The 288,358-nt window shown below is 39.2% G+C and overlaps 1 protein-coding gene across 1 annotated transcript; it reads left to right on the forward strand.

Moving 5' to 3' along the window:
• The first annotated feature begins 40,632 nt into the window (after positions 1-40,632).
• Positions 40,633-223,164, forward strand: Efhc2 (EF-hand domain containing 2). The gene is made up of 15 exons (XM_059250660.1): positions 40,633-40,766; positions 74,398-74,586; positions 119,764-119,914; positions 132,120-132,343; positions 135,716-135,967; positions 138,339-138,452; positions 139,208-139,346; positions 146,405-146,570; positions 153,856-153,998; positions 155,806-156,002; positions 159,887-160,017; positions 193,323-193,520; positions 194,908-195,000; positions 207,441-207,546; positions 222,844-223,164. The coding sequence occupies exons 1-15, from the start codon at positions 40,725-40,727 to the stop codon at positions 222,949-222,951; spliced, it is 2,253 nt and encodes a 750-aa protein (XP_059106643.1). The 5' UTR covers positions 40,633-40,724; the 3' UTR covers positions 222,952-223,164.
• The last annotated feature ends 65,194 nt before the right edge of the window (positions 223,165-288,358 follow it).

The following is a 288,358-nucleotide window of genomic DNA, read 5'->3' on the forward strand; positions in this document are numbered from 1 at the left end:
TAGCCACAACTCATCCATCTAATTACTTATCTGGGTAAGAGCTTCAAAATGCACCAGTCATAAAGGAAAGGTTCTATACAAGCACCTGCAACTCTCCAGTGTTCAGGCTGTTTGAGTAATGAGGGCCATTTTTGGTGCACATGCACACATACATGAGCTCTCTCTTCCCTCTCTTCTCTTCCTGTCCTCAGTTTGAGGCTTGGGATTAGGACTAACTTTCTACCAGTTCCCATATCATACTTCAGTGTGGGACAGTGATCATCCTTCCAGAAATGACTGTGGAGGTGTAAAAGTCATTTCCCAACACTCTTGGAGGATCCTGTATACATCTGGAAATTAACTTGATTGACAAAACAGATTAATAGGAGAATAATTATATAAATTCCTTGTTTTAAAATTTATTCTTTCACAGTGTCATAAATAAATAAAAGACTTCATATTGTATTTTCCTTCCATTATCCTCTCTTCTTCCCCTTGCACTCTTGCTAAAATCCTCCCTTCTCACAACTCTTTCTCCTATTTTCCTGTCTTTTTTGTGTAACTAGAGTTGCTTAATGTAAGTTTGACATGACATGTTAACCTTCCTATGGAAATGAAGACTTGAAGAGATGGTTAGATCTGAGTGGTTTCGTTCTAGGATTGATGAACAGTGCAATAATGGACTAATGAGATAAGACCAAGGAATAGTATGAGTTAGTTGTTTTTATCTATGTGTTGCTTGGCAATAGCAGTTTTATTTGGGCTCCTCTTAGTGTCCCTCCACCTTGGAAGATGAGGGTATTCCTGTCATGAATATAGATGAGACACCTGTCATGGAAGGGTCTTATAATCTGTTGCAGGGGGAGCCTAGTTGAATCAGTCCTTCCTGGTCCTGCAGTTCCTCAAGTTCCTTTGGCTTAAACTATTCACTATATCCATATGCTTGATTTTTATATAGTATGTTCTGAACTCTGTCTTCCAAAACTTTTAAATGAATCATGGGTGTTGTATAACTTTTCCTTATGTACATAAAGAAGCATCTATTTACTCTAGATAGAGAGGGCACCAATAGACCAAAGAAAGGATTTCCATACAAATCTAGATTGGTGAACCAATGAGTTTATTACTTACAAAACTACATCTGAATCATAGGTAGTTGTGCTACCAGAAGTGAACTGAGTGACTTACAGTTAGCCACACCACCAAGAAGTCCCACCTCAGTCAATTGTTTACCTCTTATAATGGTGATTGAAATCTTGGGGAAGGATTAAACATTTCTTTGGAGGACCTTTCATTAATTGTGGTATTATAATATATAATTGGGTAGTTTTTAAATGGAAAGGCATTACACATTATTTTTATTGTTAATCACCATCATTACTGAAAGTTAAGAGTTTTATTAGTATGTAAAAATATAAGTCCTGGCCTTTGGAAAAGCTACAAGTTAAGAATCCCTGTTTAGCTCTCACCATGGAGCCAGACAATATCTCATGACATAATATGTCTTTGTATCATATGTGATCACAAAATGTGGCAAAGAGCTAACAGTACTACCACTTCAGAACAAACAAAATAAGAAAGCATCTACTTATCAAATAAGATGTCCTTTCCTTCTTTAACCCCTGTGAGGTCTGTGGCTATTGCTTACCTTGGTTTTGGTGGTGTTAGGTAGGAATTGTCGTGAAGGACTTATGCATTGCAAGCATGAATACTCTTGCTGAGCTATTCCTAAAGCCTGTTTCTTGAGACCATTCCCTTGCACTCTAAGACTCTGTACTCTGCTAGCCCCCTTCCAGTTCTCCTGCTTCTTCTTTATTTTATGTCTTGTCTTCCACCTCCCACCCCTCAAATGTGTCTGCTCACTGTTGTACTAGTCACAGCCTTCTCCTTGATAACTAACAACAACTAAGCACTTATATTCATTTCAATCCTCTAACAATCGGGGATCATTAATCTTGATTGTTGACTTGACTGGATTGGGAAAGCACTCCTATGTGTCTGTGGAAGTGTTTTCCAGAGATGATTAGATCATGAAAGCGCTGCTCCAATGAAAAGGCTTAATCTATTGATGGAATCAATTTTTGAGCAGACTATAGGGAGGTGGTTGAAATTCTTAAGGTAGGGAAACAGGCCATTGGGAGTTCCTCATTGAAAGTTATGTTTTGGTCTGGCCAAAACCTATTACTATTCCACTCTGCTTCCTGGCCACCATGAGGTGAAGACCTTACTCTATCACATCCATCAACCACCATGATGTTCCATCCAAGTGCATGGGGCCAAACAGCCATGGACTGAACCACGTCTAACTGTGAGCAAAAATAAATCTTTCTTTTGTTAAGTGTTATCACTCAGGTATTTGGTCACAGCAACATTGGACCGGTAAAACTATTATACAAGTTTTACTGTATGAGACACAAAGAGCTTAAGAAATCACTCCAAAATTACATAGCTTCTAGGGGAGAAGCTAGAGTCAAAAGTCAGCCAGCCTGGTTGGAGTCCTGGCTCTTAACTGCTCCATAACCTTTTCTAGAAAATACATATAAAGCAAGAGTACTGAGTCTGGAAGAATTAAGGGGTAGCCAGTTTCTCATGAATTCCTCAAATAGAACTTGCACTTTACTGCAAACAGAAGCCACTTACTCTGAAGCTGTGATATGTAGTGGAAACAATCTTGGTCACTCTAATCCCAAATGACATTCATTTGTGACTTTCCTGTCTCTGTCATTGGTGCTATCATTGACATTGTCATCAGAAACTAAATGAGAGGTCTTTGGGTTGTTCTTCATTTTCCAAATCCAATCTGTTTACTAAGTCTGAAGATTCTTTTCATAATTTTTGTCCTTCATATTCACTTCAAATATACTTTGCTACAAATATCTGCTGTAATAATTGCTTAACTCGTCTGATAGTTTCATCTGACCACTTTCTAATTCTACAAATCAGAGCTGTGCTGGCTCATAAACAATACTCTCCCTGTCCTTACTTATAAGCCCCTTTTTAGTCTGGTGCCAACTCACATTCTTAGAATTCCTTCATTCTAATCTCCCAAACCAGCCCAACCCCTCTGTAAATTTCTGAATGAACCATGACTGAATGAATCTTTGTGGTGTCCATTTGTGAGAAATTTCTACTATTTCTACCTATTGGAATTCTGTTCATTCCCTAAAGTCATTCCCTACTGCCAAATCCATCTACCATCCACTCTTTCTTTCATTCTTTAAATATAGACTCCCAGTGTTTGAGAGGTGAAGACATTATGATGAAGAGTTCAAGGCCAGCCTCTCAACTATAGAAAACCTTGTCTCAACAAATAAAACAAACATTTAGCATCACAAACCATTCTAGGTTGTCAATGCAAAGAAGACCAAAGCTTGACCTTGCCTTCCAGATATCTATAGGTCCATAGTTAGGAAACATGGATAATATACAATCCATACATGTACATGGTACTAAGGGAAGAGAGAAGAGTGACAACACCCTTCTTCTGTAAGAATCAGAGTGAGAAAAAACAATGACAGAGTCTATTTGAGATCCAGAACTCTATCAGTCCCAAGTGGCCTTATAGCACTCTATTCATCCTTGGTGTGACATCCACATAATGATCATACGTTGAATAATACTGGGGAATACAGTTCTCATTTTTGAAAAATGTTTGAAAAACTTCTACCGGATTTTTTAAGTCCCCGAAAAACAGGGGCAGTGGCTTTCTGACAGCCTATTTCATAAGGTACCCCACTCTGTAATCCTTCAATTAGGCACATCTGTTAAATTCCATTGACTGGAATCAACAGTTTTGGATAGGCACATCTGAATGTAGTGGAAGGCTTAGTTCAGGATTTGTGAATTTTTTTTTTGCATCACTTTTAAAGAGTTTATTAAATTCTAAAAAGATTCCATTTAAAAGCCTTTTTATTGAACCAAGAGTGAAAGTAATGAAAACCAATTTTACAAAGTTAAAGAAACAGTGTAACTCTTAATAATAATTGTTTTTGAAGTCCCTATTGCTTAACTCAATACATTTTGTTTCTGAGTGAAAACTTTTCTGTCCTCCTGGGAGCTCCCTTACCAATCCTAAAGTTACACAGTAATTGAAGTTGCTAACTACTCTGCCAACTGCAAATCATTTGCCTCAGTGTTTGAATCACTTTTAAATGCACAGTAATATTGCTTGTGGGGGAAGGCATTCATGAATGGTTCAGAGAATTCCTCCAGATTTACCTTGCTTTATTTCTCAAGTTACAACAGTATTAAATTTCATGTTTCAGCCAGGTATGGTAGCTCACACCTATAACGTCAGCACTCAGGAGGCTAAGACAGGAGGACTGCTATGAGTTCAAGGTTTGCCTGGGTGATGTAGTAAACTTCAGGACACTAGCTTATCACATTCTTTGCCTTCAATTCTTTTCATTTCGCTTCTGTTTATCTTTTCTTTTTCTTTCTTTCTTTTGAGATAGAGTCTCAGACTATAGCTTAAGCTGGACTTGAATGCAGGATATGGTCCAGGCTTGACCTCCAAAGTGTCTGGTTGGTTGGTTGGTTAGTTGGTTGGTTTTGCCATGCCTATTTGTCTTAAAATTCTTTTATCATAAAATATTCACTATGCCAAGGTACTTGTGGTGGTTTGAAAGAAAATGGCCCCCAAAGGGAGTGGCACTATTAGGAGATGTGGACTTATTGTAGTAGGTATGGTTTTATTGGAGGAAGTATGTCACTGTGGAGGCATTCTTTGAGGTCTCATATATGCTCAAGATACTGCCCAGTGTCTCAGACCACTTCCTGTTGCCTGCAAGATGTAGGACTCTCAGTTACTTCTCTAGCACCATGTCTGTGTGCATGCTGCCGTGTTGCACTATGATGATAATGGACTAAACCTCTGAGCTGTAAGAGAGCCACCCAATTAAATGTTTTTCTTCATAAGAGTTGCTGTGGACATGATGTCTCCTCACAGCAACAGAAGCCCTAATGAACACAGAAGTTGGTACTTGGAGGAGGTATTGTACTTGATCTGATCTTGTTTTTGTTTGAAGGAAAATGGACTTTGGGACAGTGGATTAGAAAAGCAGTTGAAATAAGTGCTGCTTAATGGGCCATACTAGTAGGAGCGTGGAAGACAGTGGTGTTGAATGTGATTCAATGAACTGTGAGGGGCTGGCTCAAGAGGTTTCAGAGGAAAAGAATATTAATATGTGGTCTAGAGATCATTATTGTGATATTTTGGTGAAGAAAATTTGGTTGCCTTTTACCCTTTTCCAAAGAGTCTGCTTGAGGCTAAAGTGAAGAGTTTTGGATTAATTCCATTGACAGAGGAAATTTCAAAACAACCTAGTATAGACTCTATCATGTGGTTATTAGTGGTAACTCTAATGAAGATATATAATGAACATGAGCAATCTGAGCAAGGAAAACTAAAAATGTAAAATTTGAGGAGAAAAAGAGTACCAGGAAGTGGAAAGGAGTTAAGGCCTGTGATCAAGGAGATAAACAGATTAAGAAATGAAATAAATGAATAATGACCTCAGGGCAAGATCACGTCCAGCTAAGTTTCTAACTTGTGAAAAGGAATTAAAGAAAAGCTCAGAGCTGGTTATGGTGGTGCACATCTTTAATCCCAGCACTCAGAAGGCAGAGATTGGCAGAAGTCTAAGTTTGAGGCCAACCTGGTCTATCTATAGAGCAAGTTCAAGGACAGCCAAGCTTAGGCAGTGAAAGTAACAATCAAAAACAGAAAGCTGGTGAAGATGTAATTGAATGAGGGGGCCATATTCCAGTCCTAGCATGCAGCAGAACTTGGCAGCTTTGGCCACATTTTTCTGGCTTTAAGAATAGAAGAAAAAGGCTATGGGATTTGCACCTAAGACTAAGGAAAGCCACTGAGGCCAGGCATGTGTCAGGGGTATCCCTGAATGGAGGTCTAGAGAGGCCATTGTGTGAAGCTGTGAAGTTGAAGCCTGGATTGCCTTGGAGACCCCAAAATGTTAGAGACATGAGAGTCATGGGATACTTGCCTAGGAGAGCTGCTAACAGGGAGTGGAACCCGCCCAAGAGAAAGAAATGTGTTTCAGTCAACAAAGCTGAAAGGAGTTGGAGCTCTGATGAATGCTTTGACATCAGACATGGAGATGCAGAGTTTAGAGTTTGCCCAACTGGTTTTTGGTCTTGCTTTGGTCCAGTATTTCCTCACTATGCTCCCTTCTCTCCATTTTGGAATAGTAATGTATATCCTATGCCATTGTATATGGAAAGCATGTGATCTGTTTTTTTTTTATTTTGATTTTATAGGGGATTACATTTAAGAGGTTATATGAATCTTGGAAGAGACTTTGAACTTTGGACTTTAAAACATTGTTAAGACTGATAGATTATGGGGACTTTTGATGTTGGACTGAATGCAATTTTGCATTATAATACTGCTACAAGCCTTTGGGAATCAGGGAGTGGAATGTGGTTGTTTGAAAGAAAATGGCCCCCAAAATGAGCGGTACTATTAGGAGGTATAGCCTTGTTGCAGTAGGTATGGTCTTATTGGAGGAAGTTTGTCACTGCAGGGGCGGGCTTTGAGGTCTCATATATGCTCAAGATACCACTCAGTGTCTCATGCCATTTCCTGTTGTCTGCAAGATGTAGGATTTTCAGATACTTCTCCAGCACCATGTCTGCCTGCACACCACCATGTTGCACCATGATGATAATGGATAATGAGAGCCATCCCAATTAAATGTTTTCCTTTATAAGAGTTGCCATGATCATAGTGTCTCTTCACAGCAATAGAAACCCTAACAAAGACAGTACTGTACTTAGAGACAGCATGCCTGAGTCCTGTTAATTCCAAAACTAAGAGAAAGTTCTGGGCTAGGGCCTTGACAAGGAAGTGCTTATAGTTAAATTCCAGAGTCAGATCAAATCAATCAGAGGAGCCACACTGAAGAATTATAAACTAGAATCAGGTACATTGAGAGAAGGACATGAAAAAGACAGAGCAGGCTGGCAAGATTTCTCAGTGATTAAGTGTACTTGCTGCCAAGTCTAAGGATCTGAATTTGATGCTCAGGATCTACATGGTAGAAAAAGAGAAGGAAGTATTGAAAGTTGTCCTTTGACTTTCAAATGCCTGCCTTTGTTTGTGCATTCACTTGCCCCCTCCCCACTTAATTAAACAAAGTTAAGAAAAATGGAAATCGGCCTCCTGCAAACAATGGAGAGAGAAGTTTGGATATTGTTTCTGTCTTTTTATGTCTTGCTCCTGAATGGTGATACACACTTATAATCTCAGCATTCAGCAGTCTGAAACAGGAGGACTGCCGTAAGTTTGAGGTCTCTGTTCTGCCCTGAAGCCTGTAGAATTCAGTAGTAACCTAGTTAGTAAATGTGACAAATAATCCAGCTAAGGGCAGAACATTCCATTCTAGTAGCTGCCTGCTCACAGCATCCTGTTTTTAGGACCTAGGAATTGACTTTTTGCTTCTGCTTATTCTTTTCAAAGTTATTAGCTTACAAAAAATAGGATTAATTTTGGCATTTTTAATTAATAGACAAATCTTAATTTAAATGAACAAAATTTCTTCTTGCTGTTTCCTTCCTCCACTACCCTCTCCTTCCCTTTTGCCCTCCCACTTCCAGTGGCCTTCTTCCTACTTTTATGTCATGGGTGATAAATTGCCTTCTCCCACCACACAAGTCTCAATACCTTTTGTTCCTCTCTCGTGGTCAAGACTCTAGTTTTGTGGTCTAGATCTACTGTCACAAGCACCCCCTTTGCACTTACCTGTATGTTTCAAAGGAAGGCTGCTGCTTGCTTAAGATGCTGAGATCTTGGGTTCCATCTCCACTATTATAAAAACAACAAATACATGAAAATTTCTATAGTTTTTAAATTAGTGAGGTGGAGGAGTTTAAAAGATGTCCTCTATGTAATATTGCCAGAAATGGAAAAAAAATCTGGTTCTAGGCCACATAAGTATATCGCACACTCAGTACTTTCCTTAACCCATACCTACCTGATTTTGTTGCTTTGCCATCTTGCCTTGAGTTTGTGTTTTATTAAGTTCTTCTACACTGTAAGACTATGCTTTGGGGACTGTTCTTACTCCTTGGCATAATGTACTACTAATTTGTTGTGTTGTTGAGTTTGATTTTCTAAGATTTTGTGGAGATTTTAACATCTAATGCTTATGTCACTCATATTTTCCTTCTTTTCTCGTCCTCAGTTCCTCCTTCCTGAAAAGTTTCCATACCCCTATATTAAGCCTCTCCGCTAACAGTAAATAAGATCAGGCCAAATTAATAAGTCCAGGTTTAATCTGAGCAGAGCATTCCTAGGTGGTTCCAGGGGAAGAGGAGAAGCCATGAGGGAAACCACCAGGGGAAGTCTGTGGGCCAAACCTTAAGTACCCTCTGGGGGGTGGAGCCACTGTGTGGCAGGCTTTCTCAGGGCCGGGGGTCTAGAGAGGGCAACTGAAGGCAGGGATTGGAGAGGGCAGCTCCAGGGAATATCCCCAACGTCCCAACATTTTTGGGTATGTATAGACGAAGGTTCAAGTCTGACTACTTCCTGCTGGCAAGGAATGATATGGGGAGGTGGAAGTCAGGAGTTGGTGGGGTCATGCTCTGTGGGAGGTGTAGGTGAAGAAGCTTTCTATATCCTGGAGACCTCAGGAACCTGTTTCTTGAGGAGGTGGAGAAGGTGGGTTGCTGGGAGAAAAAATAGATTATTGCCACAGGCCCTATTGAATGGAACTGAGATGTGCCCTGGGTGTACAGAACAGGCAAGGGTGAATGAGCCAGATGAAAAGAGCAGATATGCCCTCGAGTCTGGAGAGCTGGTATCAGCACTGATGTTCCAGGAGCTTGGGGGAATGGCACACCAAATTGGGGGAAGATGTGTTCAGGACTACCTGAACCATCACATCTGCTGTTTCCCTGGAGGTGGGGAGTGAATCTATCCTGTAAAGATGGCAATAAAAGTTAAGAGATAATAGAGCTTTTTATGAGTGAGCATGTGGGTGAAATCAGCCTGTCAGTACTCACCAGTACTGGTATCCTCAGAACTCGTGCAGCGGCTGACATATCTAGAGGGCCCCTGTTGGTTGGCTTTGGCACAAGTCTGTCAGGAGGGGTGGACTTGTCTAGGGACTGATCTACCATGTCAGATTCCTTGATACAGTAGCAGAACTAATACCAGGAACATGCAGATATCTGTAAAACAACTAGAACAGATTTACATCTTGATATCATAGCAAAAGGCCATGGCTTTGGATTAAAAGGTATTAACATTTTCCTAGGGCCTGGTTTCAGTTTGATGAAACACACCTTTAAGTCTATAACCAGAAGAAATTTACTAAATGGAAATGATTGAGTGAGTGAAGGAGGAGGAGGGAGGGAGGCAGAAGGGCAAGGGATGAACAGAGTTGAATACGCCAGCAAGCTTCCATACCCTCTCTAATGCTAACCTGTCTTTAAAAGTTGGGACCACATAAATTTAATAACTTTTGAAAACTGTTTGGAGTCAGTGCTCTATCAGTTTATAAGTACCCTAGTCATCAAACACCATCAGAACTGAGAAGGGTAAGTAAGAAGTGAGACAGCTTTTTACTTTCCAGCTACCTGGGCAGTCCCAGGTTTCTCCATGGTTGTTGAGGGATAGAAGTCCCAGAGGCAGCACCTATCTTCAGCTGGCAAACCCAGAACATATGACAGACTTTCCTGTCGGGTAGGAATTTGGGGAAAGTGTCCCACCTTAACTTGGCAAAGTGGAGTAATCGATCTCCCAGTGTCCTGTTGTCCAGTCTTGGCACTAGTTTAAAGTGCAAAGCAGTTTCTTGCTGTGTGGCTGGCTTTGCCACATTTAAAGCAAGCTTTCAGGTGGAAGTTCTTCTGTGTTCATCCTTGGAGGAGATACAGGATGCTGCTAGGAACTGGCATGTCTCTATATGGTTTTTTTTTTTATTAAAATGTCATATTCTCAGATCCCTGAAGAATTTGAGGATCAGGGTATAATTATCTGTTAGGTATATTTGATTAGACAAATGTTTAAGCTTAACTTAGTTTACCCAATTAGCTATAGCTTACCAATGTTAGTAAAAGCAAGAAGATTAGAGGGAATATCTTAGTCTCTAGTTTTCAGCTGTGGTCCTAAGATATAATCATAAGGCACAACCAAGTTTTAACAATGTAAACAGTTTAGCTTTTTCAAAATCAATAATAAGGGAATACTCTTACCCTGTGAATTCTGGCTGTTCAGCAAGGTATGTCCCTGTACGTGAATGCATGGAAGTGCTGTGGGATGTTCTGTATGCTGTGAATGTGTTGTTCTGATTGGTTGATAAATAAAACACTGATTGGCCAGTAGCCAGGCAGTAAGTATAGGCGGGTAAACAGACAAGGAGAATTCTGGGAAGAGGAAGGCTGAGTCAGGAGATCACAGCCCACTGTCCAGGGAGCAGCATGTAATGGCACAAGGTAAAGCCACGAAACACGTGGTGACATATAGATTAACAGAAATGGGCTGAGTTTAAGTGTAAGGGCTAGTTAGGACATAAGCCTGAGCTAATGTCCCAGCAGTTTTAATTAATATAAGCCTCTGTGTGTTTACTTGGGTCTTAGTGGCTGTGGACTGGGGTGGGACAGAGGAAACATCAGCTACATGGAAGTGCAGCTTTAATACCTCAGTAAACCAGCATTGTTTTAAATTCTATCTTTTATAAACCTTTTTTTTAGGACAGAATAAGAATTATACAGAAAAAAATATTGGAGACCTAGCTCAGTGGGGCCAGTCCATGTGATCACCCTCACTAAAGATGGCCATGAAGTCATATGACCTCTCTAACTTTAATCCAAAATAGCACCTGCCCACATGGCTGACTGTACTTAATTAGGGTAGTGGCAGACCACGTGTTGTTTTTCAGAGCAATTTTAATCTGGAGTTACCAGTTTGAAGTTAACTTTTGTTATAGATTTTTAATCATACCTAATTTCTTAGCTGTTTTTCTTTATAGTAAGGTATAACAACATAGAATAACTTTGTCATCAATCAGATACAGGACCAGAAAAGCCCAGAGGCAAATCCTGAGCCCAAGCAGCTAGTTGTGAGCATACCTGAGCCAAGCATACTATGGCCACATTCCCATCCATACTCGGAGAATAGGTGGGACATTTTAACAGAAGGAGGAAGAAAACTTTTCCCGGGAAGCCATGTCAGATAACCAACTTAAAATCCTGAAATAGGAGTTTACAGCATAAGCAGCATGTAAGAAAGTATAGTAAAGACAGTTCCTAGCCATGGTGGGGCAGCTGGGTGTTGTCAGCTACCCTGCTGGAAGCATCAGATCCCAGGAGAAGGTGCTGCAGGGGGTGGGTGGGATGGAAGTGAAAAACAGTAGTAGCAGGCTGTCTGAGCTATGGGGAGAGCATGGGAACCAATGGGAGCAGTTGGCGGAGGGTGAAGAGCTTAAGCTGTGGGTCTCCCAGGCTGTTGGGGGAGGGGGAGCGAGGGAGCTGGGTGTGGAGCCTTGATGTATGCAGCCAAAGTGGGAGAGGAGTCAGGAACAGGGAGCAGGAGGAGGGGCGGGGATGCAGACAAAAATGGAGAGGGGAAAGGGACAGGAATGTAATGCTCTCAAACCTGGAAGAGGGAGCTAATTTAGATAAATTTAGGGGATCGGATTTGACTAGGAAGCAACCATTCACAAGCCTTTTCCTTTACCCAAAGTCTAAAGCGAGATGTGTCCATTGCGTTAGGCTTTGGGGTGGTGTAAAAGAAGATCCAAGGTCTGGGTTCCCAGCGTCCCAGGCATCCAGGGAAGATGAGATTGAAAGGGGACTGGTCTGGGTGCCCCAGGCACAGCCACATCTTGACAAAATTACCCCCAAATCAGGGGTGGGGTGGGGCCTGGACCCCTAAAGGTAGTGACATGGAAGAGACAACTCACTGGGCCAAGAGCTGATCTAGTCTGATGGATAGTGTGTGTAGGTAGGTAGTGGAGTGGTTTTCCCATTTGGCTAGGGGCCACGGGGAAAATTTCAGCTCTACCCAGTCAATGCAGGAGATGAAAAGTTTCCTTACCCTGATATTAAGCCTCTCCACTAAGGCAGTAAATCAGATTAGGCTGAATATTAAGTCCAGATTTAATCTGAGCAGAGTATTCCTGGGTGGTCCCAGGAAAAAGAAGTCATAAGGGGAACCACGAGGGGAAGTCTGTGGGCCAGACCTTAAGTACCCTCGGGGGTGGGGGTGGGAGTGGGGGGGTGGGGGAGTGGAGCCGCTGCTTGGCAGGCTTTTTCAGGGCCAGGCTCTGGAGAGGGCAGTTCCAGGGAATATTCCTAACACTTCCCTTTATCCTTTCTTTGGTTTCTCCTTTCTCCTTTATATTGTGGGGCTGGAGATGGAACCCAGGTCCTCATGCATATGAGACATGTGCTCTTTTACTACATTTCCCAGCTCACTTCTTTCATTTTTTTTTTTTTTGTAAACTTTTTGTTACGTGTTAGGATTGTGCTAGTCAACATCATGGAAAGAGGGTTGGAAATGTATTTTTGTATGTGTAACATATATATGCAAGTTCTTTAATAATATTATGAGAGAATTTCTGTTCTTCAAGGTGCTAAGTCATATCTCCCATCAAACCTAGTGGCTTTTTAATGGTGGATTGTGGGCTACCTTTATATTTCCTGAAAGGTTATTGCTTTATTTAGGCTTCCTCGTTTTTTAAATTATTTTTTAAATGCCATATTGCCAAAGTATTCAAATTTCAGTTAGATGGGAGGAAGAATCTCAACAGATCTCTTGTACATTATAGTGACCATAGTTAATAATAATGTGCTATATATTTGAAAATTGCTAGAGTAGATTTTAAATGCTATTACCGCAAATAAATACGTGAGGTAACCCACATGTTCTTCAGTTTAGTTTAATGTATACACTCTCTAAAATATATCATATAACAGAAATATACAATTTTGTCAATTAAAAAGAAAAAATAAAGCCACTGTATATTTCATTTATTTATTATTAGAAACAAGGTTGTACTATATATCCCTAGCTGGCTGGCCTCAAACACAGGAATCTGCCTTCTTCTGTCTCCCTAATGCTGGAATTAAAGCATGTGCCACCATGCCTATCTGTATATATTTTATTTTATGCTTATATTTTCTTACTTTGAGGCAGGATCTTACTGTGAAGCCTTGGCTGGCTTAGTACTTCTTAATATAGCCCAGGTTGGCCCTGAACTGGAACAATCCTCTTGCCTCAGTTTCCCAATTGCTGACATTATAGGTATGAAACACCATGCCTGACAATACTGTATTCTTTAAATGACTGAGTCATGCAATGAACAATATTTGAGTTACACATTGCAATAAAGAAAATTATACAGTAAATCAACTTTTCTTTTGATGTATGATTAGTTGTGGTTTCTTTGTTTGTTTTTTAGAGAAATTCTTACTTGTTGTCTACATGGGCCTTGAATTCCTGAGTTCGGGTGATCTTCTTGCCTCAACCCCATGTGAAGCTAAGACTCCAGGCACAAGCCACAGTGCCAGGGCAGGTCTATGAATTTACATGTAAAATTTGAGTCACTCCTGCTGTAATCAACATACAGAACTGTACCATGGCCCACAAACTTTCTTATGCTTCCCTTTTTAGTCACACATGGCCCCACATCTGTGTTCTGGCATCCTTAGCTCCTTTCTCCATTATGGCTTTGTCCTTTCACAGAGGTCATAGAAGTGAAATACAATATGGAATCTTATTTGTATTTGGTTCAATTAGCAAAAAGCATTTGAGATTTTTATCCATGGGGTAGTACATGTTGGCAACACATTTTTATAGCTGAGAAGCATTCGATTTTATGAATGTAACCCTATTTATGCATTCGCTCATTGAAGAACATTTGTGTAGCTTCTACTTTGAGGCAATTATGGGTGATGCTACATTTGTAGTCAGGTTTTTGAATACATATGAGCTTCATTTTTGAAGGGTACATATCCAGCAGTGAGATATCTAGATCATATGATAAGTATATATTTGTGGACTAGAGATAGCTCATCAGTTAAGAGAACTTCCAACTCTTGCAGAGGACCCTAATTTGTTTCCCAGCACCCATGTTTCTCAGCTCACAATCGCCTGTAACTCCGGTTCTGTGAATCTGATGCCCCCTTCTGGTCTTCTTAGCCACCTGTATGTACATGCACACACACACACACACACACACACACACACACACACACACACACACAGATACACACACAAAACTAAAAACAAAGAATATGTTTGTTTAGGTTTACAAGAAGCTTTCAGATGATTTTCAGAGTAGCTATACCATCCTGCTTTTCCATCAGTAATATAGGAGATAGAATTGCAGTTTCACTCAAGTTTGTTATTTTGATTTGTCAATAACTATATTTCTCTGTAATGCTGATGATGACATGTTGTTTCATATTTTTAATCTTTCATTATTAACTCCATGGCTGAGATTTGTTTACAGTTTTGGGCTGATGCTCTGTAGTTTGTGTTCTATAACTGAGGACTCTGGGAACCTGGGACTCAGAACCCTGGGAAATTCATATTTACAACTTAGAAGGTCACTTTGTCAATGTTCTCTTTAATTTTTATTTCTAGAGCATTACCAAGCACACCTCTTCATGCTTTTTTAACACGTCTCTTTACATCTTATTAGCATTTTCACATCTTTGTCTCTTTCTGCAGCATCCTGGCCAATTCCCCAAGACGTGTATTCCAAGTCATCAAGTCTCTCCTTAAACGTATCTGATTCCTTAAATCTTCATTTGCTATTTATGGAAGGCATTCAGTTATTCATTCATCAATCACTCCCCATCTTCCTTAGTGCTATAATGTCTTTTCCTCAAATTCTCATTTATTTACTTAAACAATATTGTTAACATTCATTTGCAGTCTTTATTTCTGGTGTTATCCTGGATTTGCTCCATTTACTTGCTTTCTTATTTCTGGGTTTTCTGTTTGTTTGTTTGTTTTTTTTTCCTAGAAAAGAAAAGACATCTTTACTTAAAAAGAGGAATGCATCAAAATAATGAGTAAAGTGAAAGGTAATTTGGTAACAGGGAGGCATTGAAAAGATGAATTTGCCAGGCTCTTCCTACCATCTTCTCTAATGGAGCCTGCCAGGAGGTGAAATCATGTTGTAATTATATATCCTAAGCCATGTTATTTCTGTTTTGTTTTTGTCTTTGAGATTATGCCAGAGCTAGCAGAGCACAGGAAATGGAAAACTTACATATGTTAATATTCTATATAAATATTCTTTAAATACTTTCTGCAGGGGAGGTGAATGTTGCTAGGGACTGATTTCAGGGTTTTGACCATGTTGTGCTATACCATTGGACTATGTATCCAGCTCTATGTCTTTAGTTTTATTTTAAGATATTTATTTTTTTATTTTAAAATCTTTATAAAAGTCTCTGTGTGTGTACATGTGTGTTTGTGTGTGTGTGTATGTGTATGCCTGGGTTATATGCGTGTAAGTGTGGGTCCTTGCAGAGGCCAGAAGAGGGTATTGGATCCATTGGAGTTACATATGGTTATGAGTGATCCCCCATGGGTCCTATGCAGGTGCAACAAGTGCTCTTAACCAGTGAACCATTTCTCCAGCTCCTCATTTTTTTAGTTTTAACATGTTCATAAAATTTAAAAGTAAACTGGCATTTGTTGAGTGTCTATTATATGCCTGCTGCAGTGCTAGGCCATTTATATGTAATTTTAGTGTAGTCTTCATGACTAATTTTTTAGATTAAAACACTACAATTTGGGGCTACAAAATGGCTCTGCAAGTAAAGGCACCTGCTGCTAAACCTCATGCCCTGAGTTCAATCCCCAGGAACCACATGGTGGAAGGAAAGAACAAACTTCCGTAAGCTGTCCTCCGGCATCTACACATGTCCCCACAGAAAATAAACAAGTAGACACAGACCATCGTTTGAACCTTAGAACACACAGCACTAAGTTTTCCATCCATCACTTTGCTAGGAAGCAACGGAGCTGACGTTTGAAAACAGGCCCTTCTTTCTCTAAACTCTGTTTTGTCATTTGACTTTGGTAAGAAGTAGCAGCCATAAATAGAATTTCTTTCCCAGGTTTGTTCTCTAGTTGGAATCTTTTATAACCTCCTGTGAGAGAATTAATTTTCAGGTTTAACAGTCCTTTGTGTGTGGCTTACTCCTAAATACTCTGTTTCCAGTCCAAATGCCTTCTTAGGGAAAAAAAAAAGAAACACTAAACTCAGTTTCTCTTATGTTCTCACTCAACAATCAACACAGATTTCTGACACCACGTGTGTGGCAAATTTTCCCGTGTGTCAAGTATCAAAAAACTCTCTCGCAGCCATAAGCTCGCTATGCTTTAATTTACTCATTTCTGTCAGATCATACAGTTAAACGTCCAGTCCCCAAGACTGCCCCCGCCCACTTCAAATGCTAGTCATAGGCCCTGATCATACTTAAGTTTCTGACTTATCGACTGTAATCAGGGCTCCTACAACTCCTTCCAGGGCTGCAACCATTGTACTAGAATGGCTCACAGAACTCAGAGAAACACTTAGCTTACTAGTTTACCACAAGGGGTACAGAGAAACCCAGATGAAGAAAACCCTAGAGAAAGGGACAAGAGGGACTCCTTCTTTGGCACTCTATTCCCCAGAAACTTTCATGTATTCAGCTGTCTGGAAGCTTCTGGAACCCCGTCCTTTGGGGTTTATGGAAGCTTCACTACTTAGGCATGAGTGGTGCTGGGGACCGACCTTTGGGACCCTGATGGTGCTAAATGAAGCTACATCTCCAGCTTCATTTCTTTAGACAAATTCAGATGATTGGTTTTATTATTGGTCTTTGGTGATCTGTTCCAGCCTTAGCTCTTCTCCCCAGATTAGAGGCTACAGGGTGAGGCTAAAAGTCCCAACCCTCTAATCCTGCCGTGGTCTTTCTGGTCACCAGTTCCTGTTCTAAAGCTACTTAGGAACTGCCAGTTAACAGAAAACATCAGCCTGCAAAAGACACTATCGCCTCAGAGATTACCAGGAGTTTAGGAGTTTTATGCCTGGAAATATATTACAACAGCACACTTTTAAGTCCCTTTGAATATTAATATGAACAATGTGGAACTGGATGTTGCTAAAAAACAAAGAAAATAAAAGAGCCCAAATTTTTCTAGTATATGGCTACTAAATAAATTTATGTACATTTTATTTAATATGACAAACATAGCCACTATTAAAATGTACCACTTGACAATCACAATCATTGTTAACATTATTGCAACAGTAATAATTCTATGTAGTATTTTATATAGCATGGTGCACAGACATACATGCAGGATAAACACTCATACACATAAAATAAAAGTAAGTAAACCTTAGGAAAAAAGTTCAAGATCATCCTTGACTACAAAGCAACTTTAAGATCACCCTGGACTACATGATAAACTCTTGAAAAGCAGAAGAATATTCATAACAGCAAACAGTAAATACATTTGTAGCAACCTATTTAAGACATAGGCCATTTATTATTATTACCTTTGAATTTCTGTTACTTTCCTTCCAACTATGTCCTTTATAGTTTATTTCTGGTTGTCATGTCTTGCTTTTCTTAGTAATTTATATACCTAAACAATATATTCTTCTTTTGCATGATGTTGAAACTTACATAAATATGTCTTCTGCAACTTGCTTTTTGCCTCTCTGCTTTATATTCCTTTTAGAATTGTCACCAGAATGACACTGAGAATTGATATCTTAATGATTTTGCATTTCCCATTATTTAGGTGGTACTTAATACCTTTGATAAAGTTTACCATTTTCTTGCTAAATATCCTGCCCATCTTTTTGTTAGATTTAGTCCAAGATATAAATTATTTTTTATGTTATTCTAAATGGTTTTTTGAAAAATTAGTTTTCTAGCAGTTTATCATTGCTAGACAGAAATGCAATAGATTTTTTTCTGATTGAACAAAGCCATTTCTCTAAAAGGTCGAGAAAAAAAGAAAATAACACATTGGTTTTCAGATGTGTACAAACTGTAGTGATCTTCTTGGTTGGGAGAGAGGGATTCCAATTTCAGGATAGTAGTGTTTGGAGAGGCAGAGGGAGTGAGACCAAAAGATAAAAAGAGGGCGTTAATAACATACAGAGCATTTTTTAGTTTAGTTTTGTTTTTTAAAGCAAATCTGAAAACATATTAACATAGCAAGTGCATGAGTGATTGTGTTATTATTACTTGGGTTTTTTGGAAACAGGCCATAATTTGGAAAGTAAAATACATGGTATTTACTGTGTGCGCAAGATAAATCACATTTACGATAAATGTCCTTAGAATCCATTAATGCTAAATTGTATGCTGTAGAGTGGCGGCTGCATGCCAAATCCAAACTTCAGATAGAATTATTCCTTGTGCTCTATGATTTTAAAAATGGATCAGCAAATGCTAATGATTTTGCATTCAAATCTTGATTTCTAAATTCTTTTAAAAAATTAAGCAATCCGGTTTGGGATGTTGCTCAGAGGTGGAATGCTTGTTTAACTTAAGTGAGGTCCTACGTTTGGTTGTCAACACTGTAACAAAAACAAAAGGCAAATCTGACAATGGCAGATTTCTGTGGGTGGATTTTTAGGTGATGATAGTTCATTAGATAGACACATGCAGTAGCTGCCTGCTTGCTTTTTCACTGTTTGTTATGACAGCTTTCAAAGATTTTCAAAGATAGATGAAAATAAACCCACAGATACCAATTGAGGACTTTCAACAATTATAGATTCATGATCAGGGTCTTGCTTATATTTGTAAGATTTTTATTAAAATATTTTTATCTATTCTTTTATTTAGTAAGTGCTAGAGATGGAAGCCAAAGCTCTTCTGATGCTAAGCATGTGTTACAGCCTCAAGCTATAGCCATCAAAAGACATTTATGTTTGTGAAGCTGGTGATAGAACCCAAAGCTTCATGTATGATATGAAGTGCTTTAAAGTAAATTGAATCCAAGCCCCAAGGTTTATTTTGTACTCAACGAACAATTGTTGTATATATTTATTGCAGACCACATGTTCCTTTGAAATACATCTACACTATGGAATGGCTAGGTAGAGGGAATAAACATATTCATTACCTCACATGCTATTTTTTGTGGTGAGAATACTTAATATTTATTCTGTCGCCAGTTGTCAAGAATACATTGTTAGTAATTATAGTTATCATATTGTACAACAGAGCTCCCGACCTTGTTCCTCCTAATTGAAATTTTATATGTTGATCAACATTTTTTTCTCTGCCCTTCTCAGCCCTAGGGACCACAATTCTGTTCTTTGATACTAAGCATTAGATTATTTTAGATTTCACATGTAAGTGAGAACATGTGTTATGTGCTGCTCTGTTCTGTTCTATTCTACTTAGTATATTTTAAGCTCATCCATGTTGTCATAAATGACAGGATTTCACTGTTTTCAACGACTAAACAGTATTCTGTTATGTGTATATGTCTTTCTTCTCCTGTCCTCTTACCCCAACACATGACCCAGCAATATGACTTCTGAGTTTACAGAAAAATACAAAAACAACAACAACAAAACTGAAGTCAGTGTGTTGAAGAGACAACTGTATTCCTATGTTCACTTTGAAAAATTGTTTACAATGGACAGGATACAGGATAAAGGTAAATATCTGTTGATGGATGAATGAGTTTAAAATTGTGATATATTGACTGTGGTAGTTTGAATGTAATTGGCCCCATTAATCTCATAGAGAGTAGCATTATTAGTAGGCAGAGCTTTGTTGGAGTGGGTATGGCCTTGTTGAAGGAAATGTGTCATTGTGGGGGCAGGCTTTGAGGTTTCCTATGCTCAGGATACCACCCAGTGTCTCAGTCCATTTCCTGTTGCCTGAAAGATGTAGGCAGAACCATGTCTGCCTGCATGCTGCCATGCTCCTGGCCATGATCAAAATGGACTGAACCTCTGAACTGTAAACCACAACCTCAATTAAATGCTTTCCTTTGTAAGAGTTGCTGTGGTCATTGTGTCTCTTCACAGCAATAGAAACCCTAAGACAATTGACTATAGTGGCGAACACCTTTAGTGTCAGCATTCAGGAGGCAGAGGAAGGTAGACATCTATGAGTTCAAGGCTAACCTATTCTACAAATTTAATTCATTCTATAATGAATACATATGCAGAGGCTACATAGTAAGACCCTGTCTCAAAATACTAAAAAAAAAAAAAAATGTGATATACTGGCTGAGCCCTGGGCATGATACCCAAGGTCTTGCAAATATGGTAGGTTCATTTAGTTTTCCATAGTGGCTGTAACAATTTGTACCCTCATAATAGTATGCCTGGATTCCTTTTTCCTCAATATACTCAATAACACTTGTTATCATTTTTCTCAATTATGTTCTTGTTAGTAGTCATTATGACACATCCAAGTGCTATCTCATTGAGATGATTAGTAATGATGAGAATGTTTTCATATGTGTCTTGGAAATTAATATGTCTCATTTTGAGAAATATCTAGTCAAGTCTTTTGCCAAAATTTCAGGTTAGATTTACTGGGAGTTATAAATGGCTGTGAGCTGACATGTGGGTGCTGGGAATCCAAACTTTCTCACTCACAGCTCTGCAGCAGACTACTGCTGCATCCTCTCCCCCACACCCATCTCCAGTGGATCACACAGCTCTTCCTATCTTAACCTCCTTCCACCTACTCTTTGCTCCCAACTCCAGCAGGAACTCACAGCCCCTCAGGCCAGAGAAGCAGGTAGGATAACTGCAGATCTTCCCCTCTTACTCCACTTTCCCAAATCCAGTCACCCAGTCTCACCCTCAGCTCTGCAGCTTCACCTTCTGCATCCTCCTCCTCTCCCCCATGCCCGTCTCCAGTGGATCACACAGATCTTCCCCTCCAAACTTCTTTTGCCCTACTCATGGCTTTATCTCAGTCCCCAACTCCAGCAGGCATTCCCTGGGAACTCACAGCCCACTCTGGCCAGGGAAGCAGATAGACTAACTGCAGCTCTTCGCTTTTTCCTCCATTACTCCAAGTCCAATCACCCATTCTATTGCACAGCTCTGTAGCAGACCTTCTGCTGTGGCCTTTCCACAATCTCTGGCCCCTTGGCCAGGGGACTAAGCAGATCCTGGTGGAACACCTTGCTTTCCTCCCTCCTGTGAATCCTCTCAGACCGTCTCCTAGTCTATTCTCATTTCTTAGTGTCAGCTCCCAATACCCAGAAACATATTTTACCTGGAACCCCCAGTGGTCACACCTATCAGGAGCCCACAAGAATTTCCTACCAGGTAACACACAGCCATTACACTCTCCTAAGAACAAGAGAGGGCAACAGAAACCAAGGAGCAAAACACCTACTTAACAAAGACAAGACCAGATATCAGCACCTAGAATTACAATCCTTGAAATCCCAGATGCCTAGATGCAAGCACAAAACACAGCAAATAACAGACAAGACAATGTCTCAACTTGAGTCCCATAGCAGGCACTGAGTATTACAACATAGCAGAAGCACAAGAAAAAGACCTTCAAATAACCTTTATGCATATTATAGAGGTCCATAAAGAAGAAACTAATAAATTCCTTTAAAAATCTATGAAGCACAAACAATGGAAAGAAGTGGAAATAGAATCAGTAAAGTAAAGCCAAACTGAGGGAAACCTGCAAATGAAAAACTTAAGAACTCGAACAGGAACCACAGAAGCAAGTTTCACCAGCAGAATACAAAAGATGGAAGAGAAACCTGGAGGCATTGAAAATATGGATACTTCAGTCAAAGAAAATTATATCTAAAAAATTTATATCTAAAAAAATTTCCTGGCGCAAAACATCCAGAAAATGTGGAACACTATGAAAAGACAAAAATCTAAGAATAATAGGAATAGAGCAGTGGCTGTCAACCTGTGGTTTGTGACACTTTTGAGGGTCAGACAACTTTTTCACAGAGGTTGTATATCAGATATCCTGCATATCTAATATTTACATTTTGATTCAGAACAGTAGAAAAATCACAGTTATGGAGTAGCAATGAAAATAATTTTATGGTTGGAGGTCACCACAACATGAGGAACTGTATTAAAGGGTTGGAGCATTAGGAAGGTTGAGAACCACTGCTATAGATGGAGAAAAGATATTCCATGATAAAACCAAATTTAAGCAATATCTATCTACAAATCCATCTGTCCAGAAGGTGTTAGAAGGTAAACTCCAACCTAAAGAAGTTAACTGATCAGTGTTTGCACCCCGATAAGCCTCTCCGCCAATGCAGCAATCCAAATCAGACTGAATTAGCCAAGTCCTGGTTTAATGGGTGAAACATTCCCAGGCAGTTCTCTGCCTGCCCCATGCCCCCAGAGAGGAGACGGAGAAGAGAGACCAGAAAACCATGTGTATGTTTTCTGGGATGCAGGTTATATACCCTGTGGGAGTGACCTTGAGCCTCTCTGTGGGAGGAGCTGTGTTTGGCGGGCTTTGAAGGGGTGGGTTTGGGGAAAGAGATGGGAGAGGGGAGTTGAGGTGTATCTTCCAGCAGAACATTCCAGACTCTTTGGATATAGGATGCCAGGGTACTAGGGGCTGAGGTGGAGCTCCCACTCAAACATTAACCACACCCAAGAAAACAAAGGGAATAAATAGTCCCAGATCAGCAAATCAAAAGAAAGGAAACACACACACACACACATAGCACAAAACAAAATAACAGGAATCAACAAACACTGCTCAATGATATCTTTCAACATCAATGGTCTCAACTCACATAAAAAGACATTAACAGAATAAATACAAAAAACAGGATCCATCCTTCTGCTGCACCTCAACATCAGGGATAGACATTACCTCAGGGTAAAAGTTTGGAAAAAGGTATTCCAAGAAAATGGACCTCAGAAGAAAATCGGTGTGGCCATCTGACTATCTGACAAAATAGACTTCAATCCAAAACTAATCAGAAGAGAAAAGGGAAAGACACTACATACTCATCAAAGGAAAAATCCACCAAGACGACATTGCAGTTCTTAACATCTATGCCCCAAACACAAGGGAACCTAAGTTTGTAAAAGAAACACTACTACAGCTTAAATCACACATTGACCCTCACACACTGATAGTGGGAGAATACAATACCCTACTCACATGAATAGACAGGTCATCCAGACAAAACCTAAACAGAGAAATGCTGGAATTAACTGAAGTTATAAACCAAATAGACCTTTATAATAGATATTATAGACATTTCACTCAAACACAAAAGAATATACCTTCTTCTCAGCACCTCATGGAATTTTCTCCAAAACTGACCACATACTCAGACACTAAGCAAGCTTTAACAGATACAAGAAAATTGAAATAACTCCCTGAATCCTATCCAACCACCACAGATTAAAGCTGGATATTGAGAACAACAGAAACAACAGAGAGCCTACAAACTCACAGAAACTGAGCAACTCTCTAAAGAATGAAAAATATGTCAAGACAGAAATTAGGAAAGAAGTTAAAAACTTCCTAGAATTGAATCAAAATACACAATCTACTCAAACTTATGGCACACAGTGAAGGCCGTTCTAAGAGGTAAGTTCATAGCATTGATTGCCTACATAAAAAAATTAAAGAGCTCTCATACTAGCAAAAAAACAGCATACTTGAAATATCTAGAATAAAAAAAAATCCCACCCAAATGGAACAGACTGCAAGAAATAATCAAATTCAGGGCTGAAATCAATAAAATAGAAACAAAAAATAATGATACAAAGAATAAATAAAACAAAGTGTTGGTTCTTTGAGAAAATCAATTAGATTGACAAAACCTTATCCAAATTAACTAAAAGGCAGAGAGAGAGAGAGAGAGAGAGAGAGAGAGAGAGAGAGAGAGAGAGAGAGAGAGAGAACATCTAAAGTAACAAAATCAGAAAGGAGAGGAGGACATAACAACAGAAACCTGTAAACCTCCAATTGGAAAATCTAAAACAAATACATAATTTTCTCTGTAGGTACTACTTACCAAAGTTAAATCAAGATCAGATAAGGAATTTAAATAGTTCTATAACCCCTAGTGAAAAAGAAGCAGTCATTAAGTCTCCCAACAAAACCCAGCCCAGGGCCAGATAATTTTAGTCCAGAATTCTATCAGTCTTTCAAAGAAGAGTTACTGCCAATAGTCCTCAAATTATTCCAGAAAATAGAAATAGAACATTGCCCAGTTCATTTTATGAACTAGCTGTTACCCTGACACCCAAACTACATAAACAACAAAGAAAGAGAATTAAAGACCAATTTCCTTTATGAGCATAGATGCAAAAATACTCAAAAAACAAAGCAAACAAAAAACAAACAAAAAGACAAAAAGAACTTGCAAGCCAAATCCAAGCGAAAGACTTGTATGATAAAAAAGTCACTGAGAAAGAAATTGATGAAGATATCAGAAAATGTAAAGATCTTCCGTGCGTGTGGATCAATAGGAGCTACATAGTAAAAATGGCCCTTCTACCAAAAGCAATCTGTAGTTCAATGCAATACCCATCAAAATTCCAACATAATTCTTCACAGTTCTTGAAAGGACAATTTTCAGCTTCACGTGGAAAAACAAAAATCCCAGAATAGTGCTGTGGGATAGTCTGTATGTCAAGTGTGTTGCTGATTGGTCAATAAATAAATCACTGATTGGCCAGTGGCCAGGCAGGAAGTATAGGCAGGACAAGGAGGAAAATAAAGCTGGGAAGTGGAAGGCTGGGTCAGAGACACTGCCAGCTGCCACGATGACAAACAGCATGTGAAGATGCTGGTAAGCCACGAGCCGCGTGGCAGGGTATAGATTTGTGGAAATGGATTAATTTAAGATATAAGAACCATTAGCAAGAAGCCTGCCACGGCCATACAGTTTGTAACCAATATAAGTCTCTGTGTTTACTTGGTTGGGTCTGAGCGGCTGTGGGACTGGCAGGTGAGAGAGATTTGCCCTGACCGTGGGCCAGGCAGGAAAACTCTAGCTACAGGATAGCTAAAACAATTCTGAACAATAATAGAAAAGCTGGGGGTATCACCATCCCTGATTTTTAGCTGTGCTACAGAGCTCTAGTAATAAAATCTGCATGGTATTGGCACAAAAACAGACATGTTGACCAATGGAATCAAATTGAAGTCTCAGATATAAATTCACATACCTATGGGCATGTGACTTTTGATAAAGATGTCAGAAATACACACTGGACAAATGACAGCATCTTCATAAAATGGTGCAGGTCAAACCGGATGTCTGCATTGTGGTGATATTTTATTTGTGCTCTAATAAATAAAGCTTGCACACAGATCAGAGGAAAAAGCTAGCCACTATATTAAACAGAGGTCAGACAATGGTAGCACACGCCTTTAATCCTAGCATTTGGGAGGCGAGATTCATCTGGATCTCTGTGAGTTCAAGGCCACACTGGGAACAAAGCCAGGTGTGGTAGCACAGGCCTTTGTTCCCAGAACTAGTTAACCATAGAGGTCTGAAGGTCTGTACAGACAGACAGGAAGTCGTAGAGCCGGGCAGAAAGAGGAAGTGGATGTAGCTGAGTGGAGAGAGGAAGTGAGATGGCAGGGACAGAAGGTATATAGGTGTGGGTATACAGGAAGTAGGTCTCTCTGGAGGCTGAGGGTTGGTAAGGTGAGGTTGGCTGTGGCCTGTCCTATTCCTCTGATCTCTCTTCTTTCATCCCAGTATCTGGCTCTGGGTTTTTTATTAATAAGATCGTTTAGCAGCTCATCTTATAATGCATGTTGTAGAATGCAAATAGACCATCCCTATCACCTTGCACAAAACTCAAGTTCAAGTGGATCAAAGACCTCAACATAAAACCAGACACACTGAACTTGATAGAAGACAAAGTGAGATATAGCCTCGAACTCACAGGGACAGGAAAAGACTTCCTGAACAGAACACCAATTATGTAATATTTTGTTTGTTTTCTGACAAATAAAGCTTGCCTGGAGATCAGAGGGCAGAGCTAGCCTCTAGTTAATCATAGAGGTCTGGAAGTCTGTACAGGGAGGAGACAGGAAGTGACAAGGAGGGGCAGAGACAGGAACTGATAGAGGTAGGAAGTCACTGGTCTGCTCCTCTGCTTCTCTGATCTTTCAGGTTTTACCCGATATCTGACTCCTGGTTTTTATTGATAAGATTAATTAGATTTAAGCTTCAACCTATAGCACAGGCACTAAGATCAACAATTAGTAAATAGGACCTCATGAAATTGAGAAGCATCGGCATGGCAAAGGACACTGTCATTTTAACAAAGAGGCAGCCTACAGAATGGGGAAATATTTTTACCAACTCCACATCCAATAGAGGACTAATACTCAAAACCTATAAAGAACTCAAGAAAATAGATATCAAGAAAACAACCCAATTAAAAGATGAAATACAGATCTAAACAGGAAATTCTCAAAAAAAATTAAAATGTCTGAGAAACACTTAGGGAAATGTCCAACATCCTTAGCCATAAGGAAAATGCAAATCAAAACTACTTTGAGATTTCATCTTACACTTATAGAATGGCTAAGATCAACAACACAAATGACTGCTCCTGCAGGGGACAATGTGGAGTAAGGGGAACACTCTTCTACTGCTGGTAGGAGTGTAAACTTGTACAGCCACTTTGGAAAGCAGTATGGCAGTTTCTCAAAAAATTGGGAATCAATCTACCTCAAGACCCAGTGATACCACTCTTGGGCATATACCCAAAGGATGCTTCATCCTACCACAAGGATACTTGTTCAACTATGTTCATAGCAGCTTTATTTGGAATAGCCAGTACCTGGAAACAACATAGATGCCCCTCAACCAAAGAATGGATAAAGAAAATGAAGCACATTTACACAATGGATTATTATTCAACTGTTAAAAAAATGAAATTTGCAGGCAAATGGATGAAACTAGAAAGAATCATCCTCAGTGAGGTAACCTAGACCCAGAATGATAGATATGATTAGTGCCTTGTTTGTCCATCATCAAAGAAGCTTTCTTCTGTAGCAGATGGCAACAAATACAGAGACCCATAGCCAGACATTGTGCAGAGAATGAAAGACCTTGGAACTCTCAGTCCTAAATGGGATGTCTCCATCAAATCCCTCCCCTCAAGGCTCAAGGAACCTCATGGAAGAGGAGGAAGAGTATTAGAGGCAAAGGGGATAAAGGACACCAGGATAACAAGGCTCTCTAAATCAACATGATCAAAGTTCATATAAACATATCAAAGTTCACAGAGACTGAAGCAGAATGCACAAGGCCTGCATGAATCTATAACAGGTCCTCTGCATATATATTATGGCTTCCCTTTCAGTGTTTTTAATGGGATTCCTGAGTGTATGAACAAGTGGGTCTCTGAATCTTGTGTTTTCGTTTGGGCTCTTTTTCTTCTGTTGATTTTGTCCAATTCTGATGTGTTACTTTTTGTTTTATCTTATTTTATTATCATCCCTTAGAAGCCTGTTTGTTTTTTAATGAGACAGAAAGGGAGTGGATCCATATGGGAGTGGAGGTGTGAGGGAAACTGGGAGTTGGTGAGGGAGTGGAACCATAACCAGGACATATCATGTGAGAAAAAAAAAATCTGTTTTCAATAAAAGAAAAAAAGGACTTACGCCATGAAAAAATAATTCAGTGCTATTAATATGTTATACAATTATACTTTGATCACTGTCTAGTTCAGAATTATTGATATCAAATCTAAAAGAAATGTTTTAGCAGCTACTTCTTTTTAAAAAACTGCTTTAAATTACATTCATTTATTTATTGTGTACATGTATGCTCATGCTACGGCACACATGTGGTCGTCAAAGAACAGCTTGTGGGATTTGGTTCTCTCCTTCTGCCTTGTAGGTTCTGGACATCAAACTCAGGCCCTAAGACTTGGCATAAAGGCCTGGTACCCACTGAGCCATTTTGCCACCCTATCATTCTTTTTCTGAATATATATATATATATATATATATATATATATATATATATATATATATATATATATATAGAGAGAGAGAGAGAGAGAGAGAGAGAGATTATAATATAATTACATCATTTTCCACCTCTCTTCCTTCCCTCAAAATCCTCCCATGTAGCCCCCTTGCTGTCCTTCAAATTTATGGCCTCTTTTTCTTTATTGATACACACACACACACACACACACACACACACGCACGCACGCACGCACGCACGCACACACATACTGTCCATATAATGTTACTTATATGTATGTTTTCAGAGTTGAATATTTGATGTTGGATAACCGATTGGTGTGTTTTTCTCTGGGGAAGACTATTTCTCTTGTTCTCAGCATTCCTTAGTTGCCTGTAGTTCTTTGTACAGTGTTGAGGCCTGCCTGGTGGGCTTTTCTCTATCTGTAGTGGTCTTCATCTGTTGCAAAGAAAAGTTTCCTTGATGAGGGGTGACAACTACACTTATCTGTGGGTATAAGGACAAATATTTAGAATATTATTATGGATTATGCCACTTCTTGTTCTCCCCCAATCCTGGTATTCATCATTAATCTTTCTGTTTCTGTGGACTTGCCTAGTCTAGATATTTCATCTAATATTTGGCCATTTGCGTCTGGCTGTTTCCACTTGGCCTAATGTTTTCAAGATTCATGTACATTGCAGTATATGGCAGTTCATTCATTTCATTCTACAGCAGCATAACATTCTGCTGTGCACATATTCCACAGTTTGTTTATTCATTCATCAATGACAGACATTTCAGTTATTTCAACTTCTTAGCGGTTATGAATAATTCTGCTGAAAACATTCCTGTACAATTTTTTTTTGTGCAGCCATGTGTTTTTAGCTTTTATGACTGTGTACTTAGAGTTGGAATATGTTAAATTAGTGTTTAAGTTTTAGGTGGACAACCAAATGATTTTTTACTCCTACCAGTGATACATGTGGTCTCCAATTTCTCTGTATCCTCATCAACATTGTAATTTTCTTCTTTTCATTTTATAACTATCTACATGGATCTAAAGTGACATAGTAGTTTTGATTTGCATTTCTCTAATTACTACTAATAGTGAATCTTATGTCATTTTTCTTAAGAAAAATGTCTGGCCGGGTGGTGGTGGTGGTGGCGGTGGCGGCGGCGGCGGCTGCGGCGGCGCACGCCTTTAATCCCAGCACTCGGGAGGCAGAGCCAGGAGGATCTCTGTGAGTTCGAGGCCAGCCTGGGCTACCAAGTGAGTTCCAGGAAAGGCGCAAAGCTACACAGAGAAACCCTGTCTTGAAAAAAAAAAAAAAAAAAAAAAAAAGAAAAAAAAAAAAAGAAAAATGTCTGTTCAAATTCTTTGTATCATTTAAATTATTTTTTTACATTTATTCATTTATTTATTTGTGTGTGGGCACTTCAGAGATGGAAGTCAGAGGACAACTTGAAGGAGTGAGTTCTCTCCTTTCACCATGTGGATCCAGGAGACAACTCAGGTGATCAAGGTGTTTATTGAAGTGATCATGTGGGTTTTATCCCAGGGTTCTTCAATTTTTTCCATTTGTGAACCCTGTTTGACCAAGACATTTTTGTGTGTCCCTATGTATATTAATATGTAAAATAGGTATACAAACCAAACATTTGCTTTTCATAAATTATAAGGAAAATAAAAAAATTTCTTTGGTTTAGATATAATTTTACCCCTCATTAAAAATTAAATCAACTTTACATGCTAATGAGATAGATGTGACCATTTTTATATAAAGAATTAACTCTTGGCTGAGTATTTGACACTACAGGACATAGCACCTTTAACATTTTTCAGAGTTGATTGATACTTTGATTTTATAATCATTAGTGCTAAAAATGCTGCTTTGCAGAAATACCTAGCAGAGAATGGCAGAAGCATGTTTAGGCCCGATTCATAAATGGTTAGGAAATCTGTCCTAATCTTAAGCCAACATTCATTTAGGTTTTTTTTTCCTTTCAATGAAACTCAAATCAGAAACTCATTGAGCAATTTTAAAAATCAACTTTTAACCCAATACAATCTACCAATTTCACACTTACACGATTAGGAATTACAGTAAGAAATAATGTCTTTGTTTTCTGTGAACCATTATGTTTCTGTAAGAACAAAAAGCATTGAGTGCTTGACCCTAAGTAGGACATCTCTATCACCTATTCCAAACTTCAGGGACCATCTCAGAAGAGAGAGCAGAAAGAATGTAACGGTCCGAGGCTGGGGAGGAGCGCTGTGAAACTGTCTTGTATATGACAAGGCTGTTGTACCTATGAGTATATGGCAGCTGTGGCTATGTGCAGGAGACCTGCACAAGATTGGGTCCATCAGCACTCCATCATGAATGGGGAAGGTGCTCACGAGGCCACTCCCCATCATGAGAAGCTATTGGTGATTAATGGTTGCTGGGGGTGAGGAGTTGCTTTCTTCAGTGGTTTAAGAAGTTTTGTATCCTCCAGTAAATAACTCCCACCCTCAGGTTCATGTAAGTAATCTTAATTATTAAACTCAGTGTGTTATTTAAAAAGACATAAAAGTAGTAGTAGGAGTTATTGGGAAGAAAGGGTCTAAATGGGAGGGATATAGGAGAGGATAGTCAGAGTGAATATGACAAAAATACGTAATGTACATGTATACAATTAGCAACAAACAATTATAGACATGTATACAATTAACAACACATACTTTTTTAAATGGCAGGGGCTGGAGAGACAGCTCAGAAGGGCTTATAGAACAAACACAAAGACCTGCATTTGGATCTCCAGCATCCACATAAAAAGTCAAGCAGAGTGCAGTGCATGCCTATAAAGGTGGAGACAGGAGGATTCCTGCCCGTTTCTAGCCAGTTAGTCTTACCAACTCAGTGAACTCCAGATTTACTGAGAGACTTGGTCTCAAAACATAGGATGGAGAGCAACAGAGGAAATCTTCTGATGTTAACCTTTGGCCTCCATTACACACACACACACACACACACACACACCTGCACATAATATACACAAACATGTACACATATGTACACAACACACATACAAATATAAAAAATTAACAAAATTGTCAAACACTTTACTGTAATTGAAAATTAACCAAACACAGGAATATTGTATTAATCCCCATTGAGAATGCACATGTTAATAAGTCTCAGTACATAAATGTTTAGTATCAATAATAATGCATTAAAATTGCCCAATAGTTTATTTTGGCCCACCTAAACATGATTTTTTGTGATGCTGGAGATCAACCTTGGGGTCCTACACATTCTAGGACCTACATATACTCAATGGTACACTACCACTGAACTACAGCCCTAGCCTTAAAATGTGATATATAATAGAAATTAGACAAATAGGACAGAAACATTTTCTGTGAGTAAAGTTCATTTCAATTTACACTATCTGTAACTTTCTTTTGGGGGAATAAATATGAAAAGCATATTTTTTAAAAAAGCAGAAAACTAAAAGAAAAATACACAACTCATATAGTAACCTCATATCTGAGCTCAGTGCTGATTAGTGTTGTGTGGTGTAACAGTGTACACAGTGCTGTACGTTCATAACTAAGGCGACAGTGAAGTCATGATGTCATAGACAGAAACTCTGCCAGAAACAACTTGGATTCATGATCCATTTGATTTTGAGTTAATTTTTGGTCACTGTATGTTCAGAAACCTTTGACAGCTGCCGATATTCTTGCAGCCCCCCGTGTTCAGTTAATGTGGTGCATTATATCATTTTCTTTTAAGATGCTAAGCCAATTTTGAAATCTTGGAACAAATCCCACTTGTTCTTTGCTCTATAATCCTTTTTCTATGTTGCTGGATTTGCTTTGCGAGTGTTTTATTGAGGATTTCTGTTTCTTTTTCATTGTAGCTGAGGGTGTAATCTGGGACTTTGTACATGCCAGGCCTGTGCTCTACCACTAAAATGCACTCCAGCCTCTCATTTCTTTCTGAGTCTTTATTGGTAAGAGATACCGCAGTTTCCTTTTCTGATGAGAGCTTTGTCTGGTTTTGGTGCCAAGGAAATACTGGGCTAACAGAAAGAGTTACTTAGTGTCCTCATTTTATTTCTGGTTGGTTTTGTGTGTGTGTGTGTGTGTGTGTGTGTGTGTGTGTGTGTGTGTGTGTGTGTATGTGTGTGTGTGTGTAGAAGTGGTATTACTTCTTTAGATGTTCAGGATGAGAAACTGAAATGTGGATATAACCCTTTCAAGCACACAATAGTAAGGAAGAACGGTTGGGTTTTAGGAGCTGAGGAGAACAGAACAGAGTATTGATGAGAACATTTAGCTCGAGAGGAACTGACAGACAGGTTTGCCCTAGAGGAGAAAAGGAAGTTTTCATAGACTATCCATCAAAGGTACTCCCTCCTGCTGCGTCTTGTAGAGAGGACCCAGCTTGTAGGATGACCTCATTCCTCAAAAGAAATTCTCCACCTGGGCAAATTTTTCTTTGCTTCTAGGCCAGTTGAAGCTTGCTCAGAAGTGTTAGAGCTGTTGGCCTCCCCTGCACTTTTTTTTCCTATGTGGGTGTGTAACAGGCTCTTTGAACATCAATAACAGTGTTGCCTAGCACTGGTCTTGGCATGCCCCAAGATTTCTTTGGTTATTTCAGGGGGTGTCTTATAATTCTCCAAACTAGTTCACTTTAATTTTCTTTCAGGGAAGAATTATATGTCATTTTAGAAGATGCTTAGTTGTGGATGCATCAGGGAGACAGAAAAGGAAGATATGTGCTCAGAATGAAAAGAATAAGAAGCAACAATTTCTAACCTATAAATACCTGAGAATCTTGGGTCATAGGTATCTAGAAGTGTCACTGTACCTAATGGAGTGCTTGCCTAGCAATGGTCCCTTAACTGGGATGAGGCTAAACAAGAATCCTACTCACTTATTACAGTGTTTGGGAAAGGTCCTATTACATTAGAATAGTTGTTCAATAAATACTGATTTAAATACAACCATTGAATCAATAAATCTTTATGCATATGAGAGAACAGACAGTATGTAGGGGATACCCACAAAGGTGGATATAATAATAGGCCCTAAAGAGATGGGGGGTATGAACATACAAGGTGATAGATAATGGTGTGTGGCAGTTTTATGGCCTAGATTTTAGGCAATCTCTACTCTCTTAACTGATTTTTTTTTAAGTATCTACATAGAAAATAGGCCTGTGTGTATAGAATATGGTTGTGACAAAATAGTGGGCAGTTTACATGGACTATGGCATAGTAGAGAAAACACTCCATATAAGCAGGAGTTAGTTACAGCTTTGCTGAGTTACCGTAAGTGGGGTCACCATAAACATTAGTAGACACATGAGAAAAAAAATCCGCTATGAAGGAAAGTCAACCAGCACAAGAAAGAAAAGTGGTGCCCCATGAACACAAGAGATTAATTAAAATTGTTGATTAGATGACCAACAATCTGCCCTCTGTACCCAACATTCAACCAAAAAGATTTTTAAAAATTGGCATCTTCACTAAACATGGATAGACTCTATACTTTTCCATTATCACCTAAGTGCTTCAGTATAACTGTTTTAAATGTATTTTTAACTAGAAAATAATAATTGGATATGTTCAGAACATACCACATGGCATTTCAATATACATATCTTATGTATAATAATCATTTTAGGTAATTGGCATATCCACCATCTAAGACATTTATCATGTCTTCATGTTGTGACCATTCAGAGTCCTTTGGCAACTTGTGTGAAACATACAATTTTTGTTAGCCATAGTTATCCTACTTTATCATTGAACATTAGAAGGGTATAACAGTTACTTATATAGTGTTTACATTGTATTAAGTATCATGGATGTTTTACTTTGCTTTAAATTGCTATGATGAAACACTAACCAAAAACAACTTGGGGAAGAAGGGATTTATTTGACTTCTATGTCCCAATTGCAGTCCATCAGAAAGGGAAGTCAGGATAAAAACTCAAGGCAGAAACCTAGAGGTTCAACCCCTCTCAATGGCTTGCTCACCTTACTTCCTTATACAACCCAGAGCCACCTGCCTAGGGTTAGCACCACCCATAATGGGCTGTGCCATTCCTACACAATAATGAATCAAGCAAATGTTCCACAGGCTTGCTACAGGCCATTCTGACAGATGTATTTTCTCAGTTGAGATTCCCTCTTCCTTGTCACCTCCAGCTGTGTCAAATTGATAGCTAACTAGCACAATAGCTAAACTAGAAGTAGATCAGTCTACAAAAATGTTGTGCTACTTTATAGAAGTGTTTTGAGTACCCATAGAGGTTTTGGTACTATTTTTAAGGGAAACATTCTAATACTTTCTCTTTAGAAAGAACCATGTTGACCAGTGTAAGAAAATAAGCTTCAGTAATAAAAGTATGTATGAAATTATACTATAGTTTGACTTTAGGATATTCTCCAAAGACTCATATGTTTAATCTTTGTTCCTTGTCCCCAGCTTGGTGCTTTTGGAAGACATTAGTTGCCCTTAGAAGTTGGGGTATAGTGGGAAGTCAGATGTCACTGGAGGCATCTATTTGAAAGGAATAAAGAACCCCAGTCTCTATCAGTGTCAAATAGCTCCTTAGTAAGGAGTGGAGCCTGGACAGCACCTTCTTCATCTATGCAGGATGGCTATCTTGAACTTGTGTAGGTAACCACAGCTGCTGAGTTCATGAATGCAATAGCTATGCCATGTCCAGAAGACAGTATTTTATAGTGTTCCTTCCTGTCCCCAGGCTTTTACATTCTTTCCATCTCCTCTTCCATAGTGTTCTCTGAGCCTTGGGGGTGGAGAGGTTGATATAGATGACCAATTTAGAGCTGAGTTCTCAGTCTCTTATTCTCAGCATTTTAACTAATTATTTCTTTCTGCATTAACTGCTGCCCACTGCAAAAAAAGCTTCTCTGACCTATGGTAAAAACATAACTTCTAAAAGAAGAAAATTTGACAACATGACCATGTGGTGATTTGAATGAGAATGCTCCTCATAGGCTTATGTATTTGAATGTTTGGTCCCAGTTGGTAGAACTGTTTGGGAAAGACTAGGAGGTATAGCCTAGTTGGAGAGGGTGTGTCATTAGGGGTGGGATTTGAAGTTTCAAAAGCCAATGCCTTTCCCAGTTAGCTTGTTCTGCCTCCTACTTGTGGATCAGGATGTAAGTTTTCAGCTATTGCTCCAGCACTTATCTGACTGCCTGCTACTGTGTTCCCTGTCACAATGGTCATGGACTTTAAACCTTGAAACTATAAGCAAGCCCCCAATAAACTCTTTCTTCTATAAGCTGCATTGATCATTGTATCCTATCACAGCAGTAGAGTAGTAAGACAACCACTGAACAAAATAACAGCGAGTTCTACTCTAGGCCTTATGACCTCCCAAGTCATGGGATTTTCACCAGAATTATAGTCTCAGACATGAAATCTCTCCCTCCCCATGCAGCTCGCCTCAAATCCAAGCAGAAATTACAATGAGGTAACTATCCTTATGATGCCATACTATTGTACCAGTGGCTATAACATTATCTTAATTTTTAATAAGAACATATACATCCAAAAAGAATTAAAGTCTTTTATAAATACAATTATGCACAGTGACATACAATTTTCTGTGTTTCATATGTAGTCACTTTAAAAGGAATTTTAAGGACTGAAACTTCATCTCAGTGGTATGTTTGCCCAGCATTTTCAAGGTCTTGGGTTCCATCCCTTGTACTGTAAGAGAAAAGAAATTTCATATTATTACATTATTTGGAAAGTGGGGCATAATCATATATCTTGGCTCTTAAAAGAGTAAATAGTTCTCATGGACCTTGAGTTACAGACAGTTATTAGTCACTGGCACTGGCTATGGGTGCAGGGAACTAAGCTCAAGTTCTCTGTAAGAGTAGTATGTGTTCTTAACTGCTGAGCCATGAAAACCATTTTACAATGTAAATGTAATTGTTATAAAAATCTATGCCACTTAGTAACCATCATTAACTTATTTTGCAGGTATGGAACTTGGGCCTCATGCATTCTAAGCAAGAGTTGTAGTATTTATGCACATCCCTCTCCCTAACCATCTTTTAGAAGCAATAGCTACAGTTCCAAGAAGATACAGGTGGAAACACAGGCTAGTAGAAGCCTTTCAGCACAAAGCAGATCAAGGGTCAGACACAGTAAGGTTACAGAAATAGTGAGTAACATGATAACTAAACACATTGAACTTTAGAACCCATTAGAGACCTTCCTTCTCAACTGCACAAATATTAGATCCCAAAGAAAACATCAGTAAGTCCTATACCATTTGAAAGATTCCGAGCCCCTCTCTTAGCACAATGCCATCAAGCTATAATAAAACCAAATATAAACTTCATACATTCATTCCAATTAGAAATTGAAAATGTATTAAACAACACTAAGGTTAAAAACAAAACAAAACAAACACCAAAAAAAGCAAAAAAAAAAAAAGGAATGAAAATACTAGATACCAGAGACTATTGGATATATTTAGAGATTGCAAGAAAATATGTAGTTTTAAATAAATATAAATAAAATGCATAAATTGTGTTAACTTTGAAAGTCACAAAAGCAAATGTGCTCAAAGAAATCATAAGGAACAAAATAATAATAAGTGTGGATGCAGAAAAGCAATAATGATGTAGAAAAGAAAATAAGCTGAACTGATGAAAGTAAGAATAAATAAATAATTTGCCAAACTACCCAGATCAAAATAGGATAGATACAAATTATATATAATAAGACAGAGAATAAATAATGTGGACTATCAATAGATGAATGAACCAAATTGACTTACAAATGAATAACATAAGTACCGCAAACACAGAGAGGGAAACAAACCCAAGAAAGTTTGGAGCTTGGTATTTTGACTATAAGCATTAAGTCTAAAGGAAAGTGCTATGAACAAATAGTGGAGCCCATGGTAGGTTTGATTTTTACACAGACCTGTTAGGTGCTTTTTACTCTCTCATGGGGCTAGGAAGAAGCTTAGGCCCCCCTGTACACTAAGCAGGTATTCTGCCACAAAGCTACTCATCGCCCAGTTGGATGGCCTAAAACTGCTTTTGTGGTCTTGTCTTGGACAAATAAGTAAATGTTTTGATGCTCATTTGAATCTGGTTTCTAAGGTTTAAGATGCAGAAAGGGGAACACCAGAGCTGGGAACATGGCTCAGTAGATAAAGTCCTTGCTACAGAAGGTTAAGGACTAGAGTTTGGATTCCAATATCCATGTAAAAAGCTGGATAGAACCTGTGAAACCTGTAATCATAACCTGTAGTAAGACTTTTTTTTTTGTCAGACCGTCAGCTACCCAATAAGGACATGGAGACTTATTATTAATTATGAAAGCTTGGTAGATAGCTTAGGCTTGTTTCTAACTAGTTCTTATAACTTAACCTATATCTTTTAATCTATGTTCTTTTACGTGACTCGCTTACCTTTACTCTGTGTCCTCTCTGTCTCCTGGCGTCTCCACCCTTCTTCTTCCCAGTGTCCTCTCTGCCTGGAAATCCTGCCTAGCTATTGGCCATTCAGATTTTTATTAAACCAATCAGAGTGACACATCTTCACAGTGTACAAAAAGATTATTCCACAACAATAACCCTCAGGAGGTAGAGATGGGATCCCCAGGGCAAGTTAGCTAGCTAGACTAGGCCCAACGGTGAGTTCTTACTTTTGTGAGAGACTCTGGCTCGGAATATAAAGTGGAGAATGATCCAGGAAGAAAACAGACACCAACTTCTCACCTCTACATACTTGTGCACATGCACCCACACATATGTGAACATGTATGAATATACCACACACACATACATGTGCAAAGGGGGAAACAAGAGCAGGCATTCTACTGTGCTGATTGAAAGTGGAATTATTGGTGGAGACTCCTAGCTTGTGACATATTTCTTTCTGTGCATATCTATATCTGTTTTCTTGTCTATTGAACGAAAAGTTGGTACACTGCATCTTATCCCAAGTGACCATCACCAGTCATGATAAGATTACAGTGTCATGTGTTTGCTCCTTTGCTGAACTAAGAGAACATAGCTTTCCTCTTTGTGGCATTTCTGTCCCAAGCTATAACCCAAAGGAAACATTAGTTATCATAAACTTGAGGACTTATTTCCCCTGACATTGAGCTTTATCCTCTCAATATTGGGTCAGGTCAGGAAAAAAAAGATGGAAGAGCTATTCCAGATTAAAGGAGAATAGCAAGCCATGAAAACTAAGAGCCACGCATGATATTGTGGATCAGATTCTGGACAAAAGGACATTATTGGGAGAGTTGACAAGATTTAAATTTTAGATAAGATAATGGTATTCATACTAATTTTCTGATTTTCAACTGTACTTCAGTTAAGGAAGAGACTATCATTGTTTTTAGGAGGTAATGCTGAAGTATTCAGGGACAAAGACATGTCATATCTGCTGTTGTATGATAACAAAGTCCTAGTATAGAGAGAATGGTAAAACCAATGTACTAAGACAAAACAGTTGAATTTGGATGAAGTGTAAATGGGAGTTAGTTGTACTCTTTTCTAATGGGTGGTCGTGTGCTTTCTAGGCAAGCACTCTCCATTGAACCACATCCCTAGCCTGTTTTGTTGTTGTTGTTTGTTTGATTGTTGTTGTTGTTGTTTTTACATTTTTACTTTTATTTTGAGTTAAGGGCTCTATAAATAGCCTAGACTGGCCTTGAGCTCACTTGAACTTGTGATTCTCTTGCCTTAGCCTCCCAAGTAGCTGGCATCACAGGCCTGTGCCACCAGCCTGAGCTTCTATTGTTGCAACTTTTCTAGTACTTTGAGATTAGTTCACTTTAGAAAGTAACAAAAAGGAAGTATTTTTAAAATCATCAGAAAGGGGCAGGAGAACTACCAGTTTGCCAGTTTGAGCCCAGCCTGAGTTACATGGTGAGACTGTCTCAAAAGAAAACACCCCCCCCCCCAAAAAAAAGAAGAGGTTTAGGTCGCTCACTGCTTTATTGTTGGTGATTAGTAAAACATTGAAAACAGTAATTGTCATCAGTAGATGACAGCAGATGGGTAACTAATTCATGTTCAAATCACAGAATGCACATTAGATGGATGAACTCCATCTAACAGACCTGTCAAAATGTAGAGATCTCAAATATAAAATCCATAGGTGAAAAGAGCAGTGCCTTACTCAGGGCGTCGAGGGCATGCCCATGGCAAATAGCTTGTGTGGGAGGCAAGTCAAAATGTAAACTCTGTAAACACAGAAAATAAAGACGGAGATTGCGGAAGAACAATCTCTGTCTTTGAAGAATTTTCAGGCATTTGAAGAAAATTCAAGCAAACCCATGATTACAATGCAGCAGGCAGAAGGCAGCAATTAGTGTGTATTATGCTTAATGCAGATGGAGGAGGGCTGGGAAGGGACCCGAGAGAACATTCATTTCCCTGCAGTGGCAAAACCTGTCTCTTTCTCTCACTAAACCAAGTCCCAGAAGACAAGAAAGGGTTACCTCACTAAGGCATAGGAAGAAAGGCATGTTTCAAGAAGACAGTGTGATTTCCACCAGGAGAGCCTGGTGCAAACACCTAGAGAGGTTTCTTGGAGCTGGGGCAGAGGAGGGGAGAGGTAAAGCAGCAGACGAAACAGATGAGAAGTCCATTTGACAAGTGCTCTAGACCTAGCTAAGGAGTTTGATGGCCTGAAGGGGAAAGCAGATCAGCTTCCTGAAGAAGAGAGTAACAACTGCGTTTTGAATTTCACAAATGAAGGCTCTGTAAGATGACCAGTTGTTCCCACTGCCACTTCTAAGGAAGAGAATAAGGCAAGCCGTAAATGGGGGGAGAGGTATCAACAGAAGTAGCAGAGGGAGCAATAAATATAGTAGGGTGTTCAGCCAGCAGAGCTGTGGGCAATTAACTGTAGATTTTCGTTCTAGGCGTCTGGGAGCATGGTGAACAGTCTTGAATTTTTGTTTGTTTGTTTGCTTGTTTTTGGCTTTGGACATAATCTCACAATGTTGCCCAGGTTGGCTTGGAACTCGGGTAATCCTTTTATCTTAGCCTCCTGAGTACTAGGATTATAGGTGCAGACACCATGCTGGGTTAGAGTCTCATTTTATGCCACCTGACCCTGCTCCTGGCCACTGCTGATTGAACCTTATATCTTCCATGTTTAGTTCATATATGAAAGGATCAAGAGGGAGGATTGAAGGTCATGGTTACTGCTGGAATGGGTTTCCCTGTAGGTTGTGAATGATTTTAGATTCATCTTGAAAGTTTTAATTACAATGTGTAATTGCAACACAGCTATGTGAACTCATAGGCGTCCGTCTTATTTCTGTACTTTTCTGGGCATTTTAATTAAATTTAATAACAAAATGGCAAACAATGTTGTGGCAAGAATTTGTGAGCTGAAGGTCACGGGAGGATATGAGCTCTAGGAAAAACGAGTGAAAGCCGAAAGCGACGTGGGTGGAAACCCAGCAGTTCACTGTGTGGGCGGGAACCAGTGAGTGAGGCCAGGACTAGACTGCTTGTTGCGGGTGGGTTGGGCAGGGAGACCAGGGACAGGAGGGGCCGCCTCGGGCCTCTGCTTCGCCCCACCCCTTCCCAGGACTGGGCTCTGCCCTAAGCCCCGCCCCAAGCCCCCTACCCCGCCAATCATAGCCCCTCCTCCCTCCGTGACGCTACCTCCGGTCTCCTGGTAACGCAGGGGTCAAACAAGCGGCCGTTGAGGCCATTGCCTGGTCAGATTTCTCTGTCAGATCCTCGATCCTCATCGGACGCTGACAGGCATGGCTCTGCCACTTCTGCCTGGCAACAGCTTTAACCGCAATGTGAGTAGGCAGGACGCCCGAGGTCCTGGCCAGATCCTGGGGTTCAGACAGGATCCGGGAGTGTTCAGCTCCCTAGATCTTATGGGAGAGCTAGCTCCTTCCCTTTCCTCCTGTGCGCTGAGTACACCTAAAACCAAACTTCGTGCTCCCTCCCCACTTCCTCTCAAAGTGCATCTGAATGTTTTTCTTAGATGACATCTAAGTACAGGTAGCAGGGCCGTCCAAAGTAGCTGGTGACAGTGATGATAAAAACCACGGAGTGTTTAATGAGTGTTCGGTGATGTGCTTTAATCGCCTTGGCTATTCCCAACAGCTGTTTGAATTAGATAACTTTTTGTTCCCATTTACAGTTGAAGAAACTGAGGCCCAGAGCTGGTCTTCGTGGTGATGCTGATTTTCTTTCAGGCAGCTGGTCTTTACAGCCCATGAATTTAATTATTATCTTTAGTACAGTGGGTGAAAAAAACGTAGATTTTGTTATTAAATAGAGGAAATCCGGCAGGAGGCATGGCAGATAGGGAAGCCTTCTATTTGCCTATAAAGTTTAGTACCACACTATGAAGACAGGTACCTAAACCTGGAGTACAAGATGAAAGTACAAACACATGAAACAAAACAAACAACCCCCCCCAAATCACAACCCCCCTAGAACATTAAAGAACTCAGCAATGTAGCAATATACCTAACAGGAGGAAAACTAGTCAGGCTTTTGTTCTCTAGGAGTTACTGCCCTTTACTTGGGTTTGCCATTGCCATTTAGGAGAAGGTATTAAAAAATGATAAAAAGGAAGTCACATGGAGCCACTCAAGGTGTTTGTAAACCTCTGATCAAAGTTTACAAAGCATTCAGTGCACAGAATTGACCACAAATTCTGAGCAGTTTTTGTATCTGAGATGCTGGCCCTAGAGTACCAGTATTATTTGTAGATTTTCCGTCTGAGTTTGATTTTTAAGCCCTCACGTCAGTTAGTTGGTTCAACTTTGAACACTGCTTTGTGCCTTTCATTTCTTGGCTGATGTAAGTTAGAGACTGGCCTCTGAAGCATAGCATTGCTCTTTGGTAAGATTAAGTCAGCCAAATAAGAAAGTCTCCAAGAAGGAGGGCATGAAAAAAGATTCCAGAAATAAAGAAGCATGCTGTGCAAAAGTAATTTTAATAAAAAAAATGTAAGCAGAGCCTACAGCTTTTGGCTCTGCTATGCTGATTACTGTTGCCCACTGCCTGCAGAAGAATCTCAGCTCTCACATGCAATGATTAAGGGTGGGAAGGGAAAAAGAGTGTTTGGATGAGATATTTTAAAATCAGCAACATAGTACTGAGTGTACTTTGCTTTTTTTAAAACTTTTTTATTGGGAAATATAACCCATGTGCAGACAAATGCACAATGGATGGTCGTGAAATGAACATCAAGAAATGGAATACTACCCCTACTCTCAAAACAGCCCCCTTGACTATGGTTGCCATTTTTAGCAGGTAAAAATAAATGTTCTGAATATTGCCTGGGACCTATTTAAACTAAAATATTACTCGTTGTTTCAAATTCAAATTTAACTGAGCATCTTGTATGTTACATGGAACTCTATGCCTCTTTTTTTCCTTTTTAACCTTTACGCCATTCTCCAAATGCAACCACTATTTTGACTTTTGTCACTATAAAAAAATAAGATTTATTTTTGACTTTTGGCCTGGTTTTGAACCTTTTTATATGTGGAAATGTCCTGTGCTTTTTGTTTTGTGACTTTTTAAGTTCTGCATTATGTTTTTGAGATTTGTCCATGTGGATAATGTTCCATTGTATGAATATGTCATGTATCTAGATCCCTCTGTATATTTTACTCTTGATAGATAGCTTCTTTGGGGCTTTTAAAAATGCTCTTGCTATGATTCTCTTGTTCATTTCTTTCAATATGATTGCTGGATTGTATGGCACTGATATGGGAGCTTTAGTGGACCCTGCAAAGTGATAATTTTCATTTCCATCAGCATTTTTTATTTATATATTTTTACTTCTAATTGTTTGTATTGTTTAGTCTTTTTAAATTTTACAGATTTGGTCAGTGGATGTACTGCAATTCTTTGCAGTCGTAAAGATTTATTTTTAGTTTTTGACGTATTTACGTGTGTACAAGTGTATTTGCCATGTATGTTCAGGTGTCTTTAGAAGGCAGAAGCGGGCATCAGAAGAGGGAGCTGGAGTTAAAGGAGAATTGTGAGTTGTGGCTTCTGGGAACCAAACTTGGGCCCTCTGGAAGAGCAGCAAGCACTCTTAACCACAGACCCATCTCTCCAGTCTACCCCACCCCTACTTTTGTTGTTTTAATCTGCACTTCCTAGTGAAGTTGAACATTCATTTTTACATGCCTTTAATCCCTGTACTTAGAGGTAGAAGCAGGCAGATCTCTGTGAGTTTAAGGCCAGCCTGGTCTACATACTGAGTTTCAGGGCAGCCTTAGTGAGTTCAAAAACAGCCAGGGCTACAGAGAGACCCTGTCTCAAAAAAATGCAGCAAAATGGTCATTTCTTTTTTTTTTTTTTTTTTTTTTTTGGTTTTTCGAGACAGGGTTTCTCTGTGTAGCTTTGTGCCTTTCCTGGAACTCACTTGGTAGCCCAGGCTGGCCTCGAACTCACAAAGATCCGCCTGGCTCTGCCTCCCGAGTGCTGGGATTAAAGGCGTGCGCCACCACCGCCCGGCAAAATGGTCATTTCTTATGAGTGGTGGTACACTTGAATTTCATATAAATTCCCAACTGGTCATATGGTGTATGTATATTTAACTTGATAAGAAATTGACTCCCTACCCTGAGACAGGGTCTTATGTATCCCAGTCTGGCCTCAGTTGGAATTTACTATTTAGCCAAGGATGACCTTGAACTCCTGATCCTTCTGCCTCCATTTCCCAAGCACATTGAGAGAGTTTGTTGATAAGTATTGTTTAAATCTGGTTTTGTCATGAAATATCTTGTTTTCTCCATCTATGGTGATTAAAAGTTTTGCTGGATATAGTAGTCTGGCTGGCATCCATGGTCTCTTAGTGGCTATCTGGGACCTTCTGGCTTTCATAGTCTCCCCTGAGAAGTCGGGTGTAATTCTCATAGGTTTGCCTTTATATGTTACTTGACCTTTTTCCTTTGCAGCTCTTAGTGTTTTGATTATTATATGGCAAGGGGACTTTTTTTGGGTCCAGTCTATTTGGTGTTCTGTAAGCTTCTTGTACCTTCATGTACATGTCCTTCTTTACGTTGAGAAGTTTTCTTCTACGATTTTGTTGAATATATTTTCTGTGCCTTTGAGCTGGAATTCTTCTCCTTCTTCTGTCCCTATTATTCTTAGGTTTGGTCTTTTCATGTTGTCCCAGATTTCCTGGAAGTTTTGTGTTAAGAATTTGTTGGATTTAACATTTTCTTTGACCGATGAATCTATTTCCTCTATCATATCTTCAACGGCTGAGAGTCTCTCTTCCATCTCTTGTATTCTGTTGGTTATGCTTGCATGTGTAGTTTCTGTTCGTTTACTCAGGTTTTCCATTTCCAGAATTCCCTCAATTTGTGTTTTCTTTATTGCCTCTATTTCAGTTTTCAAGTGTTGAACTGTTTCCTTCACCTGTTTGATTGTTTTTTTCTTGGCTTTCTTTAAGGGATTTATTGATTTCTTCTGTTTTTTTGTTTATCTTTTTCTCCATTTCTTTAAGGGAATTTTTCATTTCCTCTTTAAGGGCTTCTATCATCTTCATAAAGTATTTTTAAGGTCGTTTTCTTCTGCTTCATCTGTGTTGTGATGTACAGGTCTTGATGTTGTAGAACCACTAGGCTCTGGTGTTGCCATATTACTCTTTATGTTGTTGAATGTATTCTTACACTGCTGTCTTCCCATCTGGGTTTGGGGTAATTATAGGTACAGGTTTTGATTCTTCCTCCAATTGGTACAGGTAGTGCTTGTGCCTCTGGGGCTGCTCTTCCTCTAATCAGTGCAGGTGATGTCTGTGCCTCCAGGGGGCCTCTGATGCCACTGGGGCTGGGGGTGGAGTGCCTGCTGACTGGCTGTTGGGGCTCTTCCTCCAATCAGTGCAGGTCGGGGCTGTGCCTCCTGGGGCCTCTTGAGCCACTAGCATGGAGGTAGAACAGCCTGGTCAGAGGAGATTAGCCTGCTGACCCCCTGCTGTGTCTTTGATGGGTGGGGGCGGGGCACAGGAAGTGCCTTGGGACCTAGGGTCTAGAAAGCAGGGCTGTCCAGCTGGGAGAGCAGCCACTCATCTCTTCCTCCAATAGGTGTAGGTGTAGGTGTAAGTTGTGCCTCCAGGTCCCTCTGATGCCACTGGGGATGGTGGTGGAGTGGCCTGGCCACAGGACACTTGTCTGATGACCAGCAGGTGGGGCTGTGATGGGTGGGGGGATTTTAGCCATTTTAATAGACATATAGTATATCTCATTTTAATTTTAATTTCCCTAATGTCTGGGATGTTGATAGACTGTTAACCATTTGTAATCTCCTTTGAAAAATGTCCATCAGTCTTTTACTTGTTTTAATCGGATCGATACCTTACTTTTGTTGTTGTTGAATAAACGTCTATTGTTGTTATGTGGGCTTCTAATATTTTCTTCCAATTTGCAGGTTGAATTTTATTGCTCTTAAAACAAGGTTAGGAAATATGCATATATTTTAAAGAAAAAAATACAAGATACATTTAAACTGATATTTCCAATGCAAATTAAGAGTTTTAGGATTTTTCTGTAGTTTACTTACATTGTCAATAATTAGTTACTTGCTAGTCTCACCACAAATATATATCCTTAGAATTTCTAACACAAATAACAATGACTATTGATTATTGACTATTTATGTTTTTAAAGAGTTCTTAGTAGCATAGCTTTCTGTGTTTTAAGGATATCTTTCACTAGGAATGTATTTCCAAATTACTAGGTGAGTAATTTGTAGTAAATGAGTAAGTTGAGTAAATATGTAGCAATACATCTTTGGGGTATGTAGTATTTGGCGATATTATGGCTTGAACCCAGTATATTACCTCTACTAAATAAATGCTCTAAATTATTAGTTTTCAATTTCACTTATATAATTTCTGTGAGTAGAATTTTGTCATCAGCTCCATATCCATAGCTTCAATATTTTCATTGTGCTTTGGATTCTTGTCTTGTTGTTTCATTATAATGTAAAAACACTGTATGGTTTCAAAGTCGAATTTACAAAATGAGACTGGGCTCATGACCTCAGAACTTTTCTTCCTCCTTTTTTCTATAAAAAACTTAAAAAATGATTTCTCTCTCTGCACCTCTTCTCCCCCTTCCTTGCTTCTCTCTTTTTTCCTTTTTGGCTCTGTCTCTCTTCAGTCTGTTTTTAAAACAACAATTTCTTAAAAGTATTTACTTCTTTCACTTTATTAAATAGATAGTAGCCTCTGCGTATTCTCTCGAATTTTTTTTTATTTCATTTTAAGGGCATATCTTGAAAGTCACTTAATAGGATATACAGTTAGGCCTCATTGCTTTTCATAGCTATAGAGCTACCCCATTGTGTGTACTAACAATAGTTTATTCAGCCCATCAACTTGGTATTTTCTGCCTTTTGCTGTTACAAACAATACTATAATACATCACCAAAGTTATGCTTTAAAAGAGGCCATCAGAAAACTGAAAAGAAAGCCAGTACATAATGTGGAGAGAATGTTTGCAAGCCATATATCTGATAAGGGACCTAGAATGAGAATATAAAAGGAATCCTCAGAACTCAACAACAACTAAGGCAATAATCCAATTAAAATTAGAAAATGGTTAGAATAAACATTTCTCTAATGAAAATATAGAAATAGTAAATATGCATGTGAAAAGAAGTTTAATAGCTTTACTTAGTAGAGGCATGCAAATTATTAAAAACAAGAAGATACCGTTTCAGACCATAGAGTGACTGTAGCAAAAAAAAAAAAGGTAAGTGTTGGCAAGGACATAGAATCACTGTGTGACACAACACTCCTAAGTATCTACCTAAGGAAACACATGCACATGAGTTTATGAGAGAATTGTTCATCATTGTATAAATTTTATTGTTATGATTATTATTTTGGTGCTTCAGATTGGCCTTCAGTCCTTGTACATGCTAAGCAAAGTTCAAATAAGCAGTAGCTCCAGTCTGGCATCCTTTGTAATGGCTAAAAATAGAAATAACCTGAATGGCTGTCAACTTATTGGTTGACAGTGGTTGGCAGAAAATGAAAATGTGGTTTCTACACAAAATCAAATTATTTTACATTTTTTTTTCACTTGGATTTTAGAGATAGGGTCTCAACGTAGCTCAGGTTATCCTCACACTTAATTTGTAAGCCAGGTTGACCCCAAACTTGCAATCCTTTTGTTAGGATTACAGGCATGTGCTATCACACTTTGTGCTAGAATACTATTCAGCTATAGAAAGAAATGATGTACTCATACATGTTACAGCATAGCTAAACCATTAAAGAACAATATGCAAAAGATGTTGTATTATATGATCCTGTTTGTGTAAGATGTGAGTGGGCTGATATATAGGAGGAACAAGTAGATGAGTGTTTATGTGAGGTAAGAAGGGTAATGAAATTTCCTTTGAGGATGATAAAGTGTTCTAAAAATTAGATTCTCATGATGATGCACAACTATCATTTTATCAAAGCACATTGAATTGTTCATTTTGAGTGGGTTAATTTAATGATGCTTTATAATACAAAATAAAGCTGTTACAATGGTTTGGATAAATGTTCTCCAAAGGTACATGTGTTATAAAGGTTTGGTATCCAGACTATGGTGCTACACAGAGGTGGTGGTATCTTAAAGGGATGAGGCCCAATGGACAGAAGTTAAGTCACTGGGAGGATATATCCCCAGGGGATATTAGGACTCCTGCCTCTTTTTCTTCATCTCCTTGCTTCCTGGCTGCCACAGATGAGCAATTTTTCTCCACGTGCTCCTGCCATGATGTTTGTCATTATCACAGGCCCTAACACAACGGGACCAACCACCCATAGACTGAAACCTCTAAAACTGCAAGCATATGTTCTTACAAGTAGATTATCTCAATACTTGATATTCTAACAGAAGGCTGATAAACATGGTTATAAATAGTTATTAGATGGAGTTGGTGGTAGGACATTGCTGGGAAGATGAAGCAATAGGGGTCTATGATACCATGGTACAGGGTGTGCTTTTTAATTATTCAATTATTTAATTCTGTGCATGTATATGTGTATATGTTTATGTGTTGTGTTTGTGTGTACTTGTGAGTGTGCGTGCACATGATGTATGGAGGCCACAGGTCAGCATTGGATTTCTTCCTCAAAACTTCTCCATCTTATTTTTTTGAGATAGGTTCTCTCATTGGCCTGGAGTTCACTGCTTGAGCAAGAGTGACTGGCCCCAAAGGCCCACAGATCCTCTTGTGGAATTACAGGCACATACTGCTGCATCCAGCTTTGTACATGGGTGCTGCAGATTTGAACTCAGGGCCTGATGCTTGTACAGGAACCTCTTTACCCATTGAGCTATCTCCCTACCCCCTTACAGGATGGTTCTGATTTAAAGAATTGTGTCACTTTGTTCCCAGTAGCTATTGACATTTTATCATTTTGGTCTAAGTCACCTCTCTTTTTCTTGTTGTTATTGTTTGTTTTGAGATAGGATCTCTCTATGCGTGGGAGTCCAGCTCTTACCTTTTGAAGGGGTCTTAGGTGGAGGAGAGAGGAATTAAAAAATGATAGATAGAAAGAGAGACTTAGCCGATGACGAAAAAGACAAAAACACAGGATAGCTTCAGGAGAGACTGGGTCAATACCCAACAGCCCTACTTTTATTGAAAAGGGCTTTTTGTAATATGCCAAGGGAGAGGCAAAAGACTTCCCCCTTGCAAGATCAATGCACACCACACAGCCAAGTGTAGACCTTTCCAAACACCTGGTAACCACTCCGGTGGCCAAATCATCTCTTTATGCAGCCATGCTGGGTAAAGCAAGCTCAGATTCTCCGACCCTGAGTAAGATCTCGCTAGGAAGCCTCTGTGGGTTCCCACAGGTCCCCCTTCTTAATAATATAAAGGGCCCCTCAGACCCCTCAGATGGACTGTGCCTGTCTTAGATCATCTTCTTCACAGGACAGCATTACCCACTTTTGAGATACACTTTCTGCCAAGTGTACTCTGTATTAGGTTGACAGCTAGCAAGGAGGACTTACTCGTCTCTGACTACCAGCTTCTGGCAGGGGAAGGTACAGCGACTGACTCCATGCAACTCAGAATCAGGTTCCCACTAAGAGCTTGCAAATAGCTGGAACAATCACAGCAATACTCATGCTCCCTACGGCTGCCACACCTCCCAGTAAAAGAGTAGAGGATGATAAAAATAGAATGGCCTTTTTGAATGAGTCTAAGATGTCTATAGCAGTCTTAGCTGCACCAAGCCCTTTATAAAAATCAATAAACTTCTGATGCAACTGCACCAAATATAAAGACTCCTTAGTATTACCATTAACATTAACATGTTAGCATCATAATTCTAGCATGAAGATTACTATACATAATTACAATTCTCATAAACTTACATCCAAAAGCAAACTCTTTATACTTCATAAACTTTAGCGACCATCCAAAAGCAACTTCTTAATCGAACTTTTTGCATTTCTTGCTAACAAAACATAGGGTACATTAACACAAGTTAACATTAATCCACTCAAGGGACAAAAATACATTTTAAAGAATTAGAGACTGAAGAATATTAACTCCCCTTTTTCTTTATAATTTTTTAAGCTTCATCTTGAGTCTGGTTAGAAAAAACAAATTTCTCTATACCTACACCAAACAGTTTCATTTTTACACAAAAGTTTCATTTCTGCTACAAAACCACTCATAAGTCACCACAGTTAATAAAGCATATATGCATACACAAAACAGTTCATAAGTCATCATAGTTGATAGAGTCTATATTCATAAGTAAATCAAAATTGTCCCATTGTGATTGAACCACTTCTGACCATCCCATTTAAGTGTAAAAAGTTAAAAAGACAGTTCTGGTACCAGCTCATCAGCTGCCCTGAAATCCTTGTATATCAAACAGCTCCAAATATGAGGAATTCCATTACCAAAACTTATTGAAGTTTCCCTTGCCTGCAACTCAGTTCAAACAAGCATCTTTGAAGCCTCACTCTCAGCTACAGAGGCACTTTCAGTTAGCTTTCCCCTAGGTGAAAACTGTTCTATGGCAAAAGCTGCTAGCTGGGCTGGTGCAGAGTCCTCTCCAAGAAAGTACTCCTTACAGCCAGCATGAACCACAAAGCTGTCTCTCAAAGGAGCCACACACTGGCCCAGTGCCAGCAAACAGAAACTGTATGGCTTTTGATTCCTGGCTCCATTCAGCTTTCACAGTCCCAGTCTGTCTGTGCCTCCCAGATTGTCCTCCCAGGAACCCTGTATCCTGAGGCCCTCCTGGGTAAAACAAGCTCGGATTCTCTGGCTCTGAGTAAGTTCTCACTAGGAATCCTCTGTGGGCTTCCACACTGATTCTCCTGTCTCAGCCTGCCTAGTACTGGAATGAGTGCCACCAAGCCAGGTCTTGGCCACCTTTTGAAGTGCCTCCTCAAACTTTGAAAATTACATAATATTTTGCTGATATTCTTAAATGTTAATTTGAATCCAGAAATGAGAGTCCCTTTTCCTATACTTTTATTTACATATCAAGCATGTAACTGATCACATTTCATTTTGTACTGTACTTCATAGCCTTGTCATCTAGGATACATTGGCATAGGTACATGCATTTCTATGCTCTTGGCCATGGATTTGATGTGACCAGCTGGCTCCAATTCTTACCTTTGTGACTTTCATGCAGTGATGAACTGTAACATACAATTATAAACCAATAAACTCCTTTCCTCCCCTGAGTGACTTCCCTACCTACCCCCAAGTTATTTTATGACAGCAACAGAAAGGAAACAAGAACACTCCCCCAAATAGCTATTTTGATTTAAATCCTTTCTGGCCTTCCCATCATTACTTTTGTTTGCTCCTTGGGAGCAAGAAGTTGGAGCCGACTTGATGGCACCCTTGGATTTAGGCTTCTGCCTAGGACTTTGCTTAAATTGGGTTTGTTCACCTGTGATGATATGGTAGTTCTCAACTGATGAAAAAATTGTGGTCAATTGCTCTTTGGGTTACCTCTCAGTACTTTCCTTATACAGGGCAGGTCCTGAATAGCTGATTGTCTATTATCTTTCTATCTTCAGTGACCCTAACTAAAAACTAGACAGGGACAAACAGAGCTTGAAAAGATCATGTTGGGAGTGAGCATCTCACTGTTGTCTTCCACTGATGCTAGGGAACAAAATAATTCTTATTTGGACATCAGTGAATAGAGAGGGGCAAGGAAAGTCATTTGCCTGTGTTACTGAAATAGGCTATATGGCTGCCTCAGTTGCTTTTCTGCTGCTGTGGTAAACAACATGATCACAAGCAACTTGGAGAGGAAAAGGTTTTACCTTTTTTACTTCATGAAGGGAAGTCAGGACAGGAACCTGACATCATGGCTTGCTCAGCCTGCTTTCTTCTACCATGCAGGACCACATGCCTCAGGAGTGGCACACCCTCAGTGGGCTGGGCCCTTTCCCATCAAACATTAATCAATAAAATGGCCTATATAGACTTGTCCACAGGCAATCTGATGGAGTCATTTTCTTAATTGAGGTTCCTCTTCCCAGATGACTCTAGCTAGTTTCAAGGTGACAAAAAACAAAACAAAACAAAAACAAACAAACAACAATAACAACAACAAAAAAACCCAACCAGGACAGTGGCTCTTGGGAAGCTTGGCTTAGACAAAGCAGCCAGGAAAGCATCAGGATGTCCCTATGCAAGTTGTGACTCAAAGTGTTTGTGGCATGGTGAAGGGCATTTATTTCTTTCTTCTTGGTGTCCTGTTTCACATTTTTGGGAGCAGCAGGTATGTTTTATGTACATTTCTCAGTGGGGACTCCTAAGGAGAAGTGTTCCCACAGTGGAATTCCAGAGTTCCCTAGCACAAATTCAAAGGGTTTCATTTGCCATCTCTTGGGTGTGTACTACAGCTGCAGAAAGGCCAGATGCAAATTCTTGAGGATGGGAAGTTTGTCAAAAGCAGGGCCAAGTGAGAAGTAGGCAATTTTACTCTCACCTTACCTAGGCTCCAGCATGCTTGATTTTGACCTGGCAGCTCCAATATCACAAAGTGGCTGGCTTGATCAGTTGAAGGCCGGACTCTTTGCTCTTTGGTATCCCAAAGGAAAGGATGTCTGGAACTGAACCTCTGCAACAGCACCAGGTGCTCTTAACCTCTGAGTCATCCCTCCAGCCCCCTTTCCTTTTTGTATATGATTGAAATTTTTACTGAAATAATTGTAGGTTTCTAGGGAGAGCCATATAAGAAATAAAATATAGAAGTTGTAAGTGCCCTTTGCCCTGTTTCCTCCAATGATAACAACCTGAAAAATGATGGTATTCTATCCCAGCCAGTATGCTGACATTGATAGCATCTGTTAATCTGACTCTAGTTTTTTTTTCAACTTGGCATAATTCCCTGGAGGTTTATCCAAGTTGATTTTTGTATCGATTGTTTATTCATGTTTACTGCTGAGTAGTATTCTGTATATATACCATAATTTCTCTAATCATTTGCCTGTTGAAGGGTACATGGAGTAGTTTTAGCTTTTGGCTATTAGGAATAAAGCTTCTATAAATGTTCTTGTACAGGTATTTGTGTAAACATGTTTTTTTAAATATATTTTTTATTGTGTATGTATACAAGTGTGGGTGCATGCATGCCACAGCACATAAGTTGGTAGAGGACAACTTTCATTCAGTAGTTGGTTCTCTCCTTTCACCCTGTGTGTCCTGGGAATCCAACTCATGTTCTCAACTTGGTGGCAAATACTGTTACCCACTGAGCCATCTCACCAGCTCCTGTGAATATGTTTTCATTTCTCTGGAATAATAAACCAAAAGTACAATTGTTGGGTCATATAATAATGATTAATTTTATAGCAATACTGTCAAGCCATTTTTGAGATCAGATACCATGTTACATGCCCAGTGGAAATGTAAATGTTATCTACTTCCCCCATAACCAGGTTAACATTTAGTTTAACCATTTGCATTAGCTGACCTATAGGCATAGTGTTACTGATGATGTAATTTCTTTTGCTTTCTTGTTTTTTGTTTTTGTCAACTTGACACTCTCCTGGGTCATCTAGGAAAAGGTAACTTCAATTGAGACATATGGCACCAGCAGATGTGCATGTAGGCAAGTTTGTGGGATACTTTCTTGACTGATGATTGATGTGGGGAGGACCCAGCCCACTGTGGGCAGTGCCATCCCTGGGTTATTGACAAACAAACAAACAAGAACCCAACGAGCTGAGCAAACCACGGGGAGCAAGCCAGTAAGCAGCATTTTTATATGCTCTCTGCTTTAGTTCCTGCCTCCAGGTTCCTGCCTTGAGCACCTACCTGTCTCCCCTTCATGATAGACTATGATTAAGACATGCAAGCCAAATAAGCCCTTTCCCACCCAAGTTGCTTTTGGTCAGAATATTTTATTACAGCAACAGAAAGCAAACTGGGACATATGGGGTGACATCTCAGTCTGGGTTTAATTGGCATTGCTCTGGTGGTTAATGAGTTCAGCATGTTTTAATGTACTAATTGCCATTTGTAGCATTACCATTTTAAAATGTCATCTTGTGTTTTGCTTATTCCTAATTAGATTTTTTTTAACTGTTCAGTTTTGAGAATTCTTTATACACTTTAGATACTAATTCTTTGAATGAAATGTGGTTTGCACATATCTTCTCTCAGTCTACAACTTGTTTTTTCAAACCTGGTTAACATTGTGTCTGGAAGGGCAGATGTCCCAAATTCTACCTTGAATTAATTAATTAATTAATTTTTGGGTACTATGTATGGAATTCAGGTCCTTATGTATGCTAGGCAAGTGTTTTATTAATGAACTGTACCCCAACCCACAAATTTCTCATTTTAATGAGGCCAAAAACATCACTTTTGCTTTTTATGGACTGTGCTTTTTAAGACTTTTAACATATTTATTTATTTATTCATTGTGTGTGCATATATGGGTGTGGGCATGCATGGAGGTCAAAAGACAATTTGTAGGAATCATTTCTCTTCTTTCCCCATGTGGATCCTGGAGATCAAATGCAAGTCATCATGCTTGGTAGCAAGCCCCTGACCAAACTCACTGGCCTGGCTATACTAAGAACTTTCTGCTCAGCCCTACCTGCCTAAAGATCTCTTTTCTTTTCTAGTAGTGTTACATTTTTAATAAATGTTTATGATTCACTTAGTTAATTTTTGCATAATGTTTAGGTCCTGGTTAATTACTTTGGCCTAAGGATGCTCAGTTGCCCAGAACTATTGGCAAAAAGGCCTGAATTGCTTTTGCATCTTTGTAAAAATTCAGTTGAGCATAAGTATGTAGGTCTTCTGGGCACTTATTTCTGTTCTGTTGACCTGTGTCCTCCCATCTCCCATTCCCATACTGCTTTTATTGCTGTTGCTACTTAGCAAAGTTTAATGTCATGGTCAGTGATTGCTCCTACTTTATCTTTGTTAAGATTTTTTTCTGCCTTCCTTATTTTTTCCAAAGTATAAAGAAAATCATCATTCAGATCATATAATAATCTTATTCTGTTAAAATAATGGCTGGGCATGTTGTTCAGTGGTAGAGCACTTGCCTAGCATATATAAGGCCCTTGGCTCCAGAGAGCAAAAACCTATTCTAGAATCCCAAAACAAACTTCTGAGAGCAAGGATAGGTGAACAAGTGCATTGTTCCCATTTGGGAGAATTTTTAAATAGGGATTGTCACAGGAAAAGGAATTTAGAGGTGGAGGCACTAATCAACTACAATGAACCTTCAATTTTAACTGACTTTAGGAGAAAGATTTGGAATTATTCTCTTTATTGGCTAGTGCCTTGAGTTATTTAGAGAAAAAAAATTAGTACATTGGGGAAGATGCTATGCATCTCTCCCGATCTTGACTTAAATTTTGTTTTCTACTTTCCTGATCGAAATACATCATTAACTATATAAAACAGTTTTATTGCTATATTGAGTTGATAGCTAAGGATCACATGCACATTTTTCTAAGTTAGGTTTGCAAAGAGAGGAAAATTAGCTTAAGAATGTTGGAGGATTTTTTTTTTTTACATGCTTTTTTATTTTCGTGTTTGGGCTTACTTCTCCAGTGATTTGGGTTTATTAATAAGTAGTGATAACTTCCATGCTTATGGTCCTGAGTTCTAACATTCCACTCCACCCAAGACAATTTTCTTGTTATTTTCTCTAGATGATTCAAAATATTTATTTGTGGAATTACTTCTCCATAAAAGAATGAGAAAAAAAGAAAGTGAATTTCATGAAGGCAGGGAAAAAACCCAGTCTTCTTGGAATAGAAGCAAACTAGTCCAGAATATGATGAGGCAGGTATACTTAAGATTAATAGTTTTTAGATAATGCTACATCAGAAATTAATTAGATGTTGTCATGTAGTGTCTCAGGCCTATAATCCCAGTACTTATGGGCCAAAGTAGTTTTTAAAAAAGCATTGTTATGACAGCAGTATGGCTTAGTGGGTAAGGTGCTTGCCACCAAGCCTGTTCCTGGTCCCCAAAGTTGTTATTGGACATGTGTACTGTCTGTGGCATGAATAGTGGTATGTCTCCTAACTGTGTTTTTGTATACACACACACACAAGTTCTAGAAGGGTATCATTAATATTTATTACAAAATGATTATTTTATTTTATTTTATTTTATTTTATTTTATTTTTTTATTTTTTGCCATGGTGGGTTCTGGCAATTGAATCAGGGCCTAGTGATTGTCAGGCAAAAGCTATTTCCCTGAGGTACATCTAGCTCCTGAAATACTAAATATTTTCTGGTTCTCTTCAGTACCCACATTTCTATAACTGGTTGCTGTAGAAGGGATTCTCTAGAACTATCGTCTCATACCTGCCAAACTTTTAAGCATTCGACTCCAGATTCTGTTACTTGACTGACCTATCCCCTGCTTTTAAGATCGTATGAGTCATTTTGTCAAAATGTCAAAAGCACTTGTCAAAATCAAAAGTGACAATTCAACTCCAATGAGGTAAACAAAGGAAGAGTTATTCCTTTTCTGTGACAAGGCACCAAAGAGTATGAGAACTGGTGATGGCTTAGTTGGTAAAATGCTTGCCGTATGAACATGAAGATGTGAGTTCAAATCCCCAGAACGCTGCATGCCTGTAATCCTAGTGCTGAGGAGGTAGAGAAAGGAGGATCTCTGGTTTTTTGGAAAAGCCATAGAGGAAGACATCTCACTCACACCTCTAATTTACATATAAACATACACTCCCCATGCACAGCAAAAGAAGAATAAGAAGGAGGGGGAGAAAGCAAGCAATCAAGAAAGAAAGAAGCTGCACTGGGCCTAGAGATGGGTGGGGATAGGGAGAGCAAGAAAGGAAGAGAAGAGAAATGGGGACCAAGAGCCAAGAGCAGAGGACCAAGAGAGGAGAGGGCAAAGAGAACCAAGAGAGCTCATAATTAAAATGACAGGGTTATATAGGAAAGAGAACCTGGGGATGGGAAGCTAAGTCCCTGGGCTGGAGAGGTGTAGGGTAGGGGGCAGGGGTGAGAAGAGTAGAGAAGAGCCACAGGTACTGAGTGAGCTTGGTGGCCAGCATGCTCTCTGGTATGCTAATAGGGACTCTAGTTAGCCTTTTGTACACATGTGTGACAGTTGTGTAGCTTGGTCTATTTGTGAGACTCGTAGCAGTGAGATCAGGGCCTGTTCCTAACACTTTGACTGGCTTTTGGGAACCCATTCCTCATACTGGGTTGCCTTGCCCAGTCTTAATACAAAGGGAGAAACTTAGTCCTACCTTAACTTGATATGCCATGCTTTGTTGATACCCATGGGAGGCCTGCACCTTTCTGAACAGAAACAGGAGGAGCGGATGGGGGTGGTAAGGGGAGGTGGTGGGAGGGAATGGGAGGAGAGGAGGGAGGGGAAACTACAATTGGGATATAAAATAAATGAAAAAATTAATAAAAATTGAAACAAAACAAAATAAATGCTAATAGACAGCCACAATCCCAGATATTCTCTCAGCCCTAAACATAGTCCTGTGAAGAATCTTTGGCTGTTCTCAATTTAGAGATGGCAAAAGCAAAGGCCTCTAGAGAAGAGGGACTGCTTTTGGATGACATGGTGCATCCATGGCCATGCTTGAATGGGAATGGCAAGCATCCAATACTTGTTTTCTGTTCTATTCTTTATACTGCCAAGTTTATGCCTTCAGACCCTGCTTCTGCTTTCAGTTTCCAAGAATTCCCAATGTTTATGTTCAATCCAAAGTGGTCTCAGCCACTTTAATGTGTGTACACACTTTAGATAACAGTTGATAACATTTAATCATCTGAAAATAAGCCACAACTTACGTTCTATTCACTTAACAGATTTTTGTTGAATCTGTGGCAGGCCCTATTGTCCTTATTTTTAGGAATTAAGTTTAGTGTCAAACATAAGTACACCAATAGTCGACTATAATACAATATGCTAAGTACATGGATGGCTGTCTAGAAATTATGGACATGAAGCTGTGGTTCATTTGTTGAGTGGATGGATCTGTTAGAAATCTTGTGTGATTCTTTCTCTTTGTATTGTTTATGGTAACCCACCAGAGATGACCAGTCTGATACAGTTTATAGCCAACTGAAAGTCTTTATTCCAGCTGGCTAGGACCAGACCCAAGTGTTCCAGAAACTAGATGTAGCCTTGAGTATCCAGAACACGGGATTTGTTTGTTTTTCATGTATACTTAATTTTATTTACATTTTATATTTTCTTTTTTTTAATTCTTATCTCACATATTACATCTCGACTGCAGTTTCTTCTCCCTTCTCTCCCCCTAGTCTACCCCCCACACTTCCCCTCTCCCTCAGATCCACCCTCCCTCCCTTCATAAAAGAGCAGGATTTCAAGGGACATAAACCAAACACTGCACAACAAGCTATAATAAGACTGTCGGGGGTGGGGATTTAGCTCAGTGGTAGAGCGCTTGCCTAGCAAGCACAAGGCCCTGGGTTCGGTCCTCAGCTCCAAAAAAAAAAAAAAAGACTGTCACACATACTATCACATCAAGACTGGATGAGACAATCCAGTAGGAGGAAAAGGGTCCTAAGAGCAGATGAAAGAGTCAGAGACAGCCCCTGCTCCCACTGTTAGGAGTCCCACAAGAACACCAAGCCACTCAGCCATTATCTTTATGTAGAAAATCTAGGTCAGACCCCTAGAGGCTCCCTGAGCTCTGTGAGCTCCTATGAGTCTCCATCAGCTGTTCTGTGGGTGGTGTCCCTGACCCCTCTAGTTCCTCTGATCCCTTCCCCCCTCCTCCCATGCAGGACTCCCCTAGCTTTGCCTAATGTTTGGCTGTGGGAACTCTGTATCTACTCCCATCAATTGCTGGATGAAGTCTCCCTGGTCTCTTTGATGATGATTCTGCTAGGTGCTGGTCCCAGAACACTCTGTAGTCAGGACAAACTGTAGGTCAAAGGTTATGTGGCTGGATTGGTTTCCAATTCCTCTACCTGAGGCCTTGCCTGGTTACAGAAGACAGCCAGTTCAGGCTCCATGTCCCCCATTACTAGGAGTCCTTGCTAGGGTTACTCTTGTAGATTCCATGGGGTTTCCTTTGCACTAGGTTTCCACCTTGCCCCCCAAATGTCCCCAATTCCAGTCATTTCTCTCAGTATTTACTCCCTTCCCCCTGCACTTGATGCCTCCTGTTCCCAACTGCACCCACCCCCAGACCACACGTGAAATCTATTTCCCCTCTTCAGGGAGGTCCTTGCATCCTTCCTTTACACCTTCCTTGTTACTTAGCCTCTCTGGGTTTGTGGACCGTAGTATGATTATGTTTTACTTTACAGCTTATATCGACTTATAAGTGAGTGCATGCCATGTTTGTCTTTCTGTGTCTGGGTTACCTCACTCAGGATGATTTTTTCAAGTTCCATTCATTTGCCTGCAGATTTCCTGATGTCATTGTTTTTAACAGCTGAGTAATACTCCATTCTGTAAATGTGCCACATTTTCTTTATCCATTCTTTGGTTGAGGGACATCTAGGTTGTTTCCAGTTTCTGGCCATTATGAATAAAGCTTCTATGAACATAGTTGAGCAAGTGTCCTTGTGGTATGGTTGAGCATTCTTTGGTTATATGCCCAGGAGTGGTATAGCTGGATATTAAGGTAGATTGATTGCCAGTTTTCTGAGAAAACACCGTGTTGATTTCCAAAGTGGCTGTAATGTTTGTACTCCCACCAGCAGTGGAGGCAGAATTTCAAAGGCAGCTCTAGGGGGGTGTGCAGAAGTAAGCAGTTTGAATCAAGCAGTTTTAACAAAAGCTAAGATAAGCAGTTAGCTGGAAGGGATTCCGTCCAAATGGGGTTTAACAGAAACTAAGATAAGTTAGATTAGACATCCTGACCTTTGGTTCTTAAAAGAAGGTTGGGTAGTTTTCCAGAGAATTCTCCATCAAGGAGATCAGATTCTAGTTAAATCTGGAATGGCTTTGGCAAGAATACAAGATGGAGGAAACTGCACTGTCTTGTCCTGTCATAGTACAAGTACTGCTTTCAAGGGCCTCATCTGTTATTGAAAAAAAATGAAAACAAAGAGCCTCATGATATGTTTTCTGACCCTTACCATACTAGTGGGATGCAATGGGTAAGTATGTAAAATGATTAAAGACAGGGTGACCTTCATGATATCAGTAGAAAATCTATGCAGGGACAGAATGTTCTGCTTCTAGCAGCCAGGAAAGACTTCAAGAAGAGATGACATTTTGACAATCTTTTATTTGTTTCTTACATTCTTCTGAGCTCTGGTTATTTTAAGGAAATTATAAATACTAGAAACTCAAGAATTTTGATTTGCAATATCTTACCTAGAACAATTAAAAACAAAACAAAACAAAAACATATGGCTCACAGGTTATTTCTGTCTTTGAGACTCTGCCAAAAGCATTCTCATCAGGGTTATGACTGTCCCTTTGTTGACAAATTCAGGATGAAGTCTCAAGGCTCATCTTCACTTGGTTTATCATTGGCATTTAACCCAGTTAATCATGCCCTCCTTCAAATGCTTGATTTACAGTTTCCATGACACTGAACCCTCCAGGTTTCTTCCTTTCTTGCCAGATAGTTCTTTTTCGTCTTTGTTAATTCTATACTATCTTCCTGAATTGTAACATGGGGATATTTTAAACTTTAAAGTTCTGTCTTGGATTTCTTTATTGCAGGATCACTCAATCCACTATTAGATTGCATTAAATATTAACCACCAGCTATCATGTGTCATATTTCTATATCTAGCTTTAAACTCTTCTCTAGACTTCAGACTCACACCATCACCTACTAATCAACATTTCTACATGCCTGTCTCAAACTTAATATGGGCAAAATAGGATTCTGGATTACTGTGCGACAGTTGGGCTCTGTTTTATATCCCAGTAAGTAAAGCTCTATCTGTCCATTTTCCCAGGCCAAAATATTTGCAGTTATTAGCCATGTGCCCTGTTTTTCTGTACCCCATATTTAATCTATCCATAAACCTTTTATGTTCTATATTTTCACTGTCTCTACTTTCAGGCATCAGCTTTGGGCCATCATCACCTCTTGCCTGGACTATCACAATATACCCAGTGTAGTACTTTTGTATTGCTCTGCCTATACCTAATGTAAGGGGGGGACATATTTATTTTGGCTCATAGCTTCTGAAGTCCATTTAGTGGAACTCAGTGTAGGCAGAGGTTTTTGTCAGGAATTCAGGTCAGCTCTGTCCCATCAGCGGGTTCCCAAATAACCACACAGAGACTTAATATTAATTATAAATGCTTGGTTGATAGCTTAGGCTTATTACTAACTAGCTCTTACAACTTTAATTAACCCATATTTCTATCTATGTTCTACCATGTGGCTCGGTACCTTATCTCAGTATGGCATGTTTATCTCCTCCTTCCTCTGCATCTTGCTCAAGACTCTTGAGACTCACCCTTCTTCTTCTTAGTCTGACTCTCCTGCCTAATCTCTTCCTGTCCAGCTATAGGCCAGTCAGCTCTTTATTAACCAATGAAAGTAATACATTTTTACAGTCTACAAAGATTGTTCCACAGCAGATCACAGCTTTATTTATTATTTATTTATTTACTTACAGGAGGTATATATATATATATATATATATATATATATATATATATATATATATATATATATATGCCATGGCACATATCTGAAAGTCAGAGAACAACTTGCAGGAGTCAGTTCTCTACTTTAACCATGCATGGCCTGAGGACTGAACTCAAGTCTTCAGGCTTGGTGGCAAGTACCCTAGCCTCTAAGCCATATAACTAGCCCCTATTTATTATCTTCACTTCATGTGTTCAGTTAGTGTTCCCTAGGCTTGTATAAAGCTAGATTTGCATGGTATCTGTCAAGGTAAGGCCAAACAGGGAGGTAAGGAGCATGGAGATCTAGAGTACAGGAGGGAATGGTGGGAGAAAGCACTGTTGGTGAGGGCAGATTGCTATTTGAGATACTTGAAGGTGGAAGGTAGGAGGGTGTGAAGACTGTGACAGAAGGAAGATTTTTGGTCAGAAGAGGCTTTTTCTGTCTGTGATGTCTATCACTTGAGTATCTTTATGTGCCTTAGGGATGCTATGTCCACAGGAATCCACAGGAGGGAGGGGATAAAGCTGTTGACAGACACAAATGAACCCATAATTCGAGGAGAGGCAGTTAGGTCCTGAGTGTGGAAACTTCTAATTGGCTGTAGACACTCTTGCTTCCTCAGCTGTGTGGTTTTTCACCACTTAATCCATCTTCTAGAAAGTGTCTTCTTAGCATCCTCATTATATCTTTCCTAGTACCTTAATTATGCTGACACATGCATGGCATGACACAGCTTCTGAGGGTTACATTGCTGCCAAGATAACGGTTCTCTCTCCAAACTATGTTCCTTCTTTTGGGCTCTTTTCTTTATTATGACAAGGTCTCACTCTGCAGCCTAGGTTGATCTGGAAGTTGCTATTGTAGCTCATATAGTCCTAAACTCTAGCTTTTCAAATGCTAGCATTACAGATGTGACATACCATGCCCAGCTTCTCTTAGCTTCTTCAACTTACCTATCTCTGTAGCATTTGTCTCATGGAGTCAGGGATTGCCAAACTTTGACATCATGTAATTCACTTTCAGAATTAAAAATAAAGCCATATGCAGTCCAACAAATCCATTATGTACTTAACAACTCTCTGCCAATTGAATCCCAATAAAGCTAAATATTTTAGATCCACTTGATAAAAGTGGAAGATCATAGTAAGAAAAAAGATTAAACAAAACAGTGTCTTTAAGTTTCATGCTGAGTCTAAGGCCTTCTTTTTATTGTTGTAATTAGAGTAGTGTTTCAGAAACCCACAATGAAGTCAATGTTATGCTATCAAACTGAGACTCTCCCTTTACTGAAAAGGAGAAGATAGAATGGAAATCTCTGTCATCATACTTGGAAATAGGACCTCAATGTTTGTGTGCAGGGATTTCTTTTTAATGGTGCCCTTTTAAAATTAAATTTATTTATTTTACATTCTAACTGAAGTTTGCCTCCCCTCCTCTCCTCCCATTCCTTCCCTGCTCCCCCTGCCCAATCCACTCCTCTGTTTCTGTTCATAAAAGGGCAGGCCTCCCATGGATATCAAAAAAACATGGCACATCAAATTTTGGTAAGACTAAGCACCTCCCCTTGTGTTAAGGCTGGGAAGGCGACCCACTATGAGGACCAGGTTCCCAGAAGCTAGCAAAAGAGTCAGAGACAGCCCCTGCTCCCACTGTTAGGAGTCCCACAAGAAGACCAAGCTACACAACTGTCACTCATGTAGAGGGCCTATATGTCAGTCCCATGCAGGCTCTCTGGTTATCATTTCATACTCTGTGAGCTACTATAAGCCCAGGTTAGTTGATTCTGTGGGTTTTCTTGTGGTGCCCTCAGCCCCCCTGGATCCTTCCTCCCCTTCTCTGTAGGATTCCAGGAGCTCCATCTAGTGTTTGGCTGTGGGTCTCTGCATCTGTTTCCATTAGTTGCTGGATGGAACCAATCTATGGATAGGTACCAATCTATGGATAGGTATCAATATATGAGTATATCAGAATATTAGGCATCATTACATATAATTTTTTTTTGCCAATCATGTTTGGTTCTATCCTAGGTTTCTGGGCCACCCAGCCTCCGGGTTCTGGCACTCCAGGCAGTGTTAGGGGTGGCATGGGTCTGAGGCTGGATCAATCTTTGTTTGGCCACTCTCATAATCTCTGTGTCACCCTTATCCCAGCACATCCCATAGGCAGGACAGACTGTAGGTCAAAGGTTATGTGGCTGGATTGTTGTCCCAGTCCCTCCACCAGAAGTATTGCCTGGTCAAAGGAGATGGTCAATTCAGGCTACATATCCACTATTGCTAGGAGTCTTAACTGGACTCATCCTTGTAGATTCCTGGGAGTTTTCCTTGCACCACATTTCTGCTTGACCCTGAAATGCCACCCCCTTTCCAGTCATCTCTTTCAGTACTCTCCCTCTTCATCCACCCCCAACCTGATCTCTCATGTTTCCATCCCCAGTCTATCCAGGAGATCTCTTCTATTTCCCCTTCCCAGGGAGATCTGAGCATTCACCCTTGAGCCCTCTTTGTTACCTAGCCTCTCTAGGTCTGTGGATTGTTGCATGAATCCTGAATAGTCCTATAATAAAAACTTGAAGCCAGATATTGAGGTAAATGCTGAAAGATCAGAGAGACAAAGGAACAAACCACAGCCACTTTTCACCTTGCCAACTCCACAAATCCTCTTACTGAGTGCCCCTGAGTTCTCAGCTGAAAGGGCCTAATTCCTATCTCCTCCCACCTTATTAACAAAATTTTCCTAGGGGCCTGCCCTGAGAAGATTTCTCCCAGAATCCTGGGGAAGATGCTAAGGCTGGAGATGGGGGTAATCTGAAGGAACAGAATCTAAGTACACCAGGCTCTTTTGTCCATCCGCTTTGTTTCTCTATGACAAAATTCTATTTATATAGTTTCAGTTCTGTTCTGACACTCAGTTCCTCTCTGTCCCTTTTCTTTTGTCCTCTCATAGCCCTAGTAATAACTAAGCTCTTATGCTCTCTACCTCATCCTCATTTTCCGTTCCTCTGTCCTCCATCTTTCCTTCCTCTTCTCCTGATCTGCCCCAATCCCTACAAATCCAAAACCTCTGCCTTGTTATCTCTTCTCTGGCCACAGGACTATGCTCTGACCAGGAAATCTGCCCCAGCCTTCCCTGCACCTGCTTATGCAAACAACCCTTTGATCTGAGTCAATTGTTCTGGAATGCCATTTGGCCTGTCTGGGGAAGGTCTGAGCTTCATTTGCACAAGAAACAAAGCTATGCACCTAGGAGCCAGGCGCTTGGTCTAGGAGTCAGGCTGTCTCCAAAAGGATGTTTTACCTTAATTCAGGGCCTTCAGGCATCTAGTGGGTGATCTGGCCAGCTATTCTGTTCCTCACTTGTCCTTGGATGCTTTGTTTGGATCTGGCCCTATCTTTGGATGTAACTAAACGAGATATTTGCAAAAGGTAGATACCCAATTCAAATGCTGAAAAGAGAACAGGGAGTCTGGAGCAGAAAGCCTTGTCTACATGACCTTATCAAAATACTTTGGGTGTTTATTTCTATACACACTGTTCTTGGGGAAATTATGAGCACAAAAAATTCATAGTAAGAAATAACTGAATATTAAAAGCTGAATAACACTAAATATTCCCTGATATATGGCTTCCCTCTAGAAATATTCCTTGACCTTTCTAGGTATAGCTTTATTATATACAACTAAATCTCTATAATATATTCTTGTGTCTTGTGGCACCTTATATTTCTTTCTCTGCCAAGTTATATCACTTCCTGTCTCAGCCTTCCTAGTGCTGGGATTAAAGGCATGTGACTCCCAAGTACTGGGATTAAAGGTGTGTGCCACTACTGCCTGGCTGTTTCTCTTTTAAACTAGATTAATCTTGTGTAGTCTGGGGTGGCTTTGAACTCACAGAGATCCAGACAGATCTCTGCCTCCTGAGTGCTAGGATTAAAGGTGTGTGCCACTACTGCCTGACCTCTGTGGCTAACTCTGTGGCTGGCTCTGTCCTCTGATCTTTAGGCACGTTTTTATTAGAGTACAACAAAATATCACCACAGTGGATTGTAGCATGGTTATCCTTTACTTTACAGCTAATATCCACTTATAATTGAGTACATACTATTTTTGTCTTTCTGGGTCTGGGTTACCTCCTTCATGATGATTTCTAGTTCCATCCATTTGCCTTAAGATTTCCTGATGTCAGCCGAGTGGTGGTGGTGCATGCCTTTATTAATCCCAGCACTCGGGAGGCAGAGCCAGGTGGATTTCTGTGAGTTCGAGGCCAGCCTGGGCTACCAAGTGAGTTCCAGGAAAGGTGCAAAGCTACACAGAGAAACCCTGTCTCAAAAAACCAAAACAAACAAACAAACAAACAAACAAAATTTCCTGATGTCATTGTTTTTAATAGCTAAGTAATACTCCATTTTGTAAATGTACCATATTTTCTTTATCCATTCTTTGGTTGAGGGATATATAGGTTGTTTCCAGGTTCTGGTTATTACAAATAAACCTGCTATGAACGTAGCTGAGCAAGTATCCTTGTGGTATGATTGAGTATCCTTTAGGTATATGCACAAGAGTGGTATAGCTGGATCTTGAGGTAGATCTATTCTCAGTTTTCTGAGGTGCATAGATTTTTTTATTTTAAAATAACTTTAATAATATATTTTTATTCTTTGAGAATTTCATACAAAGTATTTTGATTACATTAACCCCTAACTCCTCCCCCTAAATCCTCTGAGATCTACTCCTTACCCCTCCCTCCCTCCCTCCCTCCCTTCATGTCCTTTTTGTTTTTAATGAAGATTCTGTCTTGAAGCAGATGTCCTGGTCCTCTGGCTCTTACAATCCTTCTGCCTCCTCTTCCTTGATGTTGCCTGAGCTTTAAGTGTAAATGTATTAACTTGGGACAGGCACTCATGATCAATCTATCTGTGCATTTTGACCAGTTATGGCTTTCTGTGACAATCTCTGTCTGCTGCAGAAAGAAGCTTCTTTGATGAGGGTTGGAGCTTCATTTATATGTGGGTATAAGAATAAGTATTTAGAATGTAGTTAGAAATTAAACTGGTTTAGTGAGATGGCAATAGTAGGTTCTCCTTTAGGGTCAGTGGTCTCAGGTATTATGACTTTCTCCTATTGAGTGGACCTTAAGTCCAGTTAGGTGACTGTTGGTTAACCATGGGATATAAGTGCTTGAGAGGAAGACTTCTTAGTTCAGGTAGACAAGCTAGGATTTAATCTGCCTCAAGAGCTTCATATAACCAAAATGGTGACTACATCTTTTACAAATCTTTTATCTTCAGATGATTATCTGCTTTTGAGTCCATCCTGCCAATCTGTCTTCAGATGTGTTACCTTATCTGGCCCCTGTGTGTGGTGGCTTTAACTGTCAATTTGACACACACTAGAGTCACCTAAAAAAGGACTCTTAATTGAGGGACTTTCTAAAACAGCTTGGCATGTAGGCACATCTGTGGGGGATTATCTTGTTTGCCTTAGTTGATATGGGAGAGCCCAGCCTACTGTGGGCAGCACCTAGGTTGGTAGTCTTGGGCTTTAATAGGAAAGCTAGCTAAACATGAGCCGGTAACTGAGTCTTGTATAATATTAGAGGGACCAGCCTTAATATTATACATCCCAGGGGCTCAGGAGAGAACTACTAACGGTGAGGATGATTTTCGGGAAATAGAATCTCAGTACACTTAGCTCTATAGTCCACTTGCTTTAATTCCTCTGGCATAACATCCTATATACACAGCTTCAGTTCTGTTCTCATGCCTAGCTCCTTTCTTGCCTGATTTCTCTCTGTTTATCTACTGCTCACTCTTAAGTTCTATCTTAAGTCTCTCGTCTTAATTCTGCCTCATCTAGGTCCTTTTCATCTTGTTCTTACCCAGCTAGTACTTCCCCATCTGACTCTTCCTCATCTTCCATCTTGTCCCTCTAGTACTCTCTTCTAGCCCTTCAATCTAGTTCTTCCCCATCTCACTTTGTTCCTCTCAAGTTCTTACCCATCCGGTTCTTCCATTCTCTTTTCTCTTCTCTGTCCCCCGTGTCCTGGGAGTCCTAGTATATATACACTTAAAAGCAGTAATCCCTTGGCAGTGCAAAGCCAGGCTTCCAGGGTCAAATGGAGGGGTGATAAGAATTATATAGAGGGGCAATAACCATTAATTATCATTTGTAACCCCAAAGGGAAGTGACCAATGGGGAATGAATTAACTAAAGGCTAAATTCAGGTAATATCTAAGATGGGGGATCTTATGTGCTAAACTATAACCTCAATCGTGATTGGTAGAAAATGTTAAGAATCTGTAAGTTGCTAGGTCAATTGGAGAAAATAAAACTTCCTTCTTTTTTTCTGTGGCTCCTATCTATCCAAGCTATCTGCCTGCCATTTTTCTGCAGGGTGGGGGAAAGTGTGCTCGGTTGCTAGGCAACCAGTGTACAGCTAGATGCCTCTGGTGATAGTTAAAGGGGGATCTGGAACTAGAGGTAAGATTTGGGAAAGGAGGAAGTTAAGCTTAATTGGCACATCTGCCAGGCCTTCTCAAAAAGGTAGCCTGGATGCTTAAGTCTGTTCTTAGAAAGTACAGAGGTATCTCTGATAAGGTACTTTCCTCCATCTGGGGATGGGCCTGGCCGCATGCTGCCAATGATGATAATTACAGGGAGGCTTGAACTGGGGTTCTGGCTGAGCATAGCTGTCAGTACAGAAAGTTATCTAAATATTCCTAGAAGTGGTTAGGTAAGGAGTTAAAGGTCTATAAAGTTAGTAAGGCTGAAAGAAAGGAGGGTCCAAGTTAAATTGTGTAAAGCTATTACTTAACATCCACCTGACCTAGGCGGTGTCTCCTTGTGGAATTTATCTTAAATCAGGAGACCTGCATGTGTATAGTTATTACTGCTAGTCCTTGAAAGTGGCTAAGGGAGATATCTGATTTTGGAGAAAGCCTTTCCTGAGGCTGTTCTCCAAATACCTGGAATGTGTATGTCCAGAGAGTGATCAGTCCATACTGTTAGCCTTTCTTAGGGAAAAGTCAATTGGGAAAACTATGAAGGCACACATGATTTTCATAACAGAAGACAGCTGATATATAACAAACGAAGTAACGCCAAAAGCTCCTTGGAATTTGGCTTCCTCTGTAGGAATTCCTTGATCTTTCCAGGTAGTGACTTTGTCATAACCAGCTGAGTTCTTATGATATGTTCCTGTAGCCCACAGCAACTGAACAAGTCAGCAAGCCATGTTTATGGCTTATGCCTTCAAGTTCCTGCTTGAGTTTCTGTCCTAACTTTCCTCATATGGACTGTGACCTAAAAATGTAAGCCAAATAAACCCTTTCCTCCCATAGGTTGTGTTTGGTCAGAGCATTTTATTTTATTGGAACAGAAAGAAAACTAGGACAGCCTGAAGCCTTTGGGAAATCTTTAATGGCTCCTTTCTGATTGTTTTACCCAGATCAAAGTTTTAGTTTGCACAGCCATTTAATGTATCACTCAAGGTTTTTGGACTTACTAAATCTGCAGCAATAGTGTATTAAGTAGATATGCCATAGTACCAGAGTTAAAAAAATTTATCATCTAAGCTGGGTTTGGTGGAATGCACCTCTATCCTTGCTACTTGAGCAGCTGAGGCAAGAGGAGCTCTTGAACCCAGGAATTTCAGGTTCGTCTGGACAACATCCTTCCATGTATGTGTTGACCATCAGAAATATTTTCTTAGGAGAAATATTTAAGTCTTTTATTCATTTTTAAATTGGGTTCTTTCACTTTTTGCTGATTTGTAAGGATTCTTCATATATTTTGGGTTCTAGACACTTAAGATGACTTCCAAATATTTTCTTCTATTCTGCTGGCTTTATCATCTCTTGATAGTATAATTTATTTAAATATTTTTTCCGGGTTTTTTTTTTTTTGTAATTTAAATGTTTTGTAAAACTCCAACATTTCCTCTTAAAAGTTTAAACTCTTTCAAAAATACAGTACACTTTTTTAAGTGTTTTTAAGTGTTTCAAGAGGAAAGCACAGGGCTTAACCATAATCCACACTAGGCAAATGGAAGCTCCAACAGTGGAAACAGTCTTTCCCAAGGGGCTCAGGTCATCTCTTTGGCCCCAGCATTGGCAGCATTAATCAGGCTGCCTTCTAGGTCCCAGCCTGCTCCATTTAATTGTGCCTGGGATTTCCAATGACAATCATATGGCATCAGCATCTTCAAAATTGCTAGGATGCACCACTGTAACTCGTCTCTCTTTAGGAATTCTAACCCTGGCACACATTAGTAAACCTCAGGTGTTTCCTATGACTCCTTCATATCTTAGAAGCAATTTCACCTGGATGACTCTTAATATTACAAAGTTTGACTGCCAAGGAAAGATACATTCTTGCATATGAATGCATGGAGGTGCAGTTTTAATACCTTATTAAACAAATATTGTTTGTAAATCCTATCTTTCATAAACTTTGTTTGTAGGACAGGAATTATTAAAAAAAATCTATCCTAATTGAAAGTATCTTGGAGACCTGTTGCTGCCTCCATGGTAGACCAACTCCACATGGTCATTTTTAATTAAGATGGCAGTGAAATCACATAACATCCATCTTCTCCAACAATAGCAAATGTAGTGAGCAGCCACTAGCAGCCTAAAGATGGCTTTTAGGATCTTTTAAGATTATCTATGCATAGTAAAGATCAACCCTCAATGTTACTGTTTTAGTCTTTTTTAAAATAGATTTTACAGATTTTAACCATATAGGATTTTAATTTTAAGCCTTTTGTTATATGTTTGAAGCCAAATTTTGTTACAAATTATATAGATTTTAAACCATGCCCAATGAATGACCTACAATTTTTAAAAAACAACCTTTAATCACTTTTTTTTTAATCGCCTTCTTAAGCTTTAAACTATGGAGACTATAGGATCCTGGGAGATATGAAAGATATTTTGCTTTAACCCATGATATTTTAACAAAAGTATCCCATTATGTGGTGGAGGAGCAGAAGGCAGGGGATTGCCAGGTGAAATTTCCAATTTAGTGTCAAGGGCTTGGCATAGCATATTCTAGAGAGAAAAAAGTTTCCACTGGTGTGTTCTCAGACTCTCTAGAGGTGTACTTTGTTGAATACCTCTACCCATCTTATCTCATTCTCCAAGTCTGGGGTTCCCTATTCTGGTAACCAAGGGTTACATTGTACAAATTATAAGAAGGTATTTACCTGAGAAGAAACCTTAACTCCATTTTTTCTTAAGAGTATGCTGCACAGTAGGAATAAAGAGTCTTCTTTCTTTAGACTCCTTATGGCCCATGACTTCTCAAGTATATGTTCTTACTTTTCACCTTACTATTTTTTTCCCTTTTTTTCTGGTTTTTTGAGACAGGGTTTCTCTGTGTAGCTTTGTGCCTTTCCTGGAACTCACTCTGTAGTCCAGGCTGGCCTTGAACTCACAGAGATCCACCTGGCTCTGCCTCCCGAGTGCTGGGATTAAAGGCGTGCGCCACCACCGCCCAGCTTCACCTTACTCTTTTAGCCTTTCTCTGCTAAGGGGCTTTGGAATACCCAAGGTGAAGTCCTAGCCACACCGAAAATGGGAGCTTACCTCTTTAGGTCTGCTGTTCAGCTGCCAGATGCTGGAGACCTGCTTCTGTAGGGCGGTTCAGGTCCCAAAAAGGATGTGTGGAGTTGGAAGGAGGAGAGAGGGAGGAGACAGACACAATCTGAGGGTGAATCAAGTTGGCTGTCAGTAGCTGATAGTATAGTTTAATGTATCTGCACTTTTGATTTTGATGAAGTTCAATTTATTTTTTCCCTTGTTGCTTTCAATGTCATAGCTAAGAAGCTATTGCTAAATCTAAGGCTATGGCTGGCTTCTAGGGTATGACTGATAGCTGAGATTTGCTGAAAGCCATGTCTCTAGAGTCTACATAACTCAACACCAAGTGGATGTTCACCTGATGTTTATGGGAAAGATGATAATGTCGTAGAGCATTAGTTAACTCTTGCGGAAAGTAGGCTTTATGTAGAACCTGACCAGGGGCATGACTCTGAATGGGCCTCAAGGTGCCTTATAAACTGATAATGATCAGACCAAAGTGGGGGATACATAGGTCACACTGTAAAGTTCTGTGGGTCAAGCCAATGAATGAAGCCTTCCAACAATGTCAAGGGCTTTTTGGATTATGGAGACCTGGATCCATAAAGGAGACTTATGATTCACTAAGAAAGCCCTTCAGGGGATAGGAGGCTGACTGTGACTTAACCTTTATGATATATTACTAAGAATAGAGTCTAGTTCATTGACTATTCCAGGAGTATGGTGAAAGAGACTATTAAGGTATTTCAGTGTGTATGACTCTCCATATTATGGACCATCTTGGATATTCTACTCTAGTGTACCTTCCTTTCAAATTTGACTTTTTTTACTAGACTTTCCCATCTATTGGTTCTCACACTCAGAACTCCCAGTCCATCTCCTGTGCTTCTCATTGCCCTGCTGGGAATATCCTCCTGTCTCTTCTTTGCCTGATTCATCCCATTCTCTGACCCCAGAGCAGCAGTCAGTTACTCATGGAACCCCAGCCCTACTATGTCAGCCCAACAATATTCAGCTGTGGCTAGACAAGCTTCCCAGAGTGGAATGCTACATGAATGTAAGCTCAGATGCTGGCATCATGTTACTGTGCAACCTGGAGTCTGTTGCTTTCTGCCTGCTTTCCTCCAGGGAACATGATAGTAATGAGACTGATCTGATAATGGTTTTGATACAGGGAAATGAAACAGTAATATATAGTAAAACCTTAAGAAATGGTCCAGCTCATAGGCTCAAAAATGGAAACTGTACTGTTTTCTAGCTTTCTGTTTATTTTCTATGTCTAAATCTTATCAGGAAGACTGAGTTTCCTCAAGAAAGAGACTGAGTCCTAGGCTTATTTTAACTTCCTGTGTCTGGCACAAAACTAGTACTATAGGAATTCTTAAATATTTGTTGGAGTGTTGCTTTTCTGTAATCCCAGTACCCAGGAGGTTGAGACAGAAGGATTGTTAATTTGATGCCATCTTGGGTCAGATTTTACCTCAGAACAAAACCAAAACATAACCAAACAACTCCCCACAAAAACAGAAGAAATAAACAAAGAACAACAAACAATGTGTTGTCAATAGTGTTCACAATGACTTCAAATTAATTGCTTTAGAACAGGGAACATTGTTATGAAAGTCTACTATTCTACCCATCATTTTGGCAGACACAGTTTCTACCTGGCTGTTTGGTGATTTGAGAATGACTTGACATAACCCGATTGTGTGAGTGTAAATGTATTGTGATGGAGGAGGTAAAATAGAGGTGTTGGCAACTGATTCTCTAAAGAACAGAGCAAGGCTGCATACATGTAGTTAACAATCTGAGTCATTATTGCTCATAAGTTTCCTGCTCATAATGTTACCTTCTCAGGGCAGCTGTCATGGTCCTTGGTTCCCCTTCTAGGGCTGCCCAGGCCTTTCTGAATTCTTCCAAGTGATGACTCAGGGAATCCTTGCATCACTGGAGTGGAGTCCTTTCTACAGTCAACCTTAATTTCCTAAACATCCAATACTCTAGCATTTTCCAAGACCACATGCAACTGAGGCAGGGTTATATGCACCTGTGGGGAGCCGGAAGGCTGGCATGATCTGCACCATAAGAGGAATAGGATTCTTTTGACTCCTGTCCACTGCCATGACAAAGGCCAGGAACTCACATGAAGTTTCAACTAATTGTACTTGAAATGTTTGTTGTTTATATAAAGTCATGTTGCATGTGGACATTTATTTTTATATCACATATGATTGTATTGCATATTGTTGTGGATATTATATAATTTTGAATTTGCTGCATATTATTTCTGTATATATTTTATCCATAGTTAATGCTATGAGTTTTACTATTTTCAGGTGTTCATATATGTGAAGTATCACTTTTTATATGCCCTTGTTTCAGAACTCTGCCCTCTGGTCAAGATATGGCCACTTTTGTCTCAGAATCAGAGAGGCAGTGATTACCAGCAGAGACCCTAAGAAGATCAGGCCTATTAACAGTTCTTCTTTAAAGGGTGCAGGATGGGATGAGAGACCTGTACCTGAGATTCCAACCACTCTAGCCTTCCGACTCCCTACAGCTGCATATAACCCTGCCTCAGCTGCGTGTGATCTTGGGAAATGCTAGAGTATTGGTTCTTTAGGAAATTAAGGTTGACTGTGGAAAGGACTCCACTCCGGTGATGCAGCTTCCATGCGTCATCACTCATATCAGGATGGGGCTTTTTGGAGATACAGCTGCTCTGGAGTTACCATGCTCTTATATGTAACCCCAACAAACTCATTGGTTCATCAAGTTGTACTTAGATGGACAAATTTCTTTGGTCTGTCAGTGCCCTATCCAAGAAAATAGATGTCTCTATGTATCTCCCCAGGAAAAGTCACACAACAGCCCTTTTACTACTTGCCGATTGTGTGTGTGTGTGTGTGTGTGTGTGTGTGTGACATATTTTAACACTTGACTATATCAATACATGTTATTGTAGACTTTTAATATAAAGCAAACACAATTGAGGCACCTTTTTTTTTTCCAATTAGCAGGTACCGAGATTGTTGCCATTTATTATTCTTATAACATGAAGGGCATCTGCTATCCAGCCCCTTGTGCTTATAGGCAAGAGACTCTCAGGAGAGGCTTTGCCAGGCCATGGAACATACATACTTTTCACCTTGTTAGGAGTTGCTACCTCTGTGTTTCCATTGGTGGTCCTTGACTTGTGGGTTGAATCTGGCCTTCATCCTTTTCAACCTCTGGCACTACTTGTGGCTTCTCTCTGTCTATATCACCAAAAATGGTGGGAGATAAGGTCTCATAATTAGGAGAATTGTAAGGAATTTCCCTTTATATTAATGTTGATGAGGACAAGATTTTGTTTTCTGTTTTGGTGAATGTAATGCTTAGGGTTCTGTGAAAAACAGTGGCTTTCTTCTCTGAAGTAAATAAGTTTTAGCTGCTTGGCATTATTTGCAAATAAGTAAAATAGACCAATTAGCAAACCAGTGTTCAAATGTTTACTTGCAGTAATATTTATTTTGAAATATTGTAAATAGCATGGACTATCAGCTTTATTTTTAATGCTTTTCAAAATTAAAAGAAATTAATTAAAAGAAATTGAATTTAAAATGTAACACAAATGGATAAATATTTCTCACAGTTACTTGACACTTCATATGCATTTTGTGATGGGGAAAATGTATTTATGTTGGAAAAGCCTTTACTGTAAGAAAAGTTAGAAATATTAACTTTGGCCACTTTTTTTTATTATTGTCTTTTGTACTCACAGGCAGGAAAGGAGAAATTCCATAAATCCCAACACTGGGGCTTTTGTAACAATGTCAGGATGCTGGTGAGTGATGAGAAGCCTGGAATAGGTGGAGACCTGCTACCTGGGCAAAAGATAAGGCCTAAAAACACTGTATATCCCAAAGGAGATGGAGCCAGTGCACCATCCTGGGTAGCTTTTGATAAACAGGTAAGTCACATGACATTGGAGAGACATTCAAGTTTTACATGTAGATATGAGAAAATAAGCATCATATATATATATATATATATATATATATATATATATATATTAAGATCGTTTTCATTTTTGGCTTTTACACATACTGTGTTTGTGCATGGTATTTCTCCCAATTTATTTTTTATAAGTTGACAAATAGAAATGTGTGCAGTTGGACTTCTGTGTCAGCAGGATCCATAGATATGAATTCAACCAACTTGCAATCCAAGCTATTTGGCATGGGGTACATCTGTGCTGAATATGTGTGAACTTCATGTTTGGTGTTATTCTCTAACCAATCTCCTTTGGCAACTACTTACATAGCATTACATTGTACTAGGTATCATAGGTCATCCAGAGGTAAGTTCAAATACTAGAGGCTGTGTGAAGGTTTTATGCCAATATTACACCATTTATGTAATGGACTCAAACATTCTTGTGAATGTCTGGAACAAATTCCCTGCAGATACAAAGGGATGATTATATATTTAGGATGTAAAGCGTGTTTTTGAAATATGTACACATTGTGAATGGCTAAGTAAAGCAAATTAACATGTGTATTACTTCAGGATTTTCTGTGATGAGAACTTGTTTATGTTTTGTTTGTTTGTTTTGTTTCTAAAGACAGGGTATTACTACATTGTCCTGACTGGCCTAGACTAGGTTGGCCTTGAACACCATGTAGGCCAGATTGGCCTGCCTTTACCTCCAAACTGCTAGATCAGAGGTGTGAGCTGCCATGCCCAGCTAAGAATGCTTAAAATCTACTCTTGCTGTGCCATGTGATACATCTCCGCAACTTACTCTTTTCCATTCAACTTTAATTTTGTATCCTTTAACCAAGGCTACTTCCTCCCTAGCCTTACAGACAGGCAGATAGACAGACACATGCACACAGAGCTAAACAAAACAAAACAAAAATTATCCTTGCTCCGTTGTTTCAGACAGGGTGTTTTTGTTACATGGTATCAAATGCTTATCTTTCCCAACTAATACTTCTCAAGCTTTACTTCATCTCTTTCTCTGGACAGGATAATCTGTCTTTCTGTAGATACTAAGAGCCAGGTCACTCTGTCACTTTTGCCTGGTGAATTGCCATTGGTCTAAATGTGGCATTAAATAGCAATAAAAAATGCTTTCTTTTGCTGCACACTGATTGTGGTTACCCATCGCTAAGTACCATAGTGTGAAATGATGAGAATTGTTGATGTGAAGGGAAGAGGTATTAGGCAAGAGTCTGAAATTTCCTTTAAGATGGGGGTCTCATGTAGTCTAAGATGGCCTCAAACTCATTTATACAGCCAAGGCTGGCTTGTACTTCTGATCCTCCTGCCTCTGTCTTCAGAGTGATGAGATTACATGTGTGTGCCATTACAAATGGCTTGTGAATTTTCAGGGTATATGTTTGCAAAGAATATACACAGAGATACAACCAGTAGTTGGAAGGGGGAGTGCAGTTTTGTGTTTTCTGGTTTTTTTTTCTCTCTCTCACTTGAATACTGGGGATTGAACCCAGGCTCTCAAACTTGTTAGGCAAGCACTCTGCCACTGACTACACCCCCAACCTTTTAGTATCTATAGCAGGGACAAAGATCAAAGAAAAGAAACCCAAGGCAAGCAGTTATTTTCTATAGGGCAGCATATGGATGTGCCATGTTTACAACAATCCTGAATTACAGCTTCATGTTTTGTTCTCTAAGAAGAATCTGGTATATTTTTTATAGGTCTTATAAATTAAAGAGAAAAGAATTCAGGACTAGATAAAGAATTCAAATCACAATATGCTCAATTTATCAAGTGATTTTTTTTAGTAGGTTTTAGCATGGGTTGGTTGACAATGTCCTGAAATATGGTAGAAGTGACACATCCCCATTACATCTGTGATATGGTGCATTAATTAGAGCAAACGTTATTTGAAGCCCAGTTCTGATACTTACAAGAGATCAAACAGACCACAGGGAGGCTTCTTCCCTGGGAAAGCAGCTCCATTTTCAACATGGGCCAATATTTCTTTAAAAATCGTTTTTTCATGTCTGGCTCTGTGTTGGACTTAGAGCTCAAAAACAAGTCTGGGCTGACTGACTTGGAGCAATTATGCATGGATTCCTGTAATTCTGCATTTTATAGAATATATAAGTTGCAAGGGCCAAATAAAAGATTCTATTTTTACTTCTTAAATACAAAGAGGTTGTTGATATTTTTAATTCACTATGGAAAAGTAATATAGTCTCTACCATTCTCTTGCATGTAACTTTGAAAATTAATTTCATATTTTCTCAGTGTTTAATATATGCCTTTCAAGATGATTTTGAAGCCCTGTAAGTACTTATAAAATTATGTAGAATATTTCATGAAGGTGAACTATATTAGCCTCAGACTGCTTGAGAAAATGAAGAGCTTGCTCATTTCAAATCTGACTAAATGCAACATAATTCTTTTGCTTATTTTGTTGGTCAACATCAATTAAATATTCATTGAGATTTAAATGAGACCCTAAGACTATGAGATATTAATGTGCCCTGACAAGATCGTGAGCGACACAGCAGATTCTAGTTAATACCCAGAGCAAATCATAAAGTGCTTCCTCCAGTAGTGGTTCAGCAAAACAAGTCAACACCTGTTAATCATTTGTTTTCTTCAAATGAAACACTTTCAACTTGTTGCCAGCTTTTCCAATACCTCTAATCCCAGGGATGTATGTAAGGTTATACTCTGAAGTAATATAAAATAAAAATGAAGGCAATTCTTGGGAGACCATATTCAAATGAGTATCGGTAGTAAATGTTATTATGCCTACCCAGTTCCACATTAGGGGGTGTGCTCCATTTCCTAGCTGCAATGACTGCTTTCCTAAGCAGCTCATACTTGTAATCCTCTCTGGAGATTTGCCCCCGCTGATGGAAGTTGAAGCACCAGACATACCCCAGCCCTTCTCTAGGAGCTGATAAGATTAACCAAAGCCAAGGGGCTCTGCTTTGTTCCCTCATGGTGAGACAACTAACTCTATGCAGTGATCCAGGCTCCCTTGTGCATCAGGCCAGTGTTTAACCTGATCCGTGAATGCTTGCTTGCTTGGCTTATTTCCCTATCCTTTGCTGTTTTTGTCCTTTCCTTACAAATTTCTCTCAAGATAAATCATGTGTGCCTACCCTGTTTCAGACTCTACTTTTGTCGGTCCCAGCCTAGGATAATATTACAGCTTATATGTGTGATTCTAAAAGTGACCATCAAAACACTCCGGTTAGATAACTGTCACCTGACTAATAGAGAGTTATATTTGCAATCACCAAAAATAGCCAGTGTGTGCTATCCTGCATGGTCTCTGCAGTGAACACACCTTGCCAGTCATTCTTCATTCATTTGCACTTATTATTTTTTTACAGATGGACTATCAGTTCTATTCAAGCTGGAAATGTGCCTATTTAAAACTGTTCACCTCCCAGGTTTCTTGTAGCTAGCGTTGTCCATGCAACTCACTTCTTGTTAATGATATATATTATACTTCCTGCTAATGATATGTGTTAAGCTTTATTGGGTGGGCTCCTGGGACAGTTACGTTTTTCTAATGAAAAGAGTCAGGCTCAGCTGCTGTGATTTTCCTGTTCCTCACCCTCTATTTTCTTGTCTGTAATTAGTATATAATTCTTCAGCTCTGGTAGCCATCCTCTGAATACAGTAGAGACAAATGGGCCTGGCATCCCTTTTGGTGTCATAGAGCTACCACTTCAGGCCCAGACTGATTTTATCTAGATTTCTTACATGAGAAAAATCAGCTTCAATTTCAGAAGTTCTCAGCCCATACAGACATTTGGAAATGTAGTGAAGGTGTTCCAGTTTGCCACAAAGCTTAAGAAGTAAGGTTGGACCGTGGCAAGGTGAGAGAGGTACTTCTCTTGGGTTCTCCATTTAAGGGAAACCTGAAATTTAGCAATCATGCTTGATAATATTTGTTTTAATTTATTTAAAAGTTAATGCAAAAATGTCATGATTAACAAAGTAACATTTTAAATAATGACAGGATCAGTAACTGTGCCATTTGATTTACACTAAGCCTGAGGTGAAAGATTCAGCAGTATTGATTTTCCCCCCATCTTTAGTGTTTTGACATTTTGTTTACCATGATTTTTTGACATTAATTTCGATTTTTTTTTTTTTGTTTTTTTCCGAGACAGGGTTTCTCTGTGTAGCTTTGCGCCTTTCCTGGATCTCGCTCTGTAGACCAGGCTGTCCTCGAACTCACAGAGATCCGCCTGCCTCTGCCTCCCGAGTGCTGGGATTAAAGGCGTGCGCCACCACCGCCCGGCTAATTTTGATGTTTTTAACTGCCTCATTCATAGACTAATACTTACTTGGAGGTCTGATACCAGTGATTATCTGGGTGCCAAAGGAGCATTGCACATCTTTGCCATGTGAAGCAGGCACCCTGTACTGCATAGAATCACTCCACCTAAAATACCAGTCATACTCTTGTTGAGAAAGTCATGTTTGCTTAAAACCCTTAGGATTGTGGTGATTGATACAAACAACTAAAACAATTTTGCTTGATACTTCCCACCTCTGAAAAGGCTGTTGATGTCGTTGACCTCAGCTAAGGAAAAGAAGGCCATCATAGGCCAAGCTAAAAGACTACTCCAGAGTCATGATGGAACACAGAACATGAACACAGCTAAGCTTAGTGGCTAGGGCTTGCAGTCTCAGCCACTCAAGTGGATAAGGCAGGAAGGCAATAAATTCATGGCCTCTTGGAAATGGAGAGAGTTCAAGGCCAGCTTGAGCAACTTCCTGAGACCCTATCTCAAAATGAAAAAAGAAAACAGAAAAGAAAAGAAAACAAAAACCAGGGCTAGGGATGTAGCTTAGTAGTAGAATACTTTTCTAGCATGAGTGAGACTCTAGGTTCAATACTCAGTACTAGAAGCAAATACAAACAAGAAGAGAATGTTGTCCAAACCGCAAAATGCATCATTCACTCTTAATGGTTCCTAGCTATCACTCTTGTACCTTCATTAAGAGTAAAAAGAGATAATTGTAGTCCATATGAAAATAAGGAATCATATATTCACAATAAGTGCAGTAGGAGCTAGGATCTGAGTATGTATTAGAGATGCTAGTTCTAGTGATATGGACCATTAACTCTCTGTGTTGCTGTAGCTTAGTCACTTTACCTCTCTGAGCATCAATTGCCTTGACTTCATGTAACTTAGGGCTTGACTAGATAATTTCTAAGAGCTTTTTCCCTCTAGTCACCTAGGATGCTTGTTTGTCCTAGAACTAGGCCTATGTTTTTAATTACATCAGGCTGATATTTGGCATTTAGCAGTTTGTGATATGCGATGATGATTGGTTACTATTATATATAATCTTATGGTTAGCTGTAGCTAGAGTTTTTCTGGTCCTGCCTGGCCCACAGTCAGGACAAATCTCTCTCACTCGCCAGTCCCACAGCTACACAGACCCAACCAAGTAAACACACAGAGACTTATATTATTTATAAACTGTATGGCCATGGCAGGCTAGCTGTTCTTATATCTTAAATTAACCCATTTCTATTAATCTATAAGTTGCCACGTGGCTCGTGGCTTACTGGTATCTTGACATCTTCTCATGGCGGCGGCTGGCAGTGTCTCTCTGGCCTCAGCCTTCCACTTCCCAAAATTCTCTTCTCTGCTTGTCCTGCCTATACTTCCTGCCTGGCTACTGGCCAATCAGTATTTTATTTATTAACCAATCAGAGCAACACATTTGACATACAGAACATCCCACAGCAGTTAGCTACTTTTATAGAAAGTCAAAATATTTAGAAATGTGTAGATGACTAAATGTTTTTATGACTTTTATTTGGATGTTAAGCACCATTTACATAGACTCTACAATTATGCTCTCATTTCTTTTCATTTTTCAATGGCAGCTAGTTAGCATAATTTGTTTGCTATTTCATAAACGACTCTATTATAGAAAGTGCTAGGATAAAGGTTGATCTTATGGGGGTATACATGCATTTCAAAGTACTATTTCATTTTTTCCATTTATTAAAACAAAATTATAATTAAAACTACTGACCACTGAGTTAAAATTTTAATAACTTTGCATGAATTGAGTCTATAGTGAGTGAATTATATAGTATTTTATGAATCTTTCTATTTTGGACAATATAAAACTAATTCAGTCTCAGGTCATCTTGATTTTCTTTGTGTACATGTGTATGTACAGGAGCATGCATGTGTGTGTGTGTGTGTGTGTGTGTGTGTGTGTGTGCACAGGAGTGCACATGTGTGTGAAGGTTAGGGGTCAACCTTGGGTATGGTTCCTTAGGAGCCATCCACCTTGTGTTTTGAAATAGTCTCTCACTGGGATCTGGAGTTCACCAAGTAGGTTTGGCCAGCTGACCTTTGAGCCTCAGTGCCCCCTACCTCTGTCTCCAGTGTGTGCCACCATGCCTGGCTTTTTATGCTGGAAATAGATCTCAGGTTCTCATGCATGACAATCATTTTGTTCTTTGAGCCCCTTGACCTAAAAATAAAGAGCAAGCTGGTTTCTTATGCACTGCTTTCTTAGCAGGTGACAGAAAAGACAGGGTAAGATTGGAGCTTGTGTTGGGGACATTGTGGGGGGGGGGCTTATGTAAGTGATTTGTTCTGGATTAGATATTATCAGGAAGAGGAATACTTTTCTGATTGGGCATCTTAATGAGTCTCTTTGACAGAGAGAGCAGACTAGACAGAAGCAATTGCTGTAACAGGGAGAAAAGCAGCTATCACCCCTATGAACTAGGAAAGGAAGGAGTTTGACATTTTTTTTTTTTGGTCTTGGATATCATTCATTTTCTGTCTGTATTCACACATGGTTATGGGAGTTGTTGTTTTTTTTTCTTTATCCATCATAGTCACAGAGTGGCCATGTCTGGTGGTGTCAATTGAAAGTATTCTTGTTCCCCAGGGGAACAGCAGGCCCGCTGACAGTATTAGGTGAGTAGGCCTCAGGGGCTGATTTCCTTTTCTGGTCCAGTACCAGTCAAAATTTCAAATTTTTCTTCAGGGGGATTTAGGACTGACTGGTTAACTACATTAAAATTTCACATGACTAACAAAGAACAATGCATAAATACAGATTGTATAAATCTTGCCTAAAGTCAATTAGGTAGGTATATTATAAAATATAACTATTATACCAAATTAAAAGACAGTTATACTTTGAAAATTGTCAGATACTATACCTTTAAGCTGTACCTCAAATTGCAAATGGAAACTTTTCCATAGGTTTATGTAATTTTTAAATTATTCAATTCCTGCCAGAAACATTTTATAAGAGACCAACATGTATAATTATAACAGTGTAATTGCAGTACATTGCCATCTAATTCTCATGTTTTACTCACAATTATATAAATCTTTAGCTATTTAGCTTTAGAGAAGAAATCAAAAGGCTTGTCTGAAATCAAACATGTCATACCCCAAATTCTCAACTATGTATTCTACATTTATCATTAAGAGTAAAGCACACAATTACAGGCTTTAAATTTATGTTAAAATGAGAATTTCCAATCCTATTAAATAATGTGGGTTTCTTTAATCTTCTTTTGAAATTCAGAAGCCATTTAATTAAAAAATACCCTGAACCCTGGAATAAATGTTTTTGGAATTAAAAGAATGAGATTCATAAGTGAGTATTTTACTAAAGGAGACTTTGTTTTTCCCTCTTTTTTTATAAACTAGAATTTAACTTCTTGACAAAATTTCAAGACCTTCACTATAGGCCTACACTTAAAACAAGGTTTATTTTCTTTTTAATTGTTTGTGGGGTGCTGCATGTGACTTCAGGTCCCCATAAAGGAGGCAGAAGAAGGTGTCTTCACCTGGAGCTTGAAGTCAAGGTGGCTTAATGCCTGAAATAGATGCTCTACAAAGCAAACTCAGGTCAAGAGCAAGTTCTTAATCACTGAGCCATCTCTCCAGTTCCAGTTTCTGTTTGTTTGTTTGTTTCTGTTTTTAAGCCCGTGGCTTATTCTCATTATCCCAAAGTTTTTTCAAGCCTTTTAAGCTGAAAGTTTAGTAGCTATTAGCATAACTCTATCAGAATGACTATAATTTAAGAAAAATGACAATGCATTCCTGATATGGTTCCACCATTTTAACAGACAGTTTGCTAGCTCCTTAAATAGGCATATACTTACCACATAACCCAATAATTTCACTCCTACATACCTAAAACATGCATATACATTTTATTTTTTATTTTTTAAAACATTCATTTTATGTATGTGAGTGTTTGCCTGCCTATATGTGTGTGTACCATGTATATTCCTAGCACGGTCAGAGGCTAGAAGAGGGAGTCAGAGCCTCTGGAATTTATTACACATAGTCATGATCCTCATGCTGGTGCTGAAAACTAAACCCAGATCCTTTCTACAAGGACGGCAAGTACTCTTAACTGCAGAGCCATTTCTTTCTACAAGGACGGCAAGTACTCTTAACTGCAGAGCCACTTCTCCAGCCCCCCTTTATACTTTTTGCATGTGAATTTTAACACATTTTGTGTACATGCATGTGTATGTATGTGGGAGTACATAAGTTTGTGCAAGTGAATGTGCACGTTGTGCATGTGGAGGTCTCTGGCATCATTTCTCAGGAGCCATCCACATTTTTTGAGATAGGGTCTCTCATTGGAACCTGGAGCTCACTTATCTAGACTGGCTGGCCAGTGAGCCCAGGGATTTTCTTGACACCACTTGCCCAGCTTTGGAATGACAAATACTTTACATGCCTGACTTTTTTATGTGGGTGCTGGGGGTTGAACTCAGCTCTTCATGCTTGCACAGCAAGTACTTCAAAGACTGAGTCATTTCTGTAGCCTCTACTTATGAATTTTTATAGCTGCATTATTCACAATAGCCCCACCCAGGCAATAACCCAAACGTATATTCACTTATATTGGACAAACAAAATTATTAAGCGCTATAAACTCCTAAAGAATGCTAAGACATAGGTGAACCATAAAAGCATACTAAATGAAAGGAACCAGACATAGAAGTCTTTGTACTATATGAGTCCACCTACATGAAATTCTAGAAAAGAAAATATATAATAAAAATCAAATCAGTCATTGCTTGGGGCATGCAGAGGGATCATTTCAAGGGTGATAGAAATATTCTAAACTAGATTGTGCTAATCATTATACAGCACTATAAAATTATAAAACACCACTGACCTCTGTAATTGTAAGGGGTAAATTTTATGGTATAAAAATGACAGTTTAAAATATAGGTTTGTATTATTGTCCCACAAGAAAATACCATGTACTAGGTGGCTTAAAAGAAAAATGTATTTTCTCCACAATTCTGGAAGTTGGAAGCGAGATCAAAGTGAAGGCAGAGTTGGAGTCTCTTGAGATTTGTCTCTGTGGCTGACAGATCACCACCCTCCTGCTGCTTCTTAAATGGTCATCTACTATGCCCATGGACTTTTCTTTTCTTTCTTTCTTTTTTTTAACATAAAACCATGCCATTTGTTAACTTAAATTTTAGGCTAATTAATATTTTGTTCTGTGTTTGTAATGTATAGAAATCATGGCTGCTTACATATTTTCCACTTCTGATTGTAAAGCAGCTGCAGCTTTATCTGAAACATTTAAAAATTACTGACTACTTTTGCTTTTCTATTTGAATATTGATAGTGGGAAATATTACAAATACTAACTGAATTCTAACCATATTGTTGTTTTTAAATATATATTTGAAATAACTTGGGACTCACAAGAAATAACAAAAATGGTACAGTGAGTTCTTATGTGCCCTTTCTTCCAATTTTCCCAACAGTGACATTTTATTTAAACATAACAAGAGATAAAAAACACTCCAATTCTCTTAGATAGTTCATTGGTGTCCTCTTCATTTAGTTCTTCTATTTTTAAAAGTTTTATTCATTTATTTTACAACTTTTCAAGATTTATATGTGTGTTTTCCCTGCATGCACATATATACAGCATGTGCATACCTGGTATCTACAGAGGTAGGAGGGCATTCATTCACCTGGAACTGGAGTTACCAATTGTTTTGAGTCAAACACAGGTCCTCTGCAAGAGGAACAAGTGCTCTTAGCTGCCAAGTCATCTCTTTAGTCCCCGATTTTGTTTTTTATGTGTATGGATGTTCTGCTTGTATGTGTGTCTTTGTAGCACTTCTATGCTTAGTACCTACAGAGACCAGAAGTGAGAGATGATTGTGAGCTACTACATGGGTTCTGGAGATTGAACTTGGGTCCTCTGGAACAGCAGCCAGTACTCTTAACTGCTGATCTATTTCTTCAGCCCCAAAGATTTATTTTTATTATTTTTAATTATGTATTTGTGTGTGAGTATGTGCACATGAGTGCAAGTGCTTGTGGAGGCCAGAAGAGGACTTTGGACTCCCTGTAAGTTGGACTTACAAGTTGTTGTGAGCCATCTAATATCAGTGCTATGATCCAACATCTGCACAAGCAGTGCTCTTAACTGCTGAGCCATATCTCTATTCCCCTCCTCCAATTTTTTTCTGAGTTCCTTCACCATTGTTTAGTTTTGCCTTTTCTTAGATTTCATATAAATAGAACCTTATAGTGTGTCCACTCTGGAGTCTGACTTATAAGATGTGAGCTATAACTTTGACAATATGTATAGAAGGCAAATAGATCAAATTCACATGATAGTCTACCATGAAAGATTTCTTGGCATTTGTACAGTGGTATTTAGTCTTCTGAATTGATAACCTCATTTTAAAACATGTAATTATGTTTTCCCCAAAATACATTGCTCCTATCTCCTTCAGAGGTTTTTTGGGAACATTTGAAGTTATCAAAACTGTCCATATCTTTCAATTTACTTTGTGTTCTTCTATTTAACTTGTTTTTGCATTGTCTTATTTTTGTTGTTGTTTTTGAAATTTGTTCTTTTGAGATTTTTTTTTCTGAGAGAGGGAGAAAATGGGAACAAGAGGACATAAGGTTGAGTGGAGTGGGAGGTGGGGAGGATCTGAGAAGATTCAAGAGAGGGAAAACGTGATCAAAATATGTTGTATGAAAACATTTTTTAATAAAAATGAAAAGTTCCTTTGACTAGGATATTCACTGTGCTTTTTTTTTGTGTGACAATAGGTCTTTTGATAAAGAGTATTCTCTAGGGACACATCATTTTCTCTCCCTGCCTCCTTACATAGAAAGATTTTTTTAAAAAAATTGCATTATCATGGGTTTTTAATTTTGGTTGCTATCCTTCCTCTCTTCTGCAATTCTGTTTTTCTTTTCTGTTGTACATTCTCTCACCCTACTGTTCCCCCTTCTACTTGCATATCATATGTATTACCTTCCTCATTCCTTGCCTTAATGCCTCCTCTTCCCTCCTTCATGGGCCCCTTTCTAGTTTCCTTTGAGGGTGGATAAAGGCCTTGTAACACTTTTGTAAACTTTTTAGCAAAGGTATAAAAAAATGAAGGAGTAACACTTTTCATTCGAGAACATCTGAAATGGGAAAATGGTAGGCAAGGAGATGACCGCCATATTACTCAAAGCTACCTTGTTTTTGTCCCAATGTTCTTATTTTTTTGTCCCTCCCATCTCTGGTCTTTTTTTTTTCTAGTTTCTTTTCTCATTTATTGGGATTTTTTTTCTGTCTCTTTGTATTCATTCTATTAATATTTATTTTCATCCCCTTCTTTTCATCTCCTAACCATGAATGCTCTATTTAGCTTTCTTCCCTTTTCCTACTTTGTTTTCCTTTTGGAAGCCTTGCAGTAGCTGACTGGTTCTTTGGAGTACATCATCATCATTACCATCAATATTATCAAAGTTATCTCCCTTTTCTTTATCCCCAGCTTTGGAGCTTGGGTACATGTCTCCTGCACTGGAGAATTACCAGAAATGAACTCCATATTCAGTGTTTTGGGAGGGAGGTTCTTTGAAAACTTGACCCTTCTTGACTCTCAGTCAGCCAGACTGAATTTTGGAGCCTAAATTTACTATTTATTACCCATTTCATCTTGGCCATATTTTAAACATCTGTTGTCCTGTTTCCTCATCTGTTTGTTGGAAATGACAGAACATACCTTTGAGTTTCCCTGGACATCCAATAGATAATGCATACCAGGCATCCAACCCATGGTGCTTGTCATGCAGAATTAATGCCAATCATTTGCTTCAGGCTTGTGTTTTGTTTCCTTATAGTGTCAGGAGAGCAGTGTTTCTAGGGAGAGTAAAACATAAACTGGGACTATCCCAGGTTATCACCCATGTTGCAGGATTTCTTGTGTTTTTCTTTGAAATCAATTACAGTGTATTGCAAAACAAGCCTGCAGATTTTGCCAATGTTATCATTGTGTTCTACCAAGAAACTATTAAGCCATCTATGTGTTGCCCTTTCCAATTATTCCTCTATGTGCATTTTGACTTGGGATACTACAGATAGTTTTAAAGGTCTTCTAGTATTTAAACAGGAGGGTTTGTGATGTCTCATTTTAGTAAATTAATGGTCTTTTGGGAGGAATGGCAATATCTGCCTGTTTTCATTATTCTGAAGTAAGAGCAACCAGTAATAGACTGACAACTACGTTAACCTTCTGAGCGTGCAGAACTTGTACAGGTTTCATAGCATGGTCATTTGTCTAGGTTAAGGCAAATTAATGTAGATATTTTGTGTTTGGAATTCTGTTTCTTTTGCCACTCATCCTGGTTTCTCTTTTCTGCTCTTGCCATGACATCTTTTCCAAGGGGATTTATTCTGTCTACCTTTGCTTCTACTTGGTGATTTTTTCCACCTGACTTTTCAGGGCAGTTACTTTGGCATTTTTGTTTCAAAAGTAAATAAAAACTGTATGTTCCACTCTAGTCTAGTTGGTCTTTATTAAAGTTTTGCTTCTCCCTGACATGCAACAGGGATATTAGTGTAGTCCCAGCTTTCTTTTTCCTGTATATCACCTGTGCAGCAAAAATTTGCCTTTGATTACTTCACTTTGTCCCCTTCTCTATCCCCTAAGGGTTCCTCTGAGTTTTTCAGTTGGAATTTGTAGATGTAACAGTCTTATTAAATAAGAAACACAGAGCCAAATGCAGAGTTAAAAGCCCAAGAGGTCAGAGTAGTAAGTAAAAGCTGATACTAAAATCCCTTTCTTACCCTTTGCTGCTTGTCATCCTTCCCCTCAGAAAGAGACCTACTTCCTGTGTATCTGTCTTTTTATTGACTTTCTGTTCTGCCTTCTCATTGGTTGTAAACCCAACCACATGACCTCCTCGTCACTGACTGTCTATACAGACCTCCAGGTCTTCTATGGTTGGTATTGAGATTATAAGCGTGTGTCTCCATGCTGACTGTATCCTTGAACACACAGAGATCTGTCTGTCATGTGATTGGGATTAAAGGTGTGCGCCACCACCACCTGGCTTCTGCTATGGCTTGCTATTAGCTCTGACCCTCAGGCAACCTTATTAACACACAAATAAAATCACATTTCAGTACAAATAAAATATCACCATAGGAATTTTAGGAATGGCAGATATAGGAAAAGAAAAATGGTGATGAGACTTGTGAGAATCAAAAAAAGGGTAAAGGGCTGGAGAAATGGCCTGATAGTAGTAGTTAAGAGCACTTGCTGTTCCTGAAGAAGACCAGGATTCAGTTCCTGGCACTGGCATCAAGTAGCTCACAAATGCTTCAAACTACAGTTCCAGGGGACCCACAGCCTCCTTCTGACCTCTATGGGCACCAGACACCCACATAGTGCAGATACATACATGTAGGCAAAACAAAAACTCATACACATAAAATAAAAAGTATTTTTAAAAGAGAGGAAAGGCTTTTTAGTGGGATGAAGATGTGGAACAGCAATTGGATCACCTTTTAGATTTTGGTTTTCAGCAGTCTAAGTAAGACATCTTTTTCCACTGCTGTTGTCAGGCCATTTTACTGAGACACTATAAAGCCACAATGAGACTAAACCACATTGGCTTGACTTATATCAGAGTGCTAACTCAGTGAGTAAGACTTATGTTTAAGAAGATAATAAGGCTTATGTTTTAACAGATCAACTATTACCATTGTTAGCCATCAGTTGACCTGTGTCCTCTCTTGTCTTCCGCTCAAAGTTCCCTTTCATTATCTTTCTATGACCACTGCCACCACTCTACTTCACCATGTGTCTTTCAACTGAGACTAGCCTGCTCAGTGACATCTACTGTCAACCTGATTCTCTCTTCCCATTCCATAATCTGCTGCAGGTAACTTTGGAATCCTTCAACTTCCTTTGCATGGCCTAGAAACCACTCATCTTTTAGCTCTTTTAGCCCTCCCAGTCTAATAGTCTCTGCTATCATGCCCCTATTCAGCCATTAGGTGTACAGAATTACTTGCAACTTGCATCCAAATTACAGAAAAGTTCACACTCCTGGAACCTTGCACATTGTTTCCTTTGCAGACTGTCCTTCATTACCTGGGTATTTCTTGATCTTCTGTCCCTTTTGCAGATCCACTTTAATTATGGTTCTTTGTTCTTGATACTTTTTAGGTACAGCACTTCCCCATACTATCTTTTAAAATTATATTTATTTGTTTAAATCAAATTATTTTAAAATTTGTGTGTGCACACTGTACATGTGTGGAGGTCAGAGGACAACTTATGAGAGTGGGTTATCTCCTTCCACTGTGTGGGCCTCAAATTTCAACTTAGGTCATCAGGCTTGGTGACAAGCATCTTTTCCCACTTAGCCATTTCACTGGCCTTCTTAATACTATCAGAGCATTTTCACAAGCCCCAATAATTTGTATCCTTCACTGATCCTGTGTAAGCAGAACTTTTGTGATAGTTCAAGGGATATGGCTAAGTTTGTGGTCTCTAAAACTGGAAAGCTTGAGTTTTCATCTCAACTGTCTCATTCTTTTACTTTGAAACCTTGGGTAATTACTTCACTTCCCAAACCTTGACTTCCATATGAAAAGGATCACAGTCTGATCTACTTTTTAAGAGTAAATGAGATAAACTGTATAAAAGAATAACACACTACGTAATCCATTATAACTACCTAATCAGCCAGGTATGCTAACACATGCCTATGATCTCAGCACTTGGAAATGTGAGGCAGGAGGATTATGAGTTCAAGCAGGCTAGATTCTATAGTGAGACTGGATCTCAAGCCCCTATTCCCAAATAAAAAAATACTTAATCAATGTTGGTTATTTTTATTTAGCTTTGAATTCTTTGTGCCTAGCATAATTCCTGACAAATGACAGATATTCAGTAATATATGCTTAGTGGAGTTTGAAACACATTGCTTTACAAAAACAAAATCATTATTGTATACTTGTGTATGGATGTACATGTAGCATGATGGGCTTATGGCCAGTGGACTTTACTTTTGAAACTTGTTAATTAGCAAAGTGATTTCCTTTGAATACATGGAATAATTGTTACCGAGTATTCTATCTACTTCAAACCTTTGAATTTAGCAGTTTTTCTGTAACTTGGCTGGTTTATATTGTTTTAGCAAAGGAGACTTTCAGCCACAAATACCTATTTTGTGACTTCGTTGTTGATGCACTTCTGGGCATTAAATACTTTGGCACCACTAGGCTAATCCAATGTACTGGGGGCCGAAGGGGTCTGCTTTATTGGGTAACGTAGAATAAATAACCATATTGACTATGCTAATTTTTAAGCTTGTTGGTTAGTAACAAAATTTCTCTTGGATAGATTGGCTCCCTTGTTTTAATTTTAATAAATGTAGAATATCAGAGAATGATATTTTTTTATTTATGTGTCTGAATTTATGCACCCATGTGCAAGAATGCCTGTCAAAGTCAGAAGACATCAGATTCCCTGAAGTTGGAGTTAAGTTTGTGAGAAGCCTGGCATGGGCTAAGATCTGAATATCAGTCCTCATGATAGAACATCAAATAATCTAAACCCCAGAGCCATCTTACTGGTGCTAGAAAATCTCCTTTCCACAGTAGTTCTGAACCTCTCTTTTTTTTTTTTAACTAATAGCAACTGCTTTTTAATTGCTTTGTTCCATATATTCCACAAGGGTGTGAAGACCATTTTTATATGGCTTTGACTGTATTTTAAGCTACCACCTTTGCATCCTACACTGATATATATTATTCAGTATTTAGTATTTTTATAAGTTTTGTATTCTCCTCACAGCTACATTATATGTACATACTTTTCTTAATCCTTGAAATACTGCTGCAATATGCTATGCTTAGCTAGTAGTGATTTTCTAAATGTTGTTGAACGGTGAACAAAAAGTTTCAGTGGTTTGTACCAGTTATATAGTTAATTGATGATTGCGATACAAGAATATTCCAACATCTGAGCTACTTCCCTTTCTCCTTTTATGCATTGTAAAATCCCATATTGAAGCATGGTAAAAAATAAGTTCATGGATTCTTATGATTTCTGTGCAGGTGCATTTCTTCTTAAACCGAAATTTAGTAATGGAAAATGGCAGGTGAATTATAGATTTATAGTGTTTTTATAGTGTAAAGAAATCCTGTGGTAATCATATAACTTATCCTTCTGGTTGTTTATTTATTTAACTTATTGATCATCTCTTAGTTCAACAATCTAAATGAGATTCAGCATCTGTATAAGCTGAGTTTCCCTAAGATATGCATATTTAAACAGTATCCATAGAAACACAAATTTATCAAAAATGGGGCGAAAAGAATTAGAATTTGGAAATTGTGACTTAAGCATTAATATTAATATGTACTCTTACTTCCACAATTCCAACTGAAATGGCTGCAAAGTTCTAAAAAAAGAAACTACTTTAGTGTTGGAGTCTGGAGCTAGGGTGAGGTGTAGGGGTTCATCTTCATGGGACAAACTTTTGAGGAACCTCTCCTTGACAACTGAGTGTAGATGGGATTGCATTCACAGAATAGACCAAAACTAACATAGAACTTCACTTCCTGTCTAAAAAGAACTGAATTGAAGGTCGGAATGATATACATGGGACTTTGAACCTGGTTTATGTTTGCAAATGATGATGGCCTAAGAGAGCCACCAGAAGTACAGAAACACTCAAGTGTAGATCAAAGCAGAGCCTGCAATTAGGGCCTTTTGGTAATACAATGCAGTGGCACACAAAGAACTGGCCACTCTTCCTGGAAAAGTGGGCAGGTCAATCTATGAAAGGTTTATATGGAAAAGTTAAAAGGAATTGTTTTTCTCCTCGGGACAATCCATGGTTCCCTCCCCAATTCTTTTACCATGTTACACCTTAATTTGTATTAGTCACACTCCAAGAGGAGGAATTTAGGAACATGAGGATGGATGGGAAAAACTACACTATTTGGGAGAAAATCAAACCTGATAGACTGTTCAAGAATGAACAAAGAAACCCAATATGAGGCTTCTAAAAAGATATTACAACATAAATGGAGAACAATGTTCAAAAGGCAAAAGAAGGAATCTCTTTATTTCAGAAGTATGTTTTGGGGGCTGGAGAGATGGCTCCGCAGTTAAAAGCACATACTGCTTTTGCAGAAGGGTCACATTTGGTACTGTATCAAAGCAGCTCACAACTGCCTGTACTCCAGTACTCCAGCTCCAAGGGATCTGACACTCTCTTCTGGATTTCTAGGGCACTTGCACTCATGTTCATAAACTCACAACCTTCATACTTATGTAATTAAAAACATAATAGGGCCAGGTGCACGCCTTTAATCCCATCACTTGGTGGGGGGCTGGGGGAGGCAGAGGGAGGTGGACTCTTGAGTTTGAGGCCAGTAAGGACTACATAATGAGACACTGCCTCAAACAAACAAATAGTATGTTTTCTCTAGGAAACGACTATTTTTGGTCCCCATGTATGTTGTGTTTTCTATTGAACAAATGGGAGTGATACAAAATAAGCAGTGAAAAACCTGTGAAGTGAAGAGCTGAAAGAGAAAACAACAGAAAGAACAAGTTAAAAATATTGCTGGATGAGAACTGTAGGTTGCTGCAGAATGAAATACAAATGTAAGCAAAATACAGATTGTATCATGTGAAGAAAAATTGGGGGAATAGACTATTAGGAAGAAAAATGATGAAAATCTCTTAAAAGTCAGGTCTAAGTGACAAGATGACAGTATAGACAGATGGGGACTCAAAACCAAGCTGATTAAGCATGCCATCAGAAAACAATAAAAATTCCACTGTTTTGAATTACAGAACCACCTAGACCTGCAAAGTGAGTATTTACTCTGTACCAAGTTTCTGAGGGAGAAAAAAAACAATAAATTACACATATCCTGCCTGACAGTTTTTATACTACATCAATATAAAGAAATGATGAAAAACACTGCTAAAAAGATATTTTACACCCCAAAACATTATTTTTCAACATTCCTATTGCTGCAACACTTTAATGTAGGTCCTCATGCTGTGGTGACGCCCCAACCATAAAATTGTTTTGTTGCTACTTCAGAACTGTAATTTTGCTACTGTTATGAATTGTAATGTAAATATATGATATGCAGAAAATCTGATATGTGACCTCCCCAAGGGCGTTGCAACCTACAGGTTGAGAACCACTACAGAGTAATGTGTGCAACTTTTAGGAGAACAAGTTTGTGACCCAGATATTCTATAATCGTCCACTATACCACTGGAGGTATACAGTAGCCAATTAAAAAAGTTAAATAAATCAAGCTGGGCATGGTGGTGCACACCTTTAATCCCATCACTAAAGAGGCAAGAGCAGGTGAATCTGTGAGTTCAAGGCCAGCCTGGTCTATTAAAACAAGTTCCAGGACAGCAAGGGCTACACAGAGAAACCCTGTCTCAAAAAAAAAAAAAAAAAAAAAAAAAAAAAGAAGAAAGAAATTTAATAAATTAAACCATAGTTCAGCCATAGGGGAACATATAATAGGTAATTAGGACACAGAAATAAAAATGAAAGCACAATTAAACATTTTAAGTATTTATTGAAAAACAGAAGGATAACAATTCAATGGACTCCATATGCAAGACAGGAACAGAAAATAGCATGCTGGTTTTCTTCAGTTTCAGCAGTTACTAATTTTTGGAATGCTTAAACTTATTTTTTTAAAAATTACAGTAATAGTTAAAATCTGTCAACCGGGAGGAGAAAAAAAAATCAACCTTGTCTGTATATCATCTTTCTCTATCACCCTTTATGGTCTCTAAATGTTTTTTAACTCTGCTTTAAAAATATACATGCTTTGTAGTTAAAAAAAAAATAAAAAGATCGCAAGTAAGTGTTGGGGGCACATGCTTGTAGCATACTCTTGGGAAGCTGAGACAAAAGGATCTAGAGTTTAAGGCCAGCCTGGGCTATATAGCAAGCCTTGTTTAAAGTAAGAAAAGGGGGGGGGGACTTTAAATAAAAATTCACCAGAATATTAAAATCCCCTATTGATTATGGATGACATTTTTGTGGGATGTAAGTCTTAAGTATGAGAATGATTTCCTTTTATAATCAGAAAAAAATGAGTTACTGAAAAATATCCAAGTTAACATAGCTATATGAGAACATGTGCATAAAAGACTATCAATAGTGGGTTTTAGGTAGTAGAAATGGGATATTTCTCTATTCCTTTCTGTCATATTGTTTGGAATGCCTTATGTATCTTTAAAGAAGGGACTTTCTGAAAATAAAACATACAAATGTAGCAGAGTTATAATTCCAGGTAAAAATTAATGGACCATTCAGCTTAAGACATCAGAGGAAGCAAAATAAAACATTGAGTGCAAAGCAAAAAATGTAAGTTTAAAAGCTCAATTGTACAAATCAGCAAACAGAAGAAATTTGAATAAGCACAGACAGCCCAAGAATTGATTGTATAAAACAAACACAATACATTTCACACTTGTTTGTTAAGGAAAACAAAAATACAGAAAATAATGGATTTAAATCACAAATTCAGGGGAAGATGTATAGTTTATGTTTCTTAGTGAATTGGCCAATAATTATGGAAATGCTAGAGACCTGGAAAGCAAAATCACTCCAATACTAACCTGACTGTCTCTAAGTGGTAGGATTACAGCCTCACAGTTTACTGTTTCTCCCTCTTGTTTTTTTTTTTCATTAAGAATCCTGAAAATTTAACAGTAATCAGGTATGAATCTCAAAGTTAGATATGAATAAAAACCACCGCAAGAACAAAATCCTTTTGTCTCTTAAGACAAAGGGGCCTATTTTATCCCTTTGAGTTTTAATTGTAAACATAGCGGACATTAATTTTTTGTTTTACATTTTTGTTAAGTGCTGCTGATTGAACCAGTGGTCATCTGCATGCTAAATATACACTGTTTCAGAGGGCTATACCCACACTACACTGTTGCCTTTTAAAAATTTAAGTGAGGCAAAATATTGGCATGCTCTAAAAGGAATACCAAGGTTCAGGGTACCTGTTAATAGGCTTGAGGGGGCCCTGTGATTCTGGGCTAACTTAACTAATGGCCTAGGACTCACTAACAGCAAATTAAATTTCTATACCACCAGCAGCCCTGATGGGTCTGATACCTCAAACAGGATAATGGATACAGTAAGTGCCATACAAAGAAATAAAGGGTGAATAATAATTCTTTGAAGTTTAAAGAATGCCTATTGGTTAAGTAGAAAACTATTTACAGGGAGCCAGAGAGATATTTTAGCAGTTAAAACCATAAACTAATCTTACAAAGGGCAGAGTTCAGGTCTCAGCACCCAAACTGGGTGGCTCATAGCTGCTTGTAACTCCAGCTCCAGTAGATCTGACACCTTGTCCTGGTATCTGCAGGCACCTGCACTCACATGCACATACCTTCTTCACATTAAAAAAAAGGCTGGGTGTGATAGTGCTCACCTTTAATCCCTGAGCTTTTGAGGAAGCAAGGAGCACATGGATCTCTTGAGTTCCAGACCAACAAAGGCTACATAGTGAAACCCTGTATCAAAGGGGGAAAAAACCCACAGAGAACAACAACAACAAAAATATGTACAAAGTGCCTCAAATCTCACACATTTACAGAATATGTATTCTTAAGGATTCCCTACCCCTGTTCATGGACTCTGTAAATGAATATTGGCATTTTTGATTTAGGTCATTCAGATGGGACTCCCATTCTTAAAAAAAAAATAATTAAACCATGGTGAAGTGTTCTCCTGCATGTTAAGAAAGTATAGAATATGCTATAGTCATTCACCATAGAAAATATAGAGAATAAAAAAGTTAGAAAAATAATTTTCCTGTAAAATAGCATTCTTTTGGAAAGGAAAAATATTTTCCTTATTTGTGACCCCATTTATCTGGCTGAATGTGTACTTACAAATGCAGGTGGTATGCACTTTCCTTGTGGGTGCTGAGGACAGAACCCAGGGTCTTTCAGTACTAGGCAAGTGCTCCGTACTACTGAACTACACCCTTAGCTCAAGATACAATTTTTCATTAACACTTATCTTTGAAATGCTCACTCGACAGTGTCACTTAGCAAGGCACCATAAATTTTCCTCTTTCGTGAAGCTTAGGTAAGAAGAAAGGTAAGAGGATACTGAAGTACAGTGAGTATATAGTTTTGCAAAATGTAATTAAGGGCATATCCACCCACAGAGTATGACTAAGGCAACATTTCCCAAGCTGGTATTTCTGGAGAATTAGTGGTTGAGTTGCACATCATATTAATCTCTAAGAAAATAAGAACTGTCTCTTGGGTATTTATGGTGTATGCTAATATATCAAAGGACACGAAACCTTAAAATTTAAAACAGATGAAAAAACTACATAGTACTTTATACAACTTAGTATTTTCCTAAAATGTGTGTACTTATATAAAACCCTGTTTTGTTCTGTCTTCTAAAAGAAACTCAGGCCTCAGTAGGTTGAAGAATACTTAAAGCAATGTCTACCTTATATATTAAATGAGGGGGGGGAGAGATACAGTTCAAAAGATTTTCAAGTTTGTGTCTTGAAAACTATAATAAAACCAAGCTGTTTGCATTCTAATAACTTCTTTGGTTCTATTAAAATATAGCTTATTTACACTTGAAACTTTTTCTTCAAAAGACTGGATTCTCAAACAAAGGGGAAATCTATGATACATTCTGTTATTTATACAAAGTATGGTATGCCAATTTTCTGGTAAGGTTTGCCATACCTTCTATTTGGTACCTAAAAGCAGAGTATATAATGCCCTTAATTTTTGCCTTAGCCTGTAAGTCAAAGAGGGGCATGCATAATGGCTTATTCTCTATTACTTTCCTAATATCACCTTCCATCACACATATTGTAATTAACTTCCCAGAGTGCTAATGAAGTTAGTTATTGGTTCATATATCAAGAAGTCTTTCCTGACTCCCTAACCATTATTCTAACATTGAGGATTAAGTATAACAAGACTGAAAAGCTTGAAAACTTACAGCATAGTAGAAGAGAACCGATAAATACACAAATATACTAAAAACAGGCCAAATAAGTGCTATGATTCAAATAAACAGGATTATTTGTCCCTCTAGACTAGTAGTCAGGGTAACTTCTCTGTGAAAGTGACTTCTGAGCTCAAAGCCAAATGGAGGTGAGCCAGCTGACTTTTCTGAATGCAGTTTTACAGGGTAAAAGGGATCTTCCATTTCTCGTCAAATAATGGGATTCCTGGATTTGAGGGTATACTTTGCTTTAGTACATGAAGTTTCATTAACAGAAATATTTTTTTCTAAAATCTGAATTACTTTTCAATGTCTGGGAGGACTGCCTTTATTAAGTGAGCAGCTGAAGTTCTTCCATTTCTAGCATGTTGATGTTGAAATCTTCTGAAGAAATCTGCAATTTGAATGAACAGCTGCTATGCGATGACGCACTGGTGTCTGAAGAGCTTCACAATTACATGCTAAATTCAGATTCAAGACTCTCGCACTGGCTCATACTCAACCCTATCTGGTTCTTAGCACTTGCACCTCCAGAGTCCCTGTTCCCATCTTACTATAGTCCACCATACTAGTCCGAAGCAGATGTCTTAAGAGATTTTGAAGAATACATCTTTTCTAGTTTTCTTCTGCCTTTATGAACTTTGAATACATTCTTGATTTGAGATAAAGGGTAGAGTTCAAAATCCTTTTGTTTTTGTCAGGCTGTTGTTCTCCTGTCAACATTTTTTCAAGACTCTTGATTGTGTCCTTTCTGCTTTAAATGTTGTAGAGGCGACAGGTATTCTCCCGCAAGGTGGATAAGGTGTGAGACAGTGGCTCATTTTTGATTCTGGCAATTTCTTGCACAGTTTGCAGGCCCATGCCTGGGTGGGCATACTGGCAAAGGCTTTTGGGAACCCCACGAGGTAGAAAGTAAGGAGCATCAGTTTCAACAAGAATTCTCTCTAGAGGAATTTTCTTTAGAGCGTCACGTGCCTGCCAGGCAGAAGTGTAAGTAAGAACTGCTGTGAAGCCTACAGACATGTTAGGAAAGTGCTCTAGCAGGGGCTCAATGAGTGGGTAACTTCCAGTGAAGCAATGCCTGTGGATCTTGTAATCATAGGGCACACATTTTTTCATGATGCCCATTAGATCTTCATCAGCCTCTCGGCAGTGAATCACCAAGGGCTTCCTCAGAGATACAGCTAACCGTAACTGTCGTTCAAATACCTTAACCTGCTCTTGGACAGGTGTGTTGCATTTGTAAGAGTAATCCAAGCCCATTTCACCAAAGGCCACAGCCCTGGGGTGGCGTAAGGCATGCAAGATGTTTCTTTCTTGATACTCATTATAGTAACGTGCAAAATGCGGGTGACATCCAAAGGCCCCCCAAACCAGATCTTCACTTAATAGCTCTTTCCATAGGCCATCTCTTAGGGTACGAGGATCACAGAAATCAGAGATGCAGCCCTGAAATTCCTTAGAAAAAGTGTACCTATAAATTTTCCTGAACTCAGCAAAGCTTCCTTGAAAGGACAACTTGGAAAACAGCATGTCCAAGTGACAATGAGTATCGATGAAACCTTCCATTTGGCTTGGACATAAGCGGCTCCTTTGTAGCAAATCAGATGCACATGCTCCATGAATATATGGCAGCTCATCCTCTTGATATTTGTTCTTTGCCTGTGCTTCTGTACCTCTGGAGGATGAAATTATGCGGGAATTCCAGTATTTCTTATCATCTTCTCCCTGCATACGACTGATCATCTCTTCAGAGGTATAGTAAGAAAAACCAACTGGGATGTCCTTTATGACTGTCTTATCTGTGGATGCAGATGTGGTGGTGGTGGTGGTGCTGCTGCTATTGCTGGGATACTGAGAAATCTTGGTACTGCTTGCCCAAGAGCTTGCATAGTCATTCCAGGAGCTATAGCATGAATTAGACTGTGGGAGCTCATTCTTATTCTTGTAGGATGATGGCTGTGAAATGGCTGGGTGGCTCGGTGAGAATGGTTCATCCTGAATGAATCTGGCTGTATACTCATTAACATTAGACCTGTCATTTCCTGAAGAGTTAGAGGCCTCAATCACCCCCCTTTCTTTAGGCTTTAGGAATAATGAACAGGAGTTATCCTCACTCTGATATTCTGGGAGTAAAAGGCTTTTTTCATTACTAAATATATTTTTACCACCAAATAATTCCTCGCTAGGCATCTTATAACGATTCAGAAGCCACTTCCTCTCACCAAAGCTGCCTATCTTTGGAGGCTGAGATGCAAAAGGAACATTTCTGTATGGTCTTCTGCCCACCTTAGGATGCTCCATTCTGGCCCCCTGTGCCACAGTAAACTCTACTGGGACTTTAGGGGTCTCCATTTGGGGATCGGTAGGCTCTGCTACAGGGTTTTGAAGGACTGCTCCAGGCATTACAGGCTGCCCTCCAAGCTTTGGAGGCTCCACCCCGGGCTTTGGAGGCTGCCCTCCAGGCTGCCCTCCAAGTTTTGGAGGTTCCACCCCAGGCTTTACAGGCTGCTCTCCAAGCTTTGGAGGCTCCACCCCAGGCTTTGGAGGCTGCCCTCTAGGCTGCCCTCTAAGCTTTGGAGGCTCTACCCCGGGCTTTACAGGCTGCTCTCCAAGCTTTGGAGGCTCCACCCTGGGCTTTACAGGCTGATCTCCAAGCTTTGGAGGCTCCACCCCGGGCTTTACAGGCTGATCTCCAAGCTTTGGAGGCTCCACCCCAGGCTTTGGAGGCTGCCCTCCAAGCATTGGAGGCTCCACCCTGGGCTTTAGAGGCTGTCCTCCAAGCTTTGGAGGCTCCACTCCAGGTTTTAGAGGCTCCCTTCTAGGCATTGAAGGCTGTGCTACCAACCTAGGAGAGGCTCCAGGCTTAAACTCCACTCCCGCCTTCAGATGAGCCCCTCCAGCCTTGGGGTACTCCACTCCAGACTTTGCTCCAGCTTTAAAATGCTCCGCTCCAGCCTTAGGAAGCTCCACCCCAGGGTTAGGAGGGGCTCCTGGCCTGGATTTTACACTAGGACCAGGCTCCCCCTTTCCTCTTGGGGTACCAGCTTCCCCCTTTCCTTTTGGGGCACCAGCCTCTTCCTTTCCTTTAGGGATACCAGCTTCCCCCTTTCCTTTCGGGATACCATCCTCCCCCTTTCTTTTTGGGGCACCAGCTTCCCCCTTTTCTTTCAGGGTACCAGCCTCCTCCTTTTCTTTCAGAATACCAGCCTCTTCCTTTCCTTTGGGGATGCCAGCTTCCCCCTTTCCTTTCGGGGTATCAGCCTCCCCCTTTCTCTTTGAGGCACTAGTCTCCCCCTTTCCTCCTGAGGTACCAGCCTTCCCCTTTCCCTTTGGGGCACCAGCCTCCCCCTTTCCCTTTGGGGCACCAGCCAGCTCTTTTGCCCTTGGAACCATTTCTTTTCCTTTTAGAGCACTCCCCCTTTCTTTTTGTGTTGATTTTCCCAGGATGCTCTGGATAGCTTTCTGGTAAATCACAGAAGAACCTTGTTCTTGAACTCTGCCCCTCTTTTTCTGGGACTTTTTTTGTTCCTCAGTCTTATTTTGACCTTCGGCTTCTGCTGTAAATTCAGAGTTACGGGAGCCATGTTTGTTACGACTGTAGGCATCCTCTAGAGAAGCCATCTTTAAGAAACTGGATGGTGGTAGGCAGTTTCGGAGGCAGCTGTACTACCTGGAGTTAAGGGGGAGAAAATTTGCTGTGAGATAAGCCACAGGAAAAGTTTCACAATAGAATTCACAAAGTCTTCCTTCTGGGCTTTTTAGCCCTTGGGCCTTTAAGGCCTCTAGGCCTCACCAAATCACTTCACCAAGCCCCTGGGGCAACCAAATTTGCTATGGGAGGGGTTCTTACCTCAGCACCACTCAAGCGGTACTAAAACTCACACGGCTTCTTCCGTGATGCCTCAGGAACCTTTCTTCATATTTCAAGTTTGTTCAGGAATTGCCAAAGACCTTCTACCTCACTTTCAAAGTGCTTTGGAAAACTTTGCAACCAGGATTCTTGAGAGGTGTGACAGAGCGACTGAACACCGCAACAAGCTTCCTAGAATGACGAGCGCTTTCGTTTTTTAGACCCTGTTTCCTGTTTGCTGAAGTACTTCCGGTTCATCAAAAATGTACGATTTGGCTTGGGGTTCAGGGCCCCTCCTCCTGACTAAGGAGGCCTTACCTCTAAGGGCTAGCCAGACAATAGCACAGCCTCCAGCATTCCTCTTATTCACAGTGGATAGACCAGAAGCCCAGAGCAACCTCCTCAGCCCCACCCCTTCTCACTGCATTTCTGTTACGTCCTTTAACCTTCTTTCTTGCGGCTAGATACATAGTCCTAGCTAGACCTCCAGTGGTAAGCTGTAGCCATCACTGACACCATTTTGTATGTATTTGGGTCAGTTGCCTTACCAGTTTCCACTATGCTCTCTCCCTTCTTGTAGCTTTTGTTGCTCTGCCTCCATTAGGAATAGTACAGTTGTGGCTTTGAAAGCATAGTTTAAAGCTATGTACTACCCCCTTTCTCCTCCTCTACCCCTTAGACCTATGTACTCCTTCCCCCCCATGCTCTTTCTCTCCTCACCTACTCTCTAACACCACCCTCCTCACCCACTCTACCCTCCTCCCTACATGTTTTTTTCCTTTTATGAAATCCTGGAATGCCGTTGATGTTCTGTCTTCCTGTCCCATTGTGGCCTCCTGCAGTATCCGTATCTTTCCCTATACCATGCACGGCCACCCTCTCCCCATTTTTGTGGGAGAAAATTGAAAGAGGTTGATTTATTAACATAAAGCAGATAAGACAACAAGTATTTAGTCCCTCTTCCCACATTTCCCCTCTTTTCAAATAACATAGTTGTAGTTTTTACATAGTTGTAGTTTTTAAAAAGCATAACTTAAACCTACACATTTCTTAAAACAATTATGAGCTATAGCCATTTTTACTAATTTTTAACATAACATTCCTACATGTCTGACATAGTTTTCTTATTGCTATGTGGTTCTCAAAAACATACTAGTGAGTTTGTAATATTCCAGGGACTGTACACCAAGAGTTAATTTAGCAAACTCTCCCTCTTCAAATTCTTTAGGTCCCTTCATTCTCTTTTACCTTTATAATTAAAAAAAAAATGCAGTAAGAACATCTTTGCAACTTTTAAGTTTTTCTTTTTCTTTTCTTTTCTTTCTTTTTTTGTTTTTGTTTTTTTGTTTTTTTGTTTTTTCAAGACAGGGTTTCTCTGTGGAACAGCCCTGGCTGTCCTGGAACTCACTCTGTAGACCAGGGTGGCCTCGATCCACCTGCCTCTGCCTCCGAGTCCTGGTTTGATTAAAGGCTTACATTTAAGTTTTTCCAGTTTGATTTTTTTCCTTTGGATTATGGGCCCAGACTTCTTGAGAGGTACTATAGGATTTTCCAAATTGCTCCATATTGTCTTAGAACAACTGCAGTAATTAAAAATTCCATATGACCAGCACTTGGGAGGCAAAGCCAGGCGGATCTCTGTGAGTTCGAGGCCAGCCTGGGCTACCAAGTGAGTTCCAGGAAAAGGCGCAAAGCTACACAGAGAAACCCTGTCTCGAAAAACCAAAAAAAAAAAAAAAAAAAATCCATATGAAGTGGGGCTTGGTGGTACTTCTGTAGCACTGTAGTACCAGGTACCCAGGAGTTCATGGCTAGCCAGGAACAGAGCAATAATCTGTTTCAGGATAACTTCAAACCCTCCATGATTTACAGCTCATTTAACAGAAGAAATGCACAGGAACAAACCTATGTCCTCACTGCAATTTTAATTGGACTTACATGACAATTTTTTTTTTTGAGATAGGGTTTCTCTGTGTTGCCCTAGCTGTCCTGGAACTAGCTCTGTAGACCAGGCTGGCCTCAAACTCACAGAGACCCACCTGCCTCTGCCTCTTGAGTGCTGGGATTAAAGGCATCAGCCACAGCTGCCCAACTTATCTGATAAATTCTTAAAATGAACATTTTATTTGTCAACCTTCTCAAATTGTTTTTCTAATTTCTTTTGTACAGCCTTTTTTTAAAAAAAAATGTAGAAAAGATATTATAAAATAAATCCCCATTTTGCTTCCTTTCATATTTTTCTTTTTTTTTAAACTCCTTATGGTATCCTACCTTTCTGTCCTGTGGTGGCCTCCCAACCCTTCTGCCCTTCATCCCATGTGCTTTCACCCCACCTCCCTATTTTTATGTGTGTGTGGTACTAAAAGGGGTTGGTTGGTTAGGCTAACGCCTGATACTTCATCTGGTTTGCATTTGGGGCTTATAATTTATTTGGATGGGGATATACAACAAGCTTTCTTAAGTTTGTCATTTTGTTGATTTGTGATTCTTTTATTATGTCTTAAATTCCTGTATGCAATAGAATCTATTCTTTCCTACCCTCTAGTATGTGTCTCATCAATCTGGTGTTGTACTCTTTTAGCAATTAAGGTATTCAGGTATAAAATCTGGATGAGCTAGATCTTTTTTACTCTTTAATTTTTATTGTTATCTTTAATAGGTCACCTAGCTTATATTATTAGGTTTACTTAGAATTATTATGATTTAATTCATAATACCAATGAAATATCCAACTGAAATATTTTAGTCTGTATATCCATAATTCATTTGTAGTCAAATTCTTCTGTATCATCTGGCAAATGTTTTAAGTTCTGTATGGATTCAAGTTTTAATTAAAACTACTTTGGTTATACAATTTTAAAATTTTATTATATTTATTAATTTATTTAATGTATGTGTAATTGTGTATGCAAGCAGGTGTGCTACTGTGTGCATGTGGATGTCAGAGGACAATTTGCAGAAATGGGTATTCTCTTTCCACAATGTGTGTTCTATTAGCATTTAGGCATCTGTACTGGCCTACCTTTAGGGTCCTGACAGGATATGTCCTTATCGGCAGCCACTAACAGCACCCCCTGTGTGTATTGACTACATTACCTTATAAAAGGTGGGGCTTGCCCACCTCCCATCTCTTTTTCTTTCTTTCTCTTCCTTCACTCTCATCCCCAGGGACCAGTCTTTGCCCCCTTCTCTGCCCCTCCTACTCCCCTCCCCTCAATAAACCTTCCATGTTGGCTCCTTGCCACTTTTAAAATACAACATTTGGTGCTGTGACTTGGATAGGCTCTCCCAGCAGTCTGAGACATGACGGGACCCTGGAACCTGGTCTGTCCACGACAGCCCTACTTTCCCACCTAACGGATCACTGGGACTCTCCATCCACCACTGACAATTGGTAGGCTTCCCCCTTCTTCACTTCTGGCCATTTCCCTTGAGTGAGGCTTTGTTTCTTGAGCCAGTCCTTGCCTTCTGGCTTTTCTTGAAGTCCTGGTACAAGATGTCTGTGTCTCACTTGGCTCTTAGCCCATTAGCTCCTGATTTTTTGGATGATGATCCACTGAGCAGCCTGTGCCTCATTATCAGTCCTTGCTGAATATCTGGGATGCTGGAGATTCCAGTCATTGGATCTTCTCTACCTCACTCATAGAAAATGCGCCTACCACCATACCTACCACCTGACTTAAGGGCTAAACTTATCCATCTTTGTCCCAATACCCCTTAGATATCAATTCAAATGGCTGCTTACTGGTATACCATGGGATCTTTGAAACTTCTGCCAGAGATTCAGTAGATGGAAGGGGTGCCCTGTTTTCAAGCTTTTTCCAAGCCCTTCTCTCTGTCCTTTCTTCCTGCTCTACTCAGCCCCTGCTAGCTATGAAGCCTGCTGCTGTGCCTCCCTGTTAGGCTGCATTTTCCCTGGCCAGCCTCTGTCAAAGCAGTTACATCATCACCTGTCTCCAGGTCCTTTTCCATGGCATGTGCACCCTTTAAAAGTGCCCGCCAGGCAGAGCTCGTTCTCTTTGCCTCATCTCCTGCCTCTTCCTCCTTTCCTTGCCTCTAATTCCCTCTCTTGCCTTTTCTTTTCTCTTTGCTTCTCTCAAGTCCCCACTCTGATGCAGCCTTTCACTCTTTCACTCTTCCACTCCCCATCCCAATAAAACTCTTGCCCTAACTCTGTTGCATGTGGCATGTTTGCTTAGTGGCATACCTTGTCAGGGTCCACCAAAGGTACCCACTTCATGCTAGGACCCTAATCAATTGCTCCACCTGTAGCAGATCTATTCTTTTCCACCTGCAACAAATCTGCTTTCTCATTCACCAACAGCTTTGCCTCCTATTCAATACCAACAATTGGGTCTCTGGTGGGGCCACTCACCTCTGACCATTCCCCTAGATGTGAGGCTTCATTTCTCAAGCACAGTCCTCTCCTTGCCTTCTGGCTTTTCTCGAAGTCTTGGTGCCAGGCAACTGTGTCTCTTTTGGGCTCTCAGCCCTCCGCCCCTGTTCTTGTGTGACAACGTACTGAACAGCTTGTACCCACTTAATCTGATCCTCCCTGGATCCCTGGGATGCCGGAACATTCAAGCTTTTGGACCTTCTCTACCTCATTCTTGGGAACTGTGTCACACACCTCCTTCCCCCCATTCTTTGGGCCAGGCAGTTGAGGAACCAAAAAAGAATTCTCTACTTTCTTTTTCTTTGCTTCAAGACCTGCTTGTGTCTGTCTGCTCTCCCCCTTTAAATGTTCTATCTCTTTGCTGCAATGTGTGAATCAGAGATGGAGAAGCCAGCTTCATCTTGCTCAGTACACACTGGTTCTCCCTTTCTATTTACTCAACTCCTGTTTAATTCTGTGTGTATTTGCGTGTAACTATTAACAGCAACCACGTGGCTCTCCTCCATCTTGGCTGTGACCTCATCATGATTTCTTGTGAGCTCCAGGGAGTCGACTTGGATCCACCTCAAACAGTATCTTGCCAGGTCCAAGAGGCACTGGACGGTTTCACAGAGCCTAGACAGTGAAGTGAAACAGCCAGCTCCCCTAGGACATGGTCAGCATCCCAACTCTCTCAGGTCCGCAGAGATGATCGACGTCCCCCAGGCCAGCAGGAAGCAGTCTCGAGAACACGGCACCCTTATTCCTGCCTCACCTGCTACCCCTTTCTAACTCCTCACTTTTTATAATAAACAAAAGGGAGGAATGTTAGCATTCAGGCATCTCTACTGGGCTGCCCTTAGGGTCCTGACAGGATAGACCTCAGCTACAGCCACTAAGAGCACCCCCTGTGTGCATTTGTTATGTTTCCTTATAAAAGGCAGGCCTTGCCCACCTCCCCTGTCTTTCTCTTCTTTCACTCTCATCCCCAGGGACCAGTCTCTGCCCCCTTCTCTGCCCCTTCTCTCCCCTCCCCTCAATAAACCTCCCACATGGGCCCTGTGACTCCTTCTTGCTGTTTTTAAAATACAACAGGTTCCAGGAATTGAATTTAGGCCATCAGGATTGACAGTGAGTCTCTATCTGATGAGCCATCTCACTGGTCCTGTGTATAATTTTTTCATTCTATTGTGAACATACTTCTTCCTGTTGTATTTTCTAACTTGAATATTTTTAATTTGGTTGTAGTTATAATGAAATTTTAATTTTTACCTATTTAGCTTTTGCTTCTCTGCCCATAGTGATGTGCTTTATTTCTTCCTAATATTTTTATTTCATTTCTTTTTATATTATCCAGAACTTCTAAAGACAGTACTAAATAATGATGCTTTTGGATATATTGTCCTGTTCTTGACAGTGGTAGATAAATGTAAAGTTGGCTGTTAAGATGGTTTTAAAGCAGATGCTTTATAATCTTGTTAAAGAATTACCTTGACATTTTAAACCGTATATTTGCACGTTTCCTAATTTGAAACCATTTTTATGCCTTTGAGGAAAATGCTGCTTTTTGTATAGGTGCCTCATAACTGTTAATGGAGTGCTATAAATTGCTTGCATTTTAGTTAGGCTCTTCTGTAATTCATAAGTAATGAAATCTCTCTGTAGCAGTATTTCTTGATGGTGGCTTGCACTGGGGACCCTTATAATCCAATGATTTCTGAGATAACTTTTTTGTTAAGGGGATGGTGTGAGTGGGCATATAGGGGTGGAAGTATAGAGGTGATGGGGGTGTGAGGTGGCCCAGGCATTAGGAGTGTAAAGGCTCTGAAATGATTCAAATATGTAGCCAGCTCAAGAATTATTGCTTTGTAGTTTACTGTTTTTTTTTTTTTTAAATGGTGTGTTTATCAGACATTGGAATTCACTTTTTAAGCTGTTCATCTTTTTGGTATCCTGAGGGAATTAATTACATTATATAGTCCTTGTCCTTTCTTTCACAGTTTGAAAGAATTCATTAGTAAATCCCCTTAGTTGGAACATTTTGGGGGGAAACTTGGAGGATTTTTTTTCACATTTGTATAAGACGAATTGCTAAACAATTTTATTAATAAAAAAAAAAACCTGGAGCCAGATATTGGGGTGAAAACTGAGAGATCAGAGAAGCAGAAAGAAGCCAGCCATGTTCTTACTGCTAGGAAATCCTCTGCCCCAAAGAGAGCTACTTCCTGTATACTCATGCCTATATGCCCTTTCTCTCCCTCCCATCTCACTTCCTCTCTCCGCTCAGCTACATCACTTCCTCTTTCTGCCCAGCTCTATCACTTTCTGTCTGTCTGTACAGACGTCCAGACCCCTATGGCTAACTAGTGCTGGGAATTAAAGGCCTGTGCCACCACGCCTGGCTCTGTTTCCAATGTGGCCTTCAACTTACTGAGTTCCAGATGAATCTTTGCCTCCTGAATGCTAGGATTAAGGGCATGTGCTACCACTGCCTGACCTCTATGTTTAATATAGTGGCTGGCTTTTTCCTCTGATCCTCAGATAAGCTTTATTGGGATGCACAAATAAAATATCACCACTCCTCTGAGCTATATTAGCTTATTTGTTGTTTTTGGTAACTCATAATTACACAAATTAGTTTTAATTTAAACCAACTTTAAACTTTTTTGTGTATAATTATAAGATGATTTATCTTACAAGTTTTAGATCTTGTGATCAGCCTCATTTCTGAGTTTATTTATATTCTCTCTTGATGAGCATTTCTAAACTCTTAACTACTTTAATTGTTTAAGACGTTTTTGGATTATTTGTTGTGTTTTTATTTTTCTTTCAATTTCATCCATCTGTGGTATTGGGTTTTTTTCAGTCTAATTTTCTTTATGATACATTATTATTTCATACCTTCTTTAGTATTTCATAATTTAGGTCAGAGTCTTTTTTATAAAATAGAGCCTAATTATTTTAATTAATAAATACATTTTGGCAGGGATAGGATCAAACTCAGGCCTTTGTGTATGTCAGTTGTGTTATAGCTTCAGTACCCCCTAGTCTTTGTTCCTATTGCTATGAAGAGACACCATGACAACTCTTATAAAGGAAAACATTTCATTGAGTCTGGCTTACAGTTTCAGAGGTTCAATCCATTATCATCATGGTGGGACATGGTACATGCAGGCAGACATGATGCTGAAGAAGGAGCTGAGAAGTCTACATCTATGATCCACAGGCTATAGGAAGTGAACTGAGTGTCACACTGAGCAAAGCTTGAGCAAAGGAGACCTCAAAGCCCACCCCAGAGTGACATATTTCCTCTAATAAGTCCACACCTACTTCAACAAAGCCACACCTCCTAATATTGCCACTCCCTTTGGGGACCATTTTCTTTCAAACCACGATACCCCTCTTGCTATTTTCTGTCCTATCTCATCCCCCCTCCCCCATTTTCTTCCTTACCTTATCTCCCTGTCTTTCTTTGGAAATAGGATCTTACTGCGTTATCTAGGTTGGCTTGGAACTCCTGTGCTCAAGGGATATTCCTACCACAGGTTCTTGAGTGCCTGGGTCTACAAGTGCATGCCAGTATGCCCAGCTTCCTAAACATTTTAAATTTCAACTGACCTGTGACGATGATCTCTTTTTTTAAAATGTCGAACCTTATTGGACATTATTGGTATTTCATCTTTCCTAACAGCTTCTCTAGAAATTGATGTGTAAGATTTTGACATGATTTTTTTTCTTTGAGACAGGGTCTCACTGTGTTGTTCAGATTCCCAATTTTCCTGCATCCTAGGTCCTCTCCTCCTCAGCACTGGAAACACAGGTGGCAGACACTATAACTGTGTTACATTTAGATGTTTGATTCCTGAGTAATAGTCCCTATGTGTAGCAGGGTCCTTGCTGTTGTTCCCTTTGGGGGCGGGGGCCAAGTAGGCGCAGAGTCAAACCACACAGACTCCCAGAAGAATGGCGAAACAACAAGCTCAGTTTATTCAGGAAGAGGCAAGCCTTATATACCCTCTACCCAACCCTGGGGGAAGGTCTAATGAATATGCATCAGCTGGTGTGACATGGCTGTCTCCCATTGGTTCAGGTCATCTCCAGATCATGTTTCAGCTGCTGTTGCTAAGGCCCTTAGGCAGACCCAGGCTGGCTCTCAGAAAGTATCTTTTTTACTTGTTTGAGCCGTCAGGCCCTCAAGCCCGTTAGGGATGAGTCATCCCACACCTATGATTTATGATTTATTTTAAATGTCTCCTCATGTTTAAAAATTACATGATTTGTTCTGAGAGATTAGGCTATTGCTTTAGCCATATGATTATATCTTCTACTCCTTTTATGGATGATGGACAGACTTCTATTGTGTGTCAGTGCTGTACTAGACAATAATCTGATAATAATTTAAGTGTAAAACAGGAATCTAAACGAATGTTAAAATCCAGCTTGGAATATGCAGTTAAAAGCAAATAACTAATTTGGCATGAAAATAAGTTTAACTTTTCCACTCAAAGCTAAATTTGTGTTATGTTATAGCAAGTTACCCATCAAAATGTACTTTTGACTGCTTTGAATTTTTCAACTTTAATTATAACATGGTCTTGAATTCAGAAATATAAACATTAAATTTTTTCCCTTTAAAAACAATTTTTTCCTCATATACCTATGTTTTAGAGCTGATTTCATATTGTGTAATCTCTATGATCAAAACTCTCCGTGGTGATCAGGCAGGTAACCTCATATAATAAATATTGTAGGGCCTTTGGAGGCATGTGGTGAACTGAAGTTCACAAACTCTGCCAAATGACATTTCACGTTCTGTTTTCAAGAAAATTGCATTTTAAAAAGGGAGAAATGGCAAATTGCTCAGTGGGTTAGAGGTGTTTGCTGTCAAGCCTACAGACCTGAGTTTGATCCCCAGGCCCCACATGGTGTAAGAAGAGAACTGGTTCTTGCAAGTTGTATTTTGAACCATAGTATACGCATGTACACACACACACACACACACACACACACACACACACACACACACTAAAAAGAAAATTGCAGGCAATTATATCCTCTGAGTTTAATCTAGTCTCTGTTAAACTTGCAAATTATGATAAAACTTTGTATCATCATCTCCATTATTTTTTTTTCTGAGACTCCCACTTTGTAGCTTAGGTTGATATGGAATTCACTATTGCTATGAAATGGTGGCAATCCTCTTGCCTTAGCCTCCCAAGTGCCAGGATTATAGGCATTACTCACCAGACTAGATTCATAGTTATGTTTCTACAAATTTTCATTTTTAACAGATTTTAAATTCCTTTTTCTGGATTCTCTGGTAGATGGAGTTCATTTGTCTTTGAAATCATTTATTTTTATATTTACTTCTTTAGTGTAGATGGAGTATGAGTATGGGTACACATGTGCCATGGCACATATTTAGAGCTAAGAGGACAACTTTTGAGGGTGTGTTCTCTGTTTCCACTTTAATTTTGAGGAAAGGACTCTTGTTTCTGTCACTACTGTCTTTGCTTCCTATTTGGCCATGGGTACAACTGTTGCAAACCTAAACTACTGCATCTGGCTTTTAAAAATTTTTTTCCATGGGTTCCAGGAACTGAACTCAGATCATCAGACTTGTACACAGGTAATTTTATCTGCTGAACCTCATTGGCTTTGATATCACTTTTAATCTTTTGGGTGTCTCTTCGCTCACATCATGCCTGCACAACAATTTACCATTAAAACGAGCCCCTTGTTTGGTTTTCATAAGTGAAATTGAAATGTTAATTTTGTGCATGATATAATGCCATCGTTATTCAACATCGACAAAATGCACATCAATTTATCCATTAGGAGTTTCAGTTACCCTCATTAAAATATACATCTGTAGGCTGGAGAGATGGCTCTGTGGTTAAAAGCACTTACTGTTCTTGCAAAAGATCTTTGTTTAGTTCGCAGTACTGACATGGTGGTTCACAACCACCTGTAACTCCAATTTCAGGAGATCCAATGCCTTTTTCTGACCTTGGTGGGCTCATGCATACAGGTGGTACACATACATATCCTCAGGTACATACTATTAATATATATGTATATTTATACTCTTACCATAACAGTAAAAGAAAACATAATGTTAAATCATTCCAGGAATAATGAGCTCATTTATATGAGAAGCACACACTTCAAAAGTATCACTGAGGTTACAGACACAAGTGTGGCCACACTCAGTTTTTGAAACTCCAGCACCCACATCAAAAGCTGAGTGTGGCCACACTTGTGCCTATTACCTCAGTCCTTCTTGGGGGTAGAGACAGGAGAATTACTGAGGCTTCTTGGCTGCCAGCCTAGTTCCAGGTTCAGTGTCAGACCCTATCTTAAAGTAATATGGCAGAGAATGATAAAGCAGGACATCTGATGTAGTTCTCTGTCCTCGAGAATACACAGTCATGTGCAGTTGTACACACATGTGCACATATACCACATAAACAACAAAAACCAATTAAATACAAGAGACAAAGGGAATATTTAAATGGAGCTTTCAATGAATCTGACCCACCTTACGCTTGAAATATACGCTTCTGTATGAGCAAGTCATCCTGTCTAGAGTGATTTCAAAGGTTAAAGACACATGTAATTCATGCCACATGGCACAAAACAGTAATGATTAAAGTGGTTTTCCAGAAGAGGTGTGTACTTCAATGTGTGGTGAAAAAGGATTTTTTTTTTCTTGTTGGGAGATGGTTTTCAAAAGTGGTTAAGGAATTTTTCTGGAATATTTTTGTCAGGTCCCAAAGAAACTCAGGGCAAATGGCTAATTGTGGTGCCCAATAGCATACAAAGTGCATGCAGGCCTCAGGCTTTCTCTACTGTGCACATACTTGTTAAAGTCCTGGCTCCTTTCAACACTTCTCACCTCCTTCTTCTTCCCCTTAACCTATCCATGGCCTGAGCTTCCCTTCCCTTCCCCCATTTTCTGATTCCTATATAACTCTACCATTCCAGCCACAAGATCTCTTTGTCCTCTTGTTTCCCTTGGCCTTCTCTCCTCCTCTCTCTCTTCTCGTTCTCTCACTCTCCCCCATCTCTCTCCTCTCATGACCCAGTTTGGTCTGCTGGCCATGTCTAGTGGACAACTTTCTCTCCCTGCTCTGGATTCTTCCAGATGCCTCTGGCTGTACTCTCTCTCATATCTACAATAAAAACTGTCTCCTCAACTAGACCTTGGAGTGGTCATGTCCTCATTTTCATTCAATTTATTTTTATTTTATTTTATAATTTAATTTAATTTTACATATCAAGTATGAATTCCCTTGTTCTCCCCCCTCCCGTCCCCCCCTCCCCCCCTATACCTTCCCCCTAGCCCACCCGCCATTCCCATCTCCTTCAGGGCAAAGACTCCCCTGAGGATTGAGTTCAATCTGGTAGATTCAGTCCATGCAGGTCCAGTCCCCTCCTCCCAGGCTGAGCCAAGTGTCCCTGTATAAGCCCCAGGTTCCAAACATCCAGCACATGCACTGAGGACAGGTCCTGGTCCCACTGCCTGGATGCCTCCCAAACAGATCAAGCTAATCAACTGTCTCACTTATCCAGAGGGCCGGATCCAGTTGGGGGCTCCTCAGCTATTGGTTCATAGTTCATGTGTTTCCATTCGTTTGGCTTTTTGTCCCTGTGCTTTATCCAACCTTGGTCTCAACAATTCTCGCTCATACAAACCCTCCTCATTCTCGCCAATTGGACTCCTGGAGCTCCACCCAGGGCCCGGCCGTGGATCTCTGCATACGGTTCCCTCAGTCATTGGATGAGGTTTCTAGCACAACAATTAGGGTGTTTGGCCATCCTATCACCAGAGTAGGTCAGTTCGGGTGTCTCTCGACCATTGCCAGTAGTCTCTTGTGGGGGTATCGTTGTGGATTTCTGTGGGCCTCTCTAGCACTTTGCTTCTTCCTATTCCCATGGGGTCTTCATTTATCATGGTATTTTATTCCTTGTTCTCCCTCTCTGTTCTTGATCCAGCTGGGATCTCCCACGCCCCTAAGCTCTCTTTCCCTTCACCATTGCCCTTCATTACCCCCACTCACGTCCATGTTGTTCATGTAGATCTCATCCATTTCTCTGTCATTGGGTGATCCATGTGTCTTTCTTGGGGTCCTGTTTTCTAGGTAGCCTCCCTGGAGTTGTGAGTAGCAGCCTAGTCATCTTTGTTTTACATCTAGTATCCTCCTATAAGTGAGTACATACCATGTTTGTCTTTCTGAGTCTGGGTTACCTCACTCAGGATGATTTTTTCTAGATCCATCCATTTGCCTGCAAACCTCATGATGCCATTGTTTTTCTCTGCTGAGTAGTATTCCATTGTGTATATGTACCACATTTTATTTATCCATTCTTCAGTTGAAGGGCATCTAGGTTGTTTCCATGTTCTGGCTATTACAAACAATGCTGATATGAACATAGCTGAGCAAGTGCCCTTGTGGTATCATTGAGCATTCCTTGGGTATATGCCCAAGAGTGGTATAGCTGGATCTTGAGGGAGATTGATTCCCAATTTTCTAAGAAAGCACCATATTAATTTCCAAAGTGGTTGTACAAGCTTGCATTCCCACCAGCAGTGGAGGAGAGTTCCCCTAACTCCACATCCTCTCCATCATAAGGTGTCTTCAGTGTTTTTGATCTTAGCCATTTGTTTTGATTTGCATTTCCCTGATGATTAGGGATGTTGAGCAATTCCTTAAATGTCTTTCAGCCATTTGAGTTTCCTCTGTTGAGTATTCTCTGTTTAGTTCTATAGCCCATTTCTTAATTGGACTGTTGGGCATTTTGATGTCTAATTTCTTGGGTTCTTTATATATTCTGGATATCAGTCCTCTGTCAGATGTGGGGTTGGTGACGACCTTTTCCCATTCTGTAGGCTGTCGCTTTGCCTTGTTGACCGTAACCTTTGCTCTACAAAAGCTTCTCAGTTTCAAGAAGTCCCATTGATTGATTGTTTCTCTCAGTGTCTGTGCTACTGGTGTTATATTTAGGAAGTGATCTCCTATGCCAATGTGTTCAAGACTGCTTCCTACTTTCTCTTCTAGCAGGTTCAGAGTAGCTGGATTTATGTTGAGATCTTTGATCCACTTGGACTTAAGTTTTGTGCACGGTGACAGATAAGGATCTATTTGCAGCCTTCTACATGTTGATATCCAGTTATGCCAGCACCATTTGTTGAAGATGCTTTTTTTTTTCCATTGTACAGTTTTGGCTTCTTTGTCAAAAATTATATGTTCATAGGTGTGCAGATTAATGTCAGGGTCTTCAACTCGATTCCATTGGTCCACATGTCGGTTTTTATGCCAGTACCAAGCTGCTTTTATTACTGTACCTCTATAGTAGAGCTTGAGGTCAGGGATCGTGATGCCTCCAGAGGTTGTTTTATTGTACAGGATTCTTTGGGCTATCCTGGGTTTTTTGTTTTTCCATATGAAGTTGAGTATTATTCTTTCCAGGTCTGTGAAGATTTATGTTGGTATTTTGATGGAGATTGCATTGAATCTGTAGATTGCTTTTGGTAAGATTGCCATTTTTACTATGTTAATCCTGCCTATCCATGAGCATGGGAGATCTTTCCATTTTCTGACATCTTCTTCAATTTCTTTTTTCACGGACTTAAAGTTCTTGTCATATAGGTCCTTCACTTGCTTGTTACCCCAAGGTATTTTATATCATCTGTGGCTATTGTAAAGGGTGATGTATCTCTGGTTTCCTTCTCAGCCTCTTTGTCAATTGTATATAGGAGGGCTACTGATTTTTTTTTTGAGTTGATCTTGTATCCTGCTATGTTGCTGAAGGTGTTTATAAGCTGTATCAGTACCTTGGTGGAATCTTTGGGGTCACCCAAGTATACTATCATGTCATCTGCAAATAGGGAAAGCTTGACTTCTTCCTTTCCAATTTGTATCCCCTTAATCTCCTTATGTTGTCTTATTGCTCTGGCTAGAACTTTGAGTACTATATTGAATAAGTATGGGGAGAGCGGACAGCCTTGCCTCATTCCTGATTTTAGTGGAATTGCTTTGAGTTTCTCTCCATTTAATTTGATGTTGGCTGTTGGCTTGCTGTAAATTGCCTTTATTATGTTTAGGTATGTTCCCTGTATTCCTGATCGCTCCAAGACCTTTATCATGAAGGGGTGTTGGATTTTGTCAAATGCCTTTTCTGCATCTAGTGAGATGATCATGTGGTTTTTTTCTTTGAGTTTGTTTATATGGTGTATTACCTTGACGGACTTTCATATGTTGAACCACCTTTGCATCCCTGGGATAAAGCCTACTTGATCATGGTGGATAATTGTCTTGATGTGTTATTGGAGTCTGTTTGCCAGTATTTTATTAAGTATTTTTACATCAATGTTCATGAGGGAAGTCAGTCTGTAGTTCTCTTGCTTTGTTGTATCCTTGTTTGGTTTAGGAATCAAGGTAATTGTAGCCTCATAGAAGGAGTTTGGTAATGTTCCTTCTGTTTCTATTGTGTGGAACAATTTAAACAGTATTGGTAGTAACTATTCTTTGAAGATCTGGTAGAATTCTGCGCTGAAACCATCTGGTCCTGGGCTCTTTCTGGTTGAGAGACTTTTAATAACTGTTTCTATTTCCTTAGGGGTTATTGGACTATTTAAATAGTTTATCTGGTCTTGATTTAACTTAGGTATGTGATACCTATCCAGAAAATTATCCATTTCTTTTAGATTTTCCAGTTTTGTAGAGTAGAGGTTTTTGATGTATGACCTGATGATTCTCTGGATTTCCTCAATGTCTGTTGTTATGCCCCCTTTCATTTCTGATTTTGTTAATTTGGATGCTCTCTCTCTCTGTCTTTTGGTTAATTTGGATAAGGGCTTGTCTATCTTGTTGATTTTCTCAAAGAACCAACTCTTTGTTTCATTAATTTTATGTATTGTTCTCTTTGTTTCTATCTTATTGATTTCAGCTCTCACTTTGATAATTTCCTGGCATCTATTCTTCCTGGCAGACTTTGCTTCTTCTTGTTCTAGAGCTTTCAGGTGTGTTGTTAAGTCACTAGTGTGAGATTTCTCCAACTTCTTTTTGTGAGCATTTAGTGCTATGAATTTTCCTCTTAGCACTGCTTTCATAGTGTCCCATAAGTTTGGGTATGTGGTGTCTTCATTTTCGTTGATCTCTAGGAAGTCTTTAATTTCTTTCTTTATTTCTTCCTTAACCCATTGGTGATTCAGTTGAGCATTATTCAGTTTCCATGAGATTGTAGGTTTTCTGTAGTTTTTGTTGTTGTTGAAATCTAACTTTAAACCATGGTGGTCTGATAGAACGCAGGAGGTTATTCCAATTGTTTTGTATTTGTTGAGATTTGCTTTGTGGCTAAGTATGTGGCCGATTTTAGAGAAGGTTTCATGGGGTGCTGAGAAGAAGGTATATTCTTTTTTGTTAGGATGGAATGTTCTGTAGATATCGATTAAGTCCATTTGTGTCATAACATCAGTTAAGTCCTTTATTTCTCTGTTAAGTTTCAATTTTGGAGATCTGTCCAGTGGTGAAAGTGGGCTGTTGAAGTCTCCCACTATTAATGTGTGGGGTTGTATATGTGGTTTAAGCTTTAGTAGTGTTTCTTTTACATGTGTGGGTGCCCTTGTGTTTGGGGCATAAATGTTCAGAATTGAAACTTCATCCTGGTGGATCTTTCCTGTGATGAGTATGTAATGCCCTTCTTGATCTCTTTTGACTGATTTTAGTTTGAAGTCTATTTTGCTGGATATCAGGATGGCTACACCCTCTTGTTTTTTAAGACCATTTGATTGGAAAGTCGTTTCCCAGCCTTTTATTCTTAGGTAGTGTCTATCTTTGAATTTGAGGTGTGTTTCTTGTATGCAGCAGAAAGATGGGTCCTGCTTTCGTATGCATTCTGTAAGCCTGTGTCTTTTTATAGGTGAATTAAGTCCATTGATATTAAGGGATATTAATGACCAGTGATTGTTCATTCCTGTTATTTTTTGGTGGTAGTGTGTGTGTACTTCTCTTCTTTGGGGTTTACTGCTGTGGCATTATCTATTGCCTGTGTTTTCGAGGGTGTATCTGACTTCCTTAGGTTGGAATTTTCCTTCTAGTGCTTTCTGTAGGGCTGGGTTTGTGGATAAGTATTGTTTAAATCTGGCTTTGTCTTGGAATGTCTTGTTCACTCCGTCTATGATAATTGAAAGTTTTGCTGGGTATATTAGTCTAGGCTGGCATCCATGGTCTCTTAGTGTCTGCATTACATCTGTCCAGGTCCTTCTGGCTTTCAAAGTCTCCATTGAGAAATCGCGTGTTATTCTTATGGGTTTGCCTTTATAAGTCACTTGGCCTTTTTCCTTTGCTGCTCTTAATATTCTTTCTTTATTCTGTACGTTTATTTGTTTAATTATTAGGTGGCGAGGGGACTTTTTCTTGGGGTCTGGTCTCTTTGGTGTTCTATGGGCTTCTTGTATCTTCATAGGCATTTCCTTCTTTAAGTTGGGAAAGTTTTCTTCTATGATCTTGTTGAATATATTTTCTGTGCCTTTGAGTTGGTATTCTTCTCCTTCCTCTATCTCTATTATTTGTAGGTTTGGTCTTTTCATGGTGTCTCAAATTTCTTGGACATTTTGGTTCATGACTTTGTTGGCTTTAGTGTTTTCTTTGACTGATGAATCTATTTCTTCTACCGTATCTTCAATGCCAGAGATCCTCTCTTCCATCTCTTGCATTCTGTTGGTTATACTTGCATCTGAAGTTCCTGTTCGTTTACTCAGATTTTCTATTTCCAGCATTCCCTCTGTTTGAGTCTTCTTCATTTTTTCTATTTCCCTTTTCAGGTCTTGGACTGTTTCCTTCATCTGTTTCATTGCTGTTTCATGATTTTCTTTCAGGGCTTTATTGTTTTCTTCCAGGGCTTTATTGTTTTCTTCTGCTTTATTTGTCCTTTCCTCTAGTTTTTATGGTGTTCTTCCCATTTTTTGTTTGTCTTTTCCTCAATTTCATTTGTGATTCCTTCTATTTAAGCCTCTACTTTCTTCATGATGTTATTCATAAGGCTGGTTTCTTCTGCTTCTTCCATTTTTTGATGTTCAGGTCTAAATGTTGGAGGAGGGCTAGGTTCTGGTGATGCTGTATTGCTCTTCATTTTGTTGTATATACTTCTGCCTTGACCTCTGCCCATCTCCTTGTGGATTCGTTCTTGGTCTTATCAGCGCACTTGGTCCAGACAGAGCTGACAGATTCAGGAAGCTTCTCTCTCTTGTCTAGATGGGAGCTCTGGGGCAGGATGGGAGCTCTTATCCATTTGGGATGTCCAGGGCAGAATGGGAGCTAGGGACCAGTCTCTAATTCTCAGGAAGTGGCTGGGGTCTCGGGCGGATGGGCGTGGGGGCAGGGCGTGGAGATTGCAGGGTCTGCCAGGGGTTTTGGAGAAGGGGAGCCTTCCCGTTGGGGATTAAGGGGATCCTGCCTGATGGCCAGAACCTGGAGCCAAGTTGGTCAGGTCTTCCCCAAAATGGCTGGTGCCCAGGGATGGGATCTAGGCTGAGCCCAGGCACTCACCTCTTATCCAGTTGGGATGTCCAGGGCAGGATCATGTTTCTCTAATCAGACCCCTTTCACCTTCACTTGAAAATTCAGATGGATAAGAACACTGGACTCTCTGAAGTCTTTTTTCTTTAATATGTTACTTTAAGTATCATTCCCAGGAACAACGGCAGGCTGTGTGCCATTACATACTGTTCCTTGGATAGCGTACTGGTGTCTCCTGACTCAGCCTTCCTCTTCCCCTCAATTTTTTTTAACTATCTTTACCCTAACTACTTTAGAATTCACTCCATTCTCCATGCACATTGCCATGTTGTAGCTAGATTATTTTGCTTCCTGGAGAAATAGTAGGTGGAGTATACATGCTTTTAGAAAGCTTCCAGATATGCCTTTTTTCTTTCTGTTTTTTTCTTTTTGGTTTTTCAAGACAAGGTTTCTCTGTGTAGTTTTGGTGCCTGACCTGGATCTCACTCTGTAGACCACACTGGCCTCAAACTCACAGAGATCTGCCTGGCTCTGCCTCCTGGGTGCTGGGATTAAATGCGTGCGCCACCACCACCTGCCCCAGGTCTACCTTTTTTGAGCTATATCAAGGCAAGCCATCAGTAAGACTAAGAGGATAATTTTATCCCAGAACCAAGGTAGCTTTGTGCTATTTTTAATGGGAAAAATACATAGATTTTGTTGTCATGAAAGAAAAAGTATTTCATGCCTCTGACACACATTTTGAATTCTATTTTGAGATTCTAAAGATAGGCAAATGTTTACTTATTGTAGAGCAGAAAGATGGGCTTATTACTTTAATATAGTTTCTCTGTTGTAACCAGAGGATGGTGAAAGTCAAATTATCTTTACATACTATTACCTAGATTGTGTATCTGTTCTCTTAGCTGATGCATAGAGTGTCTTAGGAAAAACCACCTTTTTTCTTTAACAAAGATTATACAGGGCATAGATTTATTGATTTTAAGTTTGCTGATTCTTTTTTACAGTTTCTAATTATGATTTCAACAGGTATTATCTTTTGATGCCTATGTGGAAGATGAAGTGCCTGATAAAAGGCAAGAAAAGTATAGAATAAGATACTATAAAATCTATTTCTACCCTGAAGATGACACCATTCAAGTAAATGAACCAGAAATAATAAATAGCGGACTGCCTCAAGGTATCTATTTAAAACAGCATGATTCTTTTGCTTCTAATTCATGCCTTATATATTGTTTGTCTTTAGCTTTTTGAAAGGCCCCAATGCTAATACTTGGGCATCTCAGTTATACACAGTAATGAATATAAACATGATGTTAGCCTGTAGTTCCTGATAATAATGTATCATATTTCTCTTACCTATAACTTACTTATAACTCAACATAGGCCATTTTTCTCCTCTGCCTGTAGTATGCTAATATAGCAAACTCCTGTGTGTCTGTGAACATGTCATCAAACCTTTTGGTTTCTTTGGCATTACTTCATCACTTCATTACATCATCCAGGATGCTATTATTTCTCCTTTCTTGGGAAGAAAGAAAGTGTTTCTTCCCTGTAAATTTCAGGGTGCTATTGTTTCTTCTTTCTTGAATTTGCTGCCTACCATTTGTGTCATCCTGACTCTCCTTATCTATAGCTTACTAACACGATTTATGGTAATTATCATGACCTTGATATTTGTTTAACTGTGGTAGTTAGTTTTAACATTGCTGTGAACAATTTCTGATAGAAACAACTTAAGGGAGGATGTACCAGAATTGCTCATTGTTTTAGCTCAGCATTGAGGGGCAGGGAACAGGGAGCATAGTGGAGCAGCTGACATTATGATGATCAGCCAGCAGAGTATAAAACTAGCAGAGGCCAGGACAAGCTAAGACTGCCAATGATGTGCCCAATGACCTACTTCCTTCAATTAGACCCCACTTGCTACAGTTCTACATCCTCCAAAATGATCTACTCAAATTTTGAATCCATTAATGGGTTAATTCGTTCATTATGGTCTCAGTTATCCTATTTATTATGTCAGAACTGTCCTAATCTAATAATTCTGGAAATGCCCTCACAGATGTAACCATGATATGTTTTTCTAGTTTCCTGGTATTTCTGAGTCCAATCAAATGGACAAGATTAACTACTATAGTATCTCAGCAGAGCCCTGTTCCTTCACTCTATTCATGCCTGTAGTCTTTATCTGTATCCCACTTCTGTTGTAGATGAGAGTTAACCCTGTGGCCACAGAGAAGCTGATATTAGAGATCAAAGGAGGTGACATTTCTTTTAGTGCTATGGTTCTTTCTCTGGAGTGAAGATGCTGTCAAGGGGTAGCAACTAAGACAGGGACAGGACTGACAATTTTTCAAGTGTAAGACAGAGCAGTATAAAGGGATGTTTGTAATAGGAAGACTCAAGTGTTCTTGATAAATGTCTCTGATATCTAAGTGAATGCATTATTTAGATGTTGCTTTTCACTAAGAGCACAGTAGGAATATAGAAGGGGAGTTGAGTGTTTGGTCTTGGTGACTTCCTAGTGTCTCTTATTCTCCGAAGAGCCATGATTTTTGACTATAGGGAGGGAGGGAAAGAGGGAGGGAGGGAGGGAGGGAGGGAGGGAACGAGGGAGGGATAGGGAGAGAGAGAGAGAGAGAGAGAGAGAGAGAGAGAGAGAGAGAGAGAGAGAGAGAGGTTTTTGGAGTATTGCCACCTGCAATATTTCAGACTTTGAAACTTCCCTCTCTGACTACAATCTCTATCATTTTTCCTTTCCCCATTTCCTCATACTTAACCTACTATCCTGTTCTTGATTTTCAGCAAAACACACATCCATGTCTTTTCTCTTTGCTGTTACTCAAACTTAATGCTGTTCTCATTGTTTGATTATGGGAATGGGACAATGGCTTACCATGGACTCCCTGTCTACAATTTCCATTTCACTCATTAGCTGTTCTTTATGTGGCAGCTTAGATAGTACCTTGAAGTAGTGCTGGCCTCCAAGAAGTATGTAGACAGACTCTCCCATAGACCAACAAAGAAAAGGATCATGGGCCAAATTAAAGTGAGTGAATCACATAATACATTAAAATAATTTAAAATGCATTTTGAGGGCTGGGAATGTAGCTTAGTTATAAAGCCCTTGCCCAGCACATGCAAGGCCCTGGGTTCCATCTACCACACTGCAAAATCAAACCAACTAACCAAACAGACTGACATTGGGGAAAAATGCAGTGAGTAGCAGGGGGAAAGACACTTTGAACCAAGTGTAAATTGAAGAAAAGTGTACTCTGTCTGAGCCCTGGGGCACACAGTGCCCTCCACACCTCCACTCTATGAGCCTTGCTAGCAAGTAGTGTGGTTTACAGACCAATATTGAGGGTTAAACAAGGAGAATTACAGACAGGAGGAGCTTTGGGCCAAAGGTTCACACTTACTCAGATCGATATGAGGCTGTGTATTCTTGGCCACAGCATGAGCTCGCCAGTAGTCCTACTGAATAGTAATAGGTTTTGTGTTTCTTGGGCAGAGTGCACTTGGGGCCAAAATGGGTGTCACCAATGAATGAGTGGCCAAATTAAGGTCTCATGAATATTGAGTTCTCATGAATATTTAGTGACTTGTATATTTAGTATACATGAATATTTAGAGCCCAGGTGCCTCATATATATTTAATATTTACTGAAAATTCATTGTTTAGTCTTTCCATCCTTCTTTTCTATATTTAACACATACATTTCCTACTTACTACTTTCTTATTGTTATGTCTTATGACTTCTTCCCATGTTGAATAAGATTTTTGCTTACTAACTACTTATTTAGGCCTAATTAATTCCTCCATAGTGATTTAAAGAGGAAATTGGGGTGTATGCAGGCTTCTGAAAAAAATCAAGGATTTTTTCTTGCCTGATAGTGTAGCTTTATTGTGTCTGGTATATGGAATGATGACTTTGGAGCCAGTCAGCACTGACTGCCAAGAAGTATTTGGTGAATACCTATCTTTGTAAAGCCCAAGAATGGAGGCTAGAACATGAAGTTTGTTGCTGTGGTGTGTTGGGAGGTATTACACCTTCAAAGGACTGTTGTGACATCTACATGATAATACTCACCAGGCAGTTAGAACCTTGTAGGGAAAAATAAAACCAAGACTAGAAACCTGGATTGGGAATCAGGCACCCAGATTATAACCAGAATCAGCCCGTTTCCTTTTTTGCTGAGAGTGAGCAGCCCCATTACTCTGCATCTCAGCTCCTACACTATCTATTCTCTGACCAATATTAATGATTGTACAGTAAGTATTTTAAGAAATACAAAGATACATTAAAAATAAAAAAGGGTCAGGCAGTGGTGGCACATGCCTTTAATCCCAGCACTTGGGAGGCAGAGGCAGGCAGATCTCTGTGAGTTTGAGGCCAGCCTGGTCTACAGAGTGAGATCCAGGACAGCCAGAGCTGTTATACAGAGAAACCCTGTCTCGAAAATACAAAAATAAATAAATAAAAATTAAAGAAGGTTTTCACAGGCTTCAAGGGTAAAAATTGGACATTTTATTTTGTGAAGGGACAAGCAGTTTTAGACTACTGGGGGTCATTTTTTCAAATGTAAAAAAGTATTTAAAAATTGGCAAGGCCAGGTGTAGTGGTGCACACCTTTAATTCTAGCACTCACAAGACAGAAGCAGGCCAGACAGAGTTCAAGGCTAGCCTGGTCTATGTAGTTAGCTTCAGGACAACCAAGACTCTGTAGAGAGACCTTGTCTCAAACAAACAAACAAAAACCCAATAATAACAACAAAATAATCAGCAAACATATATTAGAAATGTTTGAAATATTGAACATAAAGAGAAAATTACAACATTTTATGTTTGTGACCATGTGTTAGTATTAGGTACATGGACAGTTATTGTTTTAGCAAAAAATACTTTCTAAAGATTTATTTTTATTTGCATTAGTGTTTGCCTGCATGTATATATGTGTACTACATGTAAGTCTAGAGGCTGTGTAGCCCAAAGAAAGCATTGAATCCCCTGGAATTGGAATGTTGGAGTTACAGATAGTTGTGAGTTGCCATGTGGGAGCTGGGAAATGAATTTGTGTCCCCTGCAATATCATGAAGTGCTTTTAACTGCTGAGCTGTCTTTGGCTCCTAAAATATTCTTTCTTCCAGGCCTTTCCTTACATATTTTGCTCTGGTGTTCCCTAACCAAGCTTTGTTTACTTTTGGATTACCTTTCCTACTGTGACACACTTGCACAAATGGGGGACTCGATGTTACAATATAACCCAAACTTGCATTATTTGCTTGGATTGTTTGATTTTATTATTACTTGTGCATGTGTGCAGGCATATTTGTTTGTGGAGGAGGCCACAGATGAACTTCAGGTGCTTCTTTCAATGTTTTCCTCATTTTTTATTATCTGTTTTGAAACATAGTCTAACTATGTATCTGTGGGTATGGCCCAGAGGTTGATATGTAGACCAGGGTAGTCTTGAACTCATGGAGATCCCCTATGCCTCTGCCTCCTGAGTTTTGGGATTAAAGATGTATGACACCATGCCTGGCCACCTTACTTTTTGACACAGGTTCTCTAATTGAACCTGAAGCTCACTGATTCATCTAGGCTAGCTGGCCAGCAAGCCTCAGGGATCTTTCTGTCATCACCGCTATAGCTCTGGGATCTAGACATGTGCTACCATGCCCAGTTTTCTTTTGTTTTGTTTTGAATGTGGTTGTTAAGGATTGGAACTTTGGTCCTCAAGCTTGCATGACAAGATTTTTACCTACTGATCCTCCTCCCCACCCTGTTCTTTATTAAGATTTTAGATGAAAACTTACATTCTTGAAGTTTAGTGGCCTTTGTCTAGTATGTTTTTATTTCATGAAACTATCCAACAACTGTCAAATGCAACCTCTACAAGGACTTTAGAAAACTATAGTTTTCTTAATTTCAAAGCTCACAAAAGCAGATTCTCATGACAAGTCATAATGATTTACTTGAAAATTATTTTTATGTGAGGAGGAAGGAATCTTATTCATAAAGACTTGGGGGAAAGAACCCTGAGCAAAAGACTATTTTAAATGTCTCTGAAAAAAATCAGTACTTCTGGTTGGCTTATTATGACATTTTGTTGGTGAAGATGCAGCTCAGAGGTTGTGGACAGCATACACAGTAATCACACTGTATAATGATATTGAGTTTGTCAACAGAGTGGAGAAACCTGGTGGGCTGTAACAAATCCTGTCAAAAGCAAGCACAAATAGCCACTCTGCCATCAGGTTCTATTTACAGAGAGACCCATTTCTCTTGAAATATTTAATGTGATTGTCACTGAGGAAGGTCTACTTAGGCAGTGAATAATTTGAAAACTCATTTAAATGCCTTCTTCAGGCTTTCTTAAGTAATCTAGGAAAAGAAAGTAGACTTGATGAGCTAATGGCTTAGAGCTAATGGCTTAGAGCAGGTAGTCATTGTGTCTTGAGTTGCCTGCTCCTGCCTCTCATGCACCTGCAGGTCCTAAGGAAGAGGAGGCTTGGGGTCAAGGTTACATGTTATGTACTGATTGTGTTCCTGTTTGCTCTACATGGTTTTGACATTTTTCCAATTTACTGAGAGGCCAGATGCACTTATTCCATGTGGACCTTACAGTTAAGTAATCAGTGTAGCCGGATAAATTGTAGTTCCCAAATACATACCATTTTAGTTGTCCCTACTATGTTTTATTTTTCTTTTGTAGAGTGCAGGGAGGTTGGGATAACCTAGAAACAAAAAGAGGTATCTATTAGGGTGGTTCAAAAATATGCATTCAGTTTACCTGCAGCTTCTATTCAGAATAGTGTATTGTAATATATTAGTTCTTGTTGACAAAGAAATTTGTGTATGTTATGAGTCAAATAAGTGATTATCACAGTTTAAGACTTGCTTGAATTTCTTGTCAAGACATAGCCCTCTTTGAGGTTATATTTATAGAAATTTTTACCTTTGTGCTGGAATGTAGCTAACCATTTTACATCAGGCCAGGAATGTCAGGTAAACTCAAAAGCTTAACCCTACTTATCCAATAGAATAATTGTCAGTCCAGTACCATCATGTCCAAACTAATCTGTGTTAAAGAAAAAGATAATGATTAGAAACATAGCATGATTTCTGGCATGTTCCAGACCAGTCAGTCTCAGTTAGGGACTCATAAGTTTTGATGCTGCAGACCTGCAGTTGAGAACTGGATTTTATGTGGTTGTTAGTACAGCCTTGGTTAAGAACAGTGATCTATATTAATAGCTTCTTTTGGTTCTTCAACTGAGTAGTATTTCTTATACCTTTGAAAAATAGTAATTTACTTGAATGAAACAAATGTGTTTACAAACTAAATTCCTCGTTTGTATGCTATGCATTTGTATCAGGCACATTCTATATCTAAGTATTTTATCCCATAAAGTTGAGGTGGGCAGCAGTGGGGTTGCCAGATAAAATGTGAGCTGAGCAGTTGTTTGAATTTCAGGTAAGGAATGAAATTTTTAGTATAACCACATCCCAAATACTGCATGGAATATACTATAATTGTTTTTCTGTAATTCAGATTTAATTGGGCATTCTGTATTTCATTTTGCTAAATCTGGTATCCTAGGAGGGTAAACATTGGGACAGGAATTATAAATGAATGGAACAACATAGAATTTAAAAGTGAAGGGGGCTGAGGAGATGGCACAGTCAGTAAAGTGCTTGCTACAGCAGCACAAAGATGTGAGTAAGGATTCCCCATCAATCCATGTAAGAAGCCAGCCATGGTGGTACACATCTGTAATCCTAGCACTGGGAAAGCAGAGACAAAGAGATCGCTGGACCTTGCTGGACCAGCTTTTCTTACTAGTTCAGTGAGTTCCAGGTTCAGTGAGAGACATGTTCTTAAAAAAAAAATAGAAAGCAATAGACAAAGATATTTGATACTATGTCTTATTCAGCCTTGATACAGGGGGGAGGGGCTTGATTCTGCTTCAACTGAGTGTACCAGGCTTTGCTAAGACCCTATGGGAGGCCTTACCCTTTCAGAGGAGGGTATGCTAAGGGTGGGGGGGAAGGCTGGGGGGAGCGGGAGGAGGGATGAGTGGGAGGTTTAGTGTTGGGGTTCAGCCCTGACCTATTGAAAGGTCCTTTGAAGGGGGGAGTGAGGAATTGAGAAATAATAGAAAGAAATATAGATGTAGATGAAGAAAAAAGATAGAGACATAGGATAGCTTTGGGAGGGCCCTGGGTCAATATCCAGCAGCCTTGATTTTATTAATTATGGGCTTTTTATACATCAGCAAGGGGAAGGACAAAAGACCTCCCCCTTTCAAGGTTGAGGTATAAAGTACCAACAAGTATAGACTCTTCAAAACATCTGGTAACCATGCCTTTGGTCAAATCATCCTATTATGCAGCCCTGCTGAGCAAAGCAAACTCAGACTTTCTGACCTTTAGTAAGGCCTTACTAGGGAGCCTCTGTGAGTCCCCACAGTATGTAAAATGAATTTTTACATAGTATAAAAGGTTTTACACAGTATAAAAATTCCTAAAATAAAAATAAAATAAAAATAAGGTATCTGATATTGACCTCTGGCCTACACATACACACACACACACACACACACACACACACACACACACATACACACTAGCATGTATGCACAGGTGTATGTGCATGCATACAGCACACACACAAATAAAAAATTTTAGAAAGAATTTATGAGCAGAGGCAAATAAAGATGTGTTTATTGCATAGTGACTATTCAATAAATATTGTGGAAGCAATGAGAGATGAAGGAAGGAAGAGTGGAAGGTAGTATATAATACTTGTTACATAATGCAGGTATCATCAGTGGTACCAAATGCTTGAGGGATCAGCAGTGGGAAAGCCAGGAGCCACTTAGGAACTTAGAACCTGAGTGGTGCTTCAAAAGTTTCCTCAGTTAAAGGTGGAAGAGAAAGAGAGCACAGCTTACAGGGATAACATGAAATTAAAATGTGGGAAAGTGGTAGGACAATAAACTGGGAGGTATTTGGGAATAGATCATAGAATGGGTGATGAAAACTAGGCACAAAGGTAGCAATGCAAGAGAATGTTACAGAATTTACTAGGCTGTATTTTTGTATTGATGAAGTGGTTAATGGAGACTTGTATATGGTTATTAGGTTATTTCACATTCTATTCAAAGATGTAGGGTATTTAACATTTTGTTCATTCATTGCTAGGTATGTGTCAGATTATCAGTATATGAAAAAGTTATTCTTGTAAAATTCATACTCCAAAGGTGATATTTTAGAAAAATAACAGTAAAACTAGAATAGTCACTTTAGTGGATGAAAAAAGTAAACACAAGAGAAGGGAATGATGATCTGCCATATCTGATCACTAGATATAAATTAAGTAGACACAATGACAAGAGCAATTCCATTTTTATATTCATTCACTTAAATATTATCTTGTTCATTCTAGGTATGCAATGTTGCTGAAATAAAGTAGATATACTTACAAGAGTTATTGGAATAAATATCAGACATTTAATTCTGAAAGGTGAATTCTACAAAGCTGAATTTAGTGTTATGAGAAAAATTTAAGGCAGGTCCTATCTGAATGACATGGAAACATGTTAAACATAAATGGATATATGGCCACTTTGGTCTCTACCACAGGGAACAGTTAGAAAGCTAAAGCTTGCATAGTATAGTCAGATAGCAGGGCAATACCTTTTAAAATATTAAAAGGGAGAGAGATGAGGACAAACTGGAAGACAAGCACTTGATGTATGTTCCAGCTAGCTTTATGGGACAGCTGAGAAGACAAACACCTGAAAAGTTAAAGGGCAGACATGATGCTTTCATCTCTTCTTTTTTTTGTGGGTGACATTTTTATTTATTTACCTTAATGACTTCAAAAGCTCTTCAGTGTGTGCCAAAGACATGGCATCCTGCCCATTTCTTTGGTATTCTAGAGCAAACTCCTACTTTTAGAGTTCTTGCCATTTATCATGGAAAACTATAAACATGCAAATCCTAGTAAATAGTTGCCATAATCCCTAGAGGACACAGTTGAGAGATCACAGGAATATATGACTGAAAGCTCTCATTTCAAATGGTCCACATTGGGTTTCTGATTCATGCAGTATTGTGACATTAGGCTTTTTTTGTCAGTAAATTTTTCTTGTTTTTTAATAGACCTGCTTTCTGTTTCCATCCCATAGATTATCAAGACTATTTTCTGTTACTATTTTCCTGGTATTTTCAAAAGCATCTAATGGAGGCTGAGATAAGGAAGCTGTGAAGTCTGAGATGCAGGCTCTGGAGGGATGGAAATGCTGTGATGAAGGGATTGTTGCAGTTAGGCAGGTGACTGGTTCTGGAAATTAGTCCTTAGAAGGGGGACAGGCTGATTTGAAAGAGCAGCTCCACCATCAATTTCTCTTCTTTTCCTTGTGGCTGGCATCTCTCTAGCCCATTTTGATTCAATTTTGCCTATGGATCTTCCTCTTTTCCTTCACTTAAGTATTTTCTGGATGATGTTCAGTGAGATATAACTCAGTGAAAACTGTGAAAAATAATGGTGTTTTGCCAGTCTAATATCTAACTTCAAAATGCTTTTCTCTCATTTGTTAGGGTATAACATTGGGCTAGACACTTAGACACTCTTAGCTTTAATTTCTCTTCTATGAAGTGAACATTGATGCTTCGTGTACTGTCTGTTTCAGGTATTATAGGGGATTAGACAAGAAACTGTCAATGAGAGGGCTATGATGTTGATTGTGGTTATTATTTAGATGCACTGTAGTCTACTTCATACCTTGAAAGTGATAATATTCCTATTCAGAGTCTTACTTAAAAAAACATAGCTCATTTGAATTTTTATAATGAAGTACAAATTGTAAGTATATGTATTACTTATTTTTTTATTGCTGAGATAAAACACAATGACCAAGGCAGCTACAGAAGAAAGGTTTATTTGAGCTTCTAGTTCCAGAGAGTTAGAGTTTATGATGGTGGAGTGAAGGAAAGGTAGCAGAAAGGAAGCTGAGTGCTCACATCTTGAACAAGCACAAAGCAGAACTAATTCAAAACCTGCTTCCAGTAATGTACATCCTCCAACAAGGCCATACTTCCTAAATCTCCCAAATAGTGCCATCAGTTGGGGACCAAGTATTCAAATGCCCAAGACTATGGGGGACATTTATTATTCAAATCATCACAGTATAGATGTAAGTTTTGCACTTGTATATATAGTGTGCATGTGCAAGTGCATGTGTGTGCACATGTGTGTGCATGTGGAGGTGAGGCCAATGCCAGGTGTCTTCCCTGTTCTCTCTCTGTTTATTGAGGCAGGCTCTCTCACTGAACCCACAGCTCACAGCTTTGGTCTAATCTAACCAGCTTGTCCTGTGTATCCCATCTCTGCTTCCTGAGTTCTGGGATTACAGGCAGCTGCCACTCCTGCCAGCCATTTTGTGGGTTCAGGGATCCAGACTCTGATCCTCACATTTGTGGAACAAGTGCTTTATTCACTGAGACATTTCCCTAGTTCCATAAATGAAAGTTTTGAAGAAGCTCCAGATAGTTGAGTATTTAATAACCTGCCACAATGCAAGTATTTTTAAAGAGATATACAATAGTTCCTGGAAATATCTGAAATGCCCATCCTTTTATAGATTTTAAGTATGCAATTTGTTCTAAATGTCTAATCTTGAATGATTAAATAATTTGCATACTGTTTTCAATGGCATGAATTAAAGGCTAATTGAAGTATAATTCTTTGCAGTAAAATTATATCATCTTTTATGTAGTACATTTAAAAATAGTCTATGCCAGTTCTAATTTTATAGTTTTATTATTTTAATTTAATGTACCAAGTAATTAAAAATTGCTATGTAGAAAAGATGAAAATGATTTTACTTCATTTCTCCTCAACAACTTGAAAGGATAAGTGGAGTAATGGAACAGAGCCCAACACAGTTCCTGGCACATAAAGATTATTCATTAACTGTTCTTTAATGAACAAGAATGAATAAGTTTTAAGTATTTCTAGACTTTGAGAAAAGACAGTATTCTCAATAATGTATACAATACAAAGAAGGTAAGTTGACATCTTTATATTAAAATGCTTCCATACTGAGGTCACACAAGCCATGTGTTACTGGATCATTAATAACTTGGCATGGTTTGATTCTTTCTTCCTTTGCTCTGAGAGTAGATTCTCAGGCCTAAATCACTTACACATGTTGAGAGACAACACTGCGTGAGTAGTTTTCATTTCTGTATATCTTGATATACTACTCTTTGCTCAGAGTTTGCTCTTCAGGACTGTTTATATACATAGACAGCTTTGGAAAGACAAGGATGGCCTTGCTTTCTAGTGCATGTTGGCTTATAGCCTTGGAAGACAGAGGCAGTGCTTCCCTGCCACAAAGGGCAGACATGTTTATTGTTCAGTCGAGTAGGACTACTAACTGCCCACAGAAGGTTTAGGTTTCCTAAAGTAAGGGTTCCTGTCTTGTGCCACTTGTGTCTGCATGTGTTATCTCATCCTCATTCTATCTCCCAAGGGGAACTCAGGAACTGAGACTGAGGAAACTGGCTCAAAAAGGGATGGCCTCTTTTGCTGCTGTTCACTTCTGTTGAACAACAAACTATCCCTTTGTCTGTACCAGGAAGAAAATGAGCAACATAGGGTTGTTTATGAAAGATGTGATGAAATCAAGAGCCCGTGACTCAGAAAACTGGCTGAAACTATGAAGTCTCTAGCAATCCTCGTTTGATGGAGGTAGTTGGGTGGAGATAGGCAGAAGTAATGGAGGAAGGAAGAATAAGTTTCTAGATGAAAAAGGGTTCCATGACGTTTCCAAGCAGTGTAAAGTCATTCATGCTTATTGAGGCTGTAAATCACAGTGTTGGCACATATAAACTAAAGCTATTAGTTTGTTTACTTATATATTGGCTTTTTGAGCCAAGCATATGCCTTTTTATGAGCACTTTACTTTGGGGCCTTAATGCCTTGTTTAGTTCAATTCATTGAGTTTCATCTAGTAACTTAAAGCAAGCCTATTTATTGTAGGAAAGGTACATGACAGTGGCATTTTTGTTCACTGTGCTAACTCCATTGTGTCCATTCCTGTCTTCTAGTCTTTGTGGTTTATAAAAATACTTCTCTAGCAACACTTAGGAAACTCGAATGTCATTATCAGGCTAATCAGAGATCTCTAGACCTAAGAAGTCTTGGTTCACTTTTACTTGAGTGTGAATGTGTAATGCTGCCTCCTAGAAGTGACCTCTTTCCCATTACCCCACTGCAGGGAAGCATGGAGGGTTGTTGCTGAGATATACTATAACTTCTTGCTAGCCACATGGTTAAAAAACTGTATGTTATTTATCCCTCAGGCACTTCTATCAGGCGCCATCGGATTCCTCTCCCACCTCCGGATGATGATCAGTTTTATACTGTGTTTCACTTTAATATCAACACAGCTGTTGTCTTCTATGGGCGCAAGTTCAAGATTTATGATTGTGATACATTCACAAAAAATTTTCTAAAGAAAATAGGAATCAAACTGAATCCTCCAGAACCACGTCCAGTAGATCCCTACATGAAGATGCGGAGAGAGGTGAGAATTGATACATCTGTGACTTCTTATTCAGAGACTTGGTGAATGATGCTGGCACTCTTGCTGCAGATACAGAAGACTTTTGAAACCATATTTATGAGGGCTGTCGTGTTCTTTGGATACAAGGGAAGACTAAATGGTAGCTACAGAACAGGAATGACCTCCCACACCCCTCCTTGCAGGCTCCCTTCACCTTCACCCCCAGTTTTTTTGGGAGCCTCCTTTTTTAGCTGTAGGAGTATTTAGTGAGCTGCTTAGGTGAGATAATGTTGGGGAGCCCATAATTAGTTTTGTGGTCACCAATAGTATGTGAGTTAAACCCATATATCTTCTGCTTATGTTTTCTGGTTTTAGTTGCCTATCTCTGGCTGGGAAAAAATCTTTCTTCTGTGCTACTGATCAAATAAACCAAACCTTGAACATTTTCTTCCTTCTTGGAACTCTGTGAGATTAGATGCTGAAATATTCTCAAAGAGTGAATAGCCATGTTTTTTTTATTTCTCCTAGTTATAAAACATGATTGCATTTAAAATCTGATCCTGTTGTAAGGAGCAAAGAGTCAGTGTTATTGTTCTGCAGTTTTTTGAACTGATCCCTGACCCTAGTTTTCTATTTACCAGAAGGCTCTGAATACCCAGAAGGCTCTGCATACCTAGAGGGCTTTAAATATCCAAAAGAAGAAGTATCATTGGTTAGGTCGCCTACCTAACCAGGCTCTGTATTGGGACTAAAATAGAAATCTCTGGATTCTTACCTTGATTTTCATTATTGTCATTTGTTTCCCTTTTTATTTTTTTTGTATTTATTCATTTATAGATTCTTGAGACAGGTAGTCACTATAATAGCACAGACTAGTATTGAATTCAATGTGTAACTCAGGCTGACCTTGAACTTACTGTACTCCTGATTCTTAAATGCTGAGAATGCAGATATGTACTACCATTCCTCACTATTTTTTGTTATTGTTAACATATAACTGCACATGGCCAAATATACAGGCATTAAATATACTTTGGAGTGAGTCTTAACTTGCATTCGAACTATGATATTGAGCAGTTCCTTACTCCCTCCTCCCAGAAAATCCCCTCATGAATTTTTCTAATCAGTCCTTCTCTCCACTCAAGGATAACTACTCTTCTCATTGCTATCTCCATTAATTAGTTTCCTCTAATTTTTACTGTTTTCAAACCTTATAATTCTTTTCCTTTCAGAATAACAAAATTTTAAATGATTCTGTTTTTTTTTTATCTCTCATTAAAAACTATGTGTAGGATCATCCCCTGTACCTGCCTCTTAGCCTCAGCAGAATTATTCTTTGATGTTGTAGGCATACAATCCTCCTGTGAAGTATATGTATTATTAATCCTGGAATATCTAAGGTAAAATGACTTTGTACCACTGTAAAAGGAGATTTTTAGGTTTGGACTCATTTTTACATCTTTTATATGTCCTGGATGATAAATACAAAGTCTTTAGAAGCCCCAGAGGAATCTGAAGGAAAAAAGATCTCTAGAGTTACTGCTTCTTGCATATGGCTATATGCATTCACTAAGAGTTATTATTATATGATAGTGACTGTGAATGATGGTATAGTATATGAATTTCAGAGACTACTGCTAGATTTTATAGATTTCCAAGGAAGAAAAAGTTTGTGCCAGGAATTGGAAATAAAACAAGGACAAGCAAATATTTTAAATAATTTCCTTCTAGACTGTGAGAACCATTTTAGCATTCCATTACGGCAAAGAAAATTCATTAATAAATATTGGAATCTAGGGAAATTAAAAGTTTAATAAGAGGCTTTTACATAGAATTTTATGGATTTGGATTTAGTTCTTTTTTTTTTTGGTTTTTCGAGACAGGGTTTCTCTGTGTAGCTTTGCGCCTTTCCTGGGACTCACTTGGTAGCCCAGGCTGGCCTCGAACTCACAGAGATCCGCCTGGCTCTGCCTCCCGAGTGCTGGGATTAAAGGCGTGCGCCACCACCGCCCGGCTGGATTTAGTTCTTAAGTGTTTGCTACCTTGATATGTAAACTTAAACTACTTTGCTTAAACTGAACAGGATCTTAATGGTATATAACCAATAAAGCATTTCTTAGCAGTCTTATACATTAAAAGCATTTTAATTAATGGAAACAGAGGTCTCATAATTTCAATTAAATATTAAAGATAAAGCTTAAAGAGCCTCTATAAAGCTGTTGTGTTTTCCTCTTGGGATAAACATGTTCCTAGACCGCTCTAGATAGACACAGTATTTCAGGACTTTATAGAACAATTATATAACTTAATTCAAATGTTTTATATATAATAACATTTCCCAAGTGAATCCTTCCTTACATAACAATATCATTTGCTTATATCGGATAGAATGGAGGCAGCTATACTCTAAGACAGGGCTAAGAGGTGTCAAATTGAAGGAAAGATGCACCAAGAAGCCCATGGCATTCACTGTTTCTAGAGGAGCGTCCAGCCAGAGAGGGTTTCTTTGTGGACTCTTGGAAGGTCTCCATTTGCTCTGCTCCTCTTTCTACTGGGCTTCCATTTCCTGGATGTCTGAAGTTGTTTGAACAAAATTAAACTGTAGATACATTTCTTCCTCTTATCTTTGCAAAAAAATATAAACAAGTGAGAAAAACACACACATACACACATATACACAAACACGTGGGAAATTTCTGGTGAAAATATACATTTTAAAAATTAAAATATAATCATCTTAGGATTCAACATACAGATCTTAAATCAATGTAGGTCAGTTATTTGGAAAATGTGTTCAACAAAGTAACCAATATGAAAATTTTAAGACAAACTATTTGGGGTTAGGGCTATAGCTTACTAGTAGAACATTTCCCCAGCATTTGTAAGACTCTGAGTTCAATCATCAGCATGGCCAAAAAGAAAAGATATAGGCTATTTCCTATAGCCTCAGAATAATCCCTTTCCTTCCTTTCTGGTCAAATCTCCTGATGTCGCCCTTTCTTGTTATATGCCCTACATAGAAACAATTACTGTTCTGGTTTCTGTCACCATAGATTGGATTTGTCCATTTGTTATAAAGTTCCAAGGCTTTAAAAAAAATGAACTTCAAACATATCCCAGAAATATAGTTTAGTATGTTAAAATAATGTTTAACAAAATATGAAAAGCTTTCTAATGTTTGTCTATATTCTTAAGGTTAAAACTGACTATGAGTTCATATATCTGTATGCCTGGATCCATATATCTGTATGTCATAATATTTGGTTGAAATCTTTTAAAAAGTATGACAGAACAGTCTACAGAAAAAAAAAATCTTTATATTTCTTGCTTGCTTGCCTCCCAGAAATGACTACATAAAGCCTGCAATGTTCCTGACACTTTCTCCATTTGCAGATATTAGAGTTTGTGGATCCCTTTCGTCCCTATCAGTACTTTGACACTCTGAAACAGTTCCTCCAGTATGATGGGAAGGTTTTGCGTTTCTTCTGCCTGTGGGATGACTCAACCACACTGTTTGGGGACCGTAGAGAACTTGTCCTGCATTACTTCCTGTCTGATGGTACTGTTGAAGTCAGAGAAGTACTGCCACTTAATTCAGGCCGGGATGCCATGTCATCATTCCTTCGGAGGAGTAAGCTTCCCAAGGTAAGTATTTGACTATGTTTGTGGGCCCAGAGACTTAAGTCATTGTTTGGCATGTTGTGTGATGGCTCTGTGAAAGACAGTTACTTCATGCTACTTGGCTAAGTTAGGGTTTCTGTTGCTGTGCTAAAACACCATGACCAAAGCAACTAATGGGGGAAAGGACTTTTTTGCAGTTTAACAGTTCACATCACAGCCCATCACTGAGAGAAGTCAGGGAAGGAACTCATGAAGGGCAGGTACCTGGAGGCAGGAGCTGATGCAGAAGTCATACAGGAGTGCTGCTTACTCAATTTGCTCTACATAGCTTGCTCAACTTACTTTCTTATATCACCCAGGATCACTTACTCGGGGTGGTACTGCCCAGAGTGAGCTGGGCCCTCCCACATCAATCATCAATCAAGGAAATGCCCTTCAGACTTGCCCACAGGCCCATTTCATGGAGGCAGTTTCTCACTTGAGATTTCCTCTTCTCAGATGACCCTAGCTTGTGCCAAATTGACAAAAACAAATGAAGGAACAACAAATAAATAAATAAACCCTACCTCCAAGAAAAAAAACAAACTAGCCAGCACACTTAGGGCAAGGAAAGGAATATATGTAAGGGAAGTAAACTGTTTTCTGTTGAATTCACAACAAACACTATTATGAAATATAGGACTCTCTTGAAATTAATTTACTGGCTTTGAGGGGGACACTACCATCCTGCATCCTACCAAGCTCATGGTATTGATCAAGGTGTGAATATGCACGTGTACACAAACATACATATGCAAAGAAGTGAATAACAGTTCTAAGTATTAGCGACTAGTCACCAACGAGCCAGTAACCACCTCAGTAATGATATTGGCATTTTCTTTACTATGACAAAGATTTGTCAAGTTTGTTTCCTCAAACACTTGTCAGCATTTCAGAGGGAAGTGAGCTGGCACAGCAGGAATGACATAGAGACAGACCTGGATTAGAATTGTGGATTTGTTTTTTGATAGCCATGTGAGCATGGGCAAGCCAGTTAACCTCTTTGAAAACATATTTCCACACCTTTAAAATGCAGTTAACAGAGCTTTCTTAACTAGAAGGCTTAAATGAGATGATACATTAAGAGCCACTGTCTAAGGACTCATTTATTAATACCTATCAGGTCATGAAGAACAGAAGTTACTTTTCACAGGTCTTTGTTGCATTTTCTTTCTAATTTGGATAAAATATTTAAACTTCATTCTTACTGTTTCTGAAAAGGTTACCAGGAGCACTCATTTCTTATGCAAACAACCGCTGGCCATTCAATCCTCACAGGAGGCTCTCCCAGATTCTCTGTGCCTACTGCCAGAAGTCCTGCTGTGTTGCTTCAAGGCTTGGGGGGAGGTAGAGTTTGTCCCTGAGGGAGCTCTAGAATATGCACAGCAGGCCTCCAGGAGGAGCCAGGGAAATCTGTTTTTAGAATGTCTTTGAAAAATAGGTTAAATATGAAATAATGATGCACCTGACATTTGCAGTATGTCTTACCATCAGTAGCTTCATTTTATGTACTTATTCAACAAATATTTAGTGAGTTCTCTGTGCCACCTCTTGGGCTGTAATGAAAAAGAAAATGGCTTATGTCCTGTTTTGTGGAGTATAGATTCTCACTGGGGTGAGATCCAGAAGGGATGGGGATACCCTGGACACTCAAAGCAAGGAGTAAGTAACCTTGCTGAAGTGACAGAGTTAAGAAGCTGGAATTCTGAGAACACTCAGGCTGCTAGCTGTAGCCCATTTCCTGTGCTCAGGACTGGACAGAACAAAGAAAGGAGGCAAGGAGGCAGTCATTTTTTCTTGGAGATGTTTGCACTTAGGGGATACAAAAGATAACTGCCTGCACAACAGTTGGAGAAATATAGAAAGTGGCCTCAGCCCATGGTGTATGTTTTGGTGAAGTCTAGAAAGGGAAGCAGACAATGGACTAAATGGTTCTCCATGTGTCTGGTAGTTGAATGGGGAACCAAGCAGATGGCTACTTGCAGGATGGAAGGCTGGCTGTGGTGACATATGACTACAATCCTAGCAGGTGGGAGGTAGAAGAGGAAGATCAGGAGTTCAAGGTCATCCTAAGCTACATGAGTTTGACCTCATCCTCTTCTACATGAGACCTTGTTTCAAAAACAAAGACAAAAGAAGGAAAAAACTGAAAACCTATAGGATGGAAGTGTTTGAGGAAAAATGTATATTTATCAGGGCTGTGAAGGACATGTGGCAGCAGAACATGAGGTGGATAGACTGCCTTCTTACAGATGTTAGAATAGAGCCATACAAGGCCGATTTCTAGCATATATCCTAGGACTGCATGTATCTCTGTGTCTGGAGACATGTACCATGTTTGGGTTTTATCTTACAGTATGGCCCACCCGGAATCTTTCAACCAGGCCAGATAACAAATCGAGCAGTCCTCAATGTGTATGGGGGCTTGTCAGAATGGCGAGCAGATGGCTACCTGTTGGATAAATACCAGGTGAGGATCCTGGGGTTTTATTACTGATTCCTATGTGACTTCTGAGAAACCTGGATATTGGGGTGAATTGTATATTCTTGCCTCGTGAGCTAGTGAATGAAATTAAGAAATACATAAATATATGCATTCTATTGCCCTTTGTCAATAATAAGCATATTACAATGCATATAGAAATATATGCATTGTAAATGCATAGAGAAATATATGCATTGCATCGGTTCTGCAAGCACTACAGTGTTAAAATAACGCTTAGATGGGCTGAGAAGATGGCTGAGTGGGGAAGGTGCTTGCTGTGCAAATGTAAAGACCTAAGTATAACACCCCCCAAGAACATATGTAAATTCAGGAACGGTAAAGTTCACCTGTAATCCCAGTACTCCTATGAGTGATATAGGAAGCTGGGGAATCCTCAGCTGCTCAAAGACTAGCTGGTCTGGCATACACAGTGCCTAACATCAAAGAGATCCTGTCTCAAAGGAAGGTGAGCATCAACATCCAACTTCCATGTATGATCTGTGGCATGTGAACATCTATACTCAACATGAATCATACACATGAATACACACATATATATACAACACATATCACACACATATGTACAAAAGATAAAAAATTAATTCTTAGAGTTGATTTGATTTTAAAATTTATTTGTAAATGATGCAATTAAATTATTTTTAAAATTCTTTTCTTGGGAAAAAGCATGTAGTTCTTGGATCGATACATAGGGTCAATGCTATGTTTCTCTGTTTTATCAGCTAGGAAAAATAGAGCAAGAGTTTTACACAGACCAGGACCTGGCTATAGGTGCCACCATCAATGTATGGGGAAGGAAAGTCCTCCTCTGTGACTGTGATGAATTTACCAAGACCTATTACAGGACAAAGTATGGAATTGGTAAGTGATACTCACACCAGTTAGAAAATATTTTATCACTTTATGCCCTACTTAAGATTTACTTTTGTTCTTTTCATATTCCTGAAAACAGGCCTCTATGAAAAAGCTCATTGTCTCCATGTTAGAGGTGAAGAAACTGAGGCCCTTTAAGCTTGGTTGTCCAAGGTTATGCAATAGAGAGAAAGCGCCAAGAATTAAACTTGTCTGCCTCATGCCAGGGGCTTCCGTTTTCCCTTATAAGTCTCTTTCTCACTGTAATGCACTATATTCTAGTAGGACATTTGAACTAGAAATGTTAAATCCCTTCTCTTCATTTAATTCTTGCTTACCATAATGGATGACATTCACTTGAGTTCTCTAGGGAAATCTCTTGTGCCAGTTAGCTTTGCATTTCCTGGTGAGGCCCAGCTAGGTTTCCCATTTCTCTTTTCATGGGTATCAAGTCCATTCCAGGCAAGTAAGTTCAGTTGAGTGAAAACTAGTGATTTACTAAGTACCTACTATGTGTAGGTCAATGCAGTAGGCTAAAAGTGATGCAGAGTTATAGAAGAGGTTTATAGTCTAAAAGAGGGGATGTGGGACCTGCAAAACACTGCACCATATTATGAGAGAAGCAGGCAGAGGATGTGCTATAAAATCTAATATCCAAAACCTTAAACTCCCACTTCCACCCACTTCCTAAACCTTGTCCCAACTCATGGTCCACATACCTGCTGCTGCTGGAACTGATAGGATTTGTTGACCTATCAGTTTGGAATTGTGATGGTGCCTTGTACTCTATGTAATCCTCCTTCAGTATCTTCAGGGAATTGGTTCTAGCCCTTCCTCTATACCTAACTCTGAGGGATGCCTAAGATGAAATAGTATAGCATTTGCAAAGAACCTGTACACATCCTCCTATATACTCTTTTATGTATTCATTCATTCATTTAATTTGAGACAGAGTCTTATCATATTGCTCAGTCTTGTATTGAACTTGGCAATACTTATACCTTAGCCTCCTAAGTAACGTGGGTAACAAACAGGTGCCTTGCTACTTTAAATCAATATTATATTACTTGTGATACCTAATTCAGTATAAATGCTATGTAAATAGTTGTTATTGTTTAAGGGAGAATGATAGGAAAAGAAACTATACCTGATCAATACTGATACAGTGGGCTGAATTAGAGCATGTGTAGTATATTGACCTGGAGGATTGATGTGTATTTCTGTGAACTGTGGTGTATTCACTTAAACATGCTTTCTGAGTGGTAAAATGAAGCTGAACACCTGTAGCTTCTTAAAAATAAGAAGCTTGAATATTTTGTTTCATTTGACATGTTTTTGTCTTATTGATCTTTTGCTTGTTTTTATTTTCATTTTGTGTTTTTGTGGGGGGTTTTTGTTTTGTTGTTTTGGGAGAGAGGGCTAGAATATAAAGTTGGGTGGGTGTGGAGGTGAGAAGGATCCGTGAGGATCTGTGAAAAAACATGATCAAAATACATTGTATGAAAAGATTTTAATTAAAAAAAAAAAACGCCCAGATGCTTTGTGTCTAGAATGAAAGGAGGCCTGCTGACCTTCTGTGGTGTTTGCACTGTACACTACTGTGTTTCCTAGGAATGTGGATTCTGAGGGAAGGTGCATAAAGCACACAAAGTGGTTAGAATGCAAAGGACTTCCGGTTTCTCTTTCAGATTCGTTAGGGGAATTTGTTCTACCACATCTGCGTGCTAGATTCATGAACACGTCTGGGTCAGACATGAGTCAACTTGGTGGCTGGTCTCTCACTTTCATGTCTAGAATTGGTTCTCTTTAGTGGACACAGCTGATCATATTTACTTCAAGGATTATAGACAATCAAGTAGGAATGATTGTATAGATAGCAGCTGCTCTAGAGAAGTTTCTAGTGACCCTTAAATCACTGGGGAAAAGAATTTGCCCTTAATAAATATAGATACCTGTTTAGAATCAGTACACCTTCAATGAAGATTGAGAATTTGATGATGGCTCACTGAAAACCGTTACATACACCTGAAGATTACTCTCATGAAAGGATGTGGTAGAAGATTTACAGATTACCATAACAATTCCAAAATAGTGTATGATTTCCCGAACAGAGATCCAAATTTGGCTGATGTTCGTCAGCTTGGTTTTGAGAATATAGTATTTGTATTAGGGAAAAAATGGATGCTGTAGTGAAGGGACTCGGTCACTCATCCACATCTTTTGTAGCTTCTACAGGGAATTTTATGAGATAGTGTGAATTTTCTGGTATGCCCCAAACCTAGCTGTTCTGGGTAAATGTATCAGCTTCCAATGCCTTGTAGTCCATTCCAGTTGAATCTGTCCTAGTGTTTAATTTCTTTTAGTCCATTTCCTTTGTTCCCTCTGGACTGATATTATATTATGTAAAAAAATGTACTTTGTGCCTTTAAAGTTAACAGTGTATTTTTAAGCAGAAAATTATGCAAATACAAATTTAGGATGAATTTCATAGTCATGGCAACTTTTTAATACTTCTCACATGTTAAAATAATCCTGTTTAACAAATACTATTATAAAATATTTTTTGAGTTTTAATACCATACTTAATGTTACAAATGACTGTAAATTATATTCATGGTGGAATCTGGAGAAGTGGATTCACATTCTCTTATAATCTTTACATTTGCTTTTTCTGACTTTTGTAAAGTAAATTAATATACTTCATGTTACTTAAATGTGGTTATTTCTGGCATTTAAAAAATTAGAGACGTGATCTTTATTTTTCTTCGTTAGTGACTGTGACATGTTGGTAAAAATATTTATAAGGATGAGAAAGTTTTCCATGTACTTTAATAGTTAACATAAACATTAACAAGCAATTTTAATGAATAGTATTAATGTGATGGTAAGGGTGATAATTTTGTTCATAATTCATGTGGTCTTAAAAATTGATAAGATATAATCTTATCTATTATGTTTTGCTGTTACTAAAGCCTAAACCAGAACAAAGTGCCACCAGTAACTGTGGTCCTGGAAGAAAGAAGAGGCGCTCTCTCTCTCTCTCTCTCTCTCTCTCTCTCTCTCTCTCTCTCTCTCTCTCTCTCTCTCGTATGTGTGTGTGTGCGCGCGTGTATGTGTTCCTGTTGGTGGCTGCATATGTGTGTATGTGGTGGCAAGAGATCAATGTTGGGTCTTCCTCAATGGCTCTCTACCTTAATTTTGAGACATAGACTCTCACTGAACCTAGAGTTCATCAGTTCTGCTAGATTGGCTAGCCAGTAAACCCCATCTCCCCATTGCTGATATTATAGGCACATGCTGTCATGCCTGTATTTTTTAAATAGATGCTGGGTATAGAATTTAGATATTCATGCTTGTGTAGCAACTTTGCCAACTGAGCCATCTCCCCAGTCCTCAGGGACCATTTCTAATGCATTATTCAGCCTTAGTACTTTAGACCCTTGTCTCATGTAGTAAAGTTCCAATTTATTTTAGGGGAGAAAAAACGACAGAAAAGGAGTTGGCCATAATCCAAGGAAGATGTATGGGTATCTTTTCTATTTGTGTAGAAGTACAGGGCTTGATAGAATTCTGAAAGACATTTGAGCCTCTGTATGCGAAGCAGTCCCCTAGAAAGATGAGATTCTGTTATTCATTTTAGGATTCCAAGGAGATGGTAACTCCATAGATATTTTGCACAGTCTTGTCCATTGTAACTCCTGCATCAAGCAGTGTGGCCTCCTGTTGCAGGTGGCTGGCCTGCCGGGATGGAGTACTTCACTCCGTCACTATTGATGTTGACAAATCAGATTGGCGGGTAGAAGTCTGTTGGGCTTTCCTGTAGATGAAGAGTTTAAAATGTTCCAGGGGTTCTAGTTTGTCCTTCTTGGCACTGAAAAGGCAAATATTTGAATTTTAACTATTCTTATCTAGGAATTTATGCCTTAGGTTATTGATTAATACATTTTTCTCTACTTTCTCCTCTCTTCTCTCTCCTCCTTTACCCTCTCTCTTCTGTCTCCTTTCCTCTAACACTGTCTTGCTGTGTAGTCCTGGCTGAGTTGGTACTCACTATGTAACACAAGCTGGCCCTATATTTATGGCAATCTTCCTGACTCAGCCTCCCACTACTGGGATTTACAGGCCTATACCATTATACCGAGCTTACAGGAATATTTTCTAATCACTGATTTTGGTGATTGGCAAAACCAAAGCAGTAACAGAATCATTCACTCTTAATGGTTTTGAGTACTTACATTGAGACTAAGGTTGAAGACAATTTTAAAGCACCTTTCATTTTCTATGATCAATTCAGGCTATCTCTGAACTCTCGGGACTAGAAGGAGGGGGACATGGCAGAGGACAAGTCAGTGATCACTTGGGGAAACTGTAGCAGCAGACATAGGACTGGTTAATGGCTTACCGGGTGGCCATGTTGGACTTCCCAGGTTTACTTACTTCACTCCCCCTATAGACTTAGTAAGGATGGTTGGAGAATAGAACTTTGAATTCTGACTGTATAATTCACTAATTGTTTAACCTAGATATTGACTACAAGCAGAGGTGGATTTCCTTTGAAGCTAAGGACGGTTGCTTAGTTTTCAAAGTTCTTCCTTTATAGGGGTCCTAGTCCAAAGCCCTGGCCTAATTTTGTCTTAATAATCTGGCATTCTTTGGCTTGAACATTTTTTTTTCAAAATTATGTAAGCTTCCAATTTCCTAAAGTCTGGGTTATTAGATCATAGGAGATAAACTTTTGAGGTATTTAGTGTCTTTCCCCAATAATGCTTCCACCTGAGACAGCATGGAGAACCATTAGACTCCATTTCTATACACAATCTCTCGGAAGTTTGTTTGAATCTATTCAGTCTTGGATAGGCATTCAATTCATATGTACAAGTCATTTGGAATGTGAGGAATCAAAGTATTTGGAAGACATGAGTGTTTCAGTGTCTACCCAAATATCAGTTATAGAACATATTTGGGAAGATGTTTATACAAAAGTGTGTGCCTTTTCATTTGCTCAACATTTCTGAAATAAGCAGGTTAGATAGGGTGATAAAAACCCAATGACAACCAACTTCTCATTCATGTATGATTCTGTGGCTTTGTGAACCTATGTGAGCTACCAAGTAGATATGTTTTAAAGTTGAATCTTGATCCAGAGTTTCCAAAAAGGGTCTATATGATGTTATAAAAGTCAAGGGTGGTGAAGTGGAACAATTCTCATTTTTTATACACTAGATGGCACTGTGGGTGCAGAGGAAAGCTCTAAATTGGTTCTTTTGTTACTTAAATTTGTTGCAAAAATTAGGTAGTTGAGAAAACAACACCATGTTTTAAGACTTGTAATGAAGGCTATAGAATATATTCTTAGTGACTTTATGCTTAAGAATCAAAATTTTTGGTTAGTGTACTCAGATTAGTGTGTAGTGCAATCTTTTGGTCGGTGCACTCTGACTAGTAGGTAGAGTTGTATGTATATGCCCCCTGTTGGAAGAAACTGCTCAGGCCCCAATTTTCTAATTACATAAAGCTTTCCTGCCATTTCCATGGTGCTTGCCCTGGAACAAAGGTAGCAAACAGTGGTGTTTTTGATGTAATGGTGAGCAAGGATAGAGTCTACTGCAGTTCAAATTTGAAGATTTGCGCTTTTCTCTTATTACTGAAATGTCTCTTTAATCACAAAATGAACATTAGGAAAGGTTCATGAGATTCTCTATTAGGACACACTGGTTGTATCTTTTCACTGAGCCAGTGAGAAATAGTTGATGGCAATTCCTTTGTCAACATGTCTGTTGTGAGCAGTTTCCGTTAAGATGGAACAATACTCTTCTGGGGACTGTGCCTCAGGAAATTTCACACAAACCAGCTAGGAAATCTAAGAAAAGTTGAAAGCTGAAAAATGTTTTGAAATCAGAATTACAATTGGCTTCATACCTTTAGCCTTTTGATCAATTAACAAATCCACTTAAATTTTTAGAATTTTAGATGACAAATTGATGTCTTTTTTTTTTCTAATGGTGGTATGTACCAAAATCTGGATTTTTCTTCTATTAGAAGTTTGACCATGGAAAAGGAAATATTATATTTGTAGAACTCTTTTTATTCACAACTGAAATACCTATCAAGCTTAGGGAAGAAAGAAAGACAAAGACAGTAGTCTGTTTTATTTTTGTTTTGAGAAATGTTCTAGAATCTCCTTTGCCATTTGTAGTGGGCCAAACACAGTGACTTGGATAGACTGGGTCAGTATGTTATTTGTTCTAGAAAGCACACTTGCTTCTTAGAGATGACACAGCCCCATAATGATTACCTAAGAGATATTGTAAGCTTGCCCTAGTCTTTCCTTTTTTACACATGATAAGTAAAAAATAAAGTCAACAGTATTGACCATGTCACATTCCATTTGAGAGTGTAGGCGGTGGGGTATCCTTAACTGCATTTTTGCTTCATTACAACTATAGTTGTAGTCTTATCTTGAGCAATAACATGAGTGACCTTGAACAGTGGCTGGTGACAGGAAGAGGATTTTATTTTTCTATTTGTTTTTTAATAGACAGTGAAGTACAGTGTCTTAGAGTTGAGTTGGAGGCAAAAAAGAGGACTTAAAAAGTGGATCCAAGGAGGAGGAACTGCCCAATGGGTAAAGTTAAAAGGGAAGCAGTCAGGAGTCAGTCCTATTTGGAAAATAATTTTTATTAGTGAGTGTTGACTGAAGATAAGAGAGGGCCAAATTACAGGTTAAAATATGGAATTGATGGCACAAAGTTTCAAGTTTGAATTTTCATATCATTGGAAAAATCAAGAGAAGAGCAAAATAATATTCAGAAATGGGGGTGTGGGGTTATTTGACAAAGATTTCTGCTATTTTTTCTTTTGAACCAATGACTATTAAGTGAGCTCTGTGGTTTTTATAAACATGATTGAAACCTACTCTCATAGGATTTTACCATGTTTTGTTTGAAAGAGTTTAAAATAGTGTACAAAATCTCCATGTTCATCTTGAAATAATAACAGACCTTTAAAAACAACCATAACCAGGGCAAAAAAATATTGATGTTTTGTTTGCCTGTGTTTTGTTATAGATAATTTTACCGCCATTTCATGCAAGCCTCCTCCTCTTCCAAAAATAGAAAGGAAGTACCCACCTTACACTGGCTTTGGGTCTGAAGAGGATTCTTTCCGCTCTTGCGTGGGCCTCAAGCCCACACCTCATCGGAGGAACTTCAAAAAATTCGTGGAACTAGACAGGTGCCTGAGGGGACCTTGATTATAGTCCTAGCTTTCCCAAAGATGTTTAGAATTTATGACATAACCCTGTCACACAGCTCATTTGATTCTGAGCCCAGGGACATGTTACTGTAGCTTTCCAATGAGGTTGATGAAAGCACAGGTATTGACAGCTTCTTCCTGGAGTTCATATTTTAATGTGTTATTTGGAGACATCTAAAGTCATATCACCCCCTGCCTGATGTCTTTCCATATCCATCTGTCTTTCTCTTTCTTGAGGAAATAAAGTAGAAGAGGAGTCAGCAGATTTCAAAGGTCAGAGAGTACATGGCTTTGGATTTGTGGGCCATACAGCCTCCATCACAGCCGCTCAGATATGACGTTATAGCATGAAAGCTACATGCACAGAATGTAAACACATGTGTAACTGTGTTCCAATAAAACAGTTTATGGACATTGACATCTGAATTGCATAAAACATTAACATATCACAATATATTATTCTGATATTTTTCTTTTCAACCACATAAAAGTGTACAAACAACATTTAGCTCAAAGGCTTACAAACACAGGTGGCCAGCTGGATCTGTCTCACAGACTATGGTTTGCCAACCCCTGATATAGAGATTTCAGTGATTTGTTAGTGTTTTTCAACATGTAATTTTAGAAAATTCATGTTGCTTTGACTTGAGAGGTTTGGTTTGAGTTCAGTAGGAATAGACTGCTTATATTGCTGAATGTAATTTCAAAAGATAGATTTTCCAAAGTATCCCTAATACACATGAGGCACAAGCTGCTCCTAAATTATTCATGTAGAATATGAGCACTGGTTATGTCTACGTTTTGGTTCTTCAGGATGAGCAGGCCTTGGAGAAAAAAGTCAGGGAAAAATTGTGGAGAAATGTTGCAGATGCTTGAATAGGATATAAGTTAAAAATTGTAGCTTTGTTTGAGGGAGATAATGGGTTGGGAGATTCTGGGAGAAAAATGATAAAGGGAACATGTCTTAAGACTTGAAGAAGAAAAAACACCTGGAATTTAGTCAAACTGAATGAGATCCCATGGTGTTGTCAAAATTTGAAAGAAAGAGAATAAAATGTTATGCTATATCTATAAAAATGGTTTAACTGTCTGGCTGTAAATTGTATGGAATGTGGGAAGGTATGCCTTTGCTGTGATATGATGTCATTTGTTTTTCAAGAAATTACTGTTTATTTTTAAGAACTTTAGAGTTTTATTTAAATTTCAAACTCTACTTCACAAAGTGTGGTTCCCAGACTTGGTAGAATGTTAACTCTTGTGCTTACTTCTGGATGGGGTGAGAAAGAAATGTTGGGGTGGGGCCCAACAATCTCTTTACACAGGCACCCTGGGGGATCCTGAGACGCATCAGTGTTTGAGAATCAACTGATTTTTACACATAAGAGGGACATCAACATGTCCATGTTCTCTTGTTGGTAACATTATTATGGCTAGGTTCCAGGGTAGACTTTGATGCACTTTTTTCAGTAACTACTGTTTTTAAGGGCAGCCAGCTGGAGGATATGGAAGAGAAGAATATCCCTATTGTAAAAGAAGAGGGAAGTTTTCTTATAACTAAATAATATGAAATATTATCTAGAGTGTTGCTTTTAAACCCAGGTAAAAATAGTTCTTTGTGGATAGCTCACGTAGTTTCTGTCTACCCTGTAAAACTGCCCTGAGGACCCTAACTACAGATAGGATTGTACATGTAAGTCATACTTTAGTGGGTTGGAGAATGGGGATATAGGCACAAATGTCTCTAATTTCATTTCCTTTTGTCCAGTGCTTGTTTTGTGTCAGGAATATACTTCCTTCAAGCTCCTCCTACACAATGACCTTGTTTCCATGGTAACTGGCACAAACTGGCTGAACAGGACTGAAGTACTTTGTTGTCTTTGTAGACACGATACTCTGCTGATCATACTTCTAATAATAATAGCACTAGTGATAAGAAGCAGTTAGTAGTTTGCTTTGAATTAACTACTTTATAAAATCTGATATCATCTAATCTTTAAAGCAGCCTTAGAAGACAACAGATTATATTTTTACACTTATTTTTCAAATGAGGAAAACAAGACTAAGAAGCTCTGCGGCTTGTCCAAACTCACAGCTAATTTTTAGTTAAACTAGGGAATGAATCCAGGGAAATTTCATTCCTGGAGTTTACCTTTCCTTGCCATAGAATCTGTACTTAACACATGACTTGGGGATTACTCACATATGTAATTTCTGGGCTCCTCCAGACTAAGAGTTCCTTGGAGTAAGAGATCGTTTTATTGTTTACCTGATAGTTAGAAGAATGCCAGCAAATGTTTCATCCAATAAGAAAAGGTGTAGATAAATAAGTACAGTGGTTGAAAAAATGTTTGCTAGTCTTGTTCTTTTTAAAAAATTATGTCTATTGTATAAGTGTTTTGTTTGCATGTATGTATGTCCACCACATTCATGCATGGTGCTTCTGGAGGTCAGAGGAGGCCATCAGATCTTCTGGAACTGAAGTTATGGGTGGTTATGAGCTGCTATGTGGGTGCTGGGAACTGAACTTGGGTCCTCTTCCAAAGCAACAAGAACTCCAGCCCCACTAATCCAGTTTTTAATGATGGATCAAAAAAAAGGAGCAGATAGCTTCTTAACAGGAAAGTTATCATCTTATACTTCTGCTATTCTAACCATATAGATTCCAAAAAGTTATGGTTTTTAATATTAATATTAATCTTTCACTGGTTTCAGGTCTTGTCCATCTTTTGTTGCCACCAACCCCCCCTTAATTTTTTCTACCATTATCTAAAATAAGGTCTTCATATGCTTTCCAATATGAAGACTTATTTATCTCTAGAGCAGTGGTCCTCAAACCGTGGGTTGACCCCTTTGGAGTTGAACAACCCTTTTACAGGGTTCACCTAAGACCATTGGAAAACACATTGCCATTCATACCAGTAGCAAAATGATTGTTATGAAGTAGCAATGAAAATCTTTATATGGTTGGGGGTCACCACAACATGAGGAACTATATTAAAGGGTCATAGTAGTTGGAAGGTTGAGAACTATTTCTCTAGAGCTTTTGTTCTTGTTTGTTGATCTTTTTAAGGTTCTTAGTTATAAGTGAACTTGTGGTAGGGTGGTCAACAAATACGTCCCAAGGACCTGCTGTGTGACAGGCATTTACTTAGGTGTTTGTGATATATCAATGAAAAAAGCAGCCATATAAGCCCACCTTTTCTCATAAAACTTCATTCTCATTGAGGGAGATATGCCAGAAAGTAAAGGTACTCAAGTATATCAAATAGTATATAGAATGTGTTAAGTATCACATTAAAAAAAGAAAAATTTTCCATGCGAAGGATCTAGGAGTATATGAATGATGACTGTCTCTAGTTGCAATTTTTAGTGGTGCTCTGATAGACCTTTCTGAGGCAAAGAGACATAGTCCAAGCAGAAGGCAGAGTCAGTGTAAACGATCTGAACAATGCATATGCATGGAGTATGTAGAAACTCTCCAGGAGACCAATGTGGATAGAGAAGATGGGGAAAGGGCAGAATGTACCTCATAAACACAAGGTAAAAGTAACAAAATGTGGGATCATATAAGGTTTTGCAGGCAATAATAAGGACTCTTGATATTTAGAAAGATAAGGAAGAAGCATTAGGAGATTTGACTAGAGAAATGACTTGATTGGGCTGGCCTATTGGAAGAATCTTTCCTATGCAGTATTAAGAATGGACCATACAAAGATGGTAGTAGATTGAAGACAACCTATGAGATTGCTTTAATAGTCCAACAGAAAAGTTATCACATCTGGATGAGTGCTATTGGAGGAATGAAATGAAATGGCAGATTCTGAACATGTTTTAAATGTAGAGCAAATAGGATTTCCTGACAGATTAGATATGAGGTGTGAAAGAAGAGCTACAGATGTCTCGATGTTTAGACCTGAGTAATTGGAATGGTGCCATAGGTAGAATGGGTTTGGGGGCAAGAACACAAGTTCAGTTTTAGAACAAGTTGAGATGGCAATTAGATACCAAGTGAAGATGGGTATGGTATGTATTGAGGGTATTCGGGAGGCAGGTCTAAGCTGGAGATGTAAATTTTGAAGTCATCAGCATGTAGTTAGCATTTTTGTTCATGATGCCAAATTGTACTAAAGCTTTCAGACTATGTTAGATCACCAAGGATGAATAGATGTCAAGAAGTACGTGAATAAACCTTGGGACATCCCAAATAAAGCATTTGGAGAAAAGAGAAGGAACCACTGAAGGAGGATGACGTGGGACAAACAAAGAGATAGGAATGACATAAAGCTAAGAAAATGCATAATGCTTTGAGTCAAGTGATCGAGACTGTCATAGAAGAAGTTGCTGATTAGTAAAATTAGATGCAAAAAATGACTAAGAACTGGATTTGGCATTGTGGAGATGATTGTTAACTTTTGTAAGAGCAGTTTAGCTAACACAACCCATTACCAATAGAAATGGACTTAAATGAAATGAGAAGGGGCAGGGGGTATGAATTACTGGCATACTTCAGGCCTTGGGTGCCATCCCCAGCATGGGGAAGACAGCAGGAAAGGGACGGTGGGGAGAATTCAATGCAGTGAAGATAGGTAACATTGGACTGTATGTCTAAAACATTAAGACATGCATCCTAAATCTAGGAATTTATAATTTGTTTTGGGACAATGGGAATAAACACATATTAAGACAACCAGCCAAGAGTACAAGACTGTATAGTGCTAAATTGCTAAATGTGACATCATGGTTGATGCAAGCAATATGAGTAGTTGATCACCTGGGAGGATAGAGACTGTGATCAAAAGTGTTCAGGCATTTGATAATTGGCTTATATGAAGGAAATATTTTAACATATTTAGAGCTTTCTTACAATTTCCTCTGGGGACTATCTTGTCAGACTCCCCTGGTAGCACATTAATAATGCAGTTTTCTGCAAATATAAGCTCACTTGTGAGTTCGTATCTCTGGTGGTGAGATTATGGATTCTGCATGTGTAACAAGTTTTCCGGGTGACTTTTATGTACATCAGACTTCATGAATGACTCAATTTTATTGAGTAGGTTTATGTTACCAATTGATGAGATATCCAGAATACTAGAATTAAGGGGGGTGGAAATGAGTGGCATATTCAAATATTCACAGTAAACAGATGCACTTATAAACTTAAGTCCTAGGAAGTTAAATTTAAAATAGTATTCATTTGGACTTATATTAGAAATCATTCAATTGTTTATTGATGTTTTAGACTCATAAAGATATATGAGTCTTTTAGAAGAGGGGGATGTTAAATATTTCTTACTTGTGAGTTCAATTAGGTACCAGAGAAGGTAACTGATATAGTATAACTGGCCCAAATAGTTTATAAGGTCCATCTGAAGCTTTGGAACTAGGCACTTTGGAAAATCCAAATTGTGACCCCACTGGTGGTTTTGCCCGGCTGTCTGGGATGAGCTTTACAAACTGTTGTGCTCTGTCTCACACAAGGCCTCAAGTTGGCAATCTTGCCACTGTACTTTCCCAAGCCACCTTCCTATACAGTTCAAGAAGGGGCAGAAGAGCATGTTATGCCTTTGCAAATTAGAAATACTTTGTTGTGGCTTGTATCACTGTGAACACAAAGAATGGATTTCAGGATAGGAGAATCTGAAAGTGATAGGGAAGTGATGAAGGGAATGGATACTTGTAAGGGTAATGCTTTTGATTATCAGAGACCTCCCCAAGGGCTTACTTTTTGTTGAAGGGATGACTTTCACTGGCTAGTAACTGCAGCTGTATTTTTTTTTACTGAGAGACCATGAGTTACTTAGTTCACTGCTCATGCAACCAACTTTGGGAACTATTTCTTTTATTTTTAAGATAGGGTCTTACTGTGTAGCTCAGGCAGGCTTTAGACTCATGAACTCAGCCTCCCCAGTGCTGGGGCTACAGGTGTGTTTTACCATTGCTTACTTGAGAAAATTTTTAAATTTTATTTTATTCCATCTTTACTCACCTATTCATTCACATAGTTCTAAGTTTATCTTTATGGGTGTAATTTTCTGAAAACATTTAGTATAATATAATATAAAAATGTTATAGCAGATAATGGTTAAAATAAGACAGCATTTCCCTTTGAAAACAGACATGTAATGACTACATACAATACAAATAATAAGTACATTAAAATGGAGACACAGTCATGATATTTATGAAGGGGAAAAGTTAATGTTTTCCTTGAAAGGAGTTGAGAATGATCCTAGAGAGATGGAGCGATAGAGAGGGGTATATGTGAGCTGCAAGGCAGAAAAGTCCTGGACTTGAGACATGTGTCCCAGGAGCCCAGTAGAGTATGTCATCTGGATTGCCTTAGGCCAATGTTTATGCCTCTACCTGCTGTGGGATGTCTTTCTGTATGCTGTGAATATGTGTTGCTCTAATTGGTTGATAAATAAAGCCATTTGGCCTATGGCAAGTCAGATTATAGCTAGGTGGGAAATTGAAGAGGGAGACAGGAAAAAGAAAAGAGAGGGGAGAGAGATGCGATCCCGCCATTCAGGGAACAGCATGTAATGGCACACAGGTAAAGCCACAGAACACATGGTGACATATAGACTAATAGAGATGGGCTAAGTTTAGTTATAAGAGCTAGCTAGCAAAAAGCTTGAGCCATAGGCCATGGCCATACAGTTTGTAATTAATATAAGCCTCTGTGTGTTTATTTGGGTCTGAGCAGCTGCGGGACCAGGCAGGACACAGGAAAACTTCCAGCTACATCTACCTGACAGAATTACTGTGATTATTGACCAGCTTCATGATCAGAGAACAGCTGATTAATTCACCTGCTTTGAGCAGGTGGTTAAGAATTTTTTGGTTGTGTACACGTTCGTGAGGGTTCTTATCTGTGTGCGTGCACATAGAGGCCAGAGATCAACCTTGGTGCTTTCCAGGAGCCACCTAGCTTGTATTTTAAGATAGGGTCTCTCATTGGCATAAGGATTAGGCTCAGTTGGCTGACCAGTGTGCCCCAAAGAACTGCCTGTCTCTCCCTTCCAATGCTGGGATCTCAAGCATGTGCCACCAGGCCTAGTTTTCAGTATATTTCTCAGACATAATAAAGAACAGGAAAGATTTAATCTACTGAGAAAAATCCTTCAGTGTTTAGATAAGATGTGTAGACTGTTTAGAAAGGCATAAACTTCTATATTAAAGCCATGGTACACCTTTTGCAATATATATGATGTATAGAGGATTACTTGTATAATGCTCTTACTCTCATGTCTCTTCTTTTTAGCTATGGAAACATAAGTAACACACTCCGGTATTTTGCAAAACTAGTCACAGACAAATGTGCTGATGCGGACAGGATGTTCGTTATTGCGTTTTATCTCGGTGATGACACAATTTCAATATTTGAACCTATAGAGAGGAATTCAGGTAAGAGACTTATCTTACTCAGCATTTTCTCAGAACACTCAGCTGCATTTTTCTTTTGAAATTAGGGAATATAATCTGATTTGATTGCCTAGAAGATCTGTGATGATGATTTTCTAACCAATAAATTTCTTCTTACAACAATGTCTTAAACATGAACCCAAATATATAAAATGATAAACAAAGAACAGCTGTGGTCAGTTACCCAGGGGAAATCCCCTATCATTTCTTTTTCTGAGGTACTCTTATGGAACCTCGGGGCTTCAAAGTCATGATTTGACTGCCACCAGTCACATTCACAGACAGAGAGCCAAGAGAGTGTTCCATTGTCCCGCTTACAAAATCTTTGCCTGGTTAAGAAAAGAATACAAGATATACAAATTTAATCTTCAGAATCCATCTTTCTGTGGTACTTCTGTTTGTTCTGGCTATTGCCAAAGGTCCTGCCCCCAGGCCTGTGGAATGTTCTCCAGTCTCTTGATCTCATGGCTATTGCTGACGACAGCCATTGACTTACAAATTTGGAAATGTAGGGCTCTGTCCTTTGTTTCAACATGTTTACAACTTTTATCTGTGCTGAAGACATATGTTTGAGAAGAATAACCAGCTCAACTGGCTTTTTCGGAAAAAAAAAAAGTAAGTAAAAACTTTGGTTTGTACCATTTGCCAACTTACATGTTGTGAATATCCTGATCAAGGCCTGTTTCAAGACACCAACAAGTTTTTTAAAAATGGCATGCAAAAGTCTAAAAATGTAACAGTCAGGTCATATACTCAAGCTTCTTTAGTCATTTAGCATGCTGATGAATAATGAATTATTTGTAGAGCTAAGTCAGGCCCCAGCATGATTTGAATAATAGAAAAATCTTAAAATATGAAACTAAGGATGAGCATATAACATGTTCTGAATGGTCACAGATATCAATTTTGTACACTTAGAAAAGTAATGATGGGGCTAAGCAAATTGCATTTGTAAAATAGAAGGTTTACAAATCATGACCATCACTGAGGACTTACTATCATCCTTAAGTTTCACAATAGGTTAGGTCCTTTAAAAAGAGGCAAATTCAGAGACAGGGTTAATGTGGAAGAGATTTATTTAAACAACAACAACAAAAACAAACAAAACATCAACAACAAAATATGGAAGGAACCAGAGGAAGCCCAGAGAACTATCAGACTGCAGTGGGTTCTCTCTCTCTCTCTTTTCCACTTCCTCCCACCCCACCCCTCCTCCAATCTCCTCTCCTCTTGTCGCTTTCTCCATAGTCTCACTATATAGCTCAGGCAAGGACTAAAACTCATTATCTCCTGCTTCAGCCCCCCGAGTGTTAGAATTATGTCTAATACCACACCTGGATATCATACTTTCTAACTCCCATGAAGGACAGAGGAAAGGGAGAAAGTAGTAGATGAACACCTATGGCTGATTCTATAACTTGGCCACTGTGACGTACCCAAGTACACAGGCATCTTTGTAGTGATCTGCCTTTGAGCCTTGTAGATCTATACTCAGGCTTGTTATACACCTAGATGATGTGCAAGTTCTATTTTTAATTTCTTGAGGAATTACCTTATAATTTCTACAATAGTTACACTAATTTACATTCTCTCCAACAGTGTTTAAGAGTTACCCAAGAAAAAATGTTGTTTCTTTGCCCACTGCCCTATTCTTCCCTCCCACAGTGTGCAACATGACTTTACAGATAATTTGTACCATCTGTGTTGGAAGAGAAAGTAACTAAAGGCAAGTCGTGGTTCTTCTAAGAATGAAGCAACCCATGGACTCTTCTTTTCCATGTTGCTTTAGGGAACACTGGTGGGATGTTCTTGAAAAGAAGTCGCGTGAAAAAGCCTGGTCAAGAAGTCTTTAAAAGTGAATTTTCAGAATACATCAAGGCTGAGGAGCTCTATATTGGAACCACAGTGAATATAAATGGCTACCTGTTTATTCTGCTTAATGCTGATGAGTACACCTTGAGGTACATGGAGAATAACACAGACAAGGTGAATACATTGTATACTTCTTGACTCTCCACCTTCTGCAGTGTGTGTTTCCCTTCCTCTGGAGTATTTTCTTCTACATCTTGCCACTGGTTTACATTGCACATTCACACATGTGGGCATGAATAATGGATCTGTTCGACTTGGCCACAGGTCCCATCACAGAGGCCCAGCCCTTGTCTCCTCTATTTACATGCTTAGCTCTCCACTGCCCAGCATCACAGATTCCAGACACCAGCGGGAGGCAGGCCTAGGGCTGAATCCAGTTTCCTGGGGTTTTTTTTTTGTTTTTTGTTTTTTTGTTTTTTTGCTGACACCAACAATGTTTTTAGAAGGCAGTGCATTAACTATAGGAAAGGAAGAAAATCTGATGGCAGATACTGTGCTATCCCAATTAATTGACACAGGGGAGCAAAGGAGGCTATGACTAGAACAGACAAAAACCCCAGGGGAACTGAGTAGTTGCTGAGGTTGCTGGTCCCCTTAACAGTGACACCTGAGGCTGAAATTAGAATTGAAGAAGAAATTTGCTGCAGTGAGCTCAGAGAAGTGTCTTCTTGTTGTCATGTTTTATTTCTTGAATTAATTTTAATTTCTTGAGACATGTCTAGCCAGATAGCCCAGGGTGGCTTTGAACTCACTGTCCTCGTGCCTTTCTCTTCCCTGAGTGTTGAGATTACCGGTATGTACACACCCAGCCACAATTTCTTTGTTTAGTTGAAATACTGTAATGGCAAATGATTACTGTTACTAAAAGTGTTACACTGATAATATTGTTCAATAAAAATACCATGGGTAAGAATCTCAGGCTTTAAAAGTAGACTTGTTCAGCATATAAACTATTTGTACTTGGAGCTCATTGCTTGTAATATTGAAAAAAATCAGTCTGGAAAAATTTATTTTAAAGTTCTTTTAATAATTATGCACTATTTATACTCACACAGTGAATGCTTTATCTCATTTATAAAGAAAATGCTCAAAGTTAAATTGCTAGGTGTCAAGACAGAGTTAGACCTCCAACAAGTGTATTAGAGGAAAGACCTCTGTAGGATGAAAGGAGAAGGATCAAGAAGACACAGGTAATGTCTGCTACCATCAGAGTGCTGTGCAGGTCAGGTCTGATCCCTGTGAAATGAGAAGGCAAGGAAGGGGCGCTGGCTAGGAAGAGCTTTAGTTAATACAGGGCTGGAGAGATGGCTCAGAGGTTAAGAGCACTGGCTGCTCTTCCAGAGGGACTGAGTTCAATTCCCACATGGTGGCTCATAGCCATCTTTAATGAGATCTGATGCCCTCTTCCCACACGCAGGCATACATGCAGGCAGAACACTGTAAACATAATAAATAAATAAATAAATCTTAAAAAAAACCAAAACTAGTTAGTACAGTTTGGAGAAAGGCTTAGCCAGGGAGATGGGGACCCTAGAACAGCCTCCTTATCAGAGAAGTTCAGAGTCGTACAGAAGTGACAGTTGAAGGCTGGTGGTTCTCAGTGCTCTTCTCAGTATCTCTCCTGAGTGCCGCAGCTTCCATAGTTACTCTACCACCTCTCCATTTATAGTTTTAGAAATCTAGGTTATTCTAAAACTACAAACCTATACTATATGACAACTCTAAATCAGGTGAGAAACATGATGATTAAGCAGTTAGATTAATCATCTAATCTAACTGGAGACCATCAGGCCTGGGTTGGAAACTGGGCTCCACAGTAATAGCTGACAGGCTTTTTAGTTATGTATGATCTGTGAGCTACAGTCTCCTAGTGTTTGAAATAAGAGTAACAATAGTGCTTGTTTGATAAAGTTGCTGCAGATATTAAACGTGATAATTTGTATGAAGGCCTTAGCCCTATAGGACCCATGGTCAATGTAGCTGTTATAAACCAAGCTTCTTATTCTGAACAGAACCTCTATCTTAACATAAAACATACAGTTCTTAACTTAGAATTGCTTGGCCTGGTATTTTGACTTCACTGTCATGTAAAAGTGAGGTGCTTTCTAATAGAAACTAAAATTCTGAGTTTTGATCCCCTTCCAGCCCAGGCTAGTAAGTACTGTGTAGTTCAATCTTCTTACATGATATTGGGCATCAGCAGTGAGCTGCAGACCTCAATATGCACTGTGATCATGAAGAGAAATACTCTCCAGTGTGTTGTATTGCTAAGCTTGAAATGTTCTGTAAGTTAGTTGCAATTGGTACAGTTTCAACTTATGTGGGTTTATTAACACACAAATCACTGTAAATTGAGGATTATCTGTGTACTGTGTATATTAAACCATGAAGGTGTCTCTTGCTTTGTTTTGTTTTTGGTGATAGGAATTGAACCCAGGACCTTGAACATGCTAAACTAGTACTTTTCAATTCAGTTATACATCCAGCCAAAACATAATATATAGTTTTAAGGTATAAAGGGATTTTCTTCTTTCAGTATGATAAAGCAGGATAAGACATTACCTAGTATCAGCATCTCAAGTGAAAATTGCATTATTTAAAAAAAATGCTCTTAGCAAGGACATTGTGTGGAGACCATGATTAATACACTCCTTATTACCAGTCTCAGCAGTCTTTTCAAAGGAACTAATAGATGCTATCATGGAAATACATGAAAAGAAATGCAAAAAAGGAGGGGGGCTCAGTAGGTGCCAAACCACCTGGATCATTTGATGGTAGAATAGAGGCAGCTTTATACCAAAATAACATCAGTGTTTTTATTCTAAAATTTCATCTTCTAACTTTTGATCTCTTGGTTGTAATCATTTACAACCTTATGCTTTACTGTATTAAATAAGGAGTATTCTTTCTAAGTAAAAAAACTAATCACAAAGTAGGAAACAGAAACAGTGGGCTGCTCAGAAAACAAATGTATGTGGGTTACAATGCTTTTGTAGAATTTTGACACCCAGCTTTGCTATGATTGGTGCTTTGCCTGGTGGCCAGTAATTCCAAGGGGTCCATCCTAATGATTTAGAGAAGGTAGGTGTACATTTAGCCAACTACAAATCTTTATTCTTTTCATCAGGGTCTGCTAAAATATCAGGGCTATGTGTGAGAGTTACAAGAAGACTAAGACTTAGTAAGCTTTGTCACCTGCTTTCCCTTAAGTTCAGTTGAGATCTAGGACCTGGGTTAATGTCAGTCCTTGCCCTAAATCTTTCATTCAAAAGATAAGAAGGCTAGTCATTTTTTTTCTTCAGATTTGTTTCTAGGTAAAGATATGTATAGTCTACTTTGGGTTCACCATATAGTCTTTTTGGTCTCCATTACCCTCCTAAGGTACAGGAAATAAACTGCAGAATGATCAGCCCTGAATGGAACATAAATACCACATTATTTCCTTAAGGCTTGGGGATCATTGTGGAAGAAGGAGTCAGAAAGATTGTCCGACAGAGGCAGTGGATGACTGGGAACCAGTGTCTTCTGGGCACAACAGGGAAGCTGCACATATGAGCTCACAATGGTTGGGATAGCATGCATAAGACCTGTACAAGCCCAAAGCAGACCAAATTCTAGCACAGAAGGTGGAGTTGGGCATGAAATCCCACCAACAGCCCTAGAGCTATTGATAACGGTTAGCTGCTAGGAGGAGAACCAGTTTTCTTTAAGAGTGTAGTCTCTGGTAAGTCAACCACACTCCATTGTAAGACCACACATCCAAAAATACATGAGTAGCACAAATTGGTCTTGGTGGGTTAACAACAAGAAAAAGAACACAGCTGCATGAGTAGGGAAGACAGGAGGACTTGAGAAGAGTTGGGGAAGGTGATCAAAGCACAGCATAGGAAATTCTCAAAGAACTAATAATAAGAATGATGATGATGATGATGATGATGATGATGATGATAATGGCCTCCTGAAATCTCATGTATATGTCTTATTTTTACTCCTTCAAGTTTCCATATAGCAACTTTGACTTTGCTGTACAAAAGCTGAAACAAGAAAAATCTAAATTAAGAGAGATCACGCAGATATTTTCAGCTGTTGACAGTAATCACACGAAGGTGGTGCCTTATAATACATTCAGGTAAGCCGTATTCTGTTAGCATTAATTTGTTTTCCCAAAGAATAGAAAGAACCATTTCATCCCTAATGCTTCCTATCAGTTGGCTACATGAATTTTATTAGGAATTGGTGTTTCTTTGCCTTTGTACTATTTTGTATTCAAGATTTGGCTGTTATATCCTAATGATTATATATAAGACCTTTAGAGGTAGGATGGAGATAAAAGCCAGTTCCTGATAATCAGAGAAAAGGCCATATCTATACTTCAGAGTGTCTGTATGTTCACATGCATCTATATTCTGAAAGACAAAAGATAGGCATCAAAGACTTTGTCTCAATTCCCCTCAGTTTTCCCATCATGTTATATGCAATAGTAGTGAGAAGTATCATATGAAATCATGAGCAATATTTTCTCAAAGGTAAAGTTGAATTCTGGGACTTCCCAGTAGCTGACCTAGGCAAATCCCAAAGAACAGAAACACAGGGAAATTCAAGTTCAGGGTCTAGTACAATTGTGAGACCTTTTTGCTTGAAAACAAAGTGAATGGAGTATTTAGGAGAATGTAAATTAAATCATTGGTGGAGGACAAAGGGGACTTTCTCTTTAGCCTGAGAATTCTGGCTTCTGAAAAGAATAGTGGCTAAAAGCAATATAGTATATTGGGCTTGATGCAGTCAAGATGTAGGCTGGGAAATGAAGATAGGAGCCCAGGTGAGAGTGGCAATGGGCACTTTCCAAATTTGTATTTACAGTTCCCTGTTGGCATCACTACCTGGTAGTCTGGAGCCCGTGATGAGGCCTCATGTTTTCTGTGAGTTCATTTGTTATAATGACGCTCTTTTGTGTCTTCAAAGTGTTCTTTTGAGAGGAGCTGGCAGAGGACATATTTTTATTGTTTAGAATTGCCAAATTTCTGGGATCAATAAGAATTTATAGTTCTTTGTTATTATGCATCATCATATACATATGTTTGTGGTATTCTGGAATAGAAATGGAGACAAAGTAAACAGCAAAGATAATTACTTAGACTGTGAACTAATGGGAAGCACTGGAGGAGAAAACAAGTAATTTCCATCAGAAATGAGGGAGTGGTTTTGTTTTATTATTTTGTGTCCTTTACAAAAGCATTGGTCCTCCCAGTACTCTCACAAAGACTACTGGAAATACTTTAGCGAGTTCACAGGGCCTTTTGGTAAGCACTTTGGCCAGAAAGGATCTCCAAGGAAGAGAAATTGGTCTGCAAATAGAGGCCTCACCCTAATTGTAGATGTGATAAAGGCACTCCACACTGTGCCACCAGACACTGTGGGCTTATAGAAAACAAACAAACAAACAAACAAACAAACAACCTCTCTATCCCAGAAATTCCATAGCATGAAACCTAGCCTCAGGTTACCCCTGACTTAAAAACCTCTTCCAGTGACTTGCGTTGACTGAAGCCAACAGGGCCTTGAGTGATGGGACTGTTTATATCTCCATACCAGCAGTTCTTTTTCTCTAGGCCTGTCTGTTGGCCTCACTGGTCACCTTTCAGTTTTTCAAGCACATCAAGCTCTTCTCTGATTCCAAGCCTACACACACAGTTCTCTCTGCCTGGGAGATCCTTACCACTTTCCTTTCCAGGGAAAATTCTAGGACCTTTTATTGCCAGAGTATTTGTTTCTGTCTGACAACCCTAAGTAAATACCCACTGTTATTCTTAGACCTTTGTTTCTATTTCTTTACAACATATAACACAGTTTGTAATTGTTTTACTTAGAGACTTGTTTACTTTGAGGAATGATGATGTGTGTGCACTTGGGTGTTTTTTTCTTCTAATAGAAAATGTAAACTTTCTGAGAGTAAGAACCTTGATGATCTTGTTCACTACAGTATCTCTGGGCTTCTAGTGTTAAGCTGGATGTAGACATAGTCACTGAATGAAATGAGTCACTAGGATTATTCCTAGATGCTCTAGTTTGGAGGTGGCTACACAATCTTTATATTAGTTAATTTTCCATTGCTACAACATAATACCTGATGCTGAGTAATATATGAAGAAAAGAATTTATTTAGCTCCCAGTTTTTGAGGTTCAAGGTTGTAGCCTCAAGATAAGCTCTACTCTGGTGAGCCTTTGATATGGCAGAGGGCATTGTGGTAGGAATATATGTAAGACAGTGGAGAAGCTGGTCTTCTATTTAAAAAACAACCCCCCTAAAGGAGCTTATAAGAAATCCATGAAAACCATATGCATCTCTTCCACAGGCAGTGTACTCAATGACCTAACCACCTCCTATTAGGTCTCATCTCTTAAAGATTCTTACTACCTCTCACATCATTGCACTTGGAAACGAACCAAACTTCCAATGTGGAGAAAACTGCCTCTAAACCATGACGGTTTCCAAATTAGAGCATAGACTGGGAGTCAAGATGTTCTGATCCATGTTACATCTTTAGGTTAGACACTGAGTTCCTGGGTTTGGAACTCTCCGTCAGTACTTGGTTTACATGTGTAGGTCTCTGCCCATCTTCCTCAGTCTCTTCTTTTGCTTCCCATATTCTAGCCTGGACAATGACAAAAGAACTCTGTAGCCAGTCATTTTAATATCCTATCTTAATTAAATATTTTTCTCTATGCTTTTACTAGCTAGTATTTTTTTATGTGTGTATGCACTTGTATATATTCTGGATCATCTCTCTTTTAGTTAACCTCATGGAGAGTAGGGACCTTTGCTTTCTTGCCTTCCACTTTAGCCATGGCATTTGTTATAGTGTTGAGCAAAAATAGTAAGGAGTTCATAAATGTTAAGTGGTTGCCTTTTACCTAGCCATGACTATTTTAGTTCTGACATAGAGATGTTTCAGTTGACATCTCTGTATTAATTCCTCAAACTTATTGTTCTCTTAAAGTGTAGAGACCTGGAAATATGAGTATCTTTGGACCCTCTCCCTATTGGATGTCCCTTAGGCATTTGTAGGTTACCTTTCTTTTTAAAGTTCTCTCTCTCTCTCTCTCTCTCTCTCTCTCTCTCTCTCTCTCTCTCTCTCTCTCTGTGTGTGTGTGTGTGTATGTGTATGAGTTTATGTGTACCACATACATGCAGAAGCCCGTGGAAGCCAGAAGAGGGCATACAGTCCCCTAGAACTGTACTTATAGGGTGTTGTAAAGCTGACTTGTGGGTGCTGGGAACTGAACCCAGGTCTTCTACAAAAGCAGTAAGTGCTCTTGACCGCTCAGCCATCTCTACAACCCCTTGACTTCATTTTTTTCTCCAGTTAAATTGCACCTGAGGACTATATTCTAGTAAAGGTCACCTTATGTGTTCTAGGACCAGGCGAGGGATCTGCCTTGTTTTTTTTCTCCATCTAATCCCTGTGTCTCCCACCAATCTTTGGAATTGCATTTCTTCCTTTACAGAAAGGCTCCCTAATCTCTATTTGTTGCTGTTAAGCTTTCCACCCTTGTCCTGAAGTTTTGAGAACTAAGTAAGTGATCTTCCATTTAAAAGTTTCATCCTGCAAAGTTTTTCCCAAATGACCTTCTTCAAATCTGAATAGGTCACTCCTCTCTTTAAAGCCTGTTGTCTCTTGGACAAATCCTAGTCTCTCAGTGTATCATGTGAATTTGGTCACAGTCTGTTCCTTGCTTACCACTTTATTTCCAACTTGTTAGCATAAAATTTTCTAGAAGCCATCATTTATTGAGTACTTAATGTGGGCTAATAGGTGTGCTGAAATGTTTTAAATTGACTTTATACTGGGAGGTCTCTGTTGTTCCTTATTTGCTTTTCTTCCTCCACAGTCCTGCCAAGTACATTAGATGTTTGCTGAATAATTTAATGAATGATTCCATTTCTCTATCAATGTTAAGTCTAAATCTTGCGGATTATTAGATAAATAATTGACATCATGGAAGAACCATCTGTCTCTGGCTTGTTGACAATAGGAAAAGCTAGGCCTAGCCCTCAACAGAAAAGCCACCTCCTTGTATCTCTTCTTACAACCATACTTTGGTCTCTAAGGTTCTTTCTGTACTCTGACATTCTGAAAACTCTTTCATTGTAGGTTTACAATGAACTTTTTAAATGTTCCCTTCTCTGGTTCATGCATAGAAATGATAGAACACAATAGAGACTTCCTTCACTTATGTGGCCCCAGTACTCTAGCATAGACACCTACTTGCTATGTACCTAGAACCTGAGGGCCTATACCTGTTGTGTTGTCCAAGTGTCTTTTCTTCTTCCCAAGAAAACCTTGGGTTCAGCTAATAAAGCACATCCTGCGCTATGGTTGGTCATAGAATCAGCTGGAGGCATCCCTGAGAATTTGTCTCAGTATATATGTGATAGCATGTGGGGACAGGTCAAGAAGTCATAGGTAATAATTCTCTTTTAAAAATAATTGTATTAGTTTATTTTACATGCATGACTATTTTGCCCACATGTATGTGTATGCACTATATGTGTGTTTGGTGCCCCAGGAAGTCAGAAAAAGGTATCTAATCCCCTGGAACTGTAGTTACAGGTGATTGTTAGCCACCATGTGCATTCTGGGAACTGAACCTGGGTCCTTTGCAAGAGCACTCAGTGCTCTTAACTGCTGAGCCCTCTTCCCAGTCCTATAGTTCTCTCTATCTTTTTTTTTTCTTCAAGTGGTGGACATTTCTCTTTTGCCCTATGGAAATCACCAATTCTGCCTGTTTCTCTGTGACCCTTTATTCTCTGAGAGATTCACCTGTAAGACCTACTGATTGTTATCTGAGAGAGTACAGAGGGCCATTCTCAGAGGGAAGGCAAATATCAGCAGGAAGCAGGGCCAGCTCTAGGCTTAGCAGGCATAAGGTTTCATGTACTTGGGAACATAGGCAGGGTGAACCTTTCCAGAGTAGTCTCCCAAGCACAGGTGGCAGCAGCAGTAAGAGCTCCATACCAGGGAACATACAGCTTATCTCTCCTGGCCACCTGTCTGAGCCTTGTGCTAACCAGCCATCACAGAGGACACCTGATCCTTTGTAGCTGTATAGATTTTTGATACTGTGCATGCTACTGTTTTTTCACTACTTAGGTGAAAGCTTTCAAGGTGCAGGCTGGGTCCATGCCATTTCCTCTTGTGTCTTCCCAGATCCTTTTAGAAACTTGTGCATGAGGCCTCTATAAATGCAAGAAATCATTACACAGCTCTTCCTTAGACTCCTGTTATTGATTGAAAGGCTAGTAGTTCTTTTGTGAACATTGCATAATAAAATTCTTCTAAGATTTAGAGCCTTGAGTAAATGTTCTCACTTATAAAACTGAAATTTATCCTCCGGGAGGTAGTGTGTTATAAATAGACCAGACCGCTGATTTTGGAGTTGGCAGACCCAGATCCAAACCTAAGCTCTTTCATTTACAAGCCTGGTGGTCTTGGGTACATTACTGAATATTTTTTCATCTATAAAATAGGTACAGCAATGCTCATTACATAGAACTCTTGTGATTAAGGATAGATTTGTTACTGTTTGTAAAGTTCTTATTGCAGCACACCAACTGTTGTATGGTGGGTATTCAACACAGTGAAAACCTTCATTCTCATAATTGCAACCTGTTGTTCTGGTAGTAGCAGTAACCTATATAAACTGTATATATAGTTTCCATAGTTCAGTAAACTGTCCTTCTACTCATGATGACCTCATTCAAAACAGTCTGAAGTGAGGTTGAAATGGAAATCGTAAAATAATCTTGAGTCTATGAAGGTAGAAAATAACAAACATCATCATTTGTGGATGTAGGATGGGAACATTATTATAGCCTACACTTTTAGTGTTTTTTACTTCAAGGAAATAGATTGTAAATGTAGTGCTTTGAACATGGCAATGATTTCATCCTGATTTTCTAAGATAGTTCTCTCTCCCTTTATTTGCTTTTGGTCTATTTTTATTTGGACTGGTTTGATTACATTGGTTTTGGTTTGTTTCATTGCTTTGGGGGTACATGTATGTGTGTGTTGTATCTAAATGGGGTGTGTGTATGTGTGTGTGTGTGTGTGTGTGTGTGTGTGTGGTAGTTGAGTACATGTGCATGTGTGCATACCCTTGTGTGTGCAAAGGCCAGAAGAGGACATTGGATGGCCTCCTCTAACACTTCTTCTATTTATTTATTTATTTATTTATTTATTTATTTATTTATTTATTTATTTAGAGTCTTTTTACTGAACCTGGAGCTAGGCTGGAAGACAGCAAGTCCCAAGAATCTTCTCATCTCTACACTCCATAGTACTAGAGTTATAGGCATGGGAGCAGCTACGTCTGGCTTTTTTCATAGGCACTGGGAATTTGAACTTGGATCCTCATACATGCATGGCAAGCATTCATATCCGCTGAGCCATCACTTCTTTCCCTTTTGAGATATCATTTTTTCTGTGGAGCTCAGGGTAACCTTGGCTTCATGCTCTTTCTGTTTCATCCCCCCGCCCCGCAAGTGCCAAAATTGTATACAGGCACATGCCACTATGAGCAGCTACTTTCTATTAGTTTTTATTGTGAACTGATATCTTTTAAGGAAGCCACTAGTCTGTGCATGTAAACATGAGCTATTTTGAATTAGGTAGTTTGTCCTTAATTTATAGCATATCTTCAAGATGGGGACTTTGGCATGCATTTTTGAAAATAACATTTTAAACCTTCCTGAAAGCATTAAATGTATGTGTGATAGTTTAGAAAGAATGCTGGCCTGGGAATTGAAAAATTGAAGATCTTTATTTAATTCTGTCATTGCCTGATGGTGTTGTTTGTGTTGGGGAGGGCTTACTTTTATAAAGCAAACTCCTCTCTGGCCAGTTAAACAGAAAGAGGACTTATTAAAAAGATCCTGGGTGGTTCATAGTATCTTCAGAAAGACTGGAAAAACAAGCTTGGGGCTAAATTTTAGGAACAGTGCCCAGTACCAAGCTGCAGAACTTGTCTGATGGGAAAATGGCCTCTGTTACTACTGACACCACCCACAAGTCATCGCTACATTTTGCATTCCTGCCAAGTAGTAGATTTTACCACACTACTTTTCATTACCTTGAGTTCTTTGTCAGTGTCAAGAATCAGCCCCCTCTAACACTAAGTATGGCTTTCACTGAGCTAGTTTCTCATGTTACTCTCTTCTGAGCCAAATATTTTGTAAGCTTCTTGATTGGTAGAATATGGGTCACCTGCACACTTCTAATTGCTCAGAAGGCTGGAAAACTGGGCTCTGACTTGCGTGTTGCCTATAACAGACAGGGAATAGAATGTGGGAATTTCCTTAAATGCAGAAAGGTTACTTAAAAGGCTACCCTTTGTCCAAAATTTTAGTTGAATGAGTAAGTTCTGGAGATATGTTGTATAGCATGGTGACTATAATGAATTGTAATCTATTACGTCCTTGAAAACTGCTGAGAAGATTTTAAATATTCTCAATACATGCACACACACACACACACACACACGCATGTATACACACACTTACACAGGTAAGTGTGAAGTAGTAAATGATTAATTAGCTTCATTTAAATTATTTTACAGTGCATATTATATAACTATATATATATTTATTTTCAATTATACTTTAGCACAGCTAGATAAATCAACACTACAGAGATGACATCTTACTCATTGCCACACACACTGCAAGGATTGAAAATCCAAGCCAACATGAGGTAAACAGGCAACACAAATGTATGTTAACATTAGGGAATAAACTAGACTAAACAAATTAATGAGAACACCTTGTTTCAGTGCTTGAGAATTCTGTTTGGGCATACTAACTAAATAGGACACAAAGTCTTCCCCTGTGTTTGACTTCTTTTTCAGTGTTTGAGAACCTAAGTTTCAATTATCTAAAATGATAGTATTATATTAGATCCAAGCTCAAATATTAAAGCTGACAATTATTTTGGTTGATTTTATTTTTGGATTGTTGTTTGTTTGCTTGCTTTGTTTAATGCTTTAAAATTAGAAGATTTTAAAGATAGACATCAAAATCTATGTATCTGATACCCATTGAGAAATAGACATTATACAGTAATCAGGTGCCACCAGTTCTCCTTAGATTTGGTTGTTGTTTAGTTTTGTGATGTCATACATGAACACAATATATTTTGATTATGTCTACCACTTGCACAATTAAAGGCTATTATTCTTTTGAGCCAAGGTCTTACTATGTAGCTCTGGCTGGCCTGGAACTAGCTATGTAGGCCAGGATGGCCTTCAACTCAGAGAATCCCCTGCTTCTGCCTCTGAGTGCTGGGATTAAAGGTGTATACCACCACACATAGTAAAGACTAATTTTTAAATTTGAAAGTGAATATTATTAAATATTTGAAAATCTCTCAGTAATTAATATAAAAATGTAATGCTTAAGAATATCCAGGGAAGTAGCTAAATATAGGAATATTGTACACAAAACAGTAGCTTTACTTTATACCAGCAATAATAAGCTAGGGAATGGTCACAGGAATGCTATTCATTATAGCAAAAGGAATTATGAAATCTTAGGAATACATTGAACCAAAAAAAGACTAAAAGAAATACATTCTTTTGTACTGTATGCTATCTCTAAGATAACATATAAATTCTAGTCTGTTCAGAGTAATTTGTAAATTTTAAGCACTTCTAATCAGAATTACAAAATAAGTCTTTGTTGTTGCTGTTGTTGAATTTGATTTCATTTCTCAGGATTAATGAGATGAAATTGGCTCACTGATTAGGAAGAATAAGATACCGGGAACAGCCAAAAGTGAAGTGTTGATAAAAATATTAAAGTCTAGATACTGGGAGTTTACATAATTAACAGGTATTTTGAAACAGTTTTCTAGCAGAGGAATAAACTGAGTGCCAGTGAAATAGAGTACCGAGACTATGAAAGACTCATGTTTATGGTCTTAAACATAGGAGAGGAAGCATATTTCACATAAGTGGGGAAACGGATTAGGAGTAGAGATTTTGGTGACAGTTCAGTAGAAAGCATCATTATTTTTCTTTTGTAGTAGGTGACAATTTCTAAAAACCAAACTAGGAAAGATTAACTGTAGGAAATTTTTATTTATATATGTTTTAATTGCAGAAGATACCAAAAGCAATTATAAAAGGCAAGAAAAAGACTGAGAGAACGTACTTATAATTTGTATAAGAACCAAGAAATTGATATCAGGGGCTTATTTTAAAAAAACTCTCTAAACTAAGAGACAAAAACAGGTTAAAGACAAGAAGAGGCAATTCACAGAAGAAATACACATAGTCTTTAAACCTATGCAAAGATGCCTAAAAGATGAAACAATAATAAGATATCCCATCAATGTTAGCATCATTTTAATTTTAATTTTTTTAAGACAAGGTCTTGCCATGTGGCCCAGACTGGCTTTGGCTCTTGGACTCCAATGATCTTCTTGCTCCAACATTTCAAGTGGCTGGAACTCAGATGTATACCACTATATCCAGATTATTCCCACCGTTTAAAATAATTTATTTTGCTAACTCCAGATAGGTATGCTAGGGAGCAAATGTTCTAACATTTGAGGTGTAAATTAGTTCACCATTCTGGAGGCTGGTTGGCAGGATCTGTCTAATATTTGGACCTTTTACCTAGTATTTAGACTTTAGTAATTTTTTTTCATATGGAAGCTTTTGACAAATGAACTAATTCAGGATTGAGTATACACATGTGCTTGCATTCATGTAGATGTACATGAACTTAATTGCAGCAAACTATAATAACAAATGGAAAAATCAGAACTCCAATTGTAGACTAGTTAGGTGCAGTCTATTGCATTTGTATTCCTTAGTCATTAAAAAGACTGGTGTAGGCCAGATATGGACACCTGAAGAAATTATTAGTATCCCAGGGTTGGCTGAGTAAAGCTGCAGTAGTAAACAGCTCCACAATGCCAGGGAATTAAAGCAACAGGAGATTATTTCTTGTTTACAGTTTCCAGAAAGTATTAATGGTAGATGCTGACAGAATGCTCGGAGCAAAAGTCAAGGATTTCAGAATCACAGAGCTAGATACATGTTTTTCTGGTCAATATTCTCCTCTGGTTATTGATTAGAATCAGATAGTCTTAATGTACTTACTTAAAGTTCTTATATTACAGGACAGAGGGACCTTTTGCTTTTACATTATTGACTCTTTATTCTTCACAGCCAGTCTCCACATCAGTATCATCATTGCTTTGAGCTGTCTTGAAATCATATTACTTTTTATATGGATCAAAACTCAAACTGAATGAATTCTAGGTCACAAAAGGGAACTTATTTTTGCACCTGTCTTTTATGTCTTTTTTGAGTTAGTGTATTCTGTAGGTTATCTTATATTTTAATTGGAGACATCATATAAAGTATAAAAACAGATTTGCTCCTTTCTAACCCACACATATATATATTTCTCTTATTATATTATATTTCTCTTATTATATTGGCTCATGCCTGCAATGCAACATATAAGAAAATTTTTTTCATTATTGAGTGCTTGCCTTGTATGGATTTTTGGTACATGCAGATTTTATGTAGGATTTTCACATCTTTGCTCACAAAAAAGAGAGGCCTCTCTGTTTTCTTGTACAGTTTTTTTGTCTACTTCAAATGACAGTGCTTTATAATAGCTTGGTAAAGTCAGTTTCAGAACATCTACTCTTGGTTTCTTATAGCAGTTTGTAAAAGGTAGATATTTGTCAGTTCTTTGAAGGTTTATTTAAGTAGTCTGTCAAACCATATGGTGTTTTCTTTTATCAGAGGGTAGATTACCTAATGATTCACTCTGTAAGTGTGTCATATCTCATTTCAGCTTTCTATTTCTTCTTGATATTATTTAGAAAATTAGCTTCCAGAACTTCCATTTATTCTAATCTTACAGTTATCATCTTTTAAGCCCTGCTACTATTGATTTATGCTTCTTGTTTTAAAATCAATTTTATCATTATTGTTTACTAGCTTTTTAGAATAACCAGATTTCATCCTGTTTATCTTCCTTTAAAACTTTCTTCTTTATTTCACTCATTCCTATCTTTTTTAATAGAGTATGTTCCTCTCTGTCTCTCGCTGTCTCTGTCTCTCTTCCTTCCTTTCTTTATCTTTTCTTTGTTCATTTCAGAATATTTTTTTCAGGGATTTTGTTGTTGTTGTTACTTTTTTTTTAAAGACAAGGTCTTACTCAGTCCAGGCTGGCTTGGAACTCACTGTGTAGACTACGCTGGCCTTAAACTTTTGGTGGATCCTCTGCCTCAACCTTCAGAGTGTTGAGATTATAGACATATGCCACCTCACCCAGCTTGAATATTTGTTTTTACTGATTTTTAATGTTTTCTAAGAAAACACTCAAGATTTTAATTTTCCTTTTAAGCACTACATTAGCTTTCATATGCTAAACATTTGTCATAAATATTCTCTAGTACCTTAGCCAATCAATGAAAGGGATTTTTATAATTTATAAATGTGTATGAGGTTTGCTTGCTTTTAGTTCTTGATTTCCTTTTATGGCATTTAGTTGGAAAAACATTTTTTATGATACTGATTCTTTATATTGAGAGCCCTTATTTTCTGAAGTATATTTATTTTTCTCTTTTTAACTTTGAGTAATTCTAGATTTACAGTTATTTTCCTTTGAGGTTTTGAAGATACTGTGTTATCATCTTCTGTCCTGCACCATGGAGGTTTGTCTATAACTAGTTCCCAGAAATGTTCCTTTGCTGCTATTTGTCCTCTTTTCTCTGGTTGCCTTTTTCTGTCTTTAGCTTTCTGTAGTTTAATTAGAACATATCTTGGGCGTATTTTACATGAGACACAGTCTTACTATGTAGCCCTGTCTGTCCTGGAACTCATTGTATAGGCCAAGCTGGCCTTGAACTCACAGAGATTTATCTGTCTCTGCTTCTGGAGGGTGGTAATAAACGTACATGCCACAATTCCTGGCTTGGAGCTATTTTTAATTTTGGGGCTTGAGAATAATTTTAATCCATGTCATATATCTCTTCAAATAGCTTCTCTTGTTTATTTTCTGTCTTGCTTCTCAAGCTGTCACTCTTTTGTCATTGCCTTAATTTCTCTCTGGTCATGCATTTATTCATATAGTTTTTCCTTCTGTGCTGCACTCTTGGCGTCTTCCTGAAATCTTTCACTGTTTCAGTGACTGTCCTTTCTAGGTCCTTAAGTGTCATTCAGTCTATCATCTGTCTGTTGTCTATTTGCTATCACTATCAGTCTATGTATGTTTCTGTTCTTTTGCATGGCACTTTCTGCATTTCTTTTTCTTTTTCTTAAAGACTTGTTTTTATTTTACATGTGGAGTGTTTTGTCTGTGTAACACACGGATGCAGTGCCCAAGAAAGCCAGAAGACTCCACCAGATCTTCTGGAACTGAGTGCTGGCAGCCAAACCAGGATCCTCTGAAAAAAGCAGCATGTGCTCTCAAGTACTGAGCCGTCTCTCCACTGCCTCATGCTTTCCTCATGGTTTCTCTATGTCTTATATTCTGGATAAGTTTAAAAGCGTAATGTTAAGGGCCATTGCTTATTTGTCTTCTTTTGGCCCCCATTTAGGGGATACTAATTCTTCCACTACATCTGCTGACTTACTCATGGAGGTTTATTTCCTTTTATGTTTTATGAGTTCATCTGAAACTACTTTCTTCTTCCACTGTGGTGTTCTTTGTTGCTTGGATTGGCTCTACAAGAGTAGGTTTTAAAAGCTTTTTATTTTGAACTAATTGTAGATTTACAGAAAAGTTTTCAAAGTGCTGTAAAGAACTTCCATATACCCTTCCCCAAGCTTCCCCTAATATTAACATCTTACATGGCATAATTGTCAAAACAAGGAAAATTGACTTTGGGATAGTACTATAAACCAAAAGCCTTATTTGAAGATCACTGTTGTTTTCCCCCTCCACTAAAGTCCTTTTTTTTCTGTTTCAAGAACCTTTCCAGGATCCCACTCTGTATTTAGTCATTGTTTACTCTTAGTATTCTGCAGGCTGTAACAACTCTTTGGCCTTTCCTTGTTTTTATGACATTATGTTGTGTGGCACTATTACTGGGGAGATGTGAACGACTGTCTCCTCACCCCAGATAGGGAACCAATGGCAGACCAAAATGCAGATATACCACTGAAGTCCAAAGCTTTATTGGGTTACTTCCAGGAATTTGGGTTAGGCGTTACTTATAGGAGCTGAAAGAACTCACAGACAGCTATATCACCAAAGCCCACACCAACATGGGAAAAGCTCCTGAAAGTTGGAACCCTGGCATGCATTACAAAACTTGCAGGTAGTTCAATTGGTTTAACCCGATTCCAGGTAATTCACCTGTTCTCTGCTTCTTCCTGGAAGCTCGGGTTCCTAAGTGTCTTTCAGCAGTCCTTACTGCTCATATACACTTGGACAGGGACTCTGGCCAGTGTCAGGTACTTTCTGAAGCCATTTTGGTTGTTTACTTCCTGAGCTTAAGGAGTTTACCTACAGGATGGGATGTTTCACCTCCTTAGGACCTTCTGCTGTTTTTCCTCCTTGTGAATATCCTGTGTCTTAATGAGTTTCCTCTAAGATGGAAGGTTTTAAATTTGGAAGAAACTGCTACATAGCACCTTGGCACTAATAACCCTCAGTTTAGGATAGAGTGATGTTTTCTCATGGTTGGACTGAGATTATACCACAGAAATGAAGTCTTCTCATTTTCAGTATGACAAAGAGTTCCTGGTGTCAACTACTGGTGATGTTGATGATCACTTGATTAAAGTAGAGCCTGCCAAATTTCTTCATTGTAAAATGACTATCTTTTTATCATTCTCTTTGTGACTAATACATACCCCAAGACAACTACTTGGAGACTATGCAAATCTTATATTTCCTCAAACTCACCTAGTTTCAGTATCCAGAATAAGAATTTTCAGAGTGGCTTTGCTTTTTCTTCTCTAAGCTGGCTTATACACTGGTTAGATTTCACCTTAATTTTATTATTAATTTATTGCTATGGAGCTTTACTCAGTAGTGGCTAAAAATAAATTAGTACTCAAAATTCTGAATATCCAAAACAATGGCTTTGATTTCTAGTAGATTATGTATTTCTACACATATAAATATATATTATGTAAAAGCAATACATACTCGTGTGTGTGTGTGTGTGTGTGTGTATGTGTGTGTGTGTATGTGTATTTTACATGCACAAACTGAGCTACAAATACTTCCTTGTTAGATTTCTAGGCCAGTGGGTAGAGTTTACTAATCCTCCTAAGCCTTCTTTGACTTCAGTTATGGCCCTTTGCAGTTGTAGCTTTCTGCACAGATTCCATAAATGGGAGTTACAGATTGGTGTTCTCCATGCCCAAAGGCCTTGTCTCACATGCCCAAGTGACCATTAAAACACAAGCTCTTACATTCAGGGCATTTGGTTCCACATCTGGCCCTAGCTGCTACTTATTAAGTCACACATCTTCCTCTCTGGCTGTCAGATTCCCTTTTGCCTTAATACCTAAGGTGATTTCTGTTTTCTTTCAAGCTCAGCTAGGAGTTTGAACTGCTGCCTACTCCATAATTTTTACCAACACAATCTCTAGTACTTTCTAAAATCACATATGGAAAAATACTGACTAGGCACATTATTCTTAGGGACTAGAATATTATTATTAATATGGATGCTGAAGTGGATTTAGTAATGATCATATAGGCCTGATTAAAATGAGCACCTCCATTTAAAAATCATAATCATGCTCAGACATTTTTACTTCTTTTAAAAATACTGTCCATTCTTATCAAGTTGAGTTTCATAGGATGGTAGAAAAAAAATACTTGGCATTTTAGAATAAATAAACCACATAATGTTATGCCAAAACAGATAGGGCTCTTCTTATGTTTCTAAAGAGTGGAAAAAGGACCAGTTCTTTTGCTAGGTTGTATGTGGACATATACATTTATATTATATTTATTTTATTTCTTTTTTCCATGATTATGTCTAGTGGGAATGGGTAAGTCATTAACAGTGCAACTACTGTTTTATCCAGAATTACAATGTGCTAATGGTCTGTTTTCAAAATGAAGTTTCTGTGATTTAAAAGCAAGGCAGCTATGTGGCCACATAGTTGCTAGCAAATGACCCAGTTAGTGCCACCCATGCTTCCCTCTTTAATTAGAGTCTAACTTATGTTTTAAAATTTTTAAACAGTAACCAAATGCTAATTTGTAGTTCCTCAGACAGAGAATTATGATGCAAAATTGAGGGTATAAAATAAGAGACTATTTAGGGCAAGAGGGCCACTTTAGGGCAGGATCTGCCTGGCTGCCTTATATGCAAGTAAATTTTACACTCAAAAGTACTGGGTGTGAAGGCATGCCTCACAATGTTGTGCTGAACCATGGCTGTTTATGAGCTATGCATAACAGACTACATGGTGAGTGAGAGAAGTTCAGAGTTTTAAGTATGCTGTCTTTGAGAGGTTTCAGCCTCATTTGTGGTCTTAGATTGCTTGTTTGGGGGCTTCAAATCTGGATATTTCCATAGTATTTTGGAGTGGATATCTCTCTGGTAGTATCATTTGAACTGTTTTCACACACTTAATAGTTGTAATTCTGTGTGTGTGTGTGTGTGTGCGCGCGCGCGCACGTGGTGTATGCATTGTCAGTGTTCTAGTGTGAACGTTTGTGTGTGTCCATGGGAGAGCAGAGTAGGACATTGTGTCCTTCACTCTCTCTCTCCCTCTCTTACTGTTTTGAGACAGAGTCTCTCATCGAACCAGAAGTTTATTATTTTGGCTAGGCTGACTGGCCTGTAAGATATTGGGATCTGTCTTCAACACCCCAATGCTGGGGTTACAACTGTGTATTACCCATGCTTGACTTTTTTTTTTTTGGTTTTTTGAGACAGGCTTTCTCTGTGTAGCTTTGCACCTTTCCTGGAACTCACTCTGTAGCCCAGGATGGCCTCAGACTCACAGAGATCCCCCTGGCTCTGCCTCCCAAGCGCTGGGATTAAAGGCGTGCACCACCACCGCCTGGCCATGCTTGACTTTTTCATGAGTGCTAATGATTTGAACTCAATCTCATATGCTTGCATATTAATGATCCTTAGCCAGTGAACCATCTCCTTGGCCCTTGTTATATTCATGTTAGTAGAATATTCTCCAATTTATAATGGCTCTTTTCTTTTTGAGATGAGGTCTCACTATGTAGCTGAAGCTGGCCAAGAACTTACCATCTTCCTGTCTCAGCCTCCTAAATCCTAGAATTACAAGTGTGTGCTGCCATGTCTACACTTATTTTGGCTTTGTTGAAGGACAACTCATTCTATCACTTACTACTAATAGTAGCTAACACTTATAAAAATTGCTCTTTACTATGTAACAAACACTTATACATTTTTGTGTAGATTCATTCCACCTAGCACTCCAACAAAGTTAGTATGATTATTACCTATTTCAAAGATAAGAAAACCAAGAAAAAGACAAAAGGGTTAAGGATGCTACATAGGATCACATTCATTTATAAGCCTAGAATTTAGCAATTCCATTATATGCTGACATTTAGATGCTATCTAAGGTTCTTATTTGTAGTACCTTAGATTCTTCATCTGTGAAATGATAGGTTACTGGACCCATTATATAAATTAACGTATGCTAAGCACCAAGCCAGGAAATGGCATTAGTTTCATTCACCTCCCATTTCCACTGGTCACATGGAAGTTACACTCTAGATGTAGAAAGCTTTTCCTGCTATCATTTTGCTAGATTTTGTCTTTTCTGGAAGTCTGTTGTTTAGAATGGGGCTAGGATTTTTAATGCTGCCTGAGTATATGTCCCTTCCATTTTTATTGTTATTGTACTTATTTTTATATTTATTTCTACTTTGCCTTGCTTTTGAAATACTTATTTATTTTTATTTTAGGTATATATTATGAGTATTTACCTGCATGAATGTATATATGTACCATGAGCATGTCTAGTGCTCATGGAGGCCAAAAGAGGGTATCAGATCCCTTGGAACTGGAGTTATGGATGGTTGTGAGCCACCATGTGGGTGCTGGAAACTGAACACAAGTCTTATATAACAACAGCAAGTGCTTTTAACCACTGATCAATTTCTCCAGCTATTATTTTGCTTTATTTTAAAAATTAATTTAAAGTGTGTTACAAATATATAAGCAATTTTATACCATAAAGCAGATACACCAGTAATAAAAATAAAAGAAAAGGGGATGGAGAGATGACTCAGGTTAAGTACCCTTGATGCTCTTGTTCATGTGGTTCCCAGCACCACATGACAGCTTAACAGCAGTCTATAACTCCACTTCCACTCTCTTCAGGACTCCCCAGGCACAAAGCATACACAGGGAGCACCTAAAAACATGTAGACAAAATACATAAAATGAGATGAAATAAAATAGAAAGATTCACTTTTTTTGAGACAGGGTTTTACTGTGTAGCTTTGCGCCTTCCTGGAACTCACTCTGTAGCCCAGGCTGGCCTCGAACTCACAGAGATCCGCCTGCCTCTGCCTCCTGAGTACTGGGATTAAAGGTGTGTGCCACCACCGCCCGGCTAGATTCTTATATTTTTTTAAAGAAAAAAAAAATGAAGCTAGGAAACAACAATGGATCCAGAAATTGGCTGATGCACAGAGCCTATCTTGACTCTAAAATCACTCTTGTTAGCTATCAATGAGCCATAGGTTGGGCTCTAAGCTTCTCAGGAAGTAGTGTAAAACAGGAGACTGAGAGTACTTACATGATGCCTGCGGTTTCTAAAGCAACAATAAGTCAGTGACTGAAGAAAAATAATCCTAATGTAGAATCTAAGTAACACATTCTCCTCAGAGCACACACAGAGAGGTAGGTGGTGGGTGAGTGGTTGTTTTAGTAGCTTGCCTTCTAGGCACTTAAAGATGAGCTCCAATTAGCTATTTCTCATCTTATTACTTTGAAGAAATCAATGGCTTCTTACCAGAATGCTGTTGAGTCAAAGTAGCTCTGCCAGCAGCATCATGCGTCATAACCTAGCTTCCCAATGTCCTGAGACCCAGCTTCATATGAGTGAAGACTATAGACTGTGGCACATAGTAGATTGGATCAATAATTCATAGCCACAATTCCAATGTGTAACAAATCATCTTAAAACATCAGTGTTGTTCCTGATATGTATTCTCTTAGCTCACAGCTCTGTGGGTTGGCTGGGTGTCAGGTAGTTTGAGCTAGGCCCAGCTAACATCACTTTGTTCCATATGGTCCCAGTGTATGAGAACCAACTGTAGGATTCCATGAGACCAAAGAAAGAGAAAGACATATCCAAGATTGTCAAGTGCAATTTATTGGAGGACTTTTGTACAGGAAGATATCTTGGCCAGCAGCATGACAGGTAGATCCCTGCATTATGAATTAGTAGGCATGGGCTTATATAATGACCAGGACAAAAGTGACTTCATACAAACCAGAATGTACCTGCTTTATCTCAAGCTCATGTCATGGATGTCAGGCATATTTGTGGTGCTGCAGTCTGGATCGTAAAGCTCCTCATACCACTCCAATGATTGTGTCTATTTATAGTGTTCTGGGAAACTATGTGGAGAAAACAGACTAGGGTTGCTCAGAGGCAGTCATGGTAGTTATGCTCAAGATGGTTGTAGCCAGGTCCTGCTGAATCCCGTTGTCATTCTTCTTGAAGAGCAGCAGGTTAATAGACATGGATTCTTGTCATGATGCCAAAAGGACCATCACAGAATGAGAAACATGGATGCCTTCTTAAAGACTTGGGTATACCTTGAGTTCTACATTATTCTATTGGACAAAACATGTTCCGTGACCAATTCCATTGTCAAGGTGAGGAAATGAGATTGGACCCCTTTAGAGGTTGGGATAGCATATACAGGCAAGGGCACAGATACAAGGAGAGTGAAGTATTGAGTGGAGTGATGAAATATATCACAGAAAATTGAAACTGACCACCACCACCCACATACATATACATACTACCAGGTACACACTCCTGTTCTGCAGGCTCAGTTTGCCTCTGCAGTAGATTTGTGATCACACAGCTATCACTATAGCTAGTCACTGTTGCAACAAATAAACTTTATACAAATCGGAGACTCTGAGTGACAATTCTGTGGCCTGGGAAGAACTATAGGGGTAGTACTTGCCAAAGCTGCTTACTCCTGGGAATAAGGCTGGGCCCTGAAATGGGAAAGAAGTTAAGGCTATGACTGACAACCACATTCTGCATTTTGTTTTATTTTTATTCACTCATGCTCTTATTTTTCTTTACTTTTTAATTAAAAAAATTGCCAGGCGGCAGTGGTGCATGCCTTTAATCTCAGCACTCAGGAGGCAGAGCCAGGCAGATCTCTGTGAGTTTGAGGTCAGCCTGGTCTACAGAGTGAGTTCCAGGACAGGCTCCAAAGCTACACAGAGAAACCCTGTCTCGAAAAACAAAAAACAAAACAAAAAAATCACTGTGGCCAGATTCCCCATTTTGTTTTTATTTTAATTCACCCATGCTGTTAGTTTTCTTTACTTTTTAATAAAAAAATTATTATTGTGGCTGAGCACAGTGGTGCAAGCCTTTAATCCCAGTACTCCGGGAGCAGAGACAAGTTAGCCAGGGATGTAGTGATACCTTGTTTAAACAAAGTTTGTTATTATTGTGTGTGTGCATGTATAGAAGTATGGATGTAAATGTACCATGGCATGAATGTAGAGTTCACAAGACAAGTTTCAGGAGTTGATTCTCCCCTATTGTGGGATCTAAAGAGTGAACTCAGGTTGTCAGGCTTGCACAGTAAGTGCTTTTACCTGATGAACTGTCTTACCAGCCCCTTTCTTATTTATTTTTATAAATAAAAATGTAAAATACCCAATAGATAAGGATTTGTTTTACATTTGATACAGAGCCTTGCATGCTTTAGAGGATGCTATTGGCATATGAATATCTTCTGTTACTTTTAAAAACTACTATATTTAGGACTGATACCTTTTGTGGTTACATGGTAGGGTTTGTTACATAGTCTTTAAGCACAATGTGTTGAAAACAAGCCAGGAACAAGTTCTTATTAGATTATCTGGACTAAAAGTTATTTCTTATAATATTGCAAAGTTTCAGTAAAATATAGGTGGTTGGCCTCCATTGTATCTGTAACTCTTGATTCAAATAATTGAGTCTGAAGCCTAGTGCTGCCTTCTTTGAAGCTCAGAGTCTTCATACAAGACTCAAATCTTAAAGTTGGCTGTAATGAAAATTTTAAGAAATTTTTCTACTGATACTTAGATAAAAAATTAAAGTAAGGACAGGTCCTTAGTGCATGAGCTGGCTTTTTGGAGCCTGGGGCCTATGCAGGGACACTTTGCTCAGCCTGGGTGAAGGGAGGAGGGGACTGGACCTGCCTGGACTGAATCTACCAGGCTGAGCTGAATCCCCAGGGGAGTCCTTGCCCTGGAGGGGATGGGAATGGGGGGTGGGATGGGGGAAGGGCAGAGTGGGCTGGGGGGAGGGCGGGGTGGGTGGGAGGAGGGAGGACAGGGGAATCTGTGGCTGATATGTAAAATTAAATTAAATTATAAAATAAAAAATTAAAGTAATTTTAAAAAATGTAAGTGTGCATGTGTGCTTTACATTTATGTGTACATGTGTTCTGGTGTCCATAAAGGCCAAAGAGGGTATCAGATCCTTTGGAGCTGGAGTTACAGGCAGTTGTGAGCTGTCTAATGTAGGTGCTGGCATTTGAACTCAGATCCTCTACAAGAACAGTGAGCATGCTTAACCAGTGAGCCATCTCTCTAGTCTTATGACATAGATTCTTTTGTTTCTAGTACTCTTTTGGATCTGTATGTTGGTATAGGAGACCTAGTTGCTTTGATGACTAGTCATCAACTCAGCATAATCCCTAGTCGGCTACATGATCCTAGCATAGTGTCACTACTAAGAGTTCTGTAGACTTTAAAGTAGTTAAGATATTTGGGCAAGGCTCTTCACATTTATGCTGCTCCTCACTCTCTTTCCTTTCTGCACGTCCATCCCAAATGTGGCTTTATGGTCTCCAAGTTTAATATATCTCCATCTCTCCCTCCTTTCCACAAGTATATGTAATTTCTTTTCCTACTGACCTGACATATTTATTTAGGCCAGGATTGATTGAATCCTTCCTTTCCTTAACCACTCCAACTGTATATTCATATATAGACATACACACATATTCACACACACATATTCACACATATACACAAACATGCATGTACACACACACACACACACACACACACACACACACACACACACACCGGCACCATCTATGATAGAACCTATGGGATTTTGTGAACCATGAGCACCCAGACTATTCTATAGGCTTCTTTGTAAAGTTGTACATACAATAAAAAAACAAAACCTGGATTCTTATGCAGACTCTAAAGTGATTTGATTTTTTGGATGCAAATTTGGTGTGTGTTTGTGTTCATAATAAAATACAGTCTCAGGAAGAACTGACAGATTTGAGAAGCAAATAGACTAAAATAAGGAAAAGACTTATTTAAAGCCTACAAAGTACGTATTTTTAAATTAAAAACTAAACAGGATATCCTAATGGGAAATTGGACAATAGAGGAAATGTGATAGTAAATCAGGGAATTAGCTTCATGAACATTTCCTACATGCACTGAAACGATGAGGAAAGCAGAGATGGAGGGAAAGGCAGAGGCAACCAATAGAAATGAAGTAATGGCAAATTATCTTTTACCCTCTTTCTTTGTTATTCCTTCCTCTTTTTTTGGAGTGGAGTGGTGGGGGATAGAATCTAGTGCTTGGTATGTGCATAGCATATGCTGTGCTATAGAGCATACCTCCTGTTCCCAAGAATTCCTTTTCTAAATTGAAAAGTGGTGGTGGTGGTAGGGGGGTTGGTTGTATCTGGAAATCAGGAGAATTCACCATCCAAGCAAAATGTAAGAAAAGAGATCACTCTACCTTGGTAGGGGCTTAAAAGGACACAGAAAAGACTCTAACAAATATCAAAGCAAGATGGGCATAAAAGCAGCACCCAGCAGCAGAACCATTGACCTAGAAACCAGAAAGCTGTGGCTGCAGGTAATGCAAGGATGCGCTAGATCAAATCTTCAGTGCTCCGAGGTTAAAAAAAAAAAAAAGTAAGAGCAAGTTGCTTCTTTGTACATGGGTCATAAGAAATGCTTTCAAACTTCAAGAAAAGTGAAAACAACTTCTTAGACAATTGTTCAAAGTAACAAATTAGTAAGTTGGTAGTGGTCACTAAGAGAAAAATGAAAAGAACTCAAGGAAAGAGGACCTCTTAAATGGAGCAACACTGACCATTCACATAGGTTTCATAGACACATGTATACTTATACACAAAAGTGGAAAGCTAAAACATTTCAGAGAGGTGAATGATGTCATTAAAACAGTTAAAAGTAGACGATGTGGTTTATACCACAAATAAAATTACCAAGATAAAGAGACAACTGAATTTATCCCATGCCATCTGTGTGTAAAATTATTTTTCACTTTGATAAATAGGTAAACAATGATATGTGATATTTTAAGACAATTTCAAGTTAATACACAGTCAAATACAAATAGAGCTACAGATTTTATGAGCAAACCACTAAATATTGTAGTCTTTTGGAAAAGATGAGCAATATTAGGAGATACAGCCAACTCATGAAAAACTGAAACAACACAAAGTGACAGAAAGAAAAAAATTTAGAAGTTGTGATCATAAATGTCAACTCCCTGCTTTCCACTGGGACTATCATGACACATTCTACCTGTCTTCAGTCAGCCACCATCATCTCTCCTCATTTAATTCCTTGAGCCCCTATTGGCCCTAAAGTATTTGGGACCAGAAAGCATTTCAGATTTTGAAGTTATTTATTTATTTATATTGGGGAATATTTGTGTAGGCTTTACTGGTTGACCATATCTAATCCCCAAACCCCAAATCCAAAGTGTTCAACAATCCATAGCTTTTTGAATGGATGATTGTAAATTTTTTAGATTTTGCTGGACAGTGGTGGCACATGCCTTGAATCCTAACACTCAGGAGAGAGGTAGGCCTGGTTTACAGAGAAAGTTCCAGGACAGCCAGGCTACATGGAGAAACTCTGTCTTATAAAACAAAAGTAAATAAATAAACACATAAATAAACAAATAGATAGATAGATAGATAGATAGATAGATAGATAGATAGATAGATAAAATTTTGGATTTTGGAGTACTTCTGGTTTGGGATTTTCCAATTATGGATGTTCAACATGTATCAAGAATTTTTCTTTAGGAATTACCATGTGTATTTTTTCTTCCTTTTCTTCCTTTTCCCTTAACTTTCCTAGGCCAAACACGTGCAGCTCTAGTTGATGTGTTTCAACTTTTCTCTCTCAGCCTCTTCTCTCTGTCCAAGCAGTGCTCAATGGTATGCCTTCCTTCCTATGATTTCTTGCATATGTGGTCTCATGTCTAGCTCTGTTCTCATTATTGTCTTGTTCAGTACTCTTCAAGAAGGTTTTTTTCATCAGCAGAAGAAAACTGAGATGTTCTATCATGGTCAACATGCATGCCTTTCCTGATTGGGACTCACTTGTCAGTTCTCTGAATTCATCTCTTGCTTTGTTTCCGCTATGGCCTAGTCATCTGAAAAACTCTATCTTGTTTCAAATCTTGTCTCTACCAACTATGTGTGTCCTTGAACAACTTACTGAAGCTTCCCAGGCTTCATTCCTTCGTCGATGAGATGAGGCAATTCAAAGTCCACTGAGAGGATTTGGGTGAGCCATAAATGAATCCGTGCTGATGACTCACTTGAGAAAGTATCTGTCGAGGTTTCTTAACCCAACTCCTCTAGTGTACCATCTTCTTGCTCTCTTTCGGTCTTGGAGAATATGGTTCTTTATCCTTTTCCTCCCGACATCATTCCTGTCTCCCCTTCTACTTCCCTGGTTAGCAAATTGCCATTCACCCTCAAGGTCTGCTCACCTAGGACCTCTGCTGTTGTGTCTTTCTGAATTTCCCTGTGTCCATACATGTGCCAGACCAGATGCTGGATGCCCTCTCTGGTCATGCTTTTATTGTAGCCAGTTTGTTTTTGTTTCTTCTATTTGGCTTTGCTTCTGGGCTGTGACCAACTCTGGGATGCAGGTAGGGAGAGCTAGGAGTTAAGTCTGTTCCATTTCTTTCTTTTACTCTACCAGTTGCATGAAGTTTGGTATTTAATATTTGTTAATGAAATTAATACATAATAAAGAATACATACATCTAGAGCACACCAGAATAAATATAATTTTCTAAAAAATATAGGAAGATATAGCTAAGCTTATTTATCAATTAGTCATTAAAATGATAGTGTCTTGCATGTTGAATTGGGATTTGGGGGGGTTGCTATGGTTGAAGCCCAGGACCTTTGAATTGTTCTGCTACTTTGCCCTTATGTAACAATGATGAAAGAAAAACAGGCCAGGAATTTGAGAGTGAGGAGATTGCATGGGAAGGGTTTCGGTGAGGAAAGGGAAGAGGGAAGTGATACAATTATATTATAATTCCAAACAATAAAAATTATTATAAAATGGATAATATCCATTGCTATGAGCTCATTAATTGGTAATAGGAGAGTAGACATAACTTAGTACCATATATGAAAATTCTTTAAAATGTTCCTTTCTTTTGCCCCATGAATTATATTTCTAAACATGATATAAAGGGAACACTTGAAAATGCAGACAAATATTTAGGTATGCAAATACTCACTATGACATTATTTATAAAGCTATGAAATATAAAGTGATGGAACTGTGATATAACATTTTGATTTAAAAAGACTGATAACATTGAAATGTTGTAGTTTGGAGGATAAAAACAGATTATGAAATATATTCACAACTATTCAGAGATTAATGAGCAAAACCATTTATAGAGAACAGATTGCAAAGCAGTGTTTATTTGGTTGTATTGAAGTGACAGGAGGAGTGTGTATGCCTCTCTTCCCTTTCCTCCTTCCTCCCATTCCTTTCTCCATCCCTTCTTCCCTCTGTCCTTCCAACAATGAGGACATCAGGTAGACTAAGCACTTGCCCTTCTACTGAGTATAAATCTTGTTTTTATATATTATTATATATTGTTCAAATTCTTTACATTTGCAAATTTATAATGGATAAAGTCTTTAGAATGAAGATTCTGATTATAGGAGGCATAGTTGTTTGATAGGAGTAAGTCGAATTTCTGAGTTGCTTATAAGCACATAGAGGGCACAGGCCCCCATTTTGTGTTCAGCCTATGTGTGATCAGTCAGTACTACAGGGCTTATGTATGGTCACATAACTTGTGCTGGTTATTTTAAAAGCCTTTAAAACAGCTAGCAATAAAGTGTGAACCAGTCACAAGACAAGCAGGGTGGCACCTCAGCTCTTAGAGAGGTGGAAATAGGAACACTAGGAAGTGGGAGCCAGCCTGGGCTACACAGTGAGACTCTTGCTCCCCTAAAGCCAAGTAAGTGTGGTTTACCTGGCAATAAATGATCTCTGAACAACAGGATAGTCTCAGTGCAAAGTGAGGTAGCAGAAAATGAAGACCTTAGCTACAGAATGAAATGCCTATTTATCCCTTTCTATCCACAGTGCAAGTTAATCACCATCCCCCAGATTTCTATTTGCTTTTCCAAAAAAGAAATGTTCACACAGTTTAAGAAATAATAACAACAAAAATTACTGTCACGTCAGTTCATTTAAATGCATTGTCCCAAGTGGTGCAATTATACCTGAATGTTTTAAAGGCTGTCTAAAATTATGCCTCTGTGAAAAATAGACTGTTAATAATGTACAGCAATTGCTCTTAACTGCATGAAAATATCTTTTTGTTTGGCTACACCCAAACAGCTCTTGAGTTGAGTGCACCATGGCATAGTGAATTTCAAACTAAATAAATTAAAATTACCATGTACATTCCACTGCATGTCAAAACAGGAAAAGCCATAGCATTTGATGTGAAGTAAGATGAGAATGGTAATAAAGAGAAAATAAGAAGCTGCTTACAGTTATTTGGAATAAGAAAGCAGGGTCAATGATTTTCAGTACAGATGTACCTCTCTTTTAGGAAATATGTTCAAAAACAAGATTTACAAAGCAGATGTATTTGGCAGTAATTATACTGTCACAAGATTCTTTAGTTTCAAAAGGATGTATTTCAAGGTTCAGTGTGCTTATTGCTGTTAAGATCTTGACATAAATTGGAGGAATTTACAGCTAAGATATTGGGTGCCACTGCCAATTACAGCTGACCAAAATGAAGATAGGATAGCCTGTTTTTATGTGTAACAAGAAATGAAAGAGGGCATCTAATTTGATTTCTAAAAATTTCTTATTGGCGATGTTTTGAGATCTAGCCAGTAGATAAAAGAAGGCCCACCTGGAGCTTGTTAGTTTATCCCTTTATACTTATTCTCTGAATATGACTATTTAAAACAAGCAGACCATTTTCCCTAGCCATTATACTGACAAGTTCTGAGATTTCAGAGTCATTAAAAATAATTCTATGTCCTCTAAGATAAGAGAAGTCACTTGTCCCATTTAATACAGGTTGAAACAATCTCCATTATAAGATGTGAATACTAAAAGTTGCTCTCATTTATCGTTTGGAGTTCCAGTCACTATGCTAACTGCTTTTCATAGCTTCCTAACTTAATCCTAGGTTTTCATGTCTTTAGCAAACAATTTATTATTCAGGGCTTAGAGCATATTTGAGACTATGTAAAGTATTGTAGATTTAGCACATTGAAGTAGTCCCCGGCCCTTGTATACCATGCATTCTAGATGGTATGCAAAGTCACTAAGAAAATAATACATAGGCTACGATGTGGTGGATGGCAGCAGCAGAAGACATCAGGAAGGAGGAGTCAAGCTTTTAACAGGATTGATTAGGGAAAGCCTTCTAGAGGAGATGACATGTGAACAGATGAGAAGATGCCTAAGGTCGAAGCTGTTGGAAAGAAAGACAACTGCCGAGGCCCATGCCTGGCTTCTCTGAGGCAGAGCAAGAAGCAGAGTAGGGCAAGGACAGGGGGAAAGAATTAGAGTCATAGGGGATGAGTTCTAAGAGGCAGTAGAGTAGAAGGACCAGATCACTTTGGCCCTTGAGGCTATCAGGAAGCTTTCAGCTTCTTACTTTGAGAGAGATGATAAGCCCTGGGAAGATTTCACAGGATAGTGGTGTATGGTCATACTAATATCTTGAAAGGATCCTGAAGCAAAACAAACTTCTCTGATACAAATGCTCTTGTCCAGTTTCACTGAAAGAAACAGGTTCAGAGGCAAAAATTGATTTACCATTTACTAATGAGTTATTGGGACTGAAATTTTAGTGCAGGTCTGAGAAATTTTACAGTTTGTGCACCCCCCCCCCCCAACTTAACTACATGATTTCACAGTTCAAAACAGGTTCTGGCCTTGGAAGGCAAAAGTGACTTTCTTATAGTCCTAAGTGACCCTCTTCCTTTCAACTCTCCTCTGAAGTTCTTTGGCCTTGGTGGCATGGTCACCATGTTGTGTAGCTCTTGAGGAAACCACTTGTAGCATATGTTCATAAATGTAGTCTGTGAAGATGTTACTGTCTAGCCAGGTGGCCATATGTAATGTCCTAGCTCTCTAATGAGGTTGAAGAGCTTTGTAGATGGCTTTGAACTACAATTAGGCCTTAGCAGAATCTCTGGCCATGTATTTGTACTAGCCCCATTTTGATATATGTTTCCATTTCCCTTACCCCTGACATATATTCTATCAGCTACCTCTGCCACCATCTCCTGTCTGTCAACGTCTTAGTGCAACAGTATTCCATGCAGGGATGTAAGTGACAATCAAGTGGAGATTTCTTTGATCCTCAGGTATGAGAGGAAGCCTGAGGGAGTGCAGGATGTGAGCAGCCATGCATGACTTCTGATTAGAGGAAGAAAATCACATTTTATTTGATGAATATCAAATGGAAAGAAATGAGAAAGGGTGCTAACAGTCATCAAAACTGCTGCTTGGTTTAATTTAGGCTCAACTGGTTTTTTTTTTTTCAATTTTAATTTTTCTATTTTTGTTTTGTTTTGTTTGTAAGCCTTAGAGCCTAAGGCTTAGGCTCTTGAGGCCTTGTGTATGCTGAAACTCATTTTTAAAGAGTTTATTTGAAAGACATTACTTAGACTTCAATGATTTGATATGTAAGAGAATAGCCTGAGATCCCAAGCTTTAAAATGACATTTCGATTCAGCATTACTTGACTAGATGACTCTAATGAAAGGAAAGCTTGTCAAGCTGCTTCCCATTGCATGTTTCAGAATTCTGCACAGGTACTTCACTACCCTAGAACAGCATGTCATTCCTTCTTTTAGTCTTATGATGCTCGTTATAAAACCAGAATCAGTATCCTTTCTTTGTTTTTGTTTGCTTGTTTGTTTTTGTTTTTGTTTTTTTGAGACAGTTTCTCTGTGTAATAGTTCTGGCTGTCTGGAAACTCTCTTTGTAGACCAAGCTGGCTTCGAACTCACAGAAATCTGCCTGCCTCTGCTTCTCGAGTGCTGGGATTAAAGGCGTATGACACCACCTCCCGGCTTCAGTATCCTTTCTAATATTAACTAAATCATACTGTTATTAACACAATATTAAACTATAGAAAATGGTAGTGCTAGGAATGTAATACAGTGTTGGTAAAGACAAAGGTAACTTGACATTGGAATATTTAAGATAGTTGATATTCATCAGTGAGATAAAGAACAATATAGTTAGTAGGTAATTTTTTAAGATTATTTTATTTTTTATAATTATGTGTGCTTGTGTGTGAATTTGTGTGCATGAGTGCAGTGCTCATGGAAGCCAGAAGAGGGCATCAGATCACATGGAGCTAGAGTTATAGGCAGCTTCATGGGTGCTAGGAACTACATTTGGTTCCCCTGCAAGAGCAGTACATGCTTTTAACTGCTGAACTCCCCGGTTGGTAGTTTTTAAAGTATATTATTGTTTCTCCTCAGTGACTGGACAGGAAGTGATGAGATGAGATGTTGGTATAAGGTCTCATTTTAGGTTCTCTGGAATTTTATGTGAGGACTGGCTGTGATTGGTGGAAACTAGACATTTGTTTCTGTGGCTATGCAAAACCAAAGTGGAGTTTGCAGAAGTAGATTGGCAGTTCTTTAATAGGTTAAAAATTGATTACTATGTAGCCAAGACATTGCATTCCGGAATACAAGCTGAAACCAGGTGCCCAGATTGACATGGTGCCATGTATCTGTAATCCCAGTACTTGGAAAGCTGAGGTAGTGGGATTAGCATGAGTTAGAGAATAGCTTGGACTACAAAGTAGATTCAAGTCTAGCCTGGGTTAAGTAGCAAAATTCCATCTCAAAGAAAGTAAGAAAAAACAAAAAAGTATTCAAACAAAACCTTGTACACAAATATTAATGGCAGCACTGTTTATCATAGCAAAGGGCGGCAGCAATCTAGATATCCATGACTACACAGATAAGAAAAATATAGTATATTCACACAATGAGGTATTATTCCACCATAAAAAGGAATAAAGTACTTAAACATGCTACCATGTGGATGAACATTGTGTTACATGAGATAACCCAATAACAAAAGACCACATATGATTCCATTTATATGAAATATCCAAATATGAAATTGGCAAATCTGAAAAAACTGAAAGCAGATTGGGGGCTACCATGTCAGGGAGAAGGCTGGTGGGAGGGGGAAAAGAAGAGATACTTAATGGTTATGGTTTTCTTTGAGGTGATCTAATGTTTTGGAACTAGATAAAAGTAGTTGTATAGTGTTATCACCCCTTAAATGTCAGTAATAGTAAATTTCATGCTGTTTCTACTGTTCCACAATATAAAAATAGAATGTACTACTTTTGCAAAGATTTCCTAATTTTTCTTGTGAAGTATGTTGAAGTTTGGAAAGATGTTTCAAATCCTAATGAACACGAGAAATGCAGGGCAAAATAGTAGCAGCCATCATTTAGACATCTGAGTGGTGAGCCATGGGCTTCTGGGAAGAGATTCTAGGGCAAAGACTCACTTCTCACTCTACAGTAGCCACACAGGCCATACTGTAGGGTTCTGGGCCGGGCCTCTGTTTCTGCTGTAGGGTGGCTTGGTTGTGAAGCCCTCACATAAAGCCATGGAATGCTGTGGGATATTGAGCTATTTAAAACAAGCATAGAGGGAACCCAACAGATATAAATTTGAGTTGCAGTGAAGCCAGGATAATTTCAGTTTATACAGTGAAAAGGAAATAAACTTTTATGATCTGGAGGTGCTATAATAAGTTTAGTTAAAGGTATATGGGAAGTTTCTAGCTACTGCTATGCATGTTTTTTCTTGCTTCCTTGTTTCCTTGCTTCCTTGCTTCCTTGCTTCCTTGCTTCCTTGCTTCCTTGCTTCCTTGCTTCCTTCCTTCCTTGCTTGCTTCCTTCCTTCTGTTGTGGGAGTATGTCACTTACTCCTTTTCATGCTGTGTTCTACTTTCAAATGCGTTGAATTTTAGATAGTGAAAGGGACATTTTCTTATTGCAGAAACCCAGAAAAATTAAAAATATATTTTATAAAAAGGAAGAAATCAGAGATAATGTACTTGAAGTTTTGGCATGTATGTGTCCCATGATCATTTTCCCCATTATTATATATTAATCTATATTTTGGGTTTTATTGGGATCATTGTATGCTCATCAACAGAGCATCAACACTAGTATCATGGCTACTGGTAATTATTAATGGTATTTCATTTTATGTGTGGTCATTATTCCATTACTAGTGCAGTAAATGATCCAGGTCTCTCCTTACAAGCTCTTTCCTATGTTCAGTTAGTCCTCTGTCAGGGATGCTTAGTGACTCAGAGTTTCTAAAATTGTGTTGACTAATTTCAGTTTTCCAAATGGAGGTTGATGAAATATCTTAGTCCATTTTTCTGTTTCTATAACAAAATACCTGAGACTTAGTAGTTCACAAAGAAGCATGTTTTGCTCAGACTTCTGGAGGCTGGGAAGTCTAAGAATGTGATGCTGCTATGTGATAAAGGCTTTCTTTTATTATATCATAATATGGCAGATAGTACCACAACATGGCAGAGCAACCATGCTAGCTCAGGGTTTTGTTCCTCCTTTTGTGAAGCCAATAATGTCTTCTTGGTAGCCCATCCTCATGAGCTTATCTAACCTTAATTCCTTCTCCAAATACCAGTAGCTTAAATTTGGAGATTTAAATTTTCAACCCATGAATTTACAAACTGTAGCATGGGCTGCAAAGAGAGAAGAGGTCCATACACTCAGCTCAAGGCTGGGAGTCATTGATAGAGTTCTTGCCTAGCACATATAAGGAACTGGCTTTGCTCCCTAGCTCTGCAGACACATAAAGTTCAGTTCAAATCTCATGTTCTTCAAGGAAGTTTTTTCTAAGCCTCTCTTCTAGCCATTCTATCTTCTGTCCTAGATGAAGAGTGCACTGAATAATACACAGAAACATAGGCCTTGAGGATGGATGGTTAGGTTCATATTTGAGCTTTTGGAAAACTGAGTGTATTACTTAACATTTTGGTGCCTCTATATTCTCATCTGTAAAATGAGTACCAACTTTTTAGGTCAGGTGAGATAATCCACACCAAAAGTATCTGTAACATAGGACCTGGCATATAGCTAGTCTTCAGAAGTGGTAAAAGTTATTGTTGCTATTGTTTCATTCATTTGGTCCTGCTAGCTTGTGGCCTTGAGTGCTCATCTCATGCTTGGACAGCCAAACTACAGTATAAAGTCTGAGAAATTCAGATGCCAGTGTGCCTTTCATAGGGTTTTCCACAAATTATATCCCTTGCCAATATAGATTGGCCTGAATTACTGACACTGATAGATTCCTTTTGTTGAATTTGGCCGTCATACAAAATACAAAAACAAAGCAGAAAATCTCAATAGCCTGAGCTGTATGCAAAATGAACTTCCTTTGGATAGGGACAAGATCATGGATTCCAGAATAGGAAATTCCTAGTCAGGATAACCTGGCATTCACTCATTCATTCATATATTCTCATTCATATCCCCAACCCCTCCCCCATGTGTATGCATGTGTGTTTGATATAGGGTCTCTCTATGTAGCCCAGGTTGGCTTTGAACTCCTAGCATTTCTCCTGCCTCAGCCTCCCAAGCCTTCCAAGTGCACCATCATAGATATCTTTCTGAGATCCCTAAACGATAGTGATAATGATCAGAAATAGTCAAAAGAACTAAAGACTACTAATCTGAAAGATCCAACTATAATAGAAGAACAAATAAAATCTCATTTTCCCTTGTTTATTTGGGATTCTTGAGAACTGAATTATTTCCAGTAACTCAATTTTCTTGTGGAAGTTTATTCATGTAACCTCCGTGACATTTTTCATTTTAATGATTTTTATGCAGTTCTTGCTAATGTAGGCTTCACAATTTATAGCTTTCATACAGATGATATATTGAAAATAATACAGTGTGTTAGGCTTTGCATCCTCATCATCATTAATATGTTGTTGTTGCTTAGAGTTTCAGCATTGTCAAATAATCCCAATGCCATTTGTCTTCTAAACACTCAGACAGCTGGACTCTTTCATGACTCTTCTAAGTTTTTTTTCTCATTGCCAGGGTGTATCATTTTTTTTACTTTTGGCAACAGAAATGTGAACAACTTCTTTTCTTGTCTACAAAATACCCTTCTAGTTTATTGACTTGCAAATCCCATGCCCTGAGAAAACAGAAACCTAAATCAGTTACTATGTCTTTTAAGGAAGATGAATAGACATTAAACCAAGTCTTATACTTAGTGACAAATATTTTAACCTTCCAAGGACTTAACAACTAACTTCCTCATTGCAGATTATTCTCAAAGTGGACAAAATATTATTTTATTTATAAGCTGTGACGCTTATTATTTTCCATCCTAACACTGGTGTCTTCTTGCTGCTCCTAAATTAAGTATATGAATTAAGTTAAAGTAATTGCTGGGCTGGGTAGCAAAGGTCTGTAATTCCACCTAATTGGGAGCTGAGGCAGGAGAATCTCAAGTTTAAGGCCTACCTAGGCTACAGAGTGAATTCAAGGATACCCTAGGTAAATTAATGAGCTCCCCCATCCTGAAATAAAAATAATGATAACAGTAACAAGAGGACTAGAGTTATAGCCCAATAGTAAAAGGTTTGTCTCCCATGTGAGAGGCCTGGATTCAATCTTTAGCGCTGGAAAAGGAAGGAAAAAAATATCAAAATAACTAACAATAATCATTGTTTCCTGAGCCAGTGACAGTTTTATAAAGTAGAATTTGATCTTGCTTAATATGGAGAGAAAATATTCTTCTATGTCATTTTGTGAGTGTTGTTCTACTTTATTTTACAGAGAAATCCTAATGAACATAACTATGGGGAAGCTCATAGAGCAGGAATTCATAACCATTGCACGTCACTACCGTGTGCCTGAAATCAGGGATCCAGATATAGCTTGCTTAATTGCACAGGCACATGAAAAGTTCAAGAAAAATATGTTTGAGAATTTTGACACATTCATTTATAACTGTGTGTACGAAGACAGAGAAAAGTAAGCTTTGTTTTATTGATTCTAATAAGTCATTAAAGTTTATGTGAACTTAAGTAGTAAAGGAATTTATGTATTTTATGCAAGTGGCAAAAAGAAAATTGACATGTCTCATCATACTGAATATTTTTAGTAAAACTATGTTAAATCATAGGAGATAAGGGAGCTATAGGGGAGATCCTCTATCTTAAAAAGAATAGGCTGCCCTCTTGACTTTTCATTTGTTTCTAGGTGCTTTTGACTAAAATAGAGTAAATGAAGATGTTAATGATGAAGTGTCATCTTTATATTATTTTGATACTAACTAGGATTTATAAACTGTGGCTTTTATAATACACAGGGAAAAGACCTTATAAATAGACTTTCTGCAGATCTAGTGGGGAGCTATTTCTTCTTAAAAACAATGAAGGTCTGTGTGATATATTTCTAATGTGAAGCTCATGTGTGTTCAATTTCATTAGGTCATTAAAAAAACCTTTTCCTTTTTAAAAAGGGTTTTTATTTTTATTTATATGTATATATATATATATATATATATATATATATATATATATGTATGTATGTTGTTTCTCTGTGTGCATATGCATATCACTGCAGTGCCTGTGGAGGTCGGAAGAAGGTGCTGAATCCCCTGGAGCTGGAGTTACAGGTGGTTGTGAGTCACTGGCATGGGTATTGGGAACCTCTGAAAGAACAGCAAACACTTTTAATCACCAAGCCATCTCTTCAGCTCCAGATTATTTTTTATACACAACTTGACATAGTGATCTTATTCTGTTTTGATCTCAACATCTTTAATGCAAAGAAAGACCTTACTTTTTCCTTTTGGGTTCTAATTTTGTGTGTTCATGAAAGAACACTGGTTGACTGAGAACACAGAAGAAATTAGAAGTAACCTTTGGGCCTCCTGTAGAGAACATGACTTGATTCTGAGAAAATCAAAATGAAGATCCTAGTTGGGTTTGGGTCCAAGGAAAAGTCCATAAAAATACCCCCAAGTCATATTATACTTGTGTTGGAGGCTCTAAATGCCTGTCAAATTAGGAGATGTTTTCAAATATCAAAACCATTTTTGACTAGTGGTCAAGAATGCAGATCAATTACTTAGAGCAACACTCATGGCTACAGCTTTAATATGCTGTACTATCATCAACCAAGAATTGGAATCTGAGTCTTGAAAGGCTTTTCTAAGCACAGTCTGGTCCCCCTGAAGTGAAAAACAGTGGTGAAATGCAATATGGTGACTATTTTTCCTTACTTTCAGTTCCAGTGCCAGTTTTCATACTTCCATTTTAGGATATATCTCATATATATTTTCCTTTCTATAGCATGTAATTGTTGTTATCAGAATATATAACACATAAAACCCATTTACTTTCTTTGAATACAGAAAAGGTGTATTACCCACCAAAGACATCAAAAGAATGTGCAAGTCCTCCAGGTTACCTTTGAGTGATGACCTTCTGGATAGCTTACTGTCCAGGTAAGTGAGAGGTCACCCTTTGAGGAAGACTGATTTTCATGGTTTTATTTGGAGGACCAGCTTTTTTTGATTGTTTATTTAAAGCTTACTATAATTAACCACTTTAAAAAGTCACTTTCACATATATTATACCAAGCAAAATTATTGCCTTTGCAAAATCATTATTGGATCCATTTGTCTACTAAATAATTTTTACATAAGAGTCCTTTATGCTGAGTACATAGTTGAGCATATGAAACAAGTAAAATATATTGATAAATTTTTGACAGATGATTCTGATGGCTGAAAATCTTTATGACAGACATGCACATTTAAAGAATAGAAACTCAACAGCAGGAGAAATGAGAATCAGAGGGCAAGCTCTCTTTTTCTTCTGGTTGCTTTGTATGGGGTCATTTAATCATGGTTCTAATCACTATAATAAAAAATGTACATGACATACCAAAAAGGTCTGCATTAATCCTTCTAGACCTAATATCAGATAATATGCCCAGAAAGTCCTTCCAGCTCCTTCTTGTACCAAACAGTCACTGTGCTGTTTATCAAGCATACACTCGTGGCTTTATTAAAACTGTTCTTTAAGTATCATCTTTCTTTAAAATTCATCTTTTTGTCCATGGCTGTCACCAGTGATGGGCAAACATTGTAAGGGTGAAGATGACTCCTAGGAAGCACCTCTGACATATGGTAAGAGCTTTGGTTTGAACAAAGAAGGGCTGTGTTCCTCAGTTACTTTCACTGAGGCAGTCAATGCATATTTGTTTCATCGGAATTTTCTTTTCTAGATCAATTTGGGAGACTATCTTTAATTATCTTTGAAGTATTATGAAAGGAAAACTTAGTCATGATTTTCATTCTTTTAATTAATTTAGTTCTTATCATACCTGTTATGAATTATTATTTTATCTTTTGGGCATTAATGTGTGCATACACATGGGTTCCTGAGGCAAAGTGAAATGTACAACTTTATCGGTTATGATATTACTGTAAAATTTAGGTCAGGCTTTTCAAAGCAGTAGTGCCTGGTGGCTAAAGATGTACAGTAAGAAGACCTCGGGTTATGGGCACACACTTGTTTGGCTCCTCTGGAGCCAGGCATGAAACAGATGATGGTGCCATGAAAGACACCATCCATACTGTCACCATATTTTGGTCATTTATGCTTCCTACGCCATTAGTCTGAGCTCCTCTTGCCCTCTGACTTACATATCTTGATAATTCTGGTATTTTTTCTTTGTGCCAGGTATGATAATTGCCTTAAATGCATTATTTCATGTACGTTGTGAGAGCAACTTAGAGTGGACGGAGCTATTACCTCTCCTATGTATATGAGATGTTGAGGTTTCGAGAAAAATGGTATTTTACTCAAGGTCACAATATTCTAGAAGAAGATCTATAACCTGACCATTGAACCTTACAGTTTTCACCCCTTGTTTCTAATAGTTTTGTATTATTGTCTGCAAATAACCAGCATATTAGGATGCCTTGACAATTCTGCATCCTTCCACTGCCTGCCCCTACACATTCTCCTCCATTGCCACTATGACCACTCTTGTACTGATCCACATTCCTTCCTGATCAGTGCACAGTTTCCATATTGATCTTCTACCGATCTCTGGAGTTTCAGATCTGGCTTTACATATGGCAGCTAAGTACCTTGTAAGACCTGTGGTACTCTTTTTATGTACCTGTGCTATTTCATCGTTGTGTGCAGGAAGATGGATTCTTTTGTCCTTTACTCAGAACTTTTTCTTGGAATCTTCATCTGAGACAAAAATCAAAAGGAAAGGAAAGATAAAGATAATTCCCATGCTGGTGATCTAGAATCTAAGGTGTCGGGAGAGGAACCTAGAGGAAGCTAGTCCAGATAGATGAATGTGTTCAGTGAACTGACCTAGAGAGATTCTCTGAAGAATCATCTCCTTTTATTTTTTTCTTTCCTTTTTTGATTGCTTGCTTGTTTAGGTCTATTTGCTTTTATTTGCTAGTGGCACCGTGGAGGGGAAGTTGGTCCTCCTGGTGTAAAATAGCTGAAATAAAGCAAGCCTACGACTCCAGATTCTCTATAGTCATCATGCTCCTGAGGCCTCTACTTCCTATCCCATAATCCAGAGAAATGAGTCATCTGACATTTTGCATATATATCCCCTACCTTCCAGCACTTTTGGTTTTCTCTGGCTATTTTTTCAGTAGGAAAGTGCTTCCAATTGTCTTCACTCTCTGAAAGCTACCTCTTCAAGACTCCCTTCAAGCAGCAGCACATACATCAAGTTCTCTTATACATACTAAGCTGATGATTGCAGTGATTTTCTCCTAAGAATTCTTAAAATTCTATATTTTTCCTTTTGTCCCTTATATAGTAATAAAGAGTTGTGACTTGACCCTTGGTCCGTTCGCATGCTGACACTGCTCCTGATGTATTTGATTTACCACCTGTGAACAAGCAACAAGCTGCCGAATCTTGCCAGTTTGGGCACCCAACATTCTCTCTTATGTTCTTTCAACCCACTTAAAGCTGTGCAATCTTATCCAAGAGTTGACTTGTCTGAATATCAAATCCCTTTCCTCTAAAAATGGATAAACAATTTACTTCCTAGTATTTATGTCCTCTGAGTTCTGAGGAGTCACTGAGGTAACATACAGAAAGCATGTGGCACAGCACCTGGTACTATCTCTTGGCTGGAAACTAGGAGCAAAGCTGAGCCAGAGGTCACAGTTCATATGGTGAACCTCCAAACTGAACCAGAAGGAGCCTGTGTCTTTTATGGAGGGAGTCATGTTTTGTGACAGTTGGATCTGGATGCCTTTCATACATTAAGCTGTCTTCTAGTCAGGAAGCTGCAAATCTTTATTAGATTATCTCTTGATGAGCTTGAGGATGAGTTCTGCTGGAAAGTTCAGTGATGTGGGAGCCTGGCCTTGGAGGACTCAAAGTTCTTACCCAATGCTAAGGCCACCAACCCATCATCCTCCCATTTTCTCAGCAGACTATTTTGTCTTTGCCTTTATGATTTGACATTAAATTTAAAAAGACTGTTCTGCAACTTGTTTTGGAATCTGTCTCAATCTCTGTATGACTGCCTCCAAGCCTGGCTTAGCTTTGAGGAGGTCATGCCTCTCTGCTGCTGAGCAGCCCATGCTCAGTCTTACTTTGCCTGTAATTGTGCAGTGACCCTTCTCCATACTCAAGGGAAACTTCAGACTAATCAGATTAGAAAATGGCTCATTCCCATTCCCCTCTCCATCCAATGTGCCCTGCCATGATTTGGGTCACATGCTTGGTGTTTTGCGTCATCTCCGCAGATTCTTTTCAAAGACTGCCCTAATTCCTAATGGGCCCATCAGCCTGCAGCTTACATTTAGATTCTGCATTCTTATTGTTCCCCACAGACTGCATAAGGCTTTACAGAGCCTTGACAAGAGTCTCTGTCTGCACAGCCCTCCTCATGGCACGCTAAACCAGAGCCTACTTTGACGTCTGCAGTCTCCCATGGGAGGAAGGCATGGAGTTTGTTGTTTTCATTCGATGCACACTGTGCCCAGGGTGGGGGGAGATTTACCTGCATTATGATGAGGCTAGGTAGCTGCTGAGCTCTGTGAATTCAGATCACAAACTGAAAAGCACTGTGGCTACAGGATAGGGTGCTTCTTTCTACCTAGTGACAGCTATCCAGGCATTTTTCCTAGCCCTGTGTTTGGTGGTAAGATTTCTCTTCTGTTTCATTCCCTTTGTCCTTAGAACTCAGCTAGGCCTTTTCCTTATTAGTACAACCAAAGCTGCAGTGTGGACTTCACAGTCTTCTCATAGGCATTCGCTTCAGGCCCCAGCAGCTTTTGTTGTAAGAGCTGGTATGAACTCATCTTAGTTACTACCCAAGTTCATTTCACTAATGCACGCAGTATTAGATTTCAGCTGTATGTAATGGTGGTTAGTACCCATTAATAACCATAGTGACACTGTATTGACGTAGTGTTAAGAACCGACAATACTTTGTGAAGAGCATGTTAAAAGGTATATTTTAATTGATGAAGGCATTATTCATTATTTCATAAGTGCAAGCTTTGAGATACAAGGAAAATCACTGAAAAAGGGTGTTCAATGCTAAGGTAAATTTCAAACAGAGTTGCAGCTCAATATGATAGCCTACACCTTTGCTTCTATCCAAGCCCCTAGAGATAGGACTCTGGCCCCTCATCTTTGAAGCCTTGGAGACTTGGTCCGTGCTGCTACATTGTATGCGTCTAGAATCCACCATACCTGACTCTAAAATCCAACTCAGCTGCTCCCTGGCTATGTGGTCTTTGCTTATTTAACCCCTGTGAATCTATGTTTAGATGTGGATATCCTTTAGCACCTCTGAGCAAGGTATTTTGCTTCTTAAACCTCAAAAGATGGATGGAAATCTGAGGTCATTCCATCTTATGTTCTTTGTAGAACTAGAGAGTAGAAAGGTACCTTCTCTAATTCTGACCTTCTGAAACTAGATGGGGAATTCAAATGCAATCTTCTCCCAGCAGCTCTGCCTCAAGCTAGTCTTTTATGGCTGGCTTTGGGTCCCATGGAATGCCTTAGAACTGGCCTCCCAAGAGAGCTGGTGCCTCATCCAGAAAGATCAGTTAAAATGGAAAAAGTTAACAGGGCTTTAAAATCATCTCATTATGCTTTGCCCGCCCTGCCCCCTCTTAGAGGCAGCGCTTAGTCTCATGCAATTTTACCCAGCAATACCTGGCAGTGAGACTGAAAGGCAAGCATTGAGCCATGTGGCTATTGTTTTGTTATGTTTGGGGTGCTTGTGAGGGTTTCCTTAGCAGAGCGCTTGTTTTCTCTGTTTCTCCTACTGCTCCCTTCCCTCTGTCCCAGTCACTCCTTACCTTCATCCTCATGGTGTTACACATGCAGGTTCAAATACAGAGTGATTTGAGGTTGAAAAAATGTAAAAGACTCCCATACCATGTAAAGTCGATCACCAGAGAACTTCCTATCTCTCTGTACAGTCCTTATTTGGCAGCCATTCCCCACCTCACCAGGCACCTCTATGCTGGAATCAAGTTTTCAATGTAGAGACCTGGCTACTTAGAAATAACCAGTTGCTTACTGTCAGCCTGAGTGATTCTGGCTTGTCAACTGCACCCCCACGGTGGTCCAGAGCTTCTGTTTCCTTGTGCATCTGGCATCACAGACTTCTGCCAGGTGTTTCAGAGTATATTTCTTAGATTCTGTGATAATGAACACAAACAAAGTGCAACTAAGAGTCAACATGGGGCTTCACTGCCTTTCTCTCCCTTCTAGACCATTTCCTAAGCACTGAGGTAGCTAGTACAGCAGAGAAGGGGGCAGGTTCCTCTTCGACAAAATACAGCCTCCACTAAGCCTTCCACCTCTGTGGAGGGTGGAAATAAAGCAACCCAGCATTATTCCCTGTGGCGAGGGGGTGGCTGGCTTCTGCACTTTTTGAGCTATTCATCATTCTTGGGAAGGGGACCATGAACATCAGTCAGCTATCGCATTAGACTCGCTTCTGAGAACTCCCACCTCGCAAGGCCTCAAGAGGTATGTTTGGGGGCCATTAGTATTTAAAGAGGAACCAGAGAGATTGCCTTCCCTCCCCCTTCCTCTACAAACATGTCTCTTAGTTTGTGTAGGGAAGGAAATGGTGGATTGCCGGGGCATCAAAGGGAAAGAAGAATTTATGGAGGCTTTAGGAAAACACTTTAGCACTGTGAGCTGGCACTTGAAAGTAAGGAGGCTGACTTTTTAACAAGCATAGAAACACTTAAAAGCCAGAATTAGCCTTGCCCTTTAGGGCAGTCACCCTGGAAGGCTGTGCACTGATTCCAACAATGTTGCCATAGAAAGTTCTTCTTTGGAATTGGCTTCAAAGCCCTTTCAAATGAGTTTCTTCCTGAGTGGCAAATCTCCATCCTTTGACTGTAGATCAGAGTTTTAGCAAAAGCCAAATGTCCTTTGGTGAGGGGTGAAGTAGAAAACTCAGGTGGAGAATCTGGACCATGTTTTGGATAGAAAGCCTGGTGTGACTGTAAAATGAGATCTATTTTCTGTAAGGTTCAGAGGCTTTTCCCAACTACTTTGAAAGGATGTTTGAGTCTTGGCAAGTAGTTCCATTAGTTATCAGGAAAAGAGGCCTCCATGATGAGTGTACAGAACCAATAACTTTCAGGGGTAACTCTTTGGTTCTGACTGACTTGCTTGGCCTCACTCCCCTGATACTCAAACCTTTCCCCATTTCTGAACTGTTTGTTTCCTGTCTCCTCCTCCACCCTGCCCTGGTTTTAATGATGAAAGGGGCCTCATCTCTGGATTTTCTCTTACATTCTTATATAACAAACATGATAAATCTTGAATGGAAGTATATACTATATTAACAAATGACAGCATGAAAAAAATCTCATCACATCAGTGGTCCAAGGAAGAAGCTATGTGCAGAAGTCATGAGTAGGGATGAACACTGAGAGACTAATGCCAAGTGAACAGGATCCCAACTGGGAGTGTTCCTTTCTTTCCAAATTTACTACTGAGATAAGCATGCTTTAGGGGCTTTTTGTCTGTTCTTAATGCTCTTTAAATTTTTATTTGTATAAAAGTGTTACATGCTCACAGTCAAAGTAACACAACCGTTAATTGGGCTTTTTTTTTTTAAACAACCATACTCACTGGCTACATCGGCAGCCATGTTCAACCTTTCTAACTGCTTCTGCAATTAATAGAGCAGCATGCATATACCATTATATTTTGATTTATCAAATTTGTCAATAGTACCTACCAACCTACTATTTTGATGATGACTGAGAAGTTAGCATAATTGTGATTCCATTGCTATTTTTATTTCTATATGTTCTGAGGATATTCTCTTTATCCCTGGTGTTCTGGAAGTTTATGATAGGGCTTAGTATATATATGTTTAATATGTTTACTACCTTTTGGGGTCTTCTAGCTTTGAGATACTTCCCTTTGTTGCTGATAAATTTTCTACGAGTACTTTCCTCCGTTACTGCTATGAAGAATTTAAGTCTGTCAAGTTTGGACATTTTGTCTCAGTTTTCCCATTTTAATTGTGATTTTTTTTATTATGATAAGGGAGTTCTTTCATTTTATATCCCAACCTTTCTATGGAGTCATCTTATTACTATCATATTTTTAATTCCAAGAACATGTTTTCAGATCACATGTTCCTTTCTTGTCTTCTGTTGTCTTTTCAGGAAGGCAATATATTTGCCCATTTCACATCTTGCTATCTACTTCCTAAATAGTTTCTGTTTCTCTGCTTCTGCTTCCTTTGTTTTCCCTTGTCATCTTTTTACTTCTGTCCTTAATGGTGGGTGTTTGGTGGGGACAGGGAATGTCTTGTTGACAATGAGCTTCACTGCACAAATTAATTCCTGCAGCTTCAGCTCCAATAGGGAAAAACTAGAAATTAGAATCTGGAGGTTTCTCCAGAACCATTCCTTGTATTGAGAGAACAATCTTTTTTTTTTTTCTTTCTGTTGCAGTAAGAGAGAGGATGCATTGGGAGAGGGGAGGAGCATTTCAGTATGGTCATTGATGTTCTAGAAGTGGGGAAGGAGCAGGAAAGGAGTTGATCATCCTTAAATTTAGGATGTAATGTTCTCCTCTGCCTCCATAATACTCTACCTCCCTAGGACTGGCACTTCCTTAGCTTCTTTAATTTCTCTGGAGCTAACCCTTTCCCCCCTAGTGAGTGTATGAAAAAAGTTACTTAGCGGTTTAACCACTTGTGCCTTCAACTAATCCTTGGTTCAGTACCACACTTTATTTCTGCTTGATTGATACATAGAGTGTTTATTCCCCGAGCCTCTTGGGACTTCTGTGGGTCACTAAATAGCTGAGCTCCCCTCCGTGGTCACCAAGTGCTCAACTTCCATTCCTCTGCTCTTCCAAGTCTGATATTAATCCAGGATCTACTTTTTATCTTGCAGCACATTTTGAAATCCCTTTTCCATTGTCTTCTCCCCTGGTCCCTAGCTGTCTTTGTCATTGTTGCCTATATTCCTTTTGTATTCCTGTTTTTATTTCCTTATAGGTAAAAGGGGAGACTTAGTATATAAGAGAGAGAAAAAATTGTGTTGATCCAGCCTTATTCACTGACTACTTCCCAAGAACAAAATATTCTTCCCAGTAGCTTCAGCCAGCCTTATCTCTTTAAATTGAAAGTTTGTTTTTTCCCTCTTCAACCCTTTGGGGTATTCTCACATACACAAAGGTCTTCTGAGAAAGAACTAGAAAGGAAACCTTGGAGTATTTTACTACATTAACTTACTCTGTCTTTAAGCCTGGCTCTGGGACTTGGGAAAGGATGAAGCTTTTCATTTCTTTACATTTTTTTCATATGTATCTGAGATATGTACACTTTTATTTGTTAACATTTTTGATCCTTATTATCATTTGATTCAAAAATACCCTTCACAAATATCCTTCTAAATAGGTAAATAATTAGATGTGTTGAGTCTTACATAAGAGGTGGGCCGGGAAGGAGGGGTGTAGTTGATGAACAGGAAACATGAACAAATATCAAAATTAGTTATGCAAAAATCTAATAGATCTTCCCATAGTAACTTCTCGAAATTTTTCTGAGTGCAAATGCAAATCCAGGGTAAATATAAATTCAGGAAAAGGGCTTCAGCTAAGATACATTTCAGAATGGAAGCAGTTATTTGAACTGAATTTACACAGACAAAAAAAAAGCAGAAGTTACAAATGCCTTGTGTTTCCGGAGGCGATCTTAGCATGACCAGGGAAGCAGAAGGCCAGCAGACCTAAAATACCAGACAGGGAGCGAGTTTTCAGGTGACATTTGTGATCAGAAATGCCAACAATGGCCAAATTAAGTTGGTTCTTGTATACCCGGCTAAAGATCTTAGGCTGTATTCTGAATCCAATGGGAAACCACTGGAGGATTTCAAGCAAGGAAGTAACCGAATGGCTCTATAGTTTAGAGTGAGTTCTCTGAGGGGGGGTGCAATGTAAGAGTAGACAGGAGGAATAAGCTCAAGATGAGAAACAGTTGCTATAATTTTAGTGAGTGGTGAAAGTGGTTTAGATTGGAGAGTAGTGAAAGAGATAGTCAGAGGTTAGGTAGATTTGTAATATGCTGAGGTAGTTTTAACTCACAGGACTGCTCAGTAGATTATGTGTGTAGGGAGTGAAGTTGGATGTGACCCTAGATCTATTTGGTAAGGATATTGACTGATTCCAAAATTAGTGAACTACTATGATTCTAAACTCTAAGGTTGAGTAAGTGTCCTCTGGAATTCATGTTGTGGGCATTTCCTGACAATCACACTCTCATCTGTAAGAACAAATAGAAACAATTATTTCATTGATGATTTCATCCGGTTCCCCAGTCTTGTACTTTTGAAATATCATCTATATAGCAAATGACTCCCTTATCAAAGGGACCTCCTCTTTGATCTTCAGACTCATTGTCTCTGTTTCTCACTTCTCATTAAAAAGTAGTGTATCTCGTCTGAGACATAGCTCAGCAGTTGAGAGTACTGCTGCTCTTCCAGAGGACCTGAGTTTGTTTATCAACATTCATGTTGGGGAGCTCACAGCTGCTTATAGCTCTAGTTCCAGAGAATCTGATGCCCTCTTTTGGCATCCGTGGATATACATACATGTGTTACAACATCACACAGGCACACACATACACACAAGCACATAAAAAAAAGAAGTTTAAAAAATCTTCTCTAAAAGCAGCATATCTAAAACTAAACTCTGGGTCTTGCCTCCCCCTTGTAGCCCTGTCTAGCCAGTTGCTCAATCAGAAGGCTTCAAATAATCTTCAACCTACCTCCCCATCACTATAGTGTATGTGTGTGTTTGTGTGTATACTCTCAAATATTACATGGGTGTATGTGAGTGTGTGTAGTCTTTCAGGAAGCCTACATTCAAAATGCATTCAGAATTGACAGTTCCTCACTGTTACCACCTTTGTCTAAACCACCATCATACCTATCTGGACTACTTGAAAGAGATCACTAACTACTCCTGCCACTTCTATGGTGCCCCCAGGGTTTCACTCATATCAGTTAGACTATTAGAATAAGCTTTGAATATATGTTATGGCCTATTTTAGTCTTGTTAGGCTGCTACAAAAATACACCATAGACTAAAACTACTTTTTACAATTCTGGCAGGTGAGAAATGAAAAGAAAAGAAAAATGCTAACACATTGAATGTCTGGTTGAGAGCCCTCGCCTGCTTTTTGAATGACTCCTTCATGCTGTGCCCACACATGGCAGGAACAAGGAAGTTCTCTGTGGTTTCTTCCCTTCTATCCTATTTTCTTATCTATTTCTGGTAGTTCGAGACAGGGTGTTACTATGTAGCCCGAGATTGCCTCAAACTCCAAACTCTATCACCATTATTTCCCTTTTGAGTGCTGAAATTACAGACATGCTGCCGTGACATGCTCTGGTAGACTGATTTCAGGAAGGCTTTGCCCTATGATCTATACACATCTCACTTCCTAATGTCATCACCTTGATGCTTAAGTTTCAGAGTACAAATTTGGAAAGGACCTGATCATTCAGAAAATTGCAGGTCCTGTAAGTAACTTTTTTTTGTAGAATATACTCCAGTAGTTCCTATATTTCCTCAGAATAAAAGTCAAAGATTCTGTATGTTCTCCTTCTCTGACCTCCGGTCCCACTCAGAATATTAAGAAATGTATTCTTTAAGACTCTCTGCTAATGGAACACTTCTCACCAAACATCTTTAGTTGAGTTTTAGTTGTTCCCCAGAAACATACACAAACAAAAGACATAATGGTCCCACATTTCGACTATAAATATGCTCATAAACAGAAGATGTCCTTTAAAAGAGTTAAACTGATGAGTGAGCCAAAATTCAAAGGATAAACAGTGGTAGGGGGCAACATATTGGAGTTTTATCCCAGAATTCTTGGCCAAAGAAAATGTACACAAAAGAATTACAGAATTCCATTTCCTGTGTTCTGATAACTCTGTTTATTCCACTCTGTTTAGATGGATGAAATCTATATTACTCCAGCTTGTGATCTTTTGGGTTCTGTGAATTTTTATGAATTTGTAAATACTAGCTATTATTTTCTTAACACTTTGGAAAGAAAAGAGGAACATCTTTTGACTAATTGTGCACATGTATTTTAAGGCTGGAATCCTGGAGCAGGGTGCTTGGAATAATATCTTTTTGATACCTTTATAATTTCCCTAAATACTGGTATAAGGAGATGAATTTGCCTGAAAATTTGTTAGGATGTGGCCAAATTCAGGAAAAATGGCTTGAGGTATTACATCAAGAAGTAGTTACTATTTGAGTCATTACAACAATTATGTTGAAATTATCCTCTCAGTGATCACAATTCTGTTATGTAAAGTTGAGGATGAATTTAAACCAATATCCATAATTTAAGATTCATTAGTTTTGACATAACTTTTATGGTGTAGGATAATCATTTGTTATTCTTTGTTCCAAGTGAAAATTGGCTTGGTTTATTTTTTTGGATGATAAGAGATTAGTCACAATAAGGTCAAATAATCATTTGACTTTCTAGAGATGGTTTTCTTATTATATAAGTGTATTGTTACCATTTTCTACTGTTTTATATAAATATAAACCTAAAGCAGATTCAGAACTGGACATAGAGAAATGGCTAAGTGATTGAAAGTGTGTATGCAGCATTCTTGCAACTGAGTTTGCTTCCCAGCACCCACATCAGACAGGTCACAACTGCCTATAACTTCAGCTCTACGGGATCTGACACCCTATTCTGGGCTTCATGTACATGGCACTCACATGCACATACCCATACACAGACTTGCACACACACATACATAATTAAAAATAATAAAAACAAAACAAAAATCATAAAAACTGTACGTACTATTTTATAACCTTCTTTACACTCTATGTCAAGAACATATTTCTGTCACTTCTAATATGGATCTAAATGACCTCTTTTAATGGCTACATAATAGTAATAAAGATGCCTTTTACTTTTCTTAAAAATATACTAGTAGACAAAATTAATCCAGGCTTGTCGTAAACATTTAAATGGTATATAATTTAAGAACAGCAAGAGCACTTTATTTTGTTGACATATATCAACCACTAAAATAAAAAGGCCTTCAAATATTCTGAACAAAAGGTAGTGGTGGTCTTAGCTACCGAATTTTGTTTGGTAAGCACATAAGATGTTTATTGAACTTCTGCCAACCACTACCACTGAAAAATTAGATAGGTGAGATTTCTGCTTTCAAAAAACTTCTATTTTGAGAGGGTCAGAAGTAGATAATCAACTAATAAGGAATGATGATAACATCAGCTACTGAAGCATACAGGATAATATGTTTTAAGGTACAATATAAGCTGGAATTGTGGTTCTAAATTCTGCAGATTGAGTCAAATTATATGCTTTCAGATTTGAAGACAAAGAACAACAAATAAATTACGAGGTATTTTTCTCTATCCTGAACTGGAGAATGAATCCAACACCTGAACTGCAATCCCCACCATACCTTAAAGAGGTAAATTTTATGCTTATTTTAGAAATCAGCTATGGATACATCCCTTATATTTTTAACATGTTATATCTTTAAATTATTTTCTAATAGAATGTAGCAATATCATTGCTTTTGGAAAGAGTATATTCTGGGTATTTCTGTTGAAGGCTAGTTCACTTTCCATGCTGAGCAAACATCTGCTCTAGAAGAACAGGACTTTTCTTTTGCAGTTGAATAGTTTTTAGCCTCAGTTGCATCCAATTATATAGAAAATAGGATAATAGGTTACAGTTATAAATAGATATAAACACCCTTATCATGGGATTCTGGTATTATCATCCTAATCCATAGTGGCAAATCTTAGATGGTATCTATGTCAAGAACCCTCAGTATATCTGTGGCTTTGTGTGCAGGTTTACCATGTGTGAAACAATAGTGTATGGAGATTCATTTTATGGTGGAACCAATTTAAAAAGAAAAATTCAATAGAAAAATGCTTGGTTAAGAGAAACAAAGTTCGTGTGCTCAGATGGGGGCCTCAGCATTGTGGAATCATCTGCATTCTCTAAGATCACCTCAGATGTTTTTAAGGAGTGGGTGGGTGGGTGGTAGCTTGTAACATGCTCCAGATATTTATTTTCTTGGGAAAGCCCCTTGATAAAGCAAATGTCATGTGGTTGATAATCCCAGAAAAGAAGGATTTATTCTGTCTCTGCTGACCAGCCCATTCTGGCCTGAGCTTGCCTAGTACTTCTGGCAGTAGGCCTCTCAAGCACACAGCTTCTCTGGAGCATCAGGGAAAACCTTAGAACTTCCAGTTGGTTGAGGGACAGACAGTATTGGCCATTGTGGTCAACAGAGGTGGCGTTGAAATCTGGTTCTTCCACTTACTTATCTGAATGACATCAGGTGAATTAAGTTTCAAACCTCATTCACTCATAGACATAACCTTCAGATAAATGAAGGTTAAGGATCCATTCTCAGCATGTTCTCTGCTTTGTGCTGGAATTCAAGGATAACTGCTTCCTTTGAAGGAGCCTATTCCTGATGTGGAATCAGTACACTCATGATTTGGGGTTTGACTTGATACATACAGCTTGCATAGGATACTGTGAAATGAAAATAGCTAGTTCTAAATCAGGAAGAGGAATATCGCATAGTCTTGGGAAGGTCTCATTTGATATTTCAGAGATGAATAGTGAGAGTAAAGTAGGAAAGTAATATGATATGGTGGTATGGCAAAGACATTACTAACAGTGCTCTGGGACATGGGGCAGCTTGGCACTGGAGGAATTGCTGTGGCTGGAGTAAAGGCCCATGGGGAAGAGTGGAGAAGGTTAAGGTTGGAGGTGCCTGCAAGGGTGGGTGAGGTTTGAATATTATTCTGGAACAACTGGAGGCCACTAATAAATATTTTTATTTCTGTTTTTAAAAATATTTTAATTGTACTCATTTATGCAATATGGTATGGTAATTTGATATATGTGTACAGTAATTGAATAATGACAATTAGTATTTCCAATACAAGCATTAAATCAAGAAGAAGAAAAAATCAGGCTGCCATGCAACCCAAGCTCAATATGAATCTGAGAATGGCCTTGAACTCCTGATCTTCCTGCTTCCACCTCCCAAGTGCTGGGATTATAGTCATGCACCACCACACACACTTGGCTCACTAAATTTTTCTTAACTATTTGTTACTTTTTTCGGTACTTGGGATCAAACCCAGGGCTGGAGATTGAGTTCAAGTCCTCAATCATGCTAGGCAAGCACTAAGCTATATCTCTAGCCACATTTAAAACTTATTTTAAGATGTGCTATTAAAAAATTATAAGTCAGAAAACAGCATGATCAGGTGTGCCCCTTTCATGGAGCTAGGGGTGGAGACAGGCAAACCAACTGTGAAGTTCTTTGATGTCCCATTGGCAGGTAGGTCCACTAGGAAGCTCTTGTTGTCCCATTACTATATACCAACTACTAGTCTGAGATCTCAAAAGCTCTTAGCTTGTCTATTCCTTCTAGAAACTTGAGGAGATAGAACTTTCATTCCTATTTCAGAGATGAGAAAGTTTGGAAACAGCAAGTATATGGTAAAGCCATAATTTTAATTTAGATCTGTTCTACTGCAAAGAATAAATGTGAAAAATATTGGCTGAGGGTATAGCACAGTGGCAGAATATGTGTTGAGAAATCACAAGGTGCTGAGTTTGTTCCCTAGTGTCTTTTACTTGTGGCCACATCCCATAAAAAGAAAATTTGTCTTTTTAATATAAGTATTGTTAGGAATACTGTAATAAGTCAACCAGTCTAAGGAAATCAGTACTGTCATTTGCCCTGGTAACCTGGAACAATGAGGGGTGTGGTCAGTATTCTACTTTTCCATAAAATATTTTCCTATTCTGTGTTGGCTATCATGCATTTGTCTCACTAAGACAGCTTCCATTATTCTGAGCCTACTTGGTCATCCCTGGGCCTGACCTTTCTAGGCTGTATCCGTTGGTCCCCTTGCCCTTAAGCATCTTCAGTTGCATAGCCAGAGGGATGTACTGGCAAGGAAGGGAAGGGTGAGAGGTGGGGAAATCATCTTCCTCCCTGCTAATCACATCCTCTAGACGCATAGCACCTTCTCAGAGATTAGTATAACTGCCCACTCCTGGATGCAGTAACTGCTCTTGCATGCTTCTTCAGACCCAGTGGGTTGTACTGGTCCCTTGTTATTAACACTCTATGGAAACTGGAAGATTTCCTGTTTTTTTTTTCCCCCGGGCGAAAGGGGGAATGGGGGTTGCTAAATCTATCCCACAATTGTAAATAGTCAATCCCCCATACCCACAGATTCTATATCTGTAGCCTCAACCAATTACACCTGAAAAAATAATAAAGAAAAAAATTGTGTCTACACTGAACATTGGCAAATAATTTTCCCTTGTCAGTTTTTTCTAAATGTAATGCAATTGTTTTTCATAGCATTTACATTTGATTAAGGATAAGGTATCTAAGCGTATGGGAGGAAGCTGGACAGATGGCTTAGCAGTTAAGCTCACTTGTAGCTCTTGCAGTGGACCTAGGTTTGGTTCTCAGCGTCCAGCTGGTAGTTCACAACCATCTATAACTTCAGTTCTCTGCTGACATCCCTGGGTACCAGGCCCACATGTGGTACACATACATGCATACACACAGGCAAAACACCCATACACATAAAAATAAATCATTTTTTTAAATCTTGAAAGTGTGTGGAAGTGTGTGTGTAGGTTCTATGTAAATACCATGCCACTCTCTGTATAAGGGACTTAGGCATTCATGGATTTCTGTATTATGGGTGGTGTATCCTGTAACCCATCTACTTTAGATACTGAGGGATGAAGTAGTCACTTTATTGGATTATTTGCCACTTACTTTGGTTGTGCAAATAAATATTCTTTTTCCTAAGGACTTCTGAATGGTATGTGTCCCTATTTTTCCTGATTGACAACAAGTTTTCTTGTTCTTTTCCTTACTATCTACTCTTTTTTTTTTCCTTCCTCCTTCCAGTCTGCCACCCAATCAACTGTGTTAGATATTTTATAATTGATGATTCAGAAATGTGGTCATACCACATGTATTTATTTATCTGCAGTGCTTTTCCTACTTAATCATGGAGAATTACTCCAGTTAAGTATGGATAGACCTAAGTCATTCTTTAATAGGTATAGTGTGCATATGTAACAATTTATTCAATCATTTCCCTGTTTATAGGCATACAGATTGTTTCTATACATTTTTTTGCCTCTGAAAATGTGATATCTTGTTACCTTTCATTTTTATTTTCCTGATGATTATTAAGCTGGGATATAATTTAATCACCTTTTGTGCTATAATCCAGTTAGAAAGACATTTTTTTCCACAACAACTCAGCATGCACATTATAATGGAACAAAAGTTTCATGGAAGAATACTATTTTAACTACATATGGTGCACCATCTTTTCCTTTCTTATTTTTCTCCTTTCCCTCTTTCTATTTTCTTTTCTCTTCTCCCTCCCCCATCTCTTTTTTCTCCTGTTTGAATGTTGTTCCTGAGTCATTAAATTGATTTCATCCCCCACAGGAGGACCACCACCTTGTATGGGAAGGACAAAAATGTGTTGGTTCCTTAGTTATGCCCCCCACGATGTCATCACTTACAAGCTCTGTCACCTGGCACTGTTTCTGAGCCCTGGATCTAAAGGGCTTTAGATAGGATACAAAGTATGATGCCGTAGACTTGAGTTCAAATTTTTGTTCCACCATCATCTGAGTTACTGTGTACAAGTTTCTCAACCTTTTTTCAATTTCAAAAAAAAAAAAGTATTCCTTCCATTAAGGTTGATGTGAGGATTACGTTGATATGCATTGGGTGCTTGCAATATTAGTGAGAGCTTAAATGTTAGGTGTTGGTGTTCCTATTGTTTATAAAATGGGGACTGTCGACAGCTGTGGAACTTGCATGGGACTGGACTAGGCCCTCTGCATACAGGAGACAGTTGTGTAGCTTGATCTGTTTGAGAGGCCCCTGGCAGTGGGATCAGGATCTATTCCTGGTATATGAGCTGGCTTTCTAGAGCCCATTATGGGTAGGACACCTTGCTCACCCTTGATGAGGGAGGGGGTGGGAGACTTGGTCCTGCCTCAACTGAATGTCCCAGGCTTTTACTGACTCCCCATGGCAGGTCTTTTGGAGGAGGGGATGGGATTAGGTTGGGGCAGGGGAGGCTGGAGGGTAGTGGGAGGAGAGATGAGAGGGGGATCTGTGGTTGGTATGTAAAATGAATAATTCTTTTAAAAAAGTAAAAAATAAAACAAAATAAAATAAAATGGAGGTTGTATCCCAGTTGAGTTTGAAGTGATGAGGTTTAAGTCAAGTAATGGTAGGCTGAGCACTTGTATGGAAATAGGGTCTGGGTGGACTCCTGGGGCCAGGAAACTGCTCCCTTCCTCTAGTATATGAGCTGGGCAGTTAGCTGGATTTTGCTAACTTCCAGAGAATGATGTGGATAGCTCTTGAGAGGTTATCAGACCGACCACCATTCAGAATCTAGATGTTTCTATCCTAAGTTGAATGTTTTCCTCAGCATTATTTCTTCCCTGCAAGAACATCATATTTTTTTAAAATGTCTTCTTGACCAATGGAATCTGAGTAGGTCTTAATGTCTGTATTGTTAAATGGTATCATTGTTGATTGATATGATGTCTTAGGTGTCTCTCCTGTTACTGTGACAAAATACTCTGATAAAAGTAATTTCAGTTAGAAAAGACTTATCCTGGGTTATAGAGTAAATCAAGGCAGCTGGTCAGATCACATCCACAAACAAAAGCATAGTGATGACCAAATACTGCTGCACTGCTTCCCCTCTCTGCTGCCCAGCTTTACCTCTCTCCACTTACACAGAACTAAGATCCAGGCCATGGGATGGCATCACTCAGAGTGGGTAGGTCTTCATTTCTTAGTTAATTTATCAAATTTTCCTCCATAGGCATGCCCAGGGGCCCATGCCTACATTCCATCAAGTCCTTAACACTAGCCATCACAATGACAGTTTGGATAGGAGTTTGGGACACTTCTTTATTCTTGCCCTGATTAACTTCAGTGCATGGGGTAGACAGAGAGGGGACAAAGGGAAAACACAAGACTAGTAGCTGTAATTAACTAGAGCCTGAATAGTACATGATCTGGTACCTAAGATATAGGATTGGACAGATGAGGTTTGTAGGAATTTCAACAAGGCATCTAGAAGTTAGCAATCAGAAGGACCCATTTTGGCCAGCTCCCAAGCTTCTGTGGGGTAGATTTAACATAGGGACTATTGACAGAAGTGTAGATAGGGTCAAGGGAAGCAAACAATCAAGTGAAACACTTGGGCACTAGCAAGAGGGCAAAGGCATTATCATGCCTAGGTGTAGAGAAGCATGCAGGAACCAGTGTTACTTGAGGACAGCTAGAACTGGAGCTTCAGGCAGAGAGGTATAAGCACTATCCCACTGTAGGTACCACCAAACCATGGTCCAACAGACAGAGGAAGGAGGAGGGGAGGAAATCACCATGCTGACCTCTGTCAACTTACTTTCCCACCATCTGACACCACCTCTCATTGGCAGACCCCACCTTGAAGCCAAAGAGCATAAGAGCTCAGTGGTGTGACCCTCATGTCTCTGCCTCCCAGGGCAGAGTCGGGTGAATGTAAGGTCTTGGGGGCAAATGGAGGATGACCCAGTCCAGTCTGTTACCAGAATAAAGAGTTTTGCTTAGGAGAGCAAGTCTCTTAGCCAGATCTAAAGCTTTATTCTAGACTAATGGCTTCTGTAGCTTGGTCATATTGGATGTCAAGACCAGTCCTCCAGGGTCAGATTTGTCCTCTCTACACATGATAGTCAAGTGGCCTCAGTTAATACAAGTAGGACCCAGCAACAAATAAGCAAACCTTATTATAGCTAGTTGAGCTATGATTAGCTCTAATCTCCTATAGTGAGAAGCTGTTCCTGCTTGGATAGATGCAAGTTGAGTATCATCAACCATCATGACTGCTGGCTGTGGCCCACAGCCACTTGCCTGTAGCCTGGTTGGGAGAAGGGAGTGCTGCTCCCTTTATTATTCTTCTGCCTAGCCACTCAGTGGTGACTGACTATGGCCTCAGAATGTTGCCCAAAGTGCTATCATAGCCTGGGGGCCACGATTTCTGTTCTATTATGCTTGCTCTCAGATAGTAGTTAGAAACTAGCAGTCTAGGTCTCATAATTTAGAGCCTGTCTGATTAATCTCATAAGTCACATTTTATACAATGACACTCAATCAGTTCTTATATAAATTTTGTTACCTGCATAGTGTAATTGGTGTCTTATCTTTTGACATTTGTGAGAAATGTTGGATGCAGGTTCATTTTATAAGCATTGTAACTGCAGAAACATTAGCAGTTCACTCAAAGCACCCCCCGCACCCGCCCCCAAGGCAGGATGATATATGATGTTGACAGTAGGAAGTAAGAGATTGGGTATACCTTGGAATATGTCTTTAGGGGTATACCTTGGAATATGTCTTTAGATACCCCACTTGTTAAGGATCTCCTTTTGGCGTCTCCTGTGACATTTTATTGTCCCCTAAACCTTGCCAGATAAGTATCATTACTATTTTGTAGATAACGAAGACTTAGAGATTCCTAAAAATAAAGAATATATTGTCAGAGGATGGCTCCAACTGTTTTTTGTTTTGTTTTGTTTTGTTTTGTTTTGTTTTGTTTTTGTTTTGTATTGTTTTTTGCTTTAAAGAGGGTTTCCCTATTCAGATTAGGCTGACCTCAGAACTCATAGCCAGCCTCTGCCTCCTGAGTGCTGGGATTAAAAGTATACACCACCATTCCTGGCATGTTTTTCTCTCTCTTTTTGATAACTTTTTCAAAGTTATTTCTAATGCTTGTGTTAAAATTTAACAATTGAAATATAGGGTTAATATCTGTTCTCATTATGTTAAAAATAACCAGTAAAAACCTGCTGATTGTCTAACACCCAACAATAGCCTAGAAGGAAATAATATTTTGGGGGATCTGCTATGATATAAAGTGTTGAGTGACATCTACCTGAATTACATGCAAACCCATCACTAAAGTTTACAAAGAGCCCATGTCTCTTTAAAACCTTCATTTTGCCCTGAATGCATTTTCAAGGAAACTGTCCCTGCTTAGAAGCCACGCCCATGTGCAGCTCAGATATAGATGAGAGCTCAGTCAAAGGGCAGCAGTTATAAGATAGATACTGGCTATAAGGAGACACAAATGGAGAGGACTGTTAGTGAGTCTAACTTCATACATGAACTTTTTCTCTTGTTGTCAGGACGCTCTTGATTAGCTCAAGAAGTACTTAGAAAATCTTCTTTTCAAAATGAACTTCCATTTGATTTGCTAAAATTTAATTGCTTTTATGGTTTTGTACCTAATGTGATTATTTCTAAGGCTGTGTAGCACTTATTAGAGGGTAGAAAATCCAAAAGAAAAGAAAGAAAGAGAAAAAGGGGAGAAGGAAAGGAAAAAAATTATTCTGTATGGTACTGTACTATCTACATATTAGTAGATATGTCCCATATCTGAAAAGGAAAAGAAAACAATGCTTTTCTAAGAGACTGCAGGGGAGTAACATGGTAAAACACTAACATGACTCTATCAGCCTTACATTTGGGAAGAATAAAAATAACCCCATTGCAGTGAAGCATGGAATTTAATTGGCTCCCAATCTTTTTCCCTCGTGCATCTGGTGGCCAGTACTACAGTAGAAATTTTTAAGATAGAAGAAGACGACATAATCCAATTAAATTTCCTTTTAAAAATGTCAAAGCAAATACATCCAGGGCCTATTAGCTCACATACAGCTTTGCTGTTCCCACTGGGCAGCTGCTGTTTACTGGGTTTTCATCTATTGCCATCTTCACTTCTCATTTCAGGGTGTTGTGATATATGTCAGACACACACACACACACACACACACACACACACACAGAGAGAGAGAGAGAGAGAGAGAGAGAGAGAGAGAGAGAGAGAGAGAGAGAGAGAGAGGGAGGGAGGGAGGGAGGGAGGGAGGGAGGGAGGGGGACAGAGAGAGAGAGAGAGAGAGAGAGAGAGAGAGAGAGAGAGAGAGAGAGAGAGAGAGAGAGGAGAGAGAGATCTCAGCAGCTCCAGTTTTCACTGTTGATGAATAAGTAATTTACTGCTAACTTCTTTGACATCCTAAGTGGCTCTAGTGACAGCCAGCTTGGAATATGTTATAGGGCTCTCTTAGAGACAGTGATTCTCAGCCATTTTAGATTTGTGATTTTTCTTTCACTGAGTTTCACTTTTTGTTCCATAGCTCTTCCTTCTAGCAGAAAATGCTATATGGCACATACTATTGAATGTTCCAGATTACATTAAGTTTCATTGTGAGATTTGAGTGTTGTCTCTCATTTTATCTGTAAATCACCTTGGAGACTGGATTCATCCACTGTTTTCCTGGAAGCTGCTTTGTTCCAAGATGTGTTGGAGACTCTCATATACATGTTCTTAACTCTGATAAACATAAAACTGCTTTTTGCATTTAGAAGCAGAGGTGGAGACAAGGATTTGGCTGTTAAGTAGTTGGGGCGGGGGCGCGCAATTAAATACCCAGAAGGAATTAGAGTGGCAAAGGAAGAGAAGGAATTATTAAAGAGTGTATTATTAAACCAGTTACATATAGAGATGGCTATTGCTTAATGCTGCTGGGAAATGCTAGGATCTAACAGAAACATATACCTCAGAATTATCCTGCCTAAAGTGCAAGGAAGCTACAGTATTACTCTGTCAGTCTCCTTTAGACAGTCATTACTTGAGGGCAGCTCTTGAACATAAAGGAAAGGAAATAATTCCCTGGCACTTGCTGCTTGCCACAGGGGCAGCCAAAGTAAGCCTCCGAGGCCAATAAGAAGCTTGGGTCAAAGGAACAGAGAGGCTGGCAGTTGGAAGTCAGGCTGGTGGGATCCAGATTGGAAAGGGTAAGAGGCAAGAAAGGGGCATTGGCAGAGCCTGTGACACATACTTAAGATTCCAAACATGTGCTGTCAGGATCCTGTCTTCCAGAGACATAAGCAGACATGTCCTCATCTGGAATGGGAGGCACCATTGTCTGCAGATGAGCCCTCTTTCTGTCATAGGATTACCACTTGCATACAGTTATTCCCCTGTTCAGTTCACTTGCATGGGCTGGGAATGTGGCTCCATGGTATAGAGTGCTTTCGTAACATGTGCAAGGCCAGGGTTCCATCCTCTGCAGGCAATAAACAACATCAAAAGTTTACTGTTGTGAACATTGTGTGATCTGTAGTTTGCACTGACTAGTTTAGAAGGAATATAAAGTCAATATTTTAACTCAATACCTAGATTTTCATAAAACTTCTATGTTTGGAATGCTTGCAAATTTATTAGGAAGAACAATAGGAGAACAATAGGGCAGTGCTAGTTTGAGGGTTTCTTAGATACTCCCAAACATTTTGCCTCAAAAAACAAACAAACAAACAAACAAAAAACCAAAACCAACAACAAAACAAAAAAACAAAACAAACAAACAAAAAAACAAAGGAGCAGCCATGTGCCTGAGTGTAGACAAAATTATAAAGGAGGAGATGCCTGTCCTTCTGCTGCTTTGATAACCCCAATCCCATTGCCTGGGTATTTGAAAACATCCTTGCATCCAACCCTCTTTCCATCCCGAATTTGACCCCTTAGTCCATTTTCAAATGACACCTGAAAAAATCTCCCTAAAATTGGTGGGTGGCAGTGTATGGATCCTACTCCATTGGACACTGCATGTGTCTCTGTGGCATTTCGTAGAAGTCACTCCAACCAGGAACCTAGGGATCACTAACAAAGGAGAAAAAGAAATGATGGTGGGAAACGGTGTTGAACGGAAACAAAGAACACAGCATGATGGGAAAAGTCTGAAAAGCACTGTAGGAGGTCTTAGGGTTCAAAGTGGTCAAGATTTAAAGAAATGGACTGCTGTTACCTTTTTGCCTCAAATTACCCCTCTTAGAAATCTGGCTATTTACTTGTTTCATTTTGCCTGACAGCCTGTTGCTAATAAATTTGGTTCTCATATCTAAATTTTTGAGTTATTATTCCAGTATAAATTCTTATCATTTTCTCTTTTATTGGTAGCATTTAAATCATAATTCCATGCTAAAACAATATAAACAACAGTCACTTTTTGTACCTAATAAAGATGAGAGAGGGGGCTGGGGAGATGGTTCAGCAGTTAAGAGCTGTTCTCCCAGAGGACCAGGGTTCAATCCCTAGCACCCACATGGCAGCTCACAATTGTCAGTTCTAGGGGATCTGGCACCCTCACACAGACATACATGCAGACAAAATACCAATGCACATAAAAATAAAAATAAATACAATTTTAAAAAATGAGGATCATTAATACTGACCTGTTTTATGAGTGTTCCTGTAGTAAGCCCATCATAGTTACATGAGTGACATAATGTGTTTTATTTTTGTATTAAATTTTTATTTTAAAAAAATCCCATGAGGGGATAATGATTCTGAATATATGTTTTTACCATTTCTCTGTGCTTAGATTAAATTCTAAAATGCCGCCTAAGAACAGACACTGGTTTGAATTTTAAGAAACTTTCGAGAATGTATTGAATATTGGAGTTGAATGGCTTATTGAGCTCAGCTTTCATTGATTAAAATACCATGTTCACTATATCTAGAGTGACTTCCTAATTTTTGGTATGAGGAATGACATGTCACTAAAGTCCATGTGGTATGGACTATACAGAAGACCCTTTTGAATCAGTGTTACCATTATCTCTCTGAAGCATCACTTCCTTCAGACTGCCAGTTGGTGGATTGGGCTCTACCTCACAGGTGGCATTTTTGAGGCAGAAGTATCACTTTGAGAGCCACATTATTAGGGGCCAGAAAGATAGCTCAGAATTTAAATGCATATACTGCTCTTACAGAGGACCCAAGTTGATTCACAGCACCCATGGAAGTCAGTTGACACCTGCCTATAACTACAGCTCCAGGAGATCCAATGCCCTATGGCCTCCTAAGGTGCCTGTACTCCTGTTCACCTAACCCCAGCCCCATACTTAATTAAAATGAAGTTGTTTTTGTTTTGTTTAAGAACTATATTGTTTTCTACTTAACTTTTCTTAGTGAAAATGGTAGGACCAAAAGTCACTATGTAGGATGATAACCAGCTGCTTGTGAATAGGCCTACTCTATCGCATGGTTTTGGAAGGTAGCATGATAATAAGCATACCTGTAGAGCTTCATTGCTGAGAGACAGTTCAGTTCTTCCCCTGCTGACTGGTGATTTTGTTGCAGAGGAGTTACTTAATCCTATACCTCAGTTACTTTTTCTGTGAACATGTGTCGCAGTAACACCTACCTCTTAGGGATTTTCTGTGACAAGTAATGTAATGCATATAAAACACTTAATAGTTATTATCATGTAATAAATATGCAATACATTTCCTGGTACTGCTCTAACACTAAGTATGTATAAGACACAACCCTGCAAAAACTGCAAGCAATTCACTTTCGTAACTCATCTTTTAGATTCAGATTTGTAGCCTAGTTAAAGATGCAAGTACTTGATGCTTTTCTGATTCTATATTAGTATTATTGATTGGTATAGCTTGATAGATCACCCACATTCCAGTGACATCGGAATTTTCACATAGTTCTGAACTCTAACTCTGTGCTACATGGAACCATTTTCCCAGGATTTATAAGGACCTCTCTTTTTGGTGTCCTTTTTTTATTAGGTCTTTGAGAATTTTGTAGAATATATTTTCATCATATTCATCCTTTCCCCAGCTCCTCCCAGATCTACCTCCCTTCCCTATCCATTCAACTGTGTGTCTTCTTTTTTTAAAACATCAAGTCAAATTTGTATTGCCCATGTACTCTTGGATATATTGCCTTCCCTGGAGTAATCCACCTACCAGGGGCCACACCCTTAATGAAAACAGACTCTCTTGCTACCAGTAGCTGTCAGCAGTCAATAGCTCCTCAGCTAGGAGTAAGACTTTGTGCTGACCTCTCCTCTCCATGCTGGGGTTCTGTCTGGCTTGAGTTTGCCTAGGTCTTGTGCATGCTATCACAACCACTGTGCATTCATGTGTACAACTGCCCCATTATTTCTGAAAAACACTATTTCCTTGTAGTCATCTGCTGCCTCTGATTCTTACAGTCTTTCCATCCCCTCTTCTTCAGTGATCTCTCAGCAATAAGAGGAGGGAGTATGATATGGGTGTCCCCTTTAGGGCTGAGCATAGACTCTATCTTGATGTCCCATGAGCACATGAAATAAAGTTCAATTTTGTTATTAAGTTATTCACTTAAAATAACTTAAAAAATCCTTTCTATCCCACTTTACTTATTTTGCTTATTGACATTGCATGGACTTGACTATTATTAATCCTCAAAATGATGTCTATCCAGAATCTTGGAATATGACCTGATTTGGAAATAGAGTGTTTACATGAAGTAAAATGAGGCAATAGTAGATTGGATTAGATCCCAAACTCAGTGATTGCTATCCTAAGAAGATGGTTATGTGAAGACTCAGAGACACACAGAGAACACCACGCAGAGGCAAGGACTGAAAGAACAGTGGCATCTCTTGAAACTGAAGCAGTTGGATGGTTACATGAGTCAGTGCTGCTGACAGTTTGATTATGGACTCCTGGACTCTTAAACTGTGTGTGAATCCATTCCTATTGTTTAAAGCCACCTGGGTTGTGGTAATTTGACATTGTCAGATATTAAATTTAGAATTCTTAAAGCCCCTCTGCCTGCATTAGTTTGTCAGGGCTGACCTAACAAAGTACCCAAGGTACCACAAACTAGGTGGTTCTACACAATGGAATGTACAATCCCCTAATCATGGACACTAATAGTATAAAATCAATGTGCCAGCAAGGCTTCAGGTCCTCTGAAGCCTTCGCCAGACTCCTTCCACAGGTCCTCCTGGCTCTTGGCAGTTTGCCATCCATTTTTGGTGTTTCTTGGTTTACAGTTGTGTAATACCATCCTTTGTTATAACATGCCATCCTCTCCAACAGGTCAGTTTTCCCCTGACCATCCTTGTATAAGGACACCAGTCATACTGGATTTGTGGCTTAACTTATACCAATATGACTTCATCATCTTCAACTTATCTATTTACATCTGTAGTCACCTTCTGAGGTGTAGAGGGTTAAGATGTCAGCATATCTTTCTGGAGGCATATAGTTCAACCCTAACATTGCCCTCTTCCTTTTCTCACCATTTCAAGTTTCAAGTCTTAGACTTGTAGGTATTCTGCTCAGAGTTGTTCTGAGATAGCTCCTGATTTGCAGCCCAGCTTCAGCCCTCCTGGTTGTGATGTAGTCATCTCTCCCCAGGATTATTGTAGTTACCATAGAACTGATTTGTAACACTTCATTCTCCTAACATCCAGCAAATTATCTAATCAATTTCCAATCACAATACTGTTATTATTCTGGCCATGATTGACCAGCAGCTTCCTCTCTGATACCCTCAAGTATGAACTAGTGAAGAAGGCTTAAAGTTTGACCCTAGCTTCTATTTCCAACCACCTGTTGCCACTTTGCACTATATGCCCTGTACCAAACTGGGCTACTCACCCTTTCTTGCAAGGAGGTTTTAAGGTCTCTGGGTCTTTAGTTATACTTTTGACTATGTATAGAATACCCTTTGGTGATTCAACTCTCTGCTAAACTGCTGCCATAATGCTAAGCTTTAGCTGCACTAGGTCAGTATACCTCTAGAACATGATCACGTAATATCTAGCCATTCCCCATGTTAGGCTTAGGCCTAAGCTTACCATGAGCAACCTACTACTGTTAATGGTTTTGAAGAAACAGTAACCAATTTCTAGATGATAGAAATACCATCTTGGATATAAAAACTTGAGTTCTTAATACTGTGTGAGAGGACCTGCCACTGCATTAGTGCTGTCTAGCTCCCAGAATTTCAGTGTTTCACAAGACAAGTTGATTTTTCCTGTCTGTGGGTCTGTAGGGCAGCCAGCTGGCCTTTCTCATGGCTGTAAATTGGGCCGGATCTTCTCCATTTTTGTCATTCTAGAACCAGCACATCTATTTTCCATGCATAAGCCATCGCCATTCGTGTGGTCATGTTCCTCTTAGAGGAATAGGATAATACTCCTTTTCCTATTTCCTCTTTCTCTCCCCCCTCTTCTTCTCTTCCTTTCCTTTCCCTTCCTCCTTCACTTATCCATCCTTTCTTCCTCTTCTTTCTCCATTGAAGGGGCTACAGTTACATGGTAAAGATTGGGAACATAGAATTCTAATACAGGAAGTAAACAAACAATTAAGAATAATAATATGTTCTTCCTCAAAGTCCTTCTGATACCTAAGTAGAATGTACAAATCTCTACTCTTTTATTTTAAATGAATATTGTGTGTGTGTGTGTGTGTGTGTGTGTGTGTGTGTATGTGTGTATCTAGGGTAAGTATGTGTACAATATGTATGCATGGGCCCATGAAGGTCAGAAGGTGTTGGGTCCTCTGGAGCTAGAGTTATGGGCAATTGTAAGCTATCATGTATATGTGCTGGGAACCAAACATGGGTGCTCTGCAAGAACAGTATAAGTGTTCTTGCCCACTGCACCATCCATCTCTACAGCCCTGAAATGACTTCACCAAAAGTTTATTGAAAGACTGAAAACCAACAAAACCAAAACAATCTAGCATTAAAATCCAAAACTGAACTTTGAAATGTGGCTCTAATTGTGTCCCTCTTTGTTTTTTTTTTCCCAGAAATGTGAAGATGTTTGGATGGGAATGCCATCACAGATTCCTGCGAAATACATTAGATACTTAGACTTTTTGAAGGAAGTGTATGGCTTAGAGGAGAACGGACTGTGAAAGTTTCGATCGACTCTCTTTGATTTACTGCTCTCATTTTGCCATGTTTATTTTAATAGATATAATTTCATTAAAAACAAAAAAAGAAACAAGGTTTGTATTAAATGGAAATCCATAAACCACATTTAATCTTTTGTCGCTGTAGTTCTTCAGAACAAACAGCCTGTTATACTGCTGATGTACCAGCACTATTAAAAATACCATTTAAAACAATGTTGACAATTTTTGTTGTATGCATTATTTATGAATACCAAAGACTCTTACAATAATTTCCATCTAATATAATTTGATTCATTGCAATGTGAAAGGAAAATGATTTTTGACAGCTGTGCATGACAATATAAAATCAAATTATGTCGGACCAATAAGTTATGATTCTGTTAAGCATTTTTGAAATCCTTTTGACACATGTTTATTACTTACATAATTAACTTTTGTAGCAACACACCTCATCAAAAATAATTCTTAAACCTCTCTAGAGTGAGTGTGTTTATTTTCTGAAGTTAGTGAAGTTATGGCAAAAAAAAACCTTCTCTCTGCCAGCACATACACACACACACATACAAATGAGAGAGAAAGATCGAAACATATGCTGTGTTTATATTTTTAGTGCCTTTTTATATCTAAAATCAGCTTCTTAGCTTAGGAATATATGCATGTGTATATAACTAGAGCATGACCAAAAATGTATTATGCCTAAATATGCCTAAAATATTTAGGGATGTGATTGTGGAAGGTTTCAAGTGTTTGTTTTGGTTTGGTTCACATACATACTACTAGCCTCTCAACCTCCAGCCCAAAGGTTTAAGTAGCTTAAAATTACAATGGATCTCTCCTAAATTTCTCTGCTCTGATTTTTGTCCTCACACAACAGAATTCTTATCATATAGCATTTATATGATTACAACCTATCACCATGGAGCTTCAGTGTCCAGAAGTCTTCTCTAGGCCACGTCAGACCCCAGTGCTGGGTGCTAGATATCATAAATCTGTTTGTCTCAGAGGCAGTATGAGTCTGTCAAAAAGGGACTGGGGTCATCCTGGGGAGAAGAGGAGTCAAGGACATTTCAGGGTCCCCTCCTATCTCTTTATTCCTTCATTGAACATTTGCAGCATCCCCTTGTCCCAAAATGAGTTGGCTTCTTATATGGTCCAGTTTACTTGACAACAATGGCTCTTTCATTTTCTTTTAATCAAAACTAATCAGTAAACTACTTCTCTCCATAAATCTAGGACAATTTCATGTGCACCATTAGAACTGACCCCATAGAGCTTTGCATTAAACTAGTATTCACAAGTTAGATACTAGAACAGTGGGCCCGTAAAACTCTAAATTTTGATTTTTGTCCCAGTTTTTTAAAAAAGGCAACCAACAATGCCAAGCTATTTTGTCATTTTAAGATTTTTCTACTTTCCAGAGAGCAAGCTTTTAGAAGGTATGACACTTGCCTAGAAATTTTCAAGCTGACACATCTGTCACCTACCTATTCAACCCTTCACTCAATTGTCTTTCCCTTGAGTTTAACTGTATAGATAATTTAGCCCTTGTACAGGCTTGTAATGTAATTCAACTGAGAAGCAGGAAGAAAAGGAAGTAAACCAATGATAGTGTTCCTGAGTTCATGGGGTGACGACTATTCATTCTATTTCAAGGATCTGTGTTCCTGCCCTGGTGGTTCCTGGTTCAAGCTCACAATTAATAATAAAATTGCCATTATAGGAATCATGCTGATAAACATGATACATTGCAGCTATACAGACACTTTAAATAATTATTCGTTTTATAACTAAGCCATATACCGAAGGAGATTTATAATTTAGAGATAATATCCCCATTAGTAAAGTTTATGACCCAATAAACAGCTCCCACTAGTTAATAAATGCCAAAGCCATAAAAACAAAGACTATTAATGTAATAGAATTTCTGTGCCTCCCTCTCTTGCTGGTGGTCTGAAGACACTAAAGGGAAATGCTATCTTAGGAAAAACATTTATTCTCATTATGTAAATATCAATGAATAGTCTTACACTCGAGTTGGAAATTTCCCAGCTCCCCTTGGTCCCAGGTGGTCCCAAAATGCTGATGTATTCTGCTTAGGTTTCAAGCAGTAGATAACCAATTTCAACATAAATAAACTCTGTGACTCAAATATTTAGGGCAGATGGAGAGGAGGACTGGAGTTTCTACCTCTCATCTTTCCTTCTGGAAAAGAAAAACTCTAGCTAGTGTCATTGTTCTAAGGTACTACTTTTAAAGTTTCTCAACCTTTGTATAGACCTATTTTTAACTCCTAACATTTTCTTCCCTGTCGTGGAAAGCAAGTGTTACTTGTGGATGTCAGGGTGAGTGGAAGGTTAATATAGGCAAACCTTTTGTCCTATGAACTAATTGTTTATAGTATTCTTGGAGTCTTGGGAATGATTGATAAAGTCATTTGGAAGCCCAAATCAAGTCATGCCTCTTTGTACAAATCATTAAAAGCTGTTGAAGTTCACAGTAATGTCTTGCTGAGTCACTGTGTGAAGTATGATTATTGTCAGAAGATGACTAATTTGCAGTATTAATTGGCCTTTTCATTGTCATTTTTTTTACCTATTACATAACCATCACTACTGGTTGGCTTAGCTAAAATGTTTAAGATTTTAGACAATAGAGAGGAAGTGAAGAGCACTATAACTTTTGAACATATACTAGTTGAAACTGTTTTTTTTCTATATATTGCCTTTGGTTCAATTAATGTCATATATAATGTTATTGGTATTTTTATACAATGCTGCTGAATTTATTTCCTTGAAGTTGTAGAGCTTCTAGGCTTTCAGGATGCCTCAGTCACAAGCTTAGAATAACTAAATTGCCCTTCCTTCCTTTAAATAGCAGGGAATGATTGATGAGTAAAATGAGTGAGACCTCAAGTTTTTCAAAAACAAAACAAACAAAATACAAAAAAATAGAAAAGAAAAAATCTTGCCTTTCCAACTTGAATTTATCTCAGTTCGAATGAGAGCGGCTTTCCTAGCCTTTTCAGCTACTTTTTTTTCAGCTGCTTTCTTCTTTCACCTTGCCCTTCTTCCATGCATTATAAATTTTTTAGTTATGAGTTCAGTGCCTGGAGTCTTAATGAACTAGTCAGGTTCCCCACAAAATATTTATGATATTGAATAATGTAGAATTCATCCAATAATAAAATGCCATGGTCTTAATGGTATGTGTATTCTCTTTAGTTGTTAGTATAGACCTCTGCATTTTGAATATCCTGCAACTTTGTTCTGTAAATGACCTTTCAGATGAACAGCTTCCAAGCGATGGTAAAACCTGCAGATCCCAGTGATACATCCATCTCAGCCCTCATGTTTGCTTGGCCAAAGACTGAATAAATTGCTTTAAGCTGAAAGCAGGTTAAGACCTTTTCAAAAACGAGTCTTTTCAAGTTGACTGAGCATCTTCAGACACACAGTGCTTTTCAATTCCCAAGAGAATGTAATGTGTAAAACCTGGAAAGCCTACTGAGGCAAGATCAATGAGGCTATTGAGCAAATAATCAACCTGGAGCAATAATGGAGCAAACATCATTATTACAAAGGGTAGCACTGACTGTGCAATTAGTTTAAGAGAATCTTGCAGCTTGCCTCTGCTTGCCTTCTACCAGCTTATATGTTGGTTTAAATATACATTCTTACTCCGTGTCAATTAAGTCTCCTCAAAGTAACAGTTCCGAGACACCTTTGCCACAGAGTAGCCAGCATGGTACATTTTTTGCATCTGTTTCCTGGTCCTCAGTAAAATTCCTTCCAAGGGAACTTTAGAACCTATTGTATGACTGGTGTGTGACACACACAGGAACCCAGGGGTCAGCTCTGCTGCTCAGAACTAAATGATAATAGCTAAGAAATGTGGCCTATGAAAAACTCCACAGTGGCTCTGCAAGCAAAGAATTAATGGCTCCCTGGAATCAGTAGGAGCTTTGACTTCTAAACACTCATTAGTTAAAGCAGTGAGGCCTGATGTTATGCAAGTTAGAGAGGGAAAGGGGAACCGCCCCTCCCTATTGTCTATTCTGAACAGAGTATGCACATTTAACTCAAAGTGCTGAATGGATCAAATACATCAAACCAACTATTCATCAATCTCCCAGCTTCCTGAGCACCGCTTTGCATCTGTGTAAAGCCAACAATAGGGGAAATTCTTGTTTTGACCCCACTATAATATTAAAATCCAGAGGAGCCCATAGCTTGGTGAAAACACAAAAAATGCATTCTCCTTTACAGTCAGTCTACCAAAGTCATCTTTGTGTTTCCTTTTTCCTACATTGCCTATACAAGAACAACTGACTGCCATAGGGACTTGATAGAAATTACTTTTGTGGGCTTTTTCTTTTTCTCCCATGCCACTCTGGCTCTTCATTATTACTGTGAGGCCACCCATGGAATAGGGAACAGGAGCTGAAAATATCACCAGTTTTAACTATGACCAGACCCTGCAGGAGGAAGGAGAGAGGCAGCAAGAAACAATTGCAGGAGGGGAGTCTGGAGTAGAATGAGGACCACCTTGCATGTGTGACTCACCTTAGGGATTTTGACCTTCATCCTGAGGGATGACATGTTCCTGGAAAATTTGAATCTCCAGCCTGAAAAAATCATGCCTGGATTTGAAAACTGTTAGCTATTTTGTGTGTGTGAACTTGTAGGACTGAGTTTGGGAGGTGAAAATCCTTGATTAGTTGACTATTGCTGGAAACTTGATGGATGGCTTGGATCAATGATGGTAAGATCATTGAGAACTGGAGAAATCCATGACACTTTTGGGATGTTGGAGATGAGAGAGGTGAAATCACAGTTACGATTGAGATGTTTTGACAGCTGGGTAGATGATGCTGCTGTTCAGTGAACTGGGTTACATCAGAGAAAAATTGGATTGAAAGAAATCAAGAATTTTGCCTGGGACTGGCAAGATGGCTCAGTGCATAAAGGCACTTGCCACCAAGCCCCAGTGCCCCAAGTTTGATCCCTGGAATCTACATGGTGGAGGGAGAGAAGCAACTCTTGAAAGTTGTCCTCTGACTTCCACATATGCCCATGCATGCACACACATGTGCACACAAAAGAGTTTATAAAGAAATAAGGAATTTTGATTGAAGCCAGATGTGCTGACATACACAATAATTTCCACACCAGTGAGTTGAAGGCCAGCTTGGGATATGAAATAAAATTCTGTCTTGAAAAGCCAACAACACAACAAAAACAGGGATTCTATTTTAAGCATATTAAGTCTGGGTAACTTGGAGAACAGGGAAAATGACAGTTTTGATAAGGTAACTAAGTAAACAGGTCTGATTTTCTTTTTTTTTCCTTTTTTTTTTTTTTACAAAATAGTATGGTATGGGAATGCATTATTTGAGTTATCAGAGAGTTGATATAAGAAGCACAGTTCTCATCTCATCTTAAGGGGGTTATTAAATAAAAATCTCATCTCTGAGGCCACATGTTGGGTAGACAGGCCTCAGAGGCTGCCAAAACAATACAGGTTTTTTTTCCCATTGCCCTTGGTTAATTACCATAACTAGATGGTAAGCCTATTATTGCTGAAGACACCACACACTTTGGTTTCAGAACATTAAAAAGTAAATCTTGAATTGACCAGAGAACTCTCATGGCTGGGCAGTTTTATAATGCTGGAAGGTGCTGTGCAGTTTGGGGAGAATGGCATCGATGGTCTAATCCAGCACTGGACCCTGTATGCAATACTGGCCTATTAGGCTAGATGTGCCCACTGGTGCAAGACTGTATATGGGGTGGCCAGCTGCTTTCTTCATTGGATTTAAGGCCTGTACCTCAGGAGGAAATTCATGCCTAGTACTGTAAACATGGTGAAAACCCAGGAATAGGGAAATCAAAGGCCTTCGGGGAGAAACTTTTGATGTTGTTTTTCTGAATGGTCATGTTGACAAACTGCCTTCTAAATATTTGTTTCCAGCTGTAGGTTTGTGCTACCTACCCTCAGCCTTGGCCAGAGAAGCTTCTTCTTGCAATGGTTTGAGTTAATCCAGAGCTATATCACTATCTGAAGTGCTGAGAATGAGTGGTTGTAAGAGCTCAGCCATAGATGGCACATCTATTTCAACACTCTCTCAAGGCTCAGGAAACATAGATGAGGGAACAAAATGGATGTAAGAACCACAGGGTGGGACGAAGTGTTATGGCCTGCTCTCTTCTGGATGTGACATGGCTGTTGCACGTATGAAGTCATAGCAACTGTGGTTACCTACATAAGACCTGCACATGATCAAGAGAGTTAAAAATCTGAACACTGAAGAGAAGCAAGCTACCAAGGCCTCATCCCTACCAAGGAAGTATTGGCAGTTGATGACTGCTGCGGGAGGAAAAGTCATTTTTCTTGGGGAATGAGGCCACTGGTATGTCCCCCATGTTCCAGTAAATGACCCCATGCCAATGTGCATATGGTCAACACTAATTTGACTTGGTGAGTCAAAATGAATAATTATTAGAAGATATGAAGATTGGAAGGGAGAATTAATGGGGGACCTTGGAACTAACTTTTTTTTTTAAGACACAGCCTCACTACTTAGCTCTGGCTGGTCTGGAACTCACACAGAGATATTGGCAGTTGATGACAGCTGGGGCAGAAAAAGTCATTTTTCTGTAGGAGTGAGGCCACTGCTATGTTCCTGGTGTTCCAGTCTGCCTCTGTCTCCCAAGTGCTGGCATTAAAGGTGTGTTCCACCACATACCTGGCCTTCCAGAAAATTTCATTCACAAAACTGTGGGTGATAATTGTGAACTAAGAGCATATTGCTGGAAAACAATGGTACCAAATCATTTTTTTTTAAAGCAGTCATTGAAATACAAGGAATTGCACATACTTGCATATTTAAAGTGTTATATGAAGTTCCACTTCCTCTGCATTTTTGATACAAGAATATTGGGGTGTCTTTGAGAATAACAGAGCCTTTCTCAAGAAACTGCCAACGAAACTCCCTTTCTCTTTCTTGTGTTGAAATTCAAAGAATGAAATTCGCATACCACATAGGGTTAGTTTAGAGAGAAATTTATTATAGATTCATAGGTATGATCTTAAGGTGATAGGGAGGAAGGGAAGGAGGGAGACAGAGAAAGCAGGGATAGGAAGAGGAAGAGAGAGATTGAGAGACTTGGGGGCTTTTGAAAACTTAAAGCCCACCCCCAGTGACACACTTCCTCCAACAAGGCTACACCTACTACAATAAGGTCACAACCTCCTAATCCTTAATCCTTCTCAAATAGTGCCATTCGCTGAAGACTAAGCATTCATATATATGAGCCTATAGGGGCCATTCTTATTCAAACCACCACAAACACCAAAAAAACTCGATGGTTCATCAAGGTAGACTTTGGTGCATCCATACTTTAGTAGGATGATCCCAGGAAAAGTCTGCCACATAACACCCTATTTCATCTAATATTTTTAATTGCTCTTTTGTATATTCAAATTTAATTGTCATGGTACCCATTTGTTGAATAGAAAATGTCCTTCAGTGAAGTACCTTTGCTGGAATCAGCTGTCAGTATATGTATGGGTCTGTTCTGGACTTTCTATTCTATTCCACTGAATAATACATCTATTTTTACAGTAGTACCAGACTGTCTTATTTAATGTAGCTTTGTAATAAATCTGGAAAACACTATTGTTAATTCTTTAACTTTGTTCTTCTTTGTAACTTGGTTCTTTGAAGAATAGTTTTGACTCTTGTAGGCCATTTGTGTTTCCATCTGAATGTTGGTATCAATTTGTCAATTTAAAAATCTTGGTAGGATTTAGTTTAGAATTGCAGGAATCAATAGATCAACTTGGAGAGGACCAATATCTTCAAAACTCTTAGTCTTCTGACCCATGAATACAGTATAGCATCTCATTTACCTAAGGCTTCTTTATCTTGGTAGTATTTTATAGACTTTAGTATATAGGTATTGCACATGGATACAAGCTTTTGCTTCATTTGTTATTGTATGGTTTTTATTTTTATTGAAATAATATAGTAAATGACAGTGATTTTTAGAGTGTATTATTAAGATGAGATTCACATAATATAAAAATGCCATTTTAAATTGCAAAATCCACTGGAATGTCACACAACCACTACCTCTAGTTTTAAAACAATTTTATTGCCTCAAACCAGAAGTGCTGCCAGTCATTGTAGCTCAATCCTTTTAATCCAAGAACTTGGGAGACAGTGATAGGCAGATATCTGTGAGTTTGAGGCTAGCCTGGGGTACATATTGAGATCCAGGACACCGGGGGCTACATAATGAGAACCTGTCTCAAACAAACAAAAAACAAAACCATAAATCTCATATCCATTAAGCTAAGAAATAACCTCTTCATCTAGCCTCTGCTTACCACCAATCTTATTTTTGCCTCTACTAATTCATCTATTTTAAATAGTTGGTATAAATAAGATTGGACTAGGACCTTTCATTCTGGCTTCTTTCAGTTATCATAACTTGGTTTTGTTTTTGTTGTTTTAAATAGTGATAGAGACAGAAATGAAAACTTCTACCACTGATCTACACCCTTGCCAATGGTTTTGATGCTATCCCTGTTACAGCATATATTGACACTTTATTCCTATTTTGTGATAGTGTTATTTCACTTTATGACTATATATTATTTTCCTTATTGGCTTCTCCACAATTTCACAATTGGTTTATTCATTCATGCACTGATAGACATTTGGGTTTTGTCTTAGTTAGGGTTACTATTGCTCCGATGGAACACCATGACCAAAAGAAAGCTGGAGAGAAAAGGGTTTATTTGGCTTATATTTCTACAGTGTAGTCCACCACTGAAGAAAGCCAGGACAGGAACTCAAACAGGGAGGAACCTGGAGTCAGGAGCTGATGCAGTAGCCATGGAGGGGTACTACTTACTGGCTTGCTCAACCTTCTTTCTTATAGAACCCAGGACCACTAGCATGGGCATGGCCCCAACCGCAATGGGCTTGGCCCTTCAACATTAATCACTAATTAAGAATATGCCCAACAGGCTTGTCTACATCCCAATATTATGGAGGCATTTTCTCAATTAAGGCTTCCTCCTCTCCAGTGACTCTAGCTTGTGTCAACTTGACATAAAATTAGCCAGCACAACTGACCCCTTGCCAACTTGACACACAAACACATCATTATTAAGCCACAATATTTTTTTATTCATCCCCAAGATCCCACATTAATAGCAATATCACAATACAAAATATTCCAAATTTTAAACATCCCAGTCTTTTAATTCAAGAACTTAGTTCAAAGTCTCTCCCTCCCTCTTTCTCTCTCTCTCTCTCTATACACACACACACACACACACACACACACACACACACATACACACACACACACACACACACACATACACACACACACACACACACACACACACACACACATACACACACACACACACACACACACACACATATATATATATACAAATTTTCTTTTAAAATCCAATCTTTTTAAAACTCAAAAATCTCTTTAAAAGTTTAAAGTCTCTCAACTATGGGTTCCTATAAAATAAAAAAATAAATTAAACCTCTTACTTCAAAAAGGAAGAACCAAGGCACAGTCGCAATCAAATCAAAGTAAAACCAAACTTCAAAAGTGTAAATAATTCAATTTTCAATTATCTGGGATTCACTCACGATCTTCTGGGCTCCTCCAAGGGCTTGGGTCACTTCTCCAGCTCCACCCTCTGCATACACACAGTTTGTCTTCTAGGCTCCGGCTGGCTCCACTCCACTGCTGCTCTTCTTGGTGGTCATCCCATGGTACTGGCATCTCCAAAATGCTGGGATCTCCTGCTGCAACTGGGCTGCGCTTTCACCCATAGCCTCTCCCAGGCTTTCTTCATGGTGCCAAGCTTCAACTTTTCTTCATGACCCCTTCAGTCCTGGGCCTTCAACTGCCACTGAGGCTGCACCTTTACCAGTGGCCTCTCCTGGCTTCTCATAGTGCCAAGCCTCAGCTGCTCTTCATGACTCCTTCATGCCTTTAAAACCAGTACCAACTGGGTGACTCTTACACTACCTAGTTCAGCTGCAGGCATGAGGTACAACCTTGGCCGCCTCTGGAACACAGCTTCTGTGTGCTGACTCTAAGAAACACTTCCCAGAAGATTTCACCTCAATGATGCTGATCTCTTCTTAATCACTGATAATTTCTCAGCTCCAGCTAACCAGCATTGAGTATCACAGCAAAGCCAAGTTTTCATTTTAGTAGTTCTTGTTTATCACAGCTGATTCTTCAGCCCCATCTAACCAGAACCACGGATTCTCAAATCAAAATAGCAAATATCCCTGATAGTCTTTAAACTTCCCTCTGAAATTTCACTAGCCAGGCCTTCATCATCTGCACTGCTCTTAACATTCTTATTTTCCAAGCTCCAAAGAATAGCTCACCAAGCTTTGAACACCAAATGGCTTTTCTCACCCCAAATTTCAAAGTCCTTCCACAATCCTCCCCAAAACAACATTGCCAAGTTTCTCACAGCAATACTCTACTATCCTTGTACCAACTTGTCTTAGACTAGGGAAGGGCTCTCCATGAGGTGGTATATGCTTTGAATCAGCATCTAATGTATGGTACAGATTCTCCCATAGCCAGAATTCACATTTAGGACCCAAAGTTCAGGAATCCAAGGGTGGAAAAGGAAATAGTTCCACTCTCTATCACCCCTAGTGACTTACTAGGAAATTTTTTGTTTCCTGATCCTGTGACCATAAGTTCTGCTGGTCTAGAAGTTTTGGTTCCAGAAGGAAGAGCACTCCTACCAGGAGCCATAACAAACATTCCATTGAATTGGAAGCCAACTTCCCCCTGGTCACTTTGGGCTTCTGATGCCCTTAAGTCAACAGGTTAAGAAAGGAATAACAGTGTCAGGAGGGGTGATTGATCCAAATTATGATGTGGAAATTGGATTGCCTCTCCACAATGGAGGTAAAAAAGTTTATGTCTGGAGTGCAGGAGATCCTTTAGGTTGTCTCTTGGTGCTACCATGTCCTGTGATTAAAGTCAGTGGGAAACTATAACAGCCTAATCCAGGCAGGATGACGAAGGGCACAGACTCGACAGGAATGAAGGTATGGGTCACTCCTCCAGGAAGAGCCAAGACCTGCTGAGGTTCTTACCAAGGGTGGAGGAAATACAGAATGGGTAGTAGAAGAAGGTATTTACAAATACCAGCTAAGGCCACGTGACCAGTTGCAGAAATGAGGGTTAAGTTGACATAAGTGCTTCTGTTGTATTTTGAGCCAAGACCTGCTGAGGTTCTTGCACAGCGTAGAGGAAATACAGAATGGGTAGTAGAGGAAGGTAGTTCTAAATACCAACTAAGGCCATGAGACCAGTTACAAAAATGAGGATTATAATTGACATGAGTGTTTCTGTCATATTTTGTTAAGAATGCATTTGTGCAGATATTTGTGTTTTATTTCATTTCTTTATCATATGTTGTAACATCGATTAAGACAATATCCATTGTTATCATATTTAAGTTTGAGATACTAAAATGATGCTGCTCCCCAAGGGACACTGCCACCTATCCTAAATTAATAATGTATTTGTGGCTGTACAAAAGATAGTTATATAATGTTAGGCATAATTATGACCTAGTTATTGTTTTCATATGGAAATTAATCCCAGGAGATATGATTGTGTGTCAAGTTGACAAAGGATAGGCTTGTGATGGCTATTCTTGGTTGTTAACTTGACTATATCTTGGGTTAACCAAAACCATCAAATGGAAGGCACACCTGTGAGGGGTTTCTGCTTAATTTGAAGTGGGAAGATTCACTTCTAATCTGGATCTTTGAGGTGGGATGACAAACCTTTATTCTAGATCTTTAACCCAGATCTAGTACAGGCCATACCTTCTTGTTAGAGGCCTATATAAAAACATGGAAGGAGGAAGCTTTTGCTCTTTGCTGACCCTTGTCTTGCCATCAGATCTATTCCTTCACTGGCATTAGAGCCTACTTCTTTGGGATTCCAGCCTAGACTGAAGATGAGATGAGACATCCAGCCTTGTGGACTGAGCAACTGCTGTCTGGATTCTTGGACTTTTCATTCATACCCAGCCATTGTTGGAATAGTTGGGCCACAGCCTGTAAGTCATTCTAATAAAGCCCATCCATGTATATAATGTATATTATATAATATACAAATAATTATTATCAATATAGTATTATTAATAATTAACAAATACAATTATATTGTATTTATTATAAATTATAAATTTATAAAATATAAATTATAAAATAACATGTGATTAAAATATAAAATAATAATAATAAATAATATACATATAAAATATGAGAGAGATTCATTCTATAAGTTCTAGAGTCTAAAGCACCCTGACTAATACAAGTTGCATAATGTGAAAAATGATGCCATTAATGTGTTTCATGTGTATTTTCTTCAGTATTAGTTTTCCATATTTTGAGTATATACCTTAGTAGCGAAATCATCAGAACAAATGATTATTCTACATTCAACTTTTTGAAGAACTGCTAAAACATTTTTCACGGTGGTTGAATGGTTGAAGCATTTTCCCACTAGCAATATATTAGGGTTTCAGTGTCTCCACCTTCTGGAGATTTTTTTTGTAAGATTGTTGGTGAGTGTGGACTGAATTTCATTTGTGTTTCAATTTGTAGTTTCCTAATGATTAATGATATTAGCACATCTCTTCATGATATAAAAGCATTTTGTTGTCGTGGTATTTTACTTGTACTGAAATGTGATTTTAATTGTATGTTAATAAATAAAGTTGCCTGGGGGTCAGAGCTATTATAGCCATAGCAAGAGCGTGGCAGTGGTGGCGCATGCCTTTAATCCCAGCACTTGGTAGACAGAGCTAGGTAGATTTCTGTGTGTAAAAGGATACAGCCAGCATTGGAGACACACGCCTTTAATCTCAATCCCAACCATAGAAGACCTGGAAGTCTCTACAGAGGCAGTCGTGTGTTTGGGTTTACAACCAATGAGAAGACAGAACAGCTAGACTATATAAAGACATACACACAGGAAGTAGGTCCTCTTCGGAGAGCTCTCTTGGCTGAAGCAGGAAGGGTAAGGCTCTTAGTTCTGACCTCTTGGCTTTCTTTTCTGAATCGGCTCTGTGTTTCTTATTTAATAAGATGGTTGGTTACATCTCATTTTATTTTGGGGGGCTTATTTTTTTATTTTTTATTTTTCTCTCATATATTATATCCTGACTGCAGTTTCTTCTCCCTTCTCTCCTCTCAACCCCCTCCATCCCTCCATTCCACCTCCTTTCTCTTCATAAAAGGGCAGGCCTCCCAGGGATATCAACCACACATGGCATAACAATTTACAATAAGCATACACCCACATATCAAGATTGGACAAGGAAACCCAGTAGGAAGAAAAGGATCCCAAAGGAAGGCAAAAGAGTCAGAGACAGCTCCTCCTCCCACTGTTAGTAGTACCACAGGAACACCAAGCTACACAACCATAACATATATGCAGAGGATGTAGGTGAGACCCATACAGGCTCCCTGATTGTCAGTTCAGTCTCTGTGAGCCTCTATGAGCCCTGGTAAGGTGTTTCTGTATGCTGTTTTCTTGTGGTGTCTTGACCTCTCTGGATCTCATAGTTCTTCCCCCACTCTCTTCTGCAGGATTCCCTAAGCTCCACCTAATGATTTGCTGTGGTTCTCTGCACCTGTTCCCATCAGTGGCTACATGAGGTCTCTCTGATGACAATTCTGAACACTGGTCTGGTTACATAAGATGATCAGTTCAAGTTCTGTATCCCCCATTACTAAGAGTGTTTGCTAGGGTCATCCTTGTGGATTCCTGGGAGTTTCCATTGCATTCTCCCTTACCCCCAAAGTGTTCTCCAGTTCTAGTTATGTCTCCCAGTACTCTCTCCCTCCTCTCCCAATACTCTCCTCATCCACCTCCAGAATCCTTCCTGTTCCCATCTGTACCCACCCCTAGTCCATCTTCAATATCTGTTCTATTTCTGCTTCCCAGAGAAATCCATGCCCTCTCCCCTTAAGCCCTCCTTGTTACTTAGCCTCACTGGGTCTGTGAATTGTAGTATGATTGTCCTTTATTTAATAGTTAATGTCCACTTATAAGTGAGAACATATCATGTTTGCCTTTCTGGATCTGTGTTACCTCACTCAGGATGATTTTTTTTTTCTAGTTCCATCCATTTGCCTGCAATTTTCATGACATCGTTTGCTGTGGGATGGTCTTTCTGTATGCTGTGAATGTGTTGCTCTCATTGATTGATAAATAAAGCTGTTTTGCCAGTAGCCAGGCAGGATAAAGTTAGGCAAAAAATCAAGCTGAGGACTGGGATGAAGAAGGGCAGAGTCAGGAGATGCCAGCCAGCCACCCAAGGAAAAAGATGCCAGAGAACCGGTAAGCCATGGACCATGTGGCAATAAATAGATGAATAGAACTGGGTCAATGTAAATGAAAGAGCTAGATAGAAACAAGCCTGAGTTAATGGCCAAACATTTATAAATAATATTAAACCTCTGAATGGTTATTTGGGAACTGGCAGGTAGGAGAAAACTATCTGGTTACAGTAATTTTTTAAAACAGTTGAGTAATACTCCATTGTGTAAATATACCACATTTTCTTTAATAATTCTTTGGTTGAGGAACATATAGGTTGTTTCTAGTGTCTGGCTATTATGAATAAAGCTGCTATGAACAAAGTTGAGCAAGTATCCTTGTGATAGGTTAGAGCATCCTTTGAGTATACAACCAGGAGTGGTATAGGTATATCTTGGGTTAGATCAATTCCCAGTTTTCTGAGAAATGGCCTTGTTGATTTACAAAGTGGCTATACAAGTTTAAACTCCCACCAGCAGTGGTGGAGTGTTCCTCTTGCTCCACTGTAGTTGGTTGTTTTTGCACTTTTGGGGGCCTACCACCCAGCTTCTAAATAAATTACACATGGAAACTTATTCTTACAAATGCCTGTCCTTAGTTTGGCTTGTTGCTAGCCTGCTTTTGTTAACTTTAAATTATTGTGTCTACCTTTTGCCTATGGGCCTTTTCCTTTTCTTACTTCTGTATACCTTACTTTCACTCTCACTCCATGGCTGGCTGAGTGGCTGGGTGGCTGGCCCCTAGTGTCTTCTTCCTTCCTCTCTGGTTCCTTCTTCTTTTCCTCCTAGATTCCTCCTTCTATTTATTCTCTCTTTTTGCCAGCCCTTCCTATTCTTTCTCCTGCCTGGCTATTGGCTGTTTATCTCTTTATTAGATCATCAGGTGTTTTAGACAGACATAGTAACACTGCTTCACAGAGTTAAACAAATGCAATATGAAAGAATGCAACACATCTTTGTATCGTTAAACAAATGTTCCACAACATAAACTAATGTAACATATCTTAAAATAATATTCCACATCTTAGTATACATTTTTTCCTGTCTCGTGGTAGAAATTTAACATAGAACTTCTTACATGATAAGCAAGTACTTCACTAACTGAACACCTATACTAACTCTGTCCTTTCCTTCACCATTTGTTTTCAATTTTATTTTTTTGTTGTTGTTGAAAATAGATTTCTTTTCATATAATATATTCTGATTATGTCTGATTATAAGACTATATATATATATATATATATATATATATATATATATATATATATCCCTAAGTCCTCCCAGATCCTCCCATTTCCTCAACCACCCAAATCCACACGTATTCTTTCTCTCTCATTAGCATATAAAAGATATCTAAAAATAATAAAATTAGATAAAATAAAAACAAATAAATGAGAATAGGACAAAACAAACAAACAAACAAACAAACAAACAAACAAAAAGAGCCAGAGAGAAGCTCAAGAAACACATATGGATGCAGAAACACACCCATTCACACGTGCAAAATTCCCATGAAAACACAAATCTAGAAAGCACAATGTCCATGTCGTAGTTTGAATAGGAATGGCCCCCATAGACTGACTCATGTGTTTGATGGCTTGACCTATAGGGAGTGGCACTATTAGGAGGTGTGGCTTTCTTGGAGTAGGTGTGGCCTTGTTGGAGGAAGTGTATCACTGTGGGGGCAGGCTTTGAGGTTTCATATGGTCAAGCTATGCCCAGTGTGGAACACAGTTCATTTCCTGTTGCTTTTGGATCAAGATATAGAACTCTCAGCTGCCTCTCCAGCAACATGTCTGCCTGCATGCTGCCTTGCTTCCCACCATGATGATAATGGACTAAACCTCTGAAAGTGTAAGCCATTACCTCAATTAAATGTTTTCCTTTATGAGAGTTGCCGTGGACATGGTGTCTTTTCACAGCAATAGAAACCCTAACTAAAAGAGACCAGTAAGTTTTTTTTTTAAGTGCTGACAAAGCATAATAAGATGAAGAACCTCCAAAAATGCCATTGAGTTCATTTTGTGTTGGCCATCTACTGCTGGGCATGGGCCCTGGTCAACAATTGCTAATTGGAGATACCTTCTGGGTTAGGTATTTGGGCTTGTGTCCCCTTCCCTTCTTAGCTCTAGGATCCCATCTGGCCTAGACCTGTGCAGTCCCTGTGCATGCTGCTACAGTCTCTGTGAATTCATACACACATTGTTCCTACTGTATTTAGAAGAAGACCTTGTTTCTTTGGTGTCTTCCATCCCCTTTGGCTCTTAATAATTTGTTTCCTCTTCAGCAGTTCCCTGATCCCTGAGGGGAGGAATTGATGGAGACATCCCATTTAGGACTGAGTGTTTCAAGGTCTCTTACTCTCTGCACATTGCTCAGCTGTGAGTCTCTGTATTTATTCCCATCTATTGTGGGAGGAAGCTCCTCTGATGATGTGCTGAGCAAGACGCTAATCTATGAGTATAGCAGAATATTGCATATTTGAAGTACTTTACTTATAGGCCACATGTAGCTTAGTATTGGTTTTTAATCCATTTGATAATCACTGCCTTTAAAATATTTTATATTATTTTTAAAAATAATTATCATTTTATGTGTATGGTTGTTTTGCCTGCATATGTGCATGTACATCATGTGCATGCCTACTCCCTGCACAGGCCAAAAGAAGGCATTGGATTCCCTGGAACTGGAGTTTTGGATGTTTGTGAGCTGCCATGTTGGTGTTGGGAATTGAACCTGGGTCCTCTGGAAGATTAGTTAGTGCTCTTAACTACTAAACTATCTCTCCAGCCCCTTGATTACTGCCTTTCAATTGTTAGATTTATATCATTCTTGTTTAGTGCAATTATTAATATGGTTAATTGAAAACTTATGGTAATGCTATTTACTTTTTATTTATCCATATTTTTGTTCCTCCTATTCTATTTTCCTTCCTTTTTGTAGGATTGGTCAAATTCCATTTTATCTTCTTTATATTATTAGCTGTTGTTGAGAGGAAATGTTTTCTTCTATCCTTTTATTCTTAGTTATTGGGGCCCTGAAAATTAAACCCAAAGGGACAGGTTCACAGGAGAAAACAATAGCTCTAATTATGTACACACACAGGAGTTCACAGGAAAATAAGACTGAAGGAGACAATTAGAATTTGGAGTGATATCCCACCTTTATAAAGGATAAGGAGGAACAGAACATGTCTGAGTAAACAGCATTTATTAAAAAGGAGGAAGGAAGGTTATTTACTGAGAAACAAATAATGTTTCAGAAAGATAAATGGGCCTTACAGAGAATAGCTGAGAGAGAGTTTCACCACCATTTCCTTCCAGGGCATGAAAGCTATACAGAAATGCTTCTAGCTGCTTTATTTAGAATAGCTCAAACAACCCTGCTGTCCTGAAATAGGTTAATCATTAAGCTGTGGCACCTAATACCTAATATTATTCATCAGTAGAAGGAAGTGACTCACTTATATTATCTGACAACTTGGATGAGCTGCAGAAAATTAAGCTGTGGGGAAAAACACAGACCCACAAGGTTACCTACTGCATTATTCCACTTACATAACATTCTTGAAATGATATAATAATAGAAATCAACAGATCAGTGGTTGTCAGAGGTTACAGAGGCAGTGTGGAGAATGAGAGGAAGGCAAGTGGGTATGGCTACAAAGCATCAGTACTTGTGCTCATGAAAATGTCTGGTGTCTACACTGTAAATGTTCTAGTTGTGTTACAGTATTGCATTTTTTAAAGATGTTACTTACCATTGGGAGGATTGAGTAAAGGATACAAAAGATTTCTTTTTTCTTTTTTTCTTCTCTCATACAATAGATCCTGACCACAGCCTCCTCTCCCTCTCCTCCTCCATGTACCCCACCCCATCCATTGCTCCTCTTTGTAATAGTTCTTATAATGGAATATCAGTCTACTATTATATGCAAGTAAATGATTTAAAGGGACAGCAAGATGGTTCAGTAGGTAAAGATGCTTAACAATCAACCCAAGAACCTGAATTCAATTCCTAGGACCCACTTGGTAGAAGAGAGAACTGATTTCCACAAGTTATCTTCTGAACTCTTCATGCATGCCATGACACAAGCTTGCTCACACATGTGTGTGCACGCAAACATACACAATAAATAAATATAATTAAAACTTTTAAAAATAAATATTTTTAAAAGAAGGCAAGATAAAGACTTTAAATAGAGAAACAAATAAAGCATTCTTCAACAGCAATGCTCTTCCAGTGGCTGTATAATCCTAGTCACAATGTGACTACATTTTTGTAGAAATTGACTAATTGATTCTAGGTTAGCCTTTCAAGCAAAAGGAAAATAGTTTCCCCAGGGAAGTACCAATCATTCAACAAAGTAACAGTGTGTTAGATCTCAAATCCTGGGACAAAAGGCTGAGGTGCCTATTTAACCTATCAAAACAGACACAGTCCTCCAGATTCTCTCTGCATCCCTCAGTCTCTACATGTTACAGGGCCCTTCTGGCTGGCATACCCAGTCCCTACCCTAAACTTCTCCAGCCCAGAGGCCTGGCTGCCCTACTCCAGCTGCTTTTCCCTGTATAGTCCAGCCATTTTGGTTATCCCTTCACTTTTGGGCCTTCTGGTTGTTGCGCCTGGTTCCCCTCTGTCCCCTCTCCCTTCCCCTGCCCTCTCTCCTCACATGGCCCAGCTCAGTCTTGTCATGTCTACTCTGGACTCTCCCAGATGTCTCTGCCTCTGACTATGCTCTCCCACATTCTATAATAAACTTTCTCCTCCACCACACCCGGGAGCAGTCATGTCCTTTCCTTTCCATTTCTCTCTCTCTCTCTTTTACTCACAGTAGTCCTATAGAAACTCTTCCAGAAAATAAAGTGTGCTTCCTAATTCATTCTGTGATTTGAGAATCACTGATACAAAATGGTGGGAAAAAATAACTAGAGGAAAAGCAACCACAAAATAAAAGCCTTCATAAGCACAGGTGAAAACTTGCCTTACAAAATTTTAGAAAAATCCAGTATCATTAAAAACAATGCTGTATCATGACCAAATAGAATTACCTCAGGTGTGTAAACTTAGTTTGATATTCAAAAATGAGTCCTGGTTACTAGTAGACTAAAAAAAAAGATAGCTGTATAGTGTTTTTAATAAAATAACTTGACAAAAATCTAAAAGTTTGGATTTTAAAAAGTGTTAGCAAAGAAGGAGTGGAAGGGAACTCTTCCCTTAGGATAAGAAGGCATTTCTGGGGAAAAAAAAGTCAAAACCTTACAGCTAACTTCATCAACTGAAAGGCTATTTTCCTTGTAAGATCATGAAAGGACTGGGAGGTACCCACCAATTCTGCAGATGTCAGAGAATCCCCTGGAACTGGAGTTTCAGGCAGTTGTGAGCTGGCCAACATGACTGCAGGGAACAGAACAGGTAACACACACACACACACACACACACACACACACACACACACACACACACACACAAGAAAAAAAAAAAAAAAAAACCTTCCAACCTTTGACATACAGAGTGATGTGTGCCTGGGATTCTTGCACTCAGGAAGCTGATGTAAAGGTTCAAGGCCAGGCTGGTTTACATAGTGAAACCCTGTCTCTAAAATAGGGGAGTGAAGGGAATTCAACATATATCCTCACAGCCATAATATTTACTGAAGAGAAATGAAAGAGCATATTTTCACTCAGAGGTCTGCATACTATTATCAAAGCAGCTTTATTTATAATAGCCAAAATTCAGAAGCATCTCAAATTTCTATTTATTAATATAAGTAAATGAAAAGTTGTAGTTAATCCAGAAACAAAGTGCTATTGCCACATTTAGCATGGGTGAATATCAAATAAATGTGCTGAGTGAAAACAAAATCCAGAAATAAATGCATATAATTTACATGATTCCATTTACATGAATTTCCAAAAAATGCAAAATGATCTATATTTACAGAATGTGCACTAATGACATTTGCTATGTACTGATTTTATCTCAAAAAGCTTTAAAAAGATAGCCCTTCACAGTGGTATATGCCTATAGTACTAGATACTCAGGAGGCAGAGAGGCTAGAATGAAATCACTGACACCCAGGAATTTTAGTCCAGTTGGGCTACTTCGTGAGACTGTGTCTCAAAATCAAAACAAAATCCCATACAAATTTATTTGTATTTCATACGTTTATTTTGAGCAAATTTATAGCCTTAGAATTATTTTAAAAATTGTATGAACAAAGCCCATAATTTGGAAAAAGAAAGTCACAGTTTTTGAATAAGAGAAATCAATCACTAGAATTTTCCAATTAAATTTATGAGTTACATCTAAAACTTACAAAATAAACATCTTTTCATATGAGGTGGAGAATCATGCTTGCAATAATATAGGAACGTGAACTATAAAAATATAGAATATATTCCAATATACATTAACATATGAGTTGCTAATATTTTGGAAAAATCTATTGTTTTCCATCTTTAAGGTGCTAAAAAGGGAACACAGGGCCTCATGCATATACTGTACCACTGAGCTACACCCTCAACTTTGTATTTAATATTGATGTTGATTTGGCTTCTGATACTATCTCATCTAACAATCTCATCCAGGATTTCCTCCCAAGGTGCCTCTTTCCACTGCATCCTCATCTTAATAAAGACTTCCAGGATTGGGAACAGGAGCCAGTGCACCAACATTTTGAAGGGACCCATTTGCTGTATTATTTAAATATTATATATTTGATTCTTTGAAAGTTCTTCACTAGTTAGTCTTGTCAAAGTACTAAGTCTCCCCCATTGCTGTCTAAATAGCTCAGTATGAATGGTTTCTTGCCTTCAAGTATCTGAAAACAGTCACATAGGTTCCCACTTCAGGATACTCTTCTAGTGTCCTAGTTTTCAGATCCTTAGATTTTGGTACCCTTAACTATACCACTTAAAGTATGAATATCTAGACTAGTAGCATTCACATCTGCTAGGAGCTTGTTTAGAGTCTCAGGCTCCACCCCAGACCTAAATGAGATTGACATTTAGCAAGATCTTCAGATAAGTTGTGTGCACATCAGACTTTTAGAAACACTCCCCTTGAGGGGGGCACATTCTTATTTGTCAACATGTCACACAATGGGTGCTCTCCAAATGTAAGATTATCCCAATGTTCCTGTGGCATAAAAAGCAATGGTTAGAACTTCATATATAATCGTTCACTGTGGAAACTATTATTTATACTGTTACCAGGTACTTTTCAGTGGGAGACAAAGGTAAAAAATCCGATCATTGCTAAGGTCTAAGAGTTTCAGGCTCCAGTGGAAGCACTGTCATAAGACATAAGTGAGAAACAGTAAAAGGATTATGTGGATGATAGCTATGGTTGCTCAGAGAGGAAAGCTCATCTGGCAACAGTGGTTCCAGAGGCATAAACCTGTCCCTGGACTTGGAAAATTAAAAGCCAGCTCATCTCTGGATATGGTTGTGGATATGTGCTGCAAAGTGTTAAGAGACAGGAGGCCTTGAAGTTTAAGAAACATTGGCATTACCAAGAGAGCTTATTATTAAAACAGTCCTCTCTAGTGGAGCTATTTTGAATTTCTCATCTGATTAGTTGGAAATGAGGCTCAGGAATGCATTTCTAGAAAGTTCCCAGGTTATGCTGAGGCTGCTGGTTTGAGAATCCCATGTGGAGAACCAATCATTTTTGAGGAAATCATGTAGGTCTTGAAGCCAATTTGGGTTCTTTTCACTTTTCACTTTTTAACTTAATTTTCTTTTTTATGGTTCTCTTGAAGAAACAAAGAATGACAATAGCCTTCTTACAAGTTGTTAAGAAGCCCCTTTGTATTCTGCCTGGTGCTCTGTAGTTCTGTATGAGTGAAAGGGATGGTGTTATTTCTGTAAAGGTCACTTGAGAGTGGGCTCAGGACTGTTTTAGGAAACTTCAAGTGAACCTTCTATATTATTGACTCATAGTATATAATGTTTCTTGCATGGGTTGTGCTGGCCCATTTTTTACTCTGATGACAGTTCATGTTCCCTTGCAGTGAGTAAAAACAGTGGTATCTTAAAGCTTAGGGAAAGACCAGTGTCATTCCATGTATATCATGTAACGAGATGATTTGAGAAATGGAAAGTGAAATTTGCCTTCCACTAGCTAAAAATTATTTTAAAAAAACTCATTTAATGGAACTTTCTTAGACTTGTTTTTTCTTTTCTAAAAAACCAAAGCAACTCAATGTATTTAGAAGAATATGGGCATAGATATTTGCCTTTTCTATAATAGCAGTTCCTTAATTATTAAATACCATATGTTGTGGGATATTTTGATCACACTCTGACACTCCCAAGACTGCCCAATAATAAAGTTATACTTTGAATCAGGGGAAGAGCCAGTGACTAGCTGACTGGAATTGGCTGTAGAGATGACAGCAATTTGGATAGAGAAGACACATAGGAAGGAAAAGGCGGGGACTAGAGTTTGAGCTTCTTCTTGGTTCTGGGATGAGGGAAGAGACATGGCTCTTGCTGTGTCTCTGGCCAAAAAGTGAAGTCAGCTAGTTGCTACTCAGCCTTTCTGAGTTAGCATGTTTTCACCCCAGCTTTTGACTTCTGAGTCTTATTGATAAATAGAACGTTAGAAACTTGATTTAAACCTGGTAGAAGCCTTACCAGGCTGCAGCCTGAGTGGCCAGTAGGGCACTGACTGAGGGGCTGTGGAGTGGCAGACAATAACTAAAATATCAGTAGATTCTTGCACAGTTGCTAAGCTGACAGAAAAACAAAAACTATGAACAGAATGATTTGGCAACTGAGCCTCTTGTCCCATCACAACTTCTTATATGATCCCCAAATTAACTTGGGAAATTGTCTTCTTGCCACTAGTACTTGACTCCAACATGGCTATGGCTGGCAGCTAATTACATAGCAAAATTTTTATTTGAGTATATTAATTGTACATTGTCGGTTTCATAAAGACAATTTCTTTCAAGTATGACATGTATTTTGAAATATTCTCATGCCCTTCTTTTCCTCCTTTGACCTCTTCCCATCTTCAGATGGTCTCCACTAGTCTCCTTCCTTACCCAGTCTTCCTCTTGCTCCCTCTGTGTGCACATATATGGTTTTACAATAATAGAATCCACAAAAGAGAGAAAACATGTAATATTTGTTTCTCTGAGCCTGGTTCATTGTGTTTAAAATGATGATTCCAGTTGTATCCATTTTCTAGCAAACTACGCGATTTTGTTCTTCTTTATGAATGAAATAAAATTTCATTGTGAACATATACTTCATTTTTTAAAAAATTCATTCATCTGTTTAAGGACACCTAAGATGATTCCATAACTTTGCTATTCAGAATAGTTTAGCAATAAATAAGAGTGTGAAAGTATCTCTATAATATTCTGACTTATAATCCCTTGGTATATACCCAGAGGTAGTATAGCTGAGTCATATGGTCATTTCATGTTTAATTTTTTGATGAACCAGCATTACAACTGACTATTTTACATTCTCGCCAGCAATATTATAAGGGTTACTTTATCCTGCACCTTCAATTAACATTTATTATTTTTCTTAATGATAGCTATTTTGACTGAGGTGAAATGCAATCAAAGTATAGTTTTAATTTATGTTTCCATGATGGCTAAGGAGTTGAACAGTTTTTCATGTTTATTGGCTATTTGTACTTAAACTTTTGAGAATTTTGTGTTCATTCCATTAGCCCATTTGTTGATTGAATTGTTTGCTTTTTATTGGGTATTTAATTTTTTGAGTTCTTTGTATATTCTAGATATTAATCTTCTGTGAGATGTATAGCTGGAAAAGATTTCTCTCCTGTTCTATAAGCTGTCTATTTACACTTTTGTTTGCTTTGCTGGACAAAAGCTTTTAATTCCATGCAAGCCCATTTGTCATCATAAAATAAACTTGATGATTAAGACACAGAACAATATAGCATGTGTGAAGCCATAGGTTCAATCTTCAGCTTGTGCATGCTCCCATCCATGACACACATTACCCTAAACAAACAAAAACAAAACCCACACAGAACAGATATGTTCTAGTTGATGTGGAGAAAAGCCTATAGGGCACAAGTCTTTATCCAGTTGAGTTCTGGACGTTTAGGAACCAACATCAAGATGGTGGGCATATGTCACCTCCCAGATTATGTGTCCTTACTGGTTCCACTGTTGCCTTCTGGATCAAATTTAAATGGCCTATTTCAAGAATAGCCAGCATCCCTTCACTTTAGTGGTACATTGTATAAATAGCCATCATGGGCAATTAGTGTCTCCAATTTTCTTCTTTCTAAATAATGTAGTTGAGGCTTGTTTAATATATTTTAGTTTTCTCTCCCCAAATAATGTCAAGTAAATTATATTTTCTTATGCCTTGCAAAGTTCATGCATATATCACTTCAACCATGAATAAAAAGGATAAAGCAATTTTAAGAAAAAGAATATGAACCAGCTACATTTTATGAGCCTAAAATTATTTTGCTCAGAAATTCCTGAGGAAAAATGTCTTATGTTTTTAAGAAAAGATACTTTATTTTTTGATATAGTGAATGCTATGTTACCATATAACATTAAACAAGAATTTTCAGTTTTCCTATTTTTGTGTTTCTTGTCCACCCACACAACCAATGTCACACACATTTGCTGCTTTAAGTCACTTTGAACAAACTATGTTTTTGGACTCCCAGTAGCAAAATCATAAGCATCCCTGTAATTTTCTGGTTCAGGTGCTTTGTGCCATCTGTTTCTGAGGCAAAAGGGTTCTATCAGCATTTGGAAGGGGTAGCACCTCCCCTAAGTACCAGGGTCCTGTCACAGTGGCTGCAGCCAGTAGGTTTAAAGAAGTCATGAATTTAGTGGTGGTAGGAAGCGTAGGAGGCATAGGATGGGGGGAGAGAGAAGGGGAGCAAATGATATAAATATGGTATTCATGTATGAAATTTAAAAAAAGTTTTTAAAATTAACATTTGAAATTAGCATATCAGATTTGGATACAGAGTTCTGGAATGTCAGATAGTTTGTTTAGAGGGACATTTTTTATCACTTAATGATATTTAGAAAGCAGCTCAGCCTACTACTCCTTGAGACATCTCATTTGAGTAATGGGTTGCTCTCATCTCACTGCTTTCTCCTATATTCAATTACATTCCAAAACCACTGCAGGCCAGGTGGTTGCCACTGATTACGTCACAAGGCAGAGGAAATAAAAGTTTCTCCCCAGCTGATGATCTCCAAAGACTATTTGGAGAACCTGGGTGTTCTGTCAGCACCCAAGACCAGAATGCATCCAGTAGCACCACCTTCCTCTAAGACCTGTGGTCCTCTTGAGGGTCTCTGTTTCTACCCACTGCCTCTCCCCAAAACTATCTCATTTCATCTGTCTACTCAGGATGATACTCCTCTCAGTCCCAAAGAGTCGGCTCAGCTGAATCCAAAGCTATCTTCCAGAGCCAGAATAGGTGAAGCTAGCTTGGAGCCTGCCTGTTTGGAGGAGCATCTGTGAATAAAAGCTGAGTGTGAAGTGTAAGAGTTAGACTGGTGTAGCAGAAGTTGCTGGTACCTCATCAAAGAATCCTCAACTCTCAGCATTCCCACATACCTAGACCTGATAACTTCTTATTTCTAGTGCCTGGCACTTCTCCTGGGGGCTTTTCTTGGCCACTAGAGTGAGGTACGTTTAAACACAGGGCATAGTGGAAGTGATGTTGAGTTAATGAATGGAGTAGTTTTCAGCAAGTAGCTAGCATAAGTTGGTGGGAGATACCCTACAGTCCTCATTCCTGCAAGAAGGACAACTTTGAGGTGTGCTCCATGCGTGAGACTCACTAGGAATGAGCTCCAGCTGGCACAGCAGTAATCTGCTTATTGTCTTATCATGAACTAGATTCTCTCCTGCCTATCTCCTTCTAAACTGCTGCTTACTGGTATACTTTTCATATACTTGTCACAGCTTTTGTTTCTGAGAGCTCCAGGCCTTAAGAGTTAGAGTATGGGATGTATGAAGTTGTAGCTGCTCACACCAGACAGGACCTCATTACAGGGCTGTTGATGCCATGTTGGTGGCTGGATTTAGTAGTTCTGCAGTAGAGGTAATAATTTGGGAAAACATGGAAGAATGGATTAGAGCAATGGTCCTCCAAGTGGTACCATGAACATAAGAATAACCTGGGAATTTTTTGGTTTTGAGACAAGACTTTCATTGCATTTCTCATCCTCTTGCCTCAGCCTACAGAATAGCTAGGATTACATTACAGAGGAGCTGCATCACCATGCCCTGAGCCACCATACCTGACTTTGGAGACCTCAAAAATGCAAAATTTTGTCTTTTCCCTCAGGCTTACTAAATGGGACAATTTGGGAGTGAGACCTGAAACCCTGTGTTTTAACAAGATCCCCAAGGAATTCCAATGCCTCAAAAGTAGAGCAAACCAGCTACCCAGAGAATATTTACCAGGCTATATAGTAAGCCCTGGTGAAAGACTTTAAGAACCTGAGCAATTGTGTTGGATTACTGTCTCCCATTTCTTTTTGTCTTGGACCATGCTCAGCATGCACTGTGCTTAATAAGTACTGTGCCCTGATGTGTGCTGTGCCATCATAAAGCACGTGAGAGCTATAATTGAATGGCCAGAGAGGAGGAAAAATGGAGTAAGGAGGAGGTAATTGTTCATATGAGATTCAAGCACTGACCACATGGTATTGAAGACATTGTGCCCCTTTCAGAGTCCCTGGGGGAATTGGAGTAATGCTCCAATTTAGTGAATTCTGATGTCTCCTTTTGAATAAACAGCAGATACTCTCTCTCTTCAGAAATCAAGATCCCATGGCTCATGTACATGAAGCCCAAAATGTATTATAAATCTCAGAATAAAATATCCATAAAGTAAGCAATAAAAGATCTTTAACAGAAATATTTCCTGAGAAAAGGAAAGGTGTGCATGTGGACAGGGAGGGGTAGATTTGGGGAAGATAGAGGGTGATAGCTAAGTGTCCTAAAATCTCAAATTACATTGTGTTAATTTGAGACTTAATCCACATCATGTTTTTTGTTGTTGTTGTTGTTGTTGTTGTTGTTGTTGTTGAGAAGCTTTTCTTTTTTGTGTTCAAACACAGCTTGTCCAGGGTCTACTTTCTGTCATGAGTTTTGAGATTCCCATAATTATTCTTCACAACCTCTTCCATTAGCATCTAGACTCTAAGGGCCTGCCTGTGGGCCTGTGGGAAACTGAAGTCTCCCAATAGTCCCCAGGGCCGGGGTGGGTGAGGGAGACGTGGTTGGCAATGAACTCCAGGAACAAGAAAGTCTTTGAGGCCTGTGCAGAAAACTGGACCACATTCTCTAGGCCAAAAGGAGCAATTGCAAAGGTAGTTTTGTAGGCTGATTTCTGAGCCAGAGTTGAAACCAGGATGAGGCTGTAGGAAGTCTGAAGGAAACCTGGCAGAGGAGAAGACTTTCCCTGAGCCAGGAACGGCATAAAGCCATGACCAATCACGGGGCACTAGAGTAGAGCGGAACTATTGGAGACTGGCAAAGACGGCTCCACTGTCTGGCGATTTCTTGTGAGTGGTGGCAGCCAGTGTTCTGCCTGGTGGAATGTGGCCTGTGGAAGGAGAGCCTGGCTGGAGTGATTGCTGTATTACTTATCTTTGACCAGGAAAAACAAAGTAGGTCTTTTCAAGAGGAACTAAGGAGGACAAATGTTCTGTGACCGCAAAGACTTGAAAAGACACTGTGTGTCCTTCTTACCCAGCTGAACTGAGGGATTGCTTGAGCTGTGTCATACAAAATTAATATGAAAATAAAGATGTACTGCACAAGCATTCACTAGGCATATGGAAATTTTTCATAAACAAAGAAATCATTAGTATACTTTGAAGAATAGGCTACGGTTGGCTACAACAAGAGACTTTTCAAGGCAACCAGGGTTCCTTTGTAGATTAAATAGTAAACTGACATAAAATGAATAAGCACATAAATCTCATGTCAGATAGAAAGACTAATGGGGCCAATGTCAGCACTGGGCCGGAGAGTACAAATCCACAGGGCAAATCCAATATCGTCAAAGCTCCCACAGCACAGGGGCCCCTGGACACATTCATTTCTTTCCACTGAGTTCTTGGCTTCAGCAGCGATGTATCTGGTTGCCATAGCAACCAGCTGTGGAATGATTAATGTGGTTACTGAGCAGCCTACCAGTTCAGCTGTTAAAAGCTGACACAGGCTTTAATGATTGCATGGCTTGCTTGATGGTTTAGTTATCAACATGAGGATGGTGGAAAAAAAAAACCCTGAAACAAACAGATATTGACTCTTGTGACTTCTTTCCCCAGATCTGAGGCTCAGAGGGAGACAGTAGCACCCAAGTCACTGGTGTGTGGTGAAACTCCAATGAAACCCCCAAGCCAGATTCTCTGCTTCTTTCTACCATCTGGTCAATGTACAGCACCTACTTGATTCACAGAAATCAACCAAAGGCACTTAAAAACATTCTGCTCTTTGCCAACAGACTTTAATTCCCTAAAGATGTATCTTAATTAACTCAGCATAAGAAAAATAGCAGCAATAACTATAAAATTGATGGAAGATAAATACTGGCATTCTTTACAGCTTAATTTATTAGGACTTTAAAAGGGTTGCTCCAGCTTGCCTTGACTCTGTGAAACATGGTGCATTTTTGCAATTCCCTTCAGTTATAAATTAATATAGGCCATCAGGGATGAGACTAATGGTGGATAAAGACTTTCTCATGGGGAATCACAGCACCTGAGAAAATGAACGGCTGCAGTGTACACACTTCCAACTATTCCTACAAATGATACAACTTGTCAGAAAACTGGTCCCCAAAGAGGCATATTAATTCCTAATAAACCAGCCACATTATTTTTCTTTTCTCTGTGTCTTAGGTTTCTATTGCTGTGATAAAACACTGTGACCAAAAGCAACTTGGCAAGGAAAGGGTTTATTTCATCTTATAGCTCTCAGGTCACACTCCATCAAGAAGTCGGGGTAAGAACTCAAGGCAGGAACCCAGAGGCAGGAATTGAAGCAGAGATGATGATGAAGGAACACTGCTTACAGCCTTGTCCCTTATAGAAACAGCGACCAGAACACTCAATAATTGTATTTGCCACAATGTTCCAGCCCAGGGAAGTTTGAATGTGAAATGTCCCCCCACAGGCTCATTTATTTGGTTGCTTGGTCCCCAACTAGTAGTGCTGTTTTGGGAATTGTGGAACCTTTGGGATGTGTGCACTGTGGAGTACAGGGAGGTTACTGGGGTCAGGCCTTGAGAGTTATATTCCATCCCTGCTTGTAGTCCCACATTATATATTCTGCTTCCTGCTGCCATGATGTGAACAAGCTACAATTATTGCCTGCTATAGCTGCTACATGGGCTGTATCTTCTGAAACCCTTTTCTCCTGTAAGTAATTTCTATCAGGTGTTTTGATCACAGTGACAAAGAAAATGACCAATAGGGCAAATGGGTTTAGGTGTTAAAGAGGTGTGATAGGTTCATGTTTTGAATTTACATTCATTCATTTATTTTGTACGTGTGTACGTGCACACTCATGTACTATGGCAGTTGGGAATAAGTATGGAGGTCAGAGAACAACCTGCAGGAAAAGGTTCCTTTCACCATGTCAGTCCTGGGGATTGAACTCAGTTCCTTTGGCTTGTCGGCAAACACCTTTACCAGCTGAGCTATTCCCCGGGTCCTGCAGATTCATTTAAAGCTGATTTGCATGAATACTTCACATAAATACTTGGTTTCTCCTTCATAGAAAGTGCAAGTTCACAGTTGAGATTATGTGCTAATGAAGAGAAAAGCTAACATATCTACAGGCTGGTTGTCCATTATCAACATATCCAAATCTTTCCCCTTCAGAAACTAAGAAAGTGTCAACTTCTTCCTAGTTTCCAGTATAACAAGGTTAAATATAGAGGGCGTTAGGAAAACAGTTATTGGATGAAACAGTGTATCAGAAAGGTTTTGTCCCCATGGTGGGGCTGTGGTGGCACATAAGTTGCTGAGAGAGACTTGAAGGAGATTAGTAACTCACTAGAGGTGGCTAAAAATAAAAGACAAGCCTTATGCCCTGCAGATTTCTGATCAAAACTGTATAGCCACTTTGAAACAGAAATACTAAGTCCGAAACTTAAGACACTGAAAATGATGTGAATATCCAAAATCAAGATGAGTATGTCCGAGGACATAGATGGGTACTGTTTTTCTCCAGATATTTATGCAATCTCTAGGCAAGCCATACCTGGGTGAGCTGTTCACTTCAAAGCTCCCCTCCCCACTTCCATTCACTCTTCTCTCACTGCCATTGTGGACTTCAGTTTCCTTAGGACGTTTTTTCTTAGGAGACTTAAATGTCCAATCTTGTCTTTCCTCACCCAGGAGACATAAATGTAGTGTCTCTTTATGTGAACGCTAAAAATTAGACCACAGTAAATTAACAGAGAAGGATGAGTGTGCATCGTGCACTAGTGATTCTGATTTATGCCTGGAACCCCTGTGCTCCCAGACACCACCATTGCCTGCCACACATGGCATAGCTGAAGAGAAGCAATAAATGATTAGAAATGGAAGCCCCCTTGGAGAGGGGTATTATGACATCTAGGTAGCTGTGGGTATCACATCTCACAAAACAATCATCTGGGCCACCTAGTCTCTGTACCAGCATGAGGTAGCAGCCACTGAATGGAATGGAGGGTTTGATTGTTCTCATTCTATTTCAGTTAGAGAACCATGGACCAGGGAATCAGCTCATGATAAATCACAGTAAAAGCCAAGTAGACCCAAGCTTGGTTCTGTCCAGAGGTGAGGCTGATGTAGAACAGAAACAAAGCATAAAATTGATTTACTATAAATTAGTTTTTCTCTAAAAAAAAAAAAAAGGCCAATTTCTCCTTGAAGAATTTTTAAAAATCATTACTATGTGTCAGAAATGTTATTGGGACATAAGGAAGCTGGTGAGTTACCCATTGATAGCCTGAAGAAACAGACCTGGTGTGTTGGGGGGGCAACTTAATATGGACTATAGTTATCTCCAAGAGAGAGAAAGAACAAGTAAAAAAAAAAGCCCACTCCTTTCTAATTTTTTTAAGTATACAGTGTGTGTGTGTGTGTGTGTGTGTGTGTGTGTATGTGTGTGTGTGTGTGTGTGTGTGTGTGTGTGTGTGTGTGTACCATGACATGTGTGTGAAGGTCAGAGGACAAGTTGCAGAAGTTAGTTTTCTCCATCCACTATGTGTGTTCTGGAGAGTGAATTCAGGTCATCAAGCTTGACAGAAAGTGCCTTTAGCAGCTGAGCCATCTTGCTGATTCTGAAGGCTGTCAAATTCTCTTTTTGCTTTTGACCACTCACCAGACCACCTATGATAGGAAGACTAGTTGAAAGAGGAAAGAACCTTGACTGATAGGTTATTTCCTTGTATTACTTGAAAAAAATAAAGAATTTAATAGAATCATGGCCTGCCCTTAGAACAATAACTACTGAATGTCATCATTTTCTTCTGTATCCCCAGCATCTTTTCCTCTTCCATGCACCTAGGAGAACTTGATAACTGTGTGTTGAATGTGAGCTGTGCTATCACTGTGCTTGTTAGTCTGATTTGTTTGTTGTCCACTTGACATAAGCCAGGGTCCTCTGGGAGGAGGGAACTTCAACTGAGGAAATGCTAACGTCAGATTGGCCTGTAGACAATTCTATGGGGGCATTTTCTTGATTAACGATTAATGTGGGAAGACCAAGCTAATGGTGGGTGAAACAACCCATGGTCAGGTGGTCTTGGTGTGTATAAGAAAGAAAACTGATCAAGCCATGAAAAACAAGCCAGTAAGCAGCATTTTCCCATGGCTTCTGCTTCAGTTCCTGCCTTAACTTCCTTCAGTGACAGATTATTACCTGGATGTATAAGATAAAACAAATCTTTCCTTTCCAAAATTGCATTTGGTTATGCATCTTTATCATGGCAACAGGAACTCTAATTAAGACACCTATCTATCCAGAACTCTGCTTCCTTATTTTGAAGAGTAAGTAGAGGCAGGAAGGATGTGGTGATTTATTAACTCAATCAAAACCATCTTCATTAGTCAGTTTTTGTGACTGTAATGAAATACTTGTCCGACTACTTATAAAGAGGTTTATTCAGTTCCCAGTTCTGGAGGTTCAAAGTTCAAATGTCATGCAAATGAACTCAGATTTCCCATTCTGGGTCTTCTGCACCATATGTTAGATTATTTAAAGGCAGCTGTAGAGAGACAGAAGATGGAAAGAAAGACTTGGTCTGACCTTAAGCAGGACCATGTTTAGTCCCAGGGAGGGAACATTTTGTCACCCACATGTGTGGAAGGCCAAAATGCCTTTTAGGGGTGGAAATTACTTATGTAGCCTGCAAAGGAAGCTGGGAAGTATAGTCTTTCAGCAGGAAACTATCATTACTAACTCTGCAAGGATATAAAAATGCAGGGTGGAGGTATTACAGCTATTTTGTGATGAGGATGGTCTTCATCAGAGGGGATAGTTTGGGCCCATTGAAGAGGGAGTCCTCTGGTGATGTAGCAGAGTGAGAATCTAAACTTGATTGCCATTTTGTATTCCTGAAGAGATTTGGAAAATAATTATTAGAGGGCTGTAGGCAGATGATTTGGTTGTAGAGTAGAGCTGAGAGATTTTCTGTGAAGGTTGGGGTAGGGGAGGAGCAGAGGAAAGGGAGACAGAGTGGGCTGGTGGGAGGAAGTGAGCAGAAAGCTGACTCAGGGTGACAGTGACTAGTCTCATTGCCAGGACTGTTGTACCAGAATGAGCTAGTGGAAGCAGCAGAAGAGCATCAAAAGAAGGGACTAATGTAAAGGATTGTATGCTGTAGGATGTTCTGTATGGCAAATGTGTTCCTCTGATTGGTCAATAAATAAAACACTGATTGGCCAGTGGCTAGGCAGGAAGTGGGACTAACAGAGAGGAGAAAAGAAAGAACAGGAAGGTGGAGGGAGACATTGCCAGCCGCCGCCATGACAAGCAGCATGTGAAGATGCTGGTAAGCCACGAGCCGCATGGCAGGGTATAGATTTGTGGAAATGGATTAATTTAAGCTTTAAGAACAGTTAGCAAGAATCCTGCCATTGCCATACAGTTTGTAAGCAATATGAGTCTCTGTGTTTACTTGGTTAGGTCTGATGGCTATTGGACTGACAGGTGACAAAGATTTGTCCTGACTGTGGGCAAGGCAGAAAAAATCTAGCTACAAATGGCACCCAAGGAGTTGGCAAGAGTTCCCACCTAAAACCTGAGAAAAGATTCTAAAATGGAGCTAAAAACAGCTTCCTAATTGTCTCTCTCAAATGAGCGGCAGCTGCCAGTTTGAGCTACTTGTGGGTTCCTGGCATGCACGCTCGACCTGCAGTATGGCGGGAATGAGGCCTCTGCAAGTGGCACATTAAGCTGTGTGGTGGATTTAGCCTTTGCTAGTACAAAACAAAAAAAGAGGTTTCTGGGCTACACGCTGCTTGGATGGAAGCATAGACCCATGATAGCTCCCAGAGCTGGCGGTAAACGTACCACCACCATGTTGGAAAGCTGTGGTGAGCGGAGCCAGCAGCCATAGCGTCATTTCAGATGCTGCAGTTTAAAGCAATAGATTCACAATAAGACAGATTCAGATGTAATAGTTTACAATGTGTGTAAAATATACGTAGGCTTGAAAGAGACAAAAAAGGTGATATATACAGTTATATAAACAAATACATAGTTTTAAAAAATAAAGTCTTTAAAGAGACAGTAAAATTAATATAAAAAATAAGCCACGTAAAGATGAATATTACACAGAGAATCTGGATTGTGTTGTCTTTGGGATTTTTAACTGCAGAAAAACATTTGATTGTAAAAGATGTTGAGTTAAACCAATATGTATATTTTAAAGATACCTTGACTTCAAAATTTGGATGTAAGGATGTGTTGCTTTGGAAAGGAGACTCTGCTTTTGTTCCCATAGAAAGCCAGAGGCTATGGATTTGTTCCAGATTAAGATACATCAGGTTTGACCAGCCAAGACCCCCTGAAAGGTCTCCGATGACACCATGGCCCAGATGATCCAACATCCAGAATGGTTTGAAAGCAACTGGCTCAGACAATACAGCCTCATGGACTATTCCATAATTCTAAAATTTTCTTTGTGTCCCCATGAGATACAGCGCCCCCCTCCAGCAGGAAGTAGTAAGAGAAGCTACGCCCCAATTCCCAAATTATATGTAATTTTACTTTGATAAGGTTAAAACCTTCCTTTTTGAAAAAAAAAAGGAGGAAGTGCTGTGGGATGTTCTGTATGGCAAATGTGTTGCTCTGATTGGTCAATAAATAAAACACTGATTGGCCAGTGGCTAGGCAGGAAGTATAGGTGGGACTAACAGAGAGGAGAAAAGAAAGAACAGGAAGGCAGAAGGAGACACTGCCAGCCGCCATGACAAGAAGCATGTGAAGATGCTGGTAAGCCACGAGTTGCGTGGCAGGGTATAGATTTGTGGAAATGGATTAATTTAAGCTTTAAGAACAGTTAGCAAGAAGCCTGCCATGGCCATACAGTTTGTAAGCAATATAAGTCTCTGTGTTTACTTGGTTGGGTCTGACGGCTGTGGAACTGGCAGGTGAGAGAGATTTGTCCTGACTGTGGGCAAGGCAGGAAAACTCTAGCTACAATTGTATCTGGCCTGGGCTGAAAGGGATGAAGGTTAGTTTTATCAGTTTTCTCACAGCATCTAAAGGGCCTTTTCCCAGATGTATCAGGAGCAAATGGAGCTGTTATAAGGTGAAAGCTGTTGGGAGGGCTTGTGTAGAACATTTTGTTTGGGTCTAGGGTGAAGTTCCATAAGTAAAACACTTAAAAGATGGGGTAAAACATAAGTATGAGGGTAATAAGGAGGAAAGAGTGATCCAAGGGGAAGATACAGAGTAGGAGGGAACCAGAAGCCCATACGCAGGAGGAAGCTTGTGGTTGAATTTTTGTCTGGCCCTGTCTCTAAGCAGCATGTCAAACCAGTTAAGATTTGTTGGCATGGAAGCAGTATTGTTTGTGCTCAAAACCCATCCTTAGCAGTAGTCAGATCTAATCCTTTTTAATTGTGGAGTACTGCAGCAGTCAAGAAGTCAAGTTGGTGAGGATGTTAAGCTAATCTGAGATTTCTTTAAGGTGTTTAAGAGCTGGTGAGACAGAGGGGATAATTGATGCAAAGAGGTCTTCAGTCCAGCTGTTTCAGTTCTGAGTTCTAAAAACAACATCCAGAGTGGCAAGAAGAGGGGTGAGTTGATGGCGCATGGCCCATTAGTCCCCTTTTAGAGGTAACCCGGACTGATTTTAGGGGCTTAGGGGGTCGATCTCTTGGTAACTGCTTCAAGGCTGACAGAAGGGTGATGAGGGGAGCAGCAGATAGAGTGCCTCAGAAGAGGGTCCATCCAAGGGGCCGTGAGAACACTTGACAGTTGGCAAAGATCCAGAACACCAGTCAGGAAGTAATAACTGTACAACTTTGTGGGGAACATCACAGGAGAAAAACTCTTACATCAAGATTAACATAAGTTAAGTGCACTTGTACAACTGGCTGGACCATGTACTAGAGCTCTATAGAAGGATAAGGTGACTGTAATCAGCTGTTTGTTTAAATCAGACTCTTGCATAAGAGACAAGCACCTGGAAGCTTTGAAAAAGAAGTCAGTTAGAGTCAGTATCCAAGGAATGAATCTGAACAGAAAGTGTCTAAGTGGTATTCCTTGCTTCCGCATATGATGAACTTTGTATATTTTATTAAAATATTAACAATACCACCTATTATTTAATGAACAAAACCAGAGTATTTTAAGTAAAATGAATTTTTGATTAGAAATAATTTGATCAGGTAAATTTTTAAATATTGGGCCTATTACCTTAAATTACCATGTTTTATATTTGAAAACATGACAATACATATTTTTGTTAACATCAAATTATTATACATATATTCCAGTAAATATCAGGCTATGTGGAGAGACAATTTAGTTCTAAGTTGTATTCCCTCAAAAGAAATGATTTTTCAATTTCCAATTTAAAAAGTATAGTCCCAGAAACAATGACTGCCTTGTCAAGAGTAAATGACTCATTATATAAAGTTTTCTAAAATTAACCCCATTAACAGAACCTTTTAAAAATTGTCTAAAACATTTTCATTCCATATACTTAACTAAAAGATGAAAGATGAAAGCAGCCAGTCATGTCAAATCTGTAATAAATAATGTAACATGGACTGATTTGACAAAGAAGGCTAAAGTCAACTCTTTACTCCTCCTGCTGATGGACAAATCTCTAGGTTACCACATTCTGACAGCAGTAAGCATGTTTCTTAACATCATTTTATAAAAATAAATGGTTGTTTAGAGGAATAATTTGTAAGTCAAGATAGCCAAATTAAATGAACTTTTGGCTTCTGGAATTTCTTAGGAAACATCCACAAGCAGCACTGGCAAAGCCCTTATACTCCTTGTAGGCTTCAAGGTGAGAGCACAGGCATTGGCCCTGGAGCTCTCTGTCTGCATAGAGACTAGATTATTTTCTCAAAGCACCACAGGTACATCCATGTTGGAGAGAACCTCCTTCATTTAAATCATCTACTCCTAAAGAATCTGAGGGCTTGGGATATCACTTAATGGAATCATTCACTGACTCTGTGGATAAAAAAAAAATCAGCTGTGGACTCTACAGATATAAAATGAACTGTCAATGATACCACTTGGATATTCTAGATAACTTTCCAAAGCTGTGAGTTTGAAGATGAGTGTCTGGCATCCTCCTTTAATGAGGGAACATGGGTAGTTAGAGTATATATAGACCCTGGAATTAGCTTTTACTAAGAAAATTGAATGCCAGTGTAAAGGGCATGGCCAATTGAACTAGCATGCAGGTCCCATACCAGTTGGGTGAAGGCTTAGTTACAAGGTTTGCCTGTTCACAGCATCATCTTATGTCACCACAGGAGACATTGAGGGCAGAGTAATGCTATTTGCCTCTCTGTTGTTTGAAATATTTAGGATGTGGGTACAGAATCTGAGGTCCTCCACTGGGCAACAAAATATATCCCCCTATTATGTGAGACATGTGGAGTAATTTATCTTTAGATAAAGAGGATGGTTGTTTTGTCTTGTTCGGTGGTTTGGCCTACGTGACTGAAGCTGGTCAGGCCTACACAATCAAAGCTGGTCAGACCTATGCAGCAGGAGCTGGGAAACATACGTAACCAGAGGCAGAAGTAGTAGATTTCTGGCAGGTCTTATTCCCATACATCCTTGTCCTGTATTGAAGCTACATTCAACTTACTCCGGTGGGATGGTGCTCCATCCAAGGGAGTTAGACACCCTACCATTTGTAACCTCTATGGAAAACAGTTTACTCCTTAGTTGTTTTCAAGCACCAAGTGTCTTTTTCCATGTTGTTCTGTTTTGCTCTCCTCCCTGTCACTGAATCAGGTGGCCTGCATGACCAGGACAGAGACTTTGGACAAAACTTTAAAAGAAACATCTTTGAGTCTGGAGCAGATGGGCCAAAATCCAATTCCAGAGCTGTCTTCTCAGTAAAGTAAAACAGCAGGAAACAATTTTTCAATAGTATCCATATCCAAGATTTTCCAGTGTTTGGGAGATAGGACCACAAGTAGATCAAAATCGTAAGGCAAAGGAGTTATATGATATCTCAGGAACAGATACAAATTTGGAGGCCCAGAAGAAATGGCAGTGGGCATTCTGACTTTGGTTGTAAGCCAAGGTCTTGAGAAAGATTAAAACTGTGAGGTGTCTGGGAGTGAGGCATTCTGTCTGGTGGAGTTACTTAAATCACTTTAGGTATTAGAAATTGAAAGATGTGAATTTGAGCAATCAGTGGCCATTTGTCTAATGTATATATGATTTGGATCAAGAGCTGAACAAGTAAACTTGGTATGAGTACTCCCAAATGGAGCTTTGAGGGTATGTCTTTGGAATGGAGAATTTGGAACCCATGATGGGGTCCAGGATCAAGGTAAAAACAGAGGTAAATATCCAGCAGCTTAGAGCATCCTCTAAGTCTTGAAATAACCAAATGTACGTGGAAAGGAAGGTGGCATCCCCAACCTATACAATTCCAGGCTTAAGAAACCACAGGGCCAGTGGAAGGTTCTCAGGGCTTTTGGCTGATCGAGTGGTAGGCTAGTGGAGAATTCCTGGAATCTCAGCCAAACTTTTCAACCAGTGGAAAGCCTCAAGTGCTTTTGACCAAATGGGTCTGAAGACAGGTAGAAAAAAGTTCCAGTGAGCTCGCAGACCTAACTAGGGTATCTCTGAGTTAGGTCCAATGGATTACCTTGTCCCAGCAGTTTACTGTGTTGTATGGGTATTTTGTTCGAATGCAGTATGGCCTCCTATCTATAAGGCCAGATTGTGTCAGGTGAGACAGTAAGGTAAGAGAGAAAGAGTGGAGACAGAGAGTGAAAAGAAAAATCTGCCTGAGAGAAGCCAAAGTTCCTGCTTGGCCCTCTCACCCTAGGCTAAGGATCATATGAGAGCCATGGTCATTTGTCCTTGAGTGGGCTTGAGCCGCTAGTAGGCTCAGATTTCCCATCCCCAGTCTTCAGCACCATATGTTAGATTATTTAAAGGCAACTATAGAGAGTAGAAAGTTGCCAAGAAAGAGAGGCTTGGCCTAACCTTAGGCTGGACCATGTTTATTCATGGTGAAGAAGCATTTTGTCTCCCATGTGCAGATAGCCAAATTGTCTACAGGAGAAGATGGGATGTGGCCCCTTAAAGGGGTGGAAAGGACTTCCAAAGATTGCAAGGGAAGCTGGGAAGTAGTATCTTAGCAGGAAACTATCATAATCCCCACAGAGATAGTATCGGGAATCGTGAGCATTGGGGAGGTGGTTATAAGTGTTCTTATAAAAAAGATCCTCTAAGAGCTACCTTGTCCCTTCTTCCATGGGAAGGTTTAGTGAGGCTGGAGACACAAGAACTCACTAGACAGTAAATTGATCAGTGTCATGTTGACAGACTTGAGGAATATATTGCTGTTGTTTGTAAGAAATCTGGTTTACAGTATTTTGTTACAGATAAAGGCAAGAAGTGGCTCAGCTATACCTCACCTTACAGAAAACTTAACTCATAATGGGTCATAGACCTAAATGTAAAACTTCAGTGAATAAGACTTTTAAAAGAAAATAAAGATCTTTGTGACCTTGAATTAGGCAATGAGTTCTTGGCTATGATACCAAAAGCATTATCTATAAAGAATTAAAAAAAAAAAAGATAAACTGGGCCTCATCAAAATTTAAAACTTTTGCTCTGCCAAAAACACTTTTAAAAGAATAAAAAGACAAAGTGCAGGCTTGGAAAATGTATTTACAAATCACAGAACTGACAAAAGACTTTCAAGCAGACCATGAAGAGTTTCCACCCTAAACCATATAAGAGCAAATAACCCAATTAAAAATGGACAAAGACTTGAATGGAAATTTCACCAAAGAAGATCTTTGGAAAGAAAATATGTACATTGAAAGATAATGGACATTGTTAGTCACTACATACCTAGGAGAACAATAAGTATTGCTGTTAGAGATGCAAAACGATACTGCTACTTGGGAAAACAGCTTAAGAGTATCTTAGAAATTTAAGTATACACTCATCATTTAACCCAGCAATCCTACTCCTGGCTACACACCCATTCAAACTGAAAACAGAAAGTTGCACATGGATATTGACACCAGTTTTATTGTAAGCATTAGTATGTGGAGACACACATGTCCTTCAAGGGTGTATGGATGAACCAAATCTGGTCCTTCCACGTAGTGGAATATCAGTCAAATAAAAAACTAGTAAAATAAATACTAGTAAATACAACACGACAACATCTCAAATGTGTTGTGCTGAGTGAAAAGTTAGATTTGAAATGCTATGGGATATATTATTTCATTTCTAAACAGGTGTGTGTGTGTGTGTGTGTGTGTGTGTGTGTGTGTGTGTGTGTGTGTGTGTGCTGAGTTTCAGTACCATGGCTGTGTGCACACTACTCAAGGCAAGCACTTATGTCAGTGAAGTATGCCCCATACTTGTTTCTGGGACATTTTGAACAGGGTTGCCAAGGGCCTGGGTTTGGGAGAGGGTTTGGTTACTAAGGGAGCGTGAGGAAAAACTTTGAAAAGTGATAGACCTGTGTAACAACAGAAGAATTTTGTTGTAAGTCTACCAATAAATTTAAAAATTCCTCTGGATTACCATTTCCACATCAGACATCTCCCCTTGAGATAGATTTTGGGCTGATAGGCTATCTGCCTTTGGCTGTTTAATGAGGATCTTAAACTTAACTCACTACAAAGCAAAGTCCTGAGCTTTGTCCCCAAACCTGCCCCATCTCCAGCCTTTTGCATATCCATGGACAGCTGCAGTTGTTCAGGCCACAGTGCCCAGTCATCTTTCATCTCCCTCTTTATCTGCCAACCCACAAGGAAGCTAGTTATCTTTTTATTGTTATTGTTATTGTTTGTTTTTTCGAGAGACAGTCTCTCTGTTTAAGCCTTGGCTGTCCTGGAATTCACTATGTAGACCAGGCTGGCCTTGAACTCACAGAAATCCACCTGCCTCTGCCTCTGCCTCTGTTGGGATAAAAGGTGTATGCCACCACATCTGTCAGAAGTCAGTCATTTTTATGCTTCTGAAACATAATCAAATGTCAGATGGCCAGTCCTATTAACTTGGTCCAAGCCAGACATGGAGATCTGCCTCCTAGTGCCTATTTCAGAAAGGACTTGCCAGGCTATGGGAAGTGCTGTCTGAAGTCTGTTTCAGCTACTGGAAGCCAATCACTGGCTTCCCCCACCCAACTTTTGGAGATCTTCTTGCCCTCTCCCAAGGAGGCAGGCAAAAGACCTGCCTGGACCTTTCTAGCGTCATTTTTCCTGCTTAGCTTTCCTTCACCTAGGTATTCTCTGTATTAGTAGTCTTCTAGAGCTGTTATAATGAAGGTCACAAGATTAGTTGCTTAAAATGAAAGAAATTCTGCAATAGTTCTGGAAGCCCAAAGTATGAAATGGAGGTGTCACAGGACCACACCCTCTGAAGCTAGAGGAGAGAATCCTTTGCTTTTGCCAACCTTGAATGCTTCCAGATATCCTTGGTTTGTGGCCATGTCACTCTAATGTCTGCTTCTTTTGTCGCATGACTTTCTCTATGTCTGTGTTTTCCTCCTCCGTGTCCTATAAGGGCATCTGCTGTTGGATTTAGGACATACACAGATAATCCAGAATGTTCTAATGATTTCATCTCTAACTTAATTGTACCTTCCCTCAAAGGCTTTTTCCCAAAATAAAGTCACATTTATATATTCTGGGGATTAGGACATGAGCCTATCTTTTGAGTCTCATGCTCTAACAGATACCCACCACCTTCTTTGTTCTGAGTGGCTGAAGAGTGGAGCAACTCTCTCCAAACCCCTTTCATTTGGAGATTATTAGCAAGTTACCCTATGGTCATCGTAGGTACAGACAAAACACTCTAGCCAAGCTCCTTCAGCATTTTCCCGAAGTCTCATTTTGTTCTCTCCCTCCCTCTCCTGTCTCTCTTTCCCTGCAATGGGTTTCTGATAAGATGCAGGATGAGATTTTTGGCTTGTGGCATGCACTGCCCTTAGGTGATATTCTATAAATAATGAATGGAACAGAGCAATATTTTTTAAAATGCATGCTTTGGAACAAATTCAATTAGTAGTGTTGGCACTTACAAATCTAGCAAATAAGTGCTTTTCCCTGGCAAGCAATGCCCCAGTTATAGCTCTTAAGGCCTGCTTTCTGGGCATCCCATTTACAAACAGCGGTGAATACTCCAGAGACAAGGGAGAGGCAGATAAAAATCCCATCCATTTCCTGGCAAGGAGGCTGAGGTGAGCAGGGATTGTGCTCTTCTGGGATGGACAGAGAGCCTAGGCCTTTACATATTGGTCACACTGATTCACAGAGCTCCAGAAGCCAGAGGCATTTGCTCATTCCAGTGTGTTCTAAAAAGCAAAGCCAGATTTAAACAAACAACAACAACAACAACAACAACAACAACAACAAAAAACCCAAGCCATTGTTTGGATGGACATTACTATGTGCTCTAAGGGCCAGATTCTCAGCCCATGAAGCTCCATGGCAATGTGTGTGGAGACTTCTCTCATTCTAGGCGATGGGAATTTCTCTAAGAAGAGAAACTTAAGCCAAATTCTCAACGAATATAACTCTGTGAATTCCCATAGAATTACGTAAGTTGGGAATCTGTGTACATGCATGTATACAACTTGAAGTATTTTATGAGGTCAGTCCCACTATAGAGATGACCATAAAAGTCTCTCAGTCACTTTGTTATTCTTTCTGAGGGTCATACTCATAGGCTAGAATTCCATAATGGACTAAATGGGAAACTGTGTGTATGTCTGTGAATATATGCATAGGTGCCTCCACATCACCTCACCATCTGCATAAAAATAAGCTCCATGCTGTAAATTGGTTTTATTTCATTTATTTTTGTCTTTTGGGGTTTAGTTTGATTGAAACAGGGTGACCCCATTTATGGACAGTTCTCATCAACCCTGAACAGACGAGCTCTTTAAATTGTTGGGCAAGTGCTTGAGAATTCCACTCAGGAAGTTCCAAACATTGAGCAATTTAGAATTGGCTGTAGCACCTCCTCGTCCCCTGCCTGCCCATGCAGGTGCTTTTATCTTTCTTATGGATTGTTTGGTGGAAGGCTTTGGTTGTTGGAGTTTATTGTCAATGTAACTTTTAAACCTGCAAAGAATAAATCCCACATGTGCAAGAGGGAGTAAGAGCAGCAAACGAGCTCGTGGAAACTTTCACCTTCCCCCTCCAGCCATTAGTTGGGAGCCAGCCAGGGTCTGCACTGGCAGAACATACCAGCCTTTCAGTGAAGGACGTTTCTTGTGCTGTGCTAAAAACACTGGTGGTCTTCCTCTGGTAGGTCCAGAGGGGCAACTGCCAGCACCTCTAGCTTGAAAGTGCTTGGACTTAAAAGGCAAAGTAGATCCTAGATCCCAGATTCAGGGCAGAAGAGAGACACAACTACTCTTGATGACTCTGTTATGGAACTTGGAACTCTGGATGTCACAGCCTGTGTCCCAAGCTAGGCTTATCCATAGGTTCTTAATAAAGCAATTAAAAGGGCTAAATTAGTGGTGGAAAGCAGAAAGAAGAGGTGATTTATTCAATGTGGCCACGTTGGGAAGAGGGACAAAGAGATCTAGCAACTCTGCCAAGTCCGTCTTTGGGGTCCTGAAGTGTGAGGCCGAAGTTTAAATAGAGGGCCAAGGGTGTGCACATCTAGGCAAAGGTCAAGATGTGGTCCCACCTACCATGAACCCCTCCTTGTCTGGGCTTGGGTCTCACCCTATTAGGTGGTCTGACAAGTTGTTAGAACTGAAATCTCTTACCTGGCACCGTTTCCTTCTCTCAGCACGAGATTCCTGGGTGTGCTGCCTGGTCTTAGGTCAACTTGACACACAAACTAGAGTTGTCTGAAAAGGGGAATCTTAATCGAGAAAATGCCTCCACAAGATCCGGCTGTAGGGCATTTTCTTAATTAGTGATTAATGGGGGAAGGCCCAGCCCATCGTGGATGGGGCCATGCCTGGGCTGGTGGTCCTGGGTTCTATAAGAAAGCAGGATGAGCAAGCCAGGGTAAGCAAGCCAGTAAGCAGCACACTCCTCCCTGACCTCTGCATCATTTCCTGCCTCCAGGATCATGTCCTGTTTGAGTTTCTGTCCTGACTTCTTTCAAAGATGAATAGTAATGTGGAAGTGTAAGCCAAATAAACCCTTTCCTCCCCAACTTGCTTTTTGGTCATGGTGTAGTGACCCTAACTAAGACATGGGGAAATTCCCATTCCTTTGAGCGCCACTGTTTCAGTAGTTTGATAGATGGAGAGACTCAAGTGTCTCTCTAGATATCTTCATTTCTGCCAGGCTGATGACAGCTCTTACCTGCTTTCTTTCCTCTAGTAGCAAGAACTGTTTTTTCTTCTTTAGCCCTGTAGACAGTATCTTTTTTCTTTATTTGAAGGTTCTCTCACATTTCAAAAATAGTCATTTTAGCCAGTTACCAAGGAAAATGTACATCCTTCAGGTCCTGGGCCTGGATCTCATCGGAAGCAAGTTTTGGTGTGTTCACAGCCTAGGGATGAAGAGTGAGGGCAAAGCCATGGTCACTGTGTGAAACCTTGACAGCAACATAGGCACAAGAGATCATAGTCAGGGACCTTAAAAGAAGAGTCAGGATGTGGGTATGTGGTAGGGGAGTCTAAACCAGGCTTAGCAAACATCTGGAGTAAAATCCAGGCATGACTCTGCATATCTGTAATCTCAGTGCATAAGGAGGCAGAGGCAGGAGGATCACAAGTACAAGGCCAACAGCCTGAGCTACGTAGTAAGACCCCCATCTCAAAAAAAAAAAAAAAAGCCAACAACAACCAAAAAAAAAAAAGGTACATGTATGGCTTTGGAAACTATCCCCTTGGCTATCATGCTAAAGTGTAAGTGCCTCAACATGCCCAGAGAGCTCTGCACTTGGCTGGTAGCTCTTGCCTCAAGATTCTGCTCTCATTGTTCTCCTTGCACTTGACCTTTAGCACAGATGTTCTTAATAGTAAGGGCCCAGCCTTCTCACATTCCTGCATGTTTACATTGGCTACCTGAATCACCTTTCTCCGGCTCTTTTTCTTCCATTCTTCACAATTTCAGTTAAGCTTTTCTATTTTTTCTGAGTCCATTCTCCCCACACATGACAGTCAATGTCCCTCATGGTATTTTCACTGGCCCCTGTACACCCGTGTATACAGCTGCACAGTATTGTCAATTTGGGCTCATTTTGAAGTATTTTTTAGTTTTTAAACAGGGATGAAGTCTCTCAGCTTTATTTCCAAGGTGCCTAAGAAGCTGATTAATGCTGGAGAGGAAAGTCTTGCCCTCTGTCCTCTTAGGTTTAATATGAAGGGGACTGAAAATTAAAAGGGCAAAACAAAATGAAAGATTAACAAGAGCAGAAAACAGATTTAATAGCATGCATTCATCTTGGCAGTTCCCAAATAAATATTACTCAAAGAGGTGTTAGAATTTGGGGGTATACCATCTTACTAAGGAATGCAAAGGAGCAGAAGGTACTTCTGGGAGAAAAATGACTTTAGGAAAAATAAATGAACTGCTACAAGAATAGGTGGGAGATGGGATAGTTTTATGATAACTTCTAGGCTATTTCTTTTTTATAAACATTTATTAGTGTATGTTGTATGTGTGCATGATCACACACTCACACAAGCACATGTGAATGCATGTACACTTAAGCACATGTGTACAGCATCCACAGAGTCCAGAAGGAGGTGTTGGATTATCTGGAGTAGGAGTTTCAGTCAGTTCTGACACAGGTGCTGGGAACCTGACTTGGAGCAAGAGCAGTAAGTAATCTTGACCTCTGAGCCATCTCTCCAGACTCTATGTAGGTTATTTCTTTTCCTTACTAGTGATGACCTCTCTTTGGTGATGAGCCCATATTTCCAGGTTGGAGAACTCCAGGGGAAAGGAGTTGTTAACAGTTGAATTGTTCCAAGAAGAGTTTACTTTTAGAAACATAAGTGGAGTTCAGAGAAAAACCCTCTTCCTGCAGCTGATGAAATATCTTTAGCTTAAAATAATTGGTATGCCCGGTAGTGTGTTTTCGATCTCTTTTCTAGCATATAGTAGATGCTACAGAAAACATTTAATGAACATATGAAGAGTACCATTGAAGGATGTTGTGACCTCCTAACCTAAGGAATCTCTCCTTCCTGGAGAACAACATCTGCCCCTCCTGATATAAACAACAACAACAACAACAACAACAAAACAAAACAAAAAACAAAAAACAAAAAACAAACCTCCTCAAGCCAAGCTGAACTTTCCATTCTGGAGTAACCCCAGGTGTCTATTGAACCATCCATTCTCAGAAAAAAACTGCAAAAATTCCTTGCTTCACCCCTACTCTTATCTCTTATAAAACCCTGGTTCTTCCATCCCCACAGTGAACAACCTTCATTCCCACGGGAAGCAATGGAGTGCTATTTGTTTCTGTTGAGGTCAGTTTCAGTCCTCCTCATTTTCATGTCACCTCAATCAACCTCAGTTTAAGAACCATACTTTCTCTTATTCCAGAATCCTCCTTCTTAAGCAAACACACCACCATTGGGAGTTAGTCTTGATTTCTTTCTTGAGGCACATCCAAATCAATTAGCTATTCTTGTAACCTCTGCCTCCAAGACATATTATTCTATCTACTCCTTCTCCACTACCATCCTCTCATCCTCTATCATCTCTGACAAGGACAGCTTCAAGGATCTTTTCCTGTGCCTATCCCAATTTCCACACTTGGCTCTATGTAATCAACTACCAGAAGCCGGGGCAAACTTGAAGGGGAATTCTAAATATGTCTTACTTAAGCTCCAGATTTCCCCCTAGAGAACAGATCTGAGTTAAAGACTACTGTCATAGTTCAGTGTTCAATCTCAGGAAGTTAGAGTGAGGGACAAAGGAAGTAGACAACGGGTGGGCCTTGAGCCAATGTCCTTCTTTAGCATCAAGTGAAACTGCTCTAGTTAGTAGCCGATATTTTAGTTTAGATCTAAAACAATCCCTGAAAATTCATGTATTAGTACTGATGGACTTTGTGGAACTGGTTGGATCATGAGGAAGTTGATATCAATCCTTGATGGATTCATAATGTAGTGGAATTATCAAGAAGTAGTGAACATTAGGTGATGGGACCTAGCTGGAAGAAGTAATTCACTGGAATTGTAGGCTGGAAAGGTATATGTTTTGCTCAGTCCCTTCTTCCTCCTCCTGCTTCCTCATGCCCATGAGGTGAGCAGCCGCCTCTGATTAATTTTCCCATGGCCATGATCAACCTCATCTCAGGTGCATAGCAGTGGGGCCTAGTGATCACAGTCCGAAACCATAGACCCAAACCAACCTTTCCCTATTTCAGTTGACTTTCTTAGTTATTTTGTCACCCCGGCAGAAAGCTGACTACTATCAAGAAGCCAAGGAGGAACTGCGTTTAAGACAGTCTCAGGGGAAGGAAGGAGAAGAATCTTTAACTAAGTGGTGCCTCCTGTAGCTCCAAAGTCCAGTGTAGCCTCACATTGTGTTGTATGCCACTAATCTCAGTACTTAGGAGACAGTGAGGATCACAAGTTAGAAGCTAACCTCAGTTGTACAGAAAGATGCTATCTCAGTGTGTGTTGCATGTGTGTACATTCCAGTAGCAATGACCAATGTTTTGCTCATTCTTGCCTATAAAGTCATTTATGCTAACTATTTGTTATGCCTGGAAGATGTAGTTCATAATACCTGCCTGATCATAATAACTTGTCACCTCCTCCAATAAGTGAGCCCTTGAAGCATCCCTGCAGTGTTCTGCTGGCAGTACTTACATCTTCGTCCTAAGTAGGTTGTTCTCTACCATAATGAATTGTATCCAAAAGGCTTCCACAAAAGTTTTATCCCTCAATTCAACACATGTGACATGAATGGACATTAGAACATTCTGCTCAGAGAAAATAGCTAGTCATAAAAAGATAAATACTGCATGGTTCCAGTTGTGTGAAAACCTAAAGTAGTCACATGCATAGAGACAGAAAGGATGGTGATTGGTTGGGGCTGGAGCTAGGGAGAATTGAGGAGAAATATGTAATAGAAACGGTTTCAGTTTTGGAAGTTCAAGGGCTAGATTGTGCAGCTGTATGAATGTGTCTACTCCTACTGAACCATAAACTTAAAATAACAAAGAAGATACTTTTTGTATTATGTACTTTCATACCATAATTACAACCTTAAAGTATAACCATAACAACATTTTGGCATCCATGACTTCTTTTCAGCTCTCCAAGTGATGTTCACCTTGAACCTAGGAAGATTGTGGTGACTGCCTATTTACAAGGCATGCAAGAAAGGATGCATTATGGCTGAGTCATAATGATGACACAGCAAGACCAGGCTCTTGTTCCCTTGGCATCCTGCAGTCCCCATGTATAACATCTGACTACCAGGAAACCACCATGCAACAGAGGCCACATGGAGAGACCAACGATATAGAACTAGAGATTTATGAAAGATGCTTCAGCTTTTTACGCAGCTGCTTGAGTCTTGTCAGAACCAGTCCCCAGACCTGTGAGTAAATAAATGGGTCCTGGCTGACTCCAGCCCCAGCCTTCAAGTTGCCCCAATTGATAGTGAGTAGAGATTGTTAGCTGCCTCCTCTATGCCCCGACCACATCAGAGATTTTCTAGCACAATAAATGTTCACATGGGTATAAATTTGTCCTGATTTGTCTAGTTCTTTTCCCCTATTTTAACACCAAAGTTTCCATATCTCTGGAATCTCTTCAGTTCCAGAGTATAACCATAACAACATTTTGGCGATTGTTGGAGACTGTGCCCTGTATTCACTTGCTAAAATCCTAACCCAAAGTCCCTCAAAATTTGATTTCTTTTTGTAGGTAGGGACTCTAAAGAGGGAATTAAGCTACAAGTGAGTTTGTTAGGGTGAACCCTGATCAAACATCACCAAAGTCCTTCCTCTAAAGAAGAGATTTGAGTACAGGCTGTACATAGATAGGTGGCAACAATGTGAACACAGAGCAAGACAGTGACCATCTTTAAACCAAGGAAAGAGGTTCAGAAGAAACCAGTCCTGATGACGACTGGATCACGGACATCCAGTTCCTGGAACTATGGGAAAATCAATTTCTGTTATTAAGCCACCCAGTCTGTGGTGTTTGTTATGGTAGCACAAACTGACTCACAGAGTTGGTCACTGTTGTGGATTGAATGTTTGTGTTCCCTCAAAATTCATAATGAAGTCCTATCCCCCATTATGATGATATTTTGAGGTGGAGACTTTGGGAAGTGATCAGGTTTAGATGAGGTCATGAGGGTGGGAACCTCATAATAGGATTTGTGCCTTTACGAGGTGGAGATCAAGAGGCCATGTGAGGACTCAATGAGAACACTGCCATCAACAAGCCAAGAAGAGAGACCTCATCATAACCATGTTTGCTCACACCCTACTCATCCATAGCTTAGCTTCAGATTTTTTTTCTTTTCTCTTCTTCTTCTTTTTTTTTTTTTTTTGAGACAGTTTCACTTTGTAGTCCAGGCTTTACTTGAACTTGAGATTTTCCAGGGTGCTTACATTACAGGCATGTACTATAATGCCTAGCACAATGCCTCGAAATTTTGACAAGTAAATGTGTTTTAATTTAAGCCCCTCAGTCTATACTCCGTGTGTGTGTGTGTGTGTGTGTGTGTGTGTGTGTGTGTGTGTGTGAGAGAGAGAGAGAGAGAGAGAGAGAGAGAGAGAGAGAGAGAGAGAGAGAGAGAGATGTTTCCTCCAGTGCTGGCATGGAACTCAGGGCCTTGCAATTGCTCTATCACAGCCGTGTTACTTGTTATAGCAGCTTGAACTATCTACAACAGCTATACTTCTTGTTGTACTGAGATGATAAGATATGAGGCAGTTTGTCCTGTAGCAACACAAACCAGGACAACTGGATAGTTAACTCATGAAGACAGAAGTAGTGTCTTTTCTTTTCCATTCCCAGCACTTCACACATAAATATTCTTCAGAGGGTGTTTTAAATGTGGAAATGATTGGCTGAACAATTGGTACGTTGAGGAGCAGTGGGCATCCAAAATGGGCAGCGCATTAGGTGAATTATATAACTTTATATAACTGGGCTTTACAATATCTGTGTGCGTAAAGCAATGTGACAAAACAGATTGCCTTCAGCAGCTTAACCCTGTTTCTTTCCTCTGGCAAGCACAGGCTGTGTGATTGCTTCTACATTTCTGCAATTGCTCAGTGGCCCAAATGTGGTTACCAATCAGACCTTTTGCTTATTTAATCTCCCACCCTGCAGGGGCTATCGAAACATATAAAAATCATCTTGCCTTACATCTGCTTCTCCAATCATCACAGGCTGAGATTTCAAACCATTATCTGTCTATAATGATGTCTCTTTTTTTTCCATCATGTTCAGATTGATTGAATTTGAAAGTCATGAATCATTTTTGCTGAAAGATGAACCTCCAGGGTTTATAGCTCCTCACTCAGGTCTCCATTTGTAGTCATCACATTGGATTGTTCTCTACTAGTTAAGCTGCAGGTGTATACACTAGTAAAATAAACACCACTGCTCACATTTGTGTCCGATCCAGAATATTACCCAGATGTTGGGAGGAATACCATGGGATCAACTGTGAGAAAGCCACACAAGCTGCTATCATGAGCAGAGGCCCTTGACAGAGATGATGTGCAACCCACAGTGAGACATGCTGGGGTGGTGGATGCCAACAGTCTATACCAGCGGATTCCATCATCATTGAACCTTGGCTTGACTCTGTCATTGCAGGAACATTGTTGATTGGGGGGGGCAATCTAGACTAAAATAAAAATAAAGGGAAAAGCAGCTCTCTGCCTAGTTCAGAGTTAGACTTTGCAGCATCAGAATGTCAGGAGTTAATGAGATTGTCCTGGTCCCTGGGACAGCAAGTCCTTTCATTCTGATCTGGTTGCTTCCATTCTGTGTTGCTGGGAGTTATAGTGATGGAACATGGGCAGCCAATCTCTTAACTTGGGAGTGAGTATGTAGCAGATGAAAAAGAGAAGGTCATTTTTAAGTTTGAAATATTTTATCCATGTACAAATTATACAATTTACCAATGTATATTTCAATCAGCTTTCTTAAACAGAATACATACATAGAAACAGTAACCAGATCAAGGAGCAAAGCATGGGGGCTGTAGAGATGGCTCAGAGGTTAAAAATGAATACTGCTCTTGTAGAGACCCAAGTTAAGTTTCTGGAACCCAGGTCAGGCAACACACAACAAACTGTAATGCCAGCTCCAGGAGGATCCAATGCCCTCTTCAGGCCTCTGTGGGACCCCACATGCACACACACACACACACACACACACACACACACACACACACACACACACACATACACACACAGATAAAAATAAACATTAAACCCTTTTAAAAGAAGCAAATTAAGACCTGCAACATCCCACAAATCCCCTTTTTGCTCCCCAATCTTTGTCCTTATCCCCTAGGCTCACTTCTACTCTGATATCCAAGTGTATGAATATGTTTTGCCTATCTGGAAGATTATGTTAATTCAATTTTGAATATGGTTTCTATTTGCTTGATTTAGTATCTGTGAAATTTATGGAGATGTTGTACAATCATTCTCATGACCAAATTCCTTTGTGAGAATCTATTATGATTTATTTATCCATTCTGCTGTTGTTGGCATTTGGCTAATTCCTAGTTTTGCCTATTATAGGAAGTGCTGCTGTGAATATTCTACCTCTTACCTTTTGATAATATAAGCAGATTATTTCTGTTGGATGTAGAGCTAAACGTTGACTGTACCAGAAATTCTTGTAGGTTGTGGTTGTTGCAATTTATTCAGGGGAATTGTAGTTAAGGAAGTGGTAGCTTGGACACTCATTATCTTGGCAAGTTGCCATCCCAGACTAGTCCAAGGAAATTTCAGTGAGCAAAGCTGAACTAGTGTAGGCTTTTCTCTTTGGCTTTACTTCTCAGTGCTTTATCTTGAACACATACCTTAGAGACACATTTCACATACATCACCTTTACTGTCAGATACAAGGATTGCAAGACATCTTCTCTATAATTCTGTTTTCCATTACTATAACAAAATACCTGAGTCTGGATGCTTTAGAAAGAAAACTGTTTAACTCACAGGCCTAGAGATTCAAAGTTATAGATCAGCTCAGGTGAGAACCTCTTTGCAGATGGTATCACAATAATGTGTGTGTGTGTGTGTGTGTGTGTGTGTGTGTGTGTGTGTGTGTGTGTGATGACAAGGTGAGGCAGAAAACTGAGGAGACTGAGGTCTCATAATAACTGGATTAATCTCTTCCAAGGGTATTTCTTAATAATTCAACAGCCTCCAACTGGGCTTCTGTAGCTGGAGTTAACCTATTCCTGCCTGGCTCCTGCAGCCCTGCGGTTGCTTGGACCCAAGTACACACACACAGAGGCTTATATTAATTAAAACTGTTTGGTAATTAGCTCAGGCCTAACACTGACTAGCTCTTACATTTAAACTAACCCATAATTCTTGGCTTGGTACCTTTTCCCAGTTCTGCCTTTATATCTTGCTTCTCATGGTGGTGGCTGGCAGCATCTCCACACTCAGCCTTCCTGTTTCCAGCATTTTCCTCTCTGCTTGTCCTACCTATACTATACTTCCTTTCTGGCTACTGGCCAATCAGCATTTTATTTATCAACCAAATCAGAGCAACACATTCACAGCACACAGAGTGATCAATATCCACAGCAGGCTTCATTACTTAAAGGCCCCACCACATCTTATTAGTTAATGACAAATAGTTCTGAAAAATGTGAGGCTCTGACTTGAAAGATTGAAGTGTGATGATCTGCAGTAAGGTACTGGGTTCATGGGATAGAAGAGAGCCTCAAGCCGATAATGGTAAGTAGATACAGGCTGGAGTGATTACTAAGTTAATATGGCATCAATATTTAAATCTAAATGGAGCTCTCTAGTAGGATCAGAATTGAGAGGCAAATTTGAGATTAAACACTTATAACCTCAAGTAAACTGGGAAGAGGGAACCTCAGTTAAAGTAATGCCTATATCAGAGTGGACTGCAGCCATGTCTGTGAGAGATGGTCATAATTAATGTGATAGTTCAGGGCCCAGCCTACTGAGGGTAGCACCATCATTGGGTAGTTGGGATTGAGTTGCATAATAAAGGTAGCTGAGCATGTGCTGAGAGTGATTTAGTAAGCAGTGTCCTCCATGGTTTCCACTTGAGGTCCTGCCCCGACTTCCCTTCATGGTGGACTGTGTGACTGCTAAGTGTAAGATGAAATGAACCCTTTCCTCCCCATGTTGCTTTTCTCAGAGTGTTTTATCACAGCAGCAGAATGAATTCCCTCTTTCCACTTGGGAATAGTTTTTTTTTCCCTTTTTCTTAATTTCTTTTCTTATTTTTTGTTCTCTATCAAAGAACCTTAAGTCCAAGCTGGTGATGGTATAAACATTGAGAAATCCTGCTATAGCCAAATTCCTAATGAGAATGGGGTCTTTAAAATCCCAAATTGCTGTTCCAGCAGGCTCCCTTGAATTGGATGTTGAGTCAGAATTTGTACAATACAGTTTCTCCTCTCTTCTGCCCTCTGAAGGCCAAAGTTTCCATTTTCCCCCATTTCACTACCCAGAAGGAGTAATTTCTATGAAAAGAACTTGTAGAAATTAAATAAAAAATTCTGCCCTTCCACCTATAATAGTATCCAGCCTGTATCAGAAACTGGGGCATCTCTGATTTGGGTCCAAGTCCCATAGTGTGGAGAGTTAAATAAAATCACCTTGAATCAAAAGACCTTACTCATTTGAAATTTGAAAAGTTATAAAAAACATCCTCAATAGGTCCCTATCTTTGTTAGGGTTCCTATTACTGTGATAAAACACCATGATCAAAAACAACTTGGGGCCGGGCGGTGGTGGCGCACGCCTTTAATCCCAGCACTCGGGAGGCAGAGCCAGGTGGATATCTGTGAGTTTGAGGCCAGCATGGGCTACCAAGTGAGTTCCAGGAAAGGCGCAAAGCTACACAGAGAAACCCTGTCTTAAAAAACCAAAAAAAAAAAAAAAAAAAAAAAAAACTTGGGGAGGAAAAGGTTTAATTGGACAGTCCATCATCATCAGGGGAAGCCAAGGCAGGAACTCAGGGCAGGAACCTGGAGGCAGTAGCTGAAGCAGAGGCCATGGAGGGGTGCTGCTTACTAGCTTGTTCCTCATGGCTTCCTCAGCCTGCTTTCTTATACTATCCAGTATGACCGGCCCACCCCCACATCAATAATTCGTCAAGAAGATGCCCCATAGACTTGCCTACAGGCAAGCCTCAATGGAGGCTCCCTCCTTTCAGACAACTCTACCTCATGTCAAGTAGACAAAAATAGCTAACCAGCATAGGCTAATATGTGAAAGAATGTCAAAGAATATTTTCACACAGTACTATGAAAACCCTCAAAAGGAACCTATCTGTATAAAATGTCCTAGGTAACTTGACACCTGCACCCCAGAATTTTGTAATACGTGCTTTCTGAATCACTCATCTCAGATGCTGGCTTAGAATAAAATTTAAGTGTGTTTAATAATTTAATGTTTATTCCCAAGGAGAATGTTCCTTATGAACAGGAATATACACATCACACACACACACACACACACACACACACACACACACACACACACAGAGAGAGAGAGAGAGAGAGAGAGAGAGAGAGAGAGAGAGAGAGAGAGAGAGAGAGAGAGAGAGAGAGAGAGAGAGAGAGAGAGAGAGAGCTTGAGTGTAGTAGGCACCGAGAAAATGATTTGAGGTGGAAAAATAAAGAAATTAAGGGAGGAAAGAATGGAGGGAGGGAGCAAAACATGGTGTGGGCACTGATATTTCTTAACAGTGAGTGATTCTACCATGCTCTAAGCTTTTAGAGTTTCTATATTTATTTATCGTTTAATTTATATCATAAGCAAATTTGTAAACATTTGTTTATAAGTTCACTAGTTATCTTATAACATAGCTTTTTGTCATATACTTAGAGTATATGGCCTTTCATACATTAGCTATTGGATCCATTGCTTAAATTTCATAGTACTTTATTTTAGAAGATTTTTGGTGTTTGAAGAAAAATGTAATGAGCATATTATTTTAATGAGAATTAAGAGATTGCATCAATATACATTTATCCTGCTTATGCTGCAGTTCTTCACTTTTTGGATATTCTGTGCTAAAGGCTTTAGGGAAAATCCATTTACTTGAGTTATTGGTAACGTCAAAGCTTGGGTGGCTCTTGCTTTAAGGAGACCATCTGCTGAAGCAGAATTTTCAAGGACTCCTGCATTGGAGTAACCTGGGGAGACTTATTAAAAGAGCACATTTCTGGGCCCTATTCCAGACTGGCTTGAGCAGAACCATAGAATGCACATTTTAATCAATTTCCTCTGATAATTCTTAGGCACCCAAGATTCATTGTGTTAAAAAGGAACTTTGCTTTTATAAGTCTCCAATGCCACTGCATGCTACATGCAGATGTGTGGAGAGTGGCAAATTCAATAAGCCCCCTTAATCTCTAAGGCCAACAAATAAAATGGTCAACTGGGGACAACAGCTGGCCCAGAGCCAGAAGAATCCTTTGGAGGCTGCTTTTATGAGAAGGGGGTACTTACAATTTGGTTCTTGGAGGCATTGCCTTGTAACAATAATTGAATAATAATAGAACAAAGATGAAATACCTATCAGCCACTGAATGCTTATTAAATGTTAAATGGTGTCTGTTCTAAGCACTGACAGGTATCTAAAGCTCCCAGAAACTTTGAATGGTCGATACAATTCTGTGCAATTCACAGATGAGGAAACTAAGGCACAGAAACACAGCTAGGTGACACAGGTAGAAGAAAACCAAGCCAAGGTTTAACTTTCAGGTAAGCCACATGGAAAGCCTGAAAGTGTGACCACTGAGCCTTGTGTCACAGAAGATTTGTTCTGAGAAAACAAATGATGGGCTTACCAAGAAAGTAAACAAGAGGCTTTGCTCAGCATGGTCCTTTCATCAGTCAGAGCTGGGAATCCATTGAATTTCTACTATATACACAGCATTGTTTTAGGCTGAGTATAGGCAGGTAAGAAAGTAGCATGTCTCTGGACTTGAGGATCCCCTTAAAGAGTCATGAACTACATCAATACATGCATTCACATAAATTTACATCTCTGGGTAGTACTACTTTGAGTACATATACTGGAGGGAGTCTGGTACATATAGGTCACCATGAAGATGGCTCCATGATGTCTGGGTGTTAGCTGGGCTTTTTAACTGAAGCATGTATATATGTGCGGTGGGATGTCTTTCTGTATGCTGTGAATATGTGTGGCTCCCAGTGGATGATAAATAAAGCTGTTTTGGTCTATGCCAAGAAAGCTTACAGCCAGGTGGGAAATCCAAGCAGAGATACAGAGAGAAGGGCAGAGTCGAGAAAGACACCAGCCGCTGCCCAAGGAGCAACAAGATGCCAGCAGACCGGTAAAGCCACAGCCTTGTGGCAACATATAGACTAATAGAAATGGACTGAATTAACTTGGAAGAGCTAGCTAGAGAGAAGCCTTAGCCATTAGGCCATACAATTTGTAATTAATACATGCCTCTGAGTGATTATTTTATAAGAGGCTGCGAGAGCTTGGGTGGCAGAGAGTCATCTGGACCACAGGGCTAGGCAGGACCAAGACATTTCCGGCTACATATATGACCTCTTTATGTGGCTTGATCTTTTTAGAGCTGGGCAACTGAACTGCATGACACACATCTCAACAGGGTCATTAAAGAGTGAACAGTTCTCAGAGCTAAAGGGAAGTCACCTTGATCTTCTAGGACCCAAAGTTACACATTACTCAGTCCTATTTCCAGCTAACTGTGGATATAAACCATCCCCAGCCTGCCTCAGTGGGTTTCATTCCAGAGGTAATGACAGTTAAAAAATGGAAATGTGTTAATTAAAAAGAATGATTTTTTTTATCCCTGGACATCCATTTTTTTTTATAGTTGATAGAGATTTTCCCTTTCTTTTTTATTTTCTTTGTTTTTTTAGTGTTTTATAGCCAAAGACTGCTTTCAATTGGGCAATGATTTTGACAAGTGGGGGATGGAAAAATATTTTATTTTCTCAGGTGAGCCAGAACTCTGGGCTTGAGAACTAGCTATCTGTGTTTAATAAGCCCTTTGGGCACAGTGAGTAATTTCTATGTGAGTTGGACTTTGAGAACCCAAAAGAGGCTGAGGAATGGAAGACTTCATGCTACATTGTGAGAACCTTGCTTTTTGTCTTAACATCCTTCGAAGTATCACCCTGTCCTTTGCTGTGCTCTAGGAGAGAATCTCAGAGGATTCTTGCCATGAAAAACTGGGTCTGAGTGATACTAAAGAAAAAACCCTCCTCCCACTTCTCTTCCTCTGCTTCTTCCTCCACCTACTTATCCTCTTCCTCCTCCTGTTTTTGCTCATGCTTGCTTTTCCTCCGTGCTCTCACTGAGCTACACCTTTCCAGCCTTTTTCTTAATTAAGAGGTTAGATGTGTTATATCATTATTGTCATTATTACAATTACTAATTTTTTGTAGTGCTGGGGATAAAGCCAGGGCCTTGTGTATTTAAGGTGTCTTAGTTAGAGTTTTCTATTGCTGTGATAAACACTGTGACCAACAGCAAGCTGAGCAAGAAAGGGTTTATTTCAGCTTACACTATATAGTCCGTTGTGAAGGGAAGTCAGAGCAGAAACTTGGAACCTGAAGGAAGGAACTGAAGCACAGACCATGCAGGAACACTGCATACTGGCTTGTTCCCCTGTTCTCTTTAAGCTTGTTTACTTATATATACCATCTAGGACCACCTGGTAAGGGGTGGTAATGCCCACAGTGGAATGGACCCTCACACATCAATCATTAATCAAAAAAATCCCCCAGAGACTTGTCTACCTACTAATCTGATGGAGGCATTTTCTTAGTTGAGCTCTTCTCTTCCCAAATGCAGCTAGCTTGTGTCAATTTGACACAAAACTAACCAACATACTAAGCAAGTACTCTAGCACTGAACTTCATCCATAGCCCACAGTGCTTAGATCAGTTATCTTCACCCCATTCCCTCTAATGAAACACCTTGGTTTTATTGGGTTTCCCTGCAACAACAGTCACCAGTTGACAAGTGTTTACATTTCACCCGGCACTTCTAATCAGCTTTGTCTCCACTTTTGTAAAATAGATGGCCAGCAATTAGCAGACATTTAGAGAAAACCAGCACATAGGAGACAGAGAGCAAACAAGTGAACCCACAGAATCCAGACAACTGGAGGGAGCAGAATATTTGGGAGTCACAACTCTGATAAGGGCAACAAAAAAATTCCAAAGTATGACTACTTTTAAGAGAAGACACTGACTTCACGAGACATGAGCATGGCTTAACTAGAGGATTACAAGCCATTGGAGCACAAAATAGGATGCTTAGAAATGTTGGTAGTGTGTTGTGATGTACTTCAATAGCAGAGTGTTTGCTTACTATCTGAAAGGCCCTGGCTTCTATCTTCAGTGCACAAAGGGTGGGGATGCAAGATAAAATTGGAAATAGTCTCTCAAGAAAATATATCAAAATATTGAAGAATGGAACACAGGAGAGAAAAATGAGAGACGTTGGTAAAAGGCACATTTCATACATCTCACCACTTCCCTTACTCCAAGCTAGGCCTCAGAATAAAATTCAGCAAATATTAAGGTAGATACTCCATTCATGCATAGCTCATCTATGTTATATAGAGAACCTGGCACCATGTATATCTCACTGATGGGAGCTCTAATGAAGTATCTGGGTCCCAGGAGTAGAGAAGAGGTTCCATAGCTGAACACATTGAAGAGCTATTGGGCTGTCAAGATCCAAGTTTAAAGTGGGTTCCTAAAGAGAGGTCAGATCCAAGAGAGCAATAAACTAATCTGAGTAAGGCAAAGTAAGAGAGTTAAGGCTTGTTTTATTGCCCTGCTCACACACATTCAAGACAAAGGGAGACCACACAGCAAACAGCGAAGGCAGAAGGGGGCTACATCACGTATTTGATTCAGTTCTATGTGAGCTGCTGTAAGTCAAACTTCTTTTCTCCTCACACTGTTGGTAATAAAGTCAGCCACTGCATATGATTTGATGCAACTGAACTGATTCTTCTTTTATGGAAGGGAGCGTACGTTGGAGGGGGTTCTCATTACCTTGTCAAGGCTGGGCTTGAACTCTCAAACTAAGGTGATACTCCTGCTTAAGCTTCCTAAGTATGTGGTACCACTGTGAGTTGATATTTAGATGTGAGTAAATACAGAGGGAGGAATAGAGATGCTCTATGTCACACAGCAGGGAGTAGAACAGGACTGAGAAGAATTCATCCACTATCTCACCCTTCTCTTCCTACTTACACAAGGCTCCAGCATGGCTGGAGTGGATGTGAGATCTTCTGCACACATTGGGTAACATTTGAACAGATGCTATTTGAAACTCAAGGGCAGGGTTATTTTAGTTGATGTCATTGTTACATAAACAGTCTCACTTAAATCCATGGCAAATATGCAGCTTAGTCATTGCTGTTATGATTTTTCAGAGGGAGAAACATAAGAGGGTTTAAAATGGAGGTTGGATAACTTACCCAAGACATTCTGATTTTCAGTGGCTGTGGAATTCAGATCTAGGCTCCATTGCTTCCAAAGCTTATACTTCTCCCACAGGCCCCAAAGCAAGGCATAAAGGGTCAAGTTCCAGTCTTCCAACCTCTTGCTGATGGAGCTACATTTCCTGAGTGCTGGACTTTTAATGTGGCTGAATATGCTCTAGTGGGGAGTAGCTTTTTGTGTATGGGCAGCTATCTATTTCCATCTTAGTTTCTGTTGTTTGGGGCTTTTTCTTCTTTTAGCCTCCTCTTCCTCCTCCTCCAATTCTGCTCCTCCTCCTCCAACTTTCCTTCTCCTTCTCATCCCTTTCCTCTTCCCACTACTACTACTTTCTTTTCTTCTCCACCTAAACCTATTGTGTTTCCTTCCATAAGCAAACAAACATGAAACATAGACAGCATCATTTATTTTAACTATAAAGGAAGAGCCCTGGGAAGGTAATCAGACTGCCAGGAATGTGAATTTGCTGATGAATGGACATTTGGTTAAGAATAGTAAATTCTCAGCTAATTGAAAGCAGATAACAGGAGTAATGCATCTACCTTGAAAAACATCACACTCCTAATAAATAATTGGAAATGGCAATTTTTTGACATATGAACTGAGGAGGAAAAGTCTTAAATAAATTCTGGACTAATTCCTGTCACATATATTATACTGTATTTAGCAGTTGTGCTATATGAGAAGATTAAAAACTATAAATCTCCTCACAACACCATTTATAGCAGTGTTTTAAAACCAGAATAAATAGGAGTGAGCTCCTTAGAATGCCTCATAGAATACTGACTTTCATGGTTTTAGCATTGGGAGGGGTTGTTTATCCCCATCTTCATATAAGCTCAGTCAGAGAATATACATATTTAAAGAGATCCAAAGGACCGCCCCAGTCACCTGGCTACTACTATAAAGTGCATCTTTTAGAGGGTGTTTGTGAGCTCCAATGTGATCCATGGGCCAAAAAATCAGAGTCATTACCTGAGAATGTTAGAGATACAGAATTTTGAGCTTCATCTGAGATCTGCTGTGCCAAAATCTGCATTTTAGCCAGATCCCTGGGGATCCTTGTGTTTGCCTTTAAGAAGTGTTCCAGTGTCCAATCCAGGACAATTCTAGACTTGTGTGATGACAGAAACAGCTGGATTCACCCAGGATTGATTTATTCCCAGGCTTTGAGATAAATCAATACTACAACTACATACTGAGGCAGACCTTCATTTTCTTCTTACCTTATATCAGCAACTGGCCTCTAGCTCCTTCTCATGCCTTGCATTGAGAGTTCCAGAAGTCAGGTCCTTGTTTTGCCCGACAACTCTTACTCCCCATTTTAGCTACTCTCTGGGTCTGTAGCCCAGGGCCCATTTCCTCTAGAGTGGCAATCCCTGACTAAGCCTTCTTAGTACCTTAGCTATCTTATCTGCAGGCTCCGTCAGATCTGTGTACCAGTGGGTTCTTCCCTGCTATTGACTACCTGCCTGTTGGGTGAAGCCAAGGGCTCTCCAGTGGTGAGAGCCCAGAGGTAAACTATTGAAGTGGGATTGTATGGTTTGTGTCATCTGTCCCTGCTCTAGATTCCTCTTGGGTTTCCGAATAATGCAAACTCATTAAGATTTCTGAAGTCAATTATTTCTGTTATTAATTCTTCTGTTTGATTGTCATTATTCCAGATACTTGGTTCTTGTTTGGTCTTTTAGTTTCTTTTCTCATCATTGTAACAAATTACCTGACAGAAGTAACTTAAGGCAGGTATGATTCATTTTTGCTTATGGTTTCAGAGAGTATAGGCCAATCATGGCAGAGTGATATTGTGAGACATCTCAGTATGTGGCTGTAGGACCATGTAGCAGAGTTATTTCACACCTTGATAGACCAGGAGCAGGAACCAGGAACAGTTACAGCCTTCAAAGGCTCACCCCTACTGACCTACTTTTACCCATCAGTCCTTCTCTCCTCCTGTGGGAGGCATTTCTGATTCAAACCATAACAACTCATTGTATATCCCAGAATGGCCTGTCATTTATATTCTTGCCTCTGCCTCTCAAGTGCTGGGATAGCCTGTCTGTGCCACCATGCATGACTTGAAGCTGGTCACTTTTAAGAAAGATGTTTGGCCATCACCTCTTGAGTACCTGCTCTATGTTGTTTCTCCACTAGATACATATATTATTTCAATTATTATTCACAAAAAACAGAAAGACACATTTTTGAAACTGTTAAGATATATTGTCCAATACAATGTCATATATTGAGGGTCTAATTATATGAGTTGGATCCACGTCCACCGGTGTAACCCACTCCACAGTTAGGATTCTGAACATTTTCATCATTACAGGGGATTCCCTTGTGCTTCAGTCTGTTTCTGACACTCCAGAGGCTACTATTATTCTGACTTCTTCTCTTATAGATTCATTCTAGCTGGGCTGCAGGTACATATAAATGGTGTGATACTACTTTATGTCTGGCTTCTTTCATTCACAATGACTGTGAGTGGCTTCTATGTTGTCATAAGGATCAGTAGTACCTGAAGAGATATTTTAACTTTCATGTTACATGTAGTGAATGGGAGATAGGAATGCTGTCTAACTTGCCTTGAGCATATGAGAAGGGCTCATACTAGAATTTATGTCATTTAGACTCAAAAGCTGTCTTTAACTCCCCTTCAGGGTGGATTGCAGCAAGAATTTGAAATTGTGTGTTTCTCAGTAGATTCTGTGCTATCATTATCTCTATTTGAAGATTATCTTCCATTAGCCCTGCTGGCCTCTCTGCCTTGGCTTCTGGGCATGAGTTTTTCATCTGAGGGGAGGGTGAGTGTGTCTTAAGGTAACCACCAAAGTAGAGTCTAAGACAGAATAAAGGTGGAACCCACTTCTGGGGACCAGAAAAAAATGAAAACTTCCCCCTTTGGGTCTGATTCAGGGAAGGAATGGTTAATTTTCTGGGTCAACTTCACTGGATCATCAGGTATCCAAATACTTGGTTAAGCGTAATTTCAGAGTATGCCTCTGGAGGTGTTTCTAGATGACATTGACCAAAGCAGAATATTGTCCCCAGTGTGCATGTAGGTCCATCTGTTGAGGGCCCCCAAATAACAAAAAGGTCAAGGGAGAGAGAAGTTGCTCTCTGCTTGGCTGCTTAAGCTGGGTCTACAGTCTTCTCCAGCTCTCTTATTGGACTGAGACCACTAGCTCTCCTGGTTTTTAGGCCTTTGGACTCAGACTAGAACTATACCATGGGCTTTTCTGGGTCTCCTGCTTGTAGCTGGCAGATCATGGGACTTTTCAGCCTCCATAACCCAATGAGCCAATTCCTTGTCATCCAACGCCCCCTCACACACTATTGGTTTTGTTTCTCTAAAGAACCCTAATTAGCTAACTAACATAGAGGACATTTTTAAAGTCCTATTAATAATATCCCAATCAGTTTGCTAAAATTTCTGAGAAGAGAGATCCTTCATCCTCCAGACAACCAGTTTCCTCACCATGTCCCTCTGACTTCACAGGCTGATCACAGGTAGAGTGCAAAATGACTTGTAAACTGTAAAGTGTTCTATGAAACTATTTTGTTCCAGTTCCTCACTCTTGGGGTCTGGTTGCTTCAATGTGCAACTTCAGCCAAAAGAATAAATTTCCAATTGCACATCTGGAAAGAACAACTTGACAGTAATGTTGCTTCTATGTTATATTTTTTTTCCTCATGGGACTTCCTTTTATGGTATAAATATGTTCTATATGATTACTTTGAACTCCTACAAGAATTTTTCTCATGATAGCCTAGCTGCCAGTTTGTTTCATTCTGTTTTACTTTGAATATTTAACATGAAATTGAAATACCAAATAATTAAAATAGTTATACAATTAGTTATGCAAAAGAGTTGCTCTCATACCATTCTAGAAAGAAAGAAAAAAGAAAAATCTAGAATTTGAGTTGAGTAGAAGAAAAACTTGCTTGTCAAAGCTAATTATTTCATTAGAATGGATTAATACTAGGGAAAGGCTTGACAAATACTTTCGATTCATCTTTTATAAAATTAAACTTTAAAGTTTTCTAAGAACCATTACTAAATTACTCCTAGTTTTCTTTTTAACTGTTTTAAAACTCCTACTTTCATATTGTTGAGTGTTTATTTTAAATGTTTTTGTTTTATTTAAATTATATACATACATACATACATACATACATACAGTGTGTGTGTGTGTGTGTGCGCGCGCACGCGTATGTGAACAGATATACATAAATACAACCCGCTGAGTCCAGTTTTCTTGTTTGAGTGTGTATGGTTTCAAGGCTGACGGCTTTGCCTTGGATAAACAATCAAAGGGCTTATCTTGGGAGAGGCCAATTCTCCTTCTCACAGCCACCAATAGTTTCCTATAGTTCTTTGTTTAGGGGTAGACCCCACCAAAACCTTCTCCTTTCCACTTTAACATGTCCATTGATCCAGCCATTGTTCCAGTCTTCTTTATGTAGCCTTTTCTAGGAGAGATTTTCACAGCAGTCTTCCTGATGTTCTGGCTCTTACAATGTTTCTACACCCTCTTCTGAGACAATTCCTGAAGCCACACATGCAGGGACTGTGATGTAGATGCATCCATTGGAGCTGGATCTGTTCATCTTCATATTGTGCATAGTTGTGGTTTCCTGTGGTGGTTTCTATTTGTTATAAGGAGAGGTTTCTTGGATGAGGAGGTGGTAGCTACATTTACCTGTGAGAATAACATTTAGAATGTAGTAAGAAATTGAGATGTTGACTAGGATTCCAGTCCCAGGCATGATTTTCCTCCTGTTGAGTGGACGTAAAATCCAAGTAAGTAGACAGCTATTGGTTGCTATATATGCATGCCACTTATTACACCTTTATGAATATCTTGCCACAATTATAATTGTCCTGGTTCATGGGTGTTGTAGCTGTTTAATTGCTTCCCCTCCTTGGCAGCTTACACAGTATTTTCTGGAACCATCAAAGCTAAACCATAGGAAAGAGGCTTTCAGGCCAGATGCAACTTGAGTAATCAAAATTCTGGGTCCTAAGTGTGTGGTGTCTTCAGCAATAGGGGCTCACTCTGAGCCCCTGAGAAGCAACTAAGGGATATTAAGTCTCTGTTAGATGTATAGATGACAAAGATTTTCCCCAATTCTGTGGGTTCATTCTTCACTACCTTTTTTCCTTAGCTGACAGAAGCTGATTAATTTTATGAGGTCTCACTTATCAATTGTTGACATTTCCTGGGCAAATGAAGTCCTATTCCAAAATTTTTTTTTCCTGCATCTATATCTTGCAGGGCACTTTCCTTTGGTAGTTTTAATGTTTCAGATTTCAAATTGAGGTCTTTGATCCTCTTGAATCTAAGTATTGTTTGTTCACAGTGATAGATATAGGCCTAACTTCATTCTTTTGCATATGGGATGCAGTTTTCCTAGCACTCTGTTGAAAATGCTGTCTTTTCTCTAGTGTATGATTTTTAGCATCTTTGTCAAATATCAGATGGCTATAGTTATAAGTTTGAGTATTCAATTTTGTTTAATTGGTTTACATATCAGTTTTTGTGCCCAGACCGTAGTATTTTTTTTATAATCTCAGCTTTATATAATATATCATGAAGTCTGTAATAACAATATCTCAGTATTA

Source organism: Peromyscus eremicus, chromosome X, assembly GCF_949786415.1.
Source record: "Peromyscus eremicus chromosome X, PerEre_H2_v1, whole genome shotgun sequence".
Lineage (NCBI taxonomy): Eukaryota > Metazoa > Chordata > Mammalia > Rodentia > Cricetidae > Peromyscus > Peromyscus eremicus.

What these genes read in the sequence shown, in the direction of transcription:
- Efhc2 (XM_059250660.1), top strand. Translation starts at nt 40,725, where the DNA reads ATGGCTCTGCCACTTCTGCCTGGCAACAGCTTTAACCGCAAT. An exon ending in AAATAGCGGACTGCCTCAAG is followed by an intron (nt 119,915 to 132,119) that starts GTATCTATTTAA and finishes TTTATCCCTCAG; the next exon opens with GCACTTCTATCAGGCGCCAT. An exon ending in CCCCACCATACCTTAAAGAG is followed by an intron (nt 207,547 to 222,843) that starts GTAAATTTTATG and finishes TTTTTTTCCCAG; the next exon opens with AAATGTGAAGATGTTTGGAT.